The 221,393-nt window shown below is 48.1% G+C and overlaps 10 protein-coding genes across 20 annotated transcripts in view; 6 read left to right on the top strand and 4 right to left on the bottom strand.

Annotated features, from left to right (window-relative positions):
- The window catches only part of RPL6 (ribosomal protein L6), a 4,366-nt gene extending 2,989 nt beyond the window's left edge, over positions 1–1,377 (top strand). Inside the window, exons 5-7 of the mRNA XM_062009509.1 lie at positions 89–137; positions 517–701; positions 1,181–1,377. Coding sequence (XP_061865493.1) covers positions 89–137; positions 517–701; positions 1,181–1,333 — 387 coding nt within the window. The 3' untranslated portion in view covers positions 1,334–1,377. The remainder of the gene's footprint in view (positions 1–88; positions 138–516; positions 702–1,180) is intronic.
- Positions 1,378–17,810: 16,433 nt separating this feature from the next.
- On the top strand, positions 17,811–87,132 carry HECTD4 (HECT domain E3 ubiquitin protein ligase 4). Of its 4 annotated transcripts, none has more exons than XM_062010410.1 (76): positions 17,811–18,234; positions 28,269–28,786; positions 31,231–31,320; positions 31,679–31,809; positions 33,068–33,176; positions 33,811–33,949; positions 34,857–35,027; positions 35,311–35,503; positions 36,821–36,982; positions 37,075–37,188; positions 37,688–37,828; positions 38,585–38,817; positions 39,174–39,319; positions 41,370–41,440; positions 42,093–42,198; positions 42,815–42,935; positions 43,869–43,991; positions 45,188–45,312; positions 46,383–46,536; positions 46,830–46,930; positions 47,732–47,930; positions 49,140–49,259; positions 50,436–50,540; positions 51,402–51,565; positions 51,923–52,156; positions 52,395–52,587; positions 52,763–52,867; positions 52,951–53,039; positions 53,596–53,771; positions 54,132–54,267; positions 54,414–54,555; positions 54,671–54,837; positions 55,445–55,591; positions 55,903–56,087; positions 56,626–56,779; positions 57,106–57,386; positions 57,697–57,886; positions 58,851–58,932; positions 59,573–59,775; positions 59,940–60,075; positions 60,754–60,936; positions 61,192–61,362; positions 61,796–61,965; positions 62,395–62,510; positions 63,414–63,517; positions 63,776–63,937; positions 64,070–64,218; positions 64,486–64,565; positions 64,691–64,854; positions 65,392–65,629; positions 66,083–66,219; positions 66,391–66,517; positions 67,034–67,171; positions 67,303–67,439; positions 67,597–67,757; positions 68,251–68,432; positions 69,769–69,974; positions 70,245–70,375; positions 70,581–70,786; positions 71,708–71,887; positions 72,195–73,498; positions 75,178–75,385; positions 76,360–76,583; positions 76,665–76,816; positions 77,010–77,116; positions 77,292–77,415; positions 78,101–78,291; positions 78,906–79,052; positions 80,109–80,228; positions 80,365–80,520; positions 81,220–81,323; positions 81,788–82,009; positions 82,441–82,607; positions 83,065–83,260; positions 83,937–84,159; positions 84,816–87,132. In XM_062010410.1, the coding sequence occupies exons 1-76, from the start codon at positions 18,064–18,066 to the stop codon at positions 84,950–84,952; spliced, it is 13,251 nt and encodes a 4,416-aa protein (XP_061866394.1). In that variant the 5' UTR covers positions 17,811–18,063; the 3' UTR covers positions 84,953–87,132. The 4 variants fall into 4 exon arrangements, with proteins under 4 accessions (XP_061866394.1, XP_061866392.1, XP_061866393.1 ...); XM_062010408.1 differs by having other exon boundaries at positions 49,113–49,259; XM_062010409.1 differs by having other exon boundaries at positions 43,869–43,997.
- Positions 87,133–87,805: 673 nt separating this feature from the next.
- TRAFD1 (TRAF-type zinc finger domain containing 1) lies at positions 87,806–95,150 on the bottom strand. Of its 2 annotated transcripts, none has more exons than XM_062010272.1 (11): positions 94,871–95,150; positions 93,508–93,643; positions 93,381–93,434; positions 91,996–92,263; positions 91,470–91,730; positions 90,720–90,793; positions 90,358–90,573; positions 89,357–89,432; positions 88,970–89,270; positions 88,406–88,472; positions 87,806–88,163 (listed from the first exon to the last, which is right to left on the bottom strand). In XM_062010272.1, exons 1-11 carry the CDS (start codon positions 94,918–94,920, stop codon positions 88,122–88,124), a joined length of 1,545 nt encoding a protein of 514 aa, XP_061866256.1. In that variant the 5' UTR covers positions 94,921–95,150; the 3' UTR covers positions 87,806–88,121. The 2 variants fall into 2 exon arrangements, with proteins under 2 accessions (XP_061866256.1, XP_061866257.1); XM_062010273.1 differs by having other exon boundaries at positions 89,357–89,429.
- A 109-nt stretch (positions 95,151–95,259) lies between these two features.
- On the top strand, positions 95,260–124,246 carry NAA25 (N-alpha-acetyltransferase 25, NatB auxiliary subunit). Its single transcript, XM_062009910.1, has 24 exons — positions 95,260–95,322; positions 98,504–98,589; positions 99,467–99,605; positions 101,116–101,234; positions 103,143–103,217; positions 104,057–104,164; positions 104,607–104,685; positions 105,217–105,328; positions 106,122–106,211; positions 106,554–106,723; positions 107,489–107,601; positions 110,244–110,451; positions 110,979–111,065; positions 111,965–112,145; positions 112,760–112,859; positions 117,136–117,287; positions 117,536–117,661; positions 118,157–118,400; positions 118,595–118,718; positions 119,068–119,133; positions 119,589–119,686; positions 119,904–120,014; positions 120,259–120,405; positions 121,213–124,246. The coding sequence occupies exons 1-24, from the start codon at positions 95,265–95,267 to the stop codon at positions 121,333–121,335; spliced, it is 2,916 nt and encodes a 971-aa protein (XP_061865894.1). The 5' UTR covers positions 95,260–95,264; the 3' UTR covers positions 121,336–124,246.
- A 490-nt stretch (positions 124,247–124,736) lies between these two features.
- Positions 124,737–130,203, top strand: ERP29 (endoplasmic reticulum protein 29). The gene is made up of 3 exons (XM_062010091.1): positions 124,737–125,042; positions 126,753–126,891; positions 128,439–130,203. The coding sequence occupies exons 1-3, from the start codon at positions 124,938–124,940 to the stop codon at positions 128,939–128,941; spliced, it is 747 nt and encodes a 248-aa protein (XP_061866075.1). The 5' UTR covers positions 124,737–124,937; the 3' UTR covers positions 128,942–130,203.
- Positions 130,204–130,667: 464 nt separating this feature from the next.
- TMEM116 (transmembrane protein 116) lies at positions 130,668–142,807 on the top strand. Its single transcript, XM_062010088.1, has 11 exons — positions 130,668–130,782; positions 131,025–131,071; positions 131,187–131,250; positions 134,940–135,071; positions 138,659–138,763; positions 140,112–140,161; positions 140,543–140,626; positions 140,708–140,846; positions 141,220–141,364; positions 141,473–141,546; positions 142,254–142,807. Exons 1-11 carry the CDS (start codon positions 130,735–130,737, stop codon positions 142,437–142,439), a joined length of 1,074 nt encoding a protein of 357 aa, XP_061866072.1. The 5' UTR covers positions 130,668–130,734; the 3' UTR covers positions 142,440–142,807.
- Positions 142,808–144,652: 1,845 nt separating this feature from the next.
- Positions 144,653–170,585, bottom strand: MAPKAPK5 (MAPK activated protein kinase 5). 4 transcript variants are annotated; one of them, XM_010207108.2, is made up of 14 exons: positions 170,234–170,585; positions 165,620–165,693; positions 164,270–164,345; positions 162,728–162,825; positions 161,143–161,251; positions 158,480–158,569; positions 157,765–157,860; positions 156,483–156,563; positions 152,947–153,134; positions 150,617–150,737; positions 149,881–150,011; positions 149,175–149,296; positions 148,739–148,843; positions 144,653–147,921 (listed from the first exon to the last, which is right to left on the bottom strand). In XM_010207108.2, the coding sequence occupies exons 1-14, from the start codon at positions 170,267–170,269 to the stop codon at positions 147,827–147,829; spliced, it is 1,422 nt and encodes a 473-aa protein (XP_010205410.1). In that variant the 5' UTR covers positions 170,270–170,585; the 3' UTR covers positions 144,653–147,826. The 4 variants fall into 4 exon arrangements, with proteins under 4 accessions (XP_010205410.1, XP_010205411.1, XP_061866073.1 ...); XM_010207109.2 differs by having other exon boundaries at positions 149,181–149,296; positions 170,234–170,584; XM_062010089.1 differs by lacking the exons at positions 161,143–161,251; positions 162,728–162,825; positions 164,270–164,345; positions 165,620–165,693 and having other exon boundaries at positions 170,234–170,583.
- Positions 170,586–172,471: 1,886 nt separating this feature from the next.
- Positions 172,472–181,999, bottom strand: ALDH2 (aldehyde dehydrogenase 2 family member). The gene is made up of 13 exons (XM_062009862.1): positions 181,845–181,999; positions 180,563–180,667; positions 179,419–179,559; positions 179,013–179,092; positions 178,208–178,319; positions 177,432–177,560; positions 176,851–176,964; positions 176,380–176,482; positions 175,521–175,705; positions 174,976–175,140; positions 174,529–174,686; positions 173,650–173,764; positions 172,472–172,723 (listed from the first exon to the last, which is right to left on the bottom strand). The coding sequence occupies exons 1-13, from the start codon at positions 181,968–181,970 to the stop codon at positions 172,691–172,693; spliced, it is 1,566 nt and encodes a 521-aa protein (XP_061865846.1). The 5' UTR covers positions 181,971–181,999; the 3' UTR covers positions 172,472–172,690.
- An 877-nt stretch (positions 182,000–182,876) lies between these two features.
- On the bottom strand, positions 182,877–196,151 carry ACAD10 (acyl-CoA dehydrogenase family member 10). Of its 4 annotated transcripts, XM_062010018.1 has the most exons (13): positions 195,257–196,151; positions 194,385–194,533; positions 193,381–193,575; positions 192,093–192,251; positions 191,201–191,360; positions 190,629–190,770; positions 189,848–189,916; positions 188,906–189,087; positions 188,219–188,369; positions 186,864–187,009; positions 185,811–185,984; positions 184,630–184,974; positions 182,877–183,249 (listed from the first exon to the last, which is right to left on the bottom strand). In XM_062010018.1, the coding sequence occupies exons 1-13, from the start codon at positions 195,486–195,488 to the stop codon at positions 183,137–183,139; spliced, it is 2,217 nt and encodes a 738-aa protein (XP_061866002.1). In that variant the 5' UTR covers positions 195,489–196,151; the 3' UTR covers positions 182,877–183,136. The 4 variants fall into 4 exon arrangements, with proteins under 4 accessions (XP_061866002.1, XP_061866000.1, XP_061865999.1 ...); XM_062010016.1 differs by lacking the exon at positions 194,385–194,533 and having other exon boundaries at positions 182,877–183,238; XM_062010015.1 differs by lacking the exon at positions 194,385–194,533 and having other exon boundaries at positions 195,257–196,150.
- Positions 196,152–196,289: 138 nt separating this feature from the next.
- BRAP (BRCA1 associated protein) lies at positions 196,290–210,633 on the top strand. Its single transcript, XM_062010019.1, has 12 exons — positions 196,290–196,464; positions 196,578–196,736; positions 197,417–197,615; positions 199,243–199,432; positions 200,794–200,907; positions 201,727–201,875; positions 203,828–203,903; positions 204,463–204,601; positions 205,071–205,180; positions 206,504–206,593; positions 208,459–208,562; positions 209,698–210,633. Exons 1-12 carry the CDS (start codon positions 196,383–196,385, stop codon positions 210,056–210,058), a joined length of 1,773 nt encoding a protein of 590 aa, XP_061866003.1. The 5' UTR covers positions 196,290–196,382; the 3' UTR covers positions 210,059–210,633.
- The last annotated feature ends 10,760 nt before the right edge of the window (positions 210,634–221,393 follow it).

Genomic DNA, 221,393 nt, shown 5'->3' with positions numbered 1-221,393 from the left:
GGCAGAGCGTGGGCATGGGCCCAGTTTGGTTGCAGTATTTCAGAGTGCTGGGACCCAAGGACTGACATCCCATTTTATCTCTTTTCAGCGTGTTGTCTTCTTGAAGCAGCTTGATACTGGCCTTCTGCTTGTTACAGGTAAAAAACCCCTTTTACCTAAACGGGATTTTTGTTCCCTTTGGGGAGATTTGTGGATTTGGGGGTTTCTTTTTAAGTTCAAGTTTGTCTCTGGGGTCAATACCACTACAGACAGGCATGTGGATGCTTGGGCATGTCGTGTGTTCCTGCAACTACATGAAGTCACACTCTATGGCTTTCCAGGGAGCTGGAGGGGAGATGAAGCTGCAATATCTGACTGCCTGTAAGAGATCAGGAAGCTATTTTGGCTTTTCCAGAGGTTCAGATTTGGCTGTAGGCATCACTGAAGAAACTAGTCATCTTGTACACTACCAAAGTCCAACTTCAAAGCAGTGCTTCTTGCCAGGAAGGCTAACTTCGCTCTCTCCTCTGCCTTCAGGACCCTTGGCCATCAATCGTGTGCCCCTGCGCAGGGCCCATCAGAAATTCGTTATTGCCACATCTACAAAGGTTGACATCTCTGGAGTGAAGATCCCGAAGCATCTCACCGATGCGTATTTTAAGAAGAAGAGGCTGCGTAAGCCCAAGCACCAGGAAGGCGAGATCTTTGACACTGAAAAAGAAGTAAGGAGCATGATTGCTCACTCCTTCTGAATGCCCCTGTTGCTTAAAGCCAGGCTGGGAAGTGGGGGGAAATACCATGAAATAAAGAACAGCAGAATTGTAAGTGGGTCCTTGATGAAGTAAGGGAATGAATACAGCAGTGTTAATGCTTTAAATTTGAGGAGTCTTCTCTGCTTCCACCTTAGCAGAGTAACAGCAAGGATTATTCCAGCTAAATGCCTTCTTTTGATGAAGAAACACCTTTACTGTTTTGATACAGCCAACAGCATGCTGCTGGCTCTGATCTCTGCAACACGCGCCAAACAGTGGCCTCGGTTCTCTGCCACCTCCGGTCTCCTGCCACCTTTCCCGTATTTAGAGCAAACTGAGAAAAGGTTTCCTGAAAATGCCAGGACTGGGGGGTTTGCCCTGAATGTTCTCATCTCCCTGGAAGAGGGAGGTCACTGCAGGATTGTAACATTCTTTTTTGTACTTTCTAGAAATACGAGCTAACGGAGCAGCGCAAGACAGACCAGAAGGCCGTAGACTCGCAGATCCTTGCACGGATCAAGAAGGTGCCTCAGCTCCGTGGGTACCTGCATTCTACCTTCTCTCTCTCAAATGGAGTCTACCCTCACAAATTGGTGTTCTAACTGCTCTGAAAGCACCACATTAAATCTAAAGGGCAAAAAAAGCAGCTTTTCAGGTGTCTTCATTGCAAACCACAATAGGACATGTAGCCCACATCCTGTAGTCCCGGCTGTTCAGAGGACAGGAAAACTGCCAGGGGCATAGTGGCAGGCTGGAGATGACTGGAATTTGGAGCAAACAGGGTTTGGTTGGTTGGGAGGTTTTTAGGTTGGGGTTTTTTTTCCCTATTTGGTATAACCAGAAAGGAGCCAGCACTTGAATTTCAGCTTTCTTAACTATGAATGAGGTGGGAGTAGAAAAACCCCAAAGATTTTTTTGGGGTCATGCTGGATTGTCTGCTTATCAGGGCACATGCCAGAACAAACATCCAGCCCCATGGCTGCACTGGCTGCATGGCTCCTCTGCACCCTCGCTGTGCTGAAACCCATGCTTAGGTATCTGTGGTGAAGAAGTAGGTCTTAGCAGCAAACTACTGTGAGGTACCATATTACTGTACAGCTTTGCTTAGATGATTTTTCTGACACCTTTGATCCATCAGTCACAAACTTCAGCAAATAGAGCAGCTGTCTTTTAGGGGTATTTCAGGAGCTATGGCATGCATGTTGCAGGAAGCTCAAGAGTTCCCACTGGGTAACTTGTCATCCCTGGAACTGTAACTGGGGATGTATGAATGGCCTTTCCTAATTCTCATGGTTTTTTCCCTCTTTGTTTATCCCTGTGGGACCATAATGCTTTTAGTCAGGAAGAATACCACCTGCTTAGATCAAAAAGCAAAAGTATTAATTCAGACAGCTCAGAAATGAGTTAAAAGCAGAAGCTGTTTCTGTGAAAGGCAAGGATTTTTCTATTCTGGGAGACTTTCCAGAGTCTCACCAATGTTTCCTATCACAGACACTGGCAGACAGTTTAGAAAGTTAGTGCTGTCTGTTTTCTTTTTCTGTTTGGGTCAGCTACCAGATATCTGGAAGAGGATGCTTGGGTAGTAATAGCTGTGCTCTTAAGAAAACCAATGATGTACATACTAACAGATCTGGCATGCTTGGGCTCTTTCTTAGCCAGCTTTGGGCAGGAAACAAGGCTTATATAACTGAACCATCTGTCTTCCCATTAATTCTTAGCTGGAAGTAGCCAGGGAGGTCAGACCTGATGGGGAGCAGAGAATTCATCAAACTCATGAGCTTGGGGAAAAGGGGATAGAAAAGGGAATAATAAACCCCTTGGTGAGGTGGGTGGCTGCAGCACATCATGCACACAGGGCAGAAGGGATTGGGCTGTTTCTGCTCCAGCTCAGACACCTGCTGAATACAGTGGACTCCCACACCAAGGGACTGCAGTCACCTTTATGGCTGATGCTGCAGTAGGGAAGCGTATAGATAGCACTGGTTACTCTTCCACCACCTTCATCATTAAATATTGGTGTGGTTCAGCAGAGGGAGCCAGTGAGCAAGATCTGTCCAAATGCAGAACTGACCTGCTTGGGTGCTGTCTCCTGCTGCTCCGTGCGGTCCTGCCCTGTGGTGCTCTGGGAGGATGTCCTCTGTTTTTCCCTGTCATCAGAACTACATCTGTGATGAGTTACATCTTCTGTTGAGTGTGGTTTGGGAGATACTGGGTTCAATCAGAGGTTTCTTAAGTTAATGAGAGACTTTACTGAGTGTTTGAACATTTTATGTAATTAACTCTTAGAAGTGTGTTGCATGCATCTCACTGCTAGTACTGAGAAGTTCACTCATAGTACCAAAGATGTTCACCCAACATACCTAGAAAGCTCACTTAAAGTAAAAAATGTATGTGGGAACACTTAAGTGGGAGAATTGCCTAAACCTCTTGATCAAAATCGTTTGTAGCAGCATGTGGTATTGCAAGGTCTGCAAAGGGAGGTCTGGTCACACCGCTGTGGCCTAAGAGAACACTTCAGGGGTACTAGTGCTCCAGTCATTCCCTTCCCCTCTGGGAGTGGGGAAGCTGTAGTAACAAAACAGGATTCATCTAAGACTAACTAGGCATTTAGATATTTTGTGTAATTACTGATGACTGACTGATTCTTCATTTGTGTATCAGAAGATATTAAGTGACACTTGGAACCATTAACCTTGTTTACAGATAAGGGAGGGTTTGTCTCCCGCTGTGTTCTCAGGAAATGATCTGGAAATGCAGTTCAGTTGTCTCAGTAGGTCCTAGTACCAAGAAAAGGCTTCGCGTGCTGCCCTGGCCTCCCTCACCCCAGTCCTGTCACTTGTCTGATGAGGTGGTGACCAATGACACAGCCCCAGGAGGTGAAGGGAGGCAGAGGGAGGAATGAATCTTGTCATGCTGGTTTAGATCCCTGAACTGAGTCACTGTGGCATCAGCTGAATGTTGGTGTTGGCACAAAAGGGGTGGGAGCTGTTCAGTCATATTTTAACACCGAATCTGCCGTCACAGAGACAAGCAGCTCCTCAGGCTTTGCTGCAGAAAATGGAGGTGACAAAATCCTTGTCCTTCAGGAGGAAAGGCAGCTGGCAGGCAGCTGTGATTTGTCTCTCCCTTAACCTCTAAAATATTTTCTTTGAGTTCTGTGAAGTCTGGCTTTTTTCTGGAACGCTCTGGGGTGAGAGATGGCAAAGAGGAAAAACAAGGACCGTGCAGATGACCAACACAGCAACAAAGTGAATATTCAGAAGGATTTTTTTTCAGTCTAGATAATACTGTTCACTACCTGAAAGATCCTTCCAGCACATAAAGAGCTTTTGTGTGCATTCTGGCTGTCCCACAGCTTTTCTCATTCGGAGCATGTCAACGTTCTGCAGTCCCAGCTCGCTGAGTCATTGCTTTTCACCGAGCATCCCCCGCAGAAGAAGCCAGAGCCATCCAAAGCCTCAGCCACCCAATCAAAAGTGCTGGAGATGTGCAGGTCCAAAAATAGTGACAGACTCAACCACAGCAGCACTTCATTAGCATCAAATGTGCTCTTCGCTTCAGCTGCCTAATAAAGTGATATGTAATTATAATACAGCATCCTTTTGAGAGGAAAGAGAGAGGGATGTTGGCTTTCTCAGGGAATTGCTAATAAGATGCGATGCCTTATTATCTACAGGCACCTATTTTTACCTGTTAGCTGCCCCTGTGAGATGACCTGTGGATTTAGTCCAGTGCAGAGCAGCTCTGTCCCAGCTGCTGTGTTGGCTGGCAATCCCAAGGAGGCAGATGCCAGCTTTGCTCCTGGGACTAAAGCTTTAGGAGAAACTGAGGCTTATTTGCAAGACAAAGTGCAAAGGAAAATATGTCAAATGCCCAGATGTCCAATGTTCAGCTACTCAGTTCATGCTATAGGATACCTACAGGATGTGTCATGTCATGCAGGGGCAGCTGAACCTTTTTTCCCCTCAGCATATTTCCACCTGATTCTTGCCCTGCTCCCCATAGTTCACAGAACTGTTGTCATTAATATAGGCAGCCCCACCTCTGCAAAAAGTCATTCTTGATCTCCCCACCAGCTCAATAAATAGAATCTAGGGAGTTTCTTTTGTCTTCAGCACCTGGAAGCAGCTCTGCTGTAGGCTCCTAGGCAAGGCAGGCAAGATCATCTTTCCTTATTAAAATCTGCTGATTTTTAAGATCAAAACTGGTTTTTAGTGTTCTAACTCCCAAGGGAACAGTTACACTGTTCAATTGGACACAGGACAGCAGAGTCCTGTCCTGTCCCTGGCTTCCTGTGAAGGCTGTTTCTGAGGTCTCCTGATGCTCCACTAGGATCAGAGGTCACACCATTTCCTGTGCTCTGGGGGAATGAAGCAGCACACCAACCTACACACGCCAGTGGCTCCTGCAATTTTATCAGCTATTCCTCTGTTGTGAGACAAACACACAGTCAGCTTAGTCTGAGAGATCCAGAACTACAGAGAAGAGTCACGTAAACTCCCCTACGCTTTCCTCCCTCACTGTTGTCCTGAAGTAGCAAGTCACATAAATGCCATAACCACATGGGTACAGGATTGAGAGCTCCTGCTCCTGCTCTGGTCTGGAGACAGTGTCTGAAGTTTCCAGTGAGTTATGTGGGATGTGAGGATGCAGGAAAATGGCAACTATTTACCTGTTCATTTCATCCTTCCAGTTCTCCTGCATTACAATCTGCACTAAGCACTTGACAACTCATTGTTTAAGCAATTACAGCAATTAAATCCATATTGTTATAAGGATCACATAATAGTTCTCGCTATTTTTTCCCTCATTGTTCAGGAAGCCACTAATTGAACAAAGGAAGCCAGTCCCACTGGCTGAAGTCAACATTTGCACTGAGTCAGAAGAGAGGGCTGGTCTGTGATGCTTGTGTGTGGAATTTCACATGTGTGCCAACAGGCAACCGTCACATCTATTAGTCGTTTAGTTGTTTTTTCACAGCTTGTTTGTTGCTTGGGGATTTATCAGATCAGACCACTTTTGATTTTCTTGCAGACAAAGAGCCAAAAAACCATTTTTGCCTTTTTTTGCTCATTTTATCCTGTTTTTTCCCCATTATTTCAATGTTTATCTTTCTCTGTGGAAATGACTTTACATGATGGATTGTACACACAGCCAGCAACTTCTGTGACCTACCTGTGGTTCACTAGACATAAATACTCATTAGTAGTAATAATGATAAGGAGAGAGGAAGCATGCTAGTCAAATTGTTGCTTGAGATGAAAGAGGTTCCAATTTTTTTCTTAGCTTTATTGATTTTCTGTGTCATCCTGAGCCAGTAACTTAATTTCAGTGAGGTCAGGGTTCACCTACCTGCAGAACAGCAGTAACACTTTCTCATATCTGGTCTCAAGAAGTGTTTTAAACTTCTGCACACATACAATCTGTGACAGTGCTCTTAGGTACATGAACAAAAAGTCTATGACACTGAGGAGAGGACTTGATCCATTAGTCTCATTTGTTTCTGCATTTTGCCCAATTAGCAGCTGTTAGCACCTTTTAATGATCAAAACAAACAACTTCTCATCCCTTACATTCAGTGGGCACACAATGCCCAGCAGAAGTCAAAGCTGCCATTGTAACACCAGAAAACTGTACACAAAGGTAAAATGATTTACTAAGTCCACTGGAGCGAGTCAGTGGGATGCAGAGAACCACATCAAGTGGCACTAGGAAAGGCTTTAAACCTCATGAAGGAAACAGGAGACTAAACCAGATGCAATTATATCTTCATGTATTTTGTCAGTCCTCTTTGGTATAGAGGTTTTCCACTCACTTGACAGATGCACTTAGGATGTAATTGTTTTTAAAATCAAGGCTTTGGAATATCACCATGTGCTACACACAGTATTCAGTTGTTCCAAATGCCCACGTTCACATGAGGAAAGAAAATACAAAGATAAAGTGTACAAAACCAGTCCTAGGCAGCAAACTTCTTATGTCCTTGATAAACAGAGGGAGGAAGGTTATTTTTCAGGAAGGCCCTGAAGAGAATGATGCACTCTCACAGTGTTTCACCGGAGATGTTTGTGTAAAATCAGCATTCAAATTACTGGTGTGAATGTCCTGCTGAGCTGGAATGAAGAGCCATTTCATGGAATTTCATATAAATTGGTGGGTAAGCATAACTGTTCCTTAAAATAAGCACAAAAAAAACCTCAAAACCAAATGTCCCTTTCAAATCAGAGAACTGAAACAACAGCAACCATCTCTCAAAGGAGAGGCACATGGCAAAGCTTCTGTACGTTGCACATTATCCACATGGCTTCCCTCTGGACTGACACAGAAAGTGCAAAAAGGGCATCTGAAATCTGGAGCTTTGTGTTTGTGTGAGAGAAACAAAATCCAACCACATGCACATACCAGGGGGACAGAGGGAGAGAACAGAAAGCTGCCTTTTGAGACTGCTGATGCAAAAGAATGGTTTTTTTGGTCAAAAACACTGTCTTTGGTCAAAGCACAAAGATCTGTGGGTTACTTAATGCAATGCTCTAGGAAAGAAGACTTTTTCATGATCTGTAAATAAACAGGACTTCGTAAAGGCAATGTCAAGCATCATCATGTAACTTCCTTCTAACACATTCATCTCCAAAGTGACTAACAGCTTGAATCAAAAGAATAGTACAAATAACATCACAAATTACGTGGCTTGGGCTTACATGAAATAACAGCTGATTTCACAAGTACCTGAGAAGGGTGTCCTGGTGTGAGCCAGCCAGTGCTGCAGTCTCCTGGGGGTTTAGAAGAACCATCATTAGAATTTCTATCATTCTTCCCATCCTGTCCCTATGGCTGCAACTTTTCATGTCATTCAATTGGCCACCACACCAAGCCCTGCAGTGACTGGAAAATCAAGCCTAAGAAATGTCAGGTTTAATGTGTTTGTCACATACAACCAGCAGCCACATGACAAGAATCTGGACAAACGGAGGAATGAACACAACACACATGCCATGGTCACTGTACTGCATGGAAAGGCTGGGCTGATGCTGTCTATTTGTGAGCCAACACTCTAATGAAGGCAGCGATGCTGGTGTAGTCCTCCAAAGAGTCGGTTGGCTTTGGATGACTGACAGCACTGCTCTCAGTCCTTCTGTTGATTGATTGGTCATAGAGTTATTTCAGCTGAAGGGCAATTAACTGTTCTTCATGGTTTATCTGTAGGCTGCTTGTGATGTTGTTCACTGCTATGTTGTTAAGCAGAAAGTAAGGGTTTATAAAACAATTCCAGAAAAGAACCAACTTTTACCTGTCAAGACCAGGATTTTATTTGCACTTGCCATTCCCCTGCAGCATTCATAAACTCAACTCTACAGTGCTACAAACAAAGAAACTGTCCTACCTGTAGCAGCATGAAAAGATTTACAGCCATCCTGGCTTCATCTGGAGGCCCAGTCCATCAGAAGGCTGGAATGACGAGTTATTTGGCCTTTACCGGTTTATGCCATCTGGCTGTAAGGAACAGAGGGAAAAACAGGTGAGTCATAGAGAGCACAGGAAGATTGCACCTCTCACAGAAATCAGCAACATCCCTTCACTAGTACAGCCACAGCAGACATCTATATCCTTTTTTGTCTCTTTCATTTCTATCCCATCAGGTTGTTCACTCACTGTGACTTTATTGTATAATAGTTCTTGCTCTTCCTTTAAAAATAGATTATTGGTTGGAAATTGTAGGAAAGAGATGGGAAAGAACAGGATAAATGCTTTGAGAAAGAAAGGAAGGGGAGGTAGGCACTACAGGAAGAGCACCTTTGGAGATGTGGGCACTTACAGCTGCAAAACACCACCACACAGAGAGCAAAATTGTTCTCCACAGAGGAACAGGCATTTCAATCTGCACTGCATGGCTTCAGTTCTCAATTAGTGGCTTTCAGTTTTAAGTTTGTTTTGAATGCCTATCACCACCAAAGAAAAAATCAGAACAGACAATAGCATTTTCTCAGGCCAGGGATTCACTGACCTGGCTTCCTTTTCTTGGGAAGCAGAGTAGTTAGTGCTGCAATGCCTGTGAAAACCTGCTAATTAAGACTTCACAGGATCTTGGAAGTGATTTGTGAATTTCAAATAAAAGATAAAGATAATAAAAGTTCAAAACCCACCTAATTTAAAATTCTGCTTTGACTCTTTTGTTTGTGTGTCCTTTTGTTTCAAGCTTTCCAACCACCATTACCTCTTTTCTAACACACTCACAAGTTATCCTTAGAGATGTGCTTATGAAAGGCATTTTTGGATGGCTAACAGGAGTTGTGGGGTTTATTCCCATAACTTCTAACTCAGCATGGGCAACTGAATAGATTTTTTTTTTTTTGCCAGGATTGGCATACCTTTTTCTAAAACTCAGATAAAGACCCAGCTCAAGTCTTTTGTAGTAAACAGCTGCCTCAGGGTTTTCATTCTGGATGACACCCACAAAACGTGACCGATGGAAGCGAGCTGGCAAAATTCTGCTACTTGCCATCTTTGAGTTATTCCTCCATCATTCCCTCCCATCACTGCTTCTCCCTGTGGACAGAATATCACATTGGCATTCCCAAAGCTGATCTTTCTTTCTTTCTTTTTTTTTAGCCTTTTCCTATGTACAGATCTTTCTGCTTTCTCTCTGCTATGGGTATGGAAATGATTTTGAACAGAATATAGAAAACAGCAAATGGACTATGAAAACCATCTAATCCTGTACCATGAGATCAGCTATCCCATCAGGCACAAGTCCCCATCAGGAACAACAGATACTTGCCTAATGTGTTGCCAAAGCCCTCCATTACCTGAGAGCCCACAGCCTCAGAAGGCAATCCAGGCTCCTGAGCACACCATGCCAATAGGAAATGTTTCCTGATGTCTGCCCTGTGTCTCCCCAGCTGCAGTTTAAGTCCCTGACATTTTGCCCTGTGAATTGCAGCTTATTACTTCTCTCTCAGCTTCAGCCTTTCAGATATCTGTTACAATGTCTCCTCTCTGCATTCTCAAGACTGAATATACCAAATCCTTTCAAGCTTTCCTCAGAGGCTGTATTTTTAAAACACCTGATTGCTCTCTTCAAGAACGTCGCCAGCCCATCCATGGGCTTCTTGAAACTGCCATCCAGGTGGTGCTTCATGTTTAGCTTTTAAGCAGTTCTGTTCTATGTCTCTAAAAAATCACATGAAGACTTTGGTTTTGAATGAAGTTTACAGCTGCTACAGAATTACAGTTAAGAAAAAGTAAGTAATATAGACAAATTCTTACCAGTCATAGCAATCCCTGCTTTCCACCCACTTACTTATTCATACATTTCATTTTACTGAACTTAGTTTATGTGGTTTAAATTCCCAATGTCAAAATATTCATAACCTTACTGTATGATGGATTTAGACTGAAATATGTGAATGAAACTAAACCAGCTTAATAGTTACAAGTGTTCCTGGATAGTTTGACTTTTCGCCAGTCTAGAGAGCCATGACAACTTGTCATTTGTTTTGCTCCTAAAGTGTTTTCCCTAACAAATCAAGACTTTTATCAACAAGAAGTGTAAAAGCCAAGATGTGCTCTCTTCAGTTTTTTGATTAGTTCTGTTTTGTCACAGAGGAAAAGCAACACAAAGGGTTGGAATCGTGTGAAATCTGCTTGGGGTAGGCTGATTATTGCTGTAGTAGAAAAATGCTGAAGCCTGATGCAAATATTTAGACAGGAGATTAACAGATATGATGGTTTATGTAAGAAAGAGAAGTTACAGGATACCCATAGTAGTTAATTCCCATGTTTCTTGACCTGGCCTGTACAGTTCATGGGAAATACATCTTCCCACTAGCAGATGAGCATGCTGGCCTACCTGTCTTTTTGATGAGTTTTTATTTACTTCCCATTACTAGCTGAGTTCAGTTCAGCATTGTTCACAATGTTAAAAGGAAAAAAAAGGGGGAGGCAGGGGAAAGAGTGGCAAAACTGCCCAGTGTTTTAGTGCCTGTCAGAATGAGGGGAAGTCAGGTTGGGTGGAAACCTTCACAAGTAGATACAACTCTCCCCACATCCCTGGCTTCTTGTCAGCACAGACCATCCATCCCAAGGTGAGAGTAAAAGTAAAATGCTGTTCTGGGAAGCTTCACCCAGAGATGTATGTTTGTGGTTCTAATGGGATGGCTGGGATGTCAAAAGGGTGTAAAAAAGTACTAGAATATATGATTCACAGTTAAAACAATCTCCTCTGTTGCCAGTAATGATATAAATAAATACATCCTAAACACAATAGAAGCTCCTGTAGGTGTCACAATAATATCCTTCTGCAACACTATAAGCACCATCTCTAAGCCACTTTTAATGATGCACAAGATTTTAAGAAAATGGACAACTGACAGAAAATTTGCCAGTAACTGAAATCAACTCATACTGTAAATGAGTCACCTTTAACAAAACTTCACTTGGGAAAAAAATAAAGCACGATGTTAAAACAGATTTTTGGAGTTTTCCTTTCAACATCAAAATGATGGAGAAAGTCTATCAAATAAAAGTAAATTAAAATAAATAAACTGATGTAACACAGAATCACAGAGTGGTAGGGGTTGGAAGGGACCTTTAGAGATCATCTAGTCCAACCTCCCTGCAGAAGCAGCTTCACCTGGATTAAATAAAAACCTTACAGTACATAAAGTAAAACTGAAATAAAAAGGAAACTGAAGTTAGTTAATTGTCATGAAATGTAATTTTTCCCCTGAAATGTTCCACCTCACAGTGCAGCTGCAGCTTCTATCCCTGTGCCTGACATTTCCATCAGGCTTTGGGGATGGGAACATCCTCATCCTCCCCCGGGAAGTCTGACGGCAGGTTTGACAACATGCTTCAATCAGCGCTGAACAAACGCTTCAGGGAGTCTCATGAATCAGCCACGAACCCTGGCAGATCACTGCACCCATCTCCTGCAGGAGAGGGCCAGGGAGGGAATGTCCTGCTGGCTTCTTCCTGTGCAGGGGCCCTGCACTGGGACAGCAACATGACCCAGAGGTTAATGCATCTGATTTTCTGCATGATGTACTTAGAGTGACTTTACATTGTCATTCCCTTGAAAACACAAGTGTGAAATGTTCATACTCTTTAAAGGAGGAAAATCTATTTAATTTAAAGATGAGAGGGCCTTAACATGTTTAACTATCCATTACCATTTTTAACTATCAGAGATTTAAAATGATGGTATAGGGCTGTAACTCCAAGTGGGACTTACACTGATGTTACTAAAATTAAAGCTGAGGTCTCTTAACACAAAATAGCAAAAAAACCAAAGGACATGTCAGTTGTCTGCCTTGGAACAAAGGACATTCTTTGAGTAACAAGGAGATGCTCCTAGAAGAAAAAAACAAAAGTCTGTATGTTCTACGTCAGTAACTGGAATTCTTGATATTCATGAATAGCTCTCAAACACTGAGATTTGCAGCATTACAACTGCAACCAATTGACTTGGGAAATTATAGAAAATCTTTGAAATACAAATGGAGAAACTCAGACTGTTCTTGGTAGTCTAAGAGAAAACCAGCTTGCACACTCTTTTCTTTCCAAGAGTTTTAAATAAAACTTTATGAAGATATGGGTAAATATGAAGCTAGAGACAGTTGTGATGAAAGATACATGTTGTATTTGTGTCTGAGTATCAGCCTCATCTTTGTGCTGAACACTTGCAGCACTAGAGTAGCATTGCCAAGAAGTCCTCCTCGCTTTTATAAGGGGAAGGAAATGCTGCCCATCTTGCAGTATACATTGATCCAAAAAAACACCCTTTTGGTACCTCATTCTTGAGAACTAATTTTAAAATCTTCAGATCTCAGCCCAGCCATTAGGGATTTTGACAATTCAACACTATAAATTGTGAGGAACACTTGATAAAGTGGACCTGGTAATAATTTGTGTGAATTACATAAATCCACCTTGTTACATTTATATTTTTACAGTACTGAGCAGAGGGTTTCTTCCTTCCCCCCCCCCTTGTTTTACTGCACCAGTTTTCAGGGAGGTTGAATTTTAAAACAGTGCAGAATATCTGTATTTAAAACCTACCTATTTTTGGATATTAATAATGAGTCTTCTGAGACATTAGAGATTCAGAAATTCAGGACAACCACTAAGGGATCTATTCAGCTCCAACCACTCCTCCTCACCGACGGGCAGCACTTAAATACTTCCCTCCATAAAAGGCTACTTGCATTAAATTCTTCAATGGGAAAATGAGGCTTGAGATTACCAAGAGTGATGCTAAATGGCAGCTTTCTTTCTGCAAACAGAATTTAAGCATAAGTTATTTAATTTACAAGCCCAGTATGAATTGACAATATCATTCAGGTGCAGTGAAAGCAAAGATGATACTGAGACATTTAACAGGAGTGTTGCACAGAAGACACAGGAATCTGTCCAAACAATTTCACGCTGGTAAGGCTTCATCTAAAATACCAGATGCTCAAGAGAGATGTGGACAAGTTGGAGGAAATCCCAAAGAGCAGGAGAAGGAATAGAGTTCCAGAGTTCATGGCCTATAGAGAAAGTTTGAAAGGACAGCGATTATTTAGTGCAGAGATGATGGAGAGGAATTGTGGTCACGGCCTTCGCACGTGAAAAAGACTGCACAGAAGAGAAAGGAAATAAACTCTTCTCTGTGTCCACAAAAGCTGACAAAAACCCCATGAAAAGGCTTAAATCAGAGTAACACAAGTTCAATTAAGCATTAGGAAACTCCCTCGCTGTAATGACAATTCAACAATAGAAGGAAGAGATGGTAGGAGGAGTCTCCATCACTCTAGATGGGACAAGTGTGTCACAAGTAGTGTAGCCACAGCCTGGGTCACAATGCTGGATTAGATTGCCTCTAAGAAAACATTCCATCATTTGTATTATGATTCCATAATTTACAGTTGTTTCATGTCCAATTTAACTAAAGCTCTTGTTGCGAGGCAAGTGATTCATGCTCATGTTTCCTATAATAAAATCGTCCTTCTTCATTTTAATAAGAATCTTTTCATCTGTTTGTTCTTTCTCCTCAAGCCTGCCTTGCTATCAGTCAGAACCTCCTTCAGAGATCATTGCTAATACATCAAAATCACAAACATGGCAATATTTTCCCTTTGCAATTAAAATACTTTTCTGAGATTTGAAACGACTTTATCTCACTGCCTGGTTTGATCTTTCTCCACTCTCAAATACTGATTCTTTGGTCTTTTCTAAGTTTTACTTGGAGAAAAATGAAGAAATCTTGGTTTTTTCCTCACAGTTAGCGTGCCAAGAAATGCCAGTATGCCTTGCATAGTGGCCTTATTAATGATGGCATCTGGGCTCTCTAAATAACATGTACTGGGATTCAGGGTATGGAAATCTGGTTATTGCAGACCACATAAAAATAGCAACTATGTCTTCTGTTTCACAGTTTTCTTAGTGCCACAACGGTCATTAAAACTGAAACTGCCATTTCTAAATTAACAGAAAGATGTGCAGCAAAGCCTTAGGATGAAGTGACTTTCCACCATATGTTATAGCTGTTAATGTAAAATTAAACTGGAGGGTGAGGCAATGTTCCTTTATATTCCATTCACTAATAGGTAAGTGGTCATTTTGCAGTAAGAATGGTGGATTTCCATTTTCAGCTCACAGGACTGAATTTTTGCCTGTAGACCATGAGCATCTTTGGCTAAATCTCAGTAACCACAATCCTCGTAGGAGCACAAGGGCAGGTTCTGCTGCAGGAGTAGAGACTTCTACGTAACAATGCCCTTGCCAGAATCTGGCCTGCACAGCCACACCTAACCCACCTGCTCCAAAAATAATCACAGCAAAAGACTGGTTTTCTGTACAAGCCTACCTACAAGTTGAGGGTTTTGTTTCTTCAGCTTGATGATTTGTGTCACAAAGTTATTCTAGTCTGTTTTTTAAGTCACAACTGTCTCCCATAATGTAGTACAAGACTTCTTTGTAGCTATTGCAGCACAGCTCTGAACACTACAGTGAAGAGTGGCTGACACCTTTCTGGTGACATGCAGAACAAAAATACTATTATTTTTTCATTATCTTATACAACATCTTCTGCAGCAGATGCCAGACAAAACATATTATATTTGCTGAATTCATTACAGGGTCCTAATGTTGAAAATTTCATGTAGAAAGCTATGTCAGCATTCCATGCTATGTAAGCCTATAGATTGTAGAGCATGCTGTTGCATTCACTGGCAGTATCACTGTCTCTTGAATGGCAGGCACCTAAAATGATTTAGTAAATCTTACATTTACTAGTAACGATTTTACTTACCAGTACTGAGGCACAACAGGACACATTTCTCAGTTTTATGGCATCAGATTAATTCAACAACTGATTTTTAGCTTTGAATTGTCCAATCAATACAATTCAGAAGAACTCCAAAGACACACATAAATAGCTATAAAATGGTAAACACCCCCTGGGTTCAGCTTGGGGTGTCTTCACACAAAGGGCTGCACAATCTCTAGTTCAGAACTAAGTGGCCTGCTTTTCACTCAGGGGTAGCTCAGGTTACTCACCACACAAAAACACATGCATCAGGATCCTCATTGTGAGAAATTGTTCACTAACCTGCAGCCAAATGACAAAGCACAGCCTCTGGCCAGTGTATAATTTAGCCACACACCTCTTTCTGTGCTTAGCCTGGTGTGAGTGCATCCAGAGTTATACAGACCTCTCTTCTAGCTCTGAGTCAGCTCCTTATTCAAATACAAGGCCTTGGTTTGTATTTCAAAGTCATTAGTGGATTGAATCGATAGCTATATCAAACCCTGATTCTCCATCTGGGACTTACTGCAATAACCATAGTCCTTTGGGATAAAGCAGTCCAGAAGGCCTTGGAAAGAGCACATGAGAGCTGGGGACAAAGAATTTTCTGCATGAGGGTTACCCAGCTTATGAAACAGTCCTCTGGAGAACAACAGATACATCCAAGACTCAGGCACCTCTAGAAAACAGTGCTAATCTTTTCTGTTGACAAGCCTTCCTGGTGTGAGTGTGGTTTGTGAAAAGAGCATCCCGTTCTCCTCCCAGCTCTGCTGTATTGATTCCACAGAAGATATTCAACTAGTACCATGATAGTATTACAAAATCTAAACCCAGGGCTTTTTTCAGTGTTACTCCCACTAAAATGTATACACAGGTTGTGTTTCTCTTCCTCTATTCCTGTCTCATGTGAATGAATGAAAACAATGTAAAACTCCTACTCTGGAAACAAAACAATAACAGCAGTCACTATCTTGCAATGAAATATTGTGACTAATCTAACCTCGGCAGCTTTTCCATTCCTCCAAGGAAACCTTGAGAGCACAGCTTATCTCAGCTGCCAGAACTCAGCTGCCACATCCCACATGCCATAAAATCTTTGAATCTCAGCATTCTGTCTCTTCTGAGCACTAGCAGGGCTCCCGTGGGAGGATCGGGGTGGATTTCATATCTATGGATATGTCCATCTGCAGCCCTTGTTCTCTGTGTCATGCCTTGACCAAAATTAACAGATGCCTAGGAATGGTCTCTCCTTTACAAAAACTTTTGAGACCAGCTTTCCATACTCTCCCTCTTCTAAAATGCCAGTTTCTAGCACAGAGGCAAATAGCATCTATTTCTATAATGAAAGCAAGCCTGGATCTGTAAACAACTGCTCGTATAAACTTGCCTGAACTCTGTGTTTTCTGAACTGGCCTCAAAGACAAACTACACAATTGTGTGAACGCTCATGCTGATGAATCAGTGATGCAAAGACACTTGTGTGGGTGGTAAGTTGAGTAGTGGTCCATTACACTGAAAAAAAAAGTTTCTTCCCAATCAGATTTACTAGGACACACAGCATTGGTGATAGATCTCATTTCCCCCACGGCTTTTAATGTGCATTTCCTCCAATACCACAACACATCTGTTATAATGCAGTAATATATGAAATCATTTAATCTGGTCAAGCAGGTAAATAAATCTGCAGTGCTCCACCTCCATTCAGTTGTGCACAGTCACCGTTTCGTGAAAAGCAGCTACTTGCAATAGGAATCCTCAGAGTAATCACACACTAAAAATAGTTATCGTTTCTCATCATGTCTTTCTCATTAACATGTTTTGTCTCACAAGCACGTGCTTTGCTGAACAGTCAGGTACAGCTGACGCTAACTCCTTGTGCCTGTTTGAACAGGCCAGGGTGGAGGTCTGAGACAACTGAGTGTGAAATTAGTGTCCAAATACTGAAAATACTGTCCAAAAGACAGAGGCTGAGAGGGAAAAGAAAGGTCCAATTTCCTTGGGACCTCATTTTTCCCCCACATATACTGTGGTGGTGTGAACCTTTTGCTTCATGCCCTCTGGCACCGCCATTACACAGGTAACTTGGGAGGTATGGATTTGAATGGACATACCTGTGTGCTCACAGGTCCCTCGGATAAACGCTGAGAGGTGACATGGTTTCTTCGAGGAGGTGACAGAGGGAGAGAGAGAAACAACAAGGGAGAGAGAGAAAGGGAGGTCATTCCGGGAGGCAAATAAAACAGAGGTGAGCAGAGGTGCCAAGGCGGGGAGAAAATGCCTTATGGGGAACGTGAGGCACAGGGAGCGGTCAGTCCGTGAGGGAAAATAGTTTCAGACGGGGCCTGACAAGCCAAAATGAGTCTGAAAAGGTAAATTCTGAGGGGAACGGCCTCACCCTCGGGTAAGACGCTGAGGGAGCAGCTCTCGGGACTCGAGGAAAGCGGCCGTGGCGCGAAGAGCGGTGAGGCGCTGAGGGGAGCGGCCGTTGCGCGAGGGGGCGAGGCCTCACAGAGGCGGCTCAGGGCGCTGAGGGGAGCGGCTCTGGGCGGGAACCGCGGCTGAGGTGCTGAGGGATCACCCGGCGGTTCGGGGCGCGGCGCGGCGGGAGCCGCCCTTGGGGCGGGCTGTCGGGGGGCGTAGCCCGGGCCCGGGGGGCGGCACCGGGGGGCGCCGGGAGGGGCGGGCCCGGCGGGGGGGCGCGGCAGGAGGCGGAGCCCCGCGGGGCTGGCGGGGGGAGGGTGTATTGTTCCTCGCGCGGTGCATGCCGGGCCCGCCTCAGCCCCCAACATGGCGTCGCGCTGTCACCTGTGTGTGTGAGGAGGGAGCGGGACGTGGTGGCTGCGGGCGGGCACGGCGGCTCACGGAGGTCCCCGTTCCGCTGGCGCCGCGGTGGCAACGCGACGCTCCTCACTGCTGCCCACTGCTCTCCGGCTGTCCGGCACCCAGGCCGCTGGGGACCCCCCTGCCCCCGCCCTGCCCCCGCCATGGGGGGGTAGCGGGACCCGCCTCACCTCAGCCCTCAGGAGCCCTCCCGCCTTCCACACCATGGGGTCCCCGGCGGGCGCGTCGGCGGCGGCCGCCACAGACTCAGCCCAGTGGCTGTCGGTGAAGGAGGAGACCATCTTCCTGCACGACGGGCTGATCCGGGTCACCGACCTGGCCGAGCTGCCCAGCGAGATCATTGGGGTGGCCGAGCCCGGCGACACCGAACTGGAGGTGAGCGGGGCCCGCGGCTCCTCGAGATGAGGGGAGGGACGGCGGCAGGGGCGAGGGGGTGGTGAGGAGGATGTCTTCGGGGGAGGGAGGATAGGGGCAGCAGGGCCCTGAGGCGAGGAGGAGGATGGTGTTTGGGGGGATGGGGGCGCTGGGAGGATGACTAGGGGAGGGTGGGGGGGGGCCGGGATGGGGAATGGTGGATGCGGATGCAGGGTGAAAGATTCGGGGTGTGGAAGCAGTCTACTTGTTTTAAATCAGTGTAATTTATTTCAAATAACGATGGAATTGGAGCTGGGCAGGAGGGTGGTGAGGCGCTAATGAAGATGGAGGGTGAGGTGTTGGTGCTATCTGCTTGTTTTGAATCAGTAGGGTTAGGAAATCTGAACCGTGTTTCATGTATTTCAAGGTGGCCTTTGGCCCATTTATTTTTATTTATGGTTTTGTATCTTTTTTACTGTTACTTTTGGATGCTTTGTAATTAATCAGCCTTACAATAAGATGCTTAGGGTACTGGGATGTCTGGGTGCTTTATTTAGGCTGTTGTCAGTGGTCATTATTAAAAAGCCAGGAAGGCAGCTGAGATTTTCATTCCAGCTTTTTACCTTCTCACAACTGCAGGTAGTTTTGACTGCAGGCAGATTGTACAGCTGTTTTATCGTCCGAGGAGACGGTGAAGGACTGAATGTCAGGGTTTGTAGGTTGCATCTATTTTGTAGACTGCTTTTTTTTTTGATCTTTCCTGTGTGCCTCCCTTCTCTTCTTTCACCCCGCCCTCTTCTCCAGCGATGTGGCTTGCAATGACACAGGGTCTTTGTCAGAGGAGTGGAGTGGTGTGAACTGAGAGGGGATGGTTCAGCAGCAGCTTTATCTCCGTGCTATGTTAGGTCACAAGCATTTTAGGCCGCAAAACCCTGTAGTGAGGCTTCAGCTGTGAGCTGGGGTGTTGCTAAGAAGAACCCATGAGCTAGGCTTGCAGTTCTGACAACATCATTGTTCACCTTGTGATGTGAAGTCTTTCTGGTGTGTATGAAAACTTCCCACAGCCTTATCTAAGGGAAGATTTTTCTTTTGCTGAACGTGCGTTTTTCCATGTGATGTGACACTGGGGATTGGGAGGGGAACATTCACTGCTCCCATTAAATGGATGTTGGCAAATATTGCATGAACAGGAAAAGACAGACTTAAGGTATATGACTGATCTCTATGTAGATAAACACGGAATGACTCTCCTTTGTGGTCAGAGTCCACTCTGGCCTTCAGTACAGCTTCTACTCAAGAAAATATTTCAATGCCCTTACATAGTTCTAGAAGCAGCATTGAGTCTAATAACTGTGTTAGAAAAATGCATGCTTCCACAGCATTAGTGATATTGTAATAAAGGAGGATATCCTTTAAAAAACAAACCAAAACCCAGAACCAAATCTTATTTTTAAGATCTTGCAGGCTAGAGCAGAAGTATGTTCCAGCATGAAACCTGACACACAGCTTCACTTGACACTTTAGCTCTTGAGAATTTTTTGTTAGTGTTAGGAATGTCTATGAAACTACAGTTGTTTGAGGGAGATAGGGATGGAATTAGTGTTACTGTGTATTTGTCTTTTATGACACTTTTATGAGTGTTTCAGCAATCCAGTGCCACTGATTCATATATTTGTTCCTTTTCCAGAGATCTTTTTTTTCCTTGTGTGCTGTGTGAAACTTTAAAATAAATAAATAAGACTTTTTGCTATGGTACTTATTTTGATCTATATTCTTGAGTTACAGAATATTAAAGCATTTTATTCCTTTCCACTGAAAAAAACGATGACCACAAGTGACTTATTTTACAAACAAGATCTGAAAAAATGGTTTTTAGCCTTTGGTATTGGCAAGGGGGGGTGGGATGGTGTAAAAAAAAAGGTGAAATTTCAAGTTGTGTAAATGTAAATTATGTAGCTCGTAACTTGTCTGTGCCTTTAACATTGTGTTTTTAAAGGATGGACTGCCTTGGTAAACTGGAATGGTTTTGAGGAGCCATTTTGTGGAAATAGGTGCATGCATCTTATTGAAGTGTGGCCATGCAATCGACTAATATACTGAATAGCTGGTTTGCACTGTTTCTACTCCTACTTGCAGTGGAATAAATGTATTTGAAAATGGCCTGAATAGAAATCTCTTGGGATATGTTGTTGGACAAGGGTAGGAAATGCTGCAGCTGCTGCTTTGATTAGTAAACTTCTTCAGTACACTTCTTGGGCTTTATAAATGGTGTTCAGAACCTTGGCTGGATTTCTGATGTGACATGCTTAACTTAAAAATGTACTGGACTCAGATATTTTTTTTGAGGGGGGAAGGTATCATTCTGGTCTCTTCTGCTTAAATACCCCTTTAAAGAGCTTACTGGTGAATAATGTCAATGTATTCAGATATGTGTCCTTTGTCCTTCTGTTCAAAGGTTTTGTCTATTTATAAAAGGAAAAGTCAAGGGAAAAATGTTATGGTTCTGATATTATACCAAGAAAGATTTATGAAAGTCTATTATTTTGTCTTCATGTAACTTCTACTTATTTCAAAATCTATTTGTGTGTGTGTGTATTTTTTTTCCTTAACTCTAGGTTATGAAAGTGTTAACCTTTTTGCATTTGAAAGTAACTTGTTTTAAGAGTATCTTTAGCTTTAAAGAGTATATGGAGGAGTGTTTTTGTTTTATTTTTTGTGATTTGAGCCATGTATGCTAACTTCTCAGGCTATCTACTGAGATATTTACAAGAAATACGTGTTACCAGAAAGAAAGAGAACACTTCATTTATTTGATAGAATTTTGTAGTGATACACATATAAAATCTGCTCCTGGTATGGATTTCCCATTAAAATCTTCTAGTTAAAGGAGACTTAGATTAGTTAGCAATTATGCAAGCCTTTGCATCCTTATTTTAAAGCCTTTCATAATGAGAAATTACTTTCAAAATGCTAAGTCTTCTGATGCTTGGAGACAACCTTATGTGACTAACAACTGGAGATGTTGCCATGCCATTTTGTCTGGTCTCTGCCCTGGATGTCAATGCCTGCACAAGAGGGACAGCTTAATGGAAGATGAGATGTTCTTTAATGTGTCACAATGGAAACTGCAGTGCTTCTAGAATCCTTCCAGTCAAACATCTTTCACAGAATCAATAAATAACTCCTGAGAGCAGGGCAAGAGGAATGTCTGCAGGTAGCAATCCCTTAAACCACATAGTTTTAATCTGCCAGCACACCAAAGCCAACGTGCTGAGACTTATGAGAGTGCCAGCAATAAAAATTCATGTGGTAACCTTTGACAGCTTCAGAAGGAGGAGGCTACTGAGCAGTGATTGGTCACATAGGTTACGACGTGGCCATCTGAGGGCAAAAAGCATTCACTGGTATCTAGGCAGTTTGGTGTGGTTGATGTACGTTACAGTTGTAATCCTTCTGTTTGATGAGGCCCTCTTCCAGATCTTTAGATCAGTAGCTGGTATTTTCACTAGTTTTAAGTTTGTAGTATCAGCAACTTTTCAGCTAACTAGTGATAGGCTCAGTTATTTTTTTCCCCACAAGGAAATAAGTGGGAAGAAAGACAAATCTTCAACGCAGAATCACAGTGTAAAGTAGAACAACTTACGTGTCACTCCACTTCACTTGTAAGCACTCTGTATTGTACTTACAGATTGGGAGATCATAGTCATTTGGATGTCTGTTCTTGCTGCTCTCCTGAATAGCCTGCAAGGGTTCTAAATGCCTGATCTTATTTTTTTTTCCTTTATCTTTTTCCCATGAAGCTGCAAGTGTAGCTCCTACCTCAGTAGCTGTCTGGATCACATATATATATCTGTCCTAATCTGATGTTTTGATTCTTGTCAAGCTCTGTTACTGTAGGACAGCGGATGAGATTCTGCTGTCACTTTGCATTGCAGATATGTATTTTTAATCAAGTTTAAAAAGGAAAAAAAAGGTGGTATCCTTTCCTCTTCTTCCCAGTATGGTCAGGGCTAGCCCTCCAGGGAGAAGCTGAACAACTGAAGTCCAGTGCTATTTGACCAGCATGTGCCAATCCTGTGACTAACTTGTGTTCTGTCAAAATGATTTAGACTTGAAGATGTCTGCTAAACTTGAAGCTTTCACCCATTTTCCTCATGGACTGGACAAAACAATTTGTCATTTTTCACTGATTGCTGAAGGAGAGAGTAATCTCTGTAATTTTCTAGGTCAGTGCTTCCCAAGTCTTTCTGGTTGTGACCTTACTTCCAACTACAAGGGAAAAATCCCTAATGCCAACATAAACAATTAATTGACTTTTTACTAAGTGGATGACCCCTCTTGAGGTTATGACCTCTAGCTTGGGAACTGCTGATCAGGCCTGTGTGTGTCGTGGTTTAACCCCAACCGGCAGCTGCTCGCTCACTCCTCTTTCTGCCTCAGTGGGCTGGGGAGGAGAATCAGAAAGGAAAAAAAGTAAAACAAGAACAATTTGATCATTGGAATATAATACTAATTGCAATGAAAGGAAGGTAACAAAAAGAGGAAGACAAGTGATGCACGATGCAATTGCTCACCACCCACCGACTGATACCCAACCAGCAATGTCCCTCCCTCCAACTCCCCCCAGTTTATATACTGGGCATGATGTCCTCTGGTATGGAACATCCTGTTGGCTACTTTGGCTCAGCATTCCTGGCCATCCTCCCTCCCAGCTCCTTGTGCACCTGTGTGCTGGCAGCACGCTAAACTGAAAAGTCCTTTTAGGGTAAGCACTATGTAGCAACAACTAAAACATGTTTGTTATCAATATTATTCTCACACTAAATACAAAACACAGCCCTGTGCCAGCTACTAGGAAGAAAAAATAACTCTCTCTCAGATGAGAGTGTCAGGCTTGTACTTTCCTAGGCTTGCCTTTTGCATCTCATTCCCTTTCACCTCAAGTTCTCCAGTACTTCTCTGTAAGAGTTTATAGCTGTCAGAGTAACAACAGATTAAGTTAGTTCTTGAAGTGAACTCTGCACAGGAAGTTAACTGTACAAATATGACCCTTGACTGCTACTTTTGCACAGGAGTTGATGGCATTGTTTTAGACATCACTGTCAGTCTCTCATTTGCCTTTTGAGAGGACTCTAAAGACTTCATTGCTTTCCATTTAAGCACACTTTCACCAGATAATTATGTAGACCACTGATACTGTGTGATGTACCCTCCAACAGAGTTGCTGTTGTTATCAATTGTCATAAAATTATCTGTTTGAATTTGTTACAAATTTTGTTAAATAAGATGGACTACCATGGCTCTTTGACTTTTCATTTTTAAAGTCATGTTTTAGTTATCCTAGTAGAGAAATATTGCAAAACTTCTAAAGGATGACTTTGCAAATACATCTCCCAAAAATGAGTCTCATTACCCATTGCAGCTGATCAGTGACCTGCATGCTCAGATGTTTAAATGTCAGATTTTTCTTTACCTTTTGTATTTTCATCTACTATTTAAATAAGAAAGAAATATTTTAATAAACAAATGGAGAAATAAAGAAATGTTTATCTCGTATAGCTTTTTTGGCATATTTACAGCTTGCCTGTACTCTGTAATTCACCTCAGATATCAAGGTTATTTGGTACAAGTCACAGAAAAATTTGTTTGGTGCAATATTGTGTGTACAGTAGAAGACACATTTTACTTAGTACTTATTTCTAGGTAAGTAATTAGGGTTTTTTAGGTCTTGAAACTTATAGTTTTCAACTGCAACACTAAAAGCACAAGGATGCAGTGACTATACAATTTTGACACCTAAAACCTCAGGATGCAAATGCATATGCAGTAGTCATATATTTTACAAAGACACGGGCATATCAAACAAAAAGCCTTATAGGGGGTTAGAAAAAATGTTTTAAAATAAATGAAGTCCATGTTTGCAGTCAGACAGCTTCCTACCATGTGTCTCCAGAAATTGCCATAAACAGAAGTGCTGTTACCTCCCAGAACTGCAGAAAGTGGAAGGCTGGGAGTATGTACACAATGTGTTGTTTATGGGAGCAGTTTAAATTTTGATGTGTATTTCAATTTTCAAGGTACCTCTAAAACTGTCAATTCTGGTGTTTCTATTCAAGAATAATCTATAAATCTTGTCATTCAGTATTTTTATATGATTTTATTTGTATTTCTAGAGACACAAGAACCAGGCAAACGAGTGCTGCTTCCTATATATTAACTTTGTGGTACAGGAGGAATGACCTTATAGCTATAACATGGTGTTGAAAGTAAACTAGTTCAATATTTTCATGCCACTGTTAAAGACATCTTATGTTTTTGAGATTGTTTCTATTTTTCTGTGTGGTTTGTTCCCCTGTGAGATGGGACTAATACTTGTTTAATACTCTGGAGGGCCATTGCAGATCTAATTGATACTGGTAAATGTACCACCATCTTCAGGAAGTTGTTGTCTTTATGTGTGAAGTTCAGCCAATTTAATTTTGTAGAGAAAGAATTAAATGCTATTTTTGAGACTTAAAGGCTTTTGCTTCCAATATGTGAAAAAAATGTTAGGAAAAAATTCACCTTTGTGAACAACTTCAGTGCTCTCCAGTTCCCTATGTAGTAGAATTAAAAATGGTCAATAAGACCAGCGTATTCAGCCTGAGATTGTCATTTAAGCCAGTATGCTGTGAAGGGGACTGCAAAAATCCCTTGTCCACATCTGTCATTGACCATGCATTTTCTTCTTTCTTTTTCATTCTGCTTCTTTCCCTTCTGCCTGCTGTTCCGCACCAGGAAACTGTTCTGAACATAAAATCTAACTTTAAAAGAAAACAGCAAAAGAAACGGAACAGAAAATGCCCCCAGGGACTACTGCCAGCACCAGGGAGAGGGCAAGGGAGCAGGGTTTTTAGCCAGAGGAGAAAGCTGCCTTTTAGTGACACCTCACGTTTAAATGTAATTAATGTGGTCATAAAACCTCAGGCTAAAACTCTTCATGTAGATTAGTGTGTCTTAATTGTAGTACATCTGGTATTTACTGTCAGTAGAGAAACACTTCATTCTAATGATAGTGAGTGCCAGTGACTGGTTTCTGGAGCAGTATTGGCAGAAAATATTGTTCAATGGGAAGAAATATCTGGTTATGGTCATACAGTAGAATGGAACAGGACAAAAACTGGTTACAGCAGGAAAGATGACATCCTCCTCATAGCTGATTATCTGAAATCAAGTAACATTTTCTGCCTCTCAGTGCTGAAGAAGATGTCAGTGACCAATTAGAGTGAGATACTTGACACTGACTTCTTGTCTTGATTTCCACAAGACAAACTCAGAGATGTAGGGAAGTATCAAAGACAAATCCACTTTCCTGCTAAACTGAGACCTGAGGAATGCGAGCATGTAACATGTGTGACCAGGTTTCCCAAGTGTACCTTCATTGGACATTAATGACTGACAAAATTCACAGGGTTAAATTCAGTCCAAAACATGGATCTTTCTGCAGCAATTTGATTAGTTTTGCTGATGAGAACCCACCAAACATAACATTGGCAACTTGAAGGAAACTGAATAAACCACTCCTCAGTTACAGTTGGAACTCAGTCTCTATTTGCATTTGCAATTTGTCTGAAGTAAAGCAATTCTCATGTGTCTTGAGTATTTGAATATTTAAACCTTCTGCTTCTTATTACATACTGGGTGCAGATTTGGTTCAAAGTGCATGAGGTGGTACAAAGTTTGTGAATTAGCATAGTGGTGTACCTAAGAATTATGGGCACAACTTTCTGCCCCTACTATCTGCTATGGATTGCAGGGTTCCACTGGGAGGGGGAGAAAACTATAGGCAGCTCTCACCCCATGGAAGTATAGTCTAAAAGGGAAAGCTGACTAAGCATATCACAACTTTTCTTTTGTGCTGTCTTTGTTATCAGCATAGCTGGAGACCACAGATGTATTTTTCTTCACCATTTAACTCTGAAGATGAAAAATGTCATTGTCTTTTTCCTCCAGCTTGCTTCTGCAGCTTGTTATTGCGTAACTGAGGATCACTCATATATTTAGTTTAGTTCAAGAACATCACAGCAACTGGTTTGGAAAGTGATTACATTTATAGCAGGAAACAGTTGAAATTATTTTTGAGACAGTAGAACACATAAATGAATGAGGTGGTTATTTTAATGTGTGATATGTGGTTTAGGGATTAATGGTCTTAATCTCTTTGAAGAAATTAATTACAAGATATTCATTAGTTTTAAGGAGCTCAATACTAACATCTATTCAAGTGTAATTATTGTGTGAATTACTTGAAAGTGAACTTTTCCTGGCTGGAATGTGAGTGTTCTACTGGAAAGCAGTTTCATTGACATTAGTCAGGGTGTTTGTAGAAGTGGCAGATGTGATTTGTCCTGAAGTGTTTTATCAAGCTGTTCAAAATTCTACAACTAGACATAAACATCTATTTCATATTCTGTATGACTGCTGCCTACATTTAAAAACCAACTCTCTTTGCAATTACCCATGTAATCTCTTAATCTCTCACATTACCCTTCTGTTATTTTATTTTTAATTAAGGAGGGACAGCTTTCCAACGCCGAGATGGGCCAAAGGGAGCGTATTTGTGGGTGGATGAGATTAAGTCATGTAGCACGCAGGCAGAAGCCCTTTGGACACTGTAGATCAGAAAATGCTTTGCTCCTTGCTTTGCTTGAGTAATTGTCCTTCAGTGAATTTGCTGATCTCACCTGTTGTTTTATGCTGTAGGGAGCAAAGTTGTCTGTAAATTACTTCAGATTGTGAGATCTTTCAAACACTGGGCTGGGTACTGACCCATAAATATGTTTCTTGCTGTCGCGATTTACTTGTTTTCTGTTGTTCCGGCTTTGTCTCCAACTTTACTTAGAAGTGCCAAAACCCTCTCTTTCTTCTGTCTGAAACGATGAGACTTTTAGTTTTTTAAGATATGTCAGCAACTGTAAATATTTTGAGAAAGATGTAGCTAAGTGCAATATGATAAAACTGAGAAGGGAAAAAACCAGGATAGGGAGAGTGTGTAACAAAGCACTTGGTCCATTTTAGAGAACTGGTTTGTTTGCAAAGCTCCAAAACTGAACATATACATTCTAATTACAAAATATTGTTGGTCTATTAGTTTCAGTAGAAAGGCTCTAGATTCAGCCCCTGGGACCCTCTACCCACTCAGTCCTTTTGAAGTTCTTAGCAGAATTGTCTTGATTACAGAAATAATCCTTCAGGGGAGGCAAGTATTTTCTTTTCGAAGCTACTATATTGTGTGTCTTTTTCTTCAAAATCTATATTACTGTTTTAGCATCACTGTTGGAAGTTTAAAAACCTCTGTGAGCAAGCCTCAAGCCCAGGCTTTGGTGGTGATGCTGACTCAATGATAATATCAGAGTCCATATCACTTGCAGGCTCTTTGGCCTCCAGTGTCACTTTATTCATGGGCAGAAATCAAAGCAAAAAATAAAATCCCCCAATTTGTTTTAGAGGACAGCTGATGTAGAAATGATACTACAAGCAGATGGTTTGGGTTTGGGGGTTTTTTCCCTTAAGAGAAAGAAACATAGAATCATAGCATGGAAGGGATTGGCAGGGACCTTTAGAGATCACGTAGTCCAAACCTCCAGCCAGAGCAGGTCCCACCTCGATCAGGTCACACAGGAAGGTATCCAGGTGGGTTTGGAAACCTCCTGAGAAGGAGCCTCTACCCCCTGCCTGGGCCAGGGCTCCCTCACCTGAACAGTGAAATAGTTTTTCCTTCTGTTTAAATGGAACATTTTGTGTTTCAGCTTCTTTCCATTACTCCTTGTCCTGTCACTGGATAGAACAGAAAAAAGTGCTGCCCCAACCTCCTGACACCCACCAGTGAGATATTGTAAATATTAATGAGATGCCCCTTCAGTCTCCTCCAGCATAAACAGCCCCAGGTCTCGCAGCCTTTCCTCATAAAGAAGATACTCCCATCCCTGATCATCTTAGTGGCTCTGCACTGGACTCTCTCAAGTTCCCTGTCCCAAAAAAACCTATATAAATTCCAACCTTTCCCCTCCTTTCAGATACTTACATTTGAAACCAAGAATCCGACGGAGCTGGCTGAGCGCTTACGATCCGTGTGTGGAAACCAGAGCAATGCTTATGCTCGGCTGCTGGAGTACCGCCTGAATGCTCTGCGGGGGCTCTGGAATGCCCAGCGCCAGCTGGCCCTGGAGGAGCAGCACGACCGGGAGAGCTCGGGGGATGAAGAAGCACTGGCCTTGCTCAAGCGTCAAGGCTTGTTACAGCAGCCTGAGCAGGCACCGTTTACTTCACGGATGGGGCTTCTGTTGGTCTTTCCCCTCATTCAGTCTCAAAGTAGAACAGACCCTTCTCTCTGTAACATAACTGCTGAGGTGCTATTGAATTGCCTTCGAGACTGCCAGCCTTTGAGTTTGACTAAGGAACCAGCTGACTGTCTTAATGGGATAGAGTCTTTGCTGTGCTCCTGGCTGGAAGACACTTCTGCTTCAGGCCAACAGATTCCATATAAGCAGAAGGAAAATGCTGCTGCTGCCCTAGTTGCCTTGGCGTGTGCAAGGTAAGGAGACTACTGAAATCACGTGTTGTGGTGGATATGAACACAAGAGTCAAAACTGATGTGACCATCCTGTTGATACTAATTTTTGTTGTACACTAGGCTTTTTCCTTCTAATGTTTAAATATTGTTTTGGAAAGAGTAAAACCAATAAGCTAAACATTTATTTTATGCATGTGTAAAAACAGAAGGATCTAAGTTAGAAATGCCTCTTGTGCATATTGCTGCTTTCACTGCAATGATCTCTTCTAGGAGTGGTTCCAAATGGTTTTTTTCATGGAGGAAAGTTGTCTCACTTTTCCCTTTGTACTGCCCCTTTTAATCCTCAAGCTTATGCACCTTCATCAGGCTGTAGAATGCATTACTGCCAAGTTTCTGGGCAATTTGTTTCAGCTTTCAGTGTTGCTTGTGAAACATCAGTATTTTTTCAAACTATCCCGTGCCCTGCATGGGTTTAGCACAACACCATTGGGTGGTTGAGGATGGAGAGGCTGTCATATCTTGTAATAAAAACTTGATTTTTTTTAGGCAATGGGGCTTGGGGAGAGGTGTATATAAAACTGAGCTTCTGCAAAGCCATGTGAACACGGATCTGAAGTCACTCATAGCCTCTTGAAAATCTTGTCCTCGATGTTTCTCAGATTGCAGCCTTGTGTGCCAAGTTTTAACTCTGATTTGAGATGTTGAAGTTCCCAGGAGATGTCATGATTTGCTTTAGAAAAAGGTTTATTCAAATGAAACCACTTAATTTCTAGTGTACTTGTTCTAATGAACTCAATGAGAAATCTGCTGTATGTGGCAAACTCTTCTGCACTGACAACTGCCTTATCTAAAAAGCAATGTACTTGAACATAGCTCAGATAAATTTGATTTGGTAAACACAATCTCGTTTATTTTTTTCCACGTGTCAATTTTCAGGAAATCTGGGATGTTCTGTTGCAGCTGAATTTGTAAAAGAGCTGAATTTCAAATGCAGCTATTTGAAGTGAAGGTTCATCTTATTTTCTTTTCAAATCTGCCTTGCATTGCTTAGAGTTGTCATGTCCTGACCTGCTTTGTTTACCTACGAAAGCCTTGTGTTTTTCCTTCAAATTGTGTGGTTTTCCTTTAACTTGGGTATCATTATGAAGAAAAAGCCTTCCAAATGAGGCAATTCTTGAGGTTCCTAGTTGCAGTCTTGGGTGCGTCATATTGCTAAGAATAAAGCAACGGGGTAAATATTGCTTTAAATAATTAATTGAGGTGCTTTAAAGTATTCAGTGTCAATTTTCTCCAAGCTTAAGTTTATCACTGAAAGTATACAGCTGAAAATGACAGTGGGGACAACAGGGTTTGGGGTGTGGAGGAGGAAAGTTAAGGAGCTAAGACTGACCACGTGTGACAGAAAGCAAAAGGCAATGTTCATAGAGCGCATGGATCCCTTCAACTGATCAGTCATGCTTCTGCAGGAATCCATTCATAACTGGCTACTCTCATGCCTAAGACACAGTCAGCATGCTTGTGATTAACTAGGCTATTGTGCCTGGAAATAAAGCCACCAGATCTTTCTGAAAACGACTTCTTCCTAAAATGCTGGCCTTTAAAACAGAAACTGTAAAATATATTAAAGTCCTCTATATGTCTTTATTTCTACAAAAGCAGGTGGCTTCCAGTCTGTTAGTGTCCAGGTTCCATAGGATCCCCAAAAGCATATTCAACTTACAAATGAACAAGAGTTAGAGATACAGACTCTGGGTGTTTGTAAATACCACAATGGAATTTTTAAGCAGCACACTTTTAGGCAAGATTAGAAAGAACTACTTCAGTTTAATTTTGTTTTCAGAAATATCTAGACCTTATATATGTTTAAATGCATCACTTCTGAAGGGGAAAAGCATCCAAATTTGTGTTTGGAAGCAAAAGGAATCAGAATCTCGGTAATAAATTAATTAGTCTGGTCTTTCCTATTTTAATCAAGAAAGCCATCTCTGTCTACAGCAGCTTTTACTAGTACTTTGGCTCAGCCCCAGGAAGATTGTGAAGATTTAAATATGATTAATCAGCTACAAGAAATATTGAAAGTAGCTGTCTAATAGATACAAGATGGGGGTATTTTATCACGTGCCTGGATTGCCTTTGCCATACATGTTGTTCATGACACAGCCCATGGTTGCTGATCTCTCAAAATGCATGTTTCTTCGTCCTCTTCCAAAAAGATAGCACCATTTAGAGCAGCAGTTCACCAGCATTCTTCCTTTGTTACACTCTCTTCCTCTTTTCACTTAATCCACAAAAGCAAGAAAATCATCCAGAAAAGAAATGCAAATTAGAAAAGAAGCTTGATGATGTATCTTGGAAATTCCCTCTTTATGGTACTGGGTATTACATCCTACATAGTTGCTGTTGTCTGTGTGCATTCGCTCTTGTTCAACAGACATCTTTAATTCATGTTTTTCTTATCCTTTTAGAGGGTCGCTGAAAACCTTTGTTCATACAGTGCATCTATTACAGAAACAGACGGATCTAGGATCCTTGCCTGTGGCTGATGTATTATACAGGTTTGTAGTGACTTCTCATTGTAGCACTTGTACACCAGCTCAGGAAATGTGGAAGCACATTTACAAATAACTGTCTTTAAATGTGATTAAAAGGCTTTAGAGTTATTGAAAACTCTAGGAAAGGTTGAAATTTAGTCAGTTGCAGAAGGAAGACGTTAGAAAGTCAAATCTAAAAGGATCTACTAATTGTTTTTTGGATGTTAAGTTGTTTTTTAATTAAATATTGATGATTCCTTCAAGTGGCTTACAAACTCTGATAAGAATAATTACTTAAAATGTGTCTTCATCTTGACTTCTGATTTAGCTAGTTTTTTCTATCACTGTTCTCTATGCATCTTATTTTGTTTTCTGCTTAAAGGTTGTTGCTTTTGGAGGGAGGACCTGGATCACCCTCATGTTTGCTTGGAGGAAAGCATATAGTGTCTTGGGGCTTTGAAGACATGTTACCTGCACCTGATGCCAACAGTAGTTCCAGTGGTGAAAATAAAGGTGAATTATTTAATGACTGTCATTATTGACAGGGGAGAACAAGATGCTTTTAGTGGTGATTTTTTTAGTGGTAATTGTTTAAAAATTAATGTAGAGCTTTAGAGTTGGGAAGATTTTCCTTTTCTGTTGGAAGTAGTGTGAAAGCAAGTGCAGTACGTGTCAAACAACTGAAAGGGTTTGGAAGTACCATCTGGAGAGAGAGCTGGGCATCACAGGAGTGTCTTGAAGCCTGATACGTAGTGAGAGGAGGAGGGCAGCAACTGTCTGGGCACTTTGTTGTCTTAGTCTGTACGTTCAAAACTGAAGTTTTGAAAACATGGACCTAATTGACAGGAGTGCTAAATTGTTTATATTGTTTGGTTTGTCATCTCTGTTCTCGTTAAGTTAATCTAACTAGGTGTGTAAATGACTTGTTTACTTTTTTTTAAATGGATTTGGGTATCAGCTAGAAAAAATTGCCATGTTTTATATGAACATCAAGAGCCGAGATATTAAATCTGGTGCATTACTGCTACTATGGCATAGAACTTGTTTTAATTACAAGATAATGTGGTTCAGAAAACACTGCTCTTCTGTTGCTGAAGACCAGATGCTATTTCAAATTGTCTAGTAATAAGGTTGTAGGAAACAATCAAAAGCAGTAGAGACAGTGACCCTCCTTGACTTCAGTGGGAATTTTGCAGAGAGGTCAAACTGAGGTTGGATATTATGCACTCATTAGTCTCTCAGTAAGCGTATTTTTTTTGGTCCTCTGCAGTATCACTGAATTCAATAGCTGGCTATCATTGACAAAGCATGTTTATTTTTAGAAGTACAAGTTCATTGCTTTTTTTTTTTACCCTTTCCCACTGTTGTTTCTGTCCAGTCTGTTTTGTATGTTCTTTTTTCATATGGAAGCTGAGTGACTAGCACCTAATTCTTGCTAAGTTTATTTAGCAACAGCAGATTTTAAATAGCCCTTGCATTTGTATGAGTGAGTTAAGCATAATCTGTGCACCTCCATAAGGCTTGAAGGAAATGTGAAGAAACTACTGTAAAAAGAATGGACTTTGACTATGTTCCAGTAGCTCCTAGAACTCTGAATAATAAATTCAGGATTTAAAGAAATGATTCTGACCTGTTGGTAATGACCTGTCATGAGCATCTGTTGGGTTTCAGTTGCTGTGGTAGCTGTTGCAGGAGTTTAATGACCATGGAGAATTTCCAGTGCTGTGTGTTACAGAGGAGGCCTCTGCTCTGTTCTTTCTTCCCAATTCAGATGCAGACTTGGGGCGCTGCCTTGCAGCAGATGGGCTCTATCTTTATACAACTAATTCAGTGGGCAGAGGAATAAGCAAATTAGGATCTGGATTACACGGTACTTTGCGGTAAGTGACAGCTGAATGTTTGCTGTTCTGCATATCTGCTTTGGGCAAAAAGGAGGTGATTGTTTTGGTAAAGCTCTCACATGTTAGGTGTGGGACACTAGAGCACATTAGGCATTTTCATTAAATGGTATGTTAATGCTATCATTTTCTCATCTGAAACTCTTCTTGAGTATGTTTTCTCTAGAACTGCAGAATCATTTAGGCTGAAAGGGAACTCTGGAGGCCATTTAGTCCAACCTCCTGCAAAGAGGTAGACTAGAGTAGCTAATATTTCAGATTTGGGGTTTTTTAAATGTATAGTAAATTGGTTTACTCTTTGCTGAATGAGATATGCCATGTTTTGTGACCTTTTTATTTATAGTTGCACAATTGCTGAATTTGTAAGTTATTGTTTCTCTGCGTGTCACTCATTATTTAAATGATCAGTGAATCCGTGACTCACTGTACTTTCTTGCTTCTTTATTGCTTGGAAGTCATGAGGCTGCTTATGCTTAAGGTATTTTACAGTAGAAATTGCTGCCTTTTGCTGACTTGAATTTAAGTTCAGTCAAAGTTCAAGAATGTGGTTGTGAGTTGTTCTTAGAAAAAATAGTACAGGGTTTTACAGAGCTTTAATCTACGGCTTGTTTTGCAGAGGTTTTGTGTACTGCCGCAACGAGGAGCTGGAGACTGGGTGGGTTGCTTTTGGCAATGGCAAACTGCTTCATCGACCTGTCTCTTTTGATAATAAGCCTCACTCCCTTTTCCAGGTTGTGGATCAACATACCCTTCAGGTAAAAGAAGCAATTCATTACAGAGTTACAGTAGAGTAAGAAAGTGTTCATTAATCACAATCACTTCTAGCTTTAATTAGTTTTGTCCTTGAAGTTTCTTCCTTTGACTTTCTGAAACTGCCTCTTTATAAACCCTCACTGAAAACTTTGCATGATAGAACATGTAAGTTGTTCCAGGTATCCCTGTTCCCCTGTGCTTGTGTGTGTGTATACACCCGTATGTATGTGTGTATATACATTCACACCCTTCCACTGTATGTTATGGTAGTGTCATAAGAGCTACAATGTAATATGGTCACATTGTGAAAACAAACAGTAGCAAAATGGACTTTGACTTCAACTGAAAACATAACCTTCCTGAACAGCTCATTATTCTACCATAACAAAATTCAGGCATTGTTTCTGATCTAAATATGTTTTGTAGGTAAAACAACCTGTGTAAAAATGGATAGTTTGTTAACTTTGGTTATTTCCCTGCCGTAGTTTTAAGGATGGATATGCACACTTATGTTCAGTGTGTTTCCTGAAACTGAAAGTGTTTGAATACCCTTGATCTCCCAAAGTTTCCAGGAATATTTCAGAGAAGTTGCAGGAAGTAGCCAACTCTTTAGCACGTGTATTTTCAATATGGTACTGTGGGTATGCTCTCAATCATTAGTGAGGAGATGAGCCTTTTATTTTTAGGTACACTAAATGTTCAGCTATATAAGCTGGTTTATATGCAGTAGGTCCATTTGGCAAACACGGTAGAATAGCTGTTTGTACCTAATAAATATAATCTCATGTGCAATAATAAGACTTTTCTGGACTAATTGCACTTGATCTTTGGTTTTTTTAAAGTACATTGCTAATGCTTGCAAGAGCAAACTGCAAAATAAGAACTATTATGATGCTCTCTGTCTCACAGGTATGTCAGATAATCCCAATGCCAGTAAATCACTTCCCAGTTGGCAGTACTATGACTACCGTGCATCTTTCTTCAGATGGCACATATTTCTACTGGATTTGGTCGCCTGCAAGCCTCAATGAAAAAACACCAAAAGGCCACTCTGTCTTTATGGATGTTTTTGAACTTCTAGTAAGCAAATTATGTATTTTTTTTATGACTTTGGAGTTGGTAGCATGACAACTGCTTAGTTAAATACAGCCATTTTCAAATCAACATGTTAGGTTTTAATATTGGTATGTGTAATCCAAATAGCTGCTTGTAATGTGCTTCTACAGCACTCTTCTGACAGCAGGATTCCAGTTTGTATCCCTACCTCATCTATTGTATTGCTCAATTTTACTGTCCAGTTAAGGTAATCTGTCTCCTATGGATTTCAATACCTAAAATTATCTCTGTTTCTCCATTTTAACAGGTAGAAAATGGCATATGTATAGCAAATCCTCTCCAGGAACGAATTATATTAATGAGAAAAGAGGGTGAATCTGCAAAGAGTATAAATGAGATGCTTCTGAGTAGGCTGTCTAGGTATAGAGCCTCCCCATCAGCAACACTGGCTGCTCTCACTGGCTCTACAATCTCCAACACATTGAAAGAGGACCAAGCAGGTCAGAAGAGCTTTTACTGACTCAGTAATTGTTTCTGGTTTGTTTCTTAACACACATAGTATCAGTTCTATCTGTTACTAACCTCTTAGGACACGGAAAGATAAGAAGTGGGCATTTTTTTTCCAAAATAAGCATAAAATATTTGCTTAATGCTTGAATTACAAGTTCTTTGTTACATCAGGCATTGACTGTGAGAAAGTTTGAGAATGAAAAAGGAGTGGAATACTTGTAACATCCTTTTCCCTCCATATATTGAACTATAGGACTGATTAATGCCACATTTATCAACCTGATAATTGCATTTCCCTGCTGGCAGCTCCAATTGTTTTTGTAACAATGGACTGCAGCCTAGAAAATAAAACTTGAATTTTTAAACAATAAGTTGAATGCTGTAAATTGGGGGTAATTTTGCTTTTCTGTGGTAGTTTGTATGTGTTTGGGTATTCTTTTATGGGCTTTCTGAAACTACCCAAAATAATCAGGGAACCTTGAATGAAGAGCATTGGTGGCTTTCAGGATGATCTGGAGCTCTGTAAGATTTGTCTGAAGATTCTATTCAGTTTATCCCAAATGGCTTCTTTCTCCATACATACCTGAGTTTTCTTTTCTGTCATTATAAACAATTTAAGGTATTTTTGTAAATTCTCCAGGAAATAGGTATGATGACAGGGAAACTGGCAACAAGTTAAGTTGAAGGCCTGTCTTAAAGGCTGTATTTTGCCAGTTAACAACTAGAGTGCTACAGAAGAAGAAGTGGTTATTGGTTAATTCTTTAGTCAGTGCTCAGAGAAGTGTTGATGAGCTGTGGCAGGAGCAAGATCTTTGTGACCATACACATTTCAGATGGAGCAGGAGAGCTTAAGGATAGTAAATTCCTAGTGAATCTCAAATGCTCTCTTTTATGTTAAAAGCTTGTTTGGCTCTAAGATACTGCTTTCAATATGTTTATCACAAAACAGTCCTTAAACCAGTTTTGTTTATGCTTAAATTTTAGACTCCTAATTTTCCTGGTTTGGAAATGAGAGATTGCTGGTCTGTCCTTTTTCTTTCAAAAAGAAAGGAGTTCTTTTTGGTTAAAGAACCCGTGAAGCTGTGTCCTTCTGGGCATTGTTGCTGAATGTGCTGGATTATGAGGCCACCTCTATATACAACTTCTCAAAGCAGCATGTAAATGCTACAAAACGTACCTTAAATGAGTTTCCATATTGATTTATTTGAAGCTCTAAGTAGAGATCTGCCTTGTTTTCTGCTTCTTGTTAGGAATTTTTAATGCTATGAAGAAATACATATTTGTGTTTTTTCTGGTGAATATTTCAGCTGCAAACACCAGCTGTGGGCTGCCCCTGAAGATGCTGAGGAAGACTCCAATATACACATGTGGAACGTACCTGGTCATGTTGGTCCCACCCCCAGGTGGATCAGGCAGCTCTGCAACACGCTCCCTCTTCGGAGGAACAAGTGCTTTGTCATCTTTAAAGAGTAAGTTGGATATGTTTGTGGCAGATTTTCTGTCCTTGATTTTCTGAAATATAATAAACTCAGAAGTTTATTGGAGACTCTTTTCTGTGTAGTTCTTGCTTCCAGCTTGGTGTTCAACATTTCGGATGGGCAGTTCACAAGCCGAGCGGATCTTATCGATGCTGCAGGAAGTTCACTTGGACGTGGGGCTCTAGTTCCAGGACTTGGTAAGAAGTAGATCAGTTGCACTATGCAGATTGTCAGTTTTATTAAAGCTATTCTGTTTTTACCACAAGGCCTTTAAAAAAACTTCCAAGGTGCTCAACTGTCAGTAGCTGTAGCAAAGGAAGTTTTAAGCTTTTTCCCCCCTACGTTTTTTCTAGAAGCTACTAGTGTCTGATCTGATGCCAGCTGTGCACTGTGGCAGTGTGTGATAAGTTTATGGAGGAATATATGTTATGTACTTAAAAACAACAAGCAGTGGAGTATTTACCTGAAACAGATGCTGTTGTACATTTGATTGAAACATCCAAAGGGACATACAGCAAAGGAAGAAATCTCTATTTCAAGTTTTTCCTTCCAATGCATTATTACTAAATTGCTGTCACATAACAGAGAACTTTTAAAGCAAATACTGTGAATTGATGCCTGCTAAAAAAATACTTCAGTCTGGTTTTCTAAAAAAACATTAAAAATGTGATGTGCAAAATATTTTCCTTTTCTCAGGTGCTTGTTATGATACTATGAATAACATGATATGGACCTGCTCTAATGATTATATTGATCAGTGGTGTAATCCTGGGAACCAGGCATTCCATTGTGTCTGTCAGAGGCTGGGAGTGAGTCACATCATTACAGAACCCAAAGGTGAGATAAATGTAGCAGTCAGCATTTTGTACAAAGTGGGGGTGAAATGGAATTCATGTACAGAAACTACCTTCTGAAACTTCCTATTAGAAGTCGAGTTCATTCCTGAAAAGTTGCTTATAAGTGTTTCTGATGGTTTGTGTGTGTTTTAAGAAAAGAAAAAACACGAAGCAAGACATGTTTTGGAAGTTTCCAGATTCTTACTCCCTTCAGCATATTAAAAGAACTGATGAGCAGGACCTGGGGCTGTTTAGTCTGGAGAAGAGGAGACTGAGGGGAGATCTTATTAACATATACAAATATCTAAAGGGTGGGTGTGAGGAGGTCGGGACATCCCTTTTTTCTATTGCAGCTAGCAACAGGACAAGGGGTGATGGGATGAAGCTGGAACACAGAAAGTTCCACTTAAACATAAGAAAAACATATTTCAGTGTTTCAGTGAGGGAGCCCTGGCACAGGCTGCCCAGAGGGGTTGTGGAGGCTCCTTCCTTGGAGGTCTTCAAGACCCGCCTGGACATGTTCCTGTGTGACCTGATCTAGGTGACCCTGCTTCTGCAGGGGGTTGGACTGGATGAGCTCTAAAGGTCTCTTCCAACCTCACCATTCTGTGATTCTATGAGGGTCATTCTTTTGTTTCTCATGTGGGTGTGTCCTGAAGTTAGGGATAGTGATGGTGTGGTGCATTTCAGAAGCAAATGCTAATGCTATAGTCTATGTTTGTGGACAGCATTTGAACTGCCATTCTTCCTCTTCTAGGGGATGCAACAACCACAAATGAGGTTATTAACCAGTTACTGCACCATGTTGGTGCTATGTGTATCCACCAACTCAACCTGCTTGCAGCCAGCAACAGTCTTCCTATAACAAACTTTTTGGGCAAGCAACATCCAATTGAAGCACATCATCTCAGCAGTATCTGTGACATTATGGAAAAAGCTATGGTGAATGGAGATACTTGTATAATACGCTGCATCCTTGTTGTCTTTCAGGTACAAAGACATCTTAAATGTACTTCACGATACACAGGGGAAAATGTTGCTTTAAGTTAGAGACAGCCACTTGATTTTATTAGTTTTTTTCTCTATTACATTCAGTTTCATGAAGATTGACTTAGCAGTGGCTTTGCATTACGTTATACACCCATTTAAAAACCCCAGTTTAAATCTAAGTGTAGATGCCACCTTTATTACTTCCTTATTTCTTCCTTCTTTTGAGCCAAAGTCAGTTTCTAACTGAGATGTCCTGTGACCTAGCCAGATAGTTTGACCAAGCATTGGGAGTTTGTCAGGAGTTAATGTGAGTGGAGTGTAAGGTTTCAGTATTGTTGTGTTTCTTTTTTCTTTAGGTGGTTTTTAAGTTTTTCTTCAGCCCACAAACTGAAAGAAACAGAGATACTGTTAGAAGGTCTGGCCTCTTACTTTGGCAGTTACTGATGGCACCAAGGGATCAGATTTGCTCAGAAATTCAGAAGGAGGTTTGTCTAGCTATAAGGTAAATATCTGGTTTGTTAAATTAAGCTTTACTTAGAGTTTAGATTTTTGGAAATGTTGTAACAGCTGAACATACAAATGATATCCAACAGTTTCATGTTAAATTGATATGATAAAACTTAGCTTTAACATTGTGTCACTCCATTACAATTCTATCTGTGGAACGAGGGAAATACAGTGTGTTTGTCACAATGACAGTAAAATAACAGCTGGTAATTACTTTCCATGCTTTTCATTTGTTGATTTTATTGGCTTTCTTTAGTTGTTTTTTTAATGTTTAATATATCTGCTAACGTCAAGCAAAGCTTTCTGCATTGCAGTGATGGCTAGGATGGCTCCACATGTAGCTTATGTAGTTTTTTGGTGTTCTGGAATAGGCAAAGCTGGTTTTGTCACCTGTTACACCAGGGTTTCAGGTGACAATACTGAAATTCTCCTAAAGAAAAAGAATGTAGAGGGAAGCAGAATGAATCACACTTGAGGAATGCTGTAAGGTTGAAGGCCCAGAGAAACACAGAGGCAGGGTAGTAAAACTGTCTAGAGAAAGTCAGGTTTCTGTTTAGAGAAGAGAAATCTATTTTTGTAGAGGAGTGGGCATTCTGTCTCTGGGCTGGTACACCCGGTCATCAAACACTTAAACAGGCTGGTTGCTTTAGATCCACATCATATTAGCTATTAGCTACTTCATCTCTTGAACCTGATGCTATGTAATTTCCTTTCTCCAGCTTGTCAAAATAGCTGAGTGACTAAGCGCAGGGAAGCAAGCGAAAGGTGTGGTTGTGTATCAAAAAAACTAGATAATATACATCTCTGAGACAAGGAATGCTGTCTCAAATGTCCTAAATACAAATATAATCTGCTTTCAAGTGGGAAGTGCTCCAAAGGTTGAGAACAAGATCTTCTGAAGATCAACCTGCAGGTTTTTTGTGTGAATCACAATATCCCAAATTTCAGTGGCTTTATGCAGCTCTGAAGAAGGGTGTATGTGTCTTTAGTAGCATTAGCTAGCATTTGCAGTGTCTTGCTTTCTGACAAGGAGAAGTGTATCCTGTCACCTGAATGGACAACTGCTGGATTTTTCCCCTTGTTTAACTCTATCCTCCAATGATTTGTAAAAAGAATCAGAGGTGGAGATGATGTACTGTCCCCTTCCACCTATTTTCTCACTGAGGGATTCTGATACCAATGGAAACCTCAAATTTGTCTTGCAGTGTATGATAACTTTTCTTGATGTTTGTATCACAAGTTGGTCAGCACGAGACAGAGGGTGCAATAAATAGTATCTGCTCTCAGTTTGAAGATGAAAAACGTACCAGTTCTCTTCTTTGAGAGTGTTATTTAAAAAGAGAAGGGGAAAAGAAAAGGTCTGTGCAGTGATTTCAACACTTCAGTCAGCCATGAAGTACTCCTTTTTAAGTTATTGTGATGGTGTATCTCGATGTGGTAATTCATGTAGAAAGGACAAAGTTCATTACAAGTTAGAGGGGAAAGATACCTCCACAAGGAGTGTTTATGCATAGCTGTGCTGTTGGCAAAATACAAGTTCTGGAATCTTCTGTCTCTAAGGAGCCAGTTTTTACTAAGTATAAAACTGTAACAGGAGTGACTTCTTGATTACTGTTTCTTGCATTCTCTGCTGTTGTTAGCACAGATAAGCCACAGCTCTTACCCTGTTACCAGAGTTATTTGAGTTGTGCTCCAAGCCAATGAGCCTTTTTTTTTGATGTATGTTTCTTGCCATGCTGATTGTGCTGTCATATATACCAGTGATTACTGTGGAGTTTCTCAGAGGGAAGCAAATAGCTCTTGAAGAAGCTTTGGGACCTAAATAGTAAAATATAGTTGATTACAGCTGCTTATTTTATGACTAATATAAATGTTAGAATATGGAGGAGGCCTTTTGAAGGTGGAAGAAGCTATTACATGGTTATTCTAAATGTTACATGAGTGCTCAGCTGAGGTTCTGTGATGCCATTTTTCACATGTCCATTGAAATGGTTTTGTTCACTTTTAAAAGTGTTAAGTAATACATGGTTTTATTTTTCCTTTAGCTCTGGTTTAAATATCCTGTATCCTGGAGAAGCAGAAATCAATAACTTATTGAAATTGGTCTTAACTGAAGGTGAGAATGTCTCATTGACACGTTAAAGTGTGTTGTTCTAACTGAAAACAAGAAGTAAAAATACTTGCTGAACTCTGGAGGGAGAACAGTCCAGAATATTGAGCACTAATCTGCTTTAAACTCATCCTGTTCTAGGACATTATGGATGATTCTGAAGCTGCTTTTTTAACAGCTCCATGTCAAGTGTTAGATATAGAAAAGGAAGATTTGTCTCAATCTTGCAACTGTTTGAAATGGAAAAGGATTAAAGCTTTCTTTTGTCATTCTTAGTAATGTTTCTTGTCTGGGTTGTGTTTTAGAAGGCCAAGTTACCAGTTAGTGTTTCCCATGGCAATTACACAGTAACCAGAGGTAATTTTAGTCCTTAGTGAAAGAGTAATAATCTAATTGCATTCACCAGGAAATGGGAGTCTGGACCTGGAAGCAACTGATGCATAGTCATTCATTACCTCATAGGAACGTGTTCATGCATCAGTCTTTGGGGTTTGAACCAGTGCAATGTGCAGAGCAAGCTTTAACAGTCCCACATATCAACAGGGAATCAGGTTACACTGTAATTCTAGTAACATGTATTAAGCAAGATATCTGAGGAAAGAAAAAGAAATGACTTGTGTAAAATGCTGTTTGCAAAAGTGCTTGCATTCCGTTTCAGGAGAGAGGAATAGTGGTCTCTCTCAGCTTCGTGACGTTATCCTGACTAATTTAGCTGAACAGCTTCAGAACAACAGATTTGGAAGCGAAGATGATGATCATTATAGGTAAAATGCAACAACGTGCTCCCCCTTCTCCCTGTTTTTATACTATGTTTCTATAGTTTGCTTTAACTTACATCAAATTCTTCTGACATTGCCTGTTTTCTTATGGGCAGTGTGACCTTTGTGTCTGTAGCAGGCAGAATTTCATGGAGACAATGGAGAGAGGGATTGATGTTTTAGGGGAAACTTCAGAGAATTCTGTGCATAGGCACAGTTTTGGACTCCCTGCTGCTCACTGTATGTGATAGATATGGGTGATAATTCATAAGTATGATATTATGACATTGCTCTCTATCACTGCACTAGGTGACTTTTTAGCAGTAAAACTGTCAATCTCAAGTACCTGCTCAAGTGGGAGGAGTCTGTTTTTGGAACATCTATGGCTTCTAAAGCCATAGATTTACATTAGCACAGTGGAGGAAGTCACTGGTATCTTTGCACTGATTGTTAAACATTACAGGCTTGGTTTTCTTTGTGTCTGAATCTCTAAAGTTGAACAGATACTTGTTTTGGTTTCACATAATTTGTGATACAGTTGACAGGGACTTTTGAGGTGAGCTATGCAAAATACACCATGATTAGACTGTTGACATTTTACATCTTTCTTGCATTGTTGAAGACTAAACGATGAGCTGTTGCACTACATTCTCAAGATTGTTGTCCGAGAATCTTGTGTCTTAATCACCAAGTGCCAAACTGTATCTAAAGATGATTTTCAAAGGCTTCTTTCAACTGTGCCTGTAAGTAAAATGTGTTTTGGTAAAAGCATATTTGTCTTTTGGCTTCTTTTCTTCTTTTTAAATCTCTCATTTTCACTGAGTACATAAAGGTGAAACTTCTATAGCTGTGTGTCTTAACAAATATGGGAAAAGAATGTCTTTTGTTTATGCTGTGCAGAGAGGGAAGAAACAACTTCTTACAGCCAAGTAAATCATACAGTAATGCTAAAACAGGTTTATATGTGGATGTTTTCCAGTTGCTCAAGTAACTGTTTCAGTTTAAAGAAAGTTTGTGCATTTCAATCTTCAAAACATTGCAACAAAGTAAAAAAAAAACCCCAAACAATTCTTTCTGCAGTTGTGTAAAATAATTCATACAAACAGAAAGGATTGTCATTCACAGGCAGAAGTGAGTGAAAGCTGACATTATTTGAAGGTAAAAATATGGATAGATGTTTTCAGCAGGATCAGCTCCCTGATCTGACTGATGGCCAAACAGATGAGCAGCCTGCAGGCCAGTGCTGGGGAAGGGACAGGGAGTCATGACTGTGCTGCAGGGTGGGAAAGGAGCCGTAACATGTAACCAGCACCTTCAGGAATGTCAGTTAAATTTAGCTCTGTGTTGACATTAACTTTTAAGAATTAATTAGTATTACTGTACTTGACTATTGCTACAATGTTACATACTTGAATAAAACAGTCCTGCTGCTTTATGTGTTTTACATGTCACTTCATGAGAATTCAGTGTTTTGCAACCAGTTTCTTCTCTGAAATATGTATTAACAAGCTTGCTTTAAATCAGCAACAAAAATCTGTTCAAGGGAAATATTTTGTTGCTTTTGCTTGTCCTCCTCAACTTTTTTTCCTCTTTTATGTTTCAAAGTACAGGGATTGCCTGAATCAAGGTTGATTTAAAGGTTTAGATAATGTAAAGTGTACTTATTTATGTTCAAGGCTGCATCCTCGTGTTTGCGCTATCTGATGGCTGTACAGAACCACCTCCTCAGTAACACTATTTTGATTAAACCTGATGAAAATGATGACAGTGACAGCTCCTTGCAGGGAGAGACATTGAAGGTACAGGTAAACACCAAGTTTTATTCTAGTATGGCTCTCTACAGTCAGTGTTCCTGTGACATCTCTTGTTTCTGTTGTGCATTCTTACACTGTTTAGTTGGCTCTTATCTTCTTGAAATAGTTAAAGTACTGCAGACAGATTTTTTTTTTTTCCCTGTCTTCTAGCTAAAGCCTGCAATTGTTCTGTGTTCAGTATTCCAGCTTGGGTTCTTACTGTCAGTGAGAGCAGACACTTCCCTTCCTAAATATACATATAATGAATTTTCAAATGTATTTTAATAGATGCTAGTAAGAAAATTAATGTGCCAAGAAGTCTTTCTGGACATGTTACCCTCCAACACATTCTCTTCTCCAAATCCCTTAAGTGGTACTTAACAAATACCTTTCAGATTTAAATAGGAAAGGGTTGTCTCACCTGGCTTCTGCTTTTTTGCAGTTTTAACTTAAAGCTTATGTAGAACCACCTACATCTGTTGTCTGAAATACCATGAATGTTTGTGGCAAGGAAACTGTTAGAGGACAAGGTTTGCAGACAGTGGTTGTTTTGTTGTTACAAGGTTTATTTAAAATGGTGCCATTTCATGTTACTGCTGGAATAGTCTTGAATGAACTCATGGAAGCCAGGTTTGTGTTAGCATGCAGCCTGTCTCGTCATAGCAGTTTTGGTAATGGCAACGGGTCTTCTGTAACGGTATTGACTTCTGAGTTTCTGGTATTGTTTGTTAAGCTGGTTTTGTCTGCTACTCTTTGAGACATTGTGTGCTTGTAACCTGCTGCAGTTGAAAGTTTAATTGTTCAGTTGAGTAAATGCTAAATATTGTAGTACTTCTCTTGTCTCACTATTCACCCATGTTTTCATTGTTCAGTTTCTCTCTCTACAGTGATCCACATACCTGCTAGGACATTCTGTCACCAATGCTGTACCTTGGCTGGCTAACAGCTCTCTCTCCTGTGCTGGACTTGGGGCTTCCTTCCCTCTAGAAACTGGATGTGCATCCTGTAATATATGCACCTAGTTTCTCCCAGCACTTTGGGGCTTAGCATTAATCAAATTTAAGTCTTGGACGAATCTCCTGCTGCAGGCCTGCCAGGTCACATTATCATTATTTTAATTTGGAAATCCATCTTTTTGTTCTGTTGCCCTTTTTTTGTATTCTCGAAGAATTTAAGTATCCTCTCACTCTTCTTGTACCTAGGAGCTAAAGACCAGCATTTTGTCTCTGGCTACACAAATCCTGACAGGATGTGATGAAGTCTTAGAAATGCTGCAACAAGTCACTACAGCACTAATAAACAGTGACATTTCTGACAGAGAGCAAAGGTAAGATGGTATGAGCTTGAAAACAGTAAATTAGCATTGTGTTGTTTATTGTACAGGCACAGTTAACATCACTTACTCTTTGTAACTTCATACATTCAAAGCTCACATATAGGAACTTCTTACTATAGCATTTGCTTAGAACTCACCTTTTGAAGAGTTTGGCACAGGGTCTGATTTTAGTGCTACTAGCTTGATAATCTACAGAAGCTTCAACTTTGTTAAGGTTCAGTCAGTTACAGTGGTATTTATGATGAGGATAACTGGAAACAAACTGTAATTAATCAGCTGAGATCTGGCTTGTGAACTAGAGCAATTCTGTTGTTTGTAAGCTTTTTGTTGTTCCCATGTTAAGTTTCTGAGTACCTGGTAACTGGCTTAGCTATTTTATCCACAGCAAGTCTTGGATGTTATGGTATTCTGCATGTTTCATCAGATGGTGTCACCTCACCCTTCCCTGTCTCCCATCATTTAAAAAGATTTGTTGGGAGTAGGATGTAAACATAAGCTGTGAACCTTTTCTCTCCTTAAACAAACACCTCTGTCTCCCAGCTGTTTCAGATTTCAGTTTCTATGCCTTTCTGTGCCCACAAGATGACTTTTGCTCATTGACAGTACAGAGTTCCATGGAGATATTTTCAGATGGGTGGCTTCATGCTCAAATACATTTTTGTAGATACAGATTCTTTAAAAGAACTTCTTGCTCTGTGTGCTGGGAGCTTAAAAGACACACCGAACAAATCCAGTCATGTTTGATGTGCATTTTCATCCCATGCTCATGGGAGATTGTAGTTCTCTAAGTAATTACTGAACTCTTGATTTACTGTCTTCTGGTCTGTCATTGTTTAGTAAGAGTTGACAGCAAAGACTGGGATGCTGACACTTTGGAGAGATTCTAATGTTTTCAAGATAATAACTTTTGGGGTTTTTTAAAAAAAGAATGCAAATGTTCTCTGCTGAATTTGAAATTGCAGCTTGCATAGTGTGTTACAAGATTAAAGAGATGGCTAAAAATAGTAGTGATGTGCTGTGAAAAAAAGTTGTTGCTGTGTAAACTTTGGCTCTCCTTACAGATTAAAAGGCCTGGAGCAAATTACAAAGGCTACTATGCTTGGTCATCTGCTTCCTGTCCTACTGACATCTCTGATGCATCCAAATTTGCAAACTCTAACTATGGCTGATGCCTTGATGCCTCAGCTGGTGCAGCTGGTCCTTTACACAAGTCAGGTACAGTCTTTGTGTCAGCAGCTGTCTGCAAAGGAAAAAGGATGTGGCATGCATGTTTTGAAATGCTCTAGATATTGGTCAGCTTTCTGCAGTAAGTGACCCACAGGTCATAGTTTAAGAATTGCTCAACAACTACAAAAGCTGATAATGCCAGGTTTTACTCAGTGCAGCAGCTACTAAGTGACTTACTGCCCTTAACAATATATGGTGGGATTGACAATATATTTCAATAATGAGATATTAAAATGATGTACTGCTTGTTTCTTTCTAACACTGTATGTTTTGTTCTACAGACAGCACTGCTGCTTAAAACTCAGTCTCCAGCTTTCTCAGAACTGAACAGTTCCCCCAGTGGTGCATCAGAACAGAAAGGGAAGCTGTTACCTGATGAGAGGTGATTTTCTTCACATTTGGGTTTTTTCATGGGATAAAACCTTTTATCTGTAATGTTCATTTGACCATTGCTGTGAGATAAGTCTTAAAGCAGCAATTGTTTAAGGCAAAGCTGTAATGGTTTGTAAGGCTGTCTTAGACATTGATCAGCCTTTACAACAGACATTTAGTTCTGTTTTTTCATGGAGAATTATATAATTCATATCTTCAGTTTGTTTGCACAGGGTATGGCTTGTGTCATTCCTTCCCTCACCTCAAGCATTAGGAATTAATTCTGAATCTTCCTCTTACAATAAATTAGGCTAAAGAAGACCATCATGAGAAAACAGAAATTGCTTTGACAGCATGAAATACAGTATTAAAACCATTGGAAAGACATTAAGTGGTTTCATTTACATGGAGCAGTGTAGCAGTTTTAAGTCCTGCATTTAGATCTCGTGTCTCAGCTCAAAGTTTTACAGCTTCTGCTTAGAAACAGAAATATGCAGCTCAAGTTACAGATATTTATTGCAGATACTTGCAATGTTGCAGAATTTATAGTATTAAACAGCTTGTGGTAATGTGTAATATACTGTGTGAAAACTGAAGGATTTTGTTTCAGTCCTCTTTCAAATTCTACGCTTCAGACTATTGAAGTTCTGCCTGTCCCCTTCAACACAGCTGTGCCTAAAATGGGGAGTCCATCCTTTGTGTCGCTGTATCAATGCTGAGAGGAGATTTTTAAGTACTTCCTAGTTTGTCTGAATCTAGAGTGGAAACCTCTGTGTTGAATCTTAGGACTAGTTTTTCACTCTCATTTCAGAATGCTGGAAGAGAAAGAAGAACCAGGTTTTCTGACGGGTTTGAAGATCCCTGCTCCCTGGGCTGCTGGGAAGACTGTAGAAACAGTTCATCCTGTCAGGGATAACTATAAATTTAAAGAAACTGTACATATTCCAGGAGCTCGCTGTCTGTATCTCAGATTTGACAACAGATGTTCTTCACAGTACGATTACGATAAGGTAAGCAAGGGTCGATGCGGAAATTCTTTCTCGTTTGTGTTTCCATCAGCAGCATTTCCTGTTTTCATCTTTTCTGCCCCTTGTCTTGTTGACATGAAAAGGCAGGAAGATGAAGATAAATGGCTCATGTTAAATTGCTATTATTCTTGAAGAAATAACTTCAAAAGAATTGATGTTTAATCCTTCTTGTGTATTGTTTCAGAGCATAATGCCCAGCGATTGTTTCAATGTCTGAAAGCTCTCACTTATGAGCATCTTCTCTTAGGAGTTAGGCTCTGTAATCAGGAAGTTTCCTCAAAAGAGGAAGCAGGGTTGGTTATGAAATGGGAGAAATATAGTAGGCTCCAGAGGGATGCAGTTTGGGTGGGTGGTGGTTTTACTTTGAGGGGGGTTTCCCCCCCCCCCGTAAATTCTTACCAACTCTTCCCATTTCTGTAAGCTCATTCCACGATGGCTCAGGTTCTCTGACTGCTGCTCATTTTTGCTGTTGTTCAGTTTTCCTCATTTCTCAAATTTTAATCTAGCTGCCTCCTTTGTAGATCAGCACAGTTTGTTTAAACTGGACAGAAGTGGAAAGGTTACTCTTTTTTCCCCTGATGATGAATGGCTTGTTTACATGGTTTAATAGCAACATGTATTTGCAGTTTCAAGAACACAACTAATAACCCTCAGTTACTTTGTTTCATCAGAGCTGCTTGTGCTGCTTATTAATTGTTGCTGCAGCAAAGCCTGTGATACTCACTGCTATCAGTTATTGCCAGGTTATTTAGATACTCATGTCACCCATTACTGGTTAAACCCTTCCAGAAAACTTTGGGTGTTGTCATGTTCCCACTGAAGTCACTGACAAAGTATTAGCTTTGAGATCAGGATCAGTCCATTTATTAGTAGAGCAGCGATATATTCTCCTTAGCTTAGCGTGAGGACTGGAAGTTAAGACTTCTCCTACCTTCTGCTCCCAGTTCTGCTGACTTGCTGTGTGACTTTGGGGGCAAGTCACTGAATTTCCTCTCTGCCTCAGTTTCCCCATCTGTAAAATGGGGATAATAATACTTACCTCCTCACCTCACAGGGCTGTTGTGAGGATTTGTTAATGTTGATGAAGCGCTTTGTAAAGAGAAAGCGCTGTGTAAGTGCTAAGTATTATTATTATTATTAGATTTTCTTGTTTTTCTCTTACAGTCTAACAGTGTATTTTATGTTTTGAAGTTGGTGATCTATGCTGGTCCTAACACAAACAGTAGGAAGGTTGCTGAGTATGGAGGCAATACACTGGGATATGGCAGCCGTAGTGTCTTAGGAACTGGTTGGCCGAAAGACTTAGTAAAGGTACAGTATTATAATCCAACACTATTTCACATAGAAAAGTCCCCTTTGGAAAACATGTTGAGTCCTTTTTAACCTGTATAGCAATGAAATCCAAGCTCTTAAGTGTATTGTTATCCAAGATGGGATCACATCTTAAATGGGCTTGTTAAGTCCTCGGGGAATAACTTCAACTCTGTGTGTGATGCTTCTCTTTGCGTTGATCGTGTTTGTTATGTCTTACTGGAATGCATTACTGGTGTGTTCCAGTCCTAGAGTCTCTGATGGCACTGCTCTTCTCCTAAGTATATCTTCCTAGGAGAAATTCTTACAAAGTCTGAGGCTGGGCATATTTTCTTAAGGTCTGTGAGAATGACTGCAATTTTTGAACAGTGACTGTTAATATAATGAGTAGTAAATGCAGCAGCTTTCCAACCGTTTGTGTTGGGTTTTAAAAGGACATTGGAGGCTTTTGGCAGTGAAGCTAAGACAAAAATCCTTCAAACTTCTTGAAACTTCACTATTTAAAGAATTTTGTACTATGTTCCCTCAGATTGTATGCAATGTGGGGTTTTTTCCTTGTCCATTTGTGCTGCTGCACAAATTTGTGCTCCTTGTCCACACTACAGCTGGGCTGATGTATGTCACTTCTGAAATTGTGTCTTGTTAAACCAAGAATAAACTGGAAAGCTATTTCAGATGAGCACTCCATTATTCAGAGTGAATGGAATTTCATTTAATTTTCAGACATAGATTTTTATATTGCTCTTTTAGCAAACTCTTCTAGTAATGTGTTGACATTCATCTCTTTGAAGAGCTTGTCTGTCTGCCTTCAGGAAGAGAAGTACTGATTATTGCATGGCTTCTTGGCAGACAAATAGTGAGGAAAGTCAAGGCCAAGTAACACAGACTGATAAATTCTATTTGATTCTATAACCACAGTGGGGATTTTTGTTTCACTGTAGTTAACCAGCAGCAAAATTAAAATCAAATTGTCCACTGAAGGGTATCCTTACAGCAACAGGAGGATCTTTAATCAGAGTATATAGTTAGAGATAAAAATAGTACTTGGGTAACTGTCATTAAAAACATTAATCCATACAATAAGCCACTTTTATGAAAAGCCTGTTTGTTTGCCTTGGTTCTTAAATGTGTTTTCCTTTCTTTTGTTTTTTTTTTCTTCTCCATCCAAATGTTAAGGTGGAAGGAGATACAGTCACCTTCTCCTTTGAAATGAGGAGTGGTCGTGAGCACAACACTCCAGACAAAGCTATGTGGGGCTTTGCTTGCACTGTTCGAGCACAGGTACTCAAATGTGACAGATCCCATGGGATAGGCTCAGCTTCAGTTTCTCTTCTGTCTGTTACACGCTTCAGATCAAGCAGAAATGTACTTCAGAGTTGGAAGTTAACGTTTGAAATGTGAACCAGTAATAGGTTATTTGTTTTGGCAATACAAGAAACCATCCTTTGCAGTGTGAAGGACTCAAATTCCACATCTGGCTTCCTGACCTACAGATACCTGGTATTCCTGTGGTATAGATGTGGTATTCCTGTAGCATGCTCAGGGTTTTATGAAGTTGGTCATTACCAAATGTGTCTTCCCTATCTCTTGGCCTTGGCATTGGGCTTGGATGAAGTCATTTCAATATCTTGCTGCTTGTAGATCAGGATTCCTTTGCAGAGATGGGTATCTTGTAACAACCTGGAAATTGGAGTTTTACTTGAGGTGTCATGGTTTTGGCTGGGACAGAGTTAATTTTCTTCTTGGAACTAATGATTCCAGCCTATAAAGAAGAGAAAGGAGGGATGTTGGGATCAACAAAAGGAAACTCAAATCCCCGTGCCAGGAAGCCAGGGCTAGGCCTGTGAAATAACACATCTGCAGGCCAAAGAGTGGCTGAACCAGAATTAACTTCTGCCTTTTCTTTTCTTGATTGAGGAAAACAATGATTAAATCCTTTGTTTCTTGTCTTGAGTTGTTCTTGCACATTACCCCTTGGATTGTTAAGCGTTGTTTCCGTGTATGTCTGTGTAGGAGACAGATGATGGATAGATGTGTAGCTGTAAGGTTATAGAAATATAAAATCTCCTGTCTTGAAATCTGTTGGGGAAGGACTTAGTGGTTGATTGATGAGTGCAACTTACATCACTGTTCCTACTTCAGGAGTCGTCAGAGGACGTGTCAGGAGGCTTGCCCTTCTTAGTTGACCTGGCACTTGGCCTTTCTGTGTTAGCTTGTTCTATGCTGCGGATATTGTACAACGGACCAGAAATTACCAAAGATGAAGAAACCTGTCAAGAGCTCTTAAGATCTAAACTATTACAAAGGTAAAAAAGCCAAAAACTTGATGCAAGTTCCCATGTGGGTGTTTCTCTGAAGGAAGGTGACTTCTGTAGTTGTGCTCAAGTCTTGTGTTTTAAGGTGGTGTTTTGATAATGTTTCCTGCAGAGTTTGTTCAGCAGCTCTGTGTTGCCTAAAGCTAAGGGAATAGTCTCTAGAAGAAAGGTTTCCTTTAGAGTAAGTAGAGGAGGATTGGGCTATGCTTGATACATTAAGCAGTGCTTAATATGTTAATCTGTCTGTTTGTAGTGTGTTGTTGACTGATGTGTGTTTCTGAATGAGAGGGGAGAGTTCTGGGAAAACAAAATCCATTTCATCTGTGTTTTGTTTGGTTTTTTTTTCAGGTGCCAATGGCAGGTGGAAGCTAATGGTGTGATATCACCAGCCCTTACACCAAGTCCTTCTCCCTTGCCTCTTACTATAGAAGAAGATAGAGAATTTACATATCCTTCTGATGTTCTAGTGCCTCCTGTTGGACACTATTTTGATCTGCCTAGGATCAGGCTGCCTCCAGGGATCATGATAAAACTCAGGGAAATTTCTGGACGTGCTCGGCCTCAGTTTAGACCCAGCATAAAGTAAGTGTCATTACCTTGCTTTATTTTTCTCACTTTCATTGTTTGAAACATGTGCCAAAGTGAGTGAGCAAAAAAGCAGTGGTGAGGATGTGACATGTCTTTGGTGTATGATGGGTGTGCATTGGATGTTCTGTAAGTCCTTGTTTGTGAGTGCAGCACCTAGTGAATTGTCTATGTAAACTGTCACAGTTTGTCTGTTGTTCTGGCTTAATCAGTTTGGCTTTACCTGTGACCCTAGGGAAGTGATTCAGCCAGAAGTAATGGAGGAGATGGTAGTTTCCTGTGTGATTAAACATTTGAATTTGGTTGATGCGCTCCAGTCACTGATAAATTTCCAGTATCAGGAAGAACACGCTGAAGAATATGATTTACTTTGTAAGATTATGGGAGAGACTTTTAAGAAGCTCAATGCCATGGAGAGACAGCTGCAGGTAAGAAGGAAAGTACATGAAAAACACCCAGAAGGCTTGTTTTGAGAATAAAGGTGTATTAACAGCATTTTAGAAACACATAAATACAAAATGTACTCACATTTCCTCTTTTAAGATCTCTTCTTGTCCTTAAGATGAACAACTGTGACAAGTGTTATTTTTGTCTCTTTCTTAGAGTGTGGCTGAGCTGGAGCAGAAGTGGCAGAATGAGGTAGATGACGCCATGCATGGGAAGCTGGAGAACAATGTCCCATTCTTTTATGATTATCACTTCAACGAGGTAAGCATTGTGGCTGCTGTGTGTGCTCATGCTTCATGCTGCTCTCTCAACACATGTTCATCCTTTTCCTTCACTTTGTTTAGAGCAAGATGAAAGAGCTGGAACTTCTATGTTCAATGAAAGAAGTTTCTTTTGATGGAAGCGATCTTGAGAATGTGGTCCTGGCGTTAAGGTTAGTAGCTGTGGAGTGTACCGTTGGGGCAAGGCACTTAAAAGATAGGCACCAAAAGTAGTTACACACAGTTAAAATTGCACAAATACATACATGCTTATTGAAGCAGGCACTTGAATCTCATTGTACCCTGTGAAACATGACGTGAAACAGAAACTGGCAGTAAATGTTTCAAAGTCATTCTATGTCTAGTTCTATTCAAGGCTGGTACACTCATGGAAAGCCAAAAATCTTTGGGAGCAGGAGCATTCAGATGAGCTTCTAACCAGGCATGCAGATACTTTACAGCTTAATTTTCCTATCTGCCTGGCAATATCTGATTAAATTGTTAGAAACGTTAGTGCTAAATATATTGATATTAGGACCTGCAGCTGCTGGCACTTACTGACAAATCACTTGTTTATTTATTTAATTTTTTATGCTCTCTACTTTGTTGGCATAGAATAAATTGATGCTATACATCTTCATTAGAAGAACCTGTCTCACAGAAACACTTTTCAGAAGGCATTAGAACATAACTGAGTCTGCTGCTTTTATTTTCCTTTCTTAATCTCAGGGAGAAATTTTTTCAAGAGGTGAATTCACTGATACAGAAGACCTCTCATCCCCTAGCAAAAACAAAAACATTGGTGAAGAGCTTGATGAACAGAGCAGAGCTGCTGTTACATGTCACTATTGCAGCACAGTCTGGTATCACAAGAAGTATATCTGGTACTCCTGCAGAGACTCCAGGTATATATGTCATTGCCAGCACTGTACTTTTTCTTATCAAGATACAATCTTTTTCTCTTCTCTTGATTTCCCTCTTACATTAAACTTTGGTTGGTTTGGGTTGTAGTAATATATGGAACTGAAACTTTAGTCTCCTGAGTTATTGGGGAAAAATGCTTAACCTAAGCAAAACAAAGCCAAGCTGAAACAATACCTGAGAACAGGAAACTGCTCAGAACTGAGTCGCAAGTTCTTGTTTAGACTGTGTTTTCCCCTCTGTGTTAGAGCTTTCACTGGAATGTTCACAGTGGTTTTAAAACCAGTTTGTAAATAAGCTCCTACACCAAGGGTGACATTTTTTCACGTTGTATAATATTGCAGCCTGCAAGTCAGCATCTGAAACAAAAGTGATCTCCCATGCAGTCCGCCAGCCCGTCTTCCTCCGCAGCATGTCGGCGCCGTCTGACTTAGAAATGATTGGTAACGAAGATATTGAGTTTGCTAGATCAAGTCAGAGGTATGCAAGGGTTTATTCCACTAAGCTGCTTTACAGTGATGTGGCCTGTGTTGTTAAAGCCATTGATAACTTTGCAAGTGTAGCATGTGTGTCTTTTATTGCCTCAGGTTTCTGCTGCCAGCTGTATTTATCCTCTGTTCTCACAGGCGCCGCCACATTACCAGCCACAGAAGCAGCTCCTTCACTCTTCTGCAGTCACTGGCCATTGAGGACAGCAGAGATAAACCCACCTACAGCGTCTTACTGGGGCAACTCTTTGCTTTCATTGGAACAAATCCTGACCAAGCAGTATGTCACCTTCCATGTGCTCAATCATTACATTTTCAAGCTCAAACCTTCGCAAAGAAGGGAGGTGTCTTGCTTGTGCCTCATTAACAAAAGCAACCAACCAAAATCTCCTCAGGTATCCAGCAGCAGCTTTCTGCTGGCTGCTCAGACGAGGTGGCGGCGTGGGAACACGAGGAAGCAGGCTCTGGTGCATATGAGAGAGTTGCTGACGGCAGCCGTCCGGGTCGGGGGTGTGACGCATCTTGTAGGCCCAGTGACCATGGTACTTCAGGGAGGACCAAGGTTTGTTTCTTTCTCTGAAAGTAATTAAGTGTTGCAGTCTCTGTGGAAGACAGCAAATTGCTCTGTGCACATGAAAACTGTGAGAAGGGACTAACTGTGAGGGCTTAAGTTTGCAGAGCAAAGCCTGCAACAACTGCTTTGGCCCTTGTGAGGTAAAAAGGCAGAAAACTTCTGAGATGTGCTTTTATTTGGCAGTAGATGAACTTCTGTTTCATATTGGGCTGACATGTCCACAGATGTGGATACAGGCTATCTTATTCTATAGGCTACCATTCTATCATTCTATGGTTCTCCTAACTTAATTCTAAATTCATGTTGATTAAGCCTTGGTGGCAGATTTAGCTGCTACAAAATATGTGTCAAATTTAGATGACAGTAACTTCTTTGTAGTCAAATTTCAGTCGTGTCTGAGCTAGAACTACACACTATCTTGTTAACATATGTTTCATGTTAAAACATTCAGTGACTTAGAGTTTTGCTTCTAAATCTTCCTGGGGTAATTCTTAGTATGTGCTGATTGTTGTATGTTTTGAAACCTGTATTTGAAAGTTTGGCTGGTTTGTTTAACCTGGAAAGCCTGCCATTTCAAATGTTTCACTGCCCACAGGATTGAAGAGCTCACGTGTGGTGGGATGGTGGAACAAGTCCAGGAAGCTTTTGGAGAGACAATGACATCTGTGGTCTCGCTGTGTGCTCGCTACCCCATTGCTTGTGCAAATAGCATTGGCCTCTTGTGCACTATCCCTTACACAAGGTATGGAAGGGTTGATTTCGGGGGAGGAGGGCATCCACAGCTGTCCTTATTAGGTTTTGCCTTAAGGAGAAGCATTATATAGTATGAATCTACTCCCTTTCATCATAATGAGGAGTGTCTCAGATCATCCTGTTCAGATTTTCTCAGAATAAAGAATTTCACCTGGAAGGGGCAAGGGAGAGACAGAACCATCTTTCTGCAATGCAAAGTAATGAATTGCTGAGTTAACAGCAGGTTCAGGGTTTTCCCTGTGTCTCATCAGTGACTGGAGAAGTTAATGAAGTAAAATCTGAATTTGTCTTCTCACACAGGAGTGAAGAGAAGTGTTTGGTACGAAGTGGCCTGGTACAGCTCATGGACAGGCTTTGCAGTTTAAGCAGCCAGACAGAATCCAGTTCCAATGAAAAACAGACTAAGAAGCAGAAGGTGGCCACCATGGCTTGGGCTGCCTTCCAGGTGCTAGCCAACCGCTGTGTTGAATGGGAGAAAGAAGAAGGTAGGAACGCTGCCAAATGTATTTCTACTGTGTGCTTTAGAGTTGCCCAAGTGCCTGAGAAATGGTGTTAAATGTATTTCAAACAAGGCATTTGCTCACCATGACTTCAGTACTGTGTGGGCTCTCCAGAACACACAAGTGGGTAGAAAATCAGCTTCTTTTTGTTCTCGTCTCTTTCTTAAATTCTAGCTTTATTTTCCTCCTCGTGGGAGTGTTTTATGTTGCAGATAATTTCAAGTCTGCCACTTGGTTCTGTCTAGACATTAGTAACCCCTCAGGGTTCTCTGGTTATGTGTTTCTCTTGTAACAGAGTTCACCCATAACATACATAAACTTACAGACAGGTGGCTGTTGGCTAATGGGACATAGAGGATGCATCAGGTTTTATTTGTAGTTAAAGCCATTTCATATGTAACCGTTTTGCTGTAGCACGACAAACCTATTTCTTACTAATTTCAGCTTATGAGCAAGGAGTTTGTGCATGTGCAGATTCCTTTCTTGCTAACCACAGTTGTGGATTCTTGCATTTGTTTCAAAGGTGGTTCAACAGAAGCTGTTCACTCTGGTCTGGCTCGTCAGGTCTCCAGCCTTCTCACCAACCACCTTGCACGAGCCACGGAGTGTTGTGGCAACCAAGCAGCAGGAAATGATGCGCTTCAAGATGTTCTCAGCCTTCTTAATGACCTGTCAAGGTGGGAGGCCTTTGTCTCTGGAGTAATTTTTTTCTATGTATGAAAGCAGATGGGGGTTGTTTAGGGGGATTTTTTACAGCAGTGAAGGTAAGATACCTTCCAAAACCATTCTAAAACTAGCACATTCTGAAGTGGCTCTCGGTGTTCCATCAGTGCCATCAGGTTGTGTTTGAATTGTTGCAGGTAAGGTCTTGTCAGACACTGAAATTGTTTTTAACTACATCTTGTAAATAATGAATTCACTTGTTTTAATTCCAAGAGCATCATAAAACAATAAATCCAGTTATTTTTCAGACAGCACTTACCTGTTTTCCTCCCCCTTTCAGGAGCCACATAGGGAAAGCAATCCTGAGCCAGCCAGCCTGCGTGTCCAAACTTCTGTCGCTTCTTTTGGATCAGCGGCCCTCTCCAAAGTTGGTGCTTATAATCCTCCAGTTGTGTCGAGCTGCATTGCCTCTCATGAGTGTGGAGGACTGTGGAAATGTTGAATTGCCTCCCTGGAGTTACTCGGTACCCTCTCTGAACAGTGAACAGGATGATCCCAGTGACCCGGCCTCCAAGATTGCCTCTCTGCTCTTGGCAAAGCTGGCAGATTATGTAGTTCCAGGTATCAGCATTGTTCTGGGGTCATACTAATTTGAGAAGTTGCCAACCAAGTCATGTTTTGGCCAGAAGCCTTTGTACTGACAGAAAGCTCAAGTAGGAGAAGGTGTATCATAATGTCAGCATTAGGATATTCCTATGACTTCCCTTCTGCTTCTTACCTTTGTCTGAGAAGAGCTAAACTGTGTGTCACAGTGTTGTTCTAGATACGTCTCAGATGTGTTACCTTTAGTTTCAAGGCCAAGAAAGCTTGTTCATGGAGCTCATGGTTGGTTGTTTTTCTTTGTTTTGTGTTTTTTTCTTTCTACTTCAAGGATGCCAGACAGTTCTTTCTCCAACTGCTTCTGAGCCAGATACTGCTTTGGCAAAAGCCAGCCCTAAAAATTCCATAAAAGGTGATAAAGATCCTGGAGAAGAAAGTGAGGCAGTGGATGGTAAACTTTCTATTTTCATTCATAAACGGGAAGACCAGTCATCCCATGAGGTCCTTCAGCCATTACTAAGGTAATCTGAACCCACTGGGTTGGAATCGGCAACTGATTTTGCCAGTTGCATCTGTCTTCTTATTGTTAGTGCTGCAGCTGTAAACAAATGCATCCTAAACATAGTAAATCGAAATCCCAAAGCTTCTTGGACTTGCCTATGTTGTAGAAGATGGTTTAGCAATGATGAGAGCAGCAAAGCTGAAACAGAGCAGAGTACACAGATTTATACAAGGAAGAGAGGAATAGGAAGTGTGATATTTGGGTTTTGGTTTGCTTATGAGCCGTGTAAGCCACTAGCAGAGGAACAGAAAAACATCTTAATCTGAAAGCAATCACATGAAAATTTAGCTAATTAAATGATACTCCATGAGAAAAATTGAACCACAGACTGTGTAGGATCAACAGATAGAACTGGCAAAGCAGAATGGCTTTAAAGGCACTGCTTTTAGTAATGCATACACTGCCTAATAATTTGCTATTACAGCTGCTTTAATATTCTTAGTACCCACTGACCTCTGAGTGTTCTACTGATCTCTGAATGTCAAACAGCCAATAACATCATCTCTTGCATTTCTGTACTATTTATGTCATCTTCCCAAGTTGGTTTTGAATCTGTGCTTTAAAAATGATACTCAAAGTTACTGCTGGGGAGTGGTTTTGGGTAAAGGGTTAACGTGGAGCCCTCCAGCATTTGTGTTCAGTAAAAGCCAGTTGCATGATGCTGCTTCTTGAGGGGAAAAGGGTTAAACTGCTGTGCAAAAACTACACTCAATAGTGTTAAATTCCTTTTGTGGATTACAGTGCCCTTGGGTGGCTCCTTGACTATCAAGTGTCTTCCTGTGACTGTTGAGCAACTCAGTTGCAAGACTTACTTTCAAAGAATTTTATAACATGCATAGTATGTTAAATTGGACTGTGTAGTTCAAGCTGGTGTTTCCACCAAGGAAAACAAAGCTGATGTGTTCTGTTTTCACTTCGAACAGTAGCTCAGAAGGTCGTCCATTCCGATTAGGAACTGGAGCCAATATGGAGAAAGTGGTGAAAATGGATCGAGACATGACAAAAGTAAGAAAAGGAGTAACTAAGGAATTACTCAGCATCATGAGGATCAGTGGCCACTCAGCTCTTGGTTTTTACTGATGTTAAATGTCCCTCGTTCGATTTTGTTCAATGTACAGAACTGTTGAGAAAGAGAACTGTGTAACTGTGAGCATTGTGTAGTTACTGATGTAAATGCAGGGGGAAATGATGAAAAGGAATTGCAGCAAATGCTTCCTTCAGCTGTTGGGTGGCACGTTTAAAGCTTTTTCATGTTCCCTTTGCTGGAGTGTGTAATGCACGTTCATAGTACGAGTTATAAACCACATCCTTAGATTTGCTTTTGCCTGGATGTTTTCAGATGTTTTCTTGAGTATTTACACCAGAATCACTCCTGTGGCTTTTTGATCAGAGAAGAGAAACTACACTGTTAAGAACAGAACATTAAAGGCAACGAATCCACGTTGATCTCTGATCTTCTTGTACATGAGGGGGAAAAAAGCAATCAAAAACCAGAAAGAATTTGTCTTATAACTGTGACTAATGCATGCATAAGAGGACGTGTTGATGTGCTCTCAGTACTTTACATATGTGGAGGGTGCATCACATAGTATGGCCAAATAGAGCTAACATCAGTGTTTGTCTTTTATGGCAACTTTATTTTCAGAGTGGCTGCTGTGAAGTTATTACAGAGGAAGCTGCTGCAGCTCTTCGAAAGGCCACTAAGTGGGCACAGTCTGGCCTAATAGTTAGCATTGGGCCACCCATAGAGACTGTCAATCCAGAAACTACTAGTGGGTTGTCCACTGGGGACAAAAAGAAGACAGCACAAACATCTATTTGCAGAGAGAGGAATTCTGAGCTTGCCAGGTAGGTCACTGCAGTCCAGATTCGGGTTTTCTGTGTACCAGTAGTGCTGTAGAAAATAATCTGTGTGTTCATAAACTTGCCTTTTTTGTGCTGTGTGTGAAGTTGAAGCTTCTTTTCCTTCTCTTGCTTTGAAATTAATGGGCAAATTGCACTCGTCTGTGTAGGACGGATCCCGTGAGGCCGTTCATCAGTGGTCACGTTGCAAACAGCATGGCAGCAGAGGTGATTGCTTTGCTGCATAGCTTGTTGATGGCACCAGAGTCAAATGCAGCTCAGATATGGACAACAACTGCTGAAAAAGTAAGCAAACAGAAGATTAAGTATCACATTCTACACCAAGAGTGTATTGAGTAGTTAAGAGAACTTAATTATTATCTCCCCAGCTATTCCTTTCCAATGTACTGCTTCCAGCAGGAAAACGGGATGTGTAAGTGCAGAGAAGCAGCCCTTTCTGGTAGATTCTGTCTACCTGATGTCAGAGGGTGGAGAATGTAATCAAAAGTTACCCAGCATTAGAGAACATGTTGTCATTCTGAAGTTCACCTCTCATTCCTTTCGTTATTTAACAGTGCTGTTCACTCAGGGAGTTACCTTGCCTTTGCCAAGTAGTTATTCCACCTTTGCTATTCAGTCCTCTTTGCCATGACCTCTGAGGGTCTAAAGAGTTGCCTGGGGAGTACAGCACATTGCATCCGTGTCCCCCTGGATCCTGTAGCACCTGGTCTGTTGCTTTGGCTAAACCCTTGAGCAAAGACTTTTGCTAGGATTCTATCTGTAACTGTACAAGTTGTTAGGGAATGGAGCTGGCTTTGATGCTGTTCACACTGTAGAGAGCTTAGGATATTCTGAGTTATATAATTCTCTTCAAGAACAAAAGCAGTTCTTCTGAGACTGTGTGGGCTGCAGGCTTTGGGGCGTTGCTTTTTGTTTGAATTGGGCTTTGAAGTCATTCTCTGGTGTTTTCGCTTCTGTCTTCAGGTTCTGTCTCGGGCTCTGATGTACATCCCACAACTTGGGAAATATGCAGAAAGTATTTTGGAGAATGGGAGCAGCAGTGGAAGGAAACTTGCGAAGCTTCAAAGAATTGCTCGGCAGGCAGTAGCTGCCCTTTGTGCTCTGGGTGGCTTTAAGGAAACAATTAAAATAGGTTCTGAAGTTCAGGTAATTCACTGCCGTTCACATTTTGTAGTTGACATGAGAACTGGTGCTTTTGATCATGTTTTGCCTGCACTGGCATAGTGCTGAAGCAGTCTGCAGATTGCCTGTGGTAGTGAAGCAGCTGCAGTGGCACCTGGGGAGCCTGCTATTGTCTTTTATACAGCTCTCATTGTGTGGTGAGCTGCTATGAGGCTTGAAACACTCAATGTTTCTTGCTTGTAAAGCCTTAAATCTTACACAGACCTTCTTTGGTTGTAGGTTTTAGGTAAAGGAATAGCAGGAAGCTTTGGAGTTGTGGCATCTATTAATGAACAAGAAGGTATAGCAACGGTCAAATTCCCACCTACCAGTATAGACAGTAGAAAGACCTCCCAAGCGTCAGACACATTAACTATTCCATTATCTAGGCTCTGTGTTCCAAGATCTGAGGTATGGGAGTTTTAACAATCCAATATTAAGTATAATACCAATAATTTACTGCTTTCTTTTGGTCACAGCATCCTGGCAGTTAATCTGTAGTGTGTAAAAAGGCCGTTTCAGCTTTGGTTAAAGATTCTTTGTAAAGTTTGCCTTGTGAATTTAAACATATCTTAACAATGTCTCTAAGTTCTCATTCAAATTACATGGATATTCATGTAATATGCTACTTTTGCTACTTAAAAATGTTCCATTGCACAGTGTGTTGGATTGTTTTGGTTTTGTTCCTGTTTTGTTTCTGGGGGGGGGGGAGGATTTTGCTGGTGTTTCAATGCTGATTTTGTGCTGGTACAAAATGAGAATTAACTCCAGGTAATAAAACACCCTCATTTCTTAGAAACTAACTACTTGAATTTAACTTTTTACTGTGCCCCCCCACCATCAGGCATTGCCTCTTCATAAACTGTCCATTACTGAGAAGGTAGTACAGGCAGTCCAGTCCATGTTGCTTCCTCAGGAGGGAAGTCTATCTATTCACACCTCACTTCCTGCAACAGGAGATGGCTCAACTCCAGTAATGGCAGTGGTCCGGCTTCTTGCTGAAATAAGAACCAGGTGAGTTGTCAGTTTCTGTGCAGCACCTCGATCTGTTTTGGTATCTTACACAAACAGTCAAGAAAATGGTGTGGGCTCTTGTTTTCTCCCTCTGTGGGTGTTGACACATGACAGCAGGAGACAATGTGAAAATTCTCATTTCCTTCCTTAAGTACATTTACTGCTTGGATGTTGTTTAAAATGAGCACCAAAAATAAAGTGCCCCTGTAACTCTGACAGTGCATTGAGCAAATGCTTCATGGAAGTAAATGTTATGAAGCAGGGGAAAGCTGTCATTATGGAAGTTCCAATGGATAGCCTAGCAACCAGACAAAGAAATAGATCAGTCAATGTGCTGTCCTTTGAAGTAGTCTTGGATTCCAGTACATGTAAAGATCACTTTGAATTCAGTGTGCACTTTTGTAATGCTTTAAATGTATTCTCTTTAAGAGCATGCCTGGTGATGGCTCAGCTGTTAGAAGACAGCTCATTCTGTGAAGAATTCATTCAACAGTGTCCAGCTGCTGTAGAAGTTCTGAATTTGGTAGCTCAGGAGTGCAGCCCTGGTAGGTATTCAACACCTTTTTACAGCTTCATTGTCATGTTCAGTTCAGAGACAGCTTTGGAAAGAATCTCAGCCTTTTGTCCTCCAGCTACTTAGAGTTTGATAGCTAACACAATACAGCATGTCTTGTCATAGCTGCAGAGCTGTTGACATAGGAGCAACTAATAATCAGACCAAATCATTTTAAACATGAAGCATAAAGCTTAGGCCATAACTTCATTATAATATGCATCGCTGTAGATTCCAGTCCTAGGACTAGCTCTTTCCTACTGTGCTTCTGAACCCTCTCCACTTAGGTTGCTTCCAGAGTAACCTACTCTGCATTCCCTGACATTACCATTTGTATGTTTTCTTTTTATGACCTTCTGGTTTTTTTCCAGTGCTTGCTGACATTCCTTCTCATTGAGCTCTTTATTTCCTTACTTCTTGTTTAAGGATAAGCAGTGGGCCCAGCAGAAGGCTCAGTTCAAGGGCAAGTTGTAGGAACATGTCAGAGCCTTTCAGTGGAGGAAAGTAACTAAAGCAGAGGATGTTAGGGTAGGAGCCAAGTGGATTTCAGTGTGATCTCCAGGGTAAAAGGGAGCGTGCTATGTGGCAGTAGCCATAAATCCCTTTGACTTCCTGCTTTTTCTGGGTCATTAACTTGCCTGTTGAAATGAACTGTATATCTTAATTAACCTATCAAGGTCTTTACCAACCAAATATTAATTAAAAAACGTGAGGAAAACAATTAGCTGTTTACATTAGGTGCCAACTTTGTTGATTAGGTAAGTGAGGCTGCTTGATCAGATCTCTTACAATGCAAACGTCATGTTGGTTTCTCTTTCCTGGTACTAAGATTGCATTGTTGGACTAAATCAGTTTTGCTTGGAGCCTCATGGCTTGATTTGGTTTGTTGTTACAGGGGAGAGGCTCCTTGTTGTAGAAATGCAGTGTGAAAGGTTACGCATGTTGTACCGTGACTGTGCTCGACCTCCACCGCCTCCACTCCAAGCAGACAGAAGACAAGTGAGTGCAGAAACGGTGCTGAGCCTTCTGCCCCTTGCAAATTAAACCAGGCACTGAGTGCAGAGGCTCTGCCTGTAGTGGTAGAGCCAAACCAGTTGGATTCTTGCTTAAACATTTCATTTGATGTGAATCTTAGGATGATGTGATTCGTTGTGGTTGCGGTTGCGTGTGCTGTATTAAACGTGCACTTCATGTGGGATTTCAGCAGGTGATTCCAACTGTAACTGATAGAATAAAATGCTCTGTTCCTGTTTGTAGCCCAAAGAAATCACTTGGAGCCCATCAAGAGTGTTCCCCCCGGTGCGAGCGTGCATGTTTTCATCACACCTCACAGCTGTGACCTTTTTGGCTGATCCCAGTGCAGGTGGGGGACTTCCCCGGGGCACATTTATCTATGCCACCTCACCAGTACCAGTACAGGTAAGAACTCAGAACCATTCAACCATTTGTATTATTTAACATTCAATAGTGCATGAAAAAGAAGGGCAGGGGAATGTTTTAGTTATATTTTGTGAATAATTCATTTAATGACTGGTTTTTTTTTCTTTCCAGGCACCATCATTCTACTGGGAAATTGAAATAGTTTCCTATGGAGACACAGATGATGACACTGGACCAATAGTTTCCTTTGGATTTGCTACAGAAGCTGAGAAACGGGATGGTGCTTGGACAAACCCCGTGGGCACCTGTCTCTTTCACAAGTACGTTGGGGACAGGCATCAAAAGTCATGGTCTTGCTCAGTCCATTTGTAAGCTCCTGAGGGAGGAGTACTGAGAGCACATTGTAGTGGGCACATGTACATTGGAATGAAAATGTTAGAATGGTGAGCTAGAATATCTCCTTATCAAAATAAGGAGAGTCCAGTTGCCTTTTGTAGGCATCACAGCTACCTGGCCTTCATCTGGGAATGAGTTGGAATCCTTATTTGTTTCAGTGCTCCTTTTAATCTTCTCGTGTTCCTCCTCAGCAATGGGCGAGCAGTGCATTACAATGGCTCCAGCTTGCTGCAGTGGAAGAGTGTTAGACTGGATGTGACTCTTTCTCCTGGTATGTAACAGTATAGCCAACTTGCTTATCTGGTAAACAGGGAAATACTCTAAATGTAAGGGAAATTGGATGAAGAAAACAGATTAAATCCATGTTTTTCCTTTGCTGGTTATATTTTTCTTCAGGTGACGTAGCAGGAATTGGATGGGAAAGAACAGAGGGAACTCCTCCCCCTCCAGGGCAGCCAGCTAAAGGCAGAGTTTATTTTACATACTGTGGGCACCGACTTGGGCCATACCTAGAGGATGTCTCAGGTGGAATGTGGCCAGTTGTCCACATTCAGAAAAAGGCAAGTTTATAATAGAAACATATTGCTTAAGATGTATATTCTTTCAGAAATGTTAAATAAAAGGCTATAGAGAAAGCCTGGAGCCTGCTTATCTAGCTATAAAAAAGCAGAGTGATGTGTTTTACCTTAGTTGTGTGAGGCTGAGGTACTGCATTACCCTGCCCAGGTGCATACTTTTGTCATTACTTTGAAGGTTTTCTGCCCATTAGAGCACTGATGTGCAGCCAGCTTGATGAGATGGCATTAGTATTCCTTCCCAGCAGTGACCTTGCTTCAGAGTATACCAGCTAAGTGTGCTGAAGTGTCTTGAAGCTAGAAAAAGGGCAAGTTCAAAGCTTGTGTTTGTGTTTAGAAGCTCAATACTTTCCCTGCTGCATCCACTTCTATAGCTAGTGATGCTGGGAGAGCCATGTGGCATGGAGATGTGATCAGCTTAGTCCTTTGGCTGAGGGTTTGGGGTGTTTTTTGAAAGAGCAAAGGGAAGGATCAAAACAATCCACAAGACATCTCAGTGCTTTTATCTGCATCTTCTTTCAGAACACGAAAGTCCGGGCTAACTTTGGATCTCGCCAGTTTGCCTATGCTGAGGGACAGGCTCACAGGAATGCTGCTGACCTCTGCATCGACTTAGCTGAAGAAATAAGCGCCAACTTTGAAGCGTTGCCTTTTGCCATGGCTTCTGATAGCGATAACGATGCTGGCACCAGCATAGCTTCTGATCCTGGCACCCACGGGCCTCCGTGTAGAATCGCTGCTGTTGCTACAGCCCAACAACGTAAAGTGATGAGTAACTTTTTTTTAACATCTTAAAAAGAAATGATAGTCAATTCAATAGTACTGAAGCACATCCTGGTTGCAGATCTTAGGTGCTGCCTTTTTGGGTAGGGCACTACAACAAGCGTTGTCAAATGCATCCTTTGTTGACTTTATCACAGAATTATTTCAGCTGGACGAAACCTTTAAGATGATCAAAACCTTCATCTTTGTTCCTTTGATCTTCATTTGTTTGGATGCAAAAATTCTCCACTAATGCAACTGTGATGAGCAATTCTCTCATTAGGGCTTTGGGTGCAGTAAGATGTTCTGGTTGGATTGAATCAATCCATTGGTTACACAGTGCCAAGATGCATCCCGTTCCCGCAGGCTGACTGGGGACAAGGTATCTTGGGATGTTTTTCCCTGCCTTCCAGTGCATTACAATCACGTTATTTCCACATGTATTTTGCAGAATATGACAGTGACACTTCTTGCCACTACAAAATGGAACTAAGCTATGAGAACTTCATCACCTCAGGCCCTGATCCTCATCCACCTCCTATTGCAGATGATGAAAGCGATGATGACGACGACGACGATATTCCCCGGGTGAGGAACTTGGCAAGCTCTGCCTACTGCAGCTTGGACTCTAAGTATAGATCTTGCCTTTCAGATTTTCAAGTTTTAGCACAGAAGGGGTTTCCCATCTTCCTTAAGGAAAGCATAGCTGTTGATAGCTTTCTTTCTGCTTGGTGTTCTAAGTAACTTGTGCCTTTGCAGGAGGATCACTATGCGCTGTTGGTGAAAGCCTGGGAAACTAAAGTTTTCCCTACAATTAGAAGAAGATTCCGTAATGAGGCCGAGAGGAAGTCTGGGTTGGATCAGATTAAAGGAGCTTTACAGTTAGGTATGGGTGTGTTTGTTTCCATGCACGTTGCTTTATATGGTGTTCAGTACTTGTGGAGATAAGACCTGTGTTTGTTCTGTTTTCAGGGCTGGAGAATCTAAAGTGAAGAAAATTACATTTGCTTTTTTTCTCAAGTGCTTCCAATTTGTTTTGCCATTATTTTTCTTTAAGCTGGGACTGTTCAAATAGGGGAAATGGCTTTAGAAATGGCCAGAACTGATTTGGATGCAGAAATACTTTGGAATAATAGCTCAGGAAGAAACTATCTACATGTATGTTCTGCCTATGACTATATCAAGGCACAGCTTTTGAGGAACAGTTGCAGTAAGAGCAGAGTAAGAGTTCTGAGCTCGAATGGAGAGTGTACAGGTGTCTCTTAGGAAAGCTCCACTCCCCATCTATCAGCCTGGCTTAAAGAATATTGAAGTAATCAGGTAGCTCAGCTGCTTATGACGTTAATAAGAACTTATGTCACATGCCTGGGGAAAATAACCAGCACCCCCTTCTGTCCACCAGGAATGGTTGATATAGCACGCCAAACTGTGGAGTTCCTCTATGAGGAAAACGGTGGCATCCCAAGGGACCTCTACCTCCCTACCATCGAGGATATCAAAGATGAAGCCAACAAATTCACAATCGATAAAGTACGGAAAGGTAAAGTCAGTGCAAATACCTCGAGGGGAAGAGAAAAGCCGAGGAACTCTGATACTGGGCATCTACTGCATAACCTGTCAGTCTGAGGAAAGTGTTGTGCCTTACCATTTGTCTTGTTCCTTTCTGACCAGGTCTCACAGTGGTGACTCGCTCTCCTGACAGCAACAACGTTACCAGTAGTGCCGTTGGAACAGCTTTACCCAAGTTTGCTATTCGTGGGATGCTGAAGACGTTTGGTCTTCATGGCGTAGTTCTGGATGTGGATTCAGTGAGTAAAGGTTCATTGGGAGGGCTTCTTACTGTATCAGCATCACACATCTGCAAGCAAAGTGCAGCTGCTTAGAATGCTGATTTGGTGCTCTTTCTGAAGGAAAGAAATACTAACATTGCAGTGTTTATTGACAGTGCTGGTTGTGGTGTTGCAGGTAAATGAGCTGGTACAAGTAGAGACCTATCTGAGGAGTGAAGGAGTTCTGGTAAGATACTGGTACCCCATTGACATGTTAGAACGGCCACCAGCCGGTTACAGGAGGACTGCAACCAATGGATTGGTTACTCTGGACAATACCAACATCCAAATCCACAGGTAACAAAGGAGTTGTGGTTAGAAGGCATTTGTATTATCTGACTCCATCTGTGACATTTCCTACAGTACAATTCTCTGCTTCAGCCTTGTTTTGATCAGTCAAAAGCTTCTGAACCTCATTGAAGTTGTTGGATCAAACTGACAAAGACTTGTGTCTTAGTGGGATTTTGGGGTGTTTTTTGTGTGGTAAAGGCAATGGGTTGGAAGGATTGTTGGAAGGATTTTACTGAGCCATGTGAAGTGTTCCAAGTGTTTCTTGTACCATCAGCCAGTTGCTGTCTAAAAGCTCAAATGCTGAGCTGTTGACTGACTGGGGAGAGTTGGCTCAGCTGCCTTAATTTGGTACCAAAATTAGATGGTCTGTGCACTATCTTAAGGGAATAAGAAACAAGATAGGTTTACTTATCTCTTGGGATTCAGGGGCCTCTTGCTGGGTATGGCTTGTTTGAAGTGTGGTGAAGCAACGTTTGTGTCCTGTGTCTGTGTTCCCTAGGGAGCTTTTGCGAAGCGAAGCTGCCCTGGCCAAGCTCTACTGCCGCATGGCTCTCCTCAATATTTTTGCCCCCAAATCTCCCCATATGTTCACCCGGCTGTTTCATATCCCTGCTATCCGTGACATCACCCTGGAGCACCTGCAGCTGCTGTCCAACCAGCTTCTTGCACCACCTCTTCCTGGTAAACACCAACTTTTATCACAGGTGGTTTTTGTACAGTAGTGTTCTGTTGGGGACAAAAAGAACTAATGGATTTGGCACTTAATTAATTAGTTAAAAATGGTGGCATTTGAAAAAAGCTTCAATGGACTCCTGACCTTAGTGATAAGGTACTGAACTGAAATTCCTGCTAATGATCTAATTAAAACTGTTCAAGAGAGTTCAGAGCCCCTCCTAAGACTCAATTCATTGTGCTTCTGTCCCTTCCTCATCAGTGATCTTCTGCTTATTGGGAGGTGTGGGGGGGAGTTACCATGTTGGATACTTGTAAGGATTTGAGAATGGTTTAGAGTTTGAATCCAGGGTGGTAAAACTAAATGCCAGTTGGGTCTCACAGTTTTCAAAACTCAACTCTTCTTCGTTTCATAAAGTGGTTTATCCTTTTCCCACTGGAATCACAGCTCTGGTTAGAGAATGTATGTACTGAATCATGGAAAAGAATCTTTGGCTAATTCAAGTGAGTGTTAACACAGACAAGTATCGTGACAAAGCTATCCTGCATGCAGATAGTGTGTGTAACATGGCTGGAGCATAAGGAGGAAGTAGGAAGTGCTAAATGTAGGCTATTAATAAGCATTGGAAAGAGTCCTGTTCCCTCCTCCAGTTCCTTTGAAACTTGGCTACCTCTAACAGATGCGGCGTTGTGAAAGGTTCTCTTGCAGAGTACAGCACTACTTTGCATGGCTTTGGGAATAATTTGACAAGCTTTTATGTAGCTTTCCCTCTTTAAAATATGTCTAATTCAAGTCTTGCTAATGCTTACAGTTTCCAAACTGGCATTTTTGTTGAACTGCCCACCCCTTTGCACACTGCACTTCTGGTTTTCTTTGACTTCTTCCGTCAGCTCCAGAACAACAACTGTGAGGTATCAGGGTTTGTGACCCACTTGGGGCTGCCCAGAAGCTGTCATGGCCATAAATGGGCAAAGCTTGAGGGCAAATACAACTGTTTTCACCTCATCTGGAAAAGGAAATGTACCCGCCCTCCTCCAGGGGACAGAAGGAGGCAGCTCAGTGTGTGTCTGGGGGAGCTCCCTGAGGGCTGGCTTAAGGCAGGTGAAGAACACAGCTGGCATTTAGAGGGCCATCCATTCTACAACCAACTATGTCAGGGGTGCGAGTCCTTGGATGGATCCTTTGTGCTGCTGCCCTTTGGGAGGAGTTTTGCACTTGCTCAGGAGTGAAAGTAGAGGCTTTGAATCTTCCAAGTGTTTTGAAACGTCTCTTTCCACTGACTGTTTCACAGGCTACATAAACGTGTTGATCTCCAAATGTGTTCCCTCTTCCCTGTTATTACAGATGGAACAATCAGTTCAAGTTCAATTCTTTTGGCTCAGTCCCTGCAACACTGTGTCCATTCCCAGAACTGTGCTGCCACAGACCTCTTCTACCAGGGCAACTCACAAGCCATCAGGGAGTGGCTTACTGTTGCCATTACTCGGACACTGCATCAAGGAGAGGAGAGTCTGTTAGACCTCACGAAGCAGATCTGCTCCTTTTTGCAGGTAGAATGTTTAGCAATGTTTTGTGAGCAGTGTTGTTTCTAAGGCCTGCCTTCCTTCTGATGAGCCCTTGCTTTACATGTGATTCTAACTTCCCTAACACTGCCACGCTGAGTGTTTGCCTGGATGGATTGTATTCCTCTTCTGGTCATAGTGGGCCCACTGAAAACACAAGCAATAGCAGTTCCCTGGATCATATTGAAGTGGAGTGGTCTCACCCTGTGGGCTGGTTTTTATCTGCCTTGGGGCTTTCATTGAATTCTTCCCTTACAGACGGCACCAGAACAGTTTCCTGCTGAAGAATTCCCAATTTCAGAATCCAAAGTCAATATGGATGTTAATTTTCCTGGAGCTGCATTTGTGATTGTGTCCTGTAAGGAAAGTCAGTCTGGATTCCGCAAAGAGTAAGTAATTGAGGGGCTGAGGGTGGCAAAGAGTCAGGGTGTGCTGCAGAGCCTCTGTGGACCCTGAGTGTGGAGGTGCTAATTGGTTTAGATGTTTGTCTTCTTAGAAACTCATTTTGGGGAGGTGGGATGGGTACTGCAGAGTGTTTAATCTTTGTGTGGTGCCAGTTGCAATCTAACTGAAGCGTTCTTGCTCTTTTCTTAGTTCATCCCTGTACAAAGCTCCCTGGGCTCGAGTGCTTGTCTACGGGCTGGGGCACAAAGTGAAAAGGAACGGTCAGTTAAACCTGATTGAGGCAGTGTGCTACCCTCGAGATGCCTCTCCAACCAACACAGGCCTAACACCTCCCCCAACAACCAACCAGTACCCTTCAGTCATCACCCCTACAGACAAAGTCCACATCAAACTAGGTAAAAATAATGAACACATTAAAAACCAAGCCCCTTGAAGCTGTGCTCTGAGGAGTGAGACGAGCAGCACCACTGCCTGTGTGGGAACCTCCTGTGCTGTCAGCAGTCCTGCTGTTGCTTAGGGACACTGTTTTTGTACAGGGCATGAAGAAACGTGTCCCAGCAGACATATGCAGTCATTCTTAACTGAGGAATCGTGGGTTCATAAACTTTGGAAGCCACCTGCCTCTGATTTTGTTAGCTGTGTTAAATCTGTCAGTTCTTTTTCTGATCTTAGTCTTCCCAGAGTTGACAAAAGAGTGGTTTTGAATAGCTCTGCAGTGTTCAGATTGGAGCTGTTGCTGGTTGGGACACTGTTGCAGTTGCAATGAATTTTTAAGTTTGCTTTTCTAGATGATTGCAGGACCCTTTAATTCATATATGTATATTCAGTACAATAACACAGAGGTCATTCCAGGTTCTCAAACAGGAGCAATCATCAATATTCTTCTTACTCTTCCAGCCTAAGGGAGAGACGGTGTGATTTATTCACAGCAGTGGAGGAGACTGAGCTGCAGTAAGCTCTTAAAGCTTTCCAGTGGAGATCCTTCAGTTCTTTTGCTGAGCTGCAGCATCTCTGATGGTTTTATGTTTTCTGCATCACACTACAAACACATGGAAGTCCTGTATGTGTTTAGATATGTGCAGGCTAAGGTAGTTCTGTTTCATGTGTCATGGAAACAAAATGTTATCTGTACATTGACAGTTAGAGATTAGATCAACTTCTTCTGGACCAAAATGCCTGTTTGTTTATTACAAGGTACATAACTGAGAAAGTTCTCACTTAGCATAGGTTTAGCCTCAAAAAATCATAAAATGCATGTTACTACTTGTACTTTATAAACACCTGGAGTCATGATAAGTCTTTTCTTCTTTGCTTAGGAGTATCTCCTCCCCCTGGAGCTGTGTTGGTCTTGCATTCCCTTCCCCTTGAGTTCCCCCTGGCAATGGCATTCACAGAGCAGCTGTTAACATGGAAATTGGAAGATGGGGATGGAAGATCAGAAGATGAGCTGGACACTATTCCTGCTTCGGTTCTCTTGCAAGTAGTCGAATTTTTAGGTGAGGATGCAGCATTTACTTAGTAGTGACTATCAGTGAAGTGCTGGCTCGGATGGAGAGTTCAGGGGCAAAAGTAGCATTGCAGTCACAGAGTATTTCTGAGCTATTTCATTACACTGGCATTTTCTTCAGAGATTTCCTGTTGATATGCACTTGTTGCAATAGGCATCCTGCCTTTCCTGCTGCTGACATCCAGCCAGCAATGACCTGTGCTTGTGCTTTGTTTGATGTTACCATTGCAACACAGGTAATAAGGCTACTAACAGTGAACTGCTGCTGACTTCCATGTCTTGCCTTCCACACACAGGAAACTTTCTGTGGACGACTGACATGGCAGCGTGTGTGAAGGAGTTGATATTCCATCTCCTGGCGGAGCTGCTTCGCAAAATTCACAACCTGGAGCAGAAAAAGAATCCAGCAGGCTTGTCATCTTCTATTGCCCTCCAGCTAAACCCTTGCCTGGCTATGCTCATGGCCCTGCAGTCGGAACTGCACAAGTTGTATGACGAAGAAACCCAAAACTGGGTGTCTGGAAATGCTTGTGGTGGTTCTGGCGTTGGAGCTGCTGACCAAGGAAGGTTCTCAACGTACTTTCATGCTCTGATGGAAGTCTGCCTTGCTGTGGCAGAAGTAACCTTACCTATCAATATGAGTGTAACAGCTAACGTGATGTCTTCAACCAGTGCCCCAAATCTTAGCGACTCTTCGTCCTCGTCTTCGTCTTCTCCGGGACAGACGCCGCAGAGTCCAAGCTTGCTGTCAAAGAGGAAGAAAGTCAAAATGAAGCGGGAGAAGACGTCGTCCTCGGGCAAACGCTCTTCATCCAGAGCAGCTGACACCGATGCTGCGATCCTCAGCATAGGAGGAAGCAAGCCTGAGGATATGCTGTGGTTTCACAGAGCACTGACTCTGCTCATCATTCTCAGACACCTGACTAGGAAGGACCCGCAAGGCCTGGGCGTGACGAACGACGCTGTGGCAGACGCGTGCCAGGCGCTGGTGGGTCCCACGGCCCACAGCCGCCTGCTTGTCATCTCTGGGATCCCCACCCACCTGGAGGAGGGCACGGTCAGGAGCGCCATCAGAAAGGCGTGCAATGCACACGGTGGGGTCTTCAAAGATGAGATCTACATCCCTCTGCAGGATGAGGATCCCAAAAAAGCGAAGGACAAAGCGGAAGGAGGAGAATGCAGAACCGAACTGGAGAAGCCGACTGTTTCAAGCAGTGCGGACAGTTTGGACGTCAGCAGCTCCAGCAGCGTCACGCCTGCCATGAGTGTGAGTGCTTCGGCCTCCACAAGCCAGGCTTCCCTCTGCAGCTCACAGGGGATATCTCGGACCGTTAGCGATATCTCAGTTGACCAGTTTCAAGCTGGCCTGGAACTGGCCATCCCCCCAGGACTGCTAGAACCACACGTTGTTTCCAGCCAGGAGAGTCTGGATCTCTCCCACTGCAGCACCGGAAGCCTCGGCAGCCTGGGCAGCCTCGGGGAGCCGCTCGACAACGTGGAAACGGCGTCGGTGTCTGACGTTGGATCCATGTACACAGTCACGTCCCTGGACAACCAGCAGCTTCTGGCACGGCCAATCAAAGGGTTTGCTGTGGTGGAGGTAATAACCTTCAGTCAGGAGAAGGGTGCCCTTTGGGTCACTGCTTTTTGCTGAAACAATGAGACCTGATTCTAGGAGCTTCTATTTATCCCCTGCCTTGGGGAAGTGTGGCACTCATGGTTTCTGTTCAACACCGTCCTGTGTGCTTTTTCCTCAGTAAACATTCTTCTGCTTGACTGAGACCACAACTGGAAGGGTGGAGAGTGAAAGGCACTGTTAGCAAGGTGTAGCTCAGCACAATGAATGCAGAGTCAATGTAGGTCAGTGTGCACATGAGACTAAGGAGATCAGGAGTTCCCAGCTTGGACAGGATGGCTGAGGAACACAGGTTTATTCTCCATTGACTTTCTGCATGCCACACAGTCTTAGGGGCATTCCCTGTCACTCCCAGGATGGGGGAGACCCAGCAGTGGAGTTATCAAGTAGCAATTGTAAAACAAAAGGAAGTACTCTGGCATATTCCAAGTTTTAGAGCTCGTTGCTACAAGGAGCATAAATGAATTCATAAGGGATTAAGTTCACAGTGATGTGCAAATTGGGAGCTCTTAAGCACAGCAGTCAGTGCAGCCCTCAGTGTAGGAAATCTTTAAATTGCTGGTTTCTAGAGGCTGAGAGAATATGTAAAGGGAAAGATCTGTTCATTGCCTCACTCATCTGACTTTCTGCAAAGATTTGCTACTGGCCACTGCTAGAGATAAATGTAGAGATAGATGGCCCTTTGTTTTGACCTGCAAGGCAATTATTTAATGTTTCATGACCACATTTTCACATACTTTGAACCATCTGCAGGTTCCTCTATGAAGCTACTTTAGAAGAGACGATACATTTAGTCGATGTCTGGCTCCAAACGAATGTTTAAAGGCATTGTGGGTGGTTGTCACTGGTGCCAGATCACTCCAGGTTTTCAGCTGTTCACAAGAACCCCTCTTCTCTGTTCAGACACTAGCTGCATGCTGCAGGTTTATCAGAAGCTTGCAGAAGCACAGCCATCTCTGGGAGCTCGTGAGTGTAGGGAGACAGTTTTGCATCGTCTGGGATTGTGTCCGTTTCCCTACCACAAGAAAATCAGCTGATTCAAATAGAAACGCTTCAGTTGCTATTCTTAAGCTATTAATTGACATGAAGACAGCAGAGTTGAAATAAACCATACAGTGTGTACAGAAAGCTGTCAGGGTATTCACATTGAAACCTACTCCAAGTCTGTAGCTGCTCTGATAACGGTGTGTGGTGATTATTCTTGGCATCAAAGGAAGTTGCTGTTCCTGTTCCAGTTTGTGTAGCTGAGGCTTCAAGGCCTGTGCTAATTCAAAGATGTTTCTCTAAATGGAGAACTGAAGCAGGGACAGCAGAGTTGCAAATAATGACAGGTTACCTACCTGAAATGCTCAGCTTCTTATCTGATACTTCTGAGGGCTGTGTGCAGCCTGAGGAATGGAATGGCTGGTTCAGAGCTGTGCCTGATCATCTCCCGGGGTGGTGATTTCAGTGGCCAGATGCCCTTAGAAAGGATATGTTTGAGGCTGAACCTGAATTCAGGTATCAAGTTACTGATGCAGAAGAACATTAGAAGAGAGGCAACAGTTACTGTCTACATGGGGAGAGGGGAAAGCCTAAAGACTCAATGTAAATGGAAGTTAATTTGTCAGAACTCCTGTTAACTAATCTCATTATTTGTACAGATAAGGTCAAGAGCTAAAATAGAGAAAATCCGAGCCAACTTGTTTAATAATAATGATCTCATTGGCTTGTCAAGTCTGGATGGGGAAGATGAACTGATGGAAATGTCAACTGAAGAGATTTTAACTGTTTCTACCGTAAATCAGAGTTTATTTGACATACAAGGGAGCCCAGCCCTAGAAGACTATTTCAATGATAAGTCAATAAAAGGTATGTGGGTTTCACACTGGCAAATGTCTCACCTGTATTGGGAATTCTCTGAGGACGTGGAGGGGTCAGATTCTCCTTGCTGGTGTAAATTCAGTAGGGCTCCCTAACTGATGGATGACAACGAGGGGGAGCCAGGGAGTAATTTCAAAGCCAGCTTCCTCCCTCTCATCAGTTGTTACGCAGCTCTTTGCAATCTGGATGTTTCTCAGATGCCCTCACAGCTAATCACACTGTAAAAAAGAAAACAAAACAAAAAGGTTGTGGAGGCTCCTTCCTTGGAGGTCTTCAAAACCCACCTGGGCATGTTCCTATGCAACCTGATCGAGGTGAAGCTGCTTCTGCAGGGGGGTTGGAGTGGATGATCTCTAAAGGTCCCTTCCAACCCCACCATTCTATGATTCTATGAACAAAAGACTCCCCAGCAGCCCCAAAACCACTGGGTTCTTTAGTGACCTTTTTGAGAAAGTAGCCATTGTACTGATTTGCCACTGTTAGACACAGCAGAACGTTAGAGGAGAAACTGGTGAAGCAGAACAGCTGCTAACTGGTAACAAAGCTGTACAGACCCTAATCCACCTGCAAGGGGCCAGAGCCCTGAGTCAGAGGACAGGGAGGATAATACCTGGAGGAAGTTCAGTTGGGTGCAAATTCAATTGGTAGGTGTCAGTGTGTACCTACACAATTCCTGTACTGGCATCATCAATATTTGTCTTTACCACTACAGTCACCCAAATAATAAATACAATACGTGGCCAAAGCAGGAGAAGGCATTCGGTTCTCCATCCTAAATGGGGTGTTAGAGTACAGAAAGGGCAGCTGTGCTAGCAGAATTTCACTGAGTGCTTTTCTCTCAGAGCAGGTGGCATCTGATACAGTATTTTAGCTGAATGCAAAAGCTGCTTTCATGTTTGAAAATGTAACCAGTTGTCAGGGCTCTTTTTGTACCCTGTTGTGCTTTCTCCTTTTTGGATTAGGTGAGAAATTGGTCCCAGGTGCCCGGGAAGTCCTCACAGAGATATTTAAAAGCTGTGTCCATTCTGAGCAAATGCTGAGCCTAACTCCAGCAAAACCCATTAAGGTGGCTGATATCTATCTCAGCAAAGAGCAGATCAATTCTCAGACTCCTGGAAACCTCCTTCACGTGTTCTTCACCAATGTCCGCCCTCCAAAGAAAGTGCTGGAGGACCAGCTTACTCAGGTAGTGCTTTGAAGGCTGTTTTTGACATATTTTTGTGTAAGTTGAAAGCACTGGGTAATTATTCACTTTCTGTGTTGGAAGATCTTAAGGAAATACGGTGTGCCCAAGCCAAAGTTTGACAAGAGCAAGTACAACAAGGCAGGCAAAGAGCAGCATCCAGTGAAAGTTGTGAGCACCAAGCGCCCCGTTACTAAACCACCTACGAAGGAAAAGTCCATGCTCAATAGTGTCAGGTTGGTGTCTTCAGCCTTTTGACAGTTGCAAAACATCTGATTTCCCTTCAGGAATCCAGGTTTTGATTCTCTCAGTATTCCCATGCATGGGTTGGAAGAGGGAAAATGTGACTTTGAGACCTTCAAGGAAATGTTTTGGTTTCTTGAACGGACGAAAGGAAACTTTGGTCCTAACGTTGACTTTGTCCCTCAGCCGAACGGCCTTAAGTGAGAAGAAACCTACAGTGAAGCCAAAATCTCCTGAGAAGAGCAAACCTGAAGAGAAGGATCCTGAAAAGTCTCCCACAAAGAAACAGGAAGGTAGGAGCTGGATGGAATTTTTCCATAGAACACGTCGTAGAAGTGAAATACGGGGCTGTAGTACTGTCACTCTTATCTGATGCCAGGGTAGGCTTGGTATGTCTTGGTTTTTAATGAGGTGTGTAGACTCTACCCTAAGTCACTAACTATTTGGTGGTTGTCTCTTTGCTGACAGTTCCTGAGGAGAAGTATTTGACCCTGGATGGATTTCACAGGTTCGTGGTTGACCGCTCGAAGCAGGATATCCGCAGCGTGTGGAGAGCCATCCTGTCCTGTGGCTATGATCTGCACTTTGAAAGGTGAATTTCACACACCTTCCTGTGAAGGTGATGCTCATTAATTGTGCTCACTTGAAAAAAAGAATACCCAACTTGAAAATGACTGGTCACTTTCTTTAACAGACTCCTTGTGCTGTCAGAATGCAGGTTCCTGGCTTGCTTGTACATGACATAGCTGACAAAGCTGTGCCATACTGTCCTTTAAAGCTCCCACACTGTGTAATAAATTGGTCTGGTGAGAACTGTAGATCCATCCAGCTGTCTCTGGTTTCCTTCCCCGTCAGCTTTCTGTTCTCTGCACTGGGTAATTGTTTAAACTGGCAGTGTTGTTACTGGGTCATTAGGAATGTAGAAGAGGGAACAGTTACTTCCTTGTTAACATTGTACAGGAAGAAAATCCCTTAAATGAATCTTCTTTATCTCCCTGCATCAAGCCACAAGCTAATTGCAACATCTCCTTCTCTTGTATCTGCTTCAGAGTGCAAAGATAGTGCACTGAGCTTAATAAGCAGTTCCTTTTTGCTCCTTGCTAAGAAGTAATGGGTGATAAATCAGTTCTTAAAATGGAATTCTTGTAATGAACCAGCTCTGCTTAAGAAAAGGAGAGAGAGAGGTAGAACAAGCTGCCTGGTGTGGTGCTCAGCGTGCTCTTAGTAAGCAGTATTGCACTGATGTTCCAACACACCTCACACCTTTTCCATTTCAGGTGTGCCTGCATCGATGCCAGACACGCTCAGAAAGCATCTCGGAAGTGGACGCTGGAGATGGACGTGGCCCTTGTCCAGTACATCAACAGGCTTTGTCGTCACCTTGCAATTACACCAGCACGGCTCCATCCCCACGAAGTTTATCTGGATCCAGCTGATGCAGCAGATCCCAGAATTTCCTGTCTCTTGAGTATGTATGGGTTGTTTGCTTAGAAGAGCTGGCTAGTGCTCCTGAACAACCTGGCTGCCACCCAGGCAGCTGGGACATCCCTTGGAGGATGCAATGTTGGAGCCTCTGAGGGCTAAAGGAGACACTGGTTCTAGGTCTGTTCTCTCCTGGGTTTGCTTGGGAGCCACAGTGCCTTCGGCATGTAGTTAGAAATGCACTGCAACTGCCCTCTGCTCTCTGAGTGTGCTCCCTAGGTCAGGCTGCAGCAGGGAAACCCAGTGAATGTAGCTGACGGGGGGGAAGGAGGGTTGGGTTTCAGTTCCAGACCTAGGCAGGCTTTAGTCACCTAAATCCTGCTCTGAGCACTAAGTTCCTTTCAGAGGGTCTCTAGATAATGCAAATGCAGTGATGATGAAAGGTGCTGGACTCAGACACCCAGAGACTTGAGATCCAAGAAGGAACAACACAGATCATGCTGTTCTTGCACCTTCAGCCCTCGTGCTGACGTGCAGGGATCGGCAGGGGCTGCTTTAGAAGGAAGCTTGTGTGGCTCCTGGCCTGAGTCTGCTGGGAAGATGGACTTTGCACTAGGTAGGGAATCCCTTGATCTCTCTGACCAGCCATTTCCCACTCAGATGTGCCGGTGGAAAGCCTCCGCCTACGGTTTGCTCTGCTCCAGTCGCTCAATACGACGCTGGAGACGTTCTTCCTCCCGCTGGTGGAGCTGCGGCAGACCGAGATGTACAGCAACAGCATCGCTGCCTTGCTGCAGGAGGCCAAAGGTGGGCTGCTCAGGGAACATACATATACACCACAGGGGTTTCCTTGAGAGATTTGGCAGAAGAGTTTAACACGTGTACCTGTGAGAGAAGGGAGGACATCCAGGGAAGAGGGGCAGTGGGACAGCGAGTGGTGTGCTAACAAGCTCTTGCTGCCTTCATTTGCAGCCTCATGAGCTGGCACATGGTCTGTGAGGAACAGCCAAGAAACAACATTAACCTGAGGGCACTTCTCACTGTGCTTGTGTTTCTTGGTTTGTTTCTTTAAAGGCTCATGTTTCCTATCTTCAAGGGGCTTTCAAATGTACCTTTCCCTTCTTGGAGGTGCTGATAAATTAAAACTCTTTGTTAGTCAACAAGCAGTAGGTCAGGTGAGAGTCTCAGGACAGGTTGGCATCCTTCTTGTCATTGATGTTGTAGAGTTGAAGAGAGCAAGAAAATATTTATCGTGCATCAGCATTTTAAAAAGTGTTTTCAAGCCTTTAGTAGTCAGCAAAGCAGATCAAGATTGAGGTCATCACATTTCCCAAACTCGTTTTCTTCTGAAGGAGATACAGAGTTCACCAAAGGTGTTGGTGTGTGTAAGGAGGATTTTGTATTAGCCCAGCTAGGAAAAAAATACCCCTTGTAAGCCCAGTATGAGGAAGTGAAGCATGTTCAGAGATATGCCTTTATAGAGCCTGTATTTATGGTGCAACATGACAGCCTGATTTTTTTATCAGGTTTTCTTGCCTCTAGCATTACTGGCAAAACATCTCAGATTTCTGAAAGCTGTTTGGCAAAGTGTGTCCAATTTACAGAGGTTCTGGTGGAGCTGCTGGGATCTGTTTCTCTAAGATTAGGATTGTGCTCAGCAGTGTTCTAACCCCCTGCACTTCTTCCACTGCACGTTAGTAACAAGTGTATCTCCTTAAAGCAAAGGAGGGGAGGATGTGGATGAGCCAGATCTCACTCATCTAATGAAGGTGAAATTATCCCACTGCTGGGCACTGTGAGTTTCAGGAGGTTAGGACTGTAGAGGGATAGTTTCTCTGTACTGCAACGTGTTTCTTTGTTTAGGTTTAATCTTTTATGACACAAAAGTAATCGTAATGAACAGAGTGCTGAATGCCACTGTGCAAAGAACTGCTGATCATGCAGCCCCCGAGATCACCCTGGATCCCTTGGAAATCGTTGGAGGTAGGGGAAACCTTTGTCCTTTAAAAATCCAGTTTAATCCATTGCAACAACTCAGATCTGGTCTAAGCTCAAACCCTTATTGGTGCAAAATACTCTGAGTGTAGAGATGTTCTTTATTGCTTTTGGTTTTAAACAGGAGAGATCCGTTCTGCAGAGAACTCCTACTTCTGCCAGGCAGCCAGGCAGCTCGCCTGTGTGCCCTCCTCTCAGCTCTGTGTGAAACTGGCCAGTGGTGGAGACCCCACCTATGCCTTCAACATCCGCTTCACAGGGGAGGAGGTGCACGGAACAAGTAAGTGGGGATGGCAGGGACAGTCCTCAGAACTTTACCCCAGCTGACTGAGTTACTGAGAGCTTACTCCAGGTGCAAACCAGGTCCTCCAGAAGGCAGCTCATGTTAACTTTAAGGAGCAGCGTTACCTTTGTGGTGTGTTGGTCCTGCAGGTATTGACAACAGCTATGAAGAGATGGATGTTACCTCCACAGCTCAGTGTCTGTGATATCTCTGACGTGTTCCCTCGCTGCTTTCAGCCATGGGAGTGCTCTGTTCTTCTGGAGACAGCACCATTCATCTTCTAATCAAGTGGCAAATTTCATTTGCAGGCCAATTGGTGTAACAAATGTTTGTGCTGGCCTGGCACAGAGTGCTGGAAGAGCAAAGCAGCACTGGGGAAGTCCCCAGGAAGCCGTTCAGTGACTGGTTTTTTGCATGTAATGAGACCTGATCTAAGGGGACCTGCTTTAGCAGAGGGCTGTATGATCTCCAGAGATCCCTTCCAACACCTGCTGTTCCATGATCCTGGTTGCATGTGGACTTGCACACGAACAGCAAGCTGGCAGGGCTGGTGCCTCCCCCAGCCTCATTTCAGCCACGTGCCTGTGCACTCAGAGAGGTTAAATGTGCAATCTAAGGCTCAAGACATGATTTCAAGGAGAATGGCAAACTCTGGATTCAAAGGCAGCATTTCATTCTCTTGCCTCTCTCTTTCAGGTGGATCTTTCCGTCACTTCCTTTGGCAAGTTTGTAAAGAGTTGCAGAGCTCTTCCCTTTCCCTTCTCCTGCTGTGCCCAAGCTCTGCAGTCAATAAGAATAAGGTGTGGTATCTCCATGCAAGAAACGAAGTTGCTTTTCTCTTTTTTCATGCATGTGTTTGGCCAGGAGTAGAACACATTCTGTTAACAATGCAGAGAGAAGCTTCAGAGCAACAGCCTCTGTCAGCACATCTCACCAGCAGACCTGGCCTTGCATAGCCAAGTGGTATTTGAGAAACAGCCCCCAGCTAAAAGAACAAATACAGAGAAGCCCTGTGGATGCTCAGTATCAGAGCTGGTAAAGCAGGGCTCCCAGGGCAGCCAGCTTTATGGTCTGGCTTTGATCATGAAGTGATAAGATAGTGTGATGTAATATCCCTGTACAGTGCACACAGCCTCCATGCCATACCATTGTTCACAGTGTCCAAATCAGTGTTGTCACAAGCCTGTTGCTGGGAGGGCCTGTGGAGTATGCTCAGCTGTTCAATACCTCTGTGTGTGCTGTGTTCTGTCTGTGTGTTCTGAAGGGGAAGTACATTCTGACACCCAGCCCCATCACCTACGCTGAGGAGCAGCTGCTCCATTTCTTTGGGCAGCTCTTGGGTATTGCAATTCGAGCAGATGTTCCTCTGCCCCTTGACCTCCTGCCCTCCTTCTGGAAGACCCTGGTGGGAGAGCCACTGGATCCCGATGTTGATCTCCAGGAAGCTGACATCCTCACCTACAACTACATCAAGAAGTTTGAAAACGTGAGTGACCTGTTTCCTTCCTTTCCTTCCTTTTCCCTCAGGGTTTCCCCCAAGCAGGTGGCTCTCACAGCAGCTGATTTCACTGCCTGCCCTAAGTGCTTCTGGTTGGCTTCATGGGTGACAGATGTGTTTCGTGTGACCAGGGTTCTGGAGTGTTTTCACTCATCTTGGGTGCAGCATTTGACATCCTGATGGCTTGGAAAAGCTGCTCAGTCTCCTCTGCTGCCAAGCCCAGTGGAATTAAGGTTTTGCTGGCACTTGGCAGTGCTTAAGCCAGAAAATAAACCAGTAAAGCCATTACTGCCTCTCACTGTCCCTGCTGTCCCCAGATGATAGGAGGAGTGCACTTTGGGGTGATGCCCTCAATGAGTCACAAGGACAGCATGGATACAAGGTGCTGGTCATCAGGTGCTACTTATGCTTTGTGACAGATAAATGATGAGACTGAACTGGAAGCTCTGTGTGCAGAAATCGCTTCTCAGCACCTGGCAACAGAGAGCCCTGACTGTCCCAACAAGCCATGCTGCAAATTCACCTACCTGACCATGACAGGGGAAGAAGTGGAGCTTTGTCCCAGAGGCAGACACATTCCAGTGGGGTAAGTAACAGCCTCCTTGGCAGGACCTTGCAGAGGGTTACAGGAGAAGGAGGCAGCTCTGGCATACTTTTCCAAGCACCAGGCTGTCCAGGGATGCTTTTGTAACACGGCCAAGGCTGGAAGGGTCTGGGAAGGTTTTACGTTTGCTGTGGGGCACTTGGAACCTCCAGCAGTGCCTTTTGTTCTGTGAGGGGCAGGCAGCTGAGGAACAGTGCTCATTGACTGCTTGCTGCCTTCAGTCAACACCCACAATTAGGAGGCTTGTGAGAACAGGCCACGAGGGCAGAGGAGCCGCAGCAAAGTGGAACTAGATTGGGAAGCATCACAGTACAAACAGCTTAATGCTCCCTCTTACCTAGAAGCAGAATGGCCCCATAAAACCCTCCTGTATGTCTGCTGTGGGGCAAGAGAGCTCCTGCAGGCTCTCCTGTCCTGTCCTGAGCCTGTGCCCTTGCAGGTGGGAGAACAAGGACATGTATGCAGCGGCCATCCGGAGCCTGAGGCTGCGCGAGCTGCAGACGCCCGAGTGCATGACAGCAGTGCGTGCTGGCCTCGGGGCCATCATCCCCCTGCAGCTCCTCACCACGCTCACCCCGCTGGAGATGGAGCTCAGGACCTGTGGCCTTCCCTACATTAACCTGGAGTTTCTCAAGGTGTGAAGAACTACAGCTTCTTTGGTAAAACTTGGCAGTCAGGCACGTAGAGAGGGCCCTCCCCTGTGGAAGGTGTTAGGGGAGAGCCTTCTGCTTGGGGTACAGCTAGCAGGGTCCATGTGGAGCACTGGCCTCTGCTTGGGCACCCCTCTGCCTCCAGAGAAGTTGAGAATTTCACTGGATTCAGGATCCCCAAGTGGGGCGGGGGGAGGGGTGGAAAAGACCTCTAGAGATCATCCAGCCCAACCCCCTGACACGAGCCAGGATGCCACTGGCCTTCTTGCTCCCCTGGGCATGCTCCTGGCTCATGTTCAGCTACTGGCACCAATCCCCCCCCAGGCCCTTTCCCTCCAGCAGCGTTCCAGCCCCTCTGCCCCAGCCTGGAGCTCTGCCTGGGCTTGGTGTGGCCCAAGGGCAGGACCTGGTCCAATGGCCTTGCTGAACCTCATCCCGTTGCCCTCGGCCCATCACTCCAGCCTGCCCAGGCCCATCTGCAGAGCCTTCCTGCCCTCATGCAGATTGATGGTCCCCCACACCTTCATATCATCTGCACCTTGCTGAGGGTGCACTCGATTCCCTCCTCCAGATCCTACCCTGTTCTATCCCAGCAGAGGCAGGGAGGGTTTATGAAGGGAGAAGCAAGCAGCCACAGCCATGGTGTGTTCTCTCCCCTCAGGCACACACCATGTACCAGGTCGGCCTGATGGAAACCGATCAGCACATCGAATTTTTCTGGAGTGCCCTGGAGACGTTCACTCAGGAGGAGCTCTGCAAGTTCATCAAGTTTGCCTGTAACCAGGAGAGAATCCCCTTCACCTGCCCCTGCAAGGACGGTGGCCCTGACACAGCTCACGTCCCGCCCTACCCCATGAAAATCGCCCCCCCTGACGGGGCTGCAGGTGGGTTTGGGCTCCCTCTGCCAGGGCACAGCAGGGCCCTCTCTCACTTAAACATGTCTTTGATGCATGAAGAAAGACAAAGGAGAGGCAGGGAGTGAAGGCTGTAAGTAAAGAGAGAGAGAACTTGATTGTAAACTAGCTAAAGCTTTTCTTCCTACATGGATTTGAACTGCCTAAAGCATGGCTGTGCAGAGATGGGGAGAGACTGTATAGCCACAGATCCCAGCGTGGTGGGGGTGAGAAGGGACCTCCAGAGCTCATCCAGCCCCTGCTCCAGCAGCTTCCCCTGGTTCAGGGGGCACAGGAACGTGTCCAGGTGGGACTGGAAACCTCCTGAGCAGGAGCCTCCACACCCTCCCTGGGCAGCCTGGGCCAGGGCTCCCTCACCTCAGCACCAAAGGGGTTTCTCCCTGTGTTTAAGTGGAACTTGCTGTGTTCCAGCTTGTGCCCATCACCCCTTGTCCTGGCACTGGAGACATATCTTTTACGTGCTTGGACTGAGGGAGGGGCACAGCAGTGCTCCAGCTTCAGGAGACACAGTCAGCACTCCTGTGCTTTGTCACTTTGCACTCGGGGCTGTAGGAGAGGGGTTTTTGTGTGGGTAAAAGAGAACAGAAGCCATGGTGGTGGCCCACTGGGGCTGTGTCTCCCTGCAGGCTCCCCAGACTGCCGCTACATCCGCGTGGAGACCTGCATGTTCATGATCAAGCTGCCGCAGTACTCCTCGCTGGACATCATGCTGGAGAAGCTGCGCTACGCCATCCACTACCGGGAGGACCCTCTGAGCGGCTGAGGGGGCTGCTGCTGCCCTTGGGACCCCCTGAGCACCTCCCCTGTACCACCCTGGCACCAGCTGTGGAGGTTAATTTATTCTCTGAACTTCTGTTCCTGTTACAGTACTTCCTGGAAGACTTTCCCATTTTGTATTCGTAGACTTTGTGGTGGACTGGTTATTTTGCTGCCTTGTTTGTGGAATATTTGTAGGATAGTTTAGTAAAGACCAGTTTGTGGATAATTTAATTTTGAAGAAAACCTTTCAACATGTACATTTCTAATTTTGTAACTTAGGATGATGCTCCCCACGCAAACACACCGGGAGGGAGGAGCTGGGCGGCACTGGGAGGCACTGGGAAGCCGAGGCTCATCAGTTGCTCTCCCCTGAGACATTTTTGAGTACAAAAATGGGGAGGAAGGGGGTGTGTGGGGGGAGTGAAGCCACAGAGCAGGCAGGACTTGGGCACTTGCTGGAGCTTTAGAGCAGAACAGTGCTGCCAAGCTGCATGTTTGCCTTCCAAACCCATTCTCTCATCACTTGTTTTCAACTGGCAGCAGGCACAGGGGCAGCTGCCACGCTTAACTTGGGGGTTCAGCTGGACGCTTCTGAGCATGAGGATGGATCATGGAAAGAACAGTGAAAGGGCCACGATTCACTCGGGTTCTTGCCCTCGATGTTCTTGAATGTCTGCTTTGCTTAGCAACAAGGTAATTTATTGTAATTAAAATGTTAGCAGAAACCGAATGGCTTCTCTCTGTCTGGTGTAAGATACCACGGCGCAAGAGCATCAGCTGTGGCTGTCCTGCTGCCCAAGGGGCTCTCAGAGCAATCAGCGTGGGCTTAAACACCCACCACTGGCTTTTGTACTCAAAAATGATCTTTGATCTCAGAGCAAATGAAACGTGGCACCGAAAGGGGATGAGGTGTGGGGAGCACAGAGTAACGCTGCTGTGTTGCTGGGAGAGGTCACACAGGCTGCGGACAGAGCCGTGCTCCCACTTGAGCTGGGTGTGAGCTGGGTCTGGGCGGGCTCAGCTGCGCCCTGCCCTCTGCCCCTGCTCTGCTAACGCCGTTGTCCCGCCGGGCAGCGTGAGACGCCTCGGGAAGCGCTCGGAGCCCGGCGGGGGCGGGGATGGCCCGGGACTGCCGCCCCGAGGGGCCGGTTGGGTGGTCCTGGGAGTCCAACAAGTTGTATTTATTGTATATTATTGTGAATATTGGGAGTGCTGAGTGTGTTGGAAGGTAAGATGTTAAGAGCAACAGGCCTAACCACGTGTGTGTGTTCCCGTTGTCCTGTGAGCGAATGAGAGCAGAGGTTGGGAACGGCAGGGGCCAGGTCCCAGGTTGCCCTGCTGAGGAGCATCCTCCTGCCCAGGGCCGGTTCCTCCTTCTCCTCTCCGTGTCCTGGCAGAGGTGCTGCAGAGCTGAGCCAGTGCTGGGTAAGTGCAGACAGGCTGTTTGCCCAGAGCAGGGGCCTGGCCAGCCGGGGCAGGGCCTGGGGCCTGCTGCTGCGAGGGACGCAGTTCGCTGGGTCTCCTGGCAGAGCCGGTGCTGCGTGGGGGGTTCCTCCTGCCCCCTGGCTTTGTACCACGTTCAAATGGCCCCTTTGGAGCCCTGGGTGCTGGGGGGGGATCCGTGGGGCTCCCAGGCCTCCCCCTGCCAGGGTTTGTGAGGCTGGTTCTAGGGGGCAGTGAGAAACCCCCCCGTGGGAGCACCTGCAGCCAGGCCTGGCCCAACCTGCTGTGAACTTACTTGATACGTATTTATTACAACTAATTATTTATGATTACAAATAACAAACTTTTAGTCAATGCTGTTTACACCTCGCTGTGTAAATGAAGCTTCTTCTACAGGAGCAATGTCACACTGGTGTCTGTGCCCCCTGTCAGCGTGGGTTTCTGCTGGGGGCAGGCTGAGCCCTGCAGAGGATGAGTTGTGCTGGGGGTTTGGGCTTTCCTTTGCTTTTTTTTTTTACATGACTAGGAAGTGTGTGCTACAGTGCTGCAGCTGTAGCCCCAATGGCCTTTTAATTAAAGCTTTTCTAACCATCCTTACTTCCTCGTGCTTTAAATGAAGTCGACGTTGTCTGTAACAGGCTGGTTTGTCAAAGCAAAGATTGGTTTGTGATGATTATTTTAATATGTATTCATTCAGAATGTAAAATGATCCTAAACAATGGCACAACTCTGGAGCTGGGTCTCAGCTGGTCTGTGGTCTCTGTGTGTCTCGGTACCGGCCGCGTTGTGTGGAGCAGCCCCTGGCGCAGATTCCCCCTCCCAGGCTGGGGCTGGAGCTGCCACCTGCCTCAGCCCAGAGCCTTTGGTGTGTTGCAGCTGAGGTGTGACTACTGCAGCCTCCACTCCCTTTTCCTGGAGCCAGCTCAGAGCTGCCCCTGCTGAGGAATAACCCCTCAGGCAGCAGCTGCTGCTCCCTGTACTTTGCATGGGCCCTGAGGCTGCCCTGGGCCTTTGCTCCTCTCCCCTTGCCTTTAACCACCATTATTCTGCTTTTCCTGTGTAAACAATCACAGTGTGGGTGGAGGCAGCGCTCCCATGTCTGTATTTTCCAAGCAAGGTCCCTCTTGCCCTGGTCAGCCTTGCAGAGACACAGTCCCAGCACCAACCCTGCCCTAGGGACTGGCTTGTGAGCTGGCTCCTGCCCCTGCTGCACCCTGTGACTGAGGCTGGTGCTTGTATCACAAAGCACATGAGCAAACACGACTGCAGGTGTAAGTGGGACAGAAGTTCATTAATGAAGGCAGCTGCCCCTGAGGGGGGAACTGGCTCTTGCTGTGTGGGGGTGGCAAACCTGCCCTCCCCCAGCATTTGTGAGCCCACAGCAGGACATGGAACAGAATGTTAGTGCACAAGGTTTTGGGACAGAACCAGATAAACTTTATTACAAGGAGTTCTAAAAGCCTGGGCTCTGAGAGCATGCTGAAGCGTGGCAGGAGGCGGGTGTGGGCTCAGGCCAGGTAAGCACAGCAGGTCCCAGGGGAGGGGTGCTGCCCGGGGCTGGGGCAGGCACAACAGCCCTGGAGCCTGCTCTCATTAAAATGCATTTATAGAGAGATATAAAATGATCACCGCCTATCAAAGTTTTAATTCATGTAAAATCTTCCATGGAGCAGCCACGAGGGAGGTGCTTGCTCAGAGCAACACGTGCTGTGGCACCCAGGGCTCACTCATCACTTCTCTGGACGTCTAGAGGCCGCGCTCTGGGCTTTCACCTCCAGGGAAAGGAGAGGGGGGGAAAAGAAGTAAAAATGCTGCTTTGCAAGAGTATGGGGTGAGAAACAATTGCCCAAACCCTCGGTGCCCCAGGGGAGGGGCTGTGAGAGCAGCTCATCCTCCTGCCAGAACCATCCCCGGGGTCACAGCCAGGCCCTGTCCCCTCTCCCCCAACCCTGAGCTGAGTGCTGCTGTATCCCCTTCCCCCTCAGCCTTCCCTCCCACAGCCCCAGCCCCTCACCTCAGTGCTCCTGGGCTGGGGGGCGACAGCTGCCAGCCCACGGCCCCTTCTGCCTTCAGGGTGGGTGCTGCAGAGGAAAGGGACAGTCAGGAGCAGCCACCCCCCACAGGAGCCTGCCCTGGACACACACGGGTCAGGGAAGAAGCCCCCCCTCCTTCTGAACTCTAACCCAGTTATTTGTGTGGCAGAAGCAGCAGATTCTACTCCATAAGCACTGAGGAATGTGAAGATGAGGGCAGGACCAGGTAACACCACGAGCCTACGTTGTCCCCCAGTGACTGTTTAGTCCGTTCCACGGGGATACAGAAGCCCAAGGTTGGTGTCTGAACCCCAGGGAACCTGAGCCAAACCCCTCAGCCCCAGGGACGGAGGAGGGAATGCAGCACAGCCCTGTGAGGAGCTGAGGCTGAGGACAGGATGGGTCTGTCAGGGTTCTGCTGTCAGGTCACTGCCTGATGAAGATCAGGACCTTGCTGCCATGACTCACTTCTGCAGCACCACCGGCCCCTCACCCTCAAGGACCAGCCCCATGTGGCCGCTGGGGATGGAGACAAAAGGCCTCACCTGGGCTGGGCTGGAGAAGCTCTTGAGCAGCTGGAGGTGAGGGTTCCTGAGTGCAGGTCCCGGGGAGGTCTCCCAGGGGCTGTTGTCCCCCGTGCAGATCCTGTTGCAGCTCTGTTCTTGGCCCTGCCCTGGCTGCCCCCTCCCTTCCTGGGCTGCCCTGGGGGGGTGGGGGCAGCGCTGCCTCTCACCAGAGGGGACGGGGCTGAGTCCCAGGTGGCAGCTGCATCACTCAGTGACCTGGTCCCTCGTGCAGAGCTCGGCTGCTGCTGCCCCAAGCCCTCTGTGCCCCGAGAAGCAGCTCCTGTGAGGACAAGAACAGGGCGCTGAGCAGGAGGGGCACAGGCACCGTGGGGGAGGAGAGGGCAGGAGGCAGGGCTGAGCCCACACCTGCACGGCTGCTGCGCCTCTGGGCCTGCCCTGGGGCTGGTCTCCTCTCGGGCAGCGGCTGCCACACACAGAGCTGCTGAACAGAGCACAGGGGTGAGCCACAGCTCCTCCAGCCTTCCCCTGCCAAGCTGAGGGGGAGGAGGGAGCTGCTCTGAGGAAGAGGCAGAGGGTGATGGCTGACACCTGCTGTTTCTCTTACAGGAGTCACTTGGCTCTCACAGGACTGAAGCAAAAATGCAACTGGCCCCATGATCCCGTCCTGCTGCACAACCCCCCCATATGGTTCTGTGATACCTGGGGCCTCACCTCACCAGCCACCTCTCTCCTTTGGGCCTCAGCCCCCAAAGGGCCCTGCACAGCTGGGCCTGAGCACAGGGGAAGCAGCCTGGAGGGCTGTCACGGCAGGTCTGCTGCAGTCCCTGCTACCCACCTGAGACTGGTGCCATCAGAGAAACCAAATCCAAGGACAAAAATCAAGGTAAAAGTGATTTCCAAGCCGTGCTGCCCACAGCAGTGGCTCTCTGGCTGCCCTGGCTATCAAATCCCGTTTTTCTGCAGGTTAATTACATCAAGGAACGACAGAACAAGATGACAGAAACCCATCAGCCACAAACCAAAACCAGGAACTAGGAAGGAAAAGGTTTGTTGCCTTTGTCAGATCCCAGCAGTACCAGGTGAGACTCAAAACCTGAACCTCAGAGGGTCCTTCTGCAAACAAACCATCTTGTTGCAACTCCTCTCCAGTCACTAATTCTTAACAAGTCCTCATTACCATACACAAACCTCTCTTTCCTTAGAAGGGCTTTCAAAACAATTGCTGGTTTTCACTAAGAGCTTCAGCACACCACAACACCTTAATGAGACCCCAGAGCTTTTGCTGGGGAAGCTCTGAGCCAGGGGACAGTTACTGGATTCCTGAAACGTGCTAAAGAAGGTGCCACAGGGTGGGGTGGCTCTTCAACAACTGAGGGTGGTACAACAGCTCAAGTTGTGGTTGGTACCTGATGAGGAAAGAGCATCTCCTCTTCCAGCTGCATGCCACAGAATTCACATGGAATCTTTACATTTCCTTCTGCCTGGGCAGCTTGGGGCTGGGATGAAGAGAGAGACCTACTGCTTTTGGAGCTGAGAGCACGCCAGTCATCACACTCCCGTGGAGGTGCAGAGGAGCTTCTTTTACTGAACGAGGCAAAGGCACTTGCTGGGTTACAACCTGTCTGTTACACAAGCAACAAGGGAGAGTTAGCTCTGCTACTGGGCAGAGATGGACTTCACCAACCACACTGCTGCAGTGCTCCCATAGCACCAGGTGACACGAGTCTTGACTGCAACCCCCCACATACAGTACAAGGAAGTACTAAACCTGGTGGAGAATCAGATCATCAGCAGGGTAGAGCTCCTCACAGAATTCACATGGCAACATGGTGACCTCATCACCTGCAGAGTGAGCAACAGTCACGTCCCCTACCAGAGAGGGGCTGAGGCAGCTGCATCCACCCAACTCCCACACCCCAAGAGCCAATGTGAGGGGAACAGTTACTCTTGTCTGACTCCCTGCTCTGATTTACTCTGGCCAAGCCACATCACCCAGGGTGAGAACAATGTTCTGGGATCGAAGATGTACTGAATGGTCTGGTGAAACAGCCTCTTGCTGCCTTCAGTAAATCCTTTAGTACCATTTCTCCTTTCCTGAGGAGCTGGAGCTCCAGCTCTCCCCCAGATCCTCCCTTCCTCTCATGTTTAACTTCACCAAGGAAGCTGTTATGAAGCCTTTGCCGCCTGCCGAGCTCAGCAGGTCATTAGAGCTTGTATTTCTTCTTGCCTTGCTGTTCTGCTCTAGCAATACCTCTTAGAAAGAAAATGTCTTAAAAACTAATATTGAAAAGGGTTCAGGAAGGAAAAGTTCCCAGAAAGGAAGGACGCGGGGAGACTCTAATCCTGTGTGTTACTGTGTCATGCTTCTGTGTATTAATTACCTAAAAATGATCTTCAGGGAGTCTCAAAAAGACTAACTCTGACATTAGATAACCTTTGACATTCCCAAGCCAAGAATCCTCTTTCCTTCTCCCTTCCCTCCAAGGAAAACAGCCCCCACGACAGCAGTTACACTTACTTTTGATGTGGTTTGGCCTACTAAAAGACACTGGGGAGTCACAGGATAAGCTATTTGCCTGGTCTGTGTCGCTGAGACAGGCTGACAGCTCAGGCTCTTTGGTGGCCCAGAAGCCACTGGCAGCTTCAGCTGCAGTAGCCTTGGGAGGATGATTCTCTGTTTGTAAGCTGAGAGCCAGCACGTAGTCTAAATCCGCGTCCCACTCTTCATGGAGCAGAGAATGAGGGGCTTCATTTCTCTCCCACAGCCCCAGCTGATGCTCTTCAAAAAGAGAAACACGACAAATTGGAACATGAAGCCTGCAAGCAGCAGCTCCCCTCTGGGCAGCAGCCATGAGGGTTTCACACGTGCTCCTGTGGGCACTCGTGGAGTTCAGCATCTCACCTGTATCAGATGCCCCATTACAAGCCAGTTACTGCTCTCTCTGCACTTTGGTTTGTGGCAGGGCATCTGTTCTGCTGCTGTCCTTAAGGGACAATGCTGTGTCCTAGCCAGCTCTATCGATCTGCTCTGCCTGGGCCGTTACCTGATCCGAGCCGGGCTGGGCCGCGTCCCAGGCGCACGCGTGCATCCTCATCCTCAGAGCCAGGCCTTTGGCCTCCCCTCCTCCCTTTCGCCTCCGTCCCGCAGACTCGGGGATGCTCCTCTCGGTCCCGGAGCATGACGTTGCGGCCGCAGGCGCCACACGCCTCGGTGCGAGCGCCGCAGAACGCCTCGTGCTCCTGGAGCTTGCTGAAGGGCAGCTCCATGGCACAGAAGGGGCACGGGGCGGGGCGCAGGGGGCACGCCAACGCCTGCCAAACGACACACGCATTGCGCTTCACCCAGGGAACGCTGAAGCAAAGGAGGTTCTCAGTTTGCTCCCAGAGCTCAGCTGCCTGTTGTTTCTTTAGGCAGGTCCCAAGCTACACAGCCTGGAATAAGACACTATGTGAGAAATGGAAGAGGAAGGTGTGATGCCACCTGTGTAGCCAGAGCCATGCCAGCTCAGGCACTCTGAAGACTCACAGTGTTGGGCTTTTGTGAGCCTGGATTGCTCAGGCAGCAGATTTGCACAGTGCTTTCTGAAGTTAGCTTTTAGGTACAGTCCCAACATCCAGCACTGATCACATTTCACTGAGTGCTGCTATAAGCCACGTTGGTGTGTGTTCTGCTGGGGAACAGACTCCCAGCCTGTGCACCACTCAACAGGAACTGCTGGTGTGTCTTCTTTACCCTCCACTTAAGGCCAAAGTCAGAAGGGGTTAAACAGATGTGTTGTAACTGCAGAGGCTGCAGTGATACATCAGTTTGCTTTACAAACGAAACTGAAAGCGCTACGTGCAAATGTGCAGGATAAACTACTTCCAGGGGTTTGAACTGGTTTGTTTTTCCCTCAGACTGAAGTGGCACACCCAGAGCTGTCTTTAAATGAGGAAGGGGAGGTACTGACATTTATAACCAAGGTTGCCTCAAACAGCAGCCAAGTGGGTTCAGGAACTCAGAAAATCCCGTGTGTCCTATTGTAGCTTAGGTTACAAGCCATTTAAACAGGCTGCTTGGACATAAGGAGTCACTAGAATGACTGCAGCAGTCAGGAATGTGAGATGTTTAAAGGAATGAGAAGAGTCAAGTCAATCACATCCTGTACTTTTGAAATCACATACCCTTTTCCACTTTGATCACTAATAAGGACACAAATCACCAGTTAGCACAGATTCCCCCTTTGACAGGAAGACTTGGGGAGGCTCCACCGCTTTAAAGCAGTTTCCAGTCACCTTCTCGCAGAGGGTGTGCTTTTAGAAAGCATGGTTCAATTAAAAGGATGCATCAATCACAGGCTGGGAGCCAGGTCTTGGCTGACAGAAAGGCTCTAGAATCAGTGCTTGGAAATACCACAGCCTACCTCCCACAATGTAAAGTGCCACCAACCTGATGATCCTTCAAGAGGCTGTTTTCTATCTTCATCTTACACTTGCAGGTAACCTACAAGAAGCAGACCTCGTTAGACTAATTGCCAGGGAAGCCAGCAGCTTTAGAGGAGAGGTTTGTGTCTCACCTGCACGTGTTCAGCCTCCATGTGGTGGTTCATTTCAGACCTGGGGACCGGTTCCCCGCAGCGGCGACACACTTGGATGTTTCTGCTACAGTGGATCTCATGGATGATGAAGTTGACAGCAGGGATGTCCTTTTTGCTAGGAGGAAGTCAGGGAGGTTACTTTGCAGGTAACACACTGACAATGATTTCAAGCAGTTTTTCATAACAGGATGCCCAGGAAAGCTTTCTGTGAATTCCTGGCTCAGAGCACCGAGTAACCGAAGGGAAAGGCGAGCCCAGCCAGGCTTCAGGGTTCCTTCCTTCATGGGTGGGAGGTTAACACACAGAGCGTGCCAAAGTCACCATCTCTGAAGATAAAATCGAAGTGGATTTACTTCCTCAAAGGAAAGACAAAGTTTGCAGCATGAACAAGTTATTACCAGGCTCAAGTTCATAAACTAATCTGAGAAGATAAAGGTTTCTTCCTGCAAATAAGTCGGCTACGAGAGGTCAAACAGGGCTCTACTGGGAAAGGAATGACAGATCCTATTAGGCCAGGTATTACTCTGTAGCCAAAATCCCACACCTCACCTCGTTTCTAAGACATTCCTGTTCCTACCCTGTGGCAGATGCTGCATTTACAAGCACAAAAGGTCCAAAAAGAAAGGAAGCACTAGGAGCTTTGCCCTTATTCCTGCCTCGAGCGGGCAGCACCATTTCTAGATGGATGGATTATCCCTCCCCTCTCCACCCCAAGAAACCTGCCTCCAAAACACCAACATTCACTTTTGTAACCTGTTGTTTGGTTGCCCCTGTATCACAGAAGAAAAACCCTACAGCTGCTCATTTCTCTGCGAGCAGCCTGGCGAAGCAAGACTCCCCCAGCAGTGGCTGAACCGAGCGTGCTCCCTGCTCACAGGCTAGATGCTGCAAGGGAGGGTTTGGATTTGGCTGTCTCTGAGAGGAGAGGGGGGAAAAAAAGGGAGAAGTTATGTCTTTTGTTGCTTGTATTCCAGAGGCAACTTCTGAGGGTACATCATTATCAGCAACTGCATTTCCCACGCTGGAGCTTCCAAAGCAAGAGAACTGTTATCAGAGAGGAACAACCACAACAACGTGAGGCTGGGGATTCTATTTCTGTGTCTCTGCTTCGGGGCCGATAAAGCAAACCCTGGAATCACGTCCCCCACGCCCTGCCCCGCCGAAAAGCAAGTCTTTATTCCCACACGGATGCCCTGGCTTCCCTCCCGCAGCCTGGCAAGGCACGAACTGGAGCAGAAGGTGAGGAAGTCACTTTGTCAGGCGTTAACACCCGGCAAAGTAAACCCAAACCCAAAGCTACGGCCACCCGTCCGCCCAGACAGCGCCTGGTTTCGTTTCTTACCAGTTGCCACACAGCCGGGTTTCCAGCTCGGGCACGGCCGCTATGGCCATGGCTCCGTCCCCTCAGGCGCCTCGCAGCAACCGCAGCCGCCGCTCCGGGCCGGGCCGGGCTCGGGGGGGCGGGAGACGCCGCCCGGGACCCTCAGCGCGGGGCTCGTCCCCTCGGCAGCGCGGGGCTCGTCCCCTCGGCAGCGCGGGGGAAGGAGGAGGCGCGGCCGCGGCGCTCCGAGCACGGGAATCGGCGGCCCCGCCGCCCCTCGCCGCCAGCCCCGGCTCGCCCCCGCGGCCCCCGCAAGCCGGGCCCGGCCCCGCCCCGCGCCTCCTGCCGGCCCCTCGGCGCCCGCCCCCGGGCCGGGCCGGGCGGCGGCTGCGCACTGCGGATCTGCGCTCTCATCATGGCGGCGCGGGGCCATGTGCAGGACCCCAACGACCGGCGCCTGCGGCCCATCTACGGTACGGACCCCGCGGCCCCCGCTCCCCCGCCCCACCGAGCCGCTCCGCCGCTGCCGCCTCGCCCCGGACGCGCCGGCGGGGCCCGGGGACGGCGCCGAGGGACCGGCCCGGCCAGCGCTGCGGCTCCTGCGGCGGGGCCGCCCGTCCTCAGCCCGGCCCCGGCGGCGGGGCGGCCCCCGCTCCTCCCGGCGGGCTCCCGCGCTCCCCCCGCGGGCGCTGCGCTGGGCCTCCCGCCGCTCCGGCCCGTCGCTCCGCCGGGTCAGTCCGCGGGCCGTGCGTTTGGGGGGGGGGGAGCTGCCGCGGAGCCCGGCCCCGGCTTCCCCCCGAGGGCTGGAAGTTGGGGCGAGCCGGGGGGCACTGGGGTCTGTCTGTACCGCGGGTCTTCCCCTCCGCGGCCTCCCTGCGCCGAGCCCCGCGGCCGGGAGCGGGCGTGGAGGGGCCGCGCTGCCCGCCCCAGGGCCCCGCAGCTCCCCGCGGCCGCGGCGGCTCCTGCGCCTCCCTCTCGGCCAAGGGAGCTCTGCTCGGCGTTCGTTTGCAGAGAAGCTAGAAAAGGATTCATTCATCAAAGGAACGAGAGCGGCAGAAGCCTCGGGATCTTGTGCTGAGGTGTTGTGGCACAGAGCGATTAGGATGCGACGCGAATCGGTCGGGAGATGGAGTGAAGTAGGCAGAAGGAGATGGTCTTGTTGAGAGATCTGATGTATAAATATTACCGAGGGTATTGCACGCAGTTGGGATTGCTTAAGATGTTGTAGGCAAGCGTGTCTCTGGTTATGCAAATACAGAGAAAGAGAAGAGAAAAAGCACTTCCCCAGGCTACGGGGTCGTTTCTTCCCTAGACCTGAAGAATGGAAAGAGGTCATAGAAAATGTCCCAACTTTTGCAACACCAGAAAATACCCCCTGCCTAGAAACACGGAGAGCTTCCCTCCTTTGCTCTGGGAGCGTCCTTTGCTGCTCAGGCAGCAGCGTGCTGCAGACTTGTGCCTGTGCTGGGCTCCGCTGAAGTGGAGGGAGCCGGGTTTGTTTGATTAAAAAGTGTAAACGTGCACCTGCCTTTAAAGCTCGTTGCATAACCACGAGCACAGCCCTGCACTTTGTCTTTATGTAACGATTCCAAGCGTTTTCCTCAGCTTTCGGTACGTGCTGCGAGTGCCGTCTGCCTTTATGTGCAATTCCTCGTGTTATGACCCGTGTGACGTCTTCGGTGCTCTCAAAGCTTGGTAAATCCAACTGATACTAAAGCAGATGATGTTGAGATGTTGTTTCACTGTGTAGCTTTGAGCCTGGCTTTCTGCTAGTTGTAGCCGTGGGTTATCTGTAGTGTAAGGTTTGAATTCAAGCTGTGGTTGCTGCAGAGCCCAAACCCCTGTACATCCTTCACTCAGCTTCACAGAACGATGAACGTGGCACACGCAGCTTGAGGGTGAGGATCTGGTTCTTGACTGCAACCAGTGCTTTTTGGTTTGCACCATGTGCCTCAGTTACTCAGATTCCTTGTGTGTCTCCCATCTTTGTTCTCCCTTCACCTGAAGCTTCACATCTTGCATTTCCACACGCTGAACTTCTCTGCTTGCAGCTTTGCAACTCGTGCAGGCTTATTTTCCTTTAGCTTAAGTTCCTTCAGGCCTTGCCAGCTAGTTGGGCTTCCAACAAACTTACTTGTTTGTTAGCAAAACACAATCTTTTCATGGTGCTGAGCTCTAGAGAGGTTTGTGGTTTATTTGATTTACTGTAGGAGACCTAAAGTGGAGATGTTATCAACAGGATTGTTAAACAATCCCAGACAGTCAGCACAGCATGGCAGATGATTTGGGTGCAAGTGAACTGTGCAACACAAGTCTTTCAGCTGAGAAGCCTCTGCTGGTGGGTGAAGAGATCACCAGCACGCTCCACTCCTGTGAAACTTCTTCCCTGAGAAATCCCTGCTCAGGTTGTAGTGTGAAAGGTGATGCAGGGGTTCTCCTAAGTTACAGTGGCCAATGTGTTACAATTTCAAGCTGTGTTTTACTCAGCAACACATTGGTTCATGTGGGCAGGCTGGCTGCAGCCTTTGAGGGGCTGGCTGCAGCCTTTGAGGGGCTGGCTGCACGTTCTCAGGAGCCCAATTATCTCTGCTTCAAATTTGCAGCACTTGGCCATGGAAGCAAATGTGAAAGCTGCCAGATGTAAATCTCATTAGTATAGATGCACACTTTGTGCATTATACTGAGGAATTACTAAAGGTGACCTCTCCACTTGGTAAAAGAGTTCTCTCTCCTAATGAGAGCTGCAGTCTTGATGAGAAGACAGTGTATAGTGTAGTTTCAGTTAACTGGTGTGAGCTGTCCACAGTTTGGTAGGAGTGAAGCCTGAACAGCCCAAGCAGACCCTTCCCCGTTGCCATGGCTGATGCAGCAAAGCTTTTCTGAGAGGTTTTGGTTAGTTTTTGGGTTTTAGGGAGGGAAAGCATGTAGGGATCATGTTCTAGTCTAAGTGTTGTCATTTTAGGTTTGTAATTGTCTAATAATGTGATAATGCATCAAAGGTAAAGCTGAAAATTACAATACTGAAGTGAAGGGAGGAGGAAATGGTCTCAAAACAGGGCTGAAGTTTCACTAGACAGTGGGGTACCCCACTGGGAAACTGTGAGGCTTCCCTGGGACCTTGGCTTTTTGTCTTTAAAACCAGCCTGGTGAAAGCATAGTGATACTCTATTAGGGGACAGGTATGCTCTGCCTGAAGGATGGATTGTGTGGACAGCAGGCCTTCTCCCTTAATGCTTTGATAGATTGTGAGTGCTTAGTTTCTAACCTACTGCCTGTTAAAAGTCATTGAAAGTCTCCCAGAGGCACACCTAATTAATTTGTACTTTTACTGAAGCAAAGTGCCTGAGCTCTTTGCCAGCAAAGAGCTGTTGCTGCAGAACCCGCTCTATTATGTGTCTCTTTTGTTGCTGTAATGATCTGTGTGAAGTAATTACAAAAGCTTGTTTGTTTGAATGACTAAAACTAGTAGAGCAGATGAATAGTTCATCTACAAAATGACATGCTTCCTGAAGGTCTGGCTTAGTAGTGATGGTACAAGGAAAAGGAGGTTTGCAGCAGTGGCCTGACAGCACATGCTCCACGGTGAGAGTAGAGGTAGCTTTCCAGAAGGCTCTTGTGTTGTGCTGTAATGCTCTGTGTGTTGTTCTTATGCAGATTATCTCGACAATGGCAATAATAAAATGGCAATCCAGCAGGCGGATAAACTGCTCAAAAAGCACAAGGATCTGCACTGTGCAAAGGTGAGTGTGAGTGCACGAGCAGGGCTTCGCCTCGGGCTGTTTCACCGTGCCTCCCGAGCAGTGCCCCTCATCTTCCACAGACCACGCTGCTTTCTGCACTCTCTGGAACACCTCCCACTTCACACAGTGTCATGTTTGCCTGAAGACTCCCGTGGATCCTCTTGATGAGGTGCCTCTAATGACCAGAGTGCAGTTGGCTACACCTGAACCTAATTGTCTGCCTCCCTGTTAGCAGCCACTGCAAGCAGCCGTGGCACGTGGGCTGTGCCTCACACATGCCTCAGACTTTCAGCTGGGATGTCTGTGTGTAGCAACTTGGAGCAAAGCACCTCCTTGGGATTCTGGAGATGTTTGCTCCTCTGGGTCTCTGCTGTGCTTGCTGTGCCTCTGATGAAGGGACAGGAGTTCTGTTCCTCAGTTTTCTCAGCATACCACCATCCACTTCTCTCTTTTCCCTCTGGGTTTTCCACTGCAGTTCATACCACTTCCACATTTCAGAAGCTTCCCAAGCTGAAGTGAGTGTCATTGACCTGAATCTCATTTATGTTGCTTCTCTCTGTCCAGTTATTGAAAGAAAAAACAATGACAACTGTCAGGAGTGGTCAGTTTTCAGCCTGCAGGTAGGGAAAACTGAGTGGCAGACGATGCCTGGGAGCAGCCTGCATGTTTGTTAACAAATGCAGAACCCACACTCTTAGATGCAGCTTGCATTTGGAAGTTTTCCTCTGCAGCCATGTAGATTAGGAGCTTAATAAACCCTGAAGCTCTGCAGAAGTAACGAGGTGGTTGTGCAAGGCCTCTCCTCACCAGGATCGAGAGGATTTTCGCTGGTATCTGCCAACTGTCTCCCTAACTGCTGCCTCTGTTGTGTCAATAGGTTCTAAAGGCCATTGGCTTGCAGAGAACTGGCAAGCAAGATGAAGCATACGCTCTGGCACAAGAAGTGGCAGCACTCGAGCCCACGGATGATAATTCCCTGCAAGCACTGACTATCCTCTACCGGGAAATGCACAGACGTAAGCTTTTCCCTTTGCCTCTCTTCATGGTTCTGTGTCCACAAGTCCAGGGTTTGTCTTAGAGAATGCCTGTTAGAGATGGCTCTGAGGCTCCAGTGGTCACCATGAAGCCAACCTTGTTCAGGCTTCTCTCACTGATGTTGTGGTGTACACGGTGGCTAAATGGGTGCCGTGCCAGTGAGCATCACAATCAGCCCACCAGCTGGCTTCTTTGCTGTAGAGAGAACTACTGGAAGTTGTTGTCAGCACATGGGGTGGAGCTGGTAGATCATATGGCCAGTGGTTTGGGAGGTGCTTAATGCTAGTCCAGGGGTTCAGACCTCAAGAAGCTGTGACAAGCTGAAGGGAAATCCTGGCCTGTCCATCTGACTGCATGAGCTTGTCCAGTACAGATCCTCGTGGTGACACAGTGCTCTCAAAGTATTAAACAGGGAATGTTTGAGTGATGGAGTCAAATGGCATGTGCTTTTCTGAAAGAAGCCAGACCTTACATGCTGCTTATCTACAGCTCTGAACAGTTAGTGCTTCTGGCAGCTTCTTGGGTTTGCAGTGGCAGTAGCAACGTTTACTGTTGAGGTGCTGGAGCAGTGACTTTGCTGGGAAACAACTTGTGTAGAAATGGGTGTTTGGTATCAGTCTGCCAAACAGCAATTGCTTATGCTCTCCTGGTTTATTTCCTTTTGGATGTGTGTGTTTGTGTGTGTGGAGTTTATGCACTGTTTCTCGAACACCACAAGTGTTTAGTGTGTGCAGGTGACTGAGCATAAACCCTTGAAACCGTCCAAAGCCTTTCTGTGGGTTTTGAACCACCTGCCTGAGCACTGAGCTCAGGTTTCTAACTTTTAGGTTAAGGAATTAGTGCATGTTAGACACTTCCACTTTTGGTCCTGCAAGAAAATTACAATTAGATGGTTTGTGTGTGTGTCAAGGATATATAAGCTATGTGAAAGGCAAATTCCATTTAGGCTTTTAGTACTGCTCTGAGACACAGTTGTATGTGTAACAAAGAAATGGAAGGATGAAAATATAAGAAGGTTTTACATATTGTAAGTATTTAGTAGTGATAGGCTCATTATTCAGAAGTATAGTGTGAAGTATTTTACTTGACACTTGGGAAGGCAGTTGGGAGATGACAGGATGTGACTAGCACAGGGAACCTACAGGAAGAGCAACTAGTTTGGTATTAGGCTCTGAAAACGTTGTGTGTTTGAGCATCATCCCTGTGGAGCAGCCATTCTGCCAGGAGTAGAAATCTCTGTTCACTTTAGTGCTGTCAAACAGGTAAACTCTCGCAGGGGAAAGATTTCACTGCTCTGAGCAGTCCAGTTGTTGCTACCAACTCCGTTTTGAGGTTGATTTGTGCTCGAGGTCTTGGGGGAGAGAGTACCATGTCTGTGGCTGGTGAGTGGTTGGGTTACTGCTCAGGGGATTGCTGATGCTGTCTTTAGGTAGCTGTGCTTTAAAATGGTTCCTAAATTTGCCTTAACTCGAGCATCTGGTTTTGATTTAGCGGAACTGGTAACTAAACTTTATGAGGCAGCTGTAAAGAAGGTTCCCAACAGCGAGGAGTATCACTCTCATCTCTTCATGGCCTATGCCAGGGTTGGAGAATACAAGAAGATGCAACAGGTACAATCAACAGTTTGTGTTCTGGTCATTTTAAGGTGTCTTTTTCCATATGTCTTACTATTGATGCGTTTTGCTCTTGTGTGTAGTTCAGAAAGCTGAGCTGGTTAGTGCAGCACAAGTCCCACTCTGTTGGCTTTTACAGAAAGGTTTAAAAGACCATTATTTAGGGGTGGGTGGTGTGAAGACAAATCCTTTCCTTACATGGGATGGGATGGCTGTGCCTGTTGTGTGTGTACATGACCTGCTAGAATACATTGTGGGAGATTCTTGTCAATGAATAGTGGTAACAGAATGCTGGCTACATGTGAGGAGCTGCATTATGGAGGAGTCCTGGAATAGACAGGAAAAGATCTTCTGAGCCATGTTTAGAAGCCTTCTTTACTCCTCTAACTGGCTGTTGTCTTTGGGAAGGAAGGAGTGATGTAGCCCATGCTCTTAGCTCTGGAATCTTAACATATACCTAGATTTCTATTGGTTGTAATTCAGTGAAGAAAAGCCCAGAAGCACATCCTGTGAGTGCATTTTACTTCTCAGTTGGCAGAGCAGTATCATGCTGGGTGGTTTTGTTTTCCTCTTTTCCAAATTAGGTGCCTGAAGAATTCCTATAAATGGAAGATGCTTTTCAAAGCATATGTGCTCACTCCTCTGTATAAGAAAGCACAGAGCACCAAGTAAATGAGCCCTAAGCTCTCTCTTGTTCCCACTGTGTTAAGGTGACTTGAGTTTTTGTACAAGTTTGGTTTAAATAACTAAAAGAGTATATTGAGCAGAAGTGTTTCTCTGTTGGAGCCTGACTTGTGTGCTGCTGCGGTTCAAGCAGTGGACTTGGGGTTAAGTTGTTAATGCACATGAAATCCCAAGCCTTGTGTGACAGCCTAAACTTCAGAGGTGTAACTGTAGGTTAATCTTACTCCTGTCTACAACCACACGTGGAAAGTTGCCAGTCCTACCCAGATAGTGATAGTTAGCATTTATGTGACCTTTTGTATGTCTGAAATGTCACACAGACACGGATGTAGTTAAGTTATCCCAACATTATCAGAGAGTAGGGTGTTCCACATTGGCTTGTACATTCAACCTAAGGGCTTAGAGGTGCTAAGAGCACGTGGATGATGAGTGACTGGAGAGTCAACCTCAGTGTCTGCCTGTGTTCTGGGTTATTTCAGCTGAAAGTGCTGGGAAGTACAAACTGAGAGTGCATTCAGGGGACTGGCACAAACATTCTGCTGTGGTGGTAGACTATTGTAGTTTGAAATTAATGATGGGTTTTGTGTGGGTGCAAGTGGTGTCCTTCACTTCATACAGGCACCAGAAACCTGAGAGGCAGGTGTCAATAACTGTTAATGTGGGAATAACGATGTGTTAGGCTAGAAAGCCTGGGCTCCTTTGGCTCTGCTTTGGTACAGGCTTTCAGCTTCCAGCTCACCCTCTGCTTAACCACTGCTTTGCATGTGGAGGTGGCCTCATGTTTTGGGCATCTGAGAATGTGTATGGATGGCATGAGTGGTGAAGGGCAGTTGCTTTGGTGTGCCTGTTAGCACTGAGTGTACTGGTGAAAGTCAGCACTGGAGATGTCTCCCTCCCTCCTAAATAAGGCTTCAGCTTCCTGCTGTAGCTGCCACTTCTAATTAAAGCTGTCATCTGTTCAGGCAGTCATACGTGCTCATGCTCCTTCTTTCTGGTCAGACCTACACAAAGTGCTTGGTCTTTGAAGCATTTTCTCCCTCTGTTTTGTTGTTCCTTAGCAATGTGTATTAGGATGGAAGGGCTCAGGGCTTCAGAAGCCTTCTAGTTGCCAATTCTGTGTTGTCTGCTGCCATTGTTGCTGCTTAGCTTGTGTTGTCTGGTCATGGCAGCTTGTAAACAGATGCTTCAGGAATGATGAAACTTTTGTCTCCTCTTTTTCAGGCTGGAATGGCACTTTATAAGATTGTACCCAAAAACCCTTACTATTTCTGGTCTGTGATGAGCCTGATCATGCAGGTGTGTACAGTGTCACCAGTGCCTTTGGTTGGATTTCACTGCAGGTGTAGTGCAAATGCAGCAGTGTCCTGGGTGAAAATCTTAGAGATGATCCTAAGGAAAATGCATATTTGAACTGTTTCTGTGTGATGCTGGGAGAAGGACTGAGCCCTCCCTAAGCAGCACCGTCAGTATGGTCCAGAATGAGTGCTGCAGTGTCTTTATAATGCAGCAAAACTGCTCTGCCTCACCACACTTACACAACTCCAATTATTCTCTCCTCTGGACTAGGACTCTAATGTCTTTTTCATTAGAGAGCTCATGAATAAAACCTCAAATACCTGCAGCTCCTTAGTCAGAACTCCTCTCTCTAACTAGGTTATAAAGGCTCTAAAATTTGAGAGCTCTGGGCTTAGCACTGAGGCTGCAGGAACAGCCAGTGGATCAGCTGTGCTGCTGTTAGCTGGGGGAACAGTTCCAGGCACTAATCAGGCAACTTGACGAGTGTTGGCCCAACAAAAAATAAGCAGGAGAGGGGCATTAACCATGTTCTCTGAGATGCTGTGCCTTGGAAAACACCAATGTGTTCTTACTGCATGCTGTTTGCCTTGGGTATTGTGTGTGTCTGGAGAGTGTAACCAGGAGGGAGCTTTTCTGTGTATCATGAGTTTTCTTGCTGCCTTCTAGCAGAGCAGTTGCTCCCTGCACTGACAGATGGCAGCTCTGAATGTGTGGTTCTGGAGGGGGGAATCAAAGCACCTGGGTGTTGGGGGTTTTTCTTCCCCTTTTCTAAGGTGAAAAAAGCAGTGGGTGGGACAACACAAAGTTGGTGCTGCTGCACTAATCCTTCTCTTCCACAGTCTATTTCAGCACAGGATGAACACCTCTCAAAGACCATGTTTTTGCCACTAGCTGAGAGAATGGTGGAAAAAATGGTGAAAGAGGATAAGATTGAAGCTGAGGCTGAAGTAAGGCTTGCAGATACTTTCAGCTTGATTTGAATATTGAGACATGGAATGTGTTGCTGAAGAAAGTTGACTATTTAAACAGTTTTCCAAGGTTATAACCAGTAGTGTTCTGGATGTAAATGTGAATGTAGTGGGATGGAAGGAAAACCAAGAGCAGAGGGTTGAGAGTGACTTGGAATCATGTGGCTAAGGATGTATTTGCCACTTGCAGTGACTGATGAAGTACTTGGTGTTGCTCCCTGGAAAGCCCCAAGAGAAACTTCAGGAGTGAGAGTGGAAAAAAGACCTAAATTCCTGAATGCTCCACCCTCTGGGATGCTAAAGATAGTTTTGCAGGCCTGGCCATCTCCTATTTCTAGTGACAGTAAAGCAAACCATTTCTTGGCACACCTGTGTATTGTTTTACCAGCAAATTTCATTGCAGCCTGTTCTTTCTTTCAAGGTTGAACTGTACTACATGATTCTGGAACGTTTGGAGAAGTATAAGGAAGCCTTAGATGTTGTGAGAGGAAAACTAGGAGGTAACTTCTTCTGTCAATTAATAACCATAGTTTTGTGGAGGACACAGTTGTCTTCTTGCTTCAGCTTTGTCTGCTGGTTCCAAAAAGCAAAAGGCCCTAAGAAACCTGACTCTTAGCAGCAGTTTCAAACAGAAGCAAAGTGGAGGTGCTCTGGGGCAGACAGGTTTCAGCCACCCCTTCGTGGTGCTGAAGTGTTGCTCAGTGGTGAACTTTGCAGCAACATCTTTAGCATGAGTAAATTGGTAACATGTTAGTCTATTGTAGCTGCCATCTTGGGTAAAAAAAGCAGAAGAGTTCCTTAGATGCTGCTTGTTTTTTGAGGCATCTTTGTGGTAATTAGAATGCAGTTGCAGTGTGAAGGAGCTGGGACATGAAGGTTTCCATGGGAAATGTGTCTTTTCTATCCTTTTAGGGCCTTTCTTCTCTTCCACTTAGTGTTTTGCATCCTGGGCTATAATAAGAAGCTTTCTGCAGCAAGCAGAGGGGAAAATGCATTGATTAAATCAACTTACCCTTCTGTTTTTAATGTAGAGAAGCTGACGAGTGAGCTCCAAAGCCGGGAGAACAAGTGTATGGCGATGTACAAGAAGCTGTGTAGGTGGCCGGAGTGCAACGCGCTGTCGAGGAGGCTGCTGCTCAAAAAGTGAGACTCTCTTGCTCCAGTCCTGCTAAAAAACTGAGGAAAAATTCCTGGCTGGTTGGGAACTGCCTTGTTTAATGGCTTTTGTAAATGGTGGGTAAAATAGAGCATCACCAGAGGGTCAAAAAGGTTTGCACTCCAAAGCCCGAGGGAAAGGGCAGCAGAATGGGACGCTGGTGGCAAGGTGAAGGAGGGAGAGGCAGTGTCAGGACTGTAGTTGCTTCTTTTAAAGGCTGACTTCAGTGACAGGTCAATGCAATAAAATGTTGTTTGCCTCCTCACATCTGAAGGCTGTGCTCATTGTCCAGCTCTAACTTTCATGGTGGGAAAGGAGGAGAACAGCATTGGCATTGAATTTCTGGAGCTGTATTTCTCTCACTTGGCCTGGCTTCATGCAGGGAAATGCATCTAATGGTTTGAACAGATGCATCAGGAGAGAGCATACTGCATTTAGCTGTGTCCTAACCTTAAATACAGAGGAGAAGCTTCTGCCATAGCATTTTGTGGGGACATTAATGAGCTCTGCTGGGTATATAAAAGTTAAGAGGAGAGTTTGTGGCTTGCCTCAATTCTTTAGTGAAATGATTAATGTGTTTCAAGTAATTCAGGATGATGGGAGCCTTAAGACATGAGACCTTTTCAAGGAGAAAGGATTCTTATTACAGCTGTGTCTTCTGTAACATGAACATGTGCCATTCCTGCAGTGCAGCTGGTGCAAGGAATGCTGTTTCAGAAGTCAGCTGCCGTTTTGGCAGTTCCCTCAACTTTGTTCTGTGCCTGATTTTGTTTGTTTCAGCTCAGATGATTGGCAGTTTTATATAACGTACTTTGATTCAGTGTTTCAACTCATTGATGAGTCCTGGACACCCCCACCAGAGGAAGAGCAGTAAGTGCACAGTTTTGCTGTGGATCTGGTTTTCCTTCTGTGCTGCAGTGGATTGTTGGTGTTTGTATGTTCAGCCCAGTCGGTGTCTTTGGGTGGCTTCTTGACATCAGACCCCAGGTGATGTGTTTTCCCTTTGGGAGGCTGGCAATAGTTGCTTGGGTTTCAGTAGTGGTTTGTACACTACAGAACTCTTGCAGTTCACATTTCTCACGGTGGTTGAGTTGGAGAAAGCCCCGTGGCAGATCTCCTGAAGCGTAACCTGGGAGTGTGCTGAGCACGTGCTGTCAGTGCCCCAGCAATGGGAATGACCAGAGAACCTTTTGTCTCTTTTGAATTGCACAGCTCTTTGGAAGGAGAGGTGCACTATTCTGTAGAGCAAGCTGTGAAGTTCATAGAAGAGAGGATAACAGAAGAATCCCAGAGCTCTCGGCCGCTTCGGGGACCGTATTTAGCTCAACTGGAGCTGATTCGCCGCTTGCGACACCGAGGCTGTAACGATGAGTATAAACTAGGTAAGAGCCAGCAGCTGGGTGCTGAACTCATCCGTTGGAGAGAGAACACAAGCTTGGAACAAGCTCCTTGCTGAATCCCTGAGTGAAGCACAATGGCTGTTATGCAAATGTACGTGCTGTTGTGTGCACATAAAGGATTTTGAAGGCGTTGGAAGATGAGCCTTGAAGAAAGACAGGTCTCGTAGTTCAGGGCTTGTGAAAGCAAGCAGGGAAGCTTCCAAAGGACCTAGGGGATCCAGGAGCATATGGCACTGACACAGTAATGGAAAGTGCAAGCCAGGGCACTGCTTTGGTGGAAGGGCCTGCTGTTAGGCTGTTCTCTGGGTGAGTTTCATTGAAGTTTCTTGGCAGTAGGACAAGGTTCTGCTTTTTAAAAACTCACCTTGACAAATTCCACTTAGGGAATCAGCAAAGGAGAGAATGGGATTAAAGGAGCATCTGTGCTGCTTCCTTTTGCATTTCCATCCAAAAATACATTACACAGCCTCTGCTTCCCTAAGGGGGTGCATGGCTGTTAGGCTGAGCTCTTGTCTACTGGATGAGGTTGAATGAAGCTCTTGGAGGTGGGTTGTGTCCTTGGCTACCAAAGACATTGAGCATGTTAAAATCTGCAGTTGTGCAGTGAGCAATTTCTGAATCACTGTGTAATCACAAAGGGGAGGGGAGGGGAGGGGAAAGGCATTGCCAAAGGTTTCCCATAGTGATTTTAGAGAGTCAACATTTGACAGAGCATTATAAAACATGAGCTGATCTGTTTTTTTCCAGGTGATCCAGAAGAACTAATGTTCCAATACTTCAAGAAGTTTGGAGACAAGCCCTGCTGTTTTACTGATCTCAAAGTATTTGTGGATCTCCTCCCATCCAGCCAATACACAAAGGTAAGGAAAGATAAAGAAGTGGTGGCAGGAGCTGCTGTGTTTGTTTGCAGTCTGGTCCTTGTATCACAAAATATCTGTGGATCATCTGAAACAACTGACAACATCCAGTTTTTACCTCGTATGTGAAATTCAGAAAGCTCTTTGCACTGTGGAAAACACAGTGAACATCTGAATGCACTCAGGGCAATTTCATTCAGAGGGTCTTTAGTGGAGACTGAGGTTTGATCCTGCAGAGCCTCTGACCCAGATGTAGTGTTCCTTTGAGCTTTTTGCTGCCTTTTCAAGGTGTCAGAGCTTGGAGATGGTCTTGGTTGAGTTCTCACATCACAAAAGAATTGCTCACAGTGCTGATGAAAGCTCCAGGGTAGGAGCTTGTGTCTTGCCATGAGAAGCTCCCTAGGAACTGTAGTTCAATTGAGAAGCTGCCTAATTAGCTCATTTTCAAAGGAGTAATGTCTCAATTTCTAGCTTGCAACACAGAGTAATGTAACACTGCAGAAGGACCACTCTCTTCATTCATTGGCAGTTCTCATTGCTGTACTCTTCTGTTTCACAAGGACATCCACCTCTTTCCCTTCCCTTGGTTTTCCCACTGAAGTTACATGTTTAATCTGCTCCCAGGTGGGGTGTCACAGGTGTGTAGCTTGGCTCTGCTGCAGTGCTGGAGCATAGACACCTTCATCCTGATCAAGGGGTGAACAGGAGACCTACAGCACCTTTTCCAGAACCTCTTTCTGAAACAAGTCCTCTTTCAACTGAAAATACCTGTTGTGCAGAGTCATGAGCAGCCTGTTGAGTGAGTTCAGCAGCTGGGAATCCTGTCACTCACCCCATTGTTTTTTTAAGCCATTGTGTAAAATTACCCAACGTTGGGGAGGGCTTGACAGAGAATTCTGGATCAGCTGAACTGTTTGTAAACAAAGGTACACGTTGTTGTTAGTGGTTTAGCTTAGTAAAACACGATTCAATGCAAGGTTTTCCCCCAGCCTCCCTGCTAATGAGGATGGTGGCCCTGGCACATCTGGGTTGCTGCTGATGTTTTAGGCTAAAAGGTGTGTTTTTACCCCACTGGCAGGAGATGTGGTCCTAGTTGTGGAGGTGGTGATGCCTTTTCAAGCTAACCCTGCAGTACTGACCAGCTTCACTCCTGACTTTCCAGGAGACCACTTCTAACCCTGATATTTAATAACAGTTCAGGCAGCAGCTTTGTCCCAGCACTTGTAAAACTGCTTTGAATACATTCTCTCAAATGTTCTGACTGGCCTTAAAACTGCAGCTGCTGCAGTGACTGTGTCATTGTGTCCTTCTGACACGTTCGAAGGGCTTCCCAGCCTGCGGCTCGCTCGCTCTGCAACGTGTCTGCAGCAGCTTAACTCGGTCAAGGAGACCCAGTGCTGAGGATCTTCAGTGGTGCTGAAGTGCTGATGAGTCTTGGAAATCTGAAGGTTTTCAGTTACTTGGAATTACTTCTAAACTGTCTTGGATTCATCCTCATTCGACAGCAAAGGATGAACTCTAGGGTAAAGCAGCAGGGTCACAGTGAGGTTCTGCACAGCTGGGGGAGCTTTCTGTAAGAGTTATGAAGAGCCTTTACAGTTCAGGAGCTGAGAAGTTGGCCACATGAGATACCCCAGAAAGAATCATTGCAATGTCCACCTTGACTCCCTAGAGGTGTGAATTGGAGTGTGCAGCCTGGTGATTTGGTGGACTTTGCTCAGCTTGGTGAAACCTTGCACCGAAAAGATTTGTCAATGCAGTCTTCATCAAAGTCCCTGGGAAAGCTGGCATTGTGTGCATGCTGCTGGGTGTTGCTCCTGCCTAGCTGACACACTTTTCCCCTCAGGCACGCATCTGACACAGTTCTTGTGTTTCAAGACTGAATTCATTGGCTTTGACTCGGTTTTGAGTCTGTAGAGACTGTTGGATTTGAGTGCAAAAAGAAACCTCTGTCCAGTGCTGACTCTGTTGGGAGACGTGTGCTGTCTCCCATGCAAACTGCAACCAAACAGAGGCTGCTTCTCTGACAACTTGTTTCAGAGAGAGAAGTGCTTACAGGAGAGCTGACCTCACTGTGCAGTGTGGTACTTGAGAGCTGAGACCAAAGGGAGCAGCTAGTACATGACGCTGCTTCCTGGAGCTGTGCTGGGGAGCCTTTCAGTAACTGATTGTTTTAATTGCCTCTGTTATTACTGTGTGTGCTGACAGGTGCCTGAACTCCCTTGTGTGGCAATGGGTTGGAAACTTGCCTGTGATTTCTTTTTTGCCTCCATCCATTTGATGGAGCTCTGAGTGCAGGCAGAGCTGGTGCTCACCACCCTTCAACCCCCCCCACAGGGGAAAAAGTGTATAAACCCAGCACTGAAGGCAGCTCTGTACCCACTGTGCTGTCAGAGGCCATGCTGACATTCCCACCTTGCTTTTCCTCTCTCCTTCATATTCTCTGGAGCCATCCCAACCCAGCTGGATGAGTTCCTGTGTGCCCTACTCTAGGTGGCCCTGCTCTGGCCAGGGGGTGGGGGGGTTGCACTGGCTGAGCTTTGCAGGTCCCTCGCAGCCCTTGAGGTGCCGTGATGCGAGGGAGGAAGCTCTGTGGTGGCAGCAGTGCTGCAGGGCTGAGCCCAGGCGTGCTGTTTCTCTTGCAGTTCGTCGGGGAGCTGCTGGGAGTGATCCCTCTGGCAGCAGGGCCGGGGAGCGAGGCGGCGCTGCCGGCCGACATCCGAGCGCTGCAGCAGCACCTGTGTGTGGTGCAGCTCTCGCGCCTGCTCGGGCTCTACCACGCCATGGAGAAGCAGCAGAAGCTGACGGTGGTGCGGGAGCTGATGGTCAGATACCGCCATGGGTTGGAGTTTGGTGAGAAAGCTCATGGAGTGAATGGTGCGAGTGGATTTGCAGCTTTTTACGAGCCAAAGCTCAGAGGCTGCTTCGGGGTGTGAGCGGAGCGGCACCCGGCGTTCCCCCTCTCTGATGGCCTCCTGGGTTTCTTTGACTCAGTTTCTTTTCAGTGGTATACCTTAAAGATAAATGAGACATTCCTGGCTGGTGCATTTGTATGTTTGCCAAACTGCCTTTAAGCAGAGCCAGGCTGTGTCACTGGGCCACGTGGGACAAGCACACAGGCAGTAACAGTCATTTCCAAGTCCTGCAGTTGTGGAACTTTTTCTTCTGCAATGTGTGAAGTGGCCCAAAGTCCCCTTGTGTGATGAACAGTTGCAGCATGTGGACAGTTCTTTCAGTGTTTAAAACACCTCTGGATTTTACAAACTCAACTGTGGTTCTCCTCTGCCAGACAGCACTTGTCACTCGAGGTGCTGACGCTGTGAGAGGCAGCTGACGGCACCGTTAGGGATTCAAAAGTAACTTCTTTTCTTTTCCTTTAGGGAAGTCTTGTTTGAAAACTGAACTGCAGTTTTCAGATTACTACTGCCTGCTTGCAGTTCACCTGCTGCTGGATTTGTGGCTAGAAGGTATGTTCCTAAAATTGTGTGTTGTTTAATCCCAGCCTGGATGGATGTGATAAGGGAGCTGGGTCCCTGGCATGGCTTGTTAGGCCCAGCTTTCTGGGGGTTTTTCTCAATATGAAGCATTTCAGGAGTCCACCTGTTCAGCTGCTGTTTGATCTGAGTCTTTCTGACCTCTGAAAGGATTAAAGTTTTCTGGTTAATTCTTGTAAGTGCTGGCAGAGCTCTGCTGCTGGCTCTGGCAGCTCAGTGCTGGTTGTCTTCAGAAGCTGGTTCCGAGTTTCCCATGTAGGGAATATTTTCTCTTGCTTTGCACAAGTTCTGCTGACAACTCCTTCCTGATAGCAGAGGCCTTCTGAGAGCATTTCTTTCCCTCCCAGACATACTTTGTCTTTTAGATCCCTCACTTCTGCTGAGACCTGTTGCCCTACCTTGAATATCCCTGTACTCTACACCTACTCTGCCTGTTCATCTCCTCATCCCACAGCCAGCCTCTAGCAGTGGCTGTCTGTAGACACTGTTTGTATTCCAGCCCTTTAGTGCAGTTGTCAGTTTGTCTTTAAAGATTTAATCTTCAACTTGAGTAAATCCATCACCTCTGTACATAGGAGCCAGAAATCCTGAGCAGGCCAGGGCTCATCAGGGAGGTCACCTCTGCAGTGTACCCCTATGCAAGTGCTTTGCTCTATACAGATGTGAGCTAAAGACTCCCTGTGAAGAAGCACTCCTCCACCTTTCCCTCAGAGAGCAGCTGTAGTGGGATGTTTTAAGGGCGGCTGATGAGTGCCACCTGCATGTTTAAATGCATGGGGCCATTCTGAGAGGTGTGTAACCTGAGGAAGCCTCAGTGCCAAAGTGAACCTTCCTTCTCTGATCATACCCATGTGTTTTGTCTTTGTCTGCAGGTGAAGACACAGCTGTGTGGCAGTGCCTAACTCTCTTAGAAGAAGGGTTATCTCATAGCCCTTCTAATGCTCAGTTTAAATTGCTGCTCATTCGAATCTACTGCAGGCTTGGTGCATTTGAACCCGTTGCAGAGCTCTATTCCAGCCTTGATGCAAAACACATACAGCACGACACCATCGGGTGGGTAGTATATACTGAGAATAATTGGTGGTGCTGGTGACCCTCCAGTGAGCAATCCTGACACCTTCAGTGCCCTTTGCTACTGAAAGATGCCAGATGGTTAGATTTCCATACAGTGAAAAGTGTTTTGGAATGATATGGCATGCATCTGCTGAGGTATAGTCACCTCCTGCAGCATCTTCCCGCTGTGATTGTGATCTGGGTTTGGATTTTCAGAGTGTTAACTTGGAGGAATCTGAAAGGAAATGGGAATCTTGGTGCCAGTCATAGCTTGGTGTTGTGACTGCTTGGCAAAGCTTGGAAGTGCTGCTTAAAACACACACACCAAATGGCCATGCCATTGTGTTTGTGAGCATCTAATTAAAGTGAAGCTCTTGCCCACTTTGCAAGGTGGATGGACAACTCCAGCCCCCCTCATGTGGCTTTTAAAAAGTTAAAGGTTCCTCCCATTTACTTCCAAAAGCCTCAGTTTTCATTTTCTGTGAATGCCTCCTGTTCAATCTCCAGAGTTTTAAATGAAGCTGCACTGTGCTGCAGTTCTCTGTTGAGGGCTGTTTGAAGCTGTTTGCCCAGGGTGCTGTGCTGCTGTTTGACTGGGCTGTGTTGTGTTGCAGCTATCTCCTGACACGCTATGCAGAGGCACTGGGCCACTACGCTGCTGCATCCCAATCCTGCAATTTTGCACTCAGGTTTTTCCACTCCAACCAGAAAGATGTAAGTTGAAAGAAACCTCCATGTCCTTGTAACACAGCAGTATGTCAAGGTGCCTTACAGGAATGTCTGTGCACTTACAGGGGTTGATAACATGATAACAGAGGAACAACTTTGTATGAAACATTGCCTCAACCTGTGTTTCTCAGTACAAGAATCTGTAACTTGCTGCTATATGAGGTTTTGCTGTTGCTTTCTCTTTATACCAACCAGGCTTACCCCAAAACACAGGTGTGATTACTTGTAAATGAATGGATTGTGACTTTTTTGAATGCAATGATTGAAGTGAAATGTCATGTGGCAAAGTATACCCTGGTGTCATGTGTCTTCTGGCATCTTGGGAAGTCCCACAGCAGCCTGGGGTGGTGGGTCAGGGTGGTGATGGGATCTTTGTAGTCAATGAAGCAGCGTGGTTTAGTGATGGCTGTCCTGGGCACACAGGGGTGGGGAGGGATGCACATCATTTTAACAGGTAGGGAAAGCAGAGACAACAAGGTGGGAGAACTTAAGAGGGGGAAAACTGAGTAATGAAGTCTCAGCTTCATTGAAGGCAGAGCACAGGCCATGACTAATGCTGCACTATGCTGAAGTGATAGGATCAAGCTGCTAAACCTGGTCTTGTGCTAATGGGAACTGCCTGGTTTGTTCACTTCACTCCTAAAGGTGTGATGCAATGAAAGCTGCTTTGAATGAGAGTTTTGGGACTGGAGTGGAGGAGCTGGTGAGGGGAAAGGAGCTGAATTCCTCCTAAGAGATCAGGTGCTTCCAAAAATACACAGCATGCATTAGGCATCTAGCATCATGCTGATTTGTAACTGTACTTGTCAGTGACCTTACTTGGAAAGCACACTGATGGTCATTCTGACACATTCATGGGGGAAGAACCAGTTCTGCCCCATAATTCCTATGGAACCCATGAGAAATGGGGTAGGTAGTGAAACAAGGTATTTTTGAAGGCCTGGTGGAAATGTACTGGGCAAATAGGAACAGAAGTAGTTCAGGGTTGTGGCAGGGAAGTACATGCATGTCAGTCCACCTCCCTAAATGTGGCAAGGCCATCCCAGTGTGAGAAGTGGGAATGTAGCCTGTACATTGGTGTGTTAGAGTTTGATCACTGTTGAGAGGAGGGTGAAGAAATGGTTTTACTTTACTTTGTAAGAAACAAAGGTGCAATGGAATTGTAACTCCTCCAGTCAGCCACTGGGTCAGCTGGCTCCAGAGGCTCTGCAGTCACACAACTTGCTTTGCCACTATCCCAGCAGTAGAAAAAAAGCCTGAACCATAGAACCTGTCTGTACTGAACAGTAAAAGTGTTAAAGGTGCTCACACAGTCATCCCTCACAGAAAGTGCTCGTGCTCTGCTGGCAGCCCAGCTTATTCCTGTGTACAACATGCCAGCTGCTGTTTGCCTGTGCCTGGGAGGTAGATGCTGAGTTACTGGGACCTGTGCCCAACCCAGGGAGCAGGATGCACAGAGAAGCCACGTGGATTGTACAGTGGGAGCTCTCTCTTGGCTGCTTCCCTCGTTTGCTCGTTGTTTAAGCACTGATTCTGTTCACTAAGAGTCTTTGGCTTCCTGGGTGCAGTGTTTTATGCTGGAGTGAAGCCCTGGATCCAGACACCTTTCTCCTACATGTCTGTTATTGGTAGTGGTGGCTTTTTCTAATGAGAAGCAACTTGTTGAGTCTTGTTTCAAAGTCGTTTGGTGAGTGTTAATGAGGAGCACACCTGGAAGCAACTGAGTGAAAGGCTGGGCTGCTGGGTGCCAGGTGACAAAGGTGACCTGAAAGCACCATCAGGTGTGATTTGTCTGCTTGGGAACTCTGCACTGTAAAGTGTCAAGGAATCATCTTGCCCTGGAGAACAATCTGAAGTAGCTTCAGGTGTGGTTACCTTGGAAGAAGATGATTCTCTGTGGTGTGAATGACAAAGGTGCTTGGAGCAGAGAAGAGCGAGTTGTCTCCAGTAGCTCAACATCTGCCCGTGGATGATGACAGCCAGGAGAATGCTACTGTACTCGTGGTCTGGGAATCCTAACAAGGCAGTGCCTGAGTGGTTCAACCTGCCTCACTACTACACCTTAAAAAGCTGAAGCTGCAAGAGAGGTGAAGGTGGTGCAATCAGCATTATATAATGCTTCATGTCGCAAGGCGAGGACGTGACTCTGGAACCTACTGGCATTGTGCCTTCTGCTGGAGACACTGTGGCAACCAAAGGACCCTGAGCCATTGCTGATCTTGGGTAGCCAGATCTCCCCTGTGTTCTGGACACATGCAGTGGTTATCATCTTAAGATCCTTTTAGCTGGGAAACACATCAAAGGCTGCACTAATTCAAAACTAACAAGTGTCCTTTAAACTAAATGTAAGGTGCAAATGGCAGGAGGTGAAGGCTGAGCTCAGGACACTGCTCACTTAGGATGATGGCGTGACCAGAGTGGAGACAAAAAGGGATTCCTCACCACAAGACATGTCTCAAGTATGACACAGAATCTGCTACCAGTTTCTGTGCTGCTGTGGTTCTGCTGGGGGTTGCTCCTTCACCCTCAGAGTCCTGATACCAGCTTCCCATTCGAGTCCCATCACAGCATCTGTGATGTAAACGAGGACTGTCCTTTAAAAGTGACCTCTTTAGGTTAGATGCTGCCTGCTGCTCTCTGGGCTGCAGTTTGGGATAGCTGGAATGTCTGCCCCAGCAGCGGGACTGCCCAGAACGGGAAGCGTGGGACACAAACCAAGTGCTCTGGCATAAAAATATACAGCTGCTGATTCACACTGGTTACTTTGGATAAATGCATTTTCCTTCTGGCTCACTGAACTTAACAGCCTGAAGGGAATCCTGTTTCATAGGGGGTCCCTTGAGGAGCAACCATCTAGGATGCTGTGTGGTCCTCACGTAACGTTTGTGCTCTGGGAGAGGATGCCAAGGACAGGGAGGAGAGAGGAGGCAATGTTACTATATTTGGCCAAAACTTAAAAGGCAACTTTGTCCTTCTCAAGATAATCCTCCTTGAAATATGCAGAATCACAAGTAATCTCTCTAATTTTCTTGTGTCCGTCCGTCTCTGATCTCTCCAGATACTGCAGGCAAACAGCACCAGCGAGTCCTGGGGGACTTAAAAACCACGCCGCTGCACTTGAATTAGCACCCAGTGCCTCAGCCTCACAATGAACTCTGCAAGGCTGTTTGTCACAGGGTATGTTGTTGAATATTTGGCATCTCTTGTTTTTTCATACAGTGCAAATGACCAAATTCATTAGTGGGGAGGAAAGAAAAAACCACCAACCAGTTACCTAGAGGACAGCTCTTATTTAGGAGGGGAAACCCAAGGCTGGCTCTCAGCTGGGAGTGTTGGCTGCTTTCTCAGAGCCTTCCACACAGGTTGAGACTGTTAGGACCAGAGGCCTTTTTGAGTGCCTCTCATCCTCAGTGCATTCCATAGTCTTGCTCATGAAGGAATTCTTTGATTCATTGGGTTTTTTTTCCCCAGACTTTCTCAGTTGTGGAGTGATTCTGATGTAAAATCCCAGCCCTGTGCCTTGGCTGGGAGCAGAAACGGTTCACTCTGTCTCTACAGCTAGGAATTGGCACTGACATCCAGTGCTTGCTTGGGGCTCCTTCATCATTAAAAAACCTCCTTCTGGAGATTGCTTGGACTGATGTGAAATAGTACTTGTGTGCCTGCATTTCATCAGAGGGGGAAGCAAACCCTCCCGTGGACCCTGGCAGCTCCCTGTGGTGTTTAGGTTGTGTTGTGACGTGTACCCACTGTGTGACCAAACCTTGTGATACTGTATTCAAAAAAGAACCTAATAAAAGACAGAACCAAAGCAAAATGTGTGAGTAATTTTTTTTACACCACGTTGTGGAAATGTCTGCTGCACACCTGAGCCAGCTGCAGAAAACCTGGGACGTGTTGATTTTGCCTGGAAGGATTTGTCACAATGAAATGATGAGTCAAGGGTTTGAATAACACATCGCATAGAAAGGAAAAGCACCTTCCAAAAATCACCTCTCCTCTCTTTGCTCAGTGGTGACAGCAAGGTGATGCTGCTGAGTGTTGGGGTGCTTGTTAAATCACATTGCCAAGGCAGAGCATCTGGGCATTCTGAAATGAAGCCAGCAGAACTGGAGAAGCAAAGGTGCAGGTTCCTCCCAGGGACAGAGTGTCTGTACCTCTGAAAGCCACAGAAAGGCAGTTTCCTGGCAGTGACCTTGTTAAACTCTTGTTTATTCTGGATTTGTGGAAGTAACTAAGAGGGGTATGTGTTTTCTTCCAGACCTCAGAATATATCATCCAAGCCTACAAGTACGGGGCGTTTGAGAAGATCCCAGAGTTCATTGCGTTTCGGAACAGGCTCAACTCTTCCCTTCACTTTGCTCAAGTTCGCACAGAACGGATGCTGTTAGACCTCTTACTTGAAGCAAATATGTAAGTACAGCAGCAGGAAGGGCAGCACCTGAGAAAACAGGGGCTTTGTGCATAGGCAGAGCTGCTCTTGCAGCTCTTGGTAGAAACCTGGCTCTGCTTCTCATCCTCTCTGCCCTTCAACATCTTCGTCTGTCCCACGGGTGTGTAATGAAGAGCTGACCAATGGGGAGAATGTGGTCTGTTCCTGAGCTGTGTTTTCTGTTTCCAGTGACAGCTGTTTCATTTGATGTTGCTTGTTCTTAATCCAGATCAACCAGTTTAGAAGAAAGTGTCAAGTCCATGAGCCTGAGCCCAGAAGAGGATGACATTCCATGGAAAGATCTGCGGGACAACAGAGACCTGACAGTCCTGTTTAACTGGGATCCCAAAGACAAGTGAGTAGAAATATCCTCAGCTCTAGAGTCACACCTTTTCCTTACAGAACATATGGCAAACAAAATCCTTCTGGGGCAACTGCCACGGTGGAATCTTCTCTGGGCTGGCCAACTGCAAACTTAACCAGCAGTGTTTGTATGTATTCCCAAAAGATCCTCCTGGAACACAAGGAGAAAGAGCTTTGGTGCTGAGGGGAGGGAGCCCTGGCCCAGGCTGCCCAGGGAGGGTGTGGAGGCTCCTTCTTGGGAGGTTCCCAACCCCACCTGGACACGTTGCTGTGCCCCCTGAGCCAGGGGAAGCTGCTGGAGCAGGGGCTGGGGCTGCAGCAGCTCTGCAGGACCCTTCCCACCCCACCATGCTGGGATGCTGTGAGCATAGTTTTCTCACTTTCCTCTTCACTCAGTGCTCAGCAGCTCCAGGTGGCCTTTTATCCCAGACTTGCTACTTCACACAACAGAAGCCTTTACCTGCAAACCTTTGGTGCCTTTCTGTAGGGACGTTTCTGAAGAGCATAGGAAACTGTCACTGGAGGAAGAGACGTTGTGGCTGCGGATCCGGTCGCTGACGCTGCGGCTGGTGAGCAGCCTCCCGACCCTCACCCACCCCCTCCAGCCCAGGAACTCGGAGAAGGCTGCAGAGAACGGCGTCTCCTCCAGGATCGACACCGTTCGAGCCCTGCTGCAGCAGCTGGAAGCAGCAGTGGATTCAGGGAAGAAGTTTCTAGAACAGAAAATTCAGGTACTCGTCCTCAGAGGTGACATGAGGTGAATGCAAGCAGAGGGGCAGAATGCATCTGGTAACACCAGCAGAGTGCTCCTCACTGACCCTGAGTTTGTGGTGTGTGAATCTGACTGAGAGATGTGCCAGAGGCAATGTCATGTGGATAAGGAAAAGCTGCAACACCTTGATCTTTTTCTTTGCTTCTTGCCTAGTATCCTGTCCTTGGCCCTCCTCCTACCCGAATGGCTGGCTTCTTCAGTAATGGCAGCTGTCAGTGCCAGACTAGCTTGTTTTATCTTGTTAGTGATATTTATGAACTAGATACCAATGGCTTAGGTAAGTGCTTTGGGGCAGGGGTTTAACCACACTGCCACTGTGTGTGGTGGGAGGGAGCAGGGTGTGCCACCCTTTAGTTTGAAACCTACCAGGCATGGGGTGATGTGGACCCAGACTGTGACTTGTGTGTTAACTTTGTGTCATTATCTGGGAGGTGATGCCTTGATTTAATGCTTGTGGGACCACTTTGGTACTGTACAAGTTGATGTGATAGTGCATCCTCTCGGGAAGCAGCTGCATTTGCTTGTGACTGCTGACACTGAGTTACATTGAAATGCCTCTTGGTTGTCTGGAAGCAGAAAATACATGAACTTGTAGGTTTATAACTACTGGCTTTTTTCTCTTTCAGAAGATTCAGCAGAAATCCAGGAAAGGATAGGGAATAGTTTCAAGTCTTTAGTAGAACGACTAACAGGTAACTAGTAACTCAAGAGTGGACAGTGGTAGCTGAGGCAGTGCTTTGTGTGCTTGAGATGTGCTGCAGTTACAGGGAGGGTGTTCATGCATCTGCAGACCCCGTTAAAAGATCCCTCCTTTGGCTTGGCTGAAGCTGTTGCAAGCTGTGGAATGTCTTCATGTCCTGTCATTTCACTACCCTGCAGCCTGCTCTTGGCAACTGCTGTCTTCCTGGTACTTGGTCCAGGTGTGTCATTAAAGTGTGGAGCTACTGTTTGTCAGGGGATACAATGCAGAGGAAGCTTCAGAGCTGGACCTTCTTGAGTGGCTTTGGCCAAGGTTATCACCCACTGCTTAGTGGTTAGTCCTCTGACAACTTTGCCCACTCACTGTGATGCATAGTGTACAGAAAATAAGCCTCTAAGTTCATCTCTGTGTCCTGAATCGGCCTTTTCTGGGTTTTTTCCTTTCCAGACCTGTTCAATAAATGTAAAGGTGATTTGATTGAAGTCAGAGATGGCACCTTGAAAACTCATCCACACCTATTAGAAAACCTGGTCTTCTTTGTTGAGGTATTTGCTCTTCCTTTGGAAACAAGGCATTTTGAATACTGAAGAGCAGAAATGTTGGGGCTGAGAGCTGGAAGTCCTTTGGTGTCAGTCACTCATGAAAGCAGAGGCTTGTGTTGCATATTGCAGCTACTCTGAGCCTTATTGGTAGGAGCACTGAAACTGAGTTTAGAAGCCTCCTGGAAATGCAACTTGTAACACCCTTGTACCTCTTTTCCAGACCATCTCCATTGCCCTGTGGGTATCAAGTTACTGTGACAGTGTCCTACGACCTTTTAAATCCAACCTGCAGAAAAAGAAGAAGAAAAAAAAAGAAAGCAGTGTCACAATGGTAGAGACCAGATTCCTTCCTGTTGTCCCCCACCCCCAGCCTAACAGCAGATCTGTACTGAGAGAGAAACCAGGCTAGATGACCTGCTCATAAACTGGGTTTGATAAACTTTGCCTTGTAGAGGCAGAGGTGGGTTACAGATTGCTCAGTACTCATCTCTAGAACTCCTTTTGTGTTTCAAAGCAGATGCTGGTGTGCCACACCTGACACCCTGTCACAGCCTGTTGTGTCTTTGTCTTTCCAGCCTCCTGTGTTTACACATTTCCTGGATTATGTTACTGAACTTCAGACATTAACTTCCAATGTAATAGATCACATCAAAGGGCTTGAAATCATTCTGACTGCACTAAAACTTGAAGAGCTGTCCCTCAAGGACACTCTGCTTTTACAGGTAAGAGCCTGGGGGTTGTTGGTGTGCTTTAGATGTTTGTGTGTGGCTGGTAACAACGTGTGGACACGCCTGTGGGAGAGCTTTGGTGAAAGGTTCTTTGCACCACAGGGATTTACTGGAAGGAAGAAAAGAGAAAGGAAAATAAACCCCACCTGTTGTGATTCACATAACTGCCCTTAAGCAGAGGTTAAGGGACCAGACTGCTAGAGAGATTAGTTTCAGAGTGATGAGGTAGGGAGGTTTTATAGTGACACAGTGACTTTGCTTGATCTGATCAACTCCAGCACCACACAGTGCACAGGAGAATCTCAACAGCTGAGACCTAAACACAGGAGTGTTTAAAACACTGTCATTTTGATGTGGGATGTCAGTGAAGAAAAGCTTTCAGGTTTGAAGATGAATTTGTTGTCTGTGGTACAGCTCACTCTGTTATCTGCAGTTTACATGCCATGAGGGATGCCAAAGGGAAACATTTGAGATCCACCTACTGCTGATTAGTCACTTCCCTGGAAACAATGACTTGATCTGTACAGAAAAGCAAGTGGCAACTCCTTCCCATCCTGCCCTTAGCTCTGCAGGGAGAAGCAGAGGCAGGAGGAATAGGCAATACACGTGCCAGACCTCATGGCAAATGTAGAGTCTCAGGTATGGGCCTAATGAGGAAACTTGGCTTTTTACACCACTGCAGTCAGAGAGGAGTTTGCAACAGACAGTGGGCCTCCTGATACTCTTGCTGGTGGGGGCAGTTGAGCAGGAGAGGTGGAGCAGTGGCTGAGGAGTGAGTGGTTTCTCTTTTGTGTTTTTCAGGAAGAGAAAAAGTTTACAAAGACTGTGCAAGGGAAGGTCCAGAGCAGCTACCATCACTCTGTCCAGGAAATTGGGGAGCTGCTGAAAAAGAGACTGGACACCATTAAAAAACTAAAGATTTGAGCAAATGCATCCTTGACAGACTCCACCAGGGAGTGACACCAGAGTCCCAGACAGGAGCAACATCCAACAGACCATCACTTTAACCCAGAACTTCCTCATGATGCATGAAGGACTTAAAAATCATAAACCTTTTTTTTTTTAGGTATTACAGATGCATTGAGCTGATTTAAATTATTGTACAGAATCGAGGAGCAGGGACCCTGCTGGGGTTTGACCACTTTTGATACATGTTCATAAGCATCCTGCAACAGGAGAAAGGCAACTTTCTTCCCTTCCGATCTCTAGAAACAACTGGAGATGGTCTTTAGAAGCAGCAATAGAAATCCAGTGTAAAGCATTTATCTCCAAGGAGTTGTATTTTCATCACCATACAGTGTTTATAATTTTTGTATGGTCCTTGCCTTAGAAATGCAGAACTTGTAGATGCCCACGTTGAGCTGCCTCCAACGCCACGAGCCCCTCCTGGAGCTGCCCGTCAGCCGCCCGCTCCTCCCGAAGGAACGCAGCAGGGAGAGGTGAGGCTGCCCTCAGGAACCCTCTGCAGGGAGGTGGGGAGGAGAAGGCAAGCTCCTGCAAGGAGAGAACTACCTGAGGGAAGAGCTGTGTGGTGTCCCTGGACGCTCAGGTGGGCGTCACCTGAGGAGCAAACGTGGCCGTTGGGAGACGGGAGCTGGTGTCTGAGAAAGGAAAGAGTGGGAACCAGAGACCTTGTATATAGTAGGTGCAGTGAAGTCTGAGGGTTCCGTGGCAAACAGCAACCACCATGACTTTTTACAAGTGTATTTAGATTACTGAGACTTTAAGACTTAACTATTTTAATAGAAATGAAACCCTGTTGGCTTTGGTTTGAAGTTGCCAGAGGTGACTTTGGCTTCCGCTGCGGTGTGAGGCCGAGGGGAGATTTTGTAACCATGTGCTTGCTTTTTGCAGTTGATCTTTGATTATCCCAGTGCTAGCTCATCAGGCTGCTCCCACCCAGCCTGCATCTTCTCTTGGGTGGGTTTGTTTTAAAGGAATGATGCAGCCTAAAGCTGTAGGAAAACCCCACTGTTCCCTGTACCTGCAATACCAGGGACGGGTCAGGCTTTACAGATTCCTCATCTTCTGGTTTAAAGCAGCTAATGTCTGGAGTCTATATTTAAACTTCAGAGGGAGGTGCCCATCCTAGCTCTGTCACCTCTCCTGAGGATGTTTTGTTAGTGATGCTAGAATGTTGATGAGAGTATTTTTTTATAATAAATCCCCTGTATGGAAAACCAAAAAAAGCCCCAAATCCTGGAACTGCTCTTGCTGGGTTTAGTCTTGCTTTGCCCTATCCTGAAAGGGAAAGGAGGAGGTCTGCAGGTTGTCTAAACTGTAATGGATGTCCTGACTGCAGTGTCTGGTGAGTGCTCTGAGCTGGAGGAACACCAACATGTGTTCAGGCTGCTTTGGAGTCGTGCTTTTCCTGGGAAAAACAGACAAAATCCAACCAAGAACAGAACTCTTTGGTGTTGTATAGAAATGCCTTCTTTTAAAAGAAGGGTGTGCTCCTTAACTCAAAGCCTGGTGGCTGAAGGGATGCTCTGAGATGTGTAGGGTAAGTACCAACAGTCCCATGGCTGAGATGGTGCAATTCCAAGAGCAAAAGCTGCACTGCCCCCTTTTTAATCAAGGAGGCAAATGGCTGTGTCTGTTCCTGCCCCTCTCCCACGGGCTTAGCACACACCAGCAGTGACTGCCAAGCTGCCACAGCACCCTCATGCAGAGGGGACAGCCAGGGCCTGCTTGGTGCTGGAGTCACCCTCTGGTGCTGCTGCAGCAGGCTGAGCTCAGCCAGTCACATCCATCAGCCACGGTGCCAATCAGGGAGGTGTCAGCTTAACAGAACCACGCTTCCAAAGCCCTCTCGTGTGCCTGAAAGCAGAACTGGCTTCCAAAAAAGCTTTTCTGCATCAGCTCCCTTAAAAGCAGAACTGAAACTGCTGGGAGGGGGGAAAACATGTGTCATCTGCAGCAGAGTCTGAGAGGAGATGGAGCCGTGGCTCACTCTTGCTTCCCAGCACATGAGGCTGGGCACTGCCCCCATCCCTGTGCCTGGGCACAGGCTGCTGCTCACTCAGCTGCTGGCCTGCCTGCAGCTCCAGCCCCTGGCACACACAGGCTCCCCAAACAAACACAGCTTCTGGATCAGTCTGTAACCCCAGCTGCCATCTCTTCATCAGCTGTAGTTTCTCTCTAGGAGGAATCTGTACAAAAACGAGGCTGTGCTGCCTGCCTGAGGGACAGAGGGTGTGTTTCTCCCCCCCTATAAATTGTGGTCAGTTGAGTATATGTTTCTTACAGAAGAGCATTTCCCCTCCAGCCTGTGTCCTGTGGGGACCTGGGAAGGTGTTGAAGCTCTAACCCAGTGCTGCTCTGGCCCTTCTCCCACTCTTAGGGTTTGTTTTCCTTTGTTTCTTTGGGATTTCTTTCTTTCTGTGATGAATTGAAAACCACACCTAGAAGAAGCTCCAAGGCTACTGTTTACAGACTGAAAACACGCTGCTTTTACAGTACTGGGAGCACAAACCACAATCCTTTTAGAGGTTTCCTCCACTCTTTGGGTGAAAGGGGTGGCTGGTGCAGATGAAGGGCAGAAGTCTCCTGCCCTGCTCTGGCTGCACCCAGGACTAAATGCCCAACACTTGTGTTGCCCATCAGGTTTTGTACTTTTTAACTGTTTGATAATGTGCATTCCCGTTTGGCCAGCGTTGGATGAATCTATTTTAACCTCTAGTGCTCCTGGAGGGGTTTTCCTGGCTTTACCTGCAGCCTTATCTGAACTTTCTCTTCCTTGATGAGTCGTTAATTTATGGCGGTAGATGATGTGTGTGCCTCAGCCTTCCCCGGACTTCAGTGACACCACTGCAACTGATCTGCTTTAAACTGGATGGGTTTATAATTTATATAAAAGTCAGTTTCCTTACAAATCCGTTTGGCTGCCTCTTTCCTTGGTGTGCCTGGAGGGGCTGGAAGGGACTGAAGTGCTCACCTCCACCGTCGAGCTTGTTCAGCTCCTTGGTGGAGCCGGATTATCCCGGTGCAAGGGAAGCAGAAAATCAAGTTGTCTGCAAATAGAGAGGGGGGAAAGGAAGAGGGAAAGTGCTCGTTGCTTTCTACCTGTGGCACAGATTCAGAAGGATGGCTGGGGGGGGGAGAATGCGGGGGGTTTGACACATGATCAAGGTGCTGGTCCCTCTTCAAGCACTCCTTGCTTTCCCTCCGTCCTCAGGGCTGGCGTTGCATGAAGTAGCTGCTGCTCCCCCCACACCCGGCGCTGGCGAGGGCTGTGCCGCTGCTCTGACCTCTTACACCCCGCCCCGCTCCGTCCTGCAGCGCCCCATCCCGCGCTCTGCCCGCCCTCCCGCCTCCATCCCCGCCTTTGCCGCTGGAAATCGCCCCCTTCTCTTTATTCCCGCGGCAGCAGGCGCCCCGGCCCCCGCGCCCGGCCGCTCCCCGCGTCGCTCGGCTGCCCCAGCCCCAGCCCCAGCCGCAGCCGCAGCCCGGCCCCGGGGGCGGAGCGGCCCGAGCCCCCGGCGCCCGCGTCACGTGTGCGGCGGCCCCGCTCCCTGCGCTCCGCCATGGCTGCGCCGCTGCTGCTCTGCCTGCTGGGCCTGGCGCTGCCCGGCGCCAGCGCGCTGCACACCAAGGGCTCCGTGCCTCTGGACGCCATCACCTTCTACAAGGTACGGCGGGGGTGGCGCGGGGGGAAAGTGCGGACGGGCCGCTCCGGGAGCGCGGCGGCCATGTGCAGCGGCCGGCAGGGGCTCAGCAACAGGCGGCAGGGCGGGCTCGGAGGGCCGGCGGTGCGGGGCGGTGCGGTGCGGGGCGGGGCGGTGCGGTGCGGTGCGGGGCCGGGGCCGCGCGGCTGCCCCAGCGCCCTGCTCCGCCGCTCGGGGGCGCGCTCGGGGGCGTGGGAACGGCCGGGCCGGCGGGCACGGCGCGCCGCAGCCAATAGGAGAGCGGCAGCCGCAGCCGCCAGCCAATCGGCGCCGTCCAAGTGGAGCCGCGGCGCGGGGGCCGCGGGGGTCGGGGCCGCGGGGGTCGGGGCCGCGGGGGTCGGGGCCGCGGGGGTCGGGGCCGCGGGGGTCGGCGCTGCCCCCCTGGCCGGGAGCAGAACAGCCGCTGTCGTCTCCTGCTCGGCCCGTCACGGTAACCCAGGGCAGGACAGTGCAGGGCAGCGGGGCACGGCCGCCAACGTTCCGTGCTTGGGTTGGTTTTGGTTCGTTTTGTCCATGAGAGAGAAAGCAACAGGCTGCTGCCGCGCTGAGGGCTTGAAAGGGTTCGTTTTCCTCCACAAAGTCGTGTTGTGGAGCTGTCTGCGCAGAGTGTGGCAGGGGGTGGTGCCAGCAATGGGAGAGACCCCCATGGAAGGGGACAGGGGGGTTCCAGCATGTGCTGGGGCAGGAGGAGCTGAAGTGGCAACGCTCAGCTGAGCTGTTCCACAAGTATCTGCCCTCAACAAACGGCTCAGGCACGAGCAAATATTTCTTGCCACATGCCACCCTCCCCCAGCTTGACTTTTCTGCTGTGACTAACCGTTTTGGGTGTTTCAGTGCTCCATCAGTCGACAACCCCTACGAGCTGCAGCAAGAAGTGCTGCCAGGGGGACTTTGAAACATCATCAGCACCATCAAAGCTGTAGCAGCTGCTATGGTCACTTCTTACCAGGGCAGTAAAGAAAGGGAACAGCAGGCCCAGGACTGAAGGGTTTTGTTAGCTCAGTGCCTGAAGGTGTGGGCTGTACACTCCAGAGGTGGGGACCCGTGTTGCAATCTCACCCTGTTCACTGAAGGAAAGATTTTGCAAGGTCTCCCTTCTTCAGGGGTGGAGGAAAAAAACCCCCCAAGCTGGGATTCCATTTCCAAGCTCATTTGAAAGAGCATCATCCAAGCAGAGCAAAATTCAACCACCACAGGGCAAGCAGAGAGGAATGAAGTCAAAGGGGAGCTTTCCAACCACCTCCAGCATTTCTGCCCCCTCCTGTGCCTCCTCTGAACCAGGGGCTGCAGTTCCTGCACTGGGACCCTTCAGAAGGACATTAGATCTTGGGCTCTCTCCTCTTGATTGGAAATTGTTTAGCTGACTCTCTTCCAAGGTGCTAATCAGATTTACAATGAGTAAATCATGCATAGTCAAAGGCATTATCACATCCCCAAACCCAGCAGGTACCCAGAAGGAACACCTGATACACCCAGAGCTCAGTTGTTCCTCTGTGCTGCAGTGAGTCACGTCTGAAAGGCCATAATTACAACATTTCCATTCTCCCTCTGCATCTGCTGGTTGGAGGAGGAAAGACAGACAAGCTCCACCAGCCTTGGGTGACGTGGGGGTTCCTCAAACCTGAAACGTTCAAGTGTTGTCTTTTCTTTTCTTTTCTTTCCTTCTTGTTTTAGGTAGTTCCAAAGCATAAGTTTGTCCTCGTGAAATTCGACACCCAGTATCCTTATGGTGAGAAACAAGATGAGTTTAAAAAGCTGGCAGAGAGCTCAGGCTCCAGTGAGGATCTGCTGGTGGCTGAAGTGGGAATATCAGGTGAGGAGCTGCGGGCGGATGGGTTCAGCGTGGGTTGGTGTGGGGGAGAGAAGCTCCACCAGCGTTCCTGACTGAAGAGGCTGGGAGGTGATTGTGCTGGTGAGCAGCAGGACAGGCTGGTGCTGTCAGAGCACAGGGACAGGCTGGTGCTGTCAGAGCACAGGGCCCGGCCGGTGCTGAGCGCCGGAGCGTGGGCGCTGCTTATCTCCTCTGGGCTGCTTACCGAAGCGACTCAGCCCACGCTGCTGCACTGGTGCCACCCTCCTCATTCCTCACACTTTTTGTTTCTTCCTCTCCTCTTTTTTTCCCCCCATTTCTTTGCCAAGGGGAACCTTTTCATCCCTTTCCAGGGCAGAGGCCTCACAAGAGCGGTGCTTCAGCCTCAAGGCTGCTCAAAGAAAGCACAGGGACTGTAGCAAACCCTCCCTTTACTGCTCCTGAAGCACAGGCAGCAGGCTTTGCACGATGGCTGGGGCCACTCAACAGTCTTGCCAAGGCTTCTTGGGGTTTTTTTTAAGGACAGGGAGCTGCTGGAGAGAGTTCAGTGCAGGGCCAGAGAGATGATGGAGTGGAGCATCTCCTTGTGATGAAAGGCAGGGAGCTGGGGCTCTGTAGCTTGGAGGAGCCTGAGGGGTGAGCTCATTCATGTTACACATCCAGCAAGGGTGGGTGTGAGGAGGCTGGAGCCAGGCTGTGCTCAGGGATGGCCAATGACAGGACAAGAGGCAACAGGCACAAGCTGGAACAGAAGCAAACCAAAGCAACACAAGGCAAAAGTTGTTCCCTGTTGAGGTGAGGGAGCCCTGGAAGGGGCTGCCCAGATGGGCTGTGGAGGCTCGTGCTCTGGAGACAAACCCACCTGGATGAGTCCCTGTGTGCCCTACTCTAGGTGGTCCTGCTGTGCCATGGGGGTTGCAGTAGATGAGCTTTCCAGGTCCCTTCCAGCCCTTAAGGGTCTGTGATTCCATGAAAGCAGTGAAGAATGGATCACTGCCACCTTCCTGCCTCTTGCTTTGTAGGTAGAATTAAGAATTTAAGCCGTCAGGAATGGTCAGACTGGGAGGTTTCACCCACGCTGACATCTCTGAACACACCTGGATTTAGCTCAGCAGTGTGGCTGAAATCTGTGTTTTCTTCCCTCAAGAATAAATGGAGTTTATGTGAGATGAGAAAACACACTGCTGGGACTGAAATCAATGGATGGAGCAAAACAAGGGGGGGAAAAAAGGGCTCTTCATTTCCTGTGGGGAGGATGGGGTTAGTTCAGAGTCCTGCCCATGCTGTGTGCCAGCTCAGTCACAGCAAAGCACCCTCAGCGCCTTGTGCCATCCTTTGGCAATCCTAAGGATGGGTTGCCTTGCACAGATGGTTTTCTGGGGTGACTTTGTGTCTAGTGTGTGGCATTCCCTGGGAAAGAGCTTATGAGGACGTGTTGAAGTGCTGGGGACAAATATTCATCAGTTTGTGTGGCAGAGAAGCCTCAATCGTTTCTTCTTTCCCTTTGACTGACGTGCTGTGCTCTTCTCTGCTTGGTTTTCTCTTGACAGATTATGGTGACAAGCTGAACACTGAGCTGGGAGACAAGTACAAGCTGGATAAGGAAAAGTTCCCTATTTTTTACTTGTTCCAGGATGGTGACTTTGACAATCCTTTACCTTACAGTGGCCACATCAAGGCCGGGGCTATTCAGCGCTGGCTGAAGACTAATGGCATCTACCTGGGGATGCCTGGCTGCCTCAAAGAGTACGACATGCTGGCCAGCAAGTTTGTGAGCAGCACTGAGAAGTCAGAACGCCAGTCCCTCCTGAAAAAGGGGCAGGAAAGTCTGGGGAAAATGAAAGAGAATGAGAAGAAGTCAGCTGAGCAGTACCTGAAAATCATGAGCAAGATCCTGGAGCAGGGGGAAGAGTTTGCTGCTAATGAAGTCACTCGGATCACCAAACTGATTGAGAAGAACAAAATGAGTGATGGGAAAAAGGAGGAGCTCCAGAAAAGCCTCAATATCCTTGCTTCTTTCCTGAAGAAGAATAATGAGAAAGATGAGCTCTGATATGTTGGAGAACTTTGTGCAAGCTGTGAAACACTGTCGAGAGTCCTAACCAGTTCTCCTTCTGCAAGCAAACCTCCCACTGACTTCAAGAGAGCAGCAGATTTCCTTCTGGTATTCTCAGTTTAGAAGATCAAGAGGAAGATGTTCCTTAGAAACACAGTATTCTAAATGTTGGGGAAAGAAATCACCTAAAAGCAAGATGCCAGTGTTGTGTCATTCTATTCAACAGCATTGTTAAAGTAGACAGAAGAAAAAGCAGCTCTAGGTTGGCCTGGAGCACATTCCTGGTGGTTTTTACAGCTGTTCCCTGACAAATAACAAATTCAGTCTCACATTCCATTTTACTTACTGTAAAAGGTACAGATTGGGTGCCCTTTGCATCCCATCTTTCCCTCTTCTTAGTGTCTTTAGGCTTCATGCTCATTCATCCATCCCTCCTCCTCCTCCCTTTTGTTTCCCCTATAGGCTCCTCCTGTAAATCTTGTTCTCCTTACCTTTTTCTCTGCCTTCTCCTTCATTGGCTCTCCTCTCTGGCTTGGGTATGGTGAACACAGGTCCTCCATGTGTCAGAACTTGCCCCTCATCTTCTGGCTGAAGCAGTTGTGTCTGCTCCTGAAGATGCCCTCTGGTACTGGCAGAGCAAGTGCTTTGAGCTCAGAGCAAGGGCAGAGTCTCCTCGAGGTGCTATTACATTTAGTCTTCCCACTTTGTGCAAAAATGTGGGTTTTCAGAGGTAGATTTGGGCACTGCATCTCCCTGTTGGCTGTCCTTCACGTCCAAGCTTCATTTCCCAGGTTCCACACAAGGGGAGGTGACACCACTGAGGACACCCAGAAGGCTCAAGCTGTAATGAACATGAACAAAGTCTTTCCTCCAGCCTGGCCTTCAGAAGCAAGGCACACTGCCAGACTTCATCAGCACTGGGGGGCTTGAAGCATCTGACAACCAGCTCTTGAAACAGGAGGCAAGAAGGGTTTGTGCCCTCACAATACAACAGAGATCAGTGCTCACGACCTGCTGCTGTGCACACAGGCTGGGCTTCAGCTGCCCGCTGCAAGATGCTGTGCCCCTGGGCAGGGTTAGAGAGAGCTGATGGGAGAAACAGCCCTGTGTTTTACCTTCAGCCTGCGTTTTAAGCCGTGCAAAACCGGTTTCTGTGGGAGCTTTGCTGCCTTTGGAATGCTGGGGCGGCCACGGCAGATCCTGCTGCAAGATCCATGTGTTAATGATGCTGTAATAATAAAAAGAGTGGTTCCGATTGACAGCTGCCTCTTCAGCCGCTCGCTGCGGCCGGGTGATGCTGCCCGGGGCTGCAGCCGTGTTCCCCCAGGGGAGGGGAGGGGAGGACGGGGCGGGGGGCGACAGGCGCTGTACACCGTGCCCGCGGCAGCGCTCCCGCTCGTCCCCCGTCCCGCACCCCGTGACGTCACCAAGAGGGCGGGGCCGCGGACGAGCGAGGGGGAGTCCTGGGATAACCCGCTAGGGAAAGCTAAGCAGGGTCGCCTCGGGTCGGCTCATGGAAGGGTGACCCGGAGTCTAGAACCCCGACGTCCCCGTTGAGCCCTGGGGCCGGGGAGGGTTCTGCAGCCCGGCGGCGGGGACGCGGGGCGCCGGCCTTCGGGACGATAACCCCGCCGTTGCCCCGAGGCCCCGGCCAGGTGCTCCCCGCAGCCGGCCCCGACGGCGGGGGCCGGGCCCGTGTGTCGGGGCGGGCCGGGCGCGGGGTGGCCCCGGGGCGGAGCGCGGGCGGTTCCCGCAGCCCCGGAGCGGTGCAGCCGTGGCGGCGGGTCCCAATGGCCCTTCCGACGGAGGCGGCCCGGCTGGACGGGGGCTGGCAGGAGGTGAGCGAGCGCCGCCGGCAGCGGCAGTACCGGGAGCCGCGGGGGTGACGGCTGTCCCCTCTCCCGGGACCCCGCTCCGGGCGCGCCCCTTCGCCCCGTCCCCTCCCCGCCTGTCCCGGCGCTCCCTCCCCAGCCCTGCCCGCTCCGTGCGGACGTGCCCGGCCCCGCCGGCTCCGCGGGACCCCGCCGGCTCCGCGGGGCTGCCCGTGCGGTGCCGAGCTCACCCGCGCCCTTCTCCGCAGCTCTACTCGGCTCTCCAGTGGATCCAGTTCACCATGGCCATGCTCAGGTACAGGCGCTCGCTGAAGCCGTGTCCCCGGCACGGAGTTACCGTGAGAAAGAGAAGCGGTTTCCCGCAGCGGGACGGGCGCGCTCCCGCTCCAACCCGGGCTTTGTTTTCTCAGTGTTACAGGTTCCAGCTCCATCATTGCCTACGCCGTCTTCCAGAACGCCGTGCGCTCCCCCGAGGTGAGAGCTCCCCGCGAGGTCGGGGTGTTGGTACCTTGCAGACGGGTCACACGTGCGGCAAAGAGCCGTCGTGGGTCAGGCGCTTGGCGCTGGGCAGCTGCGGGTCTCGGGCTGAGGTGGTTAAACCTTAACAGCTGGGAGGCAAAGGGCTTGCCCTGAATTTGGCTCGTTGTGGTAGGAGCTGAAGGGACTAACCTTGAGCTGTATCCAGGCAGGGAGGAGCAGGTTTCTTAGCCTCGTGCTTTCTGGTGCTCCGGGAAAGTCGTCCAGGTATTCCTGGGAATGAGGATTTGTTATCATGTCCTCTGTGGGGCAAAACACCTGGAGGGCTGAGGAGCTGTGCACCAAGCTGCTAAAGTGCAAACTGGAGATGCCCCTGTAGCAAATGCACTTGCAGGTGTCCATCTCTGAGTGGTTTTTCCAGGTTGGTGCTCTACAAAAACTGATGTAACTTAAAGATGCTGCAAAGTTCAGACAAAAAGAGGCCAGGCTGAAAAGCAGTGAGCTGTGCTGGGCTGTGCTCTGGGGACACTCAGCCTGGCCACGTGCAGGAAGTGAGAACATTTCCCATGCTGGAGTGGGGGGACTCGGGGTGAGACTGTCCACATGTGCACTGCAGATCTGCCATGAGCACAGTGCCTGGCACACCCTGGGAGCATCACATGTGCAGGGAGTAGATGAGATGTGCTGAGCAGGTGGCTGGCACATGCACGGTAACCTCCATCCCAAGCCTGCCAGGCTTCTGCTGTCCACATGCAATCACCCTGTCTGTCCAGGGCTTAGCACAGGCAGAGCACAGAGCTGGTGTGTGTGAAGCTGGAGTTCCTTGGCCAGGATTTACAGATGCGTGGCAGCCCAGTCTGTGGACCACACAGATAAAGGGTTACTCCTAAGAGCAGTAGCACAAAGCTGTATTTGTACTTCCCTCATCTTCAATGCTCTTTGTTACATCGTGGGCTTGATCTGCAGCCCAGAGAACGGGACTTCCAGGGAATGCAGTGAGTTACCTCCAGAGAAGGGAGACATGCAGGCAAGCTAACAACTGACACATGGTTGGATGAAGCAGGGTGGGGAGGAGAACGTGTGTCCAGGTTTGCAGGACAAATTTGTACCTCTTCCAACATGCAAGGCAGTCTTGTTCCCAGGCAGCCAGCCTCCTGCAAACAGTCTGCCCAGCACATCGAGAATGAGCTGTGCAGACCTCTGTGCATTCCTGGGAAGGAAGGCAGGAAGGCAAGAAGGCAGGCTGGGACTTTACCATAGTACAGGGATGGGAAACCTGCCTGAGCCTGTGCTGCACAAGGTGCACATCAAAGGCTCCCTCTAGCACACGTCCTGCGCCTGGAGAGCTCCAGACATGGCTCTCTCCTGGGGTCCTCTGCTGTGGCACCATACAGAGCTGGCTTTGGCAGGTGCCTCAGTGACTCAGCATCCTTGGCATGTTTCCTTCCATGGCTAGCAGCCTGCCTCACTCAGGAGCCCTTGTGCTCTCAGTCACATGATGTGGCTGTGGCTGGGGAGCTGCACTTCAGCTGCCTGTGAGCCACACACAGCTCCAGGTCACAGATGGACCCTTCCTGCCTCATAGAGTCCAGATGTTTCTGCTGAGATTATGGCTGCAAATCCGGATAGGAGGGATGGTACCAGCTGCAGTGGCTCCTCTGCATCAGGCTTCCAGGCTCATGAGCTGCAGCCAGGGGAGATCTGGTGTTTCAAAAGCAGCAACATCATCAGTAACTTCCCCATTGCCCTGTTCCCCATGTTTCTGGTCTTAAGTAGAAATTAGTAAACAAAGGGGCTGGAAGAGATCCCTATCAAAACTTGCCACAAACAACTTATTCCCTGAGTCATGAGGCTCCAGGGTAAAATGTTTAAAAATAAACAGCTCTGGAGGCTGGGAGGAGAACAATGTCATAAACACTTCCCCCCCTGCCCCCAGCCTGGCAAATCACATCCTGCATTCTTGGAGCTTGTTTTCTGTCTCTATGAGGTCAATACAGCTCTTCAGCCTGAGCTGAATCATTCAGAAGAGCTGGTGGCAAGCATCAAGCAGAGAGTTTCTCTCTGCCATGTCAACAGGTTCTGTGCAGACAGATGTCCCTGGGCAGTGGCCAGACAGAGCTAAATCAACATGTGTGCTCTGACCTGGCAGCTCATCCCAATCCTTACATCTTTACCTTCCCTTCCTCTATTTTATAACCCCATTTGTTGGGGTTTTTGCTTTTCCCTTTAGCCAGCAGGAACCATGCTGCCTTTCATTCACCACTGTGGCACCTACTTCTTTATTTAGGGCTGTGCCAAAATAGCTCCTCAACCAAACAGTGTTGCCTTGCTCCAAGGACGTTTGTTTCCAGAGAAAGGGGTCACCTGTTTGTTGCAAAAGTTGTTCCTTTGTATGTTTTGGAGCTGTTTGGGTTTAACCTGCTGTACTGGTAGACTGGATGATGGCCCCAGCCTGTTGTGCCTTTGACTATCTGCCTGGACTTCAGTTCTGCACCAGCAAGGAAGAGCCAGCTCAGAAAAGGCCACTGATCAATGCAGTGACAGTCAAACCAGCTCCAGATGTTTAGTTAGCAACAGCAGTTTGATTTAGTGTGTTGCTGAGTTGGATGGTACAAATATGGAACTGGAGAGACAAGAGTGTTTGAGGAGACAAACCCTGCAGAAGGCACAGGACCTGCTGCATGGCAGTGGCTGGCCCAGGAGGACACCAGGCAGATCTCCCTCCAACCATGCATAAGGACAATTCAATCACATCTACCTGACCACTTGCCAAGCTCTTCCTCATTGCTTATGGGAACAAGCCTCACACAATGCAAGGGGTGGCAAACTTTTACTGAAAGGACAACACTGAGGCAAAGCTCACCAAAAGCTCAGATCCATGAAAAATCTTAAAATCAAGGCCTCCTGAAACGTTTCAAAGCTGGTTTGGATTAGAATCTGCTGTAGGGGAGGAGGAGAATGCCATCGTTTTCTCTCCAGGATGCTGACAGGTAGCAAAGAGCACAATTAAGAATCCAGATCACTAGGCTGCTTTTCCAGAGTGCCTGCTCTCCCAGTAACGATGGAAATGTTGGCCAGAGCCGTGCACAAGTGTTTTCCTGCTGTGGTTTCAGTGCTTTTGGCTGCTGCATGCAAACTGGAAGTGGGCTGGGAAGGGCTGTCGGAGGAGACGCGACTCGGTTCCAGCAAAGATGCAGCAGAGACTCACACTGAAAGCTAATCTGGCATGTCACATAGGTTCAGCCTTAGTCACCAATTGAAATGACATGAAACACGATGGAAAAACAGCTGTTTTGAGTTATTTCAGACCCAGAGAAGGGTTTGTGTTTACCAGAAGTTTGGTGGCTGCCTCAGCTGATTTAACAAGTGACGCTGCTTCTCCCCCTCAGCCTGTCCCACTCTGTGCAATGGGAACGTTCTGGACCTCTCAGAGACATTCTGCAAGAGCTGATGCTGCTCTGGGGTGTTGCTGGTGGCAGAAAGGGTGGTTAGAATGTGGTACCTGCATTGAAACAGCTCCTGAGAGCAAGAACCAGCGTGGGGTTTGTGTGCAAGGAGAGCTGCCCTAGCAGGAGAGCTGGGGGGTTCAAGCATATTTAGGTGATGGGGTGAAATTGCTGCTGTAGGTAGTTGTGGGAGTGTTGTGACCATCACTCAGACCCACTGACCCAGTTCTCTTCCCCCAGATTCGTCCACTTTTCTACTTGAGCCTCTCTGACCTGTTCCTGGGCATGTGCTGGCTCACTGGGGCACTTCTGTACAGCACACCCACCTCCAAGCAGGATCTCATCTGCTATAACCTGCAAGCAACAGGACAAGTGAGTAGCCCTGGCATCACCCTCCCTGCTGTCCCTGTGCCCTCTTTGCCATCCTTCCCCTGGCAGCTGAGCAGAGCATGGCTGTGGGGGACTTTCTGAATGGGTTTTGGCAGAGACTCCCTGTGGGAACTTAGCAGATCTCTTTTGAGTTGTGTGTGTAACAGAGATAAGGATGCTAAGGGTTTGGGCACACCTGGTTTGTGAGAGGCAAGGAGGAGGCTGAAGAGAACGTGGGGTTTTTGTGGTCTCTGCATTCAGGTTCCTTGTGTGAAGTGGGTAGATGGCTCTCAATCTGCTTCTCCATGCCAGGAGTGATCTCTGTGCCTCTCACACAGCAGCTTTTCTATTCCTCTTCACGCTTCCTCCACCCTGGACAGGAACAGACACATTCTGCATGTGGCTTGAGCTCTGACTTACCACGTTGCTCAGATGAACAGCCCTGCTGCTGCTGCCTTGGCTCTGTGCTCTCCCCAAAGCATCCCCAGGATGCTCAGCACCGTGCCCCAGCCATTCGGCTGCTTTCCAGCTGGTTCTGGGTGCTGGACACTAATTGGAGTGGAGTGAGCCAAAGATCATTTTTCCTGACAGTTTGCTTTTGTTGTCTCCCCAAGTTCCATTTCAGCTGCAGGCTTTGCAAACCCTGCTCTTGGAGCACTCTGCAGGGCCAGAGCAGTGCTTCACAAGTGGTGATTGCTGTGGCCTTTCAAAGGACCCACAGAAACGTGGCTGTGGGGAGCTTGAGTGGTTGGTTGTGTGGGCTCAGGCAGCTCCCTGGGAATGTGATGGCACCCACAGATGGGAACTGAAACACCCTCACTGAGCAGCAGCATCAGGACATCAGAGGCTCTGCATGTGCCTCGGAGAGGGCAAGGAAGGAGCTGCACGTTGGTGCTGTTGTGTGCCTGGATGAGTGTCTGCAGCCCAGGGTTGGTTCAACAGCTGTTTTTATGGGTAAAGCCAGAATAGCCACAATGGCCAGAGCAGCTGTTCCACTCCTGGCTTGTGTCTGGATTCTGCAGCTCCCCTGTGCTGCTGTGGAAGCATCCTGATGTGCTCCTGTAGAGAGAGGAAAGTGGGGTGTGGGGAGGCTGGGGATGATGCAGAACGATGGTACAGGGGAAAATGAGAAGAGCTTGGAAGGGGCTTTCCAGAGCCAGAAGGTTGGAAGGAGCATGTGGGACTGAGGGTGTTTCTGAGCTGTTTCCCTTGCAGCTTTGCCTGGGAGGCAGTCCTTAATGCTGCTGTGATCTTTGTGTGGCCTGGACAAGACTATCAGAGAAGGAGGTTGGGCAGAGTTATTTGCCATCATTTCTCAGCAGAGGCACTGGGAGCACGCTCTGCATTTCTGTCTCTTTGCTGCCCTGGCTTTCCCAGCCTGTGGCTGTGCTTGTCAGGGACACCAGCAAGGTGGCAGGAGGACTGCTGGGGTGGCAGAGCCAGTTTGTGTCTGGCAAGAGCTGTGGCTGCTGTTTGCTCTGGAAGGAATTAAAACAAACGGAGCACTTGCCATAGCAACCATGCCCAGAAGGCACATGTGACACAGGCCACCTCCTTACCCCACACCCCAGCAGGGCCCTTGCCTGGTGGGAACACCTTGTGCATAAGTAGGGGCCAGTAACAGGTTTAACCAGGAGCCTCTGCAGAGCAGAAGTGATGTGGAACCAAGGGAAATGGGTAGATGTCTCCTGGCCCTATTCTGCCTTGTGCTGAGGAGGCTTGCAGGAGTTGCATGTCCCAACAACACACCTGGCTCCTGTGCACACAGCCAGCCAGAAGATGTAAATGAAGGGTGAGTGAGGGCAGGCTCAGGGCTGCTCAGCAGTGGTGGCTGCAGATGGCAGCCCTGGGAGAGGCTCACACCGTGCTCCATGTGATGTGGCTGTCTCAAGGGATTGCTTTAGGAGCAGGACGGTGTTTTGCTTTGTTCAGCCTGTTTGCCATCACTTTATCACCAAGGGCTGACATTGCAGGAAGTCCCCAAACACCCAGGCCATGTCATAAAGGAGATGGCTTTGTCTGTTGGGTTTTCCCAGCTTCAGCCCCAGAGTCTTGGTTGATGTCAAATGTAAATACTGCTCCCTTCTGCTATCCCTTGACTTTGTTCTCTCCTCCTCCCTGCCTTGCCTTTGTGTAACAGCAGCAAAGTCCAGAAGGGAGACTGTGGTTATAATTGCACAATTCCCCCACAGTCTTCCAGTTCAGTTCCAGTGGCCTAATAATGTCCTGGCAGGCTCTGCTCACGCTGGTGAGCACAATGAGGAGCCACACAAGTGCTGTAACGAGGGACTTTCATGTCCCCCAGCCCCTGCTCTGTCTCCTCATGGTGAGGACTGTCCCCAGCCCTGGAACTGGGGCTCAGGAGAGCAGAACTCCCTTTGCTTTCTGCTGGCAACTTCACAAGTAGCTTTTGGTTCCCTCTTCCAAAAAAGAAGGCAGTGCTGACATTTTGTGACCCTCTCTAAGGCATTTTGAAGTGCAAGAGAACGACCTTTGTAGACTGTTCTGATGGCCTTCCCTGGAAGTAATTGAAGGGCAACAAACCCCCATTAAACCTCATCTAATGAGCTGGAAAGTCATAGTAATGTTCCTCCTGCAACATAGCAGCCTCCTGGACTCAGCCTCTTCAGAATCAGCCAAGAGCTGTTGCAACCTCAGTGAAGGAGCCCAAGCTTATTTAGTGCCCACTTTTCCCAGGCCTGGGTGATAACCAGGGTGGCAAACCTGTGCTTATATTGCCTTTTTGGCAGAGGATGATGAATCCATAGGAAAACTCACTTGTCCAGCCCTTCCTCTTTGCCACTGAAGCATGTGTTTCCTGCAACAAACCCAGCACATGCACATGTCCACAGTATGACCAGGCAGCTCTGTTTGGAGCTGACTGCCTGCAGCAACCGTGGATTCAAAGAGCAAGTGCAAGAAAGCTTTGGAGGAGGCTTTACAGGAGCTTTTAGATAGTTGGTCTCACCTCAAGCTGGAATCAAGGGCTGGGGAGTGAGGAGCAATGTTCTGGATCTTTTCTTTCCTCCTTTCTCCTTGTGGAGAGAAAAGAGCTCTTGGGATGTTGTCAGGCTTAGTGCAGGAGTTCTCTGCCCTCCCTTTCCTCTGCAAGCACCCCATTGTTTTCTGTTTCCGTGCAGTCGCTGTGTCGTGAGCTCTGAGCTCCTTCTGCCAGAAGCAAATCCAGGTGCCACATCTGAGTTGTGTTTCCAAACAGGTGTAGCACACAGAGGGTCCTTTTGAGCCTTTTGTTGCCAGGAAAACATGAGCCAAGTCCCAGAGACTTGTATCTTTAAGCCAGCCCTGCTGTCATTAGCGCTCCTGTCCCTGGTTTGGGGCCAAAGTGAAGCTGCCTTTGTGCAGTCCAAGGTGGGAACCCCCTCCTACCTGGCTCTTCCCAGTTGGTGTCCCAGTGCAGCCCAGTAGATGTGAGCACAGGGGCTGTGCAGGGATCTTCACCTTTGGCAGCCCACCACTCTGTTTAGCATCCTGCCTCTGGCCCCTGGGCTTTGGGTTCATCAGCAATGAACCCAAAGTGCTGCAGGAACTGTGATTACAGCACTGAAACAGGCTCTGTTTGTACTTCCCAGATATTCTACGTGGCCTCTTTTCTGTACACTGTCAACTACACCTGGCACCTGTACATGGACCTAAAGGTGAAATACAATCAGAACCTTTTCAGGGTGCCCCTTCAGGTGAGTAGGACTGATGTGTGACAACTGTTGGGTACTGAGGTGTGACTGTGGGGTTTAGGAGGTGCATGCATAGCAGCCTGTATCTCACCACAGGGACTCTGAATTGATGTATCTTGCCCAGGTCATCAGAGTTAGAGCTGGATCTGCTGTAGGATGTCTGAATGATGGGGCTTGCAAGACCAAAGCAGGCAAAGGCCAAGGGCTGTGCACATCTCAGAGCAGAGGGAGCTCAGGGCTGGGTGTCGGTGCAGTTAGAACACCAGCTTGCAGCAGCTGGGGAACTGGTTTGTTGCTTTCACTGCCTTCAGCCAGTGCATGGCAGAGGGGACAGGGAGTGCCTGGGCAGCCTGGAACTGAGAGCTGACAGTCTCTGTCCTTCCCAGGTGTTCAAGAGCATCAGTAAGTACTGTAAGGGGTGGAGGTAGGAGGAGTGACAGAAGTGAGCTGGTGATAAAAGGACCAGATGGCTCTGTGAGCAGTGCCAAGTCCTCACTTCATCACTGGTGGCCTTTACAAAAGCCCTTTGGGGAGCTGGTGTAATCTGGGAGCCGAGGAACAAGGACTCAGGAGAACACTGTGTGTGAGGCAGGCTGAGCAAACACTTCACACTCTGCATGACCAGCGTCTCTCCTGGCTCTTGTTCCATTCCTCCCCCCTGGCTAAGCCCTGAGGCCCTGCCATCGCTGTCACCAGCACGTTGCTCCTGCTGCAAGGTGGCAGGTTCCCAGAGGGAAGCCCTCAGCCCTGTTTCCTTCCACACTTTCTCTCACCCAGAGCTCCTGCATCCCCCACTCCTTGTGTCAGGTCGGGAGCAGAGCAGGCTGTATGTCAAGGGCTCTTGTCCACAGGGTTTGGATCCATTGTCAGACTGATTTCCTCCTTGCTGGGCTCCCATTTGAAGCACCACACCTCCCATGGTTGCCCACACCTTGTGTGTTACAGCCAGTGTGTGGCTGCAGCTGCCAAAGTTCATTCCCTGGTGAGCTCACACCAGCACTCGCTGCTGCGTTTCCTCACCTCAGCCTCAGGTTTCTGAGGGACAGGGTCAGGTTAAGTGAATAAACAGTACCAAGAAATGTCACACTCGAGGGCTCATCAAGTGTCTGCTCCTTGTCCAGTCCCACCTTCCCTTCTCAGATCCTGGGGAGAACAAGGCAGAGGGTGGCTTGTTTCTGATCAGCACAGGCTGAACCCTCTGGTGTTGATTCAGTGCAAAGTGGAAACAAACCTTTATGCTGGGTGTGGGGATTAATCAGCATTTGAAAAGCCCTCAGGTGCTGAAGTGGGAGCTGGTTCCCACTGCCTGGGAAGGAAGGGCTGGCTTCATTGAGCTCTCTGCCTTTTGCAGGTTGTGGATTACGCCAGTTGTGCCGGCAGAGCAGCCACCATCCTGTCCAGGTGAAACCTCCTTCCCTCTGCCACAATGGGGGGGCTTTGGAAAACTTGTGCCTTGTTGTTTTTGCTTAGTAAAACCTGTGAAGCTCATCAGAAACAGCAGGGACCTAACAGAGTAAGAGGTTTTGGGTGTCGAGGCCTTTCTCCAACCGAGTTAATCACATGGAGCCTGTGGTTTTTCAGGCAGTGCTCCCTCTGCTCACACCTGCATGAATCAAAGAGCAGAAGTCAGTAAAGCTGATCAAATACCCTGCCACAGCAGTGTTGATAGAAGCAAGTTTTGTTTCCTGTAGTGACAGGAGAAAAAGCAAGTGGTGTTTGGTTGGAGGTGGGAGCAGGGCAGTGCAGTAACTAACAGCTCACTGTGCTGCTGGCTTTTCGCAGCCTCATCCCTTTCCTCCTCATGGTGCCTGTGTTTTGCCTGGGCAACAGCAGTAACTGCTACCAGAACTTCAGCCAGAAGCATGGGTAAGCTTCACACATCTCTGAAACAGCCCCAGGGCTTGTGGGCCAAGGCAGGAGCTCAGGCTCTTCCCACTGTGCCCACAGATGTCTCCTGATGCACACAGAGGTGGCCGTGCCCACCAAGGAGCCCCAGACCCTGAGCAGCTCCGTTTGCCGTGTGATGCATTTCTATGGCATTGGGGTCTTCCTCATTTCCTTCCTCATCAGCTTTGTGGCCATTCTGGTAAGAAACACAGTCCTTGCACACTTTTGCTGTTGCACCCAGATGAGCAGTGGGAGATTTTCCCCTTTTCACCTTTGTTTGGATGGTACCAGAGGCCAGGCAACGTCAAGGGGTGAGAGGGATATAAATCCATCTGGAGCCCTGTGTTCTGGTAGGGAAGGCTCAGGGCATGGCAGCAGAGATCACCTACTCTGGGGGTCAGCAAGAGCCCAAATCAATTCAGTCTTCAGTACAAAGCAAGTGCTGTGGCCCAGGGAGCTGGGTGTTGTGTGAGCAGGGTGGACTGAAACGGGATACTCTGCCCTAGATGAACAGAGCAGATCAGAGCATGTGCACTGAGTACAGACAGTGATTTATGCTTGTTCCTTTGCAGGTTATACTCAGCCAAGCCCGAGGTCTGTACAAGAGGTTTGTCAACTCCACAGGGTTCCTGGGGGATCAGCAGTGGGCCATGATTAAGATGGTGGAACAACGGGTGGTTTTTTACCCCGTCGCATTCTTCTGCTGCTGGGCCCCAGGTCAGCAGGGAGCTGAGTCTCTCTCACAGTGCTCCCTTAGGACATAGTGCCTGGCCAGGGAACTCAGAAGAGGTAAAGCAATACTCTCTTGTCCATCCCTTTCCACAGCTGTCCTCCTTGGGATCCTCAAACTGACAGTTTCAACAGACTCCAGGATCTACATGGCTCTTCTCATTCTACAGGTAAACATCTTCCCACGTTCTGCCTCTCTGAGCAGGGCTGTTAGTGTTTGCCTGCCTCTGGTCTGCTGCCCAAAGCGTGCTCCTGGTGGCCACTGCTGTAGGAGCCCAGGGCTGAGGGATGCTTCTGGCTGGCAAAGGTCTCTGTTAGTTGTTTTCCACAGTCTTGAAGAGGCGTCAGTCACCAGCATCACAGCATCGTGGGAATCGTGGGGAATGGGACTAGAAAGGATCAGTTAGGGCCTGTGAGAGTTTCCACAGCCCTTGTTCAGCTCCTTGCTGTGCCTGAGGCAGCACTGAGCAAAGATTACACATCACCTGGGGATGCAGATAGAGACAGTGCTGCTGCAAGTGGGAGCCTTGGCTGAGTGCTGAGTTTGGGAGCGTGGCAGGGAGACCCGAGTCACAGAAGCTCAAGGGCTGGAAGGGACCTCAAAAGCTCATCCAGTGCAACCTCCCTGCCAGAGCAGCATCACCTAGAGAAGGGCACACAGGGACTCATCCAGCTGGGCTGGAATGTCCCCAGAGAAGGAGCCTCCATCTGGGCAGCCCCTGCCAGTGCTCCCTTACCTCAACAGGGAACAACTTTGTCCTTGTGTTGCTTTGGAACCTCTCCTGTTGCAGCTTGTGCCCATTGCCCTGTGTCCTGTGACTGGCCATCGCTGAGAGCAGCCTGGCTCCATCCTCATCTCCCCTGTGCTCTCTCCTAGGCTCTGACAGCAGCTTCCCAGGGGCTTCTGAACTGCATCGTGTACGGCTGGACTCAGCACATCTTCCTGTCCCTCAAACGCAACGCCTGCCGCGACGTCGACACCCAGACTCCTCTCCTGCGCTCCCAGAAGAAGTTCTACTCCAGCACAGTCCCCTCAGAGGGCTCCACATCCACCCTGCTCTGAGGAACCCCTGCCTCGAAGGACAACAGGCAACATCCTCCTCGTGTGTTAGCAACGGCAGCCAGGCCCTGGCCCTGGCGGCAGCAGAGGCCGCGGGAGCGCCCGAGGAGCCTGGGCAGCTCTGTCACAGACAGACACCACTGGAGAGAGTTATTTATTCAACAGGTTCGTGTGGACTGTAAGTGGATTCTTTAAACACTGGTAAATCTTTAGCACAGACCTTCTCCTGGTGGAAATCCCTCTAGAAATGCAGCACGTTGTACGGCACAGCTGGGAGCCGCAGCACAGCTCCTTTGAGGGCAGGTGCTCAAAGGGTGTTTGACTGAAGTGTTTGCCATTACAAATTAACAGTAAAGCAAAGGGTGAATCTTTGTCAATCTCTGACTTTTTCATTCCCTGTAAACACCAGAGCATGTACCACACTAATCACCAGCTGCAAGGAAGGACAAATTGCAAAGCAGCATCAAAAAATCAGCGCTCACTTCTGTGCCTCCACTTCTTGTTCCCTTCTGTTGCCCTTGTTCCCCTTCTGTTCTTCTTCATGTCAACTCCTGCTCAGCTGCAACACTCAGAAAAATAACTTGCAAGCCAGTGGAGCCTCAAGCAGGGCTCCCATGGATCTGTCTGTGCTCTTCTAGCTCCTCCATTCAACAGCGTTCCCTCAGGCTGCACCTTGGCCACAGCTGGCTTGGAGCCACAGTCACTGCCTCCCAGGCTGGAGGAAAGACAGCAAAATGTGGTTGAGGAGACATCAGAAAAACTGCCTTTAACTCAGCAGCAAAGATCCCTTCTCATCAGAACACCTTCTTACCTCCAGGTCTGTCCTCCCTGCTCAGGTTGACATCTTCTCCCTTCGAGCGTGCCTCTTCTTAGCTCCTCCTTAGGTACCTGCCTGTGAGGGAGGCAGCCAACTGCCACTGAGCAAAGCAGCCCAGGGAAAGAGCTGGCAGGAGTGGGAAGCTGGAGGAGAGCTGCACTTGGGGCTGGAAGAGCCCAAGGGGTGACCATTTCTCCAGCCCCACTTCAAACAGCACCGTTCCACAGGGAGGATGGGCCCCATGTTCCAGCCCAGCTCCCTGACAGCAGCACAGCCAGCAGCAACCAGCACATTAAACACGGCCAATCCATCTAAATCCAGCCCCTCTCCTCACAAAGAGCCTGCTGCAGCCTGCCTGGGCTGACCCTGTTAGCTGAGAGCCTGAGGAGCCAGTGCTGCTGCAGCAATTTGTTTACAAGGGGATTACAGCTGCAGATTACCAGGGAAACAAGGATTCAGCTGGGGCTTAGAGCCTCTGGTGGCTGCTGACAGGTATCCTTGCAGGGCTCCTCACTCAGCCGAGCACATGGCACTGTTTTAGCTGTTTGGGGGTTGTTTTCTGGCTGGAAAGGCAGAGGCATGCTTTGGGTCATGCATCCTTCAAGGAGCAGGGAGGAGTCTTTTCGTGTGCCACTTCAGCTGAGCAGTGGCAGCTGGTTTGGCTGCCCTGAACGCTCCCACCTTCTCTCACTCCCCTTCCCCATGCTCTGAGGGTCACTCACTTTCTCAGGGGCACTCACCCAACTCCTCCAAGGTACCAAGCAGAGGGATGTTAACCGTTCCAAAGGTGGCCTGGGGCACACAGGCACTGATTGCTGTCCCACTGCCTCTTCTCCCTGACCCCTTTCTTCCACACTGCTCCTGCGACAAGGGTCTGTGTGGCTGCTGGCAACAAGCCCCTCACACCCTGCTCTTCCAGAGTCAGGAAGCATACAGGTGTCATGCTTGACAGCTCCAGTCTGCGTTGAGAAGGGCTGAGGAGAAGCCCTCCAGTGCTGCCAGCCAGAGCAGAGGTTCAGCCCTCCCTTCCCCAAGCAAAGAATGAGCTGCAAGAACAATCCTACAGCCCTTAAGGGGTTAAGTGGTAGCACTGGGCAGGTGCTGCTGCCATCTACCAGGGCAGGACTTAAAAGGCAATTTCAGGTTATGCTGCCAGGCAGAGCAGCAGATTTTTCTACGGCTTTATCCAGCCTGTCCTGTCAGTCATTCTTTCATCTCCAGCCTCTCCAGGCCACTCCTGCAAAACAGAAAGCAAAGTGCTTATTTTGAGCAGGCAGGATGGAGGAGTGAGTGTGGCAGGGCAGGAGAAGCAGGCTGCCTTCCCCTCCAGGCCACCACTGTCCTCCCTCCCTTCTGTACTCCAGGGACTCCAGGAAGCAAAACAAAAGCAGCCAGGAACTTTTCAGTTTAGTAAAATCATTTATGTACACCAATGCATAATATTTACAGGATGCCACTGACCAAAAGAACACATTCCTGGTGACACGGGAGAAATGAAAACAGCGGAACACTCAGGACTTAAAACATGGCATGTGAGGACAGATGCAGATTGCCAAAAGAGAAAAAGCTGAAGTAATGACAGCACAGCTCTGACATGGTGCTGTTCCCAATAAACAAACTCTTTGCCTAGTCAAGTTCTTCTAGCTTTTTCATACATTGAGAGAGCTTAAAATCAGTCACAGGAGAAATCAGGTAGACAGAACAGTTTGAAAAGGTCAAATGATTTCAGAGATCTGGTTTTTTTCCTCTTAAACAAAACTCTAACCAAGAACAACCCCTCCAGAGCTTTCCCACATCCTTTAGTGTTTGTACAAAGGGGTCATCTTTGATCCCACACAACTCTTCCAGCTGCAGGTATGTACAGTATTCACAGTCTGCTATAAAGATCAGCAGGTTCATCACTGAACCTTTCACAATCCAGACAAGGTATCTGGCATAAGAAACACAGGAAAGGAGAAGTAAAACACTATAAAAGATGTAAATTAATCCATTCAAGTCTATTCCATTTGGAAATCTAAACCACATTGAGTAAAAAAAACACCCAACAATCAGCTTTCTCACAGAAGTAAAACCATTTCACCTTGAATGTTCAAGTTGTGTCTTCTTCCTATGTCTCTCCTTTCCTCCACTCTAGGTCAGGCCATTCTTATTTCTCACAGACAAGACAATCTAGAGGAAATCCACACAAAGCAGTTCCTTAGCACAAAAGCCTTTTGGAATTTGACTTCCCTCCAGATACCAAAACACTTTGCACTCAGACATACCCACCTCACCAGCAGCAGCAGCTTGAAATGATTGTGGTGTGGAAGTTAAGGGCCCATGAGGAGAGGTGGGACAGTCAGATCACAGCTCCTCAGCTTGTTTTTGAGCTGCCCTGGGTGTCACAAGCAGCAGCTGCTCTCACACCCCAGGGGGCTGCAGCCATTGCACACAGCAGATACACTGGTGCTGCTGGTGTAGCAACTAGAGGACCTGGCAGAGAAAAACCAGTCCCACTGGTTGCTCAGAGGGTGTTTGGATGGTACCAGGCAGTTGTTTGTACAATCTCATCCATTTTTCTTCTACCAAGTTCTCTCTCCCAAGAAAGCATCGGAGCGTTTCCCTCCTCGGAGGGCAGAGCTGCAAAGTGCTTTGGTAGGGAAATGTTTGCACTCTCATTCAAAGAAAGAAGATTTCCTTGCTTCTTTCTCTCTTTGCCACATGCAACACAAAGAAGATTTCCCAGCATATGGATTTCAAGTTAAAAAGGAAACAGATCTATCACATGTAAAGGTTGTGTGGATGTTGACACAGCCCAGAATTTAGGGCAAGGACACAAAGGCATAGAATAGGGCCTGCAAAACTTGCTGATCCTACCTAGACATAACAAATACTCTGGTCTCTTCTTATTTCTCTCCAGCTGTCATTGAGACGTGTCAGTGCAGAGATGAGGGCCAGAGGGTCTTATACAACCCCCTGGTTTCCATCAGAGACAGCGATGGTGAAGTAGGGACTGAGGGTCTCACTCTGCAAGAAGACAGGGACTGGAAACACATCAACAGGATCAAAAGGAAGTTGACAAGGTGCTGACAAAGAATGGGAAATTAAGTATCTCCTTCATGTACAAAAAGGAAGTCACTGCTTAGAAAATGTTATAGAAAGAGTCAGACAGTGGTTTGCCATCCCAGAGAAAGGCTGCAAAGAAGCCTGGTATAGAAAAGAGACAAAAAGGAAGAAGGCTGGACTGCTGTAAGAGGAAACAGGGAGATTCATGGCTCAGGTTTGTTCATGTAAACCTAAAATTCATGAGCTGTGAAATACAACAACAATGTTCAAGAGTCATTACTAATAGCCCTGAATTGGCACTTCAGTCTGCAGACCAGACTCATTCGATGGCTGCACGGGTTTAGTACCAAAATATCTCTATAAAAAGCCTTCCACTGGTCTCAAAAGAAAGCAAAGCATCAGAAGGTAGAAAACTAGAAATATGTACAGAATCTTTTCATTTGTTTGTTTGATTAAGATTAAAAAAAGCAGCTTTTGGAGCCAATATTCCAGACTGGTGTAAGAATCTGCCCTGGTCAGCCTCACGGTCCAGGCAGCAGAAGGACGTGTGTCAAGGAGCAGCTCTGCATCTGTTGCTCCCCAGGAGGAGCTCAAAGGCATCAGAGATGGGAGCCTGGACTCCAGAGGGTGACACAAGAGAAGGCTCACCGGTGGGTTCACACAGCAGCACTGTGACCCTTGCCAGGATGATCTCTTTCAAACAAGAGGATGAGTTTGAAACCAAGTGTTGGATCTTCTACACAGGAAGGAATTAAGAGTACACAGGTGGAACACACACACAACTTCTGACCTGGGGATGAAGCAAATGAGCCTCACACTTACTTTTCTCTGTAGAAGATCCCACCATGAAAACAAAAATAAGTAAGTAGAACATTCTTCCATTCTGCTGTTGAACAGGATGATAAACAAGGGGAGTCACACTGAATGGCCAATTCAGCCTTAAAAAAGGTCTGAGCAAGATGGGGGCTGCTGATCAGAACTGAAAAATACAGCAGGTATATGGACTGAGGTGCCCTTGGCAAGGCCAAGCACGGCTCTTGGGTCACCTAGGGAAACACAAAGCTATTTACTTGCCTCTACACGAAGAATTTCGGTGCCAAAGGGAACCCTGAAGTTGGTGTTCCACAGCACAGCCTTCAGGGGCTTACTGAGCAGGGCACTGAGAAACTGTGGCTGTCTCATTCACATCCCCAGCCACTGCAGCTGGCTGTATGTATAGCAGATGGAAGGCAGCTTCTGCAACTGGTTATTAAGAAAGAAAACCTGGTCTTTAACAATATAATTGGCCCCATCTGGGGGAGCTGTGATTAACAGTACAGAAGTGATCAATATATACCTCAAGGAACTGGGGTTTAAAAAAATATTACAGTACCAGTGATTCTTTTTTATCTACAACTATACAGCATCATCCTCAAGCAGTGTGGAAATTTAATGAAATAATTATGATTTATTAATTTACATAAAAATACTTTGTACAGTGAAAGAATAAATCTTAAATGGTAAAAAAAATAAGGTTAAGAAGCTCCAGCTATTGAGAGTCGTGGGAGTTTGTCTGCTCTTCGATCACTTGTTTGACTATTTCTGCCAGTTTTAGTCGATCCACTTTGTCTGTGAATCCTCTGCCTGAAAAGGAAAAGAAGAGGTGGTCAGTCAGCTGGTGCTGGGTGCAGGGAGGGGAGCCATTGTGGCTCGAGTTCTAGGCTGACTGAACACAACACAGTGCTTCACACAAGATAATATGTGCAAGGGAATCAAAATGAGTGATGATGTCTAGTTCCACTGAAGAAAACAGAGCACTAAAACCTCCTCAAGTTAAGCCAACCAAACAGAATAGAATGAAGGAAGAGGCACCACCAAGCTCTTGTGAACCCAGATGATGCCCCTGGTCCTCTAATATTCATCAACATCTGTTCCTGGGGGCTGACACTTCTGCTGCCCAGTTTTGCCAAGGGGCCATCTGAACACTTCCCAAGCAGCTGATCCAGTTTAACTGGGCTTCCTACCCAAATGGAGCAGATGAGATGCACTGACAGAGGTGAGGGAAGCAGCCTCCAGCAGAGAAAAAAGGTAATCAACAGCTGGAAGGAAACCACCTCAAAACAGCCAAAGCACTTCCTAAAGCAATGGTCCATTTGTGCTGTTCTGGACCTGCTTCTGCAGGGGGGTTGGACTAGATCATCTCTAAAGGTCCCTTCCAACCCTACCATTCTGTGATTCTGTGACTTGGTGCCTTTGGAAACAACCCTGAACCTCAAACAGACATTTTAAAGAGCTCCCCACCACATTTCTAGAACTCCTGTGCTGGCAGAAAGGCTGAAACAGTGTCAAAGCCTAAATCAGTCTGGCACAAACTCAAGACATTTGTTTTCATTGCCATCCCAGAAGGTCAGTGGTTCCTGGCATGGGCACAGTGCTCTGGGGAAGAGAAGGAGTTCCTCACCATTCCAGCTGAAGCTCTGAAGAGTGTCTCGCAGCAACTTACACTCTCGATTATACTTCCATGCCTCCTGCATCACTTCATTCAGCTTCTCATCTTCATTCTCTCCTGTTTAGAAGAAAGAGAAACAGGTTTGTCATCCTGCCTCGCAGCAACACTCAGAGCTTCAGTAAGGACTATGTGCAGTTACTCCTCTCACCTCATGCCAACTAAGAAATTGGTTTGAAAGCAAACGCTCGTGTCTGAGAGTTATTGTAATAGCTCTGCCTGTCACTGTTGACACCAATATTCTGCAGGCACCAAAATTAACAGTGCACAGGCAGCACTCTCCCCCTGAGACTGCCTAGGACAACAGCAGCTTCCTCATCACTGACACAGACTCATCTCCAGGCAGTGTTTTTGCACATTTAGGAATGTAACTTTTTAAGCAAGTGGCAACCTTTACCAGCCTGGGGTAGAATGCACTGAGCAATCACATCTCTCAGCTTTTCCAGGGCCACATTGGAATCGTTACTTCCATTCTCAGGGTCGTGGATATACACACCATCCTTTGGCTTAGTGCTGCAAAAGAACAAGGAGGGAACAATTACAATTTGAATCGTTGTGTAACTGTGCCAGTGTAACACCCTCTGGAAAGCTGGGCCTGGGAGCTAGAGTCAGCACTGATTCTAACAGTGTCCTGTATTATGAGACCACTTTAAATATGAATAAAAAGAAATACTGCTTTAAATTCCTTCAAGTAAGGGCAGTCCTAAAATGCATTAGCTTATTTTTCAGGGAGGTAACTCAAAGAGAGAGAATCACCTGACTGCTGCAGTGTCAAGACCAGGAAAACACCCTTGGAATTCTTCCTCCAGTTTGCCTTACCTTACCCAACATGTGGCTCATCTTCTCATAAGGCACCTGATCCTGTATAAGACAACACCACCATTCCTGCCCTCACTGGCACACCTTGGAACACACACCAGGTTGTGCAGTATGACCTGACTCCAGCCCCTCACTTCAGCACCAACAGCACCTCAACCAAATCAGAAACTCAGGAGCAGGGTTACAACTGAATGAAGCTATAAGGTGCTTAAAAGGCCCTCTCCAGGCATCACAGCTGCCTGCACTTGGATCTTTCAAAGCCAGCTTTGGAGAGTTACCCCAGCAGTTTCCTTTTGCGCAGGATTGGGTTGTTGACGGAGTGAAGGGGTTTGAGACTGACTTTGAGGTCCTGGATCCTCATGTTCGCAAGCTGCTCTGCATGAGCCTGTTGTATCCCTGCAACCATTGCCTGGAATGAAGAGAGTTGCACTTGATGTTTTAAGGAGCTTCTTTGTGTGTTAAAGGACAATATCTAGACAATGTTAGCTGTGGGCAAAACCAAAAGAGCTGCACCAAAACAGAGGTAACAAAAACCAGGTGTGCATCATGCAGGATGTGATTAAAACTACAGTCCCTGAGTGTGGGACAATATAACCTGACCTCACAAGGGCTGAACAGCACAAAGGGTCATCTCTGCTTCTCATGTTCACCAGCTCAAGAGTGCTGATTGAACTCCTCTGCTGCTAATTAATGAGCTCATAGCTGCAGTCAGGTGTAAAACGTGGCAAAAAGGAGAAGACACCTAGAGAAGAGTCCTCTGGCATGTGCACTGCCATACTCTGCTCTCTACTGCTTAGCACATGGCTGCTCTTTACTACCAATCTTGGAGCATCTTCTCCGAGCCCAAATATCAAATGGAACTGCTTCCATTTGCTTGCAGAGGCCTCAGGCTCTCACTAACACAGAGGGGGAGCTCTTGATCTGTGTAACACCACATGAAACAGAACACAGGACCCATCCAAAAGCTCCCCAGCAATCCTATGCAACATTCTTGATGAAATAAAACATTTAGACCTTGTCCATCATGAGCTGGGCAGAGGGCAGGATGTTATCGAGGGCCTCGGTGGAGTTGAGCCAGGGATGGTCCAGCACACCTTCGATGGTCAGCCGCTCCTCGGGTTTGACCTTCAGCAGCCTGGGAGAGGAATCAATCACTCTGTAAAGAGGTCTGGGGTGATTTACAACATGCTGCTCTGTCTGGGATCAGAGCATTCAGCAATCACTAAGCATTAGAGGCCATAAAAGAAACTCCTCCTAACAACTAAAACACTGAGCTGACCTGAGGGCAGTCTGGCTTCCCACCAGCTTCACTGTCATTTGCTGTGGTATTTTAACTCTACCACAGCTCCTTCCTCACTTGTCCCCAGCAACTCAGCACAAAAGAAAGGCACCAAAGGCCATTTGAGTAATACCTGTGTACTGCTGAACTCAATCCATATCCTCCCAGATGGCAAATTATCTTCCAGATGACCTAGAAATGATCCAGATCAAGACTCTGGAAATGCTCATCCACATAACAGTCTATTCTCACACCAAGGACTTTGGGCATGGTGAAGCAAGGGCAAGGTTCAGAGTTGGAAACCTGTCTGCTGGATTAACTGTTTTCACCAAGCAACTCCTTAGCTTTCCTCCTCCTGCAAAAGCCTCAAGTAATGGACACTTCAACAGGCTACAGCACCTCAACACAAGGAGGAACTTTACTCTGAGATCTTTGAAAACTCCATGGAAGTAAGTTTTTTACTAGAATGAGACCCTAGAAAGAGATTTTGCAGATCAACTCATGTTTTCATGCCAATCACAAATAAAAGGGTAAAATTTCCCACTGGGTGCTGACAAGTTGTCCCAAGAGTCTAACCCAGAAACAGAATGACTTGATGGATTTGTCACACTGCCTTAGACAATACCCTAAACCAGCTTCCTGGCTGCACAGAGAATTGTTTAATGCACCAAGGAAGTGGAATTAACTTGTACAAAATGTCAGCAGGACCACAGTGTAGCTCATGAGTTTCACTTGCAAGGCTGTGCTGCCAAACAGGTCCTAAGTTCAGTTTTGATACGAGGCCCAAGACACATGCATTCCTCTTCCACAGGCTTTCAAAGTCCTAACCTATTATCAAGCACTCCAGCCCATAAAGCTTGAGGTCAGGAATCAGCTTGACATGCTTGAAAGGAAGCAGCTGGCTGAATGCAAAACACCACCTCCAGAAGCAAGGCTCCATATGAATAGCAGCCTACATAAATAAAGGGTACACTTAGCCACAGCCTAAATGCATTCCTGCACCATAAACACTGATTGAGTCTCACTGGCTGGAAAAGGCAACCAGGAAAGGGAGCCCTGATAGCACTAATAAGAGAATTAAGTGAACTGAATTGAATCCAAGGAACAATATTCTATGAGCTGTGTTTCAGGGCCATTTTAAAGGACAAGAAAATGTACTGAAGTGGCTTCTGAGCAAGGATAAAGAGCTGACCTTGGTATAAACAGAAGTTTCACTGCAGCACAGTCTGCAGTGTATTTGGTGAAAGGCTGAGGGCTCTCCTGCAGTGCTATAAACAGGTCCCAGCACCCTTTCCAAACAATGCTAAGCCCTTGGAGGTTTTACACCATGTCAGGGGAGACAGGGAGTTTAAAATCATCCAAACAAGCGATTTTTCATCCTTCCAGTTCCTCTGGTGATACAAGCAAAAGCAGCAAGTCCCTCTCACACCTTAAAAAAATCAGTGAGGTCAGGATCTAATCAGTGCCACATTCCTGCTTTGAAACCAGCCCATGGGATGTCAGCCTCAGAAACATTTGCAGCCAGAGATGAGCAGTGCATGAAAAACAGTTTCCATCAGCTTGTAGAACAAAGCATCAATGCAAAACCTTATCTCAGATCTTAACCTCCCTTTCTCTCCACTCCTTTTAGACTGTGTTACGTGCACAGGGTTTTAAGAGGCAGATCTTTCACATTGAAATGCCCCTTGACCTTAACAGGAGTGTGACCATGATCACACGGACAGCACCTGCAGATGTGGCAGCCAGTTGTCCTTCTGAAGCAAGGGAGGGTACCAAGTCCCCTTTAAAGACTAGACCCACAAGGTACTCTAGCAACTTCAGAGACAGGAGACATCCAGAATGGAAAACAACAGTTGGGGAGGGAAAAAAATAAAGGAAGAGAGAAAGAAAACTCTTAGCCAGCCTTTGTTTGTGCTGAGCACAACAGCAACCGGGACGTGCTGCAGGCAGCTCCCCCCACCTTTGCAACAACAACTCCTTGGTGCCAAGGCACTTTCAAGTGAGTTTCTTTTCCAGTTTCTTAAGATAAGCAAAGAGCAACACAACATTTTCCTCGCTGACTCACTTTCGCACAATGTCTTTGGCCATTTCTGAGATCTGGCTCCACTCCTCCTCTGGGAATTCAAAGCTTCCCGTCATGATCTTTTTCCGCATGTCCTTGGGAATGGTCCGACTGTGGTGTTTGGAGTAAAACGGAGGGTATCCACACAGCATCACGTAAATAATGACACCCAGGGACCACAAGTCACAGCTCTGAAAGCAAGGAAATGGTCACTTTGGGGTGTGATTTGCAGCAAGCAGGGGTGTAGCTACGGTCAAAGCTCTCTGTGAGTCCCCAAGGGAACAGAAACACGGCTCAGCCTTCTGCTGAAGGGCCGTCAGAGGAGCTTCGTGGGTAAACAGGGCAAAGCTGTAAGCATGAGGCAACTCTGTGCTGCCCAGCTAAGCTGCTTCCAGTACCCAGCAGCAGCTCCTGGAAGGCTCTGCTATGCAGGGGCGGGCTGGATGGGAACAGCAGCACCTGAGGCCAGAGCGAGCTGCACACCTCTTACACCTCTCAGGATGCTTCAATCCCAGTCTCTCAATATCCCAGCACTAAGCAGAGTGTATTTTTTTGACTGTGAGACTAAAAGAAGAACCCCCCAAACACCAGAGCTTGCAGAGACACTTCATGAGAGATGTCTGTAATGGAAACCACACACCCCAAAAGCCAACGAGGTGAAGCAGCCTCAGAAAGCCAGGAGCGGTGTGTCAGGGCTGCTTATGCTGTGCTCCCCACTGCCCTCCCACCCCAGCCTGCAGCTCCCTCCCCTGCCTGTAGTGTTACTGCTGATGGGATACCAAATAGGTTCATCCAGGAGGTGGATCCAGTTAAAAACCAGCTCAGTGAAGAAGCTGAAAGCCAGATCTCCTCCCCATCTGCACAACTCTGTGTTCACAGGACACACACTACTTGGGAAGAAGACTGTAACAGCCTGCAGACTTCAACTCACGCCTCTGTTGGACCATATCTTTAAGGATGCAGCTCTCTTATCACTTGGTTATGGTATGGTGCAGGCTAGGGCTGGTAGGACTTGCTCTGACCCTGGCCATCCATCCTTAGTATTTCCTTTGTGCCAATAGTAGCATTTGCACAGCTCAAACCCAAAGGACGGACAGCCCAGCAAAAGCAGAAGCCTGAACTCCAGTCAGGTTCAGGTGACTGTGCAAAGACATGCAAAAGCAGGTCTGGGGAGGTTCTGCAATCAGCTGACACAGACAGAAATCTGCAGAGCTGCCAACTGAAGCAGCCTCAGCACCAGCCCCAAAGCTGCCCCACACTGACCCAGGAAGGGGCCCTCAAAGGTGAGACTGTTTCCTTTTGGAGGGAATATGCTTAGATCAGCTCATACCAATCATTGTAACAGACCCTTGGCTTTTGGCTTTTACAAAACATGTGGATGCTGACAACAAAAGGAACTCCAAGGAGTTACCCCATGTGCGTTTTCTTTTCAGCAAGTTGTTTAAGCCAAGCTCAGACAGCTCTAAAAGTCTCAATCTTTATTTAGGTACTTAAATTCTCACCATTTTCCCATTGACCAGAGATAACTTCTAATGAAATCAGAGAGGTTTTTAGGCATGTAAGTAGGAAACAGGTTTCTAAATTCTTTGTGGATATGGTTCTCAGATTCTGCTTCTCATGAGTCAGCCACAACACACACACTCAGAGTCAACCCAATACACACACCACGCAGGAAAAACACTCAGGAAGCAAAGATGTCACGATTTCCTCCAACTGTGGGATAGTGCTGCTGATCAGGAAGGTGGATCAGAGGCATTTCCACTCAGGCTCAGACTTGCTGTGGAAGGATAGTGTACCCAGGAGTTCATCACAGCCTAACTTCAGGGAACTAGGTGTATGCCAGACACTGCTTTGGCAGTGAGTCACACTTGGCAAGGTAAGGACGAGGCCACTTCTTTCTGCAGCCTTTCCAGTCAGTGCACTTAAATAAGTGAAACATGAAAACAGAATCACTCGATCACATTCTAAATCCCAGCACATCAAGGCAGCTGAATCTTCTCTGTCTGTGAGATAACTCCAGTTGGCATCTGTTTTCAAGGTCCTTCCACTCTGTCCAGGAATATGACCCATGTTTTGCTTCAGGTGCCATGGTCAAGGCTCTTTGGTTCATTAAAAGACCAAAACAGCTGTCAAGCTGTTATCAACATGAACAGTGAGTGACCACTTCTAGGTGTATCTGGAACTGCATCTATGGAACTGCACCTACTCCCTTGGAGAGAGTTATTATTGGAGAGTAAAGCTGCTTCAGTCAACAGAAGTGGAATTGTTGACCCTGTCTTGTGAGACTTTAAAAAAAACCCCTTCCCTGGGACTGGGGTTCACATGAGAGAGGGCAGAAGAAACTGCACTGAAAACACTGTCAGCACCTGGCTGACAACTCTTTTTATGAGAAGTGTTTGGCTTCAATCATCAATCTGATACTCCAGGACAGAGAAGAGAAACTCATAATCCTGAGGAGGCAAATTCATGGTCAGGAAACCCAAGTGGACAATTTACCTCTGCCTGTCTTTGCTTTAACTGTCTATAGAAGGCTACTAAAACATAACACTGTGTATCAAACTACTCTCTCTGGCATGTGCTGGGTTAAACAACCATCCTTGAAGCTGGAACCAGTGCACACACTTAGCACTGCTGTCAGAAACCAGTCAACTTAAAGCTCACACTCTGAAAGAGCATCCAGTGGGTCAAACACTGCTAAGCCAACAGGAAACAGCAAGGACAAGGAGGGAAGTGTTTTGGAATGACCAAAGAGAAAGAAGCACAACCTCTCAGGACAATCTGTCACAACTTTGTGAAGACTCCACCAGCAGCTATTGCCCATGGCTACTGCTACAGACAATACAACACACTCTTGGTCATTTTGGTGCAGATCCCTGATCCAGACAAGGTGCCAACACAGCTGCCTGAACAAGACAGCCTGAATAGTGCTTTGCACATCCAGAAATGCTGACTGACAGTAGAGAAGAGGTTTTCTTTGAGCCAGTCTCTTGTGGAGGTGAAAGACCTTCCCCCGTGGTCCCATTCCAGCAGAATCATTCTACTTGCTCCACAATCTTGTTCATATTTAGTGCTTCTTTAACAATGTTTGTGTACTTTTATCCTTATCTTCTCATCTGCCACTTCAACTGAATGAAGCCTGGTCTGAACCTTATATGTTTCAGGAGAGAAATAGCTCTGTATACCTGGCCCCCTCTTTTAGAAAAGCCAAAAGAACCATACTTTTGAGAAATACAGCCCCAAAGACACTGCTTCCTTACAGCTGAAAATACACATGCACACAAACCAGCACACAACATCACATTTCCCTGCTGCTTCCTGTAGATCCTGCTTCTTACTCACTTGGAGATATTTGGCTAGTTAGATTCATTCCTGTCACATTCCTGCTCCTGGCCATAAGTGTGTCGTTTCAGGGCCATAAAGTTTATTGCTTTAAGTGATAAGCTGTGTCTATAGAATACTTCCACATCAGATGCATCAGGGGGAGAGGGGAAGACACTGTGGTTGAAAGGTACTGACTTGGGGGCTGTTTCCTAGCTTACCTTGTTGTAAGTGTAAGGTGTTGGGGAGGTGGGGATGATACCAGATTTTTCTTTCTGATGCCGTCTTTGTGCCTCCAGTACCTGTTGCCACGAGAGGAAGAGAAACACATGATGCAAAATATACCTCATCTACAGGCACCACAAACAGCAATGCCTATGCCAAAGGTGCCTGATGCTTTCCCATTCAGTGCACTTACTCCAGCTACTGAAGGCTCTGCCAAACTCAAACTGTTCTTCCTAAGGAAGACTGAAACTTGATTAGCTCAAAGATTTTGCTGCTTTGGATGAAGGCTTCAGTTTTGCCTGAATCAAAGCCATTGCTCACAGCTCTTTTGTTCAAAACCTCCAACTCCTCCATGTTTTGGAACTAGAACCTAAAGGCTGTGTGGAAAGTAACCTTAAGCTCCAGAGAGCTCCCTTTTTGTCTCCCCCATGAAAAAGAGAAAAATCACATCCATGTGTCCCTTGCTGATCAAAACTGTGTTTAAGGGTTTCTACAAAAACCTCAGTTTAAAAACACTACAGGTTTGGCAGTTCTCTTGTTTTCTAAACCCTGTTTGCAGTGCACCAGCAGGCTCCAGTTGAGGAGGCATTTTCAGGGCCCTATGGTCTGATCCCTGTGATTGCTCTTCCTAGTCATTAAAAGCTGCTGACATGGTCAGTACTGCAATTAAGCAGCTGTCTGCACTTTTCATTTTCTTCACTACTCCAACACAAAGGACAGTGGGAAAAGCAGCACTACAAAAACCAGCCTGTCTGTAATTATAGATTATGTCTTAATGCATACTACCAAAGGGGCCAAGCCAAGGTGAGCAGGTAACCCTCTGACACCACCCTCTTTTTGAGTAACTGCCTTTAAAGAACCTTTTTGTTTCAGTATAGTCCTTTTGAATGTCATCTTGAAATTGCAGCCTGAGCTGGAATAAGGATTACAAAGCAGGGGCTTTTCCAAAACAACTGCTTTAATGCAGTTAAAGGCCAATTGTGAGAATCCTGGAGTAGTCTCATTGGTGGGAGTCAGGCCTGGCAGAGTCAGGAGGCATCAGCAATAAATCAGTGCTAAGAACACCATCCATGAGACTTGCCTCATGATCTCCTGCTGTAATCAGTAGATCACTGGGGCACTCCACCTTGAAAGGTGACTGCAATACAATTACTCAAGCTTCCTGTGTCCAGAAGCCCTTAATAAGACAGCAAAGGCTCTTAAAATGAGGTGGGTACAGAGGCACAGGCAGTAAAGATCATGATTCCCCTTTAGCCTAGAACTGGAATCATCTGTTACCTGAGGTGCTACGTAATATGGAGTGAACTGTGGTGTCATCAAGTCACCTTGGTCTACTTTGGCAAATCCAAAGTCACACAATTTAACAGGTGCATCCTAAAACAAGGAGAAGAGGCTTTGTTACGAAATCTCATTGTATCAGCTTTTCTACTGCCTATTTCTTGTCTTGTACTCACCCTCACCACATATCCTCCTTTGTTGTATTTATACCCTCAGCACCCCTCAAAGCAGCTAAAAGGTCATAAACTGATCTTTGAAACACTCATTTGTCTTTTCCTGGGTGCTCTGGGTCAAGAGCAGCCTCCCCTCTCAGATTTGGAAAGCATTAAGCATGTTGTAGAGGGGTCACTGCGTATGCTGGGTGGTTGTGAGAAGGAGAAAGAAACAGGCAAGTGCTTGTCTATGTCAAAGCACCTATAATGCACGTTACATCATCCCAATGACACCCAGGGAGGCAATGTGGCAGAGTAGGTCTCCTCAGCAAACCAAGACTCTGTGTTGAGGTGGAGAACCTGACCCATATTTAACAGCTGCAGCACAGACAGTCTGCACCTTGAGCAGATCAGAGTATGGAAAAGCATGAAGCCAGAAAAGGGCATTCATTTTTGGCACCAGAACATTGCATTCATGTCATTTTACAGCTATTCTCAAAATCACCATTGAGCCATTTTACAGACTCCAGCAGTAAACAAAGAACATCAAGTCTTCATCTTACCAGAGAGTTATCCTTGAAGAGGAGATTCTCAGGCTTGAGGTCTCTATGTGCAATGTTTAGTGAGTGGCAATGCTGCAAAGCCAAAGCTATCTGAAAAAGGGCACAACAAATCAGCTACAATTACAGAACTCCTCCTTTGGCCTGGACAGTTATTTTAGCTTTAAAAAGGACATTGCCAATGTAGCTTAGACCCCAAACATTTTCACTCCCCTTGGGTACAATTCTGAGTTAAGATAAACCTGGCCATGTTGTGCAGTAAAGAGATGATTGGGAAGTGAAACCCACTGAGCTCTTCAGTTCCATTTCACCCAAAGCAAATGGAAAAGCTAAGTGGCACTGGGCTTTCTAGCCACCTTGGTTTGACTGCTCTGGGCATCATTAGCCCCCAGAAGTGAAACAGATCATGACAGTGTCCTTTTATATGCTGTGCTAGGCCTAAAAGGTCATTACACTTATTTGCAGGCTCTCCAGCAACTACATTATGTATAACAGTCAATAGTGAGTTCTTGTTTCAGAGAATATTTCATTCAACTTGTTACCAACTCAAAAGTCAACACTGAGGTAGTTTTACTCTTTAATTCTTGGCATACTGCTTGCAATGTAGTGACTTCATGGGATATCACACAGAAATGCACTACTTGATTCTGTTAAAGACAGCTTCTTACATTGCTGTGGTTTAGGAACCTGTAAGCCAGGCAGGAAAGCTCTACAGAATGTACATCTGAAAGTGCAATTCACTTAAAGAGAAACCAAAGCAGAAATATTCCAGCAGCATTACTGAGACATAAGTCAGGCAAAGCCACATGACCCTTATTTGAAAGTACTGCCACAATGCCCTGGGTGAAGTCCTGAGTCCTTAGAAGGCTTCGAATTACTGTGACAAGAGAACTTCAGTGTTAACTCAGCTCAGAAACAAATAAACACATTCCCAAAGAAAATGAAGCAGATTTGTGGCAAGTTTTTAGCTACTACTGGGTACAAGAAACTAAGAGCTGTAGTTCAAGACGATGATGAACCACCACTAGATGAAAGAGAAAGACTTCAACACTGTTCTCCAACTTCATTTGTAAAAACATTAAATTAACATTTAAACATTAAAACATTATCCTTGGGGCATGGATAATCCAAGTGCATACACAGCCAGGACTGAACTCAAAGTCTTGTCTTTTGGTATAGTTTGAAAAGATTCTCCCAACATATTAAACCTGGAAACCATCTGCATTGTCAAAACCAAACAGCCCAAAGGACATGAAAACAAACTGTCCTGAATCAGTCTGTGTACTTCCACCTAGTTTCTTTGTTGGATAAAACCAAAAAGGTTAACAGCATTTCATTAAAAACATGGTAAAGACAGAAAAGTAAGATGAAATGACTTGGCTCTTTTTTTGCCTCAGGATTAACCATGGCCTGATCCTTATGCCATAAGCTGTCATATCCATTTATGACAAATGCTGTAATATCTTGTCTCATGTTTCCTTTCCTTTACTCACTTGCAGTTATCATTGGTGTGGGAGCAGGATATTTACTGATCAGTATCTCCAGCACAGTCTCTCACCTACAGTTTGTACACATTGGCATTCCAAACAAAAGATAATCCCTCCAAGAAGCAATTAATGGCAACTCCATCCCTCAGATTTATGCTGTGGTGCCAATTCCATGCAGAAGAGCTCAACCATTTTGACAGCAAGATCCTTTGGCTTCTTATAGCAGCCTGCTGGTCCTCTGCTGTGGCTCCCTAGAGAAGCTATCATGACAAACAGCCATATCAGCTTTCCTGCAGCCCTCCCATTAATCCAAGCTTTCTGACTGGCCACCACAAGTCATCCAATAGCTTGGAAGTGAAAGGGAACAAGTTCACCCCAGGACTGAGAGGGACAGACACTGGGGATCCCCACACTGAATCCCATGGAGGCCCTTCTGCTCCATCATCCTCCCTGCTCTATCAGGACACAAGGTAGTCACACCAGATGCACTGCTAAGCAACAAAGAGTCTGATGAACATGAAACCCTTCAGTAATAAATCCTGTGGGGGCTATAAAACACCACATTCATGAGTGAGCTATGTAGAGAAATGGAGAAGGAAAAAAATGACATCAGAACAAACAGCACAAAAAACATGCACTATAGTGATCCATTCCTCTGCTGTTATCTTCCACAATAGGCAGGACTTCCATAAAACCAAACACAGAACCCAGCTTGAAAACCACCAGCCTGAGACACGTTGACATTATTGTCTGCTACCCAGCCCAAGAGGTGAGAGAAACACCAAGCCCATGTCATGGTCAAGAGCAACTCTCAAACTGGAGCTCAGGAGCCACGTGGGGTCTGGTGAGAGCCTGTGGATTGTCCAAGGTTACCACTTTTAGAACAACAGTAAGGGATATGGCAGGAAGACTGCCATAGAGGCCCCTTTGGTGAAGTGTCCTGGAAAACCATTGCTAAGGACAGCAGCGACACCCAGAAGAACTAGCCCACACCTTCAAATTCTTTGCTTCTCTTAAAGCTTTGGCATTGTCAGGTTATAACAAAGCAGGCAATGATCATTGGATCAGAACTGAGGATTATTTTTGCTTCCTTTTTTCCCACCCCCCACCCCCAAGAAATTGTTAAATACTTCAGCCATTATCATTCATGGATTTGCTTATACATGGGGGTTAACTTGCCTGCTTTGTTACTTGGCTTGCTTGCTTCTCAGTAAAGTGCCGGTGCTGGCTGATTCTGTGAAATAGCTCTCCCCCTTCCATCATCTCCATTACAATTAGGAGCCGAGCCCTGTTCAAAAGCATTTCATTTTGTTATGTTAAAAATAATCAATAAAATAACAGAATTGCTAAGCTAATAATGCATACTTCACATCTACTGCTGCAGGCCAAGAGAGAGACATACACTTGCTTCTCCTACAGGTGTCAGAGCTATTTTGGGTCCGTAATTTTGCCTTTAAGCACGTAAGCTGCAGGATTTTCTGGCTCCCAGCACAACCTGACTCATTGATTGCCAGCCAGGAATCTATATGCTCTTCATGTTGGGCTCCCACATCCAGCTGGAATGAACACCTTGGGTATGTCTACACAGATGCATTCAGACAGACACATGCCAGCTCCACTTGTGCTTTCCACCAGCAAGTCAGTTTGGACCTGGACACACTTTAGACACATCAATGTATAACTCTGCCTTCAAAGAACAATCCAGCAGGTAGAGTCTTGTGTTGAACAGATTAAAGAGTTTCCAGGCTGGAGCTGGCTTAGAGCACAGTTGACACCAGTGTGCACCCATCCCCACAGACATGCCCACCTGCCTAGCCCTCTGCCTAGGAGCTAAAGATGTTGGCAGCAACTTCCAAGCAGAAGGCTGAGGAATCACCTTTAATGATTTTGAGTCTGGACACTCTACTGTACCTCATGTTTTTCTACCTCATGATTTTCATTTTCAGTTTTATTGCCAGGACCATCAAGGATAATGAATAGGAAGTGTGGAGATCAGGACTGCTAGATCCTCAAGAACTAACTTCTCAACACACAGCAAAATCAGATACACCAGAGACAAAGACAGGTTTCAACTCTTTAATTCTCCCTGCTCTGATTTTCTTCTTGTCAATTAACATCCAATTAGAAGACAATGTTTTTATCCCAAGCCATCTTAATGTGTGAAAAATAATAACTCTGCTTCATGCTTTGCTGTGTTTAAGCAGGACAAGGTATTTAGAGTTTAGAGGGCAGAACCTAATCTTTTTAGATGATTTCTTCCTCTTTTTCTCTAAACAAAGAGTGGCACTGTGTTTCCCAGTGGCTCACCATCATGTAAAAGGATTTTCACTTAGGATTCTAGGTAGCAACAAAAGCCACAGCTCCAATCCTGCTTTAACATGCTTTGAAAGCAGGAGGCTCAAAAGACACAATTGAATTGAAGGTACTAAAGCAATATCAAAGCAGGACAGAAGCTAGAAGCTAATATACTCTCTCAGACAATGCAGGTATCACAGACTGAATCAATGAAAACCTAAGGAATGAAGATGTATTCAAAACCAGCAGTGAAGGATGCAAAGTCATTAAAGTATGAGAAGGTCTGGGCACTGACAGGGGAAAAAAAACCAAGTGTTGCTTAGTCTGAAGTATAAATATCACATCTGGAACTCCCTGTAAATATTCATTGTGGTCACACTGTGATTAAAAACCAAAACCACACTCCACTATACCTTGGCCTAAACATGGAAAGCAAACTGTGGGAATGAATCACCCTGTGCAGTCTTACCTTGGGCTGGATTCATGTGGGAACTGCACACTGTTAGCATACACTTCAATGATCTGAACAATGTTTGGATGTGTTGCACACATCATGTGCAGACGTACCTTGAAGAGAAGGGAAGAGACGTTACTGGACAGGGTGACAGGCACTTGATCAGTTCTGCTCCTCCCTCTGCCCCCAGGAGCACACATGAGCCTGTGTGCTGCCAGCTGTGCTCAGCACCACTCACACCCAATTGCAAGTCATCCCAATCATAAGAAGTGCCTACAAGTGTTTAGATCAGTGACCAACAGCCATTACACTGCTTGGGCTGAGTAAGACAAAAAGATCACACATTGCCAGTGTATCTGTGAGAGACCATGGATTCAAACCATCAGGGTTCCAGAAAAAGCCCAATCTTGGATTTCATTGGGTTTTAGAATAAATCTAAAGCTAGAGCTAGCTTTAAAATAGCATCAGAGGGATGACTGAAACCAACAGTAATGAATGCAACCTGAAATTCCATACCCTGGATTCCCTCATGGCCTGATGGTCTAAACCTCATCTCCTGTTCTGACTTACTGAAACAGGAACCTGAGGAACCTTCCCCTGTTTAAAGCTACCTGGACTGCTAAATCAAGCCAAGGCTTGATGTTCCCTTGTAAACAGATTCTTCTTCCCTAGGCATTTTAAAAGAGAAATTGCTCAGCAACAAGAAATCAAAGTTACCCAAACCTTGGGGACAATTAACACTTCTTTCACACCGTGTTCATGACAACCTGAAGGACTGCCCTTCATTTTCAGCAGCTGACACCTTGGTACCTTGGCACACTCTTGCCAGCCACAGCCAAAAACGGTATCATGATGTGAGCTGACTGAGTTTCCCATGTACAGATAAACCCATCCCATTTTAAGAGTGTCACTTGAAACATTCCTGGCAATTCTTACAGTGACATCCAAGAGCAAGATGTATGGAAGCAAAATCCATCCTAAACTCTTCATGTCACATTACACAGGACGTAGGAGAATCACAGAATCTTAAGGCTTGGAAGGGACTTTGAAAGCTCATCCAGTGCAACCCCCCTGCCAGAACAGCACCACCTAGAGTAGGGCACACAGGAACTCATCCAGGTGGGTTGGAATGTCTCCAGAGAAGGAGACTCCACAGCCCATCTGGGCAGCCCCTTCCTGTGCTCTCTCACCCTTACACTGAAGAAGTTTTGCCTCGTGTTTCTTTGGAACCTCTTCCAGCTTGTACCTGCTGCCCCTTGTCCTATCATTGGCCATCACTGAGAAGAGCCTGGGAATGCAGCTCTATAAATGACACTTGCACACCTACAGCAAACTCCAAATTAGAAAGCCGCTCTGCTAACCCATCACCTCATCCTATAGGGACTGAGCACAGCAAGGCCACAGAATGAAAAGCCAGGAATCTTGCACAGCAAGATCTGCCCAACAGGTGGATTTGGTTGGGTTTGTTGGGTTGGTTTGTTTGAACCCATTGCACCAATCCAGGGAAAGGGCAAGACTGCAGTGTGGGAAGGCAGACAGTAGAAACAGGAACTATACCTCATTTCTAGCTTTTGGACGATCAAGAAGGATTTTCAGTGCAAAGCGTTCTTGAGAGGATTTTTTCACGCAGACTCTGGTATTACAGCAATAAAATGAATGATTCAGTCAGCAAGAACAGTCAAAGAGACACTTCAAGCAATCCATCTGTAGCTACGAGTTTGCTCCCCACAATGGGAATGAACAGGAATGCCCACGGTCTGCAGCGTTCAGGGCACCTGTCACCACATCCCAGCTTGAAAGCCTCAGTTTTCAGTTTTCCACAGCAATCAAGTGTGTTGTGTAAAACACCTCACACACAGTTACACTCTCAGCAATCCAGAAAAAGTATCAGAGAGCAATGGGTAAGTGCAGCCAAGCAGAATGCACTCTATACATTTGGCCTGAAGGGAACCTTTTGATGAAAGAACCCGAAGCACACAGTGGCAGCCTCAACATCTCCAACGGAGGGTATACTCTGCAGTAAATAAAGTGGTTTCTGAATGGTTTTCCTTGTTTTGCCAAGGCCACTGCCTGTGCTGTACACGGGTTTGTCTCTCTTTCCCCCATTTAACAGGAACAATTGAACTGCGTCAGAGGGAGGGGCCCACGTCTTACCAGGCAGCTACAAGAATAAAGCACAAAGGGGTATTTTAATACAGATCAGAGGCAACACAGCAACACAAAATGGATGAGAAGAACCCAGTGCCTGTACAGGAAGATAAATGGTGGTGAGAGACAATTGCCCTGCCAAGCTCCCAGAGACAGAGGGGTGCAGACGGCTGTTTCTGGCGCTCGTGCACCAACTGCCAGTGCCAAAAGACAGAGTGCCTGTCCAAAAGGGAACGTGGGTTTTGCTTTACAAAGCCTCCAGTTTCTGCAGGGGTTAGGAATAAGGATGAGCAAGACTGCATTGAGATGCAGAGCTCATGGCAAGATCTGCTTTGGCCTCACATGATCTGAAAAATAACCTGGTAAAAATAGCCCAGGGGCACAGAGTGCTGATGGCACCGGGGAAGGGAGCAGCAACCTTTGCACTGCACTGACAGTGCTTATCCAAAGGACAAAGGTGTTTGAGCAGAATCTTCTGTCACTGCCATTTCACAACCAACTCCTGCTCCCACTTGGCCTCAGGAATACAGCAGTGAGATGGGACAAGGCCATGAGGAGAGCTTCTGCTTCCAACATAACCCATAAAAGACAATACCCCACTTGCAGCTACAGGAAGCAGAGACATTGATTTGTTTATAAAGACAGTCTTCCACAGATCACATGGCTCTGCTGTTAGCACACTTCCAACACATGCTCACTTCTCCACAGCCAAGGAACCAGGCTGTGATTACACACAAATCCACAGGTGCATTGTCTTACCTAACGGGACCACTGATCCCAGCTCCCAGCTTCTGAGTCCAGTTAATGTTGTACTCCTCTAAAATGGAGGTTTCCTATTCAAGAAGGAGCAAGGGGAGGGGACAGAGAGTAAAAAAAATAAACACATTACTACATCCCTTCCAAGAAAGAAACCCCAGCTCAGCAGACCTGATTTGCAAGGTACCTGAGCAGAGAAAGCACTTGCTGTGGAGCTTTGCTTCACCTAGGAAAACCAAACATCAACACAAATGCTCACATAATAACATACCTCAGTTTAAAATTACCTCTGATCAGCTGAGACTGCTCATCCTGGCATTTCCATACAATCACAGAATGGTGGGGGTTAGAAGGAACCTTTAGAGATCATCCAGTCCAACCCCCTGCCAAAGCAGGTCCCACCTAGACCAGGGCACACAGGAACGTGTGCAGGCGGGTTTTGAAGCCCTCCAGAGAAGGAGCCTCCACACTCTCCCTGGGCAGCCTGGGCCAGGGCTCCCTCACCTCAACACTGAAATAGTTTTTCCTTATGAGAACAGTCAAGAGAATCTTGTTTCTTTAGTACAGAAAGTGTATCAAGGGCGTTTTCCCCCCGACTCTTGAATCCAGCTTCCTACCCCCATAAATCATCAACCACAACTGAACACAAAGGCCCAATTGCAACATTCTGTATTTTTTGGTCATACAGCACAAAGGAAAATGATTTTGCTGCTGTCATGGGGTTTTCAAACCTTTGGGATCATTACACTGTACATTAAGCCCTGCATGACTAGTCTTAGCTTGTCTGATAATGAACTGGGCTCGTGTTTGTAACCCTTTTATCCAAATCCACATAAACAAGGTTTGGGTTTGCTATCACAGAATCACATTGTCACCTATATTCAGGATCATCTTTCCAAAAAGCCATGCTTTCTGATCACCTGCAAGAAAAGGAGATGGCCACAACAGCTAGCAAACAGGTAAAACACCTCCCAGATGCACTGGAAACACACTGGAGAGTCCACTGCTTGCAAAGCAACTTTCTGATTGGCTTTTACCCTTCTTTTAACTTCCATTCAAAAGCTGCAGCATTTCAGGATTCACTTATGCTACCAACTGCAAGCAAACTGAGAATACCTGTGCTCTGAAGGAAGCTGTTGGAAGTGGCAGCCCCCAACCTGAGGAACAAACACTGCTGCCAGGCTGGAGCCAGGCCTCAAGCCTCACGGATTCAGAACAAAGCAAGAGAGGAAAGCTGATACCTAAGGCAAGGTTTGAAGTGCTTAGAGAGTGCAAAAGGAAAAAAAAATGCCTTCTAATACAGTTTGAAGTAGGTACCACATACATCACAAATTACTAGTGTGAAAGGTGCAAAGGAAAAAGTGAAAGTCAGCTGTTAACCAGAGATTTGGTGAGGGGTTTTAAAAGAGAGGGGCATAAGAACACAGTGGGTCACACACAGTTTGCTGTTTTCAAGTAGAAACACAAAGAAACTTCCTTAACAATTTAACTAACACAAATTTCACCCATAAGAAGCACATTAGGGAAAAGCTAATGTAATCTTCCTGGTGTTCAGGTAAAGAGAACTGAAGGCATCAGAGGTGGAATGAAAACACAGCTTCAGAAGAGCATTAGTGAGCAGAGAAAAGGCTTCCCTGAACTGGAGAGCACTTCCTCAGCACATGCTTTCAAGATCACCCTCAGTCTTTAAGCTGTGAAGTCAAAGCACTGGAATTGAGAAGCAAACATCAAAGTGCTCTGGAGCAACAGGTTGATGAATTGATAACAACTCTTGGGTTATTTTGCTCCTCTTCCAAAACCAAAGAAGGGCCTGCCTGCCCCAAACCTTACCCTAACCCTTTCAACACTCTCTAAAAAGAGATACTGTCTCCACATACAAGCTCAGTCTTGACCAGTTTCTGTTGCCTTGTGCCAGTTCTGTGATGGCACAGAGACCATTTGCTTTATTACAGTTAAGTGGAACAGAGCAGCTGGTTAGGAATTGGAAAGTCTGAGATCTATGAATCAAATGAAGTCAGAATAAGATCTGACCATTCTCAACTCTTGAAGAATAAATTCAACAACTATAAAGAAGTCAATTTTTAACTAAAAAAATCAGTTTTCTTTCATATTCTGCAGATTTGGTTTTAGCTTAAAAAAAAGGGCAACATGTTTGTTTTCTGCATTTTAATTTGGATTAAAATCTTCCTCCAGCTTTACAACTTAGAACTAAAACCAAACAACCTAGTGATGAGGAAACACTACCCAGCATTTCCTACTGACACCAAATACAGCATTTGAGAACTCTGACCTCAATCGATGTACAGAATTGCTTACATCTCCTTCCAGCTCAGAAACAGAGGCTTCACCTCTAGCAACATGCCTATGTAGCTGCAAGTCAGCACAGGATCATAACATTCAAACAGTGTGAAATACTTCAAGTGGATAAAACTGCCCTCTGAAAACAGTAACCTCTATTTCAGGCAGTAAGCTAAATGCTTTGCCTCTTCATTTAGATTACTCTGCTGCAGATGCAGGCAGGAGAGGGTAGGGTGTCCTGTACTTAGCTCCACATCTGGAGAGTACAGCCCTTAGAGCAGCAGTGCTGCACAGCTCTGGGCTCTCAGAGCAGCTGACGGGTCAGCTGGAACTAATCTGCTGTGGCTGGGAACAGAGGAAGCAGGAGAGTGCCAGGGAAAGTGCTTTCAAATCTGCAGTGCTGCAGTTTCTTACTGTGAACCTTTTTGCTCCTACTGGTAAAGGAACTTCTGATAGCTCCTTAGGTTAATTTCCAGCGGGCAAAGGGAAGAAACTGATCTGAAACTTACTCAAACACCAAAGAGAAGTTTCACTTGAAGACTTCAGTTGTCTTCAACAGCACAATTCCCTTTCAGAAAGCTCAGGGTTATCTACAACAACAGTTCAAGCATCCTCCCATGCAGAGTCAGCAGTGTGGGATGCAGGCAGCCTGGGAAGGCAGCACTCTGAGATTTCTTGTAGCTTGATCTCCAGCGAGCTGCCTTCAGACAGGGTCAGGCACGCACCAGCACTGCTTGAGGGGAAACTCAGGCACTTCTCAGCTTCCACTGAATAACCATGGGAAAAGGTTTCAAATAAGGTACTTGAAAAATCAGGCATACTCATTACAGACAATTAAAAGTACACAGAACTGCTGCTTGGACAAACTCCACATATTCAACAAGTGAAACACCAACAACCAGAGTAACCCCACCTCTGCTGCTCCCACACGCAGCCTTTGCCTTCAACACCGATCGCTATCTTGAACCCCAGCCCTTAAACCTGCAGACACAGGTGAAAACCACTCAAACATGAACAACAACCAAGTATCTGAGAAGCAGAGAAACCAGCATAACATACAACAATGCTCAATTAAGGTCTAGGGTCAGACAATGCCTATAAGCCAAAAGATCTGCCCAGAATCTGCTCTTGTTCAGAACCCCTCCACACCGAGAGGGGCAGCAGGCAGACACAGGACTGGCCCTACACTTGCACAGCTGCTTTGGTTTTGTTTTAACCTCCTAAAAAGCTCTGAAATAACACAGAAATACTTGAAAAACCTTAACTTTGAAAGCTTTCTTGACAGCTGCTTCACCTGCACTGAGCTAAGCCTGGTAAGGAAGCAGGAAGAGAGTGAACAACCTCAGTGCTTGATCTGATCACAGTCTGGGTTGTCTGAACACTGTGCTTAGACTTGCTACTACTTTGGGCTTTTTTTAGTTCAAAAGGCAAGACCCACAGGTTTTAAAGCAATCCTGACTTTGAGAACACAAGACTGTGTTGCTACTTCTCTCACACCGATTTTCACCCCCAAAGAGCTTTGTAAAGACAAATCCCACTGTGGCTGCCAACAGGGCTAAGGAAAGGAGGCAAATGCCAATACACAGGGGCTTTTTACCCACATCCTTAAGGAATTCATTCCTCTTATTAAAATAAGCATTTATGAAGGCATCCAGAATCTGTGACAGCAAACGCTTTGCACAAGGTCAAGACTCTTGCAGAGGGACTTTAAAGCACTGAGGGGTTGTTTTGGCACTTCAATCCCAAAAGGGTTTCCCCAGCTTCTTCAGGAAATCCACTCAGCCAGGTCGCAGAAGGATTCCCCGGGAAGCACTAAGCTGTAAAAAAAGAACTCCTGAATCTGTTCATCTCCTCTACCACCACTCGGAACACAAACACCATCCCACACGCCAGATTTGTTTTCATGACAGCATGCGAACAGGAACTCGGGGATGGATGGAGGCGACAGCACTGCCTCGGCAGCCGGGGACTGCTGCGAGGCTCAGACCCCTCCGGCCCCACTCCCAGCCGCCCCGAGTGGCCCTGGGGATGCCCCCTGCAGCGTCAGCGTCCCAACATTGATCGCCCAAGGCCAGATCCCGTGCAAACCGCCTGCCTACAGCTGCTGTTCTCCACCCGGTGTCTGGTGCTCCACAGCGGTGCACTCCAGGTGACGAGCCCGAGGGCAGCGCGAAGCGGAGCCACAGCGTAAGAAAAGCAGCGGCCGGGACTTGCCGAGACCCGGGGCCCTACCCGGGCTGCGCAAATCTCCTCGCAGGACAAGGGGACGAGTGTGGGGTGGTGGAGGGGAGACCCCGAGCGCCGCTGCCTCCTGCCTACCTTGATCGTCTTGTCCATCTCGTGATCCTCCGACATCCTCCCCTGGGAAGCTGGGGCTGGGGGCGGTCGGGGGGAGCGGGAGCCGCCGGCCCGTCCCCAGCGAGGGGACAGCGCGGCTGAGGGGGACGAGAGCCGGCGAGGGGGCGGCGGAGGGGCCGAGCCGGGGAGCGTTGGGCCGCGCTAGGCAACGGGCAGCCCCGGAGGAGCCTTTGTGCCACCGCCGCACCGCCTCATCCCCGGCCGGGCGGGCCGGGGCGGGGAGGGGGTGCGGGCGAGAGCCCTGTCGGAGGCGGGGGCGGGCTGCGAGGATGGGCCGCGGGGAGGCCGCGGAGCCGCCGCTCAGCCCGGGAGCCGCCGCCGCCGCTGAGGCGCCGCCGCCGCGCGCGCCGCCCGGGACCCAGGCATTGCCGGCACCCTGCGCCGGGCACCCCCCGCCGGCCGCCGCGGCCCGCCGCGCCGCCGCCTCCGCCGCCGCCTCCCCCGCGGGACGCCGGCCCGTAGCCCCTGCCTCCCTCTCGCTGCCACCAGGGGATTTTAGCAGCCTCCGCCACCACGGTGCCGCGGCTTACAGGCGGCCGCCGCTACCGCTAAAAACGCGACATCGCTACGAAAGCCCCCCGCCGCGGGGCCTTGAAGCCTGCGGGCGCCTCCTAATGACGTAGAGGTGGGGGGGGCTGAGCCTGGGGGCGGGGCCGGCGAGCCGCGCTTGGCTCCGCCCCCTGGCGGAAGAGCCGCGAGACGCCGCGCGAAGCCTCGCGAGAGCTGGCGGCGCGAGCGGCCGCGAGAGGCGGGAACGGGCTGAGGGCGGATGAGGGCGCGCGAGGGACGCGGCGGGGTGCGCCTCAGCCTCCGCCTCAGCCTCCGCCTCCGCCTCCGCCTCCGCCTCCGCCTCCGCCTCCGCCTCCGCCTCCCTCCTCCTGCCCGGCCCCTCTGCCGCCCCTCACTGCAGGGCTTATCTTAATGGTCCCACGCTAAAGGTGTCGGGCACCGCGGCCTCGCCTGAGGCACCGCTCACCCTCATCCCCCCCCCACCTTGGCCTTGCTCCGGCACGGCCAGGGCTCGTGGTGACGGGAGTCACAAAACGCAGCGTTTCTGTTAGGAAGGCAGGAGAGGGAGAGCAGGCAGTGCAGCACGGCAGCAAAAGGCGTAAAGGATTGCCTGAAGCACAGGGAAACAAGGGGATGAGGAGAGGTTCCTGCACACTCGAGCTCCTGCTTACCTCGGCCACGCAAACTGCTGCAGGCACGGGGTCAGTAACTCCACACCACCAGCGTGGTGCTTGTGAGGAGATGCTGTGAGGAGAGGCGCTGAGAGCTGCTGGGAGCAGCCAAGGACAAATTTTGGCCTCACAGATTGAAGCCAAGGCTGCTCTGCTTGGTTACACAACTGACCCTTAAGGGCTGGAAGGGACCTGCAAAGCTCATCCAGTGCAACCCCCCTGCCAGGGCACCACCTCGAGTACGGCACACAGGGACTCATCCAGGTAGGTTTGAATGTCTCCAGAGAAGGAGACTCCACAGCCCATCTGGGCAGCCCCTTCCAGTGCTCCCTCACCTCAACAGGGACCAAGTTTGTCCTCGTGTTTCTTTGGAACCTCTTATGTTCCAGTTTGTGCCTGCTGCCCCTTGTCCTGTCATTGGCCATCCCTGAGCATAGCCTGGCTCCAGCCCCCTCACCCCCACCCTTGAGGTATTTATAAACATTAATGGGATCACCCCTCAGGCTCCTCTGAGCTCCAGAGCCCCGGCTCCCTCAGCCTTTCATCCCAAGGCAGATGCTCCACTCCCTCATCTCTGTGGCCCTGCACTGAACTCTCTCCAGCAGCTCCCTGTCCTTCTGCAAGTGAGGGGCCCAGAACTGGGCATAACATTCCAGATGTGGTCTCACCAGGGCAGAGCAGAGGGGGAGCAGAACCTCTCTGACCTACTGCCCACAGCCCTTCTCATCCACCCCAGGATGCCCTTGGCCACGAGGCCACGTTGCTGGCTCATGCTCATCCTGCTGCCCACCAGCACCTCCAGCTCCCTTTGCCCTACACTCCTCTCTAACAGTTCATTCCCCAAACTTTGCTGACAGAAGAGACATACATGTCAGGGGTGTAGGACAAGGAGCATATAGCTGGCTGTGTGAGCCAACAAAGCATTATAAAACCTACTGCAGGCTAGACAAGCTGTTAAATGATTTCTTGAAGAAAAAGACCAGCCCATTGTCCAGAGAGACATGAGAGCACACCCATGTAATGCAATAGCACTCATTTGTATTTGGTATTGTAAAAAGAGAAAGCTAAGTAGCCTTTTTTTAACAAAAGCTCCTTCAGTCACCTCCTAAGGAAAAATTTCTTAATGCAGAGTTAGATATTTTCCACCTAAGCTTTGCATGTGTTAAGCAGAGGCTCCCTTGCTTTGTGGCTTGTGAAGCTGCAGAGGTGTCTCCAAGCACAGAGAAGCTGCTGTCCTTTAGGAGTTCTTCTGTGGAATTTTCATTGTCACCTAAAGAAAAAAAGAAGTCACAAGTTATTTTCCTGGAGATGGTGTTCAGTTCCAGTCATGTGATGGCTGAGAGGCAGCAGCACGCTGCAGAAGAGCGCCAGAACCAGAGGATGGTATATCCCAGCCAGTGACTGGGTCTGGAGACCTATCTGGAAGTCTCAAAGAGAGGGGGAAGCTTGAAGGCTGGGGCACAGAATCTCTCTGAAGATGCCACTGATCCTTGGGAGGTGGGAGCAGACATGCTCCTTTGTTCTCACCTGTCCCCAGACCAGTCCCCTGCCAGTCCCCAGCTACAGGCACTCAGCCGTTACACAGTTTGCTGTAACTCTGGGGCCACAGATTAACCACCTCTGCCCAAGAGCTGTCACCCTTTGGATGTTGCAGCTTCATCAGGCAGTGTGACAGCCCTTCTGCCTTGTCTCACAGGAAATCACTCAGCTTGCAGTGAGGAGATTGCCTAACACCAGGAACCCTGCTCTTACACATGGGCGCCGAGTACCAGCGGTCACTGCTCAGATCCCCCTCAGGTGATGAGTACCCAGTGTTCACCTGCCAGATCACACCTGCAGAAGCTTCTACCCATCAGGCATACACCTTGGGCACACGCTCCTCCTCTCCACAAGCTCACAGCAAAGTCCATACACTTGTGTTCTTTACAGGTTGAAACAGCAAGAGGGTACCACGTGGGGCAGGCAATTGGTGACCTAGTAGGTCACAGATGCTGGTCTTCCTCAGCAGCATAAAGCAAGGCTAGCTTGCTGTTTTACATGCAGCTACATGGGGCTGTGTTTGCACTCCAGCTCTCATTTCATTTCAAGCATGAGAAGGAAGAGTTGCAGCTCTCAGCCCAGCCTATACCAACAGGCCCAAAGGCAATTTGGAGCTACGCAGAGCTGTGGGAAGTCCTTGCCTACAGGGATACTCACATTTTTCACCTCTACATATGCCTCCAGACCATATTCTCCCAGCTCTCGCCCATTTCCAGAAGCTTTGTAGCCACCAAAGGGGGCTTGGGCACCAAAGACATTGTAGCAGTTTATCCTGAAAGGGAAACCAAGAATTAAGCACCTGGAGGTTTCAGAACTGCTTAATGGAAGAGCCCTTTCACAGCAAAGGCCACCTCAGCCATTTACAACAGGCACAGCTGAATTTCTAGGCAGGATTTTCATATTTGTCAAATCTCTCAGCCAACAGAATTAATCAGTACTGAAACCTCATCAGCCAGGGACTGGAACATCATCACATCAATTCCCGTCTCATTACCAGAGATCAAGTGTGCAGGTTGCTACCCACACCTCCTTCAGAGGACAGACACCTAAAGGATCTATTTGCTCACTCAGTATCATTAGAAAACAGTTAGAAAAAGCTAGTGAGATACTGGATGTCTCCAAACTGTGGTGCTGGAACATCAGACTGGTATTGAAGTGCTGCCTTTGGCACAGTCCCCAGCACAGCCTGAGAACACAGAGGAACATCCACTGCAGCAGCCAGGCTGGTGCAGACATGCTCAGTGAGTCAGTCCCTGCTGGCACACAGAGCCCTGCAGGGCCTGCTGGCAGTGCCAGCTGCAGTGCTGGCTTTCTCTTCCCCCATATCCCACTTATGAATCCACAGTGGGGGCAATGGAAGTTTAACATCCCCACATTTCATCATTAAGAGTTACAGCTGAAGGCCTGACATTACATTCAGTGAACTACTTTGGATCCAAAGTAGAAGCAGGCTATCAAAGAGTAAGCTTAACAAGAAATGGCAGCAACCCAAGGAAGCTTCCAGCAGTTCAGGGAGAAGGAAGTGTCGAGGCTCACCAGACCGTTCCAGCTCGCAGGCTCTGTGACACATAGTTTGCTTTGTCAAGATCCTTCGTAAAGACTGCTGCTGCCAGGCCGTACTTGGAGTCATTTGCTCTCTCAATGACTTCCTCAACTGTTTTGAATTTCAGAATCTGCATGACTGGCCCAAATATCTGCAAAATCCAAACACAGCACGTAAAACCCTGCGTTGATTGATCCTGGGGGACGCTGTGGTCCATGCTGGAGCTCAGATGTATGCTGGGAGTCACACAGGAAAACAAATTCCAAGCATCACTCTCTGCATTAAAGAGCCCAGGACATAATCTGGAGGGAGGTTTAATGTGGTAACTTCCTAAGAAGCACCGAGTTTCACAGCTCATGAACATCCAGTTCTTGTAGACCTGTGGTTTTTTGCATCAGAGGAGGCAAAACGACAAAGAAGTGAGAAGTTGCAGGTCTCACCTCTTCTCTGGCAATTGTCATGTTGTCCTGCACGTCACCAAAGACAGTTGGCTGAATGAAGTAGCCTCTGTCTGCAGCAGGGCTGCCACCACACAGCAGTTTCGCTCCTTCACGCTTCCCAGCACTAATGTAACCAAGGATCTTCTTAAACTGCTCTTCATCTACCTAAGGGCCATGGGGGGGGGGGGGGGAGGGTGAGAGAGAGAGAGAGAGAGAGAGAGAGAGAGATCAGCTTCACCTTTACTGGGGATAAAAAAAGATTCACCTACAACTTGCTGTGCATGTGACTGTGCTCTGGCAACTCTTCATTTCAACAGACTGCCAAGCCAGCTTCAAAGGGAGATGAGCATTTTTAAATGCCAGCATCAAGTGGAGGTTTTGGAACCATCACAACAGTTGATTAACTTCTCTCTCCTGTACAAGTGAGGAGGTAATGGGCACAGTTCAAAGGAGATCAACCAAGAGGCCAGAGGACACCTTTCATTCTAATCCACTGATGCATCTATTTCATGAGATAACAGGTCAGGATTATTTCCTGCTCTTACCTGAGGCCCCTGTTCAGTTTTAAAGTCAAAGGGGTTTCCAACCACCCTGGCCTTGGCCTTCTCAACACTCCTCTCCACAAACTCATGATATATATCTTCCTGGACATACATTCGGGATCCTGCACAGCAACACTGCCCTTGGTTGAAGAAGAGGGCAAAATGGGCTTGATCCACTGCCCAGTCCACTAAGATTGGGGAGAGGAGAGAAAACAAATAAGCCAACAAAACCCACCAGAGTCAGTCAGTGACTTGTTTTTCAAACACTTATGAAGCAGACTGCTGGAGCATCAGTGACACAAAGGCCATTCAGCTGCCAGGCGTTTTCCTGACAGGCTTTGGTGAGGCAGCTTTAATCACTATGAGAGTCTATTAGAGCAGCCCGTACTAGAGGAAAACATTCTAAGGCAGATTACAGTTCTCATTTGAAGCTGCCAAGTATTAAGGACAAGTTATGTTAGACATGGAAGGATTTCCTTCCTTACTGCCACATAAAAGCACATGTGTTGGCTCCTCAAGACCAAAGAGGAGTGTATATGTGAGAGCTGAGGGAACCAGAACTTCATAAGAGCAGAAAAGAACAGCATGCACTGTGAGAAGGAAAAGGCAAACAAACATGGAACTAAGACTGGAGGACGGTAGTGAAACAACGTGTTAACAACCAAACTCCTTCCCAGCTCTGGGAGAGAAGTGGGACACACATACAGCAGCAACTGCAGGAGGCTTCACCAGGTGAGAACAGCCAGGCAGAGTCAGCACTGGACACACACAACACAGGAGAGGTTTCCTGTCCCCTCCAGCTCTGCCTGCAGAGAGCCAGTGTCAAAGGTATGGATCAGATATTACACCAGCAGGTGCTTACTGTCTGCATCAGACAGGATTATGTTCGGGCTCTTTCCTCCAAGCTCCAGCGTCACCCTCTTTAGGTTACTCTCTGCTGCAGCCTTCTGGATGAGGTGCCCCACCTGCATTGTGAGAAGCACAGCTATTAGGAATTAACCCACATACACCAACACCTGGGAGGGCAACTGGGCTTAGGTGGCAGTCAGCAGTTTCATAATAATCCCTTCACTGGCAGGGCTTTAAGAGAACAATTGAGCTCTGCCCAGTTTCACCTCTAGTAAGAAGCAGCTTGAGGGAAACAATAGGATAGATTCTAAAGAAGGCATCTAAAGGGTGTCTTATGTAAAAATAAACATCACACCCTGAAGCCAGCTGGCTTCTAAAGAAATGTAGAAGGCAAAGCACCTCCAGTATTTTATACAGAATAAGCCTTACAGGAATGAGGCACTCCCTGTGTCCCAAGGGCTTCAAGGTTAGGGTCCTCCCTTACCTCTGTGGAGCCAGTGAAGGCCACTTTATCTATCTCCATGTGGGAGGAGATGGCAGCCCCTGCTGTGGGCCCGAAGCCAGGGATGATGTTCACCACGCCTGGTGGGAATCCAGCCTGCAGCAGCAGAGAGCAACATTAGTCCTTCTACAACAAAAGCATTTCCCTTGCCCTCATCTGCCTGTAACACCCCAGCAGGTCTCCCACAAAGAATGGAGCCTCTTCTGCTTCACTTTAATTGCTCAGGTCTTTAGTTTCCACGTGCAGCTTGCACAACCAGGACAACTCTCTGCACCCAACACCCTCAGCACAGTGTGGAGTGGTATATGTTAATCACCCTGAAGTTCATTACTTAACTGAGGCTCCTGCCCTAATCAAGACTTATGTCCTCTACATATGCATTGATAAGGATAAAGGGGGTTTTGCTAAATCATATGCTAAGATACCCAAGACAATCCAGGCTTTCTTCAGATCAGGCAGCCCTCCCCTGTACCCACCACGTGCCCTCTGCAGCTCCCCAGTCTGCCTGCACCCCACTGCCCTCCAGCAGCAGCAGCAGATGGAGACCCAGCCTTTTTGCTCACCTCTTTGATCAGATTAGCCACGTAGAGACCACTCAGCGGGGTCTGCTCTGCCACTTTCATCACAACCACATTCCCAGTAGCCAGGGCAGGCCCCAGTTTCCATGCTTGCATCAGCAGTGGGAAGTTCCACTGAAAAGCAAGGAGGGATTTGCTGGTTTGATCTTGAAAGTTGCCAGTTAATCCATAAGTAACCAGTCAGCTGCAGCACCTATGAAAGCACTGTCTGATCCTTCCCCTAGCTGCCCTTCAACATTTGGCTCCTTCTCTTGTCCAGCAAGACTATACTGTGAAGTGTGATGTCTCTCAGTTCCACAGCAAAACCCCGGCTTTTCCTTTGGAGTTAATCTTTACCATCAGTTTAGCCACTAAAAGCCCCTTTGAGGCACTTGGAAAGAAAACCCCTTGGCAGGGCCATGCACGCTGACTGCCCAGCACTTACATTCAGTTCTTGCTCTGGGCAAACACAGCATGCAACAGAGTCTGGCTACTCCTAAAATGAAGTAACACTCTCCATGGGTCCCTGGATAAATGTGGCTTTGTTGTGGACAAGCCACTGTGCTACCCTCACGACCTGTCACCAGAACACAGATGTACAGAAGGCTGAACTTTGCACACTAGCTCTGAATTTCCTCATCCAGCTACTGCAAGCAGAACTTTCTTTACCACTGGAGGAAGCAGTGATTAGGGACAGATAATAACTTGCATTCCAAGACAACTCTTGATGGTAACTTTGAATCCCTGAAGTGCTGCAGGAAGGACTGATACATTCTACTCACCGGGATGATCTGTCCACAGACCCCCACGGGCTCGAGTCGGGTGTAACAGAAGAAGTCTCCATCTAACGGGATGGTTTTGCCATGATATTTATCTGACCAGCCTGCAAAGTACCTAACAACAGTACAGTTTGGGTCACTGAACTGAAAATAACAAGCTGGGGAAGGGGCTGGAGCACAAGGCTGCTGAGGAGGGGCTGAGGGAATGGGGGTGTTGAGCCTGGAGGAGGCTGAGGGGAGACAGAAGCCCTCTCTGACACTCCCTGACAGGAGGTTGTAGCCACAGGGAATTCATCCCTGCTCCTAAGATACAGGACAAGAGGAAACAGCCTCAAGTTTCCCCAGGGGAGGTTGAGATTGGAGCTGAGGCAGAACTGTTTCCCTGAGAGGGGTGTCAGCCCCTGTGCCAGGATGCCCAGGGAGCTGGGGGAGTGCCCAGCCCTGGAGGGATCCCAAAGCCGTGGGGCTGAGGTGCTGAGGGCCGTGGGTCAGTGCTGGGCTTGGACTCCAGCAGCTTCAAGGGCTTTTCCAACCAAACCATTCTATGACTGTATTCAAAATCCTTTGGAAAGACACAGGAATTCCATCCTCATCCTTAGGAAGAAATACAAATAGAGGAAAACAGGGTGTCTGTCACCCTGATACAGGCCGAATAAAACGATCATCTCAGCTCCAGCCCTTGCCCCACAACACCTGAGGCAGAGGCATCAGGTCTCTGCATGAGCAGAGGTTGGACTACACTGGTTGGCCAAGCACAAGCGAGGAGCAGGACATGTTATTGCACTGTCCCTGCAGCCTCCACACCTACCTGAGACATTTGACTACCATGTCCAAGTCCACCAGGTAGGAGATGGAGTACGGTTTGCCATTGTCCAGAGTCTCCAGAGCCTAGAAAGACAGTGAGAGTGCTGAGAAAAGTCATGTGTGTAGATTTAGAGTCGATTTGATTCTCAGTTCAGTTCTGTGGTGTTGGCCTTTTTGCTTTCAGCTTCCCAAAAGAACCCCCCCATCCTTTGTAGCCCTCTCACAGCTGTAGCTGAAGCCCCCACCACAAGTGATGGGCACAAACCCCCTGTCTCTGCTATTGCAAAGCCATGGAGCTGAGGTGCTGAGGGCCATGGGTCAGTGGTGGGCTGGGCAGGGTGAGGGGAGGGCTGGGACTGCAGCAGCTTCAAGGGCTTTGCCAACCAAACGATCCTGTGACCGATACACACAGCCAGGTACGCCCGGTCCCTCTCGATCAGGTCAGCAAGACGATTCAGCAGCTTCCCCCGATGAGAAGCATCCATCCTCCTCCAAGGTGAGCCCAGCTGGAAAGCTGCCTTGGCTGCCTGAACGGCCTTGTCCACATCTGCCTGCAGAGGAGTCCAGGGAACAGTGTGAGAAAGGAGTAACCAGCCCCTCCCTACTCACACAGCACAGCAGGACCCCTCCCTGATCTCCAGGAGAAATCAGCCTCCAACCACACAGCACAAGTGGCTGCCAGCAGCAGACTGGTTTTGGGAGAGATATCTGCTGGGTTCATATTTGCATCCTGGAACATGGAAAAAGCTCCAGAATTGTGCTTTTGACACTCTTTCAGCACTTAATTTTGCCAGGATAGTCTAAAGGAGTTGTTTTCCTTGATCAGATCTCTCAGATCCATCACTTTGTCCTGCCAGGGCACTAAGTGCTTTCCAGCCAGTTCTCTGTTCTGGCTTGCTGCAATGGTCTCGCCAGGACAGGCCAGTCTACCACGGGCAGGCAAACAACAAAGGGTTTCCCTCACTCACCCCTCCCTAGGGGAACACAAACAAGTTTCCAGACTGTAGGAAAAACCCCAAACTGCTGGGAAACCCCAGCTGGTCTCTGCCACAGACTCTGAGGAGGCCTTGCAGAAGGGATTGGATGATTTCGTGACCCTACTCCCCACCAGCTCTTTCTCTTTCATTTCCTAGGGCTCCCACTGCACATGTACAGCAGAAAGGAGCTGCTCAGGGGAACCCTGACCCGTTTGTCTCCTCTGCCACTGTGGCTCTGGGTCCCAGCACAGCACCCACGGGACTGTACAAGGTGTCTGCCTTCATCCCTGCCTGCCCCAGCAACCTCTGCCCATGACTGCTCCCCTAGCTCAGGCTCCACACCACATCTATTCCACTCCACCCTTTCCAGTCCCAGCTTGCCACTGGAAAGAGGCAAATGCAGAGGGTTTTTGCTGAAAGCAGCAGTTGGGGAAGAAGCAGTGTAGGTCAGACACTGCTGCAGACACTCTGAGTGTTGGAGCTGCCTGGGTGGGAGATGGGTCGGTGCCTTCCTCTGTAGCCCTCCTTGTACTTGCTCAGGTGGCAACCAAAGTGATCTTGTGAAGAGAACATTTACCTTATCGCCCTCAGCGACCTGGCAGATGACCTCTCCTGTTGCTGGGTTGACAGAAGGGAAGGTTTTCTTACTGACTGCATCGTGCCACTCGTTATTGATGAAAATCTGCAACGGACAAAGCAAAGCAGCACCGAGCCTCAGAGCCAGAGCCTGCTGAAATGGGAAGGAGCTTCAGCTGTCTGTGGCATCTTAGCAGGCTCTTTGGTTAAAAGGGACTCAACTTGTGCAGGCTCCAAAATTGCACCAGTCTGGAGGAGATATTTGAAGCCTGGAGGCACCCAACAAAAGACAGAGCCTCATGTTAATGACAAGCTGGCATCTCAGCAGCCAGCAGGTGAACTGAAGAGGTTTCTGCCTCGGGAGGTCCCTGTCAGACCTGGAAGCCTTGGCTGGAGCTACACAGGGCACTGGGCAGCTCAGGAGTCCCAGCAGTGGGAAAACACTTCAGGCACAGATACCCCCATTGATCTTGTACACAGCACTAGAGCTTCTGCAGCATTTCCCCCATCAACCGCTGTTTAGGCTCCCCGTGTACCCTTGTGAAGCAGAGCCAGGCACCACCTGCAGCTTTTCACCTGCTCGCTCTTTCTCAGCAAGGGGGGGGAATTTGTTCTTTTCGGGTCCAAGAGATTGTTGTGCAAAGACCGTGGTGCTACCGAGCACTTTCTCGGCCAACTGCCAAGGGCCTTGCTGTGGTCGCTGGGAAGGAGCGGCCCGGCGCCTGGCGGGAGGAGGGTCAACGCTGCCCCTGCCACGGACCGTCCCACGGTGTTTCCCTGGGCGCTGCTGAGCAAGGAGCGCAGGGTCCACCGTGTGCACACACCCACCACTGAGCCCGGCAGCCCTGTCCCTTCGCACGCCCTCTCCCGTGGGCTTCTCCTCGGCTTGTTTACACGGCGGGCAGGGCCCGGGACACAGCCCCGAGCCCGGCGGGGGACACAGCCCCGGCCCGGCACGGCACAGCCCCGAGCACGGCACGGCACAGCCCGAGCACGGCAGGACACACAGCCCCGGCCCGGCAGGACACACGCCCGGCGTCTTCCGCCTGCGGCTGCATCTTCCAAACAAGATTCGCTGCAAGATCGAGGCTCCGGCCTCAACCGTCCGGCTGCTGCGGGGCTCCGAGCCCCAGCGTTAAACCGAGGCGTCCCCGGGCATCCCCCTGCACAACCCCCCGCGCCCCGGACGAGCCGGAGAGCCCCTGGCCCAGCGCAGCTCGGCCCCGAGCAAACTGCTGCTGCCGCTCGCCCACCGCCGCCCGCGGCCCCCCGCAGCTCCCCACCTTGTTATAGGCGATGTCGGGGCGCGGGTTGGGCGCCGGGATGGGGGAAGCGGCGGCCGAGAAGGACGGACCGAGCCGGGCCGGGCCGCGGCAGAGCCGGGAAGCGCGAACCGCTGCCCGCAACATGCTGCTGCTGCGCCGGGCTGGGAACGGCGGTGGGGGCGGCTCCGAGCTGCGGGGAGGGCCCCGCTCCGCCCCGCACGGCCCCCGCTCCGCCCCGCACGGCCCCCGCTCCGCCCCGCTCCGCCCCGCACAGCCCTGTTCCAAGGCTCCGAGCCGCGGGGAGTTGGCTGGCGTGGGCTTCAGCGCGGATCGGCCCCACTCGAGGCTGTGCAGCCCAGCTCAGGGCAGATCACATCTGCATGGTTTGGTTTGGTTTGGTTTGGTTTGGTTTGGTTTGGTTTGGTTTGGTTTGGTTTGGTTTGGTTTGGTTCGGTTCGGTGCTGTGGGGATTCCTCGCGGTGTCAGGCACTGGCTGGTGCAGTTCCAGCACAGGCGACACGAAGGGCAAGATGCAGGTGCAAAAGGCAGATGCAAACCAGCCACATGTCTTGCGCTGGTTAGTTTTGTGGGGTGTGGTGAGGCAAATGGCTGTGGACCCCGGGTTACCACCGTCAGCACACACAGGGGAACCTGAAACAGAAACTCTGGTGTTCAGAGGAAGTGCAACAAGGCAGCGAAGGGCTGGCACAACAGGAACGTGCCTGAGTGCATGCAGATGAGAGGCTTTGTAAGACTGGTCCCAACAATGGCTAAAGGCCTTTTCTGCTCTGTAGCTGAAGGTGCTTTGTGCAGCTTTCAGCGTGCCACAGTGCATCTCTCGTGCCACAGTGCATCTCTCGTGCAGGGAACACAGGGGTTCTCGTGTTATCATCACCATCACTAAGGAAGCCACAAACCAAACACATGAAGAGCTTGAAACCTCCAAAACAAAGCTGTGGTATTTGGCCCGTGCCTGACAGCACCTCTCTGGCTCCTTTGGAGGGGTCTGTGATGGGGGTAGCTCTGGTTGATTAAAGGCACCAGACAGAATTGTTGAATATGTCCATCCATAGTTTAATGCACTGTCCTGGGAAACCCCAGGAGGCTGTGGCAGCTGCTCCATCCTCAGGTGTCCAGGCATTTTACCCAGGAGGGGAATGTCAACCCCACTCTGCAGGGAGGAACCAGGGAGGCAAAGCAACCAGCTGGGGTTATGCAGCAGGACCTGGATTAGGCTGTGTGTTTCCTACATCAGCTGAAAAGAAATCCTCTTGCACTAGATCCCAGCTCCTCTCGTCCTTGGCAGAGAATCAGGGTGACTGATTCTTCTTTGTGCCCCAGTCAGTGTGTCCTGGGCAGCTCTTTAGGAGGTGCCACTGAGGAGGATTGCTTGTTCCAACACGTTCTCCCTCCTGTTGCAGACCTGCATGTGTTAAAGCACTTTGGGAGATGCCAGAAAGACCTGTTGTACCCACAGGGATGTGGTTGTGTGCTTTGCATCTCCCAGAGGAACTGAGCCAGGCTGTGGATCCACAGGGCACATCCCAGGGCTGAGCTCCAGCCAAGCCTTGCCCAGGGCTAAGCTCTCATGTGCTGTCCTGTGTGTCTTCTGCTGTCCCCTGGATGGACAACTGATGACATTGGACATTAGCCCTGTACTAATGCTGCTGTTCCTCTTCAGCAGGACCCTTCCCTCCCCTCAGGGCTGAGCAGACAAACCCAGCAGCACTAAAACCACATGGAATGGAGGAAACACCTTCCTGGCAGACCCAGCTCTCAGCCTGTAATAGCTGGCTGAGATGGAGCCAGTCTGAAAGCTGAGATGGTGGGAGGTGCAAAAGCCAGGTGCCTACAGGGGAATCATCCCAACTATCTGGGCTGGGCAGATCCAGGCTCAGATCCAGGCTCCCTCCCCCTTCCACAGCAAAGCCATGTGCCTGGGGATGAGGTGGAATTCCACCCTGGAGCCTGGGAGAAACCAAAGCTCAGGTTACCAGGCCTTCCTGCAGCCCCAGGCTCCTGCACAGCACCCCTTGTGCTCCTGAGAGCAGGGATGTGGTGGTGACCCTGGGCAGATGGATGTGGCCTTGTGAAAGTGGGCTGTGAGGCTGTGTGTCTCCTGTTTTGAGGGTTCAGGGCTGCAGCAGCACCTACTTTGCACAGGAGAGCTAAGGGCAGTGGCAGGGCTGAAGTCCAGTGGCATCCCAGAGCCTGCACTGCTGATCATGCTCAGCTTATCACTGGGCAGGCAACTGTTTGCTGACAGGGACAACTGCAGGGACAACCTCTGCCAGGAACAGCGGGATAAGAGAGCAGGATAAGAGAGCTCCAAGGAGGAAATGAAGCTGTGGAGCTGTAAGCAGCTCCCTGCCCTGTCTGAGAATTGAGTTGGCCTTTCCCACACAGAGGCAGCAGGGAGGCTCCAGAGCCTGCCCAGGGAAGGGGATGAGCAAGCACTGGACTGGCATGTGTTACAAAGGCCAAGCCCAGCCAAGCTCTGGGGACTCCACCAGCACTGTTGGCAGGACCTTGGTGGAGCCAAGTGATTAGAGCTGGGCTGGCCTTCATCTGTTCATCTGGGAGGGGGAGTGCCAGCCTCTGCAATCGCTGTGTCCCACAATATGAACTCTGTTACTCACATGTTACCAACAATGGGAACCCAGCCCTCTTGTCCAAGCCACTGCACTCCGTGAATGACAAATGTCTGATGTGATCAGGCAAGCAAGGGCACTCAGAGGCACACCACCATCTCCCACCCTGGTGCAGCTGCAACAACGCAACTTCAGGGAGCAAAATGTCTCACCTTCAGCTCTAGAAGAGGACGTGGAGTCCATCAGAAAACTCCACTGGATGCCCATGATCTTTTCCAGCTTGCAGCAAAGACTCCAAGCCATCCCCAACAGGCTGCTGGGGGGAGAGACCTGGGGCACTCTGGGCAGGGGATGTGCCCCAGGACATGGGCAGGGAGCAGAGCCCCTGCTGAGGGTCAGCCCCTGCCTGGCCCAGGTGCTGTAGCGGCGGTGGGCGAGAGGCTTTGTGGTGGGCAGGCTGTCGAACACACGGAATCCTTCCTTTATGGCAAACTCCCAAGCCAGGTCAGCCACAAACTCTGCATCCTCTGGGCTGCTCTCACCTGAGGCTGACCTCCCTGGGGGCAGGAGAACAGGACATCTTGATTGGAAAGAGCTCTTGTTATGTAGTTACTGCTCAAACAGCACCATGGGCCCTTGTCCGGGCCAGCCCAGCGGGACTCGAGGAGACTCCTCCCTCCCTAAGGAACACAAAAATAACATCCTGGTTCTCTCTGATAAAGGCTCCTGGGCCAGACCTGATGATGCAGATAAACAGCACTGAGAGTTCGCACCAGCTCTTTGCTTTCCAGCCTCTCTTCAAAAGTGGTGCTTAGTTTGAAGGGCTGAGAGCTCCACCTGTGGGACACGGCTCTGAGGTCTGAACTCTGGCCTCTGCTCTCCCATGAAAGAAAAGTCACCACACAGCAACCAGGACCAGACCAGAGCTTACCTTGCACCTTTCCCCCCTGCTGGGGAAATACTCTTTTTGTCTGTTTGTGGGACACAACCCGAGTGCCCAGCCCGGCCCAGGCTGCCTGAGAGGCGCCAGCAGCCTCGCCAGCGCCCGTGCTGGAGCAGGGAGGGAGCTCTGTGCTTCACAGGACACTCCATTCCCATCCCTTTTGTCTCTGTGCAGCAATAGCTCGTTGCATGATTACTGCCAGATCACTCATCTCTCCTTTGGATCCCTTATTTCCCACAGGAGCTGTGTGCTGAAAGCACCAGCCTGCCAGCCACGCCACGCTTCGCTGTAGCACCTGGACTTTCAGAGCTCTCAGGATTCACAGCCAGAAGTGCCCAAACCCTGCAGCACATCCTGACTTCCCTGGCTCAGTGTCACAGCTCTCCCAGCGCTGCTGGTGGTGTGTGTGTCCTGCTGGAGCTCTGTGCAGAGCAGAGCTGGGTTCCTCACCTGCCAGGGGGTGTTTGGGGAGCCCCTGCAGCATTGCAGCCAGCCTGAAGAAGGCAAAGGCCATGTAGAAGTTCCAGTTCTTGGAGTGCTCCGTTCCCGTGTGGCCACAGTACATCTGACAATACTCCTCTGCCCTGGGGACTCCCAGGGGCTCCACATCACGCTGCCTCAAGCCTGGCAGATGGGAAGAGGCAACAGTGAAGCAGCAGCCACGAGGAGCTCAGAGCTCTCTAGGGATGCCGTGAGGGTTGTGGCAGAGCCATGCAGCTGCAGAGCAGCAGAGGCACCTGCGCCATCCTACACCTGCACTGCTGCTGTGCTGGTCCTGTACATAACAGTGGGGCTCTGGCAACAACCTACACATGTGAAATGCACACAGGGCAGCTTCCTTCACTGGAGTGAGACTGTGAAAGCACTGAGGGACAGATCTTGCTCCTAAATGACTGCATAATTTTACCTCTCTATTTTTCTTCTCAACAAGTGTATAACTTTGTGGACAAACCTGGACTGGTTCACAGCTTTCACACCCAAAAGAGTTCCCCAGCTTCTCCACTGAAGTAAGAGGGAAAAGAATCCAAACTAACATTTAAACAGAGTTTTGCAAGCTGTGAAGCAGGGCCCAGCTCTCTGGGGCCATCCCTGACACGCCTGCTAGCAAAGATCCCTGTGCATGAGCAGGGTGACAACACCAAGCAGGACAGGGAGCACATGGCAGAGCATCTGCCAAACAGGTGGCAGACAGGAGACAAACTGGGCACGGGGCAACCATGGCACAGAAACCAACCATGGCACAGAGACCAACCATGGCACAGAAACCAGCCATGGCACAGTGACCCCTGCCCATGCAGAAAGATGTTCCTGCCCTGGAGGAATGCAGCGTTCTCCTGTGAGGGGAGAAAGGGCAGAGCAGGGAATGTGGCGTGAGATCCTCAGCCCCTTTCAGCTGCCATGAGCCCAACTGCCAGCTGAGATCTCTGGGCAGGAGTTAATCTGTTTCTGAACTCTGGCTGCTCTCTCTCTGGGTGTCAAACATGACTTTGCCTCTCGCTGTACCTGGCAGTGCACTGAAGTGGTGTGGTAGGAAGTAGCCCATGCAGTTATTTGCCAAATCACAGATGGGATCTCCTAGAGTTGAAAACTTCCAGCCAAGGACAGCAAGGACTTCAGGCCTGTCTGGATGAAAGATCAGGTTGTCCATCCTGTATCAGAGGGAAAAAGAGGTCAGAAAAGTCTCAAGAGGGGGTGTGTGTGTGCTTGTGTGTGTGAAATCCCAGTGCTCACAGCAGTAGATAACTTCTAGTGCTCTTCAGTCGTTGCAAAAACTGCTGAGTCCTTTGGGAAGCTGTGTAAGTAAATGAATCCCTGCAAGCATAGGTCAGCCAGGGCTGAGATTACTCAATAGTGAACTTCTTGGTTAATGATGAACTGAAACGTGCTTTGAAGAATGAAACAAAGTTACTCAGGGCCTCAGATCATTAACAGATGTTACAGGCCAGGCTAGCCAAAAAGTGAAGCAGAACAAGTCACTGTCCAGGGGGATCTTGTGGTCATTTCAAAGGCACACAGTAACTCCAGGCCCTGCATCTTCATGCACAGTACAGCCCTCAGCAGTCTGAGCCCCAGGAGAGGGCAGCAGCCTCCTGAGGAGGAATCAGAGGGAGCAGCCATGCTGCCAGGGTGCAGAGAGCTCGCCAGCTTCCAGTCACGCTGCAGCTGTGAGCCTGAGCCTCGTGGGAAGGAGCCTTGGGCCAGAATTGGCACAGGCCTGGGCTGCAGCCTCAGCTGGCGATGCAGAAGCAGCTCTCAGCATCCCTCACCCCTGTCCTCAGCCACCACAGTGCTCTGTGACTTCACCTCTGTCTCCCCAGCCATCCCAACTCATTAAGCACCCAAACATCATTAACAAGAGGTACCAGGACCGATTTCTGAGTACTGCAGGAACAGCCAATGATGCTCCAGTGTGAGACCAGTGTTTTCAGTGGCTGGGCAAAGAAACTCTGAAGTACCAATGAGGCAGCAAGATTGGGATGAGATGTCAGGAGTCCAGCTCTCAGTTCCTGCCCCAAGTCTCCTCACTCTCAAATGGACAGTGCTTTAAAGTGCCACAGACAGATAAACACCAGGGGATATAGGAGAGCTCTGGGTGCAAGACAGCACCAGTCAGAGCTGGTGTTTGTTTCTCATGGCTATGTTACTCAGAGGTATGTCTCTCATGGCAGAAGTGAAGGGCTTGTGGCTCTCTAGACCTGGGGGATGCTGAACTTGACCCAGAGACCAGCTTTTGGACTTCTCTGAAGCTGCTGCTCCAGCCCAACTCAGCACCTCTTTGGAGTCTGCACACTGCTTTACACTCTCCCTCCCTCTGTGCCGCTTGGGATGTGCTCCAGGGCAGTGCCACCAGGCAGTACCTGAAATCACCATGTACAACTGTCATCTTCTGAGTCTCAGGCAAATGCAGAGGCAGCCACTCGATGAGTCTCTCCATTGCTGGGATAACAGGAGTTGCCACAGCTCGATACTGCTTTGTCCAGGTCTCAACCTGCCACTGAATGTAATTCCCTGGAACAGGAATGAAGGCTCTCAGGGAAAGGGACTGGCACAAAGAGATGCAGTAAAGATGCATGCAGAAAACAGCCAAGAAGATCTCAGTCCAGCACGCTGAGATAAGCTCCAGCAGTTTAGTTGTGATTCCCAGGGGTCACTCACACACTGAGTTTCACATTCTGCTGGAAATAATCAGAGCCTAGACAAAAATGTAACTTCTCTGCCAACTCCAGGAAGCTCTGCAGAGAGGCTGGAGGACCTGGGGAAGTCTGGTCAGAGATGGCAGTAAACAAGTTACTCCTGCACCCACAGTGCAGCTCTTGCTCATTGAAAGCAGCTCTGGGGACTACTGACAGCAAACACAGACCTGGAGGATCTAAAGCAGCTCTCCACACTCTCCCACACGCCTGGTGATTCAGACACCCACTGCCCATCTTCACTTTCCCAACTGCCCCCCAGTTTGGCCCAAGTCCCACACCCCAGCCTGTCCTTTGAAATGCTGATACACAGGAGAAGAAACCAGTGATGGAGGATACAAAACCACCTCTCACCGTGCTCCCCAAAGTCCTCCAGCTTGGCTGCTCTGAGGTCTACAGTGTGGATTTTGGAGAGGACCTGACTCATGGCAGCATAAAGAGCCCTCCTCTGCCTCGGCTGCAGCGTGGGGAGGGAGATGTCTCTGTACACACGGCCAGCACAGTGCTCCATCAGGTAGAAAGGACTGCCAAGGGTGCTGGGGAAGCAAAGTGCAACTGGTAGGTCTGAGGTTAATCCTGCTACTCACCACCTCTCCAGTCCCTCCTGCACCTTCAACGTGGCCCCCAGGCCACACCTGCACAGCCAAGTGAAGAGCAGCCTCAACAGCGCTTGAGCAGCGATGCCCAGCTGTGGCCTGGGCTCCAGCCCAACTCAGGGCTGCCTGGTGTTGGCACAGGGCTGGGGTATGACCAGTCCTGCTCCCTCCAGGCCCAGGGAGCTGAGTCTGGGGCCAGGCTACAGCTCCACCCACCTCCCTGCCTGCCCTGGGCTCTGGAGTTGGGCTCTCAGACAATATGCATTCCCCTGCAGTGCAGAGAGGGGATTGCTGCAGCCAGCTGAGATGTGAGCGTGGCTCTGCTGACTGCAGGCTACACTGTCCTGCTCACAGATCTGCTGCTATTGTGGTTGGAGATCTTGGGGCAAGTCTGAGGTCTGGTAATCAGAAAAATCCCCTCCTCCTTGGAAACCTGAGCAGAGCGAGTCAGCAGGAAGCTCTGCAACACGGGTTTACAGCAGCTTGTCAAAGGCAGGCAGCATTTTGATTAACTGCTAAAACAAGGACAGACCTTAGGAGGGTTATTGTGTTGTGAGAGGCTCCTCTAGCCTGAGATTGGGCAACCACTAATTAGACCAGTGCACTTGGTGAAGTCTGGCTCCTTCCCTCCTCTCCTTGTCTTTGGGGGAATCTGGGTGAAGTTGTTAAGCACAGAGTGAAAGCTGAGGGACAAGATTACCTTCTGTCCTCACAGAGAGCAAGTACAGTAGGAACAGGAACACCAGCCTCAGCAAGTGCCTTCAGTACCCTGCCAGGGTGAGCCAGAGAGCCGTGTCAGCACAGAAAGGCATTGGGGAATCGATAGCAGACCTGCATTGTTGCTAGGCAGACACACAGTGTTGAGGAGACTCCTGTGCTGGGGTTTAAATCCACTAAAATAACATGGCTGGGGGCAGGGGAAAGAAGCACAGCAAAATCTTTGTATGGGCCAGAGCCCCCACACAAACACACTCTGAAAAACCCACATGGGGGATGATAGAAGCCCCCACAAATGTCCTGCTGTTCTGCTGCTGAGGCAGACACCTCTGGCACAGCAAGTGCTTTGCAGCATCAGCCTCATCTAGGTTCCTCACTGCTCACTTGCAGTGCTGTGCTGCAGCCTCTCTCCCACCCAAGGTGCCAGATGTGGCTAGGAGAGCTGTGGTGTGCTCTCAGTCCAGGACTGCTCACAGTAGCTGTAGCCAACAGACAGATCACAGATGGGGCAAAATGCAGGAGAGGGCAATGCAGGAGGGAAGTGTGTGAACTCTGTGTGACATGCAGCAGAAAAGCCAAGGCTGGAATAGAGCACTGTCCCTTGGACAGGGTTGTTGAGGATCTCCTGCAGGAGCTTCCCCAGTGAGCTGAGGGGAAGATCTCAGGGCAAGTTTGAGGCCAGTCAAAAAGTCACCTCTATTGGAAACCTGAGCACACTGAGTCAGAGGGAAGCTCTGCAACAGCTTTTGTAGCTGCCTTCTCACCTGTACTCCCTCCTGAGCACAGAGCCTGAGGGATGTGGGCTGTCAGGAGCCTCCTTCTTCAGCACGAGCAAGTGATCTCCAAACTTGACAGAATAGGTCTGGGCAGACTGTCTGAGGCCAAACTGCCGTAGCACTAACGGGCCTGAAGAGCCAAGATCAGGGTGTCAGCAGTCACAAGCATGAGCTGGGGCTCTTTCTCACCATTTCCCCTTCCTGTGTCTGGGTCTGAGATCTCACTTGCAGCAATCAGGAGCCTACACCTCGCTCCTGTGCCCCAAACCCCTGGGGAGCATGGCAATAGCTCACAGACAGCTCAGAGGCCAGGAATATTTTGGCATCTCTCTGGCAGCTTGGGCTCAACACCTCTCAAAATGAGAAAGTCCTGAAATGCTGTCCCTCCTTTCTGGGAAGCAGCCCCACATCACTGTAGCCTGGGTGGCTGCACCATTGGCTTGAAGACTTGGAGCCTTTTGTTAATACTGTTTTTCAGTCCATCTCTTGTGTGATGCAAAGAGCCAGAGCCTCCAGGATGTGCAGACTTGCAGGCTGAAGAACAAAAAGCACTGTCATACCTGCTGTGTGGTCACCCAGAATGCTTTCAAGGTACTTTTGCAGATGATCTTTTGGGATTCCCATGTTTGGGCTCACTGAACGAGTGTATGGAACAAACCCTTGCAAAGGAAAACCCAAACAGGCTTCCAGCTCTTTGAGTGCTACTCCTAGGTCATTGACCTGAAAGCAGGAAGGAGAGAGAAACACTGGGTGATAGAAGAAAGAAAGAGCTCTGCTCACTTGTGATGCATTTATCTGAGCCCTATGGCACTGACCCACTGGGACACACAGGGTCATTCCCTGCCAACACAGGGGCCCATTGCCAACACCCACTGAGCCTCCCACCTTGGGCTCTGTCCCAGACTGGGAGCTGGGCTGGGCTGTGAGCTGGAGCTCCCTGTGTGCAGTCCAGGGGAGCCCAGTTCACTCTTCCCACCAGTCCTATGCTTGTCCTTGCCCCAGTGGTCCCCTCGCTGAAGTGAAACCACTATGCTTACTCTCATCTGGCTTAACTAGTCCCAAGGTGACAGATCCTCCTAAAAGCCTCAGAGCTTCTAGAAATGTATGAAATGTGTCTTATGACCTCGCATCAGATGGCTGTGGTTGTCTCAGCCATATGGATAGGGCTGTTTCTCTAACAGGGAGCTGAGGTCCAGAGGGAGAAGTGACTTCTGTGAGGTTACAGCAGCTGTGGGGCTTAGAGCTGTGACTGAAACTGGCCAGAGCAGACTTTGCCATCAATCCCCCCCTTTAACCCCACCACATCCTGTAGGAGTAGGGACAGGCTGAAACAGATGGTTTGGCACCATGAGCCTGCCACTGGGACTGACAATCTTGAGCCATCCAAGTCAAACACAGCTTCTGGACTCAGAAACCATCCCCAAAGCCCACCCTGGCTGCAGCACTTCGTACCTTCACTGTTCTAATGCCAAGCTGAGCTGCTGCTCTTAGGTTCTGGCTGTTGCTGTCGAGGAAGATGGATTCCCAGGGCTGAACGCCCAAGTGCTCCAAGCACAGCTTGTAGATATGAGGATCTGGCTTGTGCATTCCCTCCCAACAAGATTCAACCATCTACAGCAATAACAAATGGATTATGCATGAGCCTACTGTGACCACCAACATCTGTGCAGTGTTGGGAAGGGAGGAGGAGAGGGTGGGAAAGAGACTGAGAGGGTGGGAAAGAGGGTGGGAAAGAGAGTCCAAGCAACGTGAAATGAAGGACAGGGGGAAGGGAGGGCTGGGAGAGATGGATAGGATGTGATTCAAGTGCCTGTGTGGGTGCCAATTGCCATGGCTGTGGCTCTCTCAGCTCAAATGAGCTAAACAGGATCAGCCAGTCCTCAGGTGGAACACATCCAATGAGATGTCACCATGTGGGAGATCCACTGGATGTCCCAGAGTGTGCTGAACCAATAGCTCCATGCTGTCCAAGAAAGCCTTGGCATGAACCTTCCAAACGAGCTGGGAAAGCAGTGGCCTGACTGTGGCACCTCTGGCCCAGGCCAGAGCACCCTGCACAGCAGCAGAGGTGTCTGCAAGAATCACCTGCTCAAACTTGGATCAAAACAAGCCTTGAGCCTGTCTCTGAATAGTCACATTGCCCTCACAACCACAACAAACACTGTAACAGAGCCTGAGGCTGTTCAGCCTTGAGAAGAGAAGGCTGAGGGGGCACCTCACCAACACTTGTAAGTACCTAAAGGCTGGGTGTCAGCAGGGTGGGTGGCACTTTGTTCTGTGGTGGCCAGTGCCAAGACAAGGGGTGACGGGCACAAGCTGGAACACAGCAAGTTCCACTTAAACACAAGGAGAAACTCCTCTGGTGCTGAGGTGAGGGAGCCCTGGCCCAGGCTGCCCAGGGAGGGTGTGGAGGCTCCTGCTCAGGAGGTTCCCAACCCCACCTGGACACATTCCTGTGCCCCTGAGCCAGGGGAAGCTGCTGGAGCAGGGGCTGGGGCTGGAGCAGCTCTGCAGGGCCCTTCCCACCCCACCATGCTGGGATCCTGTGTGACTCTAATTCCTCAAAGCTCAGTCACCACAGGAATTATGACAGGAAATATTTTCACAGCCTGTGACATTTATGTCTACTGCCACATGCTGCTGGCTGCCTGACATCTGGTGCCTGCAACTCAAGAATTGTAGCTGCTGCTTGCTCTAGACCCATGTAGAGAAATGCATTCTGGAATCCATTCAGGCTTACCACATCAAAGTGCTTTCGTTCTAGAGGCAGAAAGCTCTCTCCATTCAGCAGGCAGAAGTTGTTGCTTAGTAGAGCTGTCTTAAGACCTTCTGCACGGATACACTGTACAGCTTCTGCCATTATGGGGAGCTGTTTTATCATCTCCTTTCTGATTAAGTCCAAGAGAAAAGAGTGCACTGGAACACAGACATTTGCCTAAGACACCAGAGAGACCCCAAGAATGATAATTAGCCATAAGTGGTTTTTAAGCAGGGAGGAAAATGAGAGTGGTTGGGAAGGTAGGCTGCCTGATCATCTTATCTTGCTGTCCTACTTCCTTTGGCAGCAGAAGGCAGACAGTGAATCTCCCAGTTAAATTGCTTAGACCAAATAAACAAGTGTTCTCACATTACTGATTCTGCAGAAGCAGCAGCAGAGAGGAAGGGCTGATCTGGGGAAAGAGAAGTGCACTGGGGCTGCACATGCCCTGGAATCAAGGCAGGTTAGAGGTAAATACTGCTTTACCATTCATCAGGCAGGGAGGGAATCTGCATTTAGGCTGAACTGTGGTGGAGAGGCTTCTACTCATCTTAAGAACCCTTCTCAGAGACCATCATCTCCATCCACGAAGCATCTCCATATCCAAACTGGCAGTAAAAGCCTTTCACCTGGTCTCTGGCTCTCTGATCTCTCATCTCAGCTGATCCTAGAGGTGTCTTGAAATAGAAATGAAATATGCAGGAAGAGGCTCATGGAAGTGAAGGCCAATCCAATCCAGCTGACCACCCTGCCTGGGTGCCAGAACGATGATGGCAGCGCAAAGCCTGCTCTGATCAGACAGAAATGCTTCCCAGGTGCTATATTCAGACCCTGCCATCAAAGGATTTCTTTTAAAAGCTCCTCTTTCCTCATCAAACCCCCACACTGAGATGATCTCAAAGGTCTTTTCCAATCTAAACGATCCCATGATCCTGTTTCCCTGTGGTCAGGAAGCACAGGGAGAGGAGGGGGAAGTTGGCTCTCACAATCTCAAAGCACTGCTGTCCCAGCTCCTGCAAAAACTCCACAGCTGTCAGCTCTCCTCTTGTGTACTTCAGAGAGAGACTGTTTTCCTCCCCAGAGAGCAGAGCTTGCTGGATGGTGCCGGCTGGAATACAATTCTGGGCCTCCCAGTCTACAGAGAGGAGAGTGTGGAAGCAGGAAAAAGCACATATGGCATCATCAGAACTGGGAAATGAGCTTCAAATCCCTCTGAAGTCTGGGACTCAGCACCCAGCCAGCACTCATCAGAACAGAAATGCTGGACTGGGGTGACTTACACAGACACAGAGAGAATTGGGAGCATGCCCCCAGTGGAAGCACCTCTCCTCTGGTTTTGGTGTGGTACCGTTGGGGTGAAAACACGGAGTTCTTAAAGTGTGCTGAAGGACTGGGGGTAATGGGCATAAGTTGGCACACAGGCAGTGCCCCTGGCACAGGAGGAGAGGCTCCTTTGGTGGTGAGGGGAGGGAGCCCTGGCCCAGGCTGCCCAGGGAGGGTGTGGAGGCTCCTTCTCAGGAGGTTTCCAACCTGGACACGTTCCTGTGCCCCCTGAGCCAGGGGAAGCTGTTGGAGCAGGGGCTGGGGCTGCAGCAGCTCTGCAGGACCCTTCCCACCCCCACCACTCTGGGATGCTGGGATTCTGTGACTGTACTAACACTGGGTGGCATCAGCCTGAGCCACTACAGGACAGTTTCATCCCCTGACGGGTTCAGGCCCTGACCTGGAGCTGTCAACAGGGTCACCAGTTGCTCTCAGTTCTAGTACTTCAATGGCACAACCATCATCATAACCACCAGGTATCACCAGAACCAGAGGCGTAGAAATACCAGGAGCAAATAAGAAAGGTCATACCCACCCGTGGCTGTCTGCCGAGGGGCTGGGAGGAGCGTTCCACTGGCATCAAACATCACGGCTTTATAGTGGCCCCATCCGGAGCGGCCACGCCGGAGCCAGCGCCGCAGGAGCTGCCCCACGGCCGCCCTCAGGGCTGCGCCGCGCACGTACATGCTGTGAGCTGAGCTCAGCCGGGCTGGGAGCTTCAAGCGAGGGGTGAGGACAGGGTGAAACGTATGGAATGACACAGGCATTTATTTGTGAGCAGGAAGTCACTGGAAGTCACCGTTCTCGCTGCCACAGGGACACTGAGGGGCTGCAGCGTGGCCAGAGCCGGGCACTGAGCTGGGGAAGGGGCTGGAGCACAAGGGGCTGGGGAGGGGCTGAGGGAATGGGGGTGTTGAGGCTGGAGAAGAGGCTGAGGGCAGACAGCAGCACTCTCTGACACTCCCTGACAGGAGGCTGCAGGGAGCTGGGGGTCAGTAATGAGCAACAGGACAAGAGGAAAGGGGCTGGAGTTGCCCCAGGGGAGGGTGAGGCTGGAGCTGAGGCAGAACTGTTTCCCTGAGAGGGGTGTCAGCCCCTGTGCCAGGCTGCCCAGGGAGTGCCCAGCCCTAGAGGGATCCCACAGCCCTGGAGCTGAGGTGCTGAGGCTGTGGGTCAGCGCTGGCTGGGCAGGGCTGGGACTGCAGCAGCTCAAAGGGCTTCTCCCCCGCCAGTGCTCTGTGATTCCCGCAGCCCGCTGAGTTCGCAGCTCTGAGGGGCGCCGGGGGAAGGCCGGGCCGCACAGCGTCTCGCGGGGGGCTGTGCCAGGCTGCCCCAGAGGTCCCCCCCGCGCGGCCGCGTTGCCGTGCGAACGGGCCCCGCGGCGCTGCCCAGGCGGGACTGTGACCTGCCCGCTCCCCGCCCCGCTGCGCCGTCTCGGTCCCGGGGCCGGGCCGCCCCGCTCGGAGCCGCCATGGCCGCCCCCCGCCCCCGCGCGCCCCCCGCCCTCAGCCCGCGAGTCTCGCGAGAACGCACCTGCGGGTCTCGCGAGGCAGCCGCCCGCCGCGCCGCGTCACGTGAGCAGCCGGCAGCGCGGGGTCAGAGGCCACAGCGGCGGCGCCTCGTCCCGGCGGCGGCTGCGCTGCCCCGCGCTGCCCGGGCCCATGAGCGTGTCCCTGGTCGTCATCCGCCTGGAGCTCGCCGAGCACTCGCCGCTGCCCGCGGGCTTCGCTTACAGCGCGGCGGGTGAGTGCGGCCGCTCCGCTCCGGGCCCCTTCCGCCTGGGGCCTGGCGGGGGTCCCGCGGCCCTCCCCGGCCTGTCCCTCACGGGTCTGTTTCCCCCCCCCGGCCCCGCGCAGGTCTCGAGATGGCTGCGGAGAGCACCGGCGCGGCCCCGGCTGCCGTTCCCGCCTGCCTGCAGGGGAAGGGCCCCGGGGAGCGGGCGGCCATCCTGCACCAGCACCTCGGCCGCCGGGAGATGACCGATGTCATCATCGAGACCATCCAGCCGCGGGCAGGTACCGGCCAGGGGCGCGGCAGCGGCGCGGCTGGGGGGCTGCGGCCCTACCCCCGCCTCGGGTGGCGGCCCCGGGGTCCCGCGGTGCTTCCCGGGCGCCGGCAGCAGCTGCCTGTCAGCGCGGCTCTGCGGGTCTGCCCTCGGTCACACGCTGACCAACAAGCCAGGAGGGTGAGGAGTGTGTGTTGGGGCCCTGGGGAGACAGATGGTGAGCCCTGGCAGGCGGCTGTCCCGCTGTAAAGGGCTCCTGTACTCGAGGGCTGTGTTTGCCATCGCTAGGCTGTGGCAGGGAGACCCACGGACCTTCCTCTCTGGGAGGAAGATTGAAGCTGGAAGCAGCCAAGTGTTGCCCATCAGGCAGGGATCTGTCAGAGCAGTCCTCACCTCTTGGTAAAGCTGCCTTGGTTGCTTTGTGTTGATCCTGGTGCCCGTTGGGATTCCACCAGCATGGTTTTGGGGCTCATTATCTCGATGAGCAGCAGCAGGGTCCTGCCAGGGCTCCCCATGAGTGTCTGGCAGCTCTGGAGTTTGCCCAAAGGTGAGAAGAGTCTCGTTGTGCTGCTCTCCAGGGCTGCAGTTGAGCTGCTGAGGGGCTGTGGTGTGCACTCAGGCTGTGCTTGGGGAGCAGCAAACTGCTGCTGCACCTTTGGTAACGTGGAAACTTCTGATTTGTACCACAAGAAACAAAAGCTGCTGGGGAAGGAAGAAAATCTTCAGAGGCTGCATCTGCTGAGGACAAAAACAAACACGAAGAGCAAAGCAAAGAGCGTGAAGCTGCTCCAGACTCTCCCTCCAAACAGCTCCCTGACCAGATCTCCTTCTTCAGCGGGAACCCCTCGGTGGAGATCGTTCATGGCATTATGCACCTGTACAAAACAAAGTAAGGGCAGTGCCCGAGGGGCTGGGGGAGCTCTGGGTGCTGCTGGCACCAGGAAGGGTGAGGCTGGCACCACAGGGCTGTGGCTCCTCAGCTGGGATAAACAGGAAGGGTGACTCCCAGACAGCTGCTTGTGTTAATCATAGAATGAATGATCACAGCATCATTTCCCAGGAGCATCTGGGTTGGAGAAGCCCTTGAAGCTGCTGCAGTCCCAGCCCTGCCCTCACCCTGCCCAGCCCAGCACCGACCCCTGGCCCTCAGCACCTCAGCCCCAGGGCTTTGGGATCCCTCCAGGGCTGGGCACTCCCCCAGCTCCCTGGGCAGCCTGGCACAGGGGCTGACACCCCTCTCAGGGAAACAGTTCTGCCTCAGCTCCAGCCTCAACCTCCCCTGGGGCAGCTTGAGACTGATTCCTATGTGACCTGATCTAGGTTGACCTGCTTCTGCAGGGGGTTGGTTCCTTCCAGCCACTCCCATTCTGTGATTCCCCTTGCCCTATCACTTTTTACTGGGGAGCAGAGCCTGACCCTCAGCTCCCTGTGCAGCCTTCTATCTCCCCTCAGCTTCCTCTTCTCCAGCCTCAACACCCCCATCACTCAGGCCCTCGCCAGCACCCTTGTGCTCCAGCCCCTTCCCCAGCTCAGTGCCCGGCTCTGGCCACGCTGCAGCCCCTCAGTGTCTTTCCTGTAAGTGGCAGAGCTTGAGGCTGCCAAGATGCCTCCACTGTGGGGGGAGAGTACTTGGGTGGGGGCTGTAAGAGAATAAGATGAATGCAGGTTCCTAAAACATGACATTTAAAAGCAGCTTGTTGTGGGATCTTAGTATGAAGTTGGGATCTCTGGGTGTTGGCAGCCTGAGATGCTGCTGAGGTGGAAGGTTTCTCCCTGTGTCTCAGAGATTACAATTCCACCCTGTTCACGTCTGTTTGCATCAGAACTTCCACTTCAGGTGTCCCTGGAAGCTGTCAGGAGACACACAGTGAGCAGCTGAAATAGAACCAAACATTTCTCACCTGTTCTAGGACCAGTTGTGAGCATCTGTGGTTTGCAACCTCAGCTGTTTATATGGAGGACTAGATGCCAACTTCTTCCTGGCAAAGCTCTTGCTCCTCAGGGCTGCCCAGCTCAACCCTTTGCCCAAGAGGAATAGTTTCACATGGGTGTGCTGGGCACTTGCACAGCCCCTGCCTGCTCTCCCTGAACACTGTGCAAAAGGGGGGTAACATTGACCAGGAGATGCAGGTGGTGAGAGGATGGGGCCAGTCTGTGTCCTGTGGTGGACAGGGGCAGGGCAAGAGGTAACAGGCACAGGCTACACACAGGCAGTGCCCCTGGCATAGGAGGAGAGGCTCCTTTGGTGCTGAGGTGAGGGAGCCCTGGCCCAGGCTGCCCAGGGAGGGTGTGGAGGCTCCTTCTCAGGAGGTTTCCAACCCCAGCTGGACACGTTCCTGTGCCCCCTGAGCCAGGGGAAGCTGCTGGAGCAGGGGCTGCAGCAGCTCTGCAGGGCCCTTCCCACCATGCTGGGATGCTGTGAGCCAGGCTGTTGCAGTGACTGCAGCTGCTGGCAGAGGGATGTACCCAGCTCTGCCCTGTGTGCCTGAGCTGAGGCTGTGTCCCTGTTGTCACAGCAAGATGACCTCTCTGAAGGAGGAGGTGCGGCGCAGTGCCATGCTCTGCATCCTCACTGTCCCAGCCACCATGACCAGCCACGACCTCATGAAGTTTGTTGCCTCCTTCTACGAAGTCATTGAGCACATGAAGATCATCCGAGACTCCACCCCAAACCAGTACATGGTGCTGATAAAGTTCAGCTCACAGGTAAGAGCTGCAGCTCCCTTTGCTGGAGAAGGGGCTGCTCAGGAGGGCTGTCTGGCCTCTCCACCTGGCCAGGATTGCTTCTCACCCTCAGAGAAACTGCCCAGAGCTTTCCTGAGGCTCCTGGTTAGGGTCAGTCCCACCCCTTTACCTGCAGGCAAAGTGCCTGCCCTGTTCTGGCTGTCCTGGTTCTTGGCAGCAGGGTATGTTTCATAAACCCACTAAGGATACACTGTTCCCTGCTCCCTCACAGCCTATGGGAGAAGTGGGTGGTGCACTGTGCTGAAGAGGAGAGACCCAGTCTGTGGGGCTTCCTTGGCCTTTTAGGAGAGCCTTGTGCTTTCCTGAGCAGCTGGGTGCTCTCCCAGCCACTGCCAGTACAACAGGAAAGGAACAGTTGCCCTCAGACTACTGGGATGAATTGCTACCCAGAGAATTCAGTGCTCACAGCTCTTCTTGAACCATGTAGCTTTAAGCATCCCCACTGCCAGTTCCTGTGTGGACCCTCTCGCCTTCCCCCAACCACCAGTGGCCTGTCTGGGGTTGGGGCAGAGGTTTCCTCAGCCATGGGTGCTGTGTGGGGTGTTTGCTGAGCCCCTCCTGCTGGTGCAGCCTTTGGGGGAGCTTTGTGCTGTCTGCAGTAGTTGCAAAGGTGCATTTTGTGTGTCACTGTATCAAACTACCTGAGCAGCCACCTCATGCTAAAGCAAACCCTTAAACTTGTACTCAGTTCACCCTGAAATTGCTGCTGCTTGGGCAATTCCCTGAAGCCCAGTTCCCCAGTGACCCCCAGTGCAGCATCAGCAGAGCTCAGGGGCTTTTGTGCTTCTGCCTGGAGCGACCAGGGGGGTGAGAATGGGGCATCCAGCTGCCTCACCTCAATCTGCTGTGACCTGTGTGGCAGAAGGGGTTTGAGGAGCTCACAGAGTGTGAGTGGATGATGCATTTGACAGGTTTTGTCTCGGCTCTGCCTTGTTGCAAGCAGCTCAGCACAGGTCAGGGCGAAATGGATTCAATTGTTCCTTTCCCCTGACACAAGTGTCCTTCAGCCTGACCCTCCTCACATTTTTACAGTGACCACATTTGCTTTGCAAAGGCATTGAAATTGCTGACAAAGGGCAAAGCAGGTGCTGAAGGGAAACCCTGGATTCCTGCTGAACCCGTTACCAGAGTAGCTCTCCCTGCTGTGAGCCTCACTTCAAGCACTAACACTAAATCCAGTGCCAGGAGGTAATGCCTGCTGGCAGGAGCTGGCTGCAGTATCTCCTCTAGTGTTCCAGGGCTTGGTGGAGATTTCTGCTCTTCCTTGGCTGGCTCAGCTGTGAGTTTTCAGTGTTTAACCCTGTTCCTTGTCCTGTGCCCAGGCTGATGCAGACAGCTTTTACATGGCCTGCAACGGCCGCCAGTTCAACTCCATCGAGGAGGATGTTTGCCAGCTGGTCTATGTGGAAAGGGCTGAAGTCTTCAAATCAGAAGATGTGAGTTTGGTTTGATTTTTGTTTTCCTGGCACTTCAAAGGATTTGAACAGCATTATTTGGACTGGGCAGGACTCTGCAAGAACTGCTGAACTGCATCTGCCCAAACCCCAGGGATCAGCACAGTGCTACTCAGGAGAGATTGTCTGGGGACTTCAGAGGCTTTGTGCCTCTCCTCTGTAGCATCTCTGCCCTAAAGCTGCTGTGGGGAGTAGATCTGGTGAGTCCAGGAAACAGAAAGGGACTGGTAGCAGCTGCAGCAGAGGATCTTGACTCTGGGCTGTTGTGGATCACAACCTCATCTGGGGTCCTGTGTCCAGTTCTGGGCTTCCCAGCTCCAGAGAGACAGGGAGGTGCTGGAGAGAGGCCAGTGCAGAGCCACCAAGATGCTGAGGGGATGGGACATGTGTGTGAGGAGGAAAGGCTGAGACCTGGGGCTGTTCAGCCTGGAGAAGAGAAGCCTGAGGGGGGAAATCACCAATGCTGATCAATCCCTAAAGGGTGGGTGTCAGGAGGATGGGGTCAGTCTTTCTTCTGTGGTGGCCAGTGACTGGACGAGGGGTGATGGGCACAGGCTGAACACAAACAGTTCCACTTAAACACAAGGAGAAACCCTCTTGGTGCTGAGGTGAGGGAGCCCTGGCCCAGGCTGCCCAGGGAGGGTGTGGAGGCTCCTCAGGAGGTTTCCAGCCCCACCTGGACGCGTTCCTGTGCCCCCTGAGCCAGGGGAAGCTGCTGGAGCAGGGGCTGGGGGAGCTCTGCAGGGCCCTTCCCACCCCCACCACTCTGTGGTTCTATGTGGTTCATTTGTCCCTTTGCAGGGGGCCAGCCTGCCTGTGATGGATCTGACAGAGCTCCCCAAGTGCACAGTGTGCCTGGAGAGGATGGATGAGTCTGTGAACGGGATCCTGACCACGCTGTGTAACCACAGCTTCCACAGCCAGTGTCTGCAGCGCTGGGAGGACACCACGTAAGGGCCTGCTCCTTATTTCCACATCCAAAGCTGTTCTGAGGGTGCTGGTTGTGTGCTGATGAGACTTGTGCTCACCAGAGTGTGGGGGCAGGAACTGCTGCAAGCTCTGATGCTCTTTTTTCCCTGTTAAGGGACTCCCAGAGAGAAATGTCACCACTCAAAGTCATTGAACAATGTTTCCCTTGGGCCTGGCTGCTGAGGCAGGAGGAGAGCTTGTAGGATAGAAGCAGTGGGGTAAAAGCACTGGATGCACACACAGCCCTGTTTCCCCCAGCCCCCTGTGTCTCTCCAGCCTCTGTTTCCTCAGCATAGGCAAGGCTGTGCTGTAGGCAGATCTGCACATCCTTTTGGGAGCCCCACAGTCGTGCTGCCTGGGAGAGGAGGAGCTGGGCAAGAGCAGATGTGCAGTGGGACAGGGAGGAGACACAAAAGGGAGGTGGGGAAGGAAGGGACCATGATGGATGGGTTGTGTTAGTCAAGGTGGGCATGGGCTGAGCCATGGGGGGCTGTGTCAGTGGCTCAGGGAGACCCTCCATGGCCCTGTGCAGGGCTGGGGACAGATCTACCTCTTCTTCTTTTCACTGCTGCTAGTCCTGTCCTGTTCTTTGCTTTTGCCATCCTTCCCATGCCTGTGGGTGGGATGTCAGTGTTTCTGAGCTGACTGCAGAGGTGCTGCTGGCTGGGCACGGGCTGCATCCTCTGGCCACTGCTGGCTGTTTCCCTGCACATCAGGCAGACAGGAGGCTGCTGCTCATTGCTCTGTTTTCTTCTGGTGCCCCTGGTTGCCTCCTTCTCTCGAGGAGCCTGAGGAAGGTTTTAGCCTTCTGTGTATCATTTGTGAGCCCAAGTAGCAGGACCTCAGTGAGATTAATCAGATTTGTAGCTGTTCAAGTTTATGGGCTGCTTTGCCCCATAAATCAAAAGCAGTTTAAATTTGAAGCAGTGGAGCTTAGCCAGTGTAGGAGCAAGATCCAAAATAGCACTTCAATACCTGAGACACAATTTCAGCAGAACTTATGCTCCCAGTCTAGGAGGATGAGAAGAGAAAAGCCCTGCCCCCTTTGCTGAGGCACCACAGAGGCTGTCACAGCCTGGGTCTGTACAGAGACCTGACTCCAGTCCAACTGCCTCCTCCCTCAAATCTTTCTTTGGGTTATCCAGCAGCTCATGAAAAATACATAAACAGCCCTGGCAGGAGGCTGCACAGCCTCAGTTACCCCAGTGCCTGGCTGAGCTGCCAGAGGTTGGGGTCTGGTTCCTTCTGGTCTCGGGTCGTCTGTCTGGCAGAAAGGACAATGGGACCCCTTTCCTTCAAAAGAAAGGACAGTGGGGTGCTGATGATTCTTTTGGGGTGCAATTATGGGGTGTTCTACCTGGAAGGGCTGAGACTGAATCCCTTGGGTTGGGGTGAAACTGAAGCATCTCCTCAGGGTTGCTTTAAGTACTGTGGTGTGTTTGCAGAGCACCAGTAGCTCCCTGTGCCACTGAGCTGTCCCCAGCAGTGTGTCCTCACAGCAGCCTCCCCCTGCAGCCTGTAGCTGCTGTGTGAAACCCCCCAGGTCACAGAGCTGGCAGCAGTCTGGAGCTCTCCAGAACACCTGTACAAGTGCTTCTTGCAGTGCTCATGGCTGAGGCAGATAAGTGCTTCTGGAGCTCAGCCATGGCTGCTTTGCTTCTTGGCACTGCTGCAGCCCCACTGCTGTTCCTGGGTGCTCTGTGCTTGGGCTGCAGCAAAACCAGGTCACACAGAGGCTGGGAAATGCTTTCAGAAGAGCTGTGCTTGGTTCTTCTATCACTGGCTGACTTAAAAACAGTGGCCTTGTATGGAATGGAGGCAGGTTTGAGTGGGGTGAGTGTGAAGAGAGATGTGAGTGGACAGGGAGTGTCTCACTGCAGGAGGCATTACCTGGAGCTCCTTGTGTGTAACCATGATGCTCATTGCCCTCTAGGTGCCCTGTCTGCAGATACTGCCAAACACCTGAGCCAGTGGAAGAGAACAAGTGTTTTGAGTGTGGAGTTCAAGAAGTAAGTAGGTGGGTGGATGGTGAGATCCAGACTCCATCTGACTGCACAGCTGCTCTAGTTGCTTTGGGAGTTAATTCTGTGGCTGCTTTTGGGCTGATTTTACCAGCCAGTGCTGTATTTGCTTTCCTCCTGACTAGGAATCAGTGCTGGGAAGGGATCTTACCTCCCAGGGTTCCTGTTCTGGCAGTTGGGGTCGGTTCTTAGGCAGGAGATTGGCACAGAAGCTGATCAGTGTGTGATGAGCGTGACAGCAGGCAGCTGAACCAACACTCAGCTTGATGCTCCCTCCTAGTCTGTGCTCTTCAGAGCTTGCTTTTGTGGTCCTGCTGAGGTGCTTTGTTAGCCAAGGCCATTGTGCTGGGGGGAACTTCCCAACGCCTGCAGCTTCTGCTTTGCCCCAGGATGCAGGTTCCTCCTCTTCAGCTGAGCAAACCCTCAGAGAAGGAGGGGGTGAGGCAGGCAAGGATGGCTTTCAGAGGAGGTGCCTGGTGGTGTCAGATCACACTGCCCTGAAGTGCTGCTGGGGCTGGACACATGGAGCTGCTTCTTGTGTTGCCAGAACCTCTGGATCTGTTTGATCTGTGGGCACATCGGCTGCGGCCGCTACGTGAGTCGCCACGCTTACAAGCACTTTGAGGAGACCCAGCACACCTATGCCATGCAGCTCACCAACCACAGAGTCTGGGACTATGCTGGAGGTGAGTCCCACCTCTCCTAGGGTCACCTTTCTTTTGGGATCCCCTGGGGGACAGTACTTGTGGTGGAGTTTGCTTGGAGATGGAGGGTTTGTGTCTCTACTAACCTTGTCTTTTGGGAACATCCATCTCCTCCCTAACAGTGGGTTTTGTGGGTCTGTAGCAGATGGAGGAGGGGGGATGTGGCTCTAAGGAAGCAGGGCAGTCCTGTTGTCTCTGTGGGATGCATTTGTTACTCCCTCTCCATCCATTTGCCCTGAGGTATGGGAATGGGCTGTTGTAGGAAATATCCCTTAAGGTGCCCATGCAAAGGCTGCTAAATAACAACTACATCTGTTGTTGGCTTTCTGCCTTGCTGGTGTGCTGCTGCAGCAGTCTGGGTGGTTAATTGTGCTGCATCAGGGATTGCCACTGGTGTCAATCTGAGTGTTCTTAAGCTCAAACTTCCTGTGGTTGAATTTTCTCTCCTCAGATAACTACGTCCACCGGCTGGTTGCCAGTAAGACCGATGGGAAGATCGTTCAGTACGAGTGTGAGGGAGACATGTGTCAGGAGGAGAAAATTGATGCCTTACAGTTAGAGGTAAATCTTTTGGCTCGTTGGGCTCTGCATTGTGCTGCTGTGTGGAAGTGTTTCAAACCCAGGTGTACCTCCAGGACGATTGGCTGAGCTCTGGCAGCAGCCCTGCTCCCTGCAATCAGCTCCAGGCAGAAGCAGGATGCTTTGAGAGCCTTTTAGAGGTTTTTTTAAACAAACCCCAAGCAAATCTCTTGTTGGCTCTGCAGAGCCAATGCAGCTGAGTGTAAGCTGACTGCAGTTTCCTCCTGTGTCCCTGTAGGCTGAAGAGGAGCTGGTTATGCTGCACAGACGCTCAGGGCAGCTCATGTAAGAGCCAGAATCTGTATAGAACTGTCCATTTGAGCAGTTCAGCTTGTGAACTGAGCAAGTATGTAGGAATCCATAGCTGGGTGCTTACTTTGGCTATCAGAGAGAGCCAGCAGACTCCTCTGATACCAGCCCTGTTCTGCTCCCTCCTCTTGAGCAGATAATGATTTCTTTCTCTTGCACCCATTGGACAGCTTCTCCTGTCCTAACTAAAAGGGTAAAGGAGAGAGGCTCACTTACTGCTCCACTGAGCAGACAGACGGCACCATGGTTTCAGCTGCATTAGACACAAAGGTGCCTGAGGAGGAAGAGCCCAGAGACCAAACTTATTGCTCAGGTGGCTTTTCTGTGAATTTTCTGAGTATCCCTTACATGCCAAACCAGCTCTTTGTAGCCATTTTTGCTCTGGGAGGTTGGTGCTTAAAGCCTGTAAAACCCTTCTGTCTCTGGCTGATGAGATAACAAATACGTCTAGAGAGAATGAATTTGGCAGTGTGTGCCCTCAGATACTACTGAGGGTGTTTAAGGCTTCTTGCATGTGTTTAGTTCGATGGTGAGTTCCTAATTTGGTGCCTATTAGCCTGACAATAACAAATTATCATGTTTTTCAACCTTCTCATGACTCATGTGCAGAACCAGGAGGGAAAAGGTGGGATTTAAGGCATATATCCTTGTTCACATGCCACAATAGCACTGGAATGGGCTGTTCATGTTGGAGAACAATAGTTGTGATAGTTACACACAGCTGAGGGTACTTTCCTAGAGATGTTCTCACAGTCAGGGCATTTACCCTTCAGCCTTGGGTTCTGGGCTGTGAATGGGGAGTTCAGCCTTTGGATTTGACATCAAACTGGTCAAACATCTGCTGGATCTGCAGCCTGCAGCTGTGTTGGGAATGCCAGGAGGTTCAGTTTCATCTCATCAAATTGATTTGTCTATCAGAGCCCTTTGGGAGTTTCTGAACCAGCACAGGCACCCTTATAAAGCTGACTGCTGTGTGGCTTTCCCCTGTGTTCACAGTACTCCTACCTGCTCACCAGCCAGCTGGAGTCCCAGAGAATCTACTGGGAAAACAAGATTGTCCGAATAGAAAAGGATACTGCTGAGGAGGTGAGCCCTGCTCTGCCCTGCTGTGCCCTGCTCTGCCCTGGGGCTGGGAGGCTGCTGGGTGGGAGATGGAGCTGCTGAGGCTGGAGCAGGGCCCTGGAGCCTGGCAGGCTGGGTGGGAGATGGAGCTGCTCAGGCTCTCGTTGGTGCCACGGCCCTGTGCAGCCTTTTTTACTCCCAGCTGAGAAAATTGGCTCCAAGACGTATCCCTTATCTCACTGCTCACATCTAGCAATTTGCTGCTCAGTGGTGCAGAAGTGGGCAGATTGCTGCTGAGATCAAGGGCTGATGTAAATGTGCTGCTCAGGAAGCTGCAGCAGTGGGGGAAGAGGCCGGTGGTGCTGCAGGATCGCTGCTCGCCGCCGCCTCTCAGGGGAAGGTGACTGTACACAGACAACGGGACTTTAATCTGCTCAGCTGCACACAAGTGGGAGCTGCCTTTCTGCACCAAATGCATATTGATCTGCCCTTTCTTTTTCATCCCCTGTCTCTCCTCATCATCACCCTTAGGGAGGAGTTCAGAGCCTCCTCCTCTAAAGCATCCTGTAGACAGGGCTGCCTCAGAATGTCACCAGCAAAAGCCCACTGGGGATATCTGAATGCTGCTCACTCTATGTAGCTCCTTTCAACTAAGTTTAAAGTGAGTCAGGATTTAGGGCTGAGTCCTCAACTGAACTCTCTATGTGACTTCTAATTAACCATTTAGTACCTGGGGTTAGGGAGCATCATAAGTGTAGGAATGATGACCATTGGAGTGGTGGCTGCTGAAGAACAGTCCCTGAAGTCTTATGGAGGGCCCTACAAAAGGAAAAGAGCAAAAACATCACCTGGCACGTGGCCAGGAACCAGGATCCAACTTCTGAGCAGAAGGACTCTGATGTGGCTCCACGTTTAAGGATCTTTCCCATTTGATTCCTGGCTCTGGCTGCAGGGGAGCCTGCTCTGGCTCGGTGCCACCATGCAGTGTTTGCCATTACCAGCGCTCAGGCTCCCTCCCCAAATTAACCATCAGCTGCACAAACACTCTGTGATTGAGGCTGGAAGGCTTAAAAGCTGCTCTGCATCCATTCTGGCATCAGTGGAGGCACCATGTGTGCTGACACTGAACCTTCATCCAAACTGCTCCTTCAGGAAAGCGTTTGTCCTTTGAATTCCTGCCTCCACCACACGTTAGTGTGTGCTTCTGACACCAGTCTAGGGGAAACAGGTATTTCTGTCTGTAAACCCCTCGTGGGTCTGGTGTTGGAGGTGCACAGAGAGCTGAGTGTGCTCAGCAGGAGCAGCCTGGGATTGTGGAGGGGAAGAGGAAGCCACGTCCCTGTGTGTCTGTTTGTGTTTTGCATGAGTAAGGTATTGGTGTCAGTAGGTCAGTGCCTTATGACAGCGAGCTGCTGAGTCAGTGCTGAGCAAAGGAGCATGTTCATTTCCAGACTTTGATCAGGCTTATCTGAGCTTCGGTTTAAAATGAGTGAAAGCCCAGAACTGTAAAGCTATGGAGTGGAAACTGAGGTTTGCAGCCACACCAGGTCGGAGGGGACGGAGAGACAGGCGCTGAGCTGCAGTCAGGAACATGTTAAGGCTCTCCTGCAGCTTCTGTTTGACACAAGCTGCCTGGCACAGCCCTGCAGCCTGAGTTGCTGCCCTGTGGCAGGAGCTTCCACGGCAACGTGGGGCCTCGGTGGGGTTCTGGGGGAGGTGACACCGAGGGTCTGTGTCAGAATCCAGCCTTTCCTTGCCTCGAAGCTTCTGCTTTACCTGGGTGTGGGAGCTGGTCAAAGTCTAGAAAGCACTTGGGGAAAACTGAAGGTCCTAATGGAAGTGCAGAGGACTTTGATCTGTTTGAAATGCCTGTGTGTTTGTTTTTACAGATTAACAACATGAAGACCAAATTTAAAGAGACCATTGAGAAGTGTGACAGCCTGGAACAGAGGCTGAATGACTTGCTCAAAGAAAAGCAGTCTGTGGAAAGGAAGTGGGTACTGCTGCCAGGTTTAGTTTGTGCAGCCATTAAAACTCTGTGCTCTGACATCCAAAAAGAGAAAGGAAAGAAAAAGCTCTTGCTATTCCTGGGCAGTTTGGAGCTATTTAAACCCCTGTGCTGCGAGCACAGCTTGGTTTCAAAAGGCTTCTCATTTCTGTAGGTGTTTGCAAGTGGGAAGTGCCCGTGGAGTGGAGCTCGGCACGGCTTTGGGGGCTCTTGGCTCTTCTGGCAGGGTCTGTGTCGTTAGCATTCAGGGATCCTCCCTCTGCCTGCTCAGAAGCAGACACCAGGCTGCTCTGCAATTGGCAGGGATGGCCAGAGAGAAGAAAGGCAGCTCAGCAGAGGCAGCTCCCCCAGCACCGAGGGAAATGGGCATCTTGGGAAGTGCCTTAGACAGAAGATGTCAGGCCTGGGGCCTGTGTGGGGTGGGGGGTTCCAGCCCCCAGATGCCCAGCAGGCCCCTGGCACTGCAGCCCTGGTGGGAGCAGGGAGCCCAGCCCAGCAAGCTGTGCTTCCTGCAGCCCCACTGGGCAGGAGGGGTGATGGCAGCCAACTTTCAGGGCAAAAAGCAGAGTTTTTGGGAGCGGGGCAAGCGCTGTGAAACGTGAGGCTGCTGCTGCCCTGGTGGGAACACCTGAGTGAAGCTCCTGTGCTCACAGTGTGGCAGGAACCAGTGCTGGGGGTCTCAGGCTGCCCTCAGCCCTTGGGACCCCACGTTCTCTCTGTGCCCTTTTTGGCCCCAAAGAAGGTTTGAGCCCCATGCCTCCACTCACACCCTGCCTGGTGGCACTTGGTGCCAGATGGCACTGCCTGACTTTGCAAGAGAAGGAGTTCTCCTGGGTTATGCAGTTTGAGGGACAGAGGGAGGGATTTTGGTGTGTGAAACCCCTCTGTTGGGTAATGCTGTGCAGGGCTAGCAAGCCTTGAGCTGGGCACAAAATCCTGGGGGTACTTCAGAGTCCTGTGTGGCTTCCCCTCGCTCATCTTGTGCCAGAGAAGCAAATCCCAGGTGGTGTTGGTGGGGCTGGGGCTCGGTTGCCCTGAGGGACTGGAGGTAGAAGAGCTGGAGTGGTGGTTGATGCAGGTGCAGCCCAACACCTCCCTGACTTGTGCTTCTGTTTGGAAGGTGCTCACAGCTGAATAACAAAGTGGCCAAACTCAGCGGCGAGCTGAAGGAGGAGCAAGAGCTGAATAAGTGTTTGCGGGCCAACCAAGCTCTGCTTCAGAACAAACTGAAGGAGGAGGAGAGAGTGTTGAAGGAAACCTGTGAGCAGAAGGACCTGCAGATCTCTGAGATCCAGGAGCAGCTGAGGGATGTCATGTTCTACTTAGAGACACAACAGAAAATCAACCACCTCCCAGCTGAGACCCGGCAGGAGATTCAGGAGGGACAGATCAACATCGCAGTGGCATCTTCTGCCAGCTCCTCCACAGCAGGCACAGGCAAACCCTCTGCCAGGAGAGGCCGTGGCAAGAGGGGCAAATGAGAGCAGCAATGGCTTGCTTCTGTCCTGAAACTGGCCCTGCTGGGGTCCAGGTCACTAAAGCTCAGCTAGAAATTGTCCTCAGAGCTGCCCATAAAACCGGCTGCCAGTCACTGGAGGTGTCTGTGGTATTTAAAAGCATTTCACTGCACTCTTTAGCTATTTTTAGGCAGATCTTAATGACCATTTTGCCTTCCTACCTTTTCAAAGCCCCTCCTATTGTGAGTTTGACTTTCCCCTGGGAGAGTGTCCTGCTTTGGGCTGGGGGGTGTGGGTGTGTGTGTGCGCCACAGATCCTGTTCCCAGCAGGGATGCTGGGGAGGAGGCTCTGCCCAGGGGGCAAAGGGCTGTGCTCCTGGGTAAAAGGATGTTCAAGTCAGAGATTATTTAATAATAAACAGTGTAAATTAGATCCATCTCCTTTCAGTATGTGCAGTGCTGAGAGCTGCTGGGGCAGGAGAGCTGCACTTGGGAAACACAAAGGAGTGAGGTGTGGGGAATGGAGCGTGGTGGCGGTGTGAGGAATGCTGAGGCCTGAAGGCTTCTGTGTCATTCAGGACATTAAACGCTTTAAGGGACTTTGCTGCCATCTCTTTCTTCATTTCCAAGCTGCCCTTTGGAAGGCCAGGGCCTGTGGGGGCAGCAGGCACAGGAGGTTTGTGCTCTGGGCACTGTTTGCTGTGGATCTGTTAGAGCCTGGAGCCAGCGGTGCAGAGGCGGGTGCAGGGGGCGTCAGCTGGCCCTGCGCTGGGGGTGCTGGGGTGAGCTCCAGCTCTGCTGTGCTCAGGATGAGGGGAGGAGAATGACAACTGCAGGGGCTTCAAACCCTCTCCCTCTGTCCGTGTCCTGGCTTTGCAGGAGCTGTGGGAAGGGGCTGTGCAGTGGGCACCCCCCCATCATCCAGGCACTGTGGCCCCTTAGTGCTGTCCGTTCTGCTCTGAAACGTGGCTCTGGCCACAGCCTCAGCTGGCAAAACTTCCATCTTCTTTGCCCCAAAGGCACCCAGCTGCCATCGAGGAAGTTTGGGGACAAATCTTGGGAGGGAGGTTGTTGGTTTTGATGTAGAACATGTGCTGGACTCGATGGTCTGGGGTGTGAAGAGTTTTACCCCGTCTGGAGAAGCGATTGCCCTGGTTGCTGTGTTGTGCTCAGCATTTAAAGGCTGATCCCTCACTACAAGAGGCTGAGGAGTCCCACAGTCGTCTCTTCAGCCCTTGGTCTGATGCTTTGGTGCTGCAGGAACAGCCGTGATCATGGTGTGTGACACTGAGAGTGCAGCTCTGACCAAGCAGCTCCGGACTGCGACGCAGAGGTAGAGCAGCCAGGCCTGTACTGCTGGGAGTTGTGTTTGGCCAATTGCAAGGACTAAGTGATGATCAATGAGATGACTTGGGGAAGGTGAGTTGGGAGAATCAGCCTCCTGAGCTGCTGGACTGGAAGCACTGAACTGTCCCACGCTGGAGGATGAGGTGTGTGTCAGAGCACTCGCTGCACCCACAGCTCAGCTTTGTCAACTGCCCCAACCAGCTGCAACTTGGACCTTTTGTACCTTTGATGCAGGGATGTGCACTGACTCTTTTCTAGTGTGTGGATTGTACAGCCAGGCCTTCTGTAAGTTATCCCAAGGACCTAGAGCTGTACAGCACAGCTTGCTCTCCTATAGAAACTATTTTCTTTAAGATGTATTTTTACAGCATGTGAGAGGCTCTGCCCTGCTGCTGAAAGCTGCCTTTGTGGACAACACTAAGATGCTGTACTGTATCTTGGAATTCATTTGCAACAAGTGTGATTGCAAATTAAAGCAGCCTGTGGTGTTTCTGTTTGTGTATTCAAGTGGAAGTGGAGGGAGGAGATGGAAGGGAGAACGACAAAACGTGTCACTTCAGTCCTTTTGAAGTCATCTACTTTTCAACTGGAAGGCAAAGCTGCCCAAAGGAGCCCTTTGTCCTGTTTGGGTTGGGGGGGAAGTTCTGTTCAGCTGAGCTGCTGAGAGCAGGGTCATTCTCTGGCTCAGGCAGAAAAGGGAACGGTTAGTGAACGCTTTTGCGTTACACCAAGTGACCCTCAGTCCTTGAGCCCATCTCCAGCTTCTCCTGAAGCCATCTCAGGTGAGGAGGCAACCTGCAGCATCCAGCAGGGTGCTTGTTTGCTGCAGTGCATCTGGCTCACGCTGGCTGGGGCTCAGGACATCGTCCCTCGGGCTGAGCCCGCTCTGGGGCACTGCAGGAGCAGCACAGGGGGAGCTGGAGCCCACGTGTGGAGCAAGAGCTGCTCCGTGACTCCTTCTCACCCATCATCTGGACACCCAGATGCCTGGAAGAAGCAGTGGCTCTTGGCCCTCTGCAGCCTGTGGTCATGCTTTGCCAGCAGCAGCTCAAAGGGCAGGTCAGCCCTCCATCAGCTTTCTGGCTGCTGACTCAGTATCACCACAGCAGAAGGTTGCAGCAGCATAAAACTTCCCCCGAGTGCTGGGCAGCTGAGATGAGCCAAGCTCCTGCTACAGAGAAAAACATAAACACCTCCCTGCTGAGCAGCAAAGGGGTTTCACTGTCTCTGCTGGTGCTGTGCTGGGTGGCTGAGTGGCAGTGAGGGGAGCTCCAGGACAAAGCCTGCCTTGGCACTTGCTACGTGGCAGTAATGAAGAGATGTTCCAGCAGCAGCAAGAGCTGGGGACCTGCTCTTTCCCCAAAGGGCTGCTGGGGGCTGGCACATGCTGTGAGCTTCCCTGGATCCTGCTGATCCCCCTCTGCCAAGGGCCCCTGATTCATGGGCTGGCAGAGAGGGAGCAGGACAGCAAATGGCCTGTGGTCCCATGAACGTGGGCAGGACAGTGACAACACCCACGAGCCTCCCACGTCAGCTCTGCAGCGAGAGCACCCACCTGCTCGAGAGAGGAGGCTGGGGGGGGAACCCCAAGAGAGGCTGCAGGCCTTCAGATGGCCAGGGAGAAACACAGATGGAGTGGTGCAAGTGCCAGAAGTCGCACAGAGCTTGGCAGGGTCCTGTGCTGTGCTGTGAGGGTGCTGAAATGAGTCCCTGGGGCAGCTGTTCCCCAGCCAGCGCAGGGGAGAGGCCGTTAGATGGGTGAGGGACAGGGAGGGCTGTGCCCCTCTGCTCCCAGGGGAACTGGAGGGCAGCTCGGGGTGAGATGGGCTCCCCAGGCTCAGCTGTTGCAGCTTCACACCAGGGCTGTGGTTCCTCACAAGCAAACAGCAAAATGCAGGTCAGCAGGAGGCCGAAGCTGTGCTACTCAGAGGGGCCACAGCACGGGGGGCTTCTCACCCAGCAGCCACGGGGCACGTGCCCAGGCTCTGATCTGCTGGGGCAGGAGGGGAACACGGTGCCTGTGAGACCTGTGGCACCTCGTTCCTCTGCTGATGGGGTGCCCTGAGCCCTTGGGGACAGCCCAGCAGTCCCAGTGCCCCTGTGCAGCCCAGCCAGCGTGGGTACCACAGTAAAACATCCACCTGACATCCCTTTAACCTTTCCACCCCATCCCCTGAGGCCCTGTGGAAAATTCCTGCCTTGATCTGCTCCAGCTGACTTGTCTGTTCTCCTTTGAGCTCTGAGATCTGCATCATTTTTTCCTGGGCTTCCCCCTCCTTTTAACACAAATGGGCATTTTGGCCTAATAATTGCATTCTGAAGGCAGACACATCCAACAGGTCCCACCCCAGTCAGTGGCATCTGGAGGGGAGCTTTGCAGCCCAGGAGGGGTATTTGTGTAGTCATTTCCCAAGGCAAGAACCAGCTCCCTGCACCAGTTCCCTTCAGCCTTTGAGGGGCAACAGCAAAATAGCATCAGGTTTGCTCCAAGCAGGAAGCAAGCTGTGATATTTGCTTTCATTTCAAGCCCAACCCCACACCTAAAGCTTCCTACTCCTGCACCACCCTTGAGCAAACAGTATTTATAGCAGCAAGCAGCATTTATAGCTTTGCCCCTTCTTGACCTGGAAGTAATTGGTTAATCAAGTTAGACAACAGAGCCCAAGACACTCACGTGGTTTCCTTCCACCTTGTAGCAGGGAGCTGGAGAATCAAACTCCTTCCATCCCAAGCTGGTTAAAAGCATCAAACAGCTCAGAGACAACAAGGTTTACTTCCCCCTTGGGAATCAGTCCCTGATGAACCTTCTTCAGGGCAGACAGCTCCTATAAAGCTGCTGCACCTGGGGGTGGCTGGAGTTGCAGCTGGTGCTGTGGTAGGTGCTGGCTTTTTGGGGAGGGTTTCCTGAGGCTGGGAAGCAGTGGAGAGGTTGCTGCTCTCTGCCAGGGGCTCTGCTCTGAGCAGAGGTGTCAGAGCTCACCAGGAGATGGAGGTTTTGTGCAGCTTTAGTAACGTGCTGTAATTTGGTGGCTGTAGGGGTTACCTGGGGTTGGGGGCTCAGAGTGAGCTCCTGTCTCGCTTGTGCTGTGTTCAGCATGTGCCTTATTGCCAGCCTGAGATCCCTGGGGCTGTGCCAGGCCTTGGTGTGGTCCTTTCCTGAAGCTGGTCCTTCAGGGGCAATGCTGCTCTCTTGTGTGCTGCTGGAGGTGTGTTCCTCACATGGTTGAGCTGTGAAGCTTCTGTGTTGGTGGCTGGGGTTGTGCAGGGACCTGTGCCAGGCAGGGAGCTACAGGTGCTCCACCTGATACTGGGGGAGGTTGTAAACATTCCCAACCCCTGCTGGTGTCCCCAGATGGAGCAGCCAGGCCACTTTCACACGTTTTGGGGCTTTTCCTGCAGGCAGACTGCAACTTGGCTGGTTTTCTGCCCTGTTCTCAGTGTTCCTTCCTGGTGGCAATGGCTTTGGAGGACAATGGCAGTGTAGGATGTGCTTTGGTTGTCTGGGTGCAAAGGTGATGCTCCTGACCTCTGGTTATGTGTCTCTGCTTCCCATCTCCCTCTTCCCTCTATTTATCTGTGACTTGGTGATATTTATTAGTCTGTAGGCTAATGAAACCCATCTGATGGAGGGGAACCTGCTTTAGCAGGGGGTTACACTGGGTGAACTTTAGAGGTCCCTTCCAACCCCCACCAGCCTGGGATGCTGCACTGATGGGTGATGCTCCTGGGTGAAGAAGTGCATCCTCTTGCTGTGTAAAGCAGAGGGGTTTAAGCACATGAAGGAAATCCATCTTGGTGAGCTCCTTCTCTCTGGGGTGGTGGGAGATCCCCCCCCTCAGTGCAGTCAACTTCATGGTCTTTGTGTCTGAGCTCTGTAAACCTCAAATAAATGCTAAATGGATGCATTGAGGGTTTAAAACTGGATCCCCAAGAACAATTCCTCTACACTACTGGCAATCTCAGTCCAAGCAGAATTAATATAGGCTGGAGAAGCTCCTAGTGCTGTTGGCTTGAATCCACGGTCAGTGTGGAGTCCGAGCTGCAAAACCTTCTGTGGGGGCTGGAGGAGCTGAGTGGGAGCTGGAGCTGAGTGAGGGGGCTGAGCTGGAGCTTCCCCCCAGGACACGGGCGTTCTGCTGCAGTCAGAGGCCTCACACTGACAGAGGGAGGGCTGGATGGTCTTGCCTGAGCAGAGCTGTGCCGAGTTCCCCTCTGCAGGTGCAGGGCTTGCACGAGGAGCAAAGAGGATTTCTTTTCTTTCCCAAACAATTCTCCTTGGCAGCCTTTGAATGTGCTCTGGCTTCATTGGAGGGAAGGAAAAAATCCCAAGCAGATCCTGCCTACTGAGTGAGGGAGCCCTGGGAGCCCCTGGCCCCCACCCCTGCAGCTTCATCACACAGAGCCAAACACCTGCATCTCCTGTGAGCCGTCAGCAGGGAGGAGTGAGCAGTGGGGTGAAAGCTGAGGCTCCCAGGCAGCTGGGGGGAATGCAGGCATTTTCCTCTGCAGCCATCAGAGTCAAACTGCAGGAGCTGTTAAGAGGATTAGGTATTTTTTGATCATATTTGCAGCTGCACTGGCTGTAACCAAGAGGAGAAATCCAGCTGCTTCATCTTGGGCAGTGCCTCTGAGCCTGGAAGGGAGCACTCCCTTGGGCCCCTGCAGCTGGGGAGCTGCTCAGGCCTGGCTGTTCCACACAGCTCTGAGGAGCTGTTGTTCCTTCAGCCGAAGCAGCAGCACTTGGCTCCCTGGAAGTCCCAGACTGCCCTGGAAATCTTGCTGTGAGCCAGCCTGGATGCAGGGCTCTAAGCTGCAATAGTGGCTCCAAAATGTCAGCTCCCACACAGGTCGGTGTCTCCCAAGGGCCACAGCCTAAACCACGAACACTGCAGAAGCTCTGCCGGGTTTAGACCCAGATATGAGAGCAGAGATCCCTCCCTGGACATCCCTAAGACAATTCCTTTAACAGTTGTCTTAGCACTGTGAGGCTTCAACAAGGAAAATGAACTGCACTGTATAGATATGTTTCAGCATCTAATTCTCATGCATTTGGTGCTGCCACAGTCCAAACACAAATCCCTGACCGTTCCCTCTGAAGCTCATCCCTGCAGAGATGCTGCTGATGTGCTGCCAGCACTGGCCTCGGAAGCTCACCTGCTTTTCCCAAGGGATGCTTCTGCTGAGCCCGTGGCCCCCACCACAGGCAGGATGGGCTGAGGGGAGGGGGATGGGATTCATTCAGCTCCTTTTCCAATCTTAAGTAAAAATGTGGCCTTGTAACCAAGGCAGGAGATGTCCCTCCCTGATGAGACATCTCGCTCCTGCTCGCAGAGGCTGCCTGGGATCCCCACACACAGGGTGGGAATCTTTCCTCTGGGGATGGAGCCTCAGATGATGCTCCTGGCTGAGACAGGCAGGCTCCTCCTGAAGCCAAAATCCTGGATCTAAGCCCCAGGTGTAACGTGTTGGAGGAGGGGAACAGTCCTGCACCTCAATTCCAATTCCCCTGGGTCTTGGCAAACAAGGGAGAGAGTGGCAGAGGTAAGAAATCCATCCCTTCCCAAATGCAGTTGTGTGGCAGCCATCTGCCACAAACATAACACAAGATCACAGTCCTGAATTTGTCCTTTGAATATACCTGTGCCTGTTCTGTAGCAGCTCCCTTCTCATCCTCAGGGATTAATCCTGAAGAGCATCGAAACATCTGAGGTGAAGGGGCACAGGGGAAATTCCTTGTGGGCTGGTAATAATAACTGAAAGCTGCTCTGCAAAGCAAACCTGAGGCTGACTTGGTTTTTAATGGACATCTGTCTGTAGGGGGAAGAAAATGCCATGGCAACTGGCTTGCTTGTTGGCATGCTCGTCTCTGGGAAGGGACGGGGAGAGGATGGGTGGTGGTGGGTCTGTGTAGCTGTGCTGGGGAAACGTGGAGGGGCAGCTCGAGAAGGCTGTGAGGCAAAGGTTGTTTATGCTGTGTGAGCACCAGATCTTGAGGGATTTCAGAGCTAAATCTTGGCATAACGATTGCTTTGTGCACGGCTGCTTAGCAGGAGCCAGGCTGGGGTCTCCCCTCCTCCTGCTTGGTTAAATGTGGAATCTGACAGTGCTGGGTTGAGGATTGCCTGGCACTTTGCTGGGCAGAGCTGCTGCCTCCCAGTTTGCAGCTCTGGCCTGAGACAGTTGCTGTGGGGCTGAAGCATTGGTGTACGGGTCCTGGAGCTTTGCATCCCAAGGAAGGAAATGCCCTTGTTCAGTGTCTGAGGCCAATGGAAACCGAAAGTAACCTCCATGGAAATGTTGGCTATAGGTAAAATGAGCTCTGGTGCTTCTGCACCTCTCTCCTGAGCATTGTGGCCATTGGCATCTCCCTTCACCTCCTTTTGGCTGCAGGAGAAGGGCTGAGACACACAGCTCAGCAGACAGTCTGTCATCCACGCTCCTCTGAGCTGAGCTGGGGAGGGGGATGCTGAAAGAAATAGCCATAAAGTGTAAGTGCACATCAAAACCTGTGTCTGGTGGGAGCTGGCCTCTGCTTGTGAATCCCAGGGGCTGCAGGCAATGAGAGAGCCCCACACAGAGAGGAAGGTGGGGAGGAAGGGCAGAGAGAGGCTGCACTTGCGTCTTCTGAGTGGTTTGGAGCTTGGGCTTTGGTTTTGCTCATCATCATGTGTGTACCCCTCTCTGGTTCAGCCAACAGTGTGGTGTTCATCAGTTAAAACTGATGGCAGCTTGGCTGACAAGCCAATACCCCATCTCTCTGGGAAGTGCTTCTTATGTGTTAAGAGTCACCTGATTCATTTTCCTAATGTCTTTCCAAGTGTTTGGGGATCCCTGTGGCCACAGCACTGGTCACAAAGCTTTGAGTCTCCAAGAAGTTGGTTAGGGATCATGGGACTAAATCACAGAAGTCTCCAGGGAAGGGAAAGCACATGTGTAGAAATACAGTTCTGTGAGGCTTCTCCAGCAGCTGATTCTGCCTCAAATACATGCTCAGTGCCCGTGTCAGCTGTCTCTCATTAGGCAGACGTGTTTCATCTTGCCGAGTGCTGTTGAGGATCACCCTGAGCAGCTCAAGGAAGGGAGCCCAGCACCCAGCAGCAGGTTACATCAAGGAAATGTTACATCACGTAGCACTTCCTGGTAAGTAATGGCATTATCAGACTCCTTCATCTTCGTATGCAAATACAGCCTCCACATGTAGTCACAGAGCTGAGTGAAAAGAGCAGCTCTAACCTGGGACAAAAACTTGGACACAAAGAGCAAAAGAGGACAGGAGTTCTCCATTAGAAGTTGGTGCTTTTCTTTCTTGACCATGGAGCAAGTGGCTTTGAACCCTGAATGTTTCTACAGGTAGAGCACAGCATTCACTGCTGGCTGCTCTTTGGCACCGCCTCATGCAAACCAAACTCTGAGCTGTAAGGGTAGGAAACAGCAAGAAAAGGGGAGAAATTAATAGAGCCAAACCATGAAGCAACAAATCCAGGGTCCTGGGAATGGTGAGTTATCAAAGAGGAGCCTATGCAGGTAGAAGGAAAGGCATGCCATGATGTAACTGCAGTATAATCCCATTGTGCTGGAAGTTTGGGTGTCTTGCTGTAGCTGTGTGCTCACAAGAGGAAGGTGAGGAGCAGTGTGTGTCCTGGCTGCCCTTGCAGAGCAACCTGCAGGTTCTCTGGTGGTCCTTCCTGCCAGAGCCTTTTTAACTGGGTCACTTCTATGTTGATTTAATGTGGGTCTTTGTAAAAAGAGGCTCAACAAACAAGAAAGGGAGGGCACAATGAAAGCCAAACAGAGCTTAACGAAACAAAGAATACATTGAAGGAGAAAACAAGTCAAACTGCAACTGCACTTGAGTCACTACTGCAGACGTGGACGAGTCTTATTCACATGCCGCTTTCCAAGCATGTAATGCCACCCAACATGGAGTTTGGGATGTTCCTACTGAGTCTTAGGAACCATCTCTGCCCATGGAACTTAGTTCTATATTTTTTTGAGGTCCTTAAATATCAAGGGCTCCACCTTTGCCAGCAGGACCCCATAGCAGGGCCACCACTTCAAAAAGGCTCTTTAGTAGTTCTTAACCCTTAGCCACATAAGCAGTGACTAATTGCTGTGCACTGTAAACATCCTGGGCTGAAAAAGTGTTGAAGTAATGACCTTTTAAAAAAACCCAATACACCAACACCTATGAGGTGACCTGTGTGTGTTACACTCAGTCTATCAGACCTCCTTGTGGGGTTTTTTTGGGTATCTTTCTTTTAAAACACAAAGCATGCTGAGGAGACACTCTGTTATGTCATCTCAGGGAGCTCCAGGCTTGCTCAACTTGGTTTCAAGGTATATTTTGGCTCTTCAAGTTCCTTTCCTGCTGCATTTCCCTTACTGGGGTAGCCCTTGGAGGTCCTCTGCTTGAGGGCCAGTAGGACCAACCAAAAGGTATAGAAGGCTTTATAAACAATATAACTGAAAGAGTTTGGTTAAATGCAGGAGGGGGTTTATGCTACTGGATTTTACATGTGTTTGTGTATGTCTGTGTGTGTGTATATATATATATATATAAAAGGCATTTACTTAGCTTCTTAGGTAATGTTCATTACCCCATGATGTGCAGTGAAATAGACTTTTGCTTTTACAGTAAATGGTCCCAAGTCTTCAGGTCTGCAGGTGCTGATGTCTCTGACAGAAACTCTTGGACTGCACACTCCCTTTCTCTCTCAGTCCCAGGGCTGTGAAACAGCAAAAAATGTTTTGTGAGTTCACCAGAAAGTGACTGAAAAATGTACTTCCCTTAAAACCACTGGCTCTCTTTAGGGCAACTACTTTCAATGGGAAAATTCTCTTGTGCTGAGCCCATTTCAGCCAGTACCTGTCATTGAGCTAATAATGTGTGAACCACAAGGTTAGCTGGGCCTGTAAAGTAACACAAAACAGCAGTTTAACAGTCAAAAGTGTAAGGGGGGGAAGCTAATTTAAGAAAGCTGCTAAATATTTGTTATCTTTTCGCCATTGTGTGTTGCCACCCACAGCTCTGCATGGGAAAGCTGTTGCTTTCCAAGCAAGGTGTATAAATAATGCCTGAGAGCACCGCTCCTTTTTATTGCATTTGAATCCTGGGGGATTTCTAGAGCATTTCTATGAATAGATTAAACTCTTGAGCATTTTGAGTAACCATGGCTATAAATCAATTTAGCTCTTGGTTTTCAAGTTACATCTGCTCTTACCAATGCTGTATAAAGATATTTAACAGAACAGGCCAGGTTTGATTTCAGTGGATGGGTATGAGCTGGTGAAAAGCGAGTCCCACCAACAGAGATGAATTGCCTCTGCCCCTTGGATTTCTGCAGGAAGCCTGGTGAATGGCAGACAGGTGACAACATGGAGCAACGGGAGAATTGGCATCTTGGGCTCGGATGTTCTGTCAGTGCAACACAAACCATCGTTGCTTTGGACTGCAATTTAGAGGGTAAAAAAAAAACCCACCCCAAACAAGCCAACCCTGATCTGTACTAGTGAGAGGTTGTTGGCAAGGAACATGACAATCCCCTCAGCCCCATCTTGCCTTCCTGCAGCTGGCTCCGCGAGCAGGGCATCGGGATGGAAGCGTTTAGTGGCGATAGCTCGGTATCTCTGTGGTTAACGGCAGGAGCCGGGCTGCAGCCTGGCTGCCGAGCGCAGGGGGGCTGGCGTTCTCCATTTCGCCTTCCACAGCTAGTCGGCGGCTCGGCCATGTTTTCTGAACCGAGGTGTCTCTGCATGTCTGGTTTCTTTTGAACGATGCGCTCAGGGGCCGAGCCCGCAGCGCTCCCGCTCCACGGCGGCCCCGGGGAGGGGACACGAGAGGCAGCGCGGCACAGGCGAGGGAACAGCGGCGGGGCCCGGCCTCCCCCAGCCTCTGCCACAGCCAGGCCTCGGCCTGCGGGACGGCGCGGAGAGGAGGCTGCAACCTCGGGCCCTGCGCTGGGCGAGGGGGAACGCTCCCCTGAGGGGCCGGGGCCTACGGGCCGCCCTCCCT

This window comes from Colius striatus, chromosome 17 (genome assembly GCF_028858725.1).
Source record: "Colius striatus isolate bColStr4 chromosome 17, bColStr4.1.hap1, whole genome shotgun sequence".
In the NCBI taxonomy this organism is placed as follows: Eukaryota; Metazoa; Chordata; class Aves; order Coliiformes; family Coliidae; genus Colius; species Colius striatus.
The sequence above is the reverse complement of the archived record's forward strand: the minus strand, read 5'-3'. Positions and strand labels throughout refer to the sequence as shown.

Coding starts and splice junctions, on each gene's coding strand:
- HECTD4 (XM_062010407.1), top strand. CDS start 18,064: ATGGGGTCCCCGGCGGGCGCGTCGGCGGCGGCCGCCACAGACTCAGCC. Junction 68,433..69,768: donor TCTTGCACCACCTCTTCCTG/GTAAACACCAAC, acceptor CTGTTATTACAG/ATGGAACAATCAGTTCAAGT. Junction 71,888..72,194: donor GCAAGTAGTCGAATTTTTAG/GTGAGGATGCAG, acceptor TTCCACACACAG/GAAACTTTCTGTGGACGACT.
- TRAFD1 (XM_062010272.1), bottom strand. CDS start 94,920: ATGGCCATAGCGGCCGTGCCCGAGCTGGAAACCCGGCTGTGTGGCAAC. Junction 93,435..93,507: donor TGGAGGCTGAACACGTGCAG/GTGAGACACAAA, acceptor TGCTTCTTGTAG/GTTACCTGCAAGTGTAAGAT. Junction 92,264..93,380: donor GCCTCTTGAAGGATCATCAG/GTTGGTGGCACT, acceptor GTCGTTTGGCAG/GCGTTGGCGTGCCCCCTGCG.
- NAA25 (XM_062009910.1), top strand. CDS start 95,265: ATGGCGGCGCGGGGCCATGTGCAGGACCCCAACGACCGGCGCCTGCGG. Junction 104,165..104,606: donor AGATTGAAGCTGAGGCTGAA/GTAAGGCTTGCA, acceptor CTTTCTTTCAAG/GTTGAACTGTACTACATGAT. Junction 112,146..112,759: donor ATACAGCACGACACCATCGG/GTGGGTAGTATA, acceptor GTTGTGTTGCAG/CTATCTCCTGACACGCTATG.
- ERP29 (XM_062010091.1), top strand. CDS start 124,938: ATGGCTGCGCCGCTGCTGCTCTGCCTGCTGGGCCTGGCGCTGCCCGGC. Junction 125,043..126,752: donor ACGCCATCACCTTCTACAAG/GTACGGCGGGGG, acceptor TTCTTGTTTTAG/GTAGTTCCAAAGCATAAGTT. Junction 126,892..128,438: donor GGCTGAAGTGGGAATATCAG/GTGAGGAGCTGC, acceptor TTCTCTTGACAG/ATTATGGTGACAAGCTGAAC.
- TMEM116 (XM_062010088.1), top strand. CDS start 130,735: ATGGCCCTTCCGACGGAGGCGGCCCGGCTGGACGGGGGCTGGCAGGAG. Junction 131,251..134,939: donor ACGCCGTGCGCTCCCCCGAG/GTGAGAGCTCCC, acceptor CTCTTCCCCCAG/ATTCGTCCACTTTTCTACTT. Junction 135,072..138,658: donor ACCTGCAAGCAACAGGACAA/GTGAGTAGCCCT, acceptor TGTACTTCCCAG/ATATTCTACGTGGCCTCTTT.
- MAPKAPK5 (XM_010207108.2), bottom strand. CDS start 170,269: ATGTCGGAGGATCACGAGATGGACAAGACGATCAAG. Junction 165,694..170,233: donor AGATGGACAAGACGATCAAG/GTAGGCAGGAGG, acceptor CTTCTTGAATAG/GAAACCTCCATTTTAGAGGA. Junction 147,922..148,738: donor TCAGAGCTTCAGCTGGAATG/GTGAGGAACTCC, acceptor TTTCCTTTTCAG/GCAGAGGATTCACAGACAAA.
- ALDH2 (XM_062009862.1), bottom strand. CDS start 181,970: ATGTTGCGGGCAGCGGTTCGCGCTTCCCGGCTCTGCCGCGGCCCGGCC. Junction 180,668..181,844: donor CCGACATCGCCTATAACAAG/GTGGGGAGCTGC, acceptor TGTCCGTTGCAG/ATTTTCATCAATAACGAGTG. Junction 176,965..177,431: donor TGGCTAATCTGATCAAAGAG/GTGAGCAAAAAG, acceptor CTGCTGCTGCAG/GCTGGATTCCCACCAGGCGT.
- ACAD10 (XM_062010018.1), bottom strand. CDS start 195,488: ATGCCTGTGTCATTCCATACGTTTCACCCTGTCCTCACCCCTCGCTTG. Junction 193,576..194,384: donor GACAGCAGTGCTTTGAGATT/GTGAGAGCCAAC, acceptor CTGGTGTCTTAG/GCAAATGTCTGTGTTCCAGT. Junction 189,917..190,628: donor GTGCTCAGGAGGGAGTACAG/GTGAGAAGGCAG, acceptor TCACCCTGGCAG/GGTACTGAAGGCACTTGCTG.
- BRAP (XM_062010019.1), top strand. CDS start 196,383: ATGAGCGTGTCCCTGGTCGTCATCCGCCTGGAGCTCGCCGAGCACTCG. Junction 206,594..208,458: donor AAAAGGATACTGCTGAGGAG/GTGAGCCCTGCT, acceptor TTGTTTTTACAG/ATTAACAACATGAAGACCAA. Junction 208,563..209,697: donor AAGCAGTCTGTGGAAAGGAA/GTGGGTACTGCT, acceptor TCTGTTTGGAAG/GTGCTCACAGCTGAATAACA.